The sequence below is a fragment of the Sapajus apella genome, unplaced genomic scaffold, assembly GCF_009761245.1.
Source record: "Sapajus apella isolate SASKATOON/1434 unplaced genomic scaffold, GSC_monkey_1.0 scaffold13, whole genome shotgun sequence".
NCBI lineage: Eukaryota > Metazoa > Chordata > Mammalia > Primates > Cebidae > Sapajus > Sapajus apella.
In genome coordinates this window covers 21,564,494-21,852,851 of record NW_022436953.1, presented here as the reverse complement: position 1 = coordinate 21,852,851, position 288,358 = coordinate 21,564,494, and the positions used below count along the sequence as shown (strand labels likewise).

Here is a 288,358-nt window from a genome sequence, read left to right as displayed (position 1 = left end):
GGTGGTGAGCTAGGCAAGTTAACCACAACCACTTGCTAGCAGCCTGCAGTTTCTATAACATTTTGACTTAACACCCTCCTGTTAATCTCTACTTGGCAACCTTCATTTAACCCAAAACTCAGGGCCTCAAGTCCTCTTTACAGGCTGTATTTAATGAGACTGGCCAGGGGCTCAGATGCTTCTCATAGATAAGGAATGAAATCCCTGGGTTGGCCATGCCTGGACTCCCTAACTCACACTCAGAACACACACTCAGGTGTGTCTGCCATAGGGCAATTCTAAGGGCACGCTTACACTACTGCTATCAGGCATGTTTACCATTCAGCTTAAATCAATAAAAAAACTTATTACTCACAGTGCTGTAGGTCAACTGGGCAGGACTTCTGATCCTCTGGCTGACTTAGCTGATTTCCGTCTGCTGGTGAGCTTGCTGGGGCTGGTCGACCTCACAAGTCAATGCACGATGTCTTCACAAGTCTAGCAGTTGGCAGGCTACGGTCTTAGGGACCCTCAGCTGGAACCACTCATCTCTTCCCTGCATAGCCTCTCATTCTTGTAGGCCAACCTCAGCTGTTCACATGGTGGCAGAATTCCAACAGAGGGAGTGGAAGCTTCTAAATCTCTCACAGCCTAGGCTTGGGATTCATACAACAGTATCCCTGCTGTATTCTATTGGGCAAAATCAGCCACGAAGCAGCCCAGATTCAAAGGGTGGGAAAATAGGCTCCACCTCTCAAAGGAAAGAGCTACAAAATATTTGTGGTCATTGGCAATCTACTTATACTGTACTTTGTAGGTTAGGAAACTACGTAACAGAGAGATTCAGTAGCTTGCTCAAAAGCATACAGCTTGTAGGTCAGCAGCAAAGTTGAGAATTAAGATCAGGCAGGCTTCTCCAAAGTCCACATTCCTTCCCCACTACCCTGTGCTGCCTCCGGAGAAGCGTATACTGTTTCCTAACGTGGTGATGGGTTGTCCTGAACCACAAACTTGCTCTCAGTCCCCATTGCTTCATGTTTGCCAGTATCCTTCGATGTCCAGACTGCTGGTCTCCTGCACATGTTGTGCAAAGGCTGGCCTTGAGACAAAGCTAAACCCCCAGTGGGTCTCCAAGCAAACCCATGCCTTCTGTGGATGCTGACCAAGCGAGGTCTGAAATTCTATCATTAAATGGACTTCCCTCACCTCCCTCCCACTCTCTGCCTCCTCCTTTCCTCATTCTCCTCCCTCTCTCCTAACATGTATTACCCATATCTTTCTTCTGCCGTTGCTACTGGTTATTTTCCACTCCAATGGAAGGATGAAGAATGCTCTGGCTGCTTGAATAAATGCCCTACTAAATACACCAGTGCATAAGCAATTTATCAAGCCATTCCTGCTCAGGTGCCCATTATGATAATCAGCTGGTGATAATACTCTGGGGCTGCAGCTAAAGCCTGAGTAGAAATCAGCCTGCTTGGACTAAGAAAAGAAAAATCATGGTACGACTGTATTTATGCGGCATTTCTCATGCTTATTGTCAAGGTAGTTAGGGTGTGTGTCTTAATAAATCTGTTCATCAAGGGTGATTTGGTTTGGGGTTTATTTAACACTCAGTGAAGAATACTAAGCATCCCTTCCCTGTGGTCAGTGCACCTGCTCAGAGAGCAGTAGTTCATTGTGGTTTTTTTTGACTGCAAACCAGATTCACAGTGAACAAGCCAACTCCTGGATGCTTGCAGCTGATGGAAGAGAACCTAAGAGGAGCAGACCCAGCCTCACACTTCATAGCAATAAGGCTGATTTCTGCATTTGATTGTTGACTGTTACTCTGGGACATGCCAGGCACTGCCCACTTTACAGAATTCTGTTTGCTGCTGTGCCTGCTTGGACTTGGAGAAGATTGAGAGTTTCCCGATGGCTGGTAATGCTGCAAAATGAAACATCATATTGTGGGTGGGGAGAGACTCTGACATACACGTAGAGGCCAAGATCTTCAGAAGGACAGTGAGGGAACTCTGATTCAATCCCCTCATTCAACAGATGAGATGGCTGAGGCCCAGAGAGGGTATGGGGCTTAACCCAGTGCACACAGCCTGTGACACAGCAGGAACAAAATCACAGCAGTGATTTTGTTTCAATTCTTAGTTTTCATTATTTTTCTGATTTTATAAATCATCTTATTGTTAAACTAAACAATATATAAAAGTATAAGGAAAAATGCAAATGGTTTGCAAGTGGTTTAAGCTCTACAAGAATATCACTATGAGTTTATGCAGGATCAGTCTTATTTCAGACACCGTTAAGAATGAAGTAGCTGGGTTAGGTGTGGTGGCCCATATCTGTGATGGCAGCACTTTGGGAGTTCAGGTGCGAGGATTGCTTGAGCCCAGAAGTTCGAGACCAGCCTAGGTAACACAGTGAGACCCCACCTCTAATAATAAAAAAAAAAGAATAAAGTATCCAAGGAGAATAGAACAACTGGCAGAAAATTGAACAGCAAATAGCCATTGAATGATGGATTTTTAAAAAAATAATGTATTGAACGCACACTCTCAGCTTTTACAATGACAGCAGGTCAGTGGATTCAGTTCCCAGTGAAGCTTATTTAAAGCAAAGATGTCGATTTATACCTCACTTTTCCCTCAGGAAGCATGGTGCTGGACTGTTGGATTCTGGGACAAGCGGAGAAAGGAGAGGGAATAGCGGGACTCACTTAGGTCAAGTTCCCACCATGCAAGAATTCTTGTTGGGTGTTTATTTTTTTTAAACATGTATCTTTACAGTAACTTTTAAGAGATAGGTATTAGTGTATGCATTTAATATCAAAGAAATTTAGGTGCCAAGTGATGCGTTTACCTTGCCCGAGAATGACAGCAATAAACTTCATAAGCTTATTCAATAAGAAGCTGAGCTGGTCCAGTGAGGAGCATGGAGGGGATGAGTGAATGTCACCTTCTTCCACTCTCTGTATCCCTCAGATCAAGCTTAAAATTACAGGGAGGGGATACATGATGGACTTGACTTTGTTCCCCTGGCCCACTTTATTTAAATCTCCAGTGACACTGACTTCTGTTAGTAACTGCATGACAGCTGTTCCTGTCTCTGGCCTGTACTCCATGCTCTGTGGTTTAATCATGGTTTTCATTCCTGTTTTCTGACCCCAGAACAATGGTAAGTACCCAGAGACAGAGACCATGTTTCATCTCTTGTACCTCCCAGATAAGATAGCTTAATGTGAAAAAATATGAATGAGAGGTGAGTGTGTGAATTGATGTGAAGCATCTGAAAGAGACAAGACACTCTTCTCCCTGTAGTCAGATGATTCTAGGGACATTTGTGCTTGCGGCTGTTGAGCCTCCATTGCTCCTTCCTGATGGAACTTCCGCTTTCTTCGGTGGAATTAGCTCTTTCTCCTTAGTTCCAGATAGATGGGACTGCAGTCAGGTTCCCTGCTCTGTGTGGCCAAGGGAACAAAACCAGGTTAATCTCTTTGGACTATTATGCTAGAGAGCAGAAGAGTTAACACAGGCCAGGAGCAAAGCTACAAATGTATCTTGAATGCAAACTGGTTTTGATACTTTTATTCTGATAGGCATGGGAAAGAATGCATTTGCCTGATCAAAGGCTATATATCACATATCAGAGGCCAGGTTAGTATTTTATAGCAAAGATACCATGTACAGCACAGCAGCGGCAATTGCAGCCACTGCTTGGTTGAGTTTATAGCATTCCAATGTCATCTTCTAGCATCTGTCTAGTTTTTGCAAGGTCCAGCCTTGTGAATGAAACAGAGTTAATGAGTAATCACAGCCTCTGCATCCTTTAGGTCTGTAAGGGTGGCACTAATTTGTGCCATTTCCTCTGGGACACAGTATTGCTTTTGATTTCCTGTTTTGGCTGGGAGAGGCTGTTTTAGAGTTTTTCTGAAGGCCTTCCTCATTTTTAGAGCTCTTATCCCAGAGACCATGAAACCAATGTAGACGTCATACTATCAAGTGAGTTTATTCTAACTGTTTGGGAACAATAAAAATGAACACCAGGCGAATCCACAGACCCGGTAGGCCTACTGTGAGTCAAATCTGGCTGAGAGTTCATTCATTGCCTGGCCCCTATATGCCCCCAACTATAATGAAGGGGGGCATGATGGAGCTGTGCAATAGTGAAAGTCTTGACCCTCTACCAGGCCCTCTCTGATACCACCCCAGTGGGGAGGAGGAGGGATCCCTTATTACTGCCGGGTGGGGTGGATGTCCCAGCTCCATGGATACTGGCAGGTTGGGGACGTGGAGAATGAGATGGGGCTTATTAAGGACTGGCTGGAATAAAGTCCTGGCTCCCTCCTTGGCCTCTTCGGATCCCACGCCAGTGGGAGTGTTGGGGTGCCTTGTGAGGGTGGAAGTCTGGGTCTCCCACCTGGCTTGGCTTATGTGGGTGTTGGCCACAGTGCTTCTGTGGTCTTTGGCCAGAGTGGAGCAGCTATTGTCTGAAAGTTATCTGTCTTTCTAAGCTTCTTTCCTGGGCTTGGCTAGAGACAGTGGGCTTTTTTGGGGGGGGTTTTGGGCTCATGTCTAATGGTATTTTTGTCCTGCCAGCCTTTTCAGCTCCAAGTCTGGGATACAGGAGGCAAAAAAGACAACCCAGGGAGCTCCCCACCGTGTAGTACCCCAGATTCTGCGGTCACTGTTTGGTCTGTCTTCTTTCAACCTTTCAGAGTCTTATGTTTTCCTTTGTGTAATATCCAGGATTTTTAGTTGTGCTTGGCAGGAGCAATAGGGAAAAGTTAACCTATTTTCTTCCTGGAAGCAGGAGTTTCAAGATAATGTTTTAAAATGCATAAAATACTATGCACGGGTTTACAAAGGAAATAAATTATACTAAAACAGTTAGAATATTAAAAAGTCCACACTTGGGATATATTAACACATGTGTTTCTTTATGACTATAGTAAATACAGTATCTAGTGGCAGGTTTAATGGTCACTGTGATATTGAAATAATGATGTGCCTAAATGGTATTCTGAGAATTTGCCACAGTTGCAGTGTAATGTCAAATGATCTGTGATTCCTGCTGGTGACAGAGTCACTGGTTTTGCTCATACAACTCTGCCTTTCTGTCTACATTTATAATAGAAGGAAATGACAGATTTGAGTTGTAGATGAGTAAAAAATACAACTCAGTTGTTTTCTAATCCCAGTTCACAGATCCACTGAATTCTTAACCCAGCCTCACAGCCCCTGCTTTTAAGAATAAAATTGGACATATTCTTAACCTCAGGCCCAGAGCAACAGCAGAAATCCGTATAGCAGAGATTTCTGGCAGTCTTAAAAAAAAATCAGTTGAGACAAAAGCCCACAGTGATCAATAAATAAGATGATCAGGCAACGGCAGCCAAGAGCACAGCTGGATCTGCTTAGGGGACGACAGGAAGCCAAGTTTCTGAGCCAAACACGGGATTCCTGCTACCCAGAACCACGGACACTGAGTCTGTCAAGCGGGCGAACCCCGTGAAGCCCTGGCCTCTGCTGATCACCCAGGAAAGATGCATCTGAGAAGGGGGTGGGTCTTTGGCGATTCAACTGGGCAGAGCTTAGAAACGAGAAGGCTCTCCCACCCCTTCCAAAACCAGCCAATTGCTCACTCTGCGCCTGTTCCTGCTGAACAAAAGTGATTTTCTTCCAAGGACACTGTGTTCTGAATTCCAACGTTCAGGGCCTGACTCCCAAACAACAGCTATCCGGGAAGCCTCAGATTGGTTTGGCAAATGCACCGCATCTTCCTAAAAGGCAGGACTGCACGGTGAAGCCTTTGGAGGGCCCGCAAAGCTACATCTGCAGGAAAATGAAATCAGCACCCCAGTTTACAATTTACCAATTTGATCCTATTTGTCTAGGGCAGGTCTGATACAATTTGAGGGGTGGTTAGAAGTTTCTTTTGCCTCATTCCTTGCTCTTCTATCCTTTTCATTAAAGTAATAAACCTCACATTTTATGAAAAGGAGTGGCAGGAACGACCAGAGGTTTCTGAAGAAACCCTGAAATAACTGAAGTTGCTAAGGATCAGGGCTGGACAAGTTAATTTTGTTGGCATAACATCCCCTCGTTATTTAATCTTGTAGTGGATTCATTTCATCCATCTGCCACCATGCCACTGAAGCCAGGAAGAGCTGCTATTTGAATGCCAAGGCCGAGGACAGACCTATCCAAACCCTGTATAAATTTCAGCTGTCAGAGTGAGGTCCCGAGCATTGATTTCACTGCTGGAGGGACCATACCCTTCTATTTCGGGAAGAAAACTGCCAAGGGACCCACCGCTCTGTTCTGCCAGAGCAACCTCTTATGTGCCGCAAAAGTGGCTCGGAATCCCTGATGAATGTCAGTCAGCTGGTGCGCTTTTTAAAAAGACCATTGTCAGTTGCTACCAAGCTAGCTTTGAAATTTACTGCTTTTGATCAAAATACACTCTTCAGCTAATGCCTTCTTCCAGCTGGTTGTCTTCTTGCCTGCCCTGTGCCGTAAAATGGGAGTTCCTCACTGCATTATTGAGGGGAAGGCAAAACTGGGCCGTCTAGTCCACAGGAAGACCTGCACCACTGTCGCCTTCACACAGGTAACTTGGAAGACAAAGGCACTTTGGCTAAGCTGATGGAAGCTATCAGGACCAATTACAATGACAGATATGATGAGATCTGCTGCCACTCGGGAGGCAGTGTCCTGGGTCCCAAGTCTATGGCTTGCATTGCCAAGCTCGAAAAGGCAAAGGCTAAAGAACTTGCCACTAAACTGGCTTAAATGTGTGCTGTTGAGTTTTCTGCACACAAAAATAATTGAAACAATACAAATTTTCCTTCCAAACAAAAAATAGACCAATGTCTGGGCCCCAACCCCAAGGATTCTGATTTAATTGCTCTGGAAATGGGGTCCAGGCATGATTTTTTAAAGCCTTCCCAAGTGATTCTAATGGGCTGTTCAGGCTGAGAACCATTGATTTCCAGAATTACTCCCTTTACACTGCTGCATCTCATTTTCAAATGAGCCAGAGCCTCTCAGAATTATTAGGTTTTTGGTCATTTTCTTATCATTTTCTCCCCATTGCATAGAAAAATTTAAGTATGATAATAAGTTTTTAATCAGAGCCTAGAGTCAGGGTGTGATCGTTTGGAATCCAACAATCTTGTGAAGCAGGCATTTAAAAATTATCCCAATCTTACAGACAAAGAAACCAAGGTGTGGAGAGGCTAAGTGCCCCGCTGGCTGGTAAGCGGCATATCCAGGATCTGGACACACGTTCCAACTCCAAAGTTCAACTACTTATGCCGGTGACTTCTGTCCTTATGGAGAACCAGCTGGGCCGCAAGCTCAGCTTCCACCCGTGGTTAGGACCGGCTCTAGTCCTGTTGCAGTGGAGGGCCCAGGCTGGCGGATCAGATGACTCAGCCTGGTCAGTTATATTTCATCAGCTTGGACCCTGGGTGCCAGCTCTGAGAAGCCTCATGTGGACGCTTCCTCTCAGCCTCCTGGATTCAGATCCAGCCTCCTTCTTACCAGCAAGTGACCTTGGCCGAGTGTCTTAGCTTCTTTCAGATCCAGTTTCCCCACCTGTTGAGGGGGATGACAAATGCCCTCCTGTATAGGAATGTCATGAGGGTTACTGAAGTAACACACATAAAGCACTTAAAATAGGGCCTAGAACACACTACTCTCGGAAGCTTAGTTACACTTGTCAGCTTTATTACCGCAGAGCTAGAACCTAGAGGCTGCCCTACTCCCCTAGCCTCCTAAGGCCCAGAGACTCCCAGTGCCTTGCATGACATCTGGATTCCAGGTGCTGGACAGCTCCGAGGCGGTCTCTGGGCTTCCTCAAGCTGCTGCCTGGACCCCCTCATTCAGCAAACAGCTGTCTCCAAAGACCAAGCCCTTACTTCTACCTTTGGTTTATAAAAACTGCTTCATGTGAACAAGAACCTTTCTTCACATTTATTAGCAGGAGATTTTTTAGTATGGAGAGAGAAACCCAACTCAAACTGGCTTTAAGCTGAAAGAATTATTGGCTGATGCTGGCTGAGGCAGCTGAGAAGTTGGGCCAGCTTCAGGGACCAGGCTCACACGAGGTCCCAGGCTTTTATCTCCCCATCTTCAGCGCTGTTTTCCTTTCCTCTGTGCTATCCTCACCCACAGATAGCTCAGGCATACAGCTTTAAAACCAGCAAGCCCCGTTGAGAAGGATTTTTCTTGACCTCAATAATTCCAACAAAGTCAGGCGGTGGCCTCGGATCAGACCCATGTGTTGAAGGCCAGCGAGGCAGCAGTAACTAGCCTGGCCCACGTGTTGACTGAGAACAGAGAAGCAGCAAATCAAATCACTCCACTTTTCACAGCTGGGTGCCTGGACAACTCCAGAAGTCCTCTTACGGCTTTTACACAGACCAGAGTCTGGTTTGAAGAACAATTAGATTGTGGTGGGTAGAGGGAAGCTGCCTAGCCACACTTACTTCCTCTCCAGATGTTAAAACCAAAACAAACCCCCAAATCCTTCTGGGATGAGACGATCACTTTCAGCTCTCACGGTCTAGTTCCAAAACTATGTGAGCCTTGATCACCACCTTGTGGCAAAGAGTGGAATTTTTCTAGAGTAGCCTTTTTTTTTTTTTGAGACGGAGTTTCTTTTTGCTCTTTCACCCAGGATAGAGTGAAGTGGCGTGATCTAGGCTCACTGCAACCTCCACCTCCACCTCCTGGGTTGAAGCGATTCTTCTGCTTCAGCCTTCAGAGTAGCTGGGTGCCCGCTACCACGTCCAGTTAATTTTTGTATTTTAATTGGAGGTGGGATTTCACCATGTTGGTCAGGCTGGCTTCAAACTCCTGACTTCAGGTGATCCACCTGCCTCTGCCTCCCAAAGTGCTAGGTGTGAGCCATTGTGCCTGGCCTGGACTTTTTCCTGGGAAAATGCTTCAGCCGTGGGAAGGAAGGAGAGAAGGGAGGGAGGACTCATTAGATGCCACTGCACTGCCTGTCCTATGGAGAACCACACAGTCTCCTCAATTGTGGCAAGAATATAACCAGAATAACTCATGAATTAATTAATAGAATAGCACTGGGCCTTGCAGGACTCCATGCCAGGGATATAGAAGTCACACCTTCCCCACCATGGGGAGAACCCGCCGGGTTGCAGATGCAAGCTCTGCTTCCACAGAGGTTGGGACCAGCTCCAGTCCTGGTGGGGGTGGAGAGCCCAGATAATGCAATGTGACCTGGCAAGCACTGTTTTAGAACATAAGAAGTGTCCCATGGGGTCTCTGGAGAGGGAGACGCTGTCTCTTTCTGCAGACCCTGCAGGCCAGCTCAGAGCAGGCACGTCATAAATGCTGGAGGAAGGAACTATCATTGGTTTCTCCGAGATTCCCCATTCTCCGTTGGGCTTCCTCCTATAGACGGATTCACAGGGCTAAAATTATTCTCTGACACATTTCCAACTTTCCTGATAGACATTTCTTCTCTCACTGTGGGCCTACAGTTTGTCTTTCCATCCAGGATTTTAGGACCAATACTCCCCTAGCCAAGAACCAAGATTCTTTCCTTGGCCAAACTTCAGCCAGCCTCCTGTGTCTTCTCCTAGGCCCACCTCTGCACTTCCTTGTAAAATCCAGCTTTAGCAAGAGTTGTGCTAAATCAGTTTAGCCAGACCCCTCCACAACCAGCTGCCATTCTCCACTTCTGATCACTTTCAATATCTGGCTGGGTTCCTCATCTTTCACCATTGCCCTGGGGAGGTCTGATCTCCCTGGCCTGTCTTCAGCAAGAATCCCCTTGGCTCCTGTTTCCTCTTAGCTCTTTCCACCAGAGACACCCACGCTGCTCCTTGGCTCCAAGTCTCCACTTGCTGTGTTGGGAGTTGAGCCTGCTTCTCTATTCTCCCTATTGCAATAGTCCTGAGCAAATTCGGTTTTTACCCCTTAACTGATGTTCAGCTCAAGATTTTTGTTGACACCAGCGCTTGTCCCATCAGTGAAGAGCTCATTGTCTATACAGTGCATGATGAATGCACAGCTTAAACAAGGACCTCTCCACCCTCAGCCTGTGTTTGTGGAACTGAAATCATTTTCACCACATCATCTTACACACACAAGCCGGGAGAGCAAATTGGCCGGGCAAAGCCAGGTTCCCTGAAGCCCTGCAAAGCCCACAGACACCTGAGCTGTTGGTGGCTTTGTAGCTTCTCGACCAGCCACCCCACCACAGAGGCAGGATTCGAGCACGCTCAGGGCCTAGGCTTGGCTGTGACCTCATCATCTCTGCCAGCATCTCGCTCTCCCTCAGCCGGGGAAGACCTGACCAAATTAAGGGGACTCCAGGCCCTAGCCTTCTCCCAGAGTGTGTGGAAACATGCGTGCTGTCACCCACGATCGCCTTGGGCCACTCCCATTTGGGCATCAGAGTCTCTGTCACACTTTGTCAGGTGTTTCATTTGTACAAAATACAACAGGAACAGCCTGGTCATAGTAGAGGAATCGTTAATTATGTAAACAACTCCATATTTGGGAGCCAGTGCCAGACGCTGTTCTAGGCCCTGGGGATACAGCAGTGAACTGAACCTGGGAGTCGGAGGTTAAGTGAACTGAGATTGCACCATTGCGCTCCAGCCTGGGCGATAAGGTGAGACTGTCTAAAAAGAAAAAAAAAAAAGATCTCTTGGATCCAGGTGCAGTGGCTTACTCCTATAATCCCAGCACTTTGGGAGGCCAAGGCACGAGGATCACTTGAGCTCAAGAGTGCAAGACTTGCCTGGGCAACATGGCAAACTCCAATCTCTACCCCCTCCCCGCCCCCCCCCCCCAAATTCACCGGGTATGGTGGTGCATCTGTGGTCCCAGCTACTTGGGTGGCTGGGGTGGGAGGATTGCTTGAGCCTCGGAGGTTGAGGCTGTAGTGAGCAGTGGTGACACCACTGCACTCCAGCCTGAGCAACAGAGAGAGACCCTGTCTCAAAAATTAAATAATAATAATAAAAGGATCACTTGGACAATTGACATGGGGGGTAAGAGAGGAAGTAGGAGGGGAGGGGAAGAGTTAGGGGGCTTCTGCCAAGTCCCACAGGACAAAGGTGAACGCTGGGACTGGGGTAGGAGGAGCCACTTGAGGGGGCAAACCTGGGATGTGTTTTATGGGAGCGCTGCCAGGACTGGCTGGTGGATTGGATGTGGGGCATGGGGAGGGAAAGGGGACGCAAGCACGATGCCCCTGGTGGTTTTGGTCTGGGCAGCTGGGTGACGATGGTGTAGTGACTTAGACGGAAAAGCTGGGGGAATGGCAGGTTCAGTGTGAAAATCAGGGGTTCTGGTTTGGCCATGCTGGATTAGAGAAACCACCCACAGGTTTAAGGCACCGCATAGCACCTGCAGAGTGACCAGCAAGGGAGGAAGCCTCTAGCCCCCTGTCTCAGGCCCTGGCTTGGGGGGAGCACCCCACACCCTTCTTGGACTGTGCTCTTTGGTGTGAGGAGAGTAACCCCTGGAAAATAGGGATCAGTAACTTCCCCCCACCTCCCACCCCGTTCATGAGGCTAGGCCACTGCACCTGGGCAGGAAACAGCAGAGCCACATCTCCCATGTTCACCTGAAGGCAGTGACCACCTGGGATGGTTTAAAATGCAGAGGCTGCAATTGGGGCCCTATTGTGTGTCATCAGGCAGGTTGGGTCCCATGCTCAGCAGATGTCTGTGAGCCCAGGGTGTTGAACAGCCACGGCCCTGAGTGTCCCCATGAAGACTCCTTCCCCCACACTCCTCAGTTGACTCACTGAGGGCCAAGGTACAGATTCCGTAAGACCACAATTTTGAAGTTAGATAACCCAGGGTTGCCTCAGCTGCCTTCACTCCCAGATACCTGACCAGGAGGAGTTGGGGAAACTTTCTTGGATATCACTTTCCCCCCTTGAGGAAGGTCTTAGATACCAAATGACCACATTCTGAGGCTTTGGTGGGCTCCTGTAGGGGAAGGACATGGTAGCCCTTACTAGTTGAAGGGAAAGTCCCTGACTCCTGGAAGCTTCCAGGTGACTCTGGACACCTCACTCTCCATAGGAGGCAGACTCTGCCTGCCCAGGGCTGCAGCCGCCCTTCTTGTCATTTGACTAAATGCACCGCTTCCCGTCCCTCCACCAGATGTCAGGCCAAAGCTGTGGAATGGAGATGATGCCTGGACTCTGCCAGGCGGCAGCAGCCACAGCCTGGACCGCTAACCTCCCCATAGGTGCTCCGTTGGGAGAGTTGGCGAAGGGGCGGGGGGTAGGGAGGGGACGTTCAGGGGTTCTGGCATCCACACCAGGGCTGGATTCTTGCAGCTGTGGGCTGAGCCCACTCTTCTGAAGTCAGAGAGGGAGGTGCATGGTGAAGTGCTGGGGCCCCTCTTCTGGCTGGGAGAGCCCAGAACGCACGACCAGCAGGGACAAACACATTCTCAGGCCCTACCAGATCTTTAAAAAAAAATTTTTTTGTAGTGGGAGGCATTAGGATTTATTTGAAACCTGTTTTTTCCTACTGATTGAATTATAGGGGATAATGCCATGTTTAATATACTCCCATTTCCCTTTTGAGGGGGACTTCTGGAGAAATAGCTTCATGAGTTCATCTGTCCCGTACCCACTGGGGCAGAGACCAGCCCAGCCCAAGAAGTTGGTGGCATGTCTGGATTCTTAACTGGGAGAGCAAGAAGAGAGGCTGCCAGAACCCAGGAATTCTGCTCTAAAAGGGATTGCAGGGCCAGGTGGAGGCTCATGCCTGTAATCCCAGCACTTTGGGAGGCTGAGGCGGGAGGATCACTTGAGGTTAGTTCAAGACCAACCTGAGCAAAATGGTGAAACCTCGTCTCTACTAAAAATACAAAATACAAAAATTAGCCAGGTGTGGTGATGTTTACATCAATGCCTGGTATATAGTAAATCCATAAAATAAGTACTTCCTAGATCAAATAAAACCTAAATCATCATCTCTATAAATCCCAGTGATAAAGTTTACCTTCCTTCTCTGTTAGAAACTCTTGAAAACCAGGAATAGTTCAACACCATAAAAATTGTCTATCCCAGACTAACGACTAACATTACTCCTCTGAGACAACAAAGGGACGCCCACTAAAGCCAGGGGCAGAATCCCAACAGCCACTGTCACCCGCTTGGCCTCCACCAGACAAGTCCCCGAGGCGACCGAGCACAGGGAGAAAGAAACGGCTCTCCAGCGGTGCGATTTTATTTTATTTGCAATCAGATTTTCTTCCTCATTTTCTTGATCCTAGATTAGGACTAAAAATAATTTAAATTACTAAATCATTTCTTCTCACACCAAGCCTGGTACAAAATGCACAAAGTGAGAAGCAAAGTGGTAAAGTGTCCCAAGGATGCTGCCAACAGTAATGCATAGCTCCGTGGTGAGATGTTGAGAGCTTCATAGGGGATGCAGACGCCAATTAAATAATTTGACACTGGAAGAGAATTCATGACTTATTCTAAGTCACTTTTCCTCTCTGACCTGGGTTCCCTTTTGTTGAATAAGAACAGTGTGATCCAAGTAACTTTTGATGATAGTATTTAGACAATACGTCCTCACACTGAGATTTTTTTAAAAAAAGAAAACTCAATAAATACTGAACCCTAGTTAATAAGGTATTTTTTCCCCCACAGAGCCATGGGTTAGCAATTCTGAAACTAAGACTGAATAAAAAAATAATATACTGAGGAACATGGGAACCAGGCTTCCCACTGGTGGAGAAAGGAGTTACAAATACAGGAGAAGGAAGGCGAGAATATGCTCTGTAGGTCATGACTGAAATTGGGGGTATCAGTGGGAACTAATGAGTTTTAAAACATACACATTGTTCAATAGAAAAATACAATACATCCCATGTTACAGCAAGAGAATTGGGCACAGAGCTTAGATTGCTTGATAAAAGTCACAGTGGAAGTGGAAAAGCCAGTTTCTAACCCAGGGGCTTGGCTTTCACATCTGACTGTTGGCCTCTACCTATTGCCTTCTTACTGTGTCATGCCTTCTTTGATCTACTGATGTGATAAATCACATTAATAGCTTTTCTGGTATTGAACAATGCTTGCATTCCAAGCAATGGTTGGTTATGTTGTTACTATTATTTCAAAACACTACTTGATTTGATTTGTAACTTCACTTTGTATCTATAGTCATGCAATTTTTTTTATTCTCTTGGTACTGTATCTAGGGTATTCTAGGCTTAATGAATTGAATTACGAAACTTACTTTTTTTACAGACTTATGAAACTATATAAAATGGAAGTGATTGTTTCTTGAAAGTTCAAAGAAAAGATATAGCCTGTAAAACATGTAGGCCCAGGATCTTTCTAAACTATGTTTTCAATTATTAGCCTACTTTTTGAATTTCTTGCAGCACTAGTAGTTTGCTCAGATTTACCATTTATCTTTTGATAATTTTAAAAATCTATATTTTGTTAGAAAACCATTTATTTTATCAAGCTTTTCAAATTTATTAATACAGTATTATACATGTTATTTTCCCATGACTTAAAATGTCTTTTTACATTTGTTTATATCTCTTTACTTATTTTTAATTCTCAATATCTGTTTTTCTTTTTTTTTAAAGTAAAACTTTCTGGAAATTTGTTTATTTTACTGTGTTCTTTTTTGTTTTCTGATTAACATCTCGTTTTAATATTTATTCTCCTGCTTTTCCTAAATTTGGTATGTTGCAAGGAACATTTTTCCCTTTTGTTGAAATAAAAAAACTCATCTTTTTTTCTAGAAAAATTTCTTGATGTTTTATTAACAAGATTATTATCATATAGTGGCAAAGCCTTCCATGATCCTCTTTCAATTAATCCATTTACACATTCAGTAAAGGAAATTTCTTTTTTAAAAGGAGTGTGCTATAAATGGTTACATTAAATGTCTTTAGAGATATTTGGGCTATTACAGAAGATCAGTTTATAACTCATATTAAGCATTATAGGTCACAGTTTAAATTTTATATCACTATCTGAACTGTCAATTTTCATGTGTGTGCAGACATGGGAGCCCACCTTCATTTATCTTCCATTTGCAATTAAAAACTCTGTTTAGCCTAATTCTTCTCAATATGACCTTGTGTCCCACTGTACTATTTCAGCATGATAACAGCTCAGGATTTAGGGCTGTGGAGTCCTAGTTTTACATGAAAATCTTTTTAATAGAGAAAAGGCAAGTAAAACAACATTTATTCAGCAACCAAGTGTTCAATGCTGGGATAGTAGGTGAGTGTGTTAGAAAAATGGAGAAAACATCCCTTGCCTCTGAGAAGCACATAATTCTGTCCATTATACCCTTAAAGAATGTGCAAGCTGCTTTTCATGTACTTTGTAATAATTATTATAATAACTTCTCACAAAAAAAGCAAGACTGTCTCCATTTTGCAGACAAGGACCCTAGCTTGTGAGAAGTTAAATATATTCATACACCACCATATCATATAACCATAAAAAAAAACTGTTGCATGCAATAACATGGCTAAATCTTATAGACATTACATTGAGTGAAAGAAGCCAGCATATGAGAGTACATACTGGTTGATTCCATGCATTTAAAGTTCAAGAAAAGGCAAAATTTATTATGGTATTAGAAACTAGACTGTTAGTTTCCTATTCAATAGGTGTATTAACTGGGAAGGTGGCAGCAGGCCTTCTAGGGGCTGAAAGTGTCCTGTGTCTTGATCTGGGTGTGGCCACACATGTATATAAAAGTGTAACATTTCATCAGACTACACCTTTGAGAGGTATTTAAGATTTGGGCACATTATTCTGTGCATTTTGTATCTTCTCAAATTGCTCCAGCTAGGAATCTGTCACAGCAATCCAGGCCAGGTAGATTCTCTTGGATGAATTGTGACATCCAATTCATATAGACATTTGAAATCGTTTCCATCACAAACCTGGCCAGTGGCCCCCGACTCCTGCTCCCAATCCTCCCAACAGCACTTTCCTTCCTTCTCAAATTAAACCACAAAGCAGAGAAAAGAAGAGGAAGGAAAAAGAGGAAGAAACGCAAAGAGGAAATAGTAAGCAGGGGACGACAGAGTGGATTACATTTGTTCATCAATCGGGGAGCAAAATCAGAGCTCCCAAGGGGAGGATGAGTGCTGACCCTGTATCACACGGCCACATGATCACCTTGGAGTACAGTCAGCTGCGATGGAGTTTGTCTCTGGGCACGTATTCACAGGGCTGGGGAGTCCTACAGGAACAGGCTGGAGAGTGAGGAATTCTTCTTCCCTTTTCCACCTACCAGGGTCAGGGGCAGAGGGAAAGGGGCTGTATATGGCAGGATGTGCTACCCACCCGTAAGTCCAATCCTATGGACACCAGAGCCTTCAAGAGACTGTTTCTGGCTGTCCTGTAACAATGCTAGCTGTTTAAAATCCGGCTCCATTGGTCCCGAGATACCCTCTCAGGGACACTCAAAGTTATACAGAGTTTTTACACTTTTATACACTTATTCACTGTCATAAAAAATGAAGACTTTCATTAGATAAATTACTCTCTCTCTCTCTCTCTTAAAGAAGACCTGTAAAAAGTCCTGAGAAGCCTGTAACAAAAGATCCAGTTGTGAGTTTGTGGGAACTGAATGTTATACTTTTGGAGCTGCACTTGACAGGAAAACTTCACTTAACACAAAGATCTTTCCAAAGGATGTTGGGGTTGTATGAGTTTCCTGGATGAGGCATTACAGGCAGCAGTAGTTTTCTTGTGGCCAATGCTTGGTGTTTCAAACATTTCTAAAAGCTATCAAGGTGTTCTCTCCCCCATCTTTTTCTATCTTATTAGGTAAAATAGCCCTATCATAATTAAATTTCTCCTTCAAGATCCAGGATGTTGGGGTGTCAGCCATCATGCTTATCATGCCACAGTGATAATTTGTCTTCATCCAGAACCAGAGAGGAAAGGGCATGGAATAGTGTTCACTGCTCCCAGCCCATACCTTACAGTGCAGTTCTTGAAATATATCCTTTAAACAGACATCAACCCCTGTCTCTGACTCCCCAAATTTGCATCTTTCTTCTAAGATGTTTCTAAAAATCCAGTTAAGTGAAAATCTGGGTTAATTGTAGCTTCAATTTACTGTACCAGTTTGTTTCTGAGAGGAGTAAGGATAGAGAAAGAGGGAAGGACAAGGAGTACTCAGAGTCATGACTCCTTCCTGTCTGCCTCTGCCTAGTTGCCTAGCCCACTGTCCGGTGGTGATTTAACATATGTTCAACTCCATCTTCCAACCTGCTCATCAGAAATGGAGTACAATGTCCACAGGGAGCCCTGCCTCCCACCACTATGCATGAAAACACCAGAAGCTCTGCAGAGCCCAGCAGAGAAACAGAGACAGCTGGTATACTCGGGGGACCAGCAAAGAATGGGTGGGAGAAGCAAATTCTTGGTCTAAAAACTTCTCCTTACCAATTCCTGGCTCATTTCTCCCACTCCTCTTATCATAGCAACAGCACCCAAGCCCAGCTCCTATATGCATAGCTACTATGTAGAAACCAAACCAGTGGCTTTTCCAGGTATGGAGTGATAGTCACACCAAGGTCAAAGATCAAGCAGTGACCTTGAAGGTCATTTCAGGGGAGATGTCCATATCTGATGATGGACTGGTTGGCAATGCTTCCTTGAGGAATTTCCCTGCTTTTTTTTCATGGTCAAAAAATAATCTAAAAACTTGCATGACTGCATTTCAGTTTCCCATTTGAAAGGATAAAGTGAAGTGCCACATTTCCACCAAAGGACATCTGACCAACAAGCTGCCAGAGGGGCTTCTCAGGGCTGAATCTACAGCAGGAGGGGCCTGCTGCTACATTACAGCTGTGTCGTAGGCTGTCCAGGACCACTGGCTGCCTGTGTAGGCCCAGTCAGTGGATGGTGGAGAGAGACCTTCAATGTATGGCTCAATGGAAATTCCAAACAGACAGGAAACAGTCTTAAATCTGATAGATGAAATTTCTATCATTTCTTGCTAAAATAATATAACAGTTTGGATAGATCTTTAAAGGGAAATTTGACAATAAATATCGAACATGTTCCAGACAATTTTTTTTGAGATGGAATTTCACTCTTGTTGCCCAGGCTAGAGTGCAATGGTGGATCTCGGCTCACTGTAACCTCTGCCTTTCGGGTTCAAGTGATTCTTCTGCCTCAGCCTCCTGAGTATCTGGGATTACAGGTATGCACCACCATGTCCAGCTAATTTTTTGTATTTTTAGTAGAGATGGGCTTTCTCTATGTTGGTCAGGCTCATCTTGAGCTCCCAACCTCAGGTGATCCACCCACCTTGGCCTCCCAAAGTGTTGGGATTACAGGCGTGAGCCACTGTGCCTGGCCAAGACAATTTTTTTCAAACTTCTTTTTACTAGAAGAGACATGGGTAGATAAAGAAAGTAAAATAGCTTGTGCATCCCACTATTAGTAATAATAATAATAATTGCTACTATTTATTAATATTTCTCACATACCAGATGCTTGACACTTATACATTATCAAACAAACCCAATAAAGAAATTGAGACCCAGGATGTGAAGGGGGCTTGCTCAAGGTCTTTCAGGTTGGAGATAGTAGGAGGGGGATTTACATTCAGGTTTTTCTACGCTAGGGTTCAAGTATTCCCATAATGTCACAGTGCCCTCACCATAGGCATGTGGTTATCTCCAAGACTAAATGTCAGAAATCTCTTGTTTTTTATTTACTGGTTATCTCCTTTGAAAACATCAGCTGGTTCTGAGAGCAGGTATCTTAGTTTGGGCTACTATAACAAAATATACCATAGACCAGGTAGCTTATATACAACAGAAATTTATTTTCCACAGTTCTAGAGGCTGGGAAGTCCAAGATCAAGGCACTGGCAGATTTATTAATAGCATCTGGAAAGAGCCTGCTTCTGGGTCCATGGATGACTTTCTCGTTGTGTTTTCACATGGCAAAACGGGGAAGGGAGCTCTTTGTGGTCTCTTTTATTAGGGCAATAATCCTGTTTATGAGTGTTCTGCCCTCATGAGCTAATCACCTCCCAAAGGCCCTACCTCCAAATACCATCGCATGGGAGATTGGGTTTTAATACTGGGTTTTAATTTTGAGGGTACACAAACATTCGGGCTATAGCAGTTGGTACTTATGAAGATAGATGTCTTCAGGATCCAGCCTTATGCAAATTATTATTTTTAAATTGAGAAACTCTGCCTACTTCTCTTTACAGTTTTATTATTTTCAGTGTCTGTTCTATCCAAAGAACTGCACGTCGTGGGCATTTTTGCCAGGAGTTCAAATGCAGCTAATAAGGGGGGCATCCTTCTCTCACCTTTGGAATTTGCTGGTATCCATGGATTTGTCTAGGAACGTTTTTTTTTTTCTGGGGTAAGAAGAAGGATTTTTGGTAGGGGGAGCAGACCATGGGATACATGGGGGAGGAAGAGTGTTGATAGGATTTGCCTCTTAGCCGATTTCTTGGAGGTAGTAGGAGCTACTGTGGTTGAAGGAATGAGAGTTGGAATGGACAGATCTGGTTCTATAAGGGAACTTGTTAGACTCTGGGCAAAGTCATAGCTGATTGGGGGCTCAGATGACAAAGGAAGGAGAAAATAATATCTGGAAGGGGTCTGCCACCTTTAGACCAGAAGACTTGGAGAGCACTGAGGTCATGCAAGTGGCCCCTGGGGTTCTGATGATGGGAGTGGTCACGACAGGCTTGTCATGAGGCTATAAGGACCCAGAGTAAGCGGAGCTGTGGCAGGAGGGGAAGTGGGGACAAATGCCACACAGTGACTGCCACTGTGTGACTGTGAAGATCCTCTTAGGGACTCCCAGAAAGATATATGGGACAGTCAGTGGGGAGTGAATGTCCAGTTGTAAGCCAGATAGGGATATGCTACTACCATTTTGGAGTAAAATGGAGTGCCATTTATTCTGTAGTAACATACAGATGTTAGAGTGAAAAGGAGCTCAATTAAATATAATATTTCTACTTATCAGATGAGTCTCAAAACCCAGCTAAGCTAAATGATCCATTTTCCCATCCACTCACATTGCCATCCTCAAGACTGTGAAAATCGCCCAGGCTGGTTTTTTGTTGTTGTTCCTTGCTTGATTCTGGCATATCTGGGGCCCCTTGGACTCTGGGCATCACCCCACTAACTTTCTAACATCCTCCCAGACCCCCTTCCTGCTGAACCCAGCTGGAGTTGGGCATCAGCTTCTTGCAGCCCAAGAAGCTGTAGATGATGCATGGAGACCCTGAGTGAAAGCAAGACTGGGCGGAACAGCCAAGCAGTGCGTCCTGGCTCCATGATGCCAGGACAACCTTTCAGCTTTGCTTCACTCAAGTTGTTGGGAAACAGCAGGAAAACATGCTCAGACTTCCAGAGGCCTCTATTGGATACACGCCCTATCTACTTCTCCATTTATAATTACATGTATTAACAAGTTCATGGCGGTTATACATGAAGCAGCATATTATGTAATCAGACTGTGTTTGATGGTATAGTTAATGCTAATGTGATGATTATGTGCAAACATTTGAATATATGAGACTCATTATCAAAAATTGATTTAAGGACCAGACAACAGTTTTTTTTCCCTTCTAGTTTCTTTTATGTTCTTTGTCTTTAAGTTCTTACAAATTCAGTAGGCATGTGTCTAACTCACTCTTTAATGAATAGACCTGGCTGGCATTCTGTTTGCTGGGACTGCCAGTCATCCTCAGTTCTTCTCTGGAATCCCTGGGACAAAGAGTTTTTTTCCAGGATAGAAAATCCCTGCTCCTGCCCATGGGAACTGGAATAAGAAATTGAAATGCAAGGGACAGCACAGAGAGGAGAAAGACTGGCTGGGTGGGAGGAGGTTTGCACAAAGCAGTTAACCTCCCTGGATTCAATTTTCTCACTTATAAAGTTGAGATAAAGCTGGCCACAGTGGCTCATATCTGCAATCCCTGCACTTTGGGAGGCCGAGGTGGAAGGATCCCTTGAGCCTAGGGGTTTCAGACCAGCCTGGGCAACATAGTAAGACCTTATCTCTAGAAAAAATGAACAAAATTGGTTGGGCGTCATGATGCGTGCCTGTAGTCCCAGCTACTCGGGAGACTGAGGTGGGAGGATAGCTTGAGTCCAGGAGGTGGGGTCTTCAGTAAGCTGAGATCATACCCCTGCACTCCAGTCTGGGTGGTAGAGCAAGACCCTGTCTCAGAAAGAAAAAAAAGTAAGATAAATAAGACGATAAATCAAATGTCAGCTGATAGAGGACAGAATAAATAAATGACAAGGTATACAGTGAAATACTGCACGGCTCTTAGATCAAGACAGGCAGATCTCTTTGTTTTGACAGGTGTAAGATATATTGTTTGATAAAAAGATTTCACATATAGTATGATTCTATTTTTAAGAAATAATTAAAAGATGCACATGAACAAAAACTGCCTGGAGGAGTATGCACTGAACCACTATTGATATGTAACTCGGAGAGGTGAGGCTATAGAGGACTTCTGCTTCTTAAAGCAAATATTCTGTAATATTTTGAACATCTTACAATATGCAAATATTTCTTTTGCCAGCAGGGGGAAAATGTGAGTAAAAATTTACAAACTATAGAGCCAAACCTGGCTGTTTTCCACGTTCCCTTCATGCTTGAAATATTAGGTTGGTGCAAGAGTAATTGTTGCTTTTGCAATTTTATAGCAAATATTTCTGCACCAACCTGTAACACCTTTCTAAGGCCACTGTCCTTTCTGCGGCTCTGTGCCATCATGGGAATTTGGGACAAACCAGGTCTTTGAGGGTGCTAAGAAATGTTATTTCCAGCACAAAATCAGGGCTGGAGCAACGGGAATGAACTGCCCATGTATGGTTTGTATGAAATGTACCCGGAAAACATTCTGAAGTGCTTGTGGGGCAGGGGGATCTGTTGAGTAGCTCATTGATACACTGTCCCTAATGTTCTGAAGGAGGAGTGGTATCTTCCTTCCTCTGGCCCGAGCAGGTACCCAGCCTTTCCCAGGTGGACCACTCTGGCTTCATTTGCTGTGATGTTTCACAGTAAAAAAATGTCACCTGCCAGGCACATGGTAGGTAACTCCCTGACCCAACTTGGCTTTGTTTGGGGATCTAGGTCTTTGGAGAAGCCCTGTGAGGTTGCAGAGGTGGCTCATGCTGGAAAGTGAGCTTGAGCTCCCCCAGGACTGCGAAGGGATGGATTGGACATGGCAGCTGCAGTCCACAAGGGCTGTAGACATGTGGGCTGCTGTGAAGAGACTACTAAACCCCAGGTCTGGGGTGCAGAGGTGCAAGGCAGTCTCTAAGTCATCAGTGTGGGGAAAGGTGCTGGGGAGCACTTCTGGGCCCGCTCAGGCATTTGGTGATGACCAGCCCCATGGGAACATCACTTGGCAGAAGGGGCAATGATTTTCTGGGAAAACATGTCCTATTGGGCTTGGATTTAGAGGATTGGGGACACAAGGTGGGAGGTGAAGAGAAAGAAGTCAGGGAAGAGGCTGAGAGTGGGGTTGGGGTGAAGGGGCCCTGGGAAATGCGGTGGAGAGTAGAGATGCAGGGAAGACCCTGAAGCCAAAGGCTGAACTGGAATCAGAAGCCAATCAGGAACCACACAGGCCAAAGAGCTGTACTGGACAGGACCAGAGTATACTGACAGATGACACTGCCTGCCACTATGTTCCAGGCATTGTGCTAAGCATGAAGCTTTTCGTAGACTATCTCATTTCAGCCTCTGCAAGCCTGTGAAGTAGTTGTCACTAATGCCCCCAGCTATAGACAGTGTGCAGTGCTTGGGGACCCCAAAAAGGATTGCTGCAAGTGGAAAATGTCTTTGAAGCCCACTGTTTGGTCTTTAAAAATTGTAGTGATTTGGCCGAGTGCAGTGGCTCACGCCTGTAATCCCAGCACTTTGGGAGGCCAAGGTGGGCGGATCACAAGATCAGGAGATCGAGATCATCCTGGCCAACATGGTGAAATCCCATCTCTACTAAAATACAAAAAATTAGCTGGGTGTGGTGGTGCAAGCCTGTAGTTCCAGCTACTCAGGAGGCTGAGGCAGAGGAATTGCTTGAACCCGGGAGGCAGAGGTGGTAGAGGTTGCAGTGAGCCAAGATCACACCACCACACTCCAGCCTGGTGACAGAGCAAGACTCCATCTCAAATAATAATAAAAATAATAATAATTGTGGTGATTTTTGCATCCTACTGGATAATACATATGTGTTTGTTTTAATTTAAATGTCTTGAAAATTGCTGTCATTTTCCTTCTAAATCTTTGAATAAGAGTGCCATGTTCCTCCTTCTGTTCATACCCCTGGGTCACCGCTGGGCACTCTCTGGAGTACACTGGAAGGCTGATGCCCCACATGGCTGACTCATCATTCAAGGCTCTTCTCAAGTGGCTTCAATCCACATTTCCAAGGCTTTCGCCACTATTTCCCTACCATGCCCTACGATGCTGCGGTGGAGGTCTGTTTGTTGCTCTAGCACCAAGGAAGGCGCAGTCCAGCTTCCCTGCTTGGTTCTTGCTGTTTCCTAGTCCCTGGAATGCCATATCCCTCTAACCCTTGTGTGGCTGGCTTTCCAGGCTCCTCTGGGACATGCTACCTGCTTCCATCCTTGTGACCCAGAAAGCACGTGCCTGTGGCAGTCGCCAGTCATACGTCTTCTTTTGGTACGTGCCTGATGTTCCAGGTGGTCTGTGAGGCAGGGACCTTGTCTTGTCCTCGGCTGATCCCAAGTCCACACAGCTCCCTGCACAGAACAGGTGACCACCTGGCACATGTGTGCCTCCAGCCACCTCCTCTTCTAGAGCAGCTCGACCTCCCAGAGCGCCATCCTCACCATGGCCAGAAGATGGCACCAAGGCTTCTGTCAGCGCCACCTGGCATGTTTGCGTGTTTGGCTCTGGGTTGAAGGAGAGAAGCCTTTTGCCTGCTGTCTGTGACAGTCCCTTTTCTTGAGTCAGGCAGAGGTGTCCCTCTGTGATTTTTACCTGTTTGGTCGGGGGGCAAATCCTGGCTGATTTAAGTTTCTAGAAGAATCTCAGGATTCCCTGTCCATCTCAGAGAGGCGCCAGGGAAGAAGAGAAGGCAGTGGAGAAATCATGCCCATGTGAGGCCTGGCCTCCTTGCCTGAGCGAGCCTTATGCTGTTCCCTCCCGAGAAGGAGCTGCATAAGCTGTTTTAGCAACCAAGGTGACCCCAGTCCCCCACTTCAATCCAGACATGGCTCGGTTTGGGCAGCAGAATGCCTGGTGGGCACAGTTTGGCTTTTCCCCCAAAGGAGGCTGCCTGATGAGGTTGGAAGAGAGAGGGCTTTGGAGTCAGACCGGAGGCTGAATCCTGACTCCAAAAGCAAGTGGTAGCATGAGGGGGTCAGCCACTTTCTGGTGTTGAACTTTGGGCAATCTTAATGTTTCCGTCTGTAAAATGGGGTTGAGGGCATGAAATAAGAGATCACAGGAACACGCCTAGCACGTGCCCTGCATGATGCTCAGTGTCAGCCACTTCCCATTCCCATCCTGCACTCTGAACAGGGCAGCTGCTACTGGTAACATCTTATGTTTTTGGTATAGCTGAGAGACATCTACATGCAGCCCTCTATTTCCACTATAGACAAAGCATCAACAATAGCATCTGTGGTTAACGAATACCCACCCGTAGACTACATGAATGAATTACAAGCAGGGACATGCAACATTTCTAATTTAACTGCACACTTAAATTTAAAAATATTTTTAATGGTCAACCTGAAAGAGCTCATAGAGATTATGTATTATAAAGCATACAACAAATATTTTCTCTTAACTAAGACTTTGCATTTGTTCAGCACTTTATATGATATGAAGGGCTTTAATTTACCTTTACACCAATGGGACTTTATGTTGCTCTTGTGAACTAAGCAAGGCATGTGTTATTACCTCATCTTACAGATGAGGAAACTGAGGCACTGAGAACTTGGGTCAGATCCATGCCGATGCACCATTATGGAATCCACCAAGCATTTGCTGGTCCCCTCTTCTGTGGAGGGCACTGTACAGAGGAGGGGAAGGGGCTTGGAGAAAGTGAGAAGTGGCCCAGCCCTTGGGAGATTGAAGCAGAGCAGGCCCAAGAGGTCCCAAGCTCCTCCTACCACATCAGGCTCCTGATCACAGTGGTTGGTCAGGAAGCTTTTACTTCCACATGGTAGAAGTGCAGTTTCAATAAGCTAAGCAAAATAGAAACTTCATGGGCTTTTATGTCCTTTGAAATTGAGAAATGGAGTCGGCTTCAGGTGTAGCTGGACATAGGAACTCAAGGGTGATCAGTGGGATTCTTTTTTCTCATTTCCATCTCTTGACTCTGCCTTTCTCTACCTGTGTCAGGCTTGCTGATGGCCATCTTCTCTGGCCCCTGGCGAAGTGCCTTGCTGTCAGAGAAAAGGAAAACAATATAAAGAGAAAGGCAGAGTCAAGAGATGGAAATGAGAAAAAAGAATCCAAGAGATCACACTTGAACTCCTATGTCCTATATCCTGAGTCAGCATTAGGGCCATCCTCATGACCCTGCTTCCATCCTCATGACCCAGAAAGCACGTGCCTGTGGCAGTCACCAGTCATGCATCTTCTTTTGGTACGTGCCTGATGTTCCAGGTGGTCTGTGAGGCAGGGACCTTGTCTTGCCCTCTGCTGATTTTGAGTCCACACAGCTAGGGCCTGATTTAGTGGGGATGCCCTAGGAAATGACAAGTGGGTGGGAAGATGCTCCATGCATTGATCTGACCACACTGCTGGAAACTGCAGCTGTATTACCTTAGAAAAATAGCAGTCAGCTGTTTAGGAACATCACCTGATAAGGCCATTAGAGACGGTCTAAGCCAATGGTGTGAAATATATTATTTAGCAGCTGTATTAGTTAGCCATTAGTGTAAAACCAAAACAAAAAACAAAAGTGAAAAGACAAACTCCAAATCTCTGTGATTTAAACGGAAAGCATTTACTTAGTTCATGAATGTGCAGGTTGGCTGAGCTGTTCTTATCTGGGCTGGATTTACTAATGTGTAAATCTGTGGTCAGTTGCCTGTCTGTTTCTGTAGGAGGACTGTCGGCTGAGTCTTACATATACAGGAGCTCAGCTGGGATGGCTAGAGTGGGTCATCATTGTTGTGGTCTTTCATCTTCTTCCATCAGGTTAGCCCGGGCTTCTTCATGTAGCAGCTGGCTTTCATGAGCACTTAGAGAACAAGCCATCACAGCATCTCTAGGGTTCTGATGAATGGGGTTTGAAATCTACCAGTCATGTATAAACCCCTCATTGTACAGATGAGAAGTCTGAGGCTTAATGGTTGCCCAGCGTTGCACAGCTAATTAGAGGTGGAGCTGTTTCTCTTGATCACATTTCTACTCTCACAATACATGATGTGAATGGTTAGGGTATGGCACTCAGAGAAGACTGAGGTTGAAAGAAGACTATAGTGCTGAATAATTTTGGAGCTAGCGTTTCCTATAAGTTCTGTAAGTCTTGATTTGCGGAAGTGAGATTTAAACAGAAAGCCCAAGGAAGTTGAGAAGCCAGCCTTATGTAAAGTGCAGCAAAGATCATCTCATGCTATTCCAAGAAACATCCCATCAGGTTTTTGTTTTAGTGGAGCTACAAAGTTGGTTATGAAACTTATTTGAAAGAATAAATAAGGAAGAATAGAAAGAAACAAAAGTGAAAGCAAAACCAACACCTAAAACTTGTGAAAAAAGAACAGAGGAGAGGAATAACTCTACCAGATATTAAATTATAGTATGACTTCAATAATTAAAACAGTGTAGCATGGGAGATACTGACACATAGGGCAGAATAGAAAATCCAGTAATAAACCAAATTGTATATAGAAATTAAGTATAAAAAAATGGCCACATCTCAGCTCAGTGGGGGAAATGATGGATTTTTTTAAATAAGTTAGGATAATAAGTTATTCATATAAAAAAGAGAAAGCTTATTCCATTCCTTATACTGAACATAAATATAAACTCCAAATAAATCAGAGATTTAAATTTAAGAAAGTAAAACTATGTGAGGGTTGGAAGAAAACCTGGGTGGATTATTCTACAATCTAGGATTAGGAAAAACTTTCCTAACTATAATATAAAACCCTAATGTAATAAGAAAATATTGATAAATGTCAACATGGAACTTTTTCTTTTGCAGTTTATATCACAAAGAATTACTATTCCTTCCTACATAGACATGAAAAGGAACAAGACCATGACCTTTGCAGGGACATGGATGGAGCTGCAAGATGTTTTCCTTAGTAAACTAACGTAGGAACAGAAAGTCAAACACTGCATGTTCTCACTTATAAGTGGGAGCTGAATGATGAAAACACATGAACACATGGTGGAAACACACTGGGGCCCATCAGGGGTGGGGAAGGGTGCAAAGGGAGAGCATCACGAAGAATAGCTAATGGATACTAGGCTTCATACCTAGGTGATGGGTTGATCTGTGCAGCAAACCACCATGGCACATGTTTACCTATGTAATAAACCTGCACATCCTGTACATGTACCCCTGAACTTAAAATAAAAGTTGAAGATAAAAAAATAAAAACAATCCTACTAGCAGCAAATAAAAAAAAATAAGTAATAAAATACATTTAAAGTAAAAAAAGAAAAGAAAAAATATCCAATGCTAAACCAAACCCTAAGAAGAAATGTCCATAATTGCACACCCAGAGATGCTCAGAAAAAAATAATTAATATTACTAATATAGAAACACTACCTGAAAACAGAGAAGAGAAAGACCAACATCATAGAATAGAAAAATGGGCAAGAGATGTAAACAGAGAATTAACAGGGAAAAAATTCACACCACCATATAAAAAGAAGCTTAACTCTACTCATTAGAGAAATGCAAATTAAAACTTCGCTGAAATAGCCCTCTCCTAGTAATGGCTGATTTGTAAGCTACTGCTGGATTGAACCCTCTGTAGATAACAACAATAAAATTTGGACAGTATTACCCAAAGCAGCTACTGGATGGTTCTGGAGAGTAAGGAGAAGCAGGCAGAGTCTATTGTGGAGTTCATGCTTAGAGGAAGGGAATTATATTGGTGTTAAGTTTCCTGTTTTTTTGCTTGGTGCCTGGAGTGTTGTGTACACATGGAATAGTGGAAGTTTTGGTGGAAAAAGTGTAGTTTTTCTCGTCTGGAGAACAAGAGCACTGAGGTGTCTAGCCATTGGAGAGAGAGGAGGGGAATCTTGCAAGAAGGAGCTAAAGAGAGTATCCTCAAGGTCTGTCTTTCTGCAGCTCTGACCAACCTCTGAAACATGCAAGCACAGAGCAGACACAAAGCTTCCCAGCTGAAGACAAAAAAATCTGTGCTGAGATTGGAGCTGCAGCCCAGGAAATAAAGTTAAAGTTTGTAACCAATCAAGTCAATTAACTGCGAAAACAAAAGAAACATTACTCATTGATCAAGTGTAAAGGAATCCATACTCTCCACAATCACACTAATAGCTAAGATATAAACACTTAAAAGGTCTACAGTATGATCCAAATTACCTGACATACAATGAATGAAGAAAATGGGGGAAAATAGGGTTCATTCTCAAGAGAAAAGGTAATCAAGTGAGACCAACCTAAGACAACCCATGTGTTGGAATTAATAGACAAACATGTTCATGCAGCTATTATAAATATATCAATGACATAAAAGTATGTATGCTCTCATTGAATAAAATATTGGAAATCTCAGCAAAGAAATAGAAATTATCAAAAATTATAGAACTGGAAAGAATACAACATGTCAAATAAAGCTCACTCTACAGATTTAACAGCAAAAAGAACAGAGAAAAGAGTCAGTAAACTTGAAAATAGATCAGTAAAAATTGTATGGCCTAAAAAAATAAAGAAAAAGAGATTTTTTAAAAAAGAACAGAACTGCAGAGACTTGTTAGATAATAGCTAACAGAATGACATATGTGTATTAGGGGTTCAAGAAGAAAAGGGAATAGGGCAAAATATATATTTGAAAAAATTTCCTAAACTTGATGAAAGACATAGATTTGTAGATTCAACTTGCTTAATGAATCAGAAGCTGGATAAGTACAAATGAGGCCATGCCTATGTACACATTATAGTCAAACTGTTGAAAGCCAAACAGCTAACCTAGAAAGCAGAAAATGAGAAAAATGACACACTATTTATAAAGGTGATTTAATTACAGCAAGCTTCTCACCATACATGATGGAGGCAAGAATAAAATGGAGCATCTTCAAAGGAATGAATTTTTTAAAAGTCAAATTAAAAATTTTTTAATTTTTTATAAGTCATTTTGTTCTACATCCAATAAAAATGTATTTGTGTAGTAGAGGTGAAATAAAGACATTTTCATATATAAGAAAACTAACTTACTTCATCACTAGAAAACTTCAATTACAATAAATGCTACCTCAGTTCTTCAGAAAGGGGTAACAAGCATTGGAAATGATAAATATTTCAGTAAATATTAAAACCTACTATTTTCCTTCCCCAAGGCTTTAATTTCTCTATAATACGTATGATTGTTGAAAGTAAAAATGGTAACACTGTCTATAACATGTAGATAATATATATATGTATGTTCATATTTACACATATGTGAGTGTATTATATGGTAGCTTTAGCATAAAAGACAGGGTAAGTTAACTGGATAACAAGTTTTCTATAATTTAATGTGAAGTGGAGTAACATTAACTGTAAGTAGGCTATAAAATGTTAAGAATCTATGTTGTAATCTCGAGAGAAATCACAAATATAACAATATGAAATAATATGCCTAAAAAGCCAATAAAAATGTAAATGGAATTCTATAAAAATCCTCAAATAATCTTCGTTAACAAACACAGAAAGAAGAAACAGAGGATCTAGAAAAGGTGAACATTTACAAAATAAATAATACGATAATAGCACAAACCTAATCACATTACTCACATTACATATTAATGGAATAACAGTTAAAAGACAAAGTTTATCAGAATGAATAAAAAAGCAAGATTCAACTATATGTCTACAAAGATGCACTTTAAATGTGACACAGATAATTTGAATGTAAATAAATGGAAAAGATATAGCATGCAGACAGTAACTATAAGACCGAAGTGAATCTATTGATATCAGATGAAATAGATTTCCACACAAAAGGAGAATTATCAGTGATAAATTTCATAGTAAAAACGAGTCAACTCATCGGAAGACAAAACAATAGCAAACATTTAAGTATCTAATAACAGATGTTTAAAATGCATGAAGAGAAAAGGAGAACTAGAGAGACAAATAGACAATTCCACAATCATAGCTGAAGATTTTAACCCCCCTTTAACAGCAATTGATAGAAAAATAGTAACAAAATCAGCAATAGCAGAGAAAATATGAACAACACAGTCTTTCCGACATACTTGAAATTTATAGAACACTATATCCAACCAAATAACATACCATTTGATTCAGCAATTCCATTTCTAGGTATTTACTTAAGAGAAATAAAAACATAGGTTCTATCAAAGAATTGAATGTTTATAGTGGCATTATTTGGTGGTAAAAATATGAAAGTTGCATGTCTAAAGTCATTCACTGCAGTTATAATATTAAAAGACCAGGAAGTATCCATCAGTAGGACTGGTCAAATGAACCGTGAAACATTCAAATAGTGGAGTACTCATGCAAGCACATAAAGGAAATGAAAATATTTTTACATACACATATATTATACATATATTTAAAGAACAATGGAGAATAAATTGAAAGCTTAGAAAAAACCAACAATACCACAGGGTTCTTTGGAGAAATAATTGATTCCAAGTCTGTACCAGGAAACGAAGAGGAAAATCTGAAGCTTTTTGTTATGCTAGATAGCAAGGACGCACCAAAGCTTACCGAAGGTGTGCCCAAAAATTTTAGGAGCCTTTTTTCTGATCAAAGATGAGGCAATTCGAGTATTAATTTAAGAATAATAACTACATTTGTTCAAAATGTAACATATATGTTTAAATCTACAAGTAGCTTATAATTAAAAAAACCCAGCACTCATTACCTTTGGAGGGTGCTAGGTAATTTAATTACATTCTTTTATTTAATGACGCAACATTAAATCACCTAGCACCACCTTGAAAGGGTGCTTGGTAATTTAATGCTACATCGTTAAATAAAAGAAGATAACCAAACATTTTTCCTGCCTTTATCCTATAGTGTCCTATACTTAAGGTAACCAAATAGTTGACAAAGATAAGCCTTTTCTTAAAAGCTCCTCTTTATTCATTATTTTATTATAAATTGAAAAGAATAATAAAATTAAAATACCATCATTTTGTAAATTCTGATGACAAAATGGACGTAGACAAGCTCATTAGTTGCTATTAGCATAGCAGAAAGAGTAGACATTCTGTATCTCCTGAGAGAACACACTCGCATCTTCATTTGATTAAACTCCCTATCTAATGATTAATTTACAGAATACACAGGAGACAGAAGGACATGTTAAATGACACCAAGGGGATGTAATCTGAAAAATGCAGACTGGAAAACTCTATAGGATCAATGACTCGGTTTCTTCAACAAATAACTTGTAAGAATATAAAAATGGAAAGAGTGGGAACCTATAGATTAAAAAGAAACATAGAACAAATATCAATCAATTGCAATCTTATTTTGATTTAGGTTTAAGCGAATAAACTGTTAAAAATAGGATTTATGAGACAATTGGGGGAAATGAAAATATTGATTGGAAACTTAATAAATTAAGAAATTATCAATATTTTAGATGTATGATGGTATCATTTAAACTTTTTTATAATTTTAGAATTAGGGCACAATATAATTTTTAAAAAGATCTGTATCTTTTAGAAGTACATACAGAAACATTTACAGATTTACTGTTATGCTGAGATTTACTTCAAAATAAGTCTGGGTAGAGGGAGGAGAAGGGAGGGTAGAGATGGTCTTGGTTTATTGCTCATAAATTGAATCCAGATTATGGGTACATAGGGTGCATGCTATTCCTTTCTCCCTTTTTTGTATGTTTAAACTTTTCCATAATAAAAAGTTGTGTGTGCGCTTACACATGTGTGTGTTTAAATAGAGTGAGTGGGCCTGGTGTGGTGGCTCATGCCTGTAATCCCAGCATTTTGAGGGGCCAAGGTGGGTGGGTCATCTGAGCTCAATTCAGCCTGGGCAGCATGGTGAATCTCCATCTCTACTAACAATACAATTAGCTGGGCGCAGTGGCTCACACCTATAATTTCAAGCACTTTGGGAGGCCAAGGTGGTGGATCACTTGAGCTCAGGAGTTCGAGACCAGCCTGGGCAACATGGTGAAACTCCATCTCTACTAAAAATACAAAAAATTAGCCTGGAGTGGTGGTACATGCCTGTAATCACGGCTATTTGGGAGGCTGAGGCATGAGAATCACTTGAGCCCAAGAGGCGGAGGTTGCAGTGAGCCGACATTGCGCCACTGTACTTCAGCCTGGGCAATAGACTGAGACTGTCTCAAAACGAACAAACAAACAAACAAAAAACAAACAAATGAGAAAATATAGTAAGTGAAGTCAAGTTCCAGTCAGGAAAGACCAGGTACCAAGACTTTGAAACAAGAAAACTTTCATGCATTTGAAGCTGTGAAGGAAGTTGAGAGGAACGGCAGCTTGGTGAGGAGACATCACAAGATACCAAATGGGGTGAAGTTGGAGACAGAGGCCAGGTCATGTGGGCCTTGTGCCTGGAGAGTGGAGTCTGGGTTTTATTTTAAGAGCCATATGAATCCACTGGAGGGTTTTAAGGATGGTATCAACATGATCTGGCATAGATAGATAGACAGATAGACAGACAGACAGATAGATACACAGATAGATATAGTATATATATATATACACACAGACACGTGTACATATATATGTTTAATCTTTTAAAAGTTTTTAAAATTTTACTTTAAGTTCTAGCTCTAGGATACATGTGCAGAACACGCAGGTTTGTTACATAGGGGGTTTGCTGCACTTATCAATCGGTCATCTAGGTTTGAACCCCCGTATGCATTAGGTATATGTCCTAATGCTCTCCCTCCCCTTGTCCCCCACCTCCAACAGGCCCCAGTATGTGTTGTTCCCCTCCCTGTATCCATGCGTTCTCATTGTTCAACTCCCACTTGTGAGTGAGAACATGCTGTGTCTGGTTTTCTGTTCCTGTGTTAGTTTGCTGAGAATGATGGCTTCCAGCTTCATCCATGTTCCTGCAAAGGATATGAACTCATTCTTTTTTATGACTGCTTATATTTTATGTAATAATAAAATTGTCTGTGTTCCTTGAGGACCTACTGGGTGCCAGTTTGCCATGCCAGGTGCTCTGTATCCATTGTGCCTGATTTTCGTATCATCCTCAACCCCGAAGAGGGTATCAGTGCGCTCATTCTACAGAGGGGGATGCTGAGACCTAGAGAAATTCAGCCACTTGCCTGAGGTTACCCAGCCAGTGAGTGCGGGGTAGATGGGAATTGTACCAAGGACTGTCAGTTACAGAGGCCAGGTTTTTCTCAAAAAGAATGGCACCGGTGGGCCAGGTGCGGTGGCTCAAGCCTGTAATCCCAGCACTTTGGGAGGCCGAGGTGGGTGGATCATGAGGTCAAGAGATCGAGACCATCCTGGTCAACACGGTGAAACCCCGTCTCTACTAAAAATACAAAAACATTAGCTGGGCATGGTGGCGCGTGCCTGTAATCCCAGCTACTGAGGAGGTTGAGGCAGGAGAATTGCCTGAACCCAGGAGGCGGAGGTTGCGGTGAGCCGAGATCACGCCATTGCACTCCAGCCTGGGTAACAAGAGTGAAACTCCGTCAAAAAAAAAAAAAAAAAAAAAAAAAAAAAAAAAAGAATGGCACTGGTGAACCAAAAGAGTGTCTTGACTGTTCTGTATATAGGCAGCTCACTTTCCTAAAATTTTGAGCCAATTAAAAAAAGTTAGTCCAGGAGGAGAAGCAGTGATACTAAACACCAGTCTGACTGTGCTCTTTTAGAGCCATTCTGCTGCCTGACACTCCTCCTCGAGAGAGGTCATTGCCAATTTCCGGGCCAAGTACTTGTGCCGTTCAGCTTGCTTTGATTCATATTTTTCTGAAAGAAGGAATAGCCAAAATCTCTATTAAGCAACAGGATGCTGTATCAGAGGGATATGAGCCTGAAGTTAAGAAATAGTAATATATAAAAATACTGTCATTGCAGCCACCACTCTAACCACCATCCCAGCACCATCATCACCATAATCACCACCAGCACACCACCGCCCCTACTATGTGATAAGAACTCTGCAGACTGAAGAATGCCTTGCATTTGTTAGCTTACATGTGTTGTATACTTCCAATTGCTTGATCTTTACCGAAGACACTTCATACAATTTGACAACACCCAGGGAGCCAGGAGAGATGGCAGGTGGGAGAGCTGGGTGATGATGGTTTCTGTCTGCACTGCATGTTTGTCCCATTTCCCATCTTCTGGTTGCTTTGGGAGATACCAGCAGATCAGAAGAGGAATGACTGTGGGTCCCCCAATGTGAGCAGAAGAGGCCTGCTGTGTACCAGGGCAGGAAAGAGCAGCTAACCAGGGCAGAGAGACCATGGCTGCCTTCTCACCATATGTATCTCAGTAGGGGCCAGGAGCTTAAAGAATGGACACTTTTGTTCCTCCAAGGCACTGTGTACCTGGCTGACCATTAGCAAAACCTTTGACATTTTCTCTTTGGTCCCCCATTTGATTTAGGACATGACGATGTGGCTCCATAATGATGCCAACACAAACCCACTGAAATGCTCATGATGATGGCAAAGGACACTGAAGGAGTCTCTATAGTTTCTCAACATAGTTCAGGCCTGGATATAACAAGCCTGGTGGAGCCAGGCTTCCAGAAGGATCCCATGCAAGGAAGGTTTTATCTGAACATTAGTAGAAAATGAGTGCCAGGTGCCTTATTGCTGAAAGACCCAAGATGTACAATTTACAGGCCATTCCTGCCCTCATGCCTCTGAGCATTACAATGGGGAACATCTCAGACTCCACAGAGAGCCTCTGCACTCCTTGTTTGGAAGGCTATCTTTCTTTGAGGAATACTTGTAGAAAAGGGATTTTTTTTCTCACACCACGTGCTGGTGTGGATGGACAGAAGACTGTCTTTATTTGGTGTCATACATGTATGGATATGTAAGCACAGCTGACAGATGAATAAAGACTGTGTAAGACTCTGCTGTGAATGCCCAGGGGCCAGGTACATTTCCAGAAGGAAAAAAAAAATACATGTCTATTACTACAGTTATATGCATTTAATATCACGGGCAAATATAGACACCTGGAGACTATCAAACCAAAATTAAAAACTCATTGAAAGGGAAGAATAGTATTTGTCTATAAATCTGCAACAACGGACTCTCTTTGGGCATAACATCAAATGTTTGCTTTCTTTTTGGTGTCTCATTAGGAAGAAAATTTATTGCCCAACTCCTGAACTATGTCAATTGAAAAAAAAATTGTGTGAATATTTCCAGGAATCACACACTTGCTTTTATATTAGCTTTATGCCACTGAACAGGAAAAAGCTTGGTCTTCCCAATGATGAAATGACACTAATCATGAAATTAAAGGAGATAGCATGTACTCAGTTAGAAGAGACAGCGGTTTCCCATAAATGGATCATAGCCGTGGCTCCCTTTGATAAGTTAGGGTGATGTCACTCCCTCCATCCCATGCCAGCGCAGAGGCCACTTCCCCTGCCTCCCTACCCTGGCATCTTCTTCCTCTATCTAATAGGAGAGGCTTCAGAGAAACCAGATTCTCATAGTGGGGTGTGCTCCCCAGCTGTGCTTGATTGCCTGCCTCAGTGAGAATAGTTTGTGAACAACCAGGAAGGAAAAGAAAAACATTAAACAAAAATCAATGAATTGCACATGGTGCCTGTTAAAAATAATCACTAGGCAGGAGATGAAGGGCTGAGCTTACACATGTGAACTTGTCTCTGCAAGGGCCCTGGCATCCAGACGGGGTGGGAATGGCTTCTTCCCTGTTCCTATTGCCTCACTCAGACCACGCCCTGCAGCAAGGGCTTCACAGAGCCACTGAAAGGGGAAGAGGAGCGGAGCAAGGAGACTTGAGGGTTGACCTAGCCCCGATCCCCACCTTCTCTGTGGACTCTTCAAACAGGAGGCTGCCTGGGGCATGGGATGGAAATGCCCGTCAAAGCAAGAAGGAATATTTAAGTTGCTGCAAATGCATTGGAAAACCAGGGGAACATGGAAGGTGGGCTTCTGTAACACCGAAACCAAGTCTCTACTCACAGTTGGAAATAAGATTGGTTGAGTTTATTTTATGGCCCAATGTATGGCTCCTCTTCCCAGTTTTGTTGTGTTAAAGACACTGCTATGCAAGCTTCACTGAGCTTGGTAAGAACAGTCCTGAATTTTTTTTCTCAGGAGATTTTAAAGAACAGAACGGGAGTAGAAAAAGGGAATAATTAGTTCTAAAATGAAAAAATAAAGTGAGCTATAAAGCTGTAAATTCATTCACTTTTTGGTAAAAAAAATTAGAGGTGGAGAGAGAGAGAGAGCACCCAATACTTCTTGAGACTATAGAATGGAGAACAGTCTCCTCAAATGACCTAGAGAATGGAAGATAAATAACTAAACATAGAGCCTAGTTTTCCTTCCTGGCTCTCTGATTTATGACTTGAGTCTTTAATTAACGTATCCTTGAATAAATGCCCCCTTTCCCACAAAAATCATTTGCCTCCGTTAATATACTGTTAATACTGTCTTTCATTTGTTCAACTAATATTTGAGTATTTACTTGGCTAAAGACCCAGAGAGGCACAAAAAAAGGAGTCACTCACAAATAACTAGTATTTGAATAAAGAGCTGTATGATACCATTCTGCAACTATAGTGTGAAACTATACATGTGTGTTTGTGTGTGCATGTGTGTGTATATCTGTGTTCATGAATGGGCTTTTTAATTTTTTAACAACATGTACTAGTTTTTTTAATGCAGCAGAGCCCCAAAAGGCTCATAATATGACTACCCAGATAACCTTGAAGACGTTTCCAGGAAATAAAAGTTACATATGCACATGATGGGAGAGTGCTGAAAGGAGTGCTTTTAAACACCTTAAATACACATCCTGAAACCCAAATTTGGAGTTGTGGCAAAAACTCAAAAGTTGTTTCAATTTTTAAAACTTCAATGTATACTAATTTCCTAGGGCTTCCGTAACAAAGCACAAGCCAGGTGGCTCAAGACGGTAGAAATTTACTCTCTCGCCGTTCTGGAGGCTGGAAGTCAGAAATCAAGATGTTAGGAGAACCCTGCATCCCTCAGCCTCTGTGGTTGCTGGAAATCTTGCAGACGCATCACTCCAACCTTCGCCTCCGCCATTACATGGTGGTGTTATCCCCTGGTCTCTTCTTGTCAGGACACCATACAAGTCATATTGGAAGAACGGTCTCCTCTGCTCCAGTATGACCTCATCTTAAGTACAACTGCAAAGATTCCATTTCCAAATAAGGTTACATTTACAGCTACCAGGTGTTAGGGCATGAATATATTTTTTGGTAAGGGACACGGTTTGACTCACAACACCTAGTTGAGACTCAGTTTTTCTCCCAGGGTTCATTAGAATTGCTTAACTTTTTATTATTTGGGGACAGCCGGCTAAAGCAAGACAAACCAAGGTGTTTCCTGGTGGTTATTCCCCCTGCTTGTCCGGGTCGGTGCAATAATCAAATTTTGGGGCATCTTTAAAAGCACTCTCGCCAGCCATGCCCTTCCCATCTTCTGAATGAAACCCAAGAAGAAAGAGCTTGGGAATGAAGACTGCAAACAGCGCTCTTCACTACGTGGGGGCAGAGGACAGTGCCTGAACTGTGATCTTTCTTGCAAAATCCTATTTGGTTCAATGCACTTGCACTTGCTGCTGCTTCCTGGATGAGGAAGCTCCTATAGTTTTCATCAGGGAAGAAGTGTTCCACAGTATTGGTAGAGCATTTTCCCATATGAATCTGGCTTGGAGAAAGCAGAGAGACTATTGGTTTGAACTATGAAATGTATCTTGAAACCATCCACTTCTCTCCATTTCACTGGCCCAAACCACCATCAGCTAGCTTCTTTCTTCTTCATGCAGCAGCCAGATAGATCCCTTCACAGCCCCAATCAAACCATGTCTCTTTCTGGTTTCAGTGCTCTAGGATTTTCCCTTCTTCCCTTGGCCTTTGGAATGAAACTGATAAGGCATGGGCTACATGCCTCTCTTCTTTGTGGGCCAGACATCTTGGAATTGAGTCAGTATTCTTGGCCTGGCTTGAATTATATACTCGTTCCTAAGTCTGTCTCCATAGCCAGGGGAACGGCGCTCTCATCAGCCAGATTCCTAGAGTAGAGAAAGATCACAACTAGATCACGTGCACTGACATGAGGGAGTTCTGGAAATTCGAGGATAATCAGTGAATTATTACTAGAAGACAGGATGCCTAGCAGGCTATTAAGGTAGGTGTCTGGCCGGGGTGGTGGCCAGCACTTTGGAAGGCCAAGGTGAGAGAATAGCTTGAGGCCAGGAGTGTGAGAACACTCGGGCAACATAGGGAGACCCTGGCTCTACGAAATAAAAAGTACATGTGCATATTACATATTAACAAATTTTAAAAACTTAGCTGGGCATGTTGGCACATGTCTGTAGTCCCAGCTTCTTGGTTGGCTGAGGCAGGAGGGTTATTTGAGCTCAGGAGTTTTAGGGTCTAGTGAGCGACGATCACATCACTGTACTCCAGCCTGGAAAAGAGAGCAAGACCCTGTCTCTGAAAACCAACTAACCAAACAAAAAATAGGTGCTCACTCCCACTACAAAGGACCATGATGCGTTGCATCTGTGACTGTAACGTTCTCTGGCAGCAATCTGGTAGGACTGGGATGAATGTAGGAGCCACCTTTATGGGGTGGTGGCCGGACATAAAATTTGGAAATTTGAGGAAAATTTTTGTTTAGGAGTAAACCACAAGGAAGACTGGGAATGAGGAGGAGAAGAAAACACCATTCAAGACCCAGGGAAGTGATATAATCCCCATTCCCTGGAGATCCTACAGTCAGAGTTCTAGAAAGGTCAGTCATCTCTTGCTGTCTATCCTTAGTAGGCCCACTAAGAGGGGATGACAGGGCTGCAGTGAAGAATCCAGGCAGGTAGGAACTTCCTGGCTTTCTTTACACTTGGCTCATTGCATTCATTTTTTCATGGGGGGGTGAGAGAGGGTCAGATTGTTTTTTGGGTAGGAGAAAGGACTCGGGCACTCAGGAGGGTGACTGCCAACCTGATAGGACATGAGGTGCATCGATCTGTCTGTGCCTTAGAGGGTGCTGTAGTGGTGGGTGGGGCCTCATCGCATGGAGGGACAGAGCCGCCATCCTGGTTGACTAGGATACTTCACTGATGCAGCAGCTCACTCAGAGCCCTGCGTTTTCCTTCCGTGGCTCTGATTTTCAGTTCCAGAATTTTTCATCATTACCAAAGTTTACACTCACAGGGTCAAAGGCTGAGTAAATATTTTGCTAGGCAAATTTGTGTCTTATTGAAATTGAATACGCCTGTGATAATGCTTTTGAGTAAGCAATACGACAGTGTACACAGAGCATCTTGAAAAAATTTAGCTAGGAAGGGGGGCTCCTTGCTCCACTCCAAAGGGAGCCATTGTCCCTCACACTCAGAAGTTAGATTTCAGGCAGCTCTGGCACTGACCCCAGCCTGCTTCACTGGTCATCCTCTGTGTCTCCTCCTGAAATGAGATAATGCATGTAGCCCGTGGAAGGAACTGCCTGGTGGCCACGCTCAGCACCGGATCACATCCAGAAAACACACTGGCTTGGCACCCACAAAGCATTGAAAACTCATCCAAATCTTTACCAAGGTCATTCTCAGCAAAATAGAGATATCTTGCATAGTTAATAGCAAAATTCCCCAAATATCTTTCCATTCTTATGAGCTTCTCTAAGACTCAGTTTTCTAATCTGAAAAATCTGATCAATACTTTTGTCCACTTGGCCGGGTTTTAGGAAACACTGACTATAGTAATACCTGTAAAGTGTTTGGCACAGTCCTTAGCTTATATTAAGCCTCCATCTATCCAGTCCTGTGGCACCCTCATATCCCATAAGGCTCCCTTGGGCCTTAGAATGAATCTTGCTTAGTTAATGACATAACCTTTTTCATTGACAAGTATGACTTACATCAGAGTTCGAAGGAAAGCTGTTTTTAGACAACAAGGTAGGGAGGGGCAGGCTCAGGGGGACTCTCTGATTGCCACTTTCCATTTGGAATACTTAGAACAATGCCTAAGATCCAAAGCCTTCAATGAAAAGGGAAGCATGGTTGAGAAAAGTCAGAAATTCCCATGGAACATCCCAGGAAGTTTTCAGAACTATCGTAATCATCATATTAATGATTGTGGCTCACTCAACACACATTTCCACCCCTTTCTCCTTGCTTTCTTCTACTAGAAAGGCAAAGGAATGAGAAATTCACTACCCTGGCTCTCAGCTAGGAATGGCCATTTGACATGGTGTCTTAATCTGGTTTTTTTGTTGTTGCTGCGAGTACAACTGAATACCACAGACCAGCTAATTTATAAAGAATAGTTTATTTGCTAATGGTTCTATAGGCTGGAAAGCCCAGGAGCATGGCACCAGCGTCTGGCAAGAGCTATCCCATGGTGGAATGGTGGAAGACAGAAGCAAGTACAATAGGGAGAGGGAGAGGGAGGGGAAGGGGGAGGGGGAGGGGGGGGAGAGAGAGAGAGAGAGAAAGAGAGAGAGGAGGAGGAGAGAGAATGAGCACATACGAGGTGGCAGAATTTGATTTTATAACAACTCCCTCTCACTTTAACTTGCCTGCTCCATTACTAAAGATATTAATCCATTCATGAGGGCAGACCCCTCTTATTAAGCCCCACCCCCAACATTGTTGCATTAGGGATTGTATTTCCAATACATGAACTTTTGGGGGACATATTCAAACCACAGCACACGGTCTGGCCAATCAGATGGAAGTGGACTACACTGGGGACTTCTGGGAAGACTTTTATTTCCATCCTTCTTTCCCTTTCCTTCTTCTTCCTTTCCGAAATACAGGCATCGTATTAGTCAATTCTCACACTGCTATAAAGAAATACCTTAGACTGGGTAATTTATAAAGAAAAAGAGGTTTAACTGGCTCATGGTTCTGCGGCATGATAGGAAGCATGATGCCAGCATCAGCTTGGCTTCTAGGGAGGTCTCAGGAAACTTACAATCATGGTGGAAGACAAAGGCAAGGGCAGCACTTCACATGGCCGGAGCAGAAGGAAGAGAGAGAGGAAGGAGGTGCTATACACTTTTAAAAAGCCAGATCTCATAAGAACCCACTCACTATCATGAGAACAGCACCAAGGGGAAAATCCACCCACATGATCCAATCACCTCTCACTGGGGACCACCTTCAACTTTGGGGATTACAACTTCACATGAAATTTGGGTGTGGACACAGATCTACATCATATCAGGTATGATAACTGGAGCTACAATAGCCATTTTTGGGTCATGATGGAAAGTTTAGGAGAGTCAAAGAGACTTCAGTCCTGAAATTCTGGAACCTGTTGAACCAACACCAGCAGATGTCTACTAGACTTCTTGCTAAATGAGAAAAAAAAAGAAGGAAATACAGTTGACCCTTGAACAACATGAGTTTGAACTGCATGGGTCCACTTATACATGGATTTCTTTTTCAACCAAATGTGGCTAAAAAATACACAGTATTCTCAGGATGTAAAATTTGCATATAAGAAGTACTGACTTTTTGTATATGTTGATTCTGCAGGGCCAACTCTAGGAGCTACCTAGAATTAGAATTACCTTGTAAGAGCTTAATTCATGTATTAGTTAGGATATAAGCTAGCTTCTGTAACAAAGTCACCCTAAAATTCAGTAGCTCAAACCAAATCATTCTCTCTTTTATGTAACAGTTCAGAGGTTAGAGGTACAGAGAATACAGGCTGCTCTGCTCCATGATGTCACCCAGAGTCCCAGGGTTCTTTTGGTTGTAGATCTACCATTTCCAGGATAGTTGCTCTCCGTGACCTGTTCAGGGGGATGGGGGTGGCTCAAAAAGGACCATGTTTACATTCCAGCCCCTAGGAAGGGGGAAAGAAGAAATGGAGGCTGAGTAGTGTCCTTTGTAAGGGGCACGACCCATGTGTTGCTGAAGTCACTACTGTTCACAGGCCATTGGTCAGATCTTAGTCACAGCACCTTGGGTAGCTGCAAGGGAAGCTGGTAAATGTAGCTTCTAGCTGCATGACTGTGTGTGTGTGTGTGTGTGTGTGTGTGTGTGTGTGTGTGTGTGTGTGTATGTATTGATAGCAGTTTTATTATTAAAAGAAAGAGGAGATCGTGGGGCCATTAGCTATATTGATTGCATTTTCTGTTTCCACTAAATGCATTCTCTAATAAAAACATTAGTTATAGCAGTAACATTATTAAATTTATTGAATATAGTCAATGTCCTTTTTATTCATTATTTCTTTTCTTTTCTTTTTTTAAGATGGAATCTTGCTCTGTCGCCCAGGCTGGAGTGCAATGGCACGATCTTGGCTCACTGCAACTTCCACCTCCCAGGTTCAAGCAATTTGCCTGTCTCAGCCTCCGGAGTAGTTGTATTACAAGTGCATGCCACCACACCTGGCTAATTTTTTGTATTTTAGTAGAGACAGGGTTTCACAGTGTTGCCCAGGATGGTCTTGAACTCCTGAACTCAGGCAATCCACCTGCCTTGGCCTCCCAAAGTGCTGGGATTACAGGCACAAACCACCATGCCCAGCCTTATTCACTATTTCTAACAGTAAATAGTTGTAGAGAATAATCATCTCAGGATGTTTCTTGAGAGCCACATTTTTCTTGAAAAGTAGAGAAAGGACTTATAGATGTTTCAGTGATGACCTAAGCTCACTAGGAATTTTCTGAGGTATCATGAACGCAGAAATGGAGGGTTAAGTTATTTTAGAACTTGTTTACATATGAGGCCACGTGAGTCACAGCAAGCCTGCTCTGGGTGGTTCTTTCTCAAAGAAATCCTCTGCCAGAATCTAATAGGATCAGCTCCAGGGCAGGAAGGTTGGGGTCACTCAGAAGGTGCTCAAATTAAACGAGAGAGATTTGAGGGGCATGGATTGACCCCATGGTTATGCTGAGAAGGGTTCTAGGCATTCATGTGTCTCAGGTCCATGAGCAGTAGGCTCTTGTGTTAAAAAAAAAAAACCCTACTGTCTGCCCAGGACTCTGTTAACAACTGTGGCCAGGTCTTACATGCCAACTGGAGAGTCAGGAGCTATACATGAAAACTACACATGGAATCTAATGCAGTGTTCAGCTGAGCATTGGAATGTGAGGAACAAAACATAAGTAAGAGTGTGGTTCATTCTCCATTTGCCTCCACCCAGATTCATTCTCCACCCCTCACTGCTTGCTCCATGCCCTGAGGGGTTGATCTTTCCATTTGGCATCACCAAGGCATCCCTCTTGGCTGGCTTCTGTTAGGGTTTGGCCAATGGGATATTCTGGCCAGTAATCAGAGCGAAGAGAGAGGGGCCGGAGTGCTTCTCCTCTACCCCTTCTGCTTTGGTGTTATGTCTCTCAAAGTGGCAGCACTGCACCCAACTACAGCTCCTCTGGGGGGCCTCTTCTCTGGGCCCCAGCACACACCGGGCTTCACTAACACGACTTCCTCTTCTTGCCACTGGAACTGAGCAGTGGTAACAGTGTCTCACTTTTGCTGGTCTCTAGGTGTTTCAACATCCTTGCTGGTTCCCTTAACCTGCCTATACCTCTGTATAATAGTGTCTTCATTAATGTTTCTTTAGTTGAACCACCTGAGTGCAATTCTGTTTCCTGCCTGATTTATGACTCATACAGTGTGGAACTTAGATAAAGAAATGACCGTGTTGAGCTGGAGTCATCATGAAGAGCTTTCAAGCAGCAGTTGGTATAGAACAGGGTTTGGCAAACTACAGCCCATGGCCAGATCTGGTCCACCACCTATTTTGTAAGCAAAGTTTCGTTGGAACACAGCCTCACCTGCTTTTTCATGTATTGTCTACTGCTACTTTCATGGATGGTGGCAAAGTTGAGTGCTGCCAACAGAGACTGTAAAGCCCACAAAGCTTAAAAATATTTACTATCTGGCCCTTTACAAAAAGTTTGCCAGTCCCGGTATAGAAGTTGGATCAACAGAAAGGACGAAATAGGAAGCGTAATATAATGGAAAAAGAGGGAGAAATCTGAGTCTAAGACCAGCCATGGTGGCTCATGCCCATATTCCCAGCGCTTTGGGAAGCCAAGGCAGGCAGATCACTTGAGGTCAGGAGTTTCATACTACCCTGGCCAACATAGTGAAAGCCCGTCTCTACTAAAAAAAATACAAAAATTAGCCAGGCATGGTGGCACACACCTGTAGCTCCAGTTACTCGGGAGGCTACGGCAGGAGAATCTCTTGAACCTGGGAGAGGGAGGTTACAGTGACCCAAAATCAGGCTACTGCACTCCAGCCTTGGCAACAAAGTGAGACTCTGTCTTAACAACAACAACAACAACAACAACAAAAAAAAAAAAAAAAAAAAAGAAAAGAAAAAACAGGAAATCTGGGTCTAAATGTCAGTTCAGTCCTCACAAGCTGTGGGCAAATTAACTTCTCAGAGTCTGTTTCCTTATCTGTGAAATAGACTTTCTTGATGGTCAAATGCAAAAAATATGACACCCACAGATGAATAGTAGGTGATAGTCACTTACTCTCTACATTTTTCCCAGTAGAGTATCAATGATGATGTAAGGCAAGACACAAATGTGGGTCTCGGAGAGGCAGCTAATGTGCCAGAGGCATGGTGCATCAAGAAAGTGTGGGAGGTGAGTCTAGACCACACCTGCAAGGAAAACCAGCTATGTCATTTGCTGGCCCAGTGAAAAATGAAAATCCAGGGGCCCTTAATAAAAAATTTTTGGAAATTTTAAGACAGTGACAGCAGCATTAGCCAATGTCAGGGCCCTTCTAAGTGTGGAGTCCTATGTGACTGTTCAGGTCACAGGGCCATGAACTGCCTGACATCAAGTCACCAGATGGGTCCTTACCATCCTCAGGGCAGATGTTGGTAAAACAAAGGGAGTGTGAGCCCTGGAGTGATGAGGCTTGGGTTCTAGTCTTGACATTGCTGCTTTCGAGGTATCTGGGAGAATGAATTACATGCTTTAGGGTTTGGTGTCCTCTGTAAATTAAGAAGGACCGAGTGAAATCATGTTAAGGCCAGTGTGTGGCACTTTGTAGCCTGGTTCTCTTTCCTTTGATGGATTTATTCTTTCTTGGTTAATGTATGTGCTTTACATCTTGTGTCTATCTGGAACCCCACAAGGAATATAAGAGCCTATAGGATGTGGCCAGAATTATTGAGAATTTGAGTCTCAATGTGTGGTTACTTCCATGGGGCCACGTTGATGCCCATATCCTTTCTCCAGTGGAGAAAGATGCTAACAGAAGGAGAAAACAGTACCTTTCTCCTTGCCAAACTCCCTGCTTCCCTATGCCTTTTGAGTTTTTAAAAATGCCAAGTTGAAAATAAAAATTCATCCTCCCTTCTCCCCAAATGGCCCTAGTCTAGTTTTCATTTGGTGTTAGCATCATGGAATAATTGTTATCTGATCCGGGTCAGAGTGGGGTCCGTTTGTCCTGCTGCAGGTGGAAGCAAACAGCTCCACGCCCCCCTGAAGGTGGCAGGTGCTTCTAGAGCTTTCAATAGCACCTGGTGTGGGATTTGTATAATGTGCATCTGGCAGGTGGTAATTTGGAGTGTGCAGGTCAGCAAGTGACACTTACTTGGCTAGGAAGCCGCCCCTACTCTCTGGAAGGAAGCTGTGGAGGTGAGTCCTGGTCTGGGAGGGCACGGGAGGGCAGGGGTGATGGAGGCATTTGGCCTGTCTCTCAGTGAGCTCCAACCTGGAGCCAGGAATGGGGAGAGGGGACGCTTAGAGGGTTTTGCTTTGTTCGTTTTTAATGGCAATGGTGACTTTCCATCTTAGTGATGGGACATGTTCTTCCCATTGTTTTTAAACAGCATTGGGAGGCTGCCAGGCTTCCAAGCTCCAGGTAGAGAGCCAGCACACAGCATATTCCACACTCAGTGGTGTTGGCCGCTGGATATCAGCATGCAAACAATTTAATCATGTGCTGAATTTTGAACTTGGCAACATGAGCACAACTTCTGTCTATTGAAACAGAGAACGCTTAAAAAAAAGAAAGAAAAGCGTTGATTAGGTAGCATGGTAAAAAATAATTAGAGGGTGCTGGTTTTTTTGTATTGTTGTTGTTTTTTTAATGGCATAGTGTGAAGAAGCCTTAGAAATGAATCAATCTGGGCAGACAATACCTTCTGTGTCTCTGATTCCCTTTTCCGGCACTTCGGTTTATGCTGGTGTATTTGGCCTTGGTGCTTGCTGGTGATGTTTGGAGACGGGGGCCCTGAGTACACAAAGGGAGTGAGTTAGATGACCTTGAAGTGCTCCTTCTTCTACAAAAGGAGGTATGCAAGAAGGTCGTTTCTTTTGGCTCAAACACACAAACAAATCCAAAAGGCTGGGTAATCATTTCTCCCTCCTCTTCCCCCAGGCACCTCCACAGGGAATATACAGTAGTCAGCATTACACTTTGAACTTCTTTTTAGTCAACAGAAAGCCAATTGTTCTCTCCAGCAAGTCCTGGAGCCCTTCACTGGTCTGATTAAAGTCTCCCTCTGCTATTTAAATGCCAAAACAGAGACCTGGTATTTACCAAAAATAAATGATACGTAAAGACTTGACATTTATTTTCAAAGAGGGAGGCCATCTTCCCATCACAGCGTCTAGTTTGTCAGAAGTTATTTTTATTAGACCAAATGATTTGTGTTAGCAAATAAATACAAATCAGCTTATGAGGTCAGCAGGCTAGCATGGCCTCCGTTCACCAAGCTGTTATTAAAAAGGTGGATTCTCATTTTTCAGAGCAGAGGTGAGCTGGCTCAGGGATGGCCAATGAGAACATAGTAAGGCCATCACTTTGTAGATCTGATAGGCAAAGTTTGCCATCTCTCTCCTTCAGCTTTATTGTAGAGTCTGGGGTAGGATGATACCCAAGGAAGGTAATAGGAAAATGGAATAGAGCACTTTACAGTGATAGACTCAAATCCAGATCAAGACTGTAATGAGCCTCCCCAGACAGCTTGTTGACAGTTCAGTGGTAGACTTTTGGAGGCCATTTGGTTAGGTGAGCGTAAGAACAGGCCAGTGTTCGGTCTGAAGGGTTCAGATACCAAGTGGCATTCTGGTTCTGCTGTCAGTGGCCATGCTTCTGCTAGGCTGTCTCTTTGTTTTTTTTGAGACAGAGTCTCACTCTGTCACCAGGTGCCAGGCTGGAGTGCAGTGGCGTGATCTCGGCTCACTGCAACTTCCGCCTCCCGGGTTCAAGCAATTCTCCTGCCTCAGTTGGGACTACAGGCACGCACCACCATGCCCAGTTAATTTTTGTATGTTTTTAGTAGAGACGGGGTTTTAGCATGTTGTCCAGGATGGTCTCGATCTCTTGACCTTGTGATCTGCCCGCCTCACCCTCTCAAAGTGCTGGGATTATAGGCGGGCGTGAGCCACCGCACCTGGCTGTCTCTTTGTGTTTTATGCCAAAGCACCCAGCTTTTTGCCTTTTCTGGCAGCATTTGTTTTGCTGATCCTTTTTCTTCTCTCTTGTCCATTTAATGGACTTGGTAGGACATGACCATGATCGGAGGGCCTGAGGCTAGATGTGGCACTGTTTGGTGACTGTTATGCCTCAGACCTCAGGGAATAACTTCTGACCATGACCGGTTACATAATTTGTGGGGTCCAGTGAAAAATAAAAATGCAGGGTCCTAATTCAAAAATCAAGATGGCAGCAGGAGGAGCCCTTCTCAGTGATGGCACAAGGTGTGTACCCTCATAATTGGCCTTGCCTCAGAGGTAGTGAACATGGGATTAGGATGGGGGAGATCACCTTACTCTAAGTGGGAAGGGATCTGCGCTTGACTTAGTGGGCAGATGTTCCAGGAAGTTCATTTCTTTAGAGACACTCAAAGTAGGCTCCTAGAGAAAATTGATACAGAAGGCTGGCTCCTGTGAACAGTTACAAGGGACTGCTCAGAGTCAAAGAGAACAATTGCTAAAGGACAAAGTTCTCCATTGAGATGGCTCCAGTCCTTAGCCCCTGTCTGCTCCTTTATCCCCTCACCTCCCCCACAGGCTGATGAATGCTCAAATGGTACTAGCAACCGACATCATCCAGCTTTCTACCTTAAATACAAAGACGAGTCTAACAATGCTCAGGGAACAAGGGAAGGGATCCAAGGAATCTATTTTGTTCCCATCCCTACTTATTTGGATGAACTCCAGGGGAGATCTGTTCTCAAAACACTAAACAAACACAAGGGAATCATGAAAATCTTCCATGCCATACATGATGAACTATTCGGAAGCCAAATAATGGAGAACATATGTTTGAGGAAATAATGTACTCCAAATCTTCATAAAAATATGAAAAGTATTTACATGCAATAAGAGGTGATAATAATATTATTAGGCCCAAATAAAAGAGATGTTGGCATAGCTAAGAAAAAAATTTGTGGAAACAGATATAGAAATTAAAATATAGAAATTAAAATAATATAATCATTTAGGAGCAGAGCTGACACTGTTGAAACTTTTTATAAAATGTGGGAAACAGGCTTAAGAAAAATCTCCCAGATGCAGAGGAAAAGCTCAACGAGGGGAAATCAGAGCAATAGTAATTGATGCAGTGGTGAGGTTCCATAGCTATAGGTATCAAAGTGGATTTACTGAAGAAGAGAAAAATATTCAAAGATATGATAGAAGAAAACTTTCCTGAACCAAAGAAAGATCTGAATTCATGGATTGCAAGGTGCACCATGTATAGGTAAAATTAAGAAAAATTGCCAAGACCTGGAGACATATCTATATCTTATGTCTTAAAAGCATCCTGGATATCAAGAATAGAAAGTTATATAAAGCTGGCTCTAGACTTTTATGCAATGTTAGACTCCATAAGATGTGAAACATTCACAAAGGTTTGAAAATAAAAAGGGCTGCAGTGGAAGAATTCTATGGTCAGCTGCAGCAGATGCTTTTTGTGTACTGCACCACATCTCTTAGGCCACTTGTCATTTTAGCTGCCCATGGTGGCAGTTTCCAGATATGCTGTTAGCTTCTCACTTCAAGCCTCAAAGCTGAAGAAGCCAGAAATCAAAGGAGCTAATAATATTCTTAGTTCAATTCTTGACCAATAGGCAGGGAAAGTTGGCAGATGAATGCCGTGGCCTCCCATCTTTTGTGGAATAATTTTGAGGCACTTTCTATAGGGTCCTCAGAAGTCCCCAGTAGCAGTGAGCTCCAGTTGCCCACAGTGGTAATCAGTTCAATCATATACTTATTATTGATTTTTCCATCTTCCCTCTCTCTCTCTGTTCCCTCACTGCTGTTTCCCAGGAGCAGCTCCAACCTAAACTACCTGCACTCAAGTCCTTGTCTCAGGCTCCATTTTGGGCAGAACCTAAACTAAGATGCATACCAAAGTGTTATTTTTGTATGAAAGCAAAGAAATAAATTTTCACATATTTGAGGATCCAGAAAATATGCATATGGGTACTCTTTGTGAAAAAAAATCATCTGAGTATATACAGCAGCCAGATCAGAAGTAAATAAAGCAAAGATTTCATGAATTAGAAAATTAGGGGTGAAAATTTAAAAAGGACCAGCAGTGAGCATAGAAACCAATTAAAACACAGAGTTACCCAAATTATTATGGTAAATGTGATTTTAGAGCAATGTAAATATTGTAACTCTTGGAAATAAAAGACAATGAAAAACAATATCATAAACATCAAGAAATATTATTTCTACAATCATAAACATATCTACATATTATTTTTATTGTTCTACAAAATCTTCCAAAGTCTCCCCATCACACTCAGAATACAATGTTATTTCTTGATGTTGATTAGTCAAGGTATATAGCACAAAATATACATTTTAAAGTCCTAAAGATTGCACCACTAAGATAAAAAGCACTCTTATGCCTCCTGCCTCTGTTCCTGAGCCATTCAGTTGCCTTCCCTATAGGCAATCATCTTAGTTTGTATCTTGGGAAATATTCAACATTTATACCAGCAATTCCATATATAATTCTCTTTTTTTGCACAAATAACATACTAAAGAACTTTTTTTTTTTCATATAAGAGTGAATTTTGTGATGGTACTATTTTGAAAATTATTCTACCCTTTCCTTTTCTACAACTTCAGAGTATTCTTTTGTATGGGTGGGCCTTAAGTCAGAGGTTCCTAACCCCCAGGCCACGGATGGGTACCAGGGGTTGGGGACCCTTGACTTAAGGACCATCCATATGAAGATACCTGTTTGTGGCCTGTAAGGAACCAGGCCACACAGCAGGAGGTGAGCGGCAGGTGAGTTAGTGAAGCTTCATGTGTATTTATAGCTGCTTCTCATTGCTCATGTGACCACATGAGCTCCCCCTCCTGTCAGATCCATGATGCTAAGCTTTCCTGGTTATCTTGAGACCTTCTTTGGTTGTCCTTTCTTAGTCTCGTCTGCCAGCTTCTCTTCTTTCACCTTGTCCCCTGAATGTTGAAGTTACTGGGATTTCTCTTCTCTCTCCACACTTTCTCCCTAAGTAAGCTCATCCATTCCAGGGCCTTAGAACCATCTACCTGCTGATGATTGCTCAACTTAGATCCCAAACAAGCCTCACCTCTGAATTCCAGTGCCTTCACAGACCTACACACACATGTCCTTTGGATGTTGCAATCTTAATGAGCCCCAAATAGGACTCGTGAGGTTGCCTTCCAAACAGCTTCTTCCTCAAATCTTCCCCAAATCAGGCAACAATACGCTCTTGATTTCCTCAAGCCATATCCTGGCCACGATTTTATCTCCAAACGTATTTACAGTCTTACAATTTTCATCTCTCCAGCATTACCACCACCATGTAGAACATGATCATTGTTCACAGGGACCATAGCATACCCAGACTGGTCTCCCCATTCCCACTCTTGCCTCCTACAATCTACTCTGTGCTCATCAGTGAAAAGGACTTCGTAGGATGTAAGTCACCTTTTTTTCTATACCATAGCAGTTATCATGCTGTAATGTAATGATTTGGTTTTGTGTTTGACCCCCTACAAGACTGGGGTCTCCTTGAGTTGCAATTTATCACTGATTGTCTAGCACCTATAACAGTAAGGGCACCTATTACAGTGGGAAGTTCACATGGAACTGAATTTCTGAATTACAAAGAACACATTTAGTTTTAAAGTTAAGATGACTTTTTCTAAATCACCATTAAAATATTAAGGGTTCATTAGAGCAAATTTAGGATAGCCCAACCCATCTTCCCTCTCAATGCCCTCTATTCTTTTCACCTTTTAATTGATCTTTTGAGTACTTGGAAGAATATTTTAAGAGAAGCAAAAATCTCTTTGGCTATCATATTCCTGGGTCTTTGGGAAGGTTCTCTGTCAGTGTGCAAGGAACTCTAAAATGAAATCGTAGTCCTGATAGAATTTCAAGATTTCATCTTATTATTCTACTTGTGAACAATAATGATTATTATGATCTATTATTCTGTGTAGACACAGACATCTGTGTAGACTGGTTAAGCAACTGAGAATTAATTTATTGGTAATGAACATTTTCAACTTCATTAGATACTCAGAAGCCTACTACATTATCATTATCTGGATGCTAAATTTTAATTGCATGCAGCCTGGTCCCTCAATAATTAACACATTGTATATCCCACCTAATTCACAAACTAATTGTCATTTCTTAGATCTTAATATTACTTGCTAATTTTGCCAAGGATAAAAAAAATCTGACTGTCAAAACTCCGGAGTAAATGACATTACATAGGCACAATACTGACAAAACAAGTTAATTTATTGCAAAGTCACAGAGAGAAGGCGTTTTTAATTGCATATTTGTTACCTTCATAAAAGACATAAATGGCTTTTTAGTTACATATTTGCTTATTTCTTACATATTAAAAAAGTGTTAACAAGCCTGATTAAAATTAATTGCAAAGGTCCAGGATCTGAGCAGAGATCCTAGCATCAGCAAACTTCTAATTGAAGCTGAAAGAAGAATGAAAGATGCTGGTGGAATGGGAATCAGAGCAGATGTTCGACTGTGGAGATAGGAAATAATTAAATGACCCACCAAGAAAAACAGAATCCAAGGAGAAAAAGCAAACCTGATAATAACAGGATAATTTTTATCCTAATAATATTAACAGTTGGTACCGTGATTTCTTTTTAAGGCTCACGATGGAGCAATGACCAATATTGTTAAGCAACTTCCAAAGATGCACACTCTGTTGTTATGTAATAATGAAAACGTCTCTCATATCATAGAATCAGTTGGTAATTTTCCAAATCAATGTTGGTTCCATCTATCTGTGGCAAGTTCCATGTAAGCTTCTACTGGCAAAACGTGGCATCTTTAATGAGCTGGGGCTGCCATATCATTTAGAGAGACGGGCAGATGGGAAATAGTCTTACCTTTTATTTTCATGATGGATTGATTCTAACATGAGAAAGTATCCTACCCTCCTTTGTGTGACATTTCCTTAGTCCTGCTTACATTAAATATCTTTCAGTCCAGCCATTATCTGCGCAGAGGGATGATGTCCTGGGGCACTGACACACAAGATATGCCTCTAAAAAGGAGAAATAGCTCTCCTAACTATAGATAATGCAACCAACATGCCTTGTAAAACAGGGCTTTCTGAGGAAAGGGATTTTGAATATGGAGGAAAATGACAATTTATACCATGTATAGAAAGGTAAGTAGAAAACGATCATTCATACCATGTATAGAAAGGTAAGTAGAAAATGACCATATAGCCCATGAATGAATTACACTATTATCATTCAATTTGTTTTCATGGTACGTTTGAGCCAATATGGCTTTCCACTGTTTCAGCAACAAATTAACGACATGATCCATTCTGTTCATAAAAATGTTTTCCACAAGGTTTTCCATTGATTATAAATCTTCTTATTCAATACAGTGAAAAATAGTTATCAGTTCATTGAAAAAATTGGTTAAAGCAGGGAATTGTAAAATATGAAACATAAGAAATATACTCAAAAGATCTTATTTTAACTTAAAACATATATTTGTGCTTAATTTACCAATATTTTGATATGAGGCCAAGGCCTTTTCTGTGAGTGTGGGCTTGTTGATTAGATTCTATATTGTTTTTCTTGCATTTAACAAATCCTTAAGGCATTACCTATCATTTCCAGAGTTAATTTCTTTAAACTGGAGCATGAATTTGAAAGTGTGTGTGAAGTAATTTAAGTAAAACATTATTCTAGATTTAATTTTTCCACGTATTTTAGAGTTTTCTCTCCCACAATTGATTGAACATTTTTTTAAAGACTCTTATTTAGTCTTTTCAAAGGACTCTAGGTTTAGCTCATGAGCCACTGAACATGCCTAGGGCATTTACCCATATGTATGTTATACATATGGGTAAGAGTGTTTCTACCTTCATAAATTTAAAAATAAATATTAAGAGTTCATTTTCTTAAAATTTTACTTTAGGTATATATTATCTCCAGCATTTCTCCCCATGTTATCCCTCCCCACCCTCTCCACCACCCAATGACCACCCCCCACATTTTTTTTTAAAAAGTGACATCTGACAAAACAAGTTAATTTATTCCAAAGTCACAGAGAGACTTTATAATATGTGACAGAATATTATAAACAAATCAAAGACATTTTTGTCACATATTTAGTAATCTGGAAAATAGTTCACAATATATTAAGTGAAAAAGCAGGTTACAACACAGAAAGCATAATAGTATCTCATGTTTACAAAATAAGAATCTGCATATGCACAAAAGTTTGGATATTGATTACCAAAAACACACTGAAATATTAAGAGAGATTATCTCTATATGTTGGAATTAAAGGTGGTAACTATTTTTTTTGCGCTTGTCTATAATTTCTAAATTCTGTGTAAGTGCCTGTGTATACAAAGGCATATGTTTTAGTCCTAAGCTAAAAAGAAGATTAGAATTATTTCTGATAAGCGTCCAAGGGGACCACATCCAACGTCCTATGCTGGTTTGTTGCACCTTCCAAAAGGGGAGGTCGGAGATGGTGACACCAGTTCAGGGAAGTGAGGCCTCATATTGAACAGGATGACCCTGTAGAAGCTGAATCACTCAAGGTTGCATACGACCTTCAATCATAAACTTTCCCATAAAATCACAAACTCATCCCCCAAATCTGTGTCAAACACAGATTTGGGTGATGGATTGACAAGCTTTTCTGCCTTGGAATACTTCGTGGTTCACAGAATATTGTCAGCTTTCAAGGCACAGAACCAATTCTTGGCTTTTGAGAAGTCCTGGTCTTCTGACAGGGAAGTTTAGAAACCATTCCACTTCACTGGAATCCTCAAAGGGAGAAATGTATTCTGTAGAATTAGCTATGACAGCATCTCTACAACACCCAAATATTTGCAGAAATCCCTATTTTTATTTGAAAATTTCATGAGACCCAATTTGCACACATGCATTTCCTTAATGTCTCTCCCGGTGTGGGAAGGGTGCCCTGAAAAGGGTGCCCATATATTGCTGTAAGAGTGGAAACCGATAATCTCTTCCTAGAGGACATTTTGGCAATATGTACCCAAAGTTCTAGAGTGTTTATCTGTTGGATTTCATAATCCAACTTCTATAAAAATGTATCTTATGAAAATGCAGTTGGTCCTTGAACAACATGGGTTTGAACTGTGCAGGTCTAGTTATGTGTGGATTTTCTTTTGCCCCTACCACTCCTGAGACAGTAAGACCAACCCATCCCTTTCCTCCTCCTCAGCCAACTCAACATGAGGAAAATGAGAATGAAGACCTTGATAATGATCCACTTCCACTTAATACATAGTAAAAATACATTTCTCTTCCTTACAATTTTCTTAATAACATTTTCTTTTTCTCTAGCTTACTTTATTATAAGAATACTGTGTATAATATATGTAACATATTAAATATGTGTTCATTGACTGTTTATGTCACTGGTAAATCTTCTGGTCAACAGTAGGCTATTAGTAGTTAAGTTTTGGGGAAGTTGAAAGTTAGATTTTCAACTGTGCTCCTGCATTGTTCAAGGGTCAACTATACTTTGGAGCACATAGAAAGAGTGAAAAACAAGGATGTTCACTGAAGAGCTATTTACGTCACTGGAAAATGAAAGATAATCTAAATGCCCAACAGAGGATTTAATCAAATAATTGATTCATTCACAAGTGAATACTATTAGCCTAATAATAGTCAAGCTTAAGAAGAATGTTTAATAACAGCAAAAGCTCAGCATGTAATAGGCTATAAAATATGTAATGAGGCCAATTTTACAAGAGAGAAATAGAGTGTTAGTCCATTGAAAAGTGTTGGAAGAATACTCCTACGTTAACAGTCTAATCTTTGATTGGTAAGATTATGGGTAATTTCCTAAAGACTTAATTTAATTAAAAACAATCTAACATAATAAAAAGTATTTAGTGAAAGCTAATACCCCTTCCAATGGCTACCTTCCACACAACCAGATCCCCCCAATGCAATCATTACAAGCATCTTGTGTTTCCTTCTAGAGACATTCTGTACACATTAAGATGGATTTTTATTTTCTTCATTATAATTTTTCATATTTTCTAAAATAAAGAAATAAAACAAATATTTAAAAATGTATTGCTTTACTTGTTTCAAATCTCCATGAATAATTTCCACCAGATCTTGAATCACCATTATGCCATAAATGAAAAGATGGAACAAAAGTTAGTCATCATTTCATTTAGTTTCCATTTATACCTCAAAATGAAAAACAGCTTCCTGCAATTTTACTTAAATAACTAATTTTGATACTGTTCTATTAGCCTTGAAATAGCATAAAGGCTCAGAAATTAAATTGTTCCACTTCCTTATCCATAATTATGGGCAATTAAAATGGTTACTGCCCCTAAAGTTTTTTTCTAAGTTCCAGACCCTTCAACTGTCATTCTTTATTATCTTGAAGCCCAATACTTTTTAGCAACACATTGTATACAGCAAGCTAAGTGAAAGAGGAGGTATTACATTTAACTGATGTGGGTGTTCTTTAATTAATCTGAATTAGCTTTTTTGATATGGGTACTAAATGTTTTCTTTGAAAAAAAATCACCATAAATATGTGATTCTTCTATGCCTGTTGCTCTTCAATAAAATATGCAGAAAATAGGAACCCTACCTTTTTCAAATAAATAATCAGCTTCGAATCAGAAGAATCACTCACTTTCTGACTTGTGTTAACAGGAAATTAGTAGTGTTTGTGAGCATAGAGTCTCCTCTGACTTTCACTATTCTCTTTACACCTATTCATAAGGCAGGAGGAATAATTACAACATGAAGTTGGAGTAACAAGCATTTTATTTGTTTATCTTTAACAATGTCTGATAGCTACACATCAAAATATCTAAAACTCTATACAAGGGAGGAAGGTAAGAAATCATACCTGAAATTATAAAGACAACTAAGCAAAATCATTATTCTTTCAAGATCACTTAATTCCACTGATTACCAAAATGTAAATCGCTTACACTAAATAGATGGATTTGACTATAGTTACCATATTCCACCCTCATTAAGGCACCCTTTTCAAGATCTAAGTGTTTTGAGCATTTATAAAGAAGTGTTACCCTAACAAGAGTGATAATGAGTTAAGTGCACCTAAAAGTCAAGGTACAGCTGAATAACTAAGCTTTAAAGAGATCATCAAACAAATATTCTCTTTTTAAATAATTTTATCACAGTATTTTCAGATCACTTTTTAATGAATATAAAACCTTATGCAGAATTCCGCCCACCCTCAAGAAAGAAACTTAAAAAAGCAATGGTTAAAACTTGGTCATCTATTACACTCTCTCTGTTTACTTGATTTTTTTTCCATTATGAAACAGGATAACGTCTTTGAATCTAGTCAATTGTGGCATGTATCAGTGTATTATCTGTATTTTTCATCTAAGTAAGAAGAGCTCTGAGTAGGAAAAAACAGCCATGTGGAACACTGGTGAATTACACATGCTTCTGCCCCAAAATTCCTTAGAGCTCAAAATATCTTCTTGTGCTTGACTTCATCATTTTGGACTTTAGCTTGGAGCTAGCTCTCCCACAGACCAGAGAGTTATAGTTATTCCTTCACACATGGTGAGCAGAGGTAAAATACCATGTGGGGGAAAAATTCAACAAAGTTAAGTGATAATAGCATGCCATAAGCTATGTCCACTAGAAACACAAAAAATGATTTTTCTGAATGCTCAGTATCACATGAACTTAATTTTAACCCCAAATCTTTGCGCATCACTGGGTTATTTCATCACCCACTGAATCTTATCTTTTAGTCTACACATATATTTTTTAAGGGCTTGGCATATTTGCAGCACAGTGTTGGAAAAATAGCTGGTAGGCATTGGGCCGGAACAACTCATGCTCTATATGGGGATACAGGCAACAGGTGAGAGGAGTTCCAGAACTGTGCTGGCCAGGTACTTTCTGGGCATTTCAGAGAAGCCAGAGCATAGGAGAAGCACCAGTGACTGGACCTGAGCTGTGGAGAATGGAAAAGGCCTTTAAAGGTGGAATGCAGCAGAAAGGACCTCCGAGGCAGGGGCTGGGCCCAGAGAAGAGATCCGCAATGAGTGCCTGGGAGCAGCCTGCTGGCTTGACTAGAGAGGAGTCCCTGTTTCTTAGGTATGAGAATGATATTGCTGAAGACTCTTGAAGACATGTCGTTGGGGTGGGTTTCCAACAGTAGTGGTGGGTTTGGCCTATCTGCTATGACTAATGGTGTCCTTACAGAATGGCTAAGGATGTCTGGGGGCTCCCTGAGGCCCCTGCCCAGGCTCTCTCCTCATCACCCACTAAACTCTCCAGCCTCAGGCAAGAAGAAAGATTTCGTGGTGAAAAGGACAGAGTTGTGCCCTTTCTGTATCCCTGTGGCTTGTCACTCCTTGTCACCCCAAGAACCATGCTAGGTAGGTCACCTAAGAAGCAGTGGTGAGCTCTTCTATTTCTCTTCCTCAGCACCATCAACGGCAGGTCTACATTTTTTTTCAAGTTCGATTTTGTAAATTTGTATTTTCACGATGCTTTAGTTGAGTTATTTAATATTTTTCCCTACGGTTATAATTTTGATAATTTTTTCCCTCAAGCAAGGCAAGTATGTGAACTTCAAGGTAGGCTTTGCCTGGTAAAGCACTGATGATGAGGATAATGACAAGGTCTAGTAAGAATCATTACTCTTTATTGATGTCTTGCTTTAGGCCAGACACTGTTTTAAAACGTTTATATATGTTAACTTGTTTAATGCTGTTTACAACATGATGGGGCAGTTGCTATTCTATCCATGTTACAGATGATGAAAAATGAGGCCCAGAGCGGTTAAGCTACTTGTCTAGAGACACGCTGTTGGCATAGAGAGCCAGATGGGCACCAGGCAGCCTGCTGGCAAGGGTGTGCTTTATTACCACATGTATGACCTCTATGTGACCGTGAGATGCATTAGTTCACTTGTTTATTCATTCATGGATGTCCTATTAGATTCTGCATGTACATTGGAGCTTCAAGTCCAGTGGGAAAGCCAGGAAATGGTATCTTTGATTCTAACACGGGGTGATAGGAACATTGAGCAGCCTCTGCACTATAAGCCCAGAAACAGACTGTGGGTTGGGTAGAGAAATGGGATGTGATGAAAAACCCCCGGAGTAGCTATAGTTAAGCATTGGTTAGGTCAGAGGGAGAAGATGGGCATGAGATGCAAAACGAGGAGGTTATTTCAACTCCCTGAGATTTAGCGTCCCCTTTGTAAAGTGGAGAGGATAATTTCAGGGGTTGCCATGAGAATTAAATGACATAATATGTGTTAATTGCCTGATATGGCATCTGGCACGCAGTAGGCCCTCCACAAGTGGAAGCCCTGATTACCAGGGCAGAGAAGGATTATGCAAATAGGTGTGAAGCCTTTTTGACAGTCTTGGGGCTCAAACACTGCAGAGAGTAGCAGAAACATGGAGGAGTGGCACCTGGACTGTTGCCAGAGAGGCCAGGGCCGTGGGATGAGTGCGATGCTGGGGAAAGGTGCTGTCAGAGCTACTTGGGCTTTGAGGCACATGGTCCAGCAAACCGTGAGTGGTCTCATAAACATTTCTGTAGCTTTCCTCCAAGAGTGGACTAGAAAGCAGGGCTCAACTAGAGGGAAATAAAGCATGCCCTAGAGGTGAGCTGGTAAGCTTGGGAAAAGAGAATTTACTGACAAACACTGGTGATCTGGGTGAAATCTGTGTAATACAGAAAAGATCTTACTATAGTCAGGCACTGCTTAATCACAGCAACGCTTCACTTTGTTTTAGCCGTAGAGACTTCGATTAGGGTATTTTTTCCCTTCCCCTTAGCAATTGAGAATACAAAACAATATCAATAGTTGTAACCAGTATGAAGTTGGGGATTGAGATTGCCTGACTTGGATCCCAGTTCTGACACTTGAAGCCTGGCGGGTTGCTTGTCTCTGTACACCTCCAGTCTTCATGTGTAAAACGGAGAGAAGTGGTAATAAATAAATTATATGAACCATATAAGTATACATAATTATATCCATATTAATATCTTAATTGGATTAACATATATTAATATATAAATATATACAATCCATCTAATAAGTGCCTTCTTACTTATTAGATATTTATAATATATAAATAAATTAAATATATATTATTTATTTATTATTTACTTATATATTTACAATATATAAATTAAATATATATTATTTAATACATATTTAATATATAAATATATATCTTATTAGATGGATCACATATATTTATTATATATTAAATATATATGTTAAATATATATTTACATTATTTATATATTAAATGATATCTATTTAATTTATTTATATATTATATATTTAATATATACTCTCACTATATCTAATATGTCACTATATCTAATCTATAAATATTTAATCTACATATTATTTAAATAATATATAGATACACTATTATGCATATCTATATATATAAGTAATATATATTTATACATTTATTTAAATATTAAATAAGCCATCTCAGTAAGTGTCCATTAAATGTTAGCTCGTGGTCTGTTTACTGAGCACTATGCCAATGCCTAGCATTGTGTGGGTGTGAGACTTGGGCTGGCTCAAAGTTCTCCTTGCGGTCTTGAGAGATAAGGAGGTGGAGTCTCAGAGGGGTGAAGTAACTTCGCCAAGGTCACACAGTGAGAAAGTACCTGGTGTTGCAGGCGCTGAAAGAGAGGAAAAAAAAAAAAAGTCTTTTTTTTCCTCTCTTTCAGCGCCTACAACATCAGGCTAGGTTTCCGTACTGGGATTTGAAACAGACCCACGGGAAGAGTGTGTAAATGATTTGAACAGAGAACTCAATGGGAGCTTAAAAAACAAATCTTCTTTGCATTATTCACTTCTCATTTTAAGTGGCATGAACGTAGTTTATAGCCTAAAAGTTACTTGCACAGCATCGGCAAAAATGTGTTCATTTGTCATTTATAGATTGTTTTATTTTTAGATTAATGAAGATCCAAATTAAACCATCGGAGTGCAATCATCCCGATAGTCCTTAACACATTTTGCTCATTATCACTTCATTTATATTTATGATGAAGAACAGATGGTACCAATGTCATATTTCAATGTGTATCGTATCCAGCTACAAGGAAATATCTCATATTAGCTGCACTTATCAAAATATTTGTACTTAACAACAACAGAAATCTGAGCTTATGTACTACCTTGTCACCATGTCATAGCTACCATTTAGAAAAGACCATTTAAATTAGATATGCTAGGGAAATAATGCATGCTTCATTATTATTGAATAAATTTCACTGAACTCTGAACAGTAATTACGGGTTCGTTCTAAGGAGAGAATCATTAAGCTTCAGTGGAAAACAGCAATTAGAGTCTGTTGTTCTTGTGGCATGATCAGATTTTTTGATGTAAGCTGCTTTTGGGCTTTTGGAGAGCACCGAGAATGAAACAGAACAATGGGTGACGGTGAAACAAGAGGCTGTGAGGCAGACAATGGGTATGGCATGGTCACTGAACTGAGGAGTCTCCCTTTCTAAATGTAGCTCTAAAGAGAAGAGCTCAGGAAAGCCTGCTCTTAGAGGTGAGTTAAAGCCCTGAGGATCATTGTTCAAAGGCTTTGTTGCATGTGTCAATGTTGCAGACAGTCTCAAAGGGGAGAAGAAGTACAGGAGCCCCATGTTCTGCCAAATAACAGTCTGTATTTCCTTTCTTTTCCTTCCTTCCTTCCTTCCTTCCTTCCTTCCTTCCTTCCTTCCTTCCCTCCCTCCCTCCCTACCTCTCTTCCTTTCTTCTGGACTCGCTGGGCAGTCACAGCTCGTTACAGCCTCAACCTCCTGGGCTTAAGCAATCTTCCCACCTCAGCCTCATAAGTAGCTGGGACTACAGGTGCATGTGACCACACACCCAACTAATTTTTGTATTGTCTGTAGAGATGGGGTCTTGCCACGTTGCCCAGGCTGGTCTCAAATTCTTGGGCTCAAGTGATCCTCCACCCTTGGCTTCCTCAAAGGTCTGGAATAACAGGTGGAGCCACTGTGCCTGGCCTAAGTCTGTTTTCAAATAGGTGGTCAATCAGCATGTACTGAATATCTTATTATGTGCCAGACATCTGAAGGATACAAAGAGGTGTGGGACATGCTCCCTATCCTCGAGAAATTGATAGACCCATGTGAACTCCTGACATGATAAATAATTCTGATGACAAAGCAAAACAGGACAGGGTGTACATGGTGCCAAGGTGGCCCAGAGGGAGAGTTTACCTCTGTTATGGGAGTCAAGAAGGGCTTCATAAAGGAGCAGATATTGAGTCAGCATCTTGAAGGCTGAATAGATGTTCAATGTTTACATAAAAAGGTGGGCTTGAAGAACATTCTGTCGGGCATCTGTTTGCCAGAATGGTCAAGAGCTCAGTTTTGGTGCAAGACAGATGGACTTTGAGTTTTAATTTTAACTGCTTACTAGTTACATAAACTTGGGCCAGTCATTTATTACTTTGTGCCTCAGTTTCCCCAAACTACCAAATCAGGCCAATAACCATATCTATTTCATAAGGATGTTGGGACACATGTAGCACAGTGCTTGGCATATAGTGTGTATTCAGTAAATGCCAGCTCTTAATAGCATTCCAGGCAGAGGGCAAGACATGAGCAAAGGTCCAGAGCCTTGAAACAGCGTGGCATTTTTGCATTTTTTTTTCAAGGCATAAACCTTTAGCAATTGCATATCATTATGTAACCAGAAAGGCCCAGAAAAGATGAAAAGTCAATGACATGACAAAATCTTTAAAGTTTTAAGATGACATTAGAGCCACTTGCATTTGATGATGTAATTTAGCAACAATTCGTTTAGGAAACATAACCAATAGGAATTGTATTTAGTCTGAGTGAGGTTGCTGGATCCTTTCACAAGGGGAAGGGCCTCTTGGAAATGGGCAACTGTTGCAGCCATTTGAAGGACAGGGTTTGGAGGAGCACTGGGCTTGGGGTTGGCCTCAAGGAGCCACAGACCAACTGATCCTTCAAACACCAGGCATCTCCTAGCTCCTTGATGAATGACAAGTGCCCTTCATGTGGGGCTGACTGCTCTCCAAAAGGGACGATGATGGACAAGATCCACATATGAAAAGCAGCAAGGATTTTGCAAAAATCTGATTTGACATGTTTAACACAAAGATGTATGAGAAAGGGTGGTGGAGGTTCGATTTGCTCTTAGTCGGGGGACATTTGTGGATACAGGCATCTTCTGCTGGCACATTCTGCTTGGGACTGGATCAGAGACTCATGGTTCTGTGCTCACCAAGCGGGCTGTCCTGTCCTGTGACAGTGAGGTAGCAATGCCACCCAGGGCAAGGGGAGCGGAAGAGCAGGGCATCATCGTGGACCCTCAACCGCTCAAGGATATTTTAGTGAATGAGCTCGTTTTGCTTTCATTTGCTCTCTGACTGAAGTGCCCTCTCCTTTGAACTCAGCAGGAGTGTCTAGTGGCTGAAAGTGGGGAGAAAACACAAGACATTTGTCACACAGGGCTGCACTGAAGTTTTCTTCTTCCCTGCAACCCGAGCTCATATGCCTGGACTCTCTCTGCCTTAGGGTAAGGCTTTTCCCAACAGGCTCCCGGTCCCTTGTGCAAATAGATTCTTGGCACATTCTTTTCCTAATGCCTGGACAAGCCTGAATTCTACAGAGTCCAGCTTAGGCTGCAAAATGGGACTCCTGCTACACAGTGGCCCTAAACACTCCCAAAATAATAGCTTGTCATGACAAGGGAATCTGCAGAGCACAAAGGTGGTGAAATCTCAGTGACATGCTCTTAACACATCGCTGTATGCTCCCAACCAACAGACTCATTTCTGTGGGCTTTGAATTTAGGTTTGGGCCTTCCTCCCCTAAAGCAATGGGATCCCAGAAGGACCAACTACAGGGTCATCAGCACAGGGCAAATACCCTATGAAGTTGATTCCCAAAGGAACCTTAATTCCCAAACTCAGGTAAACTAAGACACCATGAAATGACAGTCTTTTAAGGTGGTCAACCCAAGCAGAGTTGCGTGGTGAGAGATTATGATCACAGGCTTTGGTGTCAGACCAAGCGAGGCTGAATTTGTTTGGCTGCTTACTAGCCGTGTGGCTTTGAGTAGTTTACTTAACTAATCTCTGCCTTAGTTTTCTCATCTGTAAAGGAGTAAAATCATGTTATTTGTGGGGTTTTACAAATAATCAAAGGATATGGTAAGTCAAAAGTGCCTTGCTCAGGGTCCAGCAGCCAGGAACTGGGATGCTTGCAGGCACAGACAGATGCTGTGACTGTGACTACACTTCCAGGAGGCCTGTGTCCCAAGGTCTGGACGTGCAGAGCAGAAGAGGCAGGAAAGCCAGGTGAAGGTGAGAGGAAAAGAGGAATAGGGCATTTCTGAGAGAGGGAACAGTGAAGCAAAGCATGGATAAATATGGGATGTTGGGTGCAAGGGACTGGAAGAACTCCTTGTAGAAGATCCTTTTCAAGGAATTTTCTAGATCTCAGGGTTTGGATTTAGAAGCCTCCCTGTATTCTCTAGCATCTGCACAAGTCCTGGTTAAATCCAGGCCCAGTTGGAATGTTGAGACAGCCTGGTCTAGACTGGATGATGGGTCATTCGGGCTTTGTGCATTTTGTGCAGGGCTGCCATCCGTTTTTATGTCACAATATGAGATGTGAACAGATACTGCACTTTTGGTGGCAAACTGCCAATGATGCTAAAAGGTAATCACAGGCTATAAATCCACTCAAGTCACACCAGCAAGGGTTAGTTAAGCATCTACAATGTGCTTGGCACTGTGCCTTAGACTACAATGTATAGACTTAATTTATCTGTGCTTCTTTTATTGTTATTTATTTTCTTGAGACAGGATCTCAATCCAAGTCCCAGACTGGAGTGCTGTGGCACGATCTCCGCTCACTGCAACCTCCACCCCCTGGGTTCAAGTGATTCTCGTGCCTCAGCCTCCTGAGTAGCTGGGATTACAGGCACCCGCCACCATGCATGGCTACTTTTTATACTTTAAGTAGAGATGGGGTTTCACCATGTTGGACAGGCTGGTCTTGAACTCCTGACCTCAAGTGATCCTCCTGCTTCAGCCTCCCAAAGTGCTGGGATTACAGGTATGAGCCACCGTGCCTGACCAACCCATGCTTCTTTTAGATCGAGCTTGGACTAAACAGCTTCTATGTTTTTTCGTATTTTTTTCTAGTTCTAAACTAAGAGAATGTCCTTAAGGAGCTTAGAAGTGTGCTGAGAGGATACTTACACTATGAGAAATAGCATATCTCAAAATATAATCATCGTATTATCTCAAAATATAATCAGCTTAATTCCGAGTTCATAATAACGATAACAGCCACGAAACAGAGGTCAGTAAGCCTTGTAGTACACCTCTGAGTATCTAGCATGGGGAAAGCATTTCATATTTGGGCCTGCAGAAAATGCAGCCCCAAATCAAACCGTAAATCATACACAACTTTGAAGTGTAAGAGTTAACTGTGGGGGAGAGAACGTTCGATGCCACATTCCCTCTGAGAGTCTGAGCACAGCATTTGTGCAACACAAAGTTATTAAAGGCGAGGTTTTCTTTTTCAGGTCTGGTGGGAAGATTCTATGTTTGGTGACTGTAATCACAGATGGATTGAGATGGTTTGTTCCCTTTCAGCTGCTTATGAACAAGCACAATTAGAAGTTGACAGCAAACACGTTTCACAAAAATTATCACATTTAGTGTGATTCCCATAATAAAAACAGGAGTGAACTCAGGAGTCTCTTCAATTTACACAAAGAGCCCTGGGGTCTCTTGACAGTCACTGCCGATCCAATGTTTCAGAGTAAACTTTATTAGGAAAACAGATGGAAAACTCCTGAGGTTTAGCTGAATCTTGGTTTAAAACACACACACACACACACACACACACACACACACACACAACCACAAGAATGAACTCATACCTTATTATTCTCTCTTTCTTTAGCCAAACCATTCGTGTAGCACTACACAGACATTAAAAGAAATAAGAGGCATGAACTGGTCCTACAGCCACCACATTCCATGTGATGTGCTAAGTATTGAAGGCACTTCCTCCACATAGAGGATATTTTGACTGTAAACCTCAGCTGCCTGCCAGTCTCATTATTATTTGCAACACCCATTTGTGTACTGTTTTAATAGGTCTTTTATATATGCTACCTAATTTAATCCTCATAAAAATCCTGAGAGGTTGATAGAGAAAGTATTTTCTATCTTGGTTTATAGGGAAGTATGGATGTGCAGAAAGGAGAATGTAATTCACCCCAAATCACCCTGCTTTTGGGGGCTGGAGCAAGCCTGGAATCCTGGGGTGGATCCTGCCTGGATTTTCATGCTGTTGTTTCTTTAGGCATCAGGGAGGCAAGAAATAAACACATAAATTACTTATTCATTTAAAAATATTAACTGAGCACTTATGCTGTGATTGCTCCGTGCTAGGCATCGTGCAAACAGTGGGGTGGTGTTTATTATTATTATTTTGTCTGCTCAGTATTTGAGAAACTATCACTCACTCATTATTCCATGATATTCCTGTTCCTTCTACTTGATTTGGTCAAGGCTGACTCCACCTTCCTGCAATAAAGGAGGACTGTGTCCTTGAATAGCCAATTAGAATTCTCCATATATGCATAGATTCTTGAGATGGTTTCAGGCATGAGCATGTGACTTCAAGTAGTCCAATTAGAGTCAATCCTTGAAATTTTCACCAGAGATTTGAGTGACATCCATGAGCATGTGACTTCAAATGGTCCAATCAGAGTCAATCTTTGAAATTTTCACCAGATTTGAGCGACATCATTTACTTCTTTCTCTGGAACTGTAGGGGATCACATTGTCTCCATAAGGGGAAACAGTATCTGACACTGGAGCAAAGAAAAAGCAGGCAGAGCTGAGAGGTAAAGAGTACAAGAGTCTTGGCAGTTTAATCTGAACTCTGAATCCAGCCATCATTTTGGACTTCCCAGTCACCTGAGGTATTACAGCCTCTTTTCTAAAATTTAATACGATTTGAATTACTCCAAAAAGGAACAAGATAGATAGGACTCTTCTACTGAATAGAGACAAGACAGATAATAAATCAGTAAATGAATATATGTATATGTATCAAATTTCCAAGTGTAATATGTGTTATAAAGGTAAACCCAGGGACAAAAGGTTTGATTAAGACAAAAATGCTATGGTCAAAAGAGGGAACTTTAAGTGTGGTCCAGGAGGGATGGGACTTATTTATTAGAGCATGTGTTAGTTCGTTTTCAAGCTGCTGATGAAGACCCAAAACTGGGAACAAAAAGAGGTTTAATTGGACTTACGGTTCTGCATGGCTAGGAAGGCCTCTGAATCATCGTGGGAGGTGAAAGGTACTTCTTACATCATGGTGGCAAGAGAAAAATGAGAAAGAAGCAAAAGTTGAAACCCCTGATAAACTCATCAGATCTCATGAGACTTATTTACTATCATAAGAATAGCATGGAAAAGACTGGGCCCCATGATTAAATTATCTCCTCCTGAGTCTCTCCCACAACATGCAAAAGTTCTGGGAGATACAATTCAAGTTGAGATTTGGGTGGGGACACGGCCAAACCATATCAAAGCTGATGTCACTTATGTTGGATTTTGAGTGATAGGAACAGTAATAGTGACAATGATCTTGACAATAACAATAACTGAAATAGTTAATATTTACTGATTCAGTGTATGTTATGTGCTATTTTAAATTATCTCATTTAATTTCCATAAAGCTGAAGAGGTCAAAATTATTACATCTGTGTTTTACTGATAAGAAAACAAGTTCAAGAACCATGAAGTCACTTGCCTAAGGGCTATAGCGGGTAAACTGCATAGTCAGGCTTGAACCAAAGACTGGCTCCAAAACCCATGCTCTTTAATTTTTAGGGTGTGTTGCCAGCAAAGAGGGGAGTCATGTTTCAGATGGGAGTTACAATCCAAAAATTTTCCATAGAAGAAACCAAAGGGGAAATCTGGGAGTGTCCCGGGGCTTACGTCAACGCTATTCTTTAATATCTTAGTATACATCTGTTGACACAAAGCATTTATCGACTCCTGGTGAAAGCCCAGCACTGAGATGGAAGTGCACAAGACTCAGCCCCTGCCCACAAATCCTCAGCCCTCACCATCTGGAGATAACACAAACAATTGAACACACGTGCAGCCCAGGGCTGAACAGAAGTTTAATTTCCCATTGCTCCATATGCAGTCTTCCCCTCCACTTTCTTCTCCTCTTCATCACCCCTTATTTCTCATTTCTTACATCTTATTTCTTTCCTGACTGGAGCTAAGTTGGAAATGGAACCTGTCGTGGTGCACAATTAGACAGTAAATCCCCTTGGCTTATGTGCCACCTGATCCTTCACCTGCGATTTTGCTTTCTGTGAGTTACTATGTGTGAATTACATACGCGCTGGATGTGAAAATCCAGCCCGATCAAATGCAGACCCTTTCCTGCTCACTGCTCCACCCCCATTGCTCCCTTGCTCTTATTCATTGCTATCCTCCCCTCTGCCCCCAGGTTTGACAAAAGCAGATTCTTCAAAATTATCCTTCTGGGACTGTCTATTTCATTTTGAACTTGATGCAGAATTACTATTTTTGACAGTTGAACTTTTCAGCATGCTTGATACAAATATTTTAATATCCTGTTACCTGAGCTGAGGGAGAGATAAAGTTTTATACCAGACACCTACAATGGCAAGGGAATAAGTTTTCTGGTGACTGATTTAAAGGTACAGTAATAGCAAAATGGTTAATGAGGTAACCATGCCTGGTGGGGCAAAGGTCAACAGGGAAAGCAAGCCCTGAACTCAGCAAGAGCTCTGGGTCTCATGTGAACAAGGAAATGTTGCCAGTAGGACAGTGCAATAGTTTCACGCCAAGTATATTCCCACAAGGCTAGAAAGAAAAAAAAATCAGTTGCCATTAAGGATGTCTCCTGACTTACCCCAAGGAATGGAAGGCAGGTGGGAAGATGTGAGTAGCCCGGGTGACAAGAAAGGAAGGCTCATGGATGCTGGTGTGTGGGACGAGACAGAATGACAATTGTCATTGTGGAAGTGTTGTGGGGGTCATCTGGGTAGAAGAATAGATATCAAAATATTGGAATAACCTTAAGTCCATATGCTCAGCAAACCAGAAAGAGACGGGGTGGCGGGCCTGGGAAGGGAGTAATGGTGGCAAAGCTGAGTCCCTCAGGAACCAGAACTGACTTAAGTGGCCTCAGAAGCATCTAGAGCAGCCCTGGCTGATAGAATTTTCTGGAATGATGGACATTTTGTCTTTTACACCAATTTGGTAGGCACTAGCTATAGTGGTTACCGAGCACTTGGAATGTAGATCGTAGGTCTGAGGAACTGAGTTTTTAGCTTTATTTAATTTTAATTAATTTACCTTTAAATGTAATAGCTGCACGTGTCCAGTACTTACGATGCTGGCAGCACAACTCTGCATCCTGGGAACCTGAGAAGAAGTCCTTGATGCTGGCTCAAGCCTCCACCACAGACCGAGCTTGGCTCCTTACAGGTGTCTTTCTTTCTGTCTGTCAACTGCTGTCTTCACCTTCTACTCTGTGGTTCTCTTTTTCCACCTTGAGTTCCTGCTCCTTCCTACTTTCTGTACCTTCCTGATTCTGACTTAGGTGGGCTACCAGCATTTATTTTCTATTGCTGCATGACAGTATTACCAGAAACTTAGTAGCTAAAAATAACACACATTTGTTATCTCACAGCTTCCATGAGTCAGGGGTTTTGTGGGCCAGGCTTAACCATGCCATGTGTGATAGGGTCTCACAAAGCTGCAGTCAAAGTGTCAGCTGTGGCTGGTCTCATCTGAGGTTTGGCTGGGGAAGGGTCTCCTTCTCAGCTTGTGTCCTTGTTAGAAGGATCTGGTTCCTTGCAGGCTGCTGGACAGAGAACCTCAGTTCCTGCTGGCTGTTGGCTGCCCTCAGCTACTTGTCCCATGGGCCTTCCCAACAGGGCTGCTTAATTCTTTAAAGTCAGCAAGAAATTCTTCTCCCAAGATGGGCAGTACGGTCTTACACAATATTAATCACAACTCTGTACCCACATACATGTAATCCCACAGATCCCATCACTTTTGATCAGAGCAAGTCACCCATCCTGCCCATGCTCAAGGGGAGGGGACTACACAGGGGCATGGATACCAGGAGGTGGAGTATGTGAGGGTTCCTGAAGTTGGTCCTCCACACCATCTTCTCCAGCCTATAGGCTCACGCCACCATCGACATTGAGAATAGCGACTTTCAGGTATATCTGTGTTCAAACTCCAGAAAGAAAAATAATTGACCCAGCTACTCCTTTGCCCCTGCCTACTTCATACATCCCGACCTTGGGTCATGTGGGCCACCTCTCTGGGTTGATCAGCCTCAGCCAGGGATGGGGTCACATGGTGCAGCATGGCTGGGTCAGGCATGAGTGGCTCCCTTGCACACAGAGGCAAATGGGGCCAGGTCCAGCAATTCTGGTCTGTGGTCAGGTCCTGCCTTGCACACACAAGGCATAGGAAATTCTACTCCCAACTCCTGGAAGAGGCAAAGAAATTTTCTTTATTCTCCTTCCTTTGCTCACAGTCTTTATCGGAGGCCCCCAGAGAAGAGGAGAGCTAGAAGGGAGGAGCCCTTTGAAACAGGATTCAGTTACATTTTAGACAAATTAAAGGAAATGTTACTTCACAGAGTAGAAAGTAACCTTACTGAATGCTTCATTCCAAAAGTAAAGAAAGGAATATAAATGGATAAAAAAATATAAATGACATAGTCATAAATTATGTCTATGGAAATAACCCAAATGATTAGCAATATGGGAACAGTTAAACAAATTATGGTAAATTAACATCATTGAATGTTCTACAACTCTTAAGAATGATTATTTGAAAACCAAAACAGTGAAAAAGTAATTTTGATCCAAAGCTGTAAGAAAAAAATTCTCAAAATACAAACACTTAAATATGAAAAGATTATAACTTTGTAAAATTATATAGGCATGGAACGGAACATGGAAAATATTTGATTAGGAGAGTGGGAGTAATATTTTCTTTGAAAGCTCTTTATTATCATTATAAAGCTTACTATGCAAAAAACATAAAAAGTAAAAACAAATGACTAAAAATAAAAGCTAAGATTATTTGAGTGGCTTGCTGCATAGCTGACCCCGTGATAAATGCTTTCTATGCTTTCACCAGGGTAGTCCTACCTATTATCTTTAATTTGCAGATGAGGAAACTGAGGCTCTAAGAGTTCAAATAACTTGTTCAACTAGATAGAGAGATGTCTAGCTCTTACTCTAGAGTTGTTTCAGTCAATTTTAGGCACTATAGGAAATGTACATGGGGCCTGAAGCTCCACAATGACTTGTGGAAAATTGGAAACCTAAAAAAACAAACAAAAACCCTCACAATGCATTCAGTTCAAAGTCAACCTTGATAAGTGTAGGATGAGATGAGATGCCCACAGAATGTGACGTTACATTAACTGCATTGTCAAGTTTAGGATTAGCAACAATTAAAATTTCCCATTTTGCAAGAATTCCTAATTGCCTGTTTTTGCCAAATCATGGCCAAATACAGGCCAAATGGGTTCGTTTTAGACAAATAATCTCACCAGTAATATAAGAAAAATCATTCCAAATACTTTTTGTTGCATAAATGTCTACAAAGTGGGTGCAATATTTGATGCAGTTTGGGGTCTAAAGACTATGTAAGTCTTCAAATAGCCCTATCCAGAACTCATCAATTTCAGCTGATATTTGTTCTATCTCTTTCCTGCGAAGAGAGGATGTTATACCTCAGTAGGGCACAGCCATTTGGGACAGTGGCAAGAAAGCAAGAAAGAAAGTGGGGGTGAGAGGAGAAGCAGGCAGGGGAGGAGGAGGGGTGTAGGGGAAGTGGGGGGCTCAGCCATAGGACAGTGGACTCCCTGGGTCATGAAGTTGACCCTGTGTTGTCTAATATCTGAGTTCCTAATCTAACGTTCTTGTGAGGGTGTATGCTCTGTGTGTGTGTATGTGTGTATACACACACGTACACCCACACATGCATGTATTGACATATAGGTGTGTTATGCAGTGGCTGTGCTTGTGGTAGAAACATACAGGTTGGTATGATGTCCTTACCTTTTTATAACATTACAATTTTATGGATCCATGTTTTTCAGCAGGTTGCAAACCCAAACTGTAGCCATCTCCAGAACCAATCCTATGCTTAGGGCCAACTGAATTGTGGAATGTTTTAAAATAATGAGGTAGCAATTGTTAAATAGTGAACTCAGGCAGTTTTCCTAAGGTGAATGTTTAGTAACTTACAGGAGTTGCTTTATTCTTTGCAGGTTTTCACACCCATTTAAAATCAAGTTTTAACTTAAGCTGTGTTCTGTATGAAAGTCCCTCTCTGGGAATTTTAGGGGTCCATCCCACTAGCATCCTCAGTTCTGGGGGCACCAATCAGGTCACTTATGATGTTTCCTGAAGCAATTGAATCAGAATGTTTTGAATGTTGAGTTGCTTGAAATTTCATTATTGGCTTTTCTGTTCTCCCTCCATCCTGCCCCCAGATCTCTTCTCTACCAAAAGGTCCTTCTCGATTTACAGGTAGATTTCAAATATAACTTTTCATTAAGTCACTCAAGACAAATTTATGAGAGGAGGCTTCTGTGTACCAACTGTGAGGCAATTATGAGATAGGAGGCTAAGATAACATCTTGGGACTGGAACCTCTTACGTTGTTAGCCTTGCAAACTCATTTTTGATGACATCCTTTAAATAACATTTACGGCCTTTTCCCCCCATCCTGACTAAGCACTGGGATCTCATTGTGATCACTACGGGCCGTATGTTACTTGATCGGTGTAATGTAGAATAATTACCGGCCCATTGCACTTCATTACGCCACTGTAATCAGTGGCGGGTCGGTGTTTCAGCTACAGCTGCTCTGAAAATTGAGCTAACATGGATACTGTGATAGGAATGATATTATGGGGGCCCCCATGCAAATGACCGAAATTAGCATCCAGTCAATGGGTTCTGAAATGCAATATTCAACTTGGCTCTGGACATCTGCTTTGGGTCTCTCATTTTCTCTCAGATACAATGTGATGATCATGACATAAATGAATCTTTCCATTTGTGTTATGCCTCATAAAAGGTCACTGAAATGCCAAAGAATGTTATGCCACAGATATGTTGAGAGAATAACAATCCTTAGCATATCATCTAATTGTTTCTAATAGTCAGTTTCACCTGTGCAGCTGACACCATGTCAGTCTAGATCAAGTCTGTAGATAGCTTTTGTAACATTTGCACATTATAAAGCAATGATAAATGGTCCAGAGTTGTAAAAGGGCTATGAGACAATCATATAATTTATCATTCAAAATAAGACACTTTTGAGAGTCAAAGGGAACAATATTAATAATTACACAGGTTCAAGGGACATAAACCCAGACTGTAGCTGGTTAAATGGAAGAGAGGGCACCCGAAGTGTAAGGTACAGCTATGATCTTTGTTCTCTATCCTTCTCCTTGCAGCCAAAGCTAGCATCATCTGGAGATGACAAAGGTCATGAGCTTGGATTGGCCCTTTCTCCCAACACCAGGTGAAATACATTCCACTGGCCCTCTTAGTCCAAAAGGAGTTGTTAACACAGGCCTGGAGCTTCTGAGAGGAATCTAGGACAAATATAGAGGTTAGGAGTTGTCCCTGCATATCCTATATATGTATATATTTATGAGAAAGCCTCACCTTGGAAAATACCATTATGGAAACCATGGGCAGAAGAGGGGGAGTTATGGAAGCAGAATAAGAAAGAGTCTACAGGGAGCAGGAGGAGAACTAGGAGAGTACAGTGTCCTCTGGAGTGAGAGAAGAACTGACAGACATCTGGCAATGGAAGGTATGGCAGCCAGTCTCCCAGACTTGTAGGTCCCCCCCACGTGTGGGAATTCAAGATGAGATTTGGGTGGGGACACAGCCAAATCATATCATTCCACCCTGGCCCCTCCCAAATCTCATGTCCTCACATTTCAAAACCAATTATGTCTTCCCAACAGTCCCCCAAAGTTTTAACCCATTTCAGCATTAACTTTAAAGTCCACAGTCCAAAGTCTCATTGAGACAGGGCCAGTCCCTTTCACCTATGAACATGTAAAATCAAAAGTAAGTTAGTTACTTCCTAGATATAATGGGGGTACAGGTATTGGGTAAACACAGCTATTCCAAATGGGAGAAATTTGTCAAAACAAAGGGGCTACAGGCCCCATGCAAGTCTGAAATCCAGCAGAGCAGTCAAATCTTAAAGCTCCAAAATGATCTTTGACTCCATGTCTCACATCTAGGTCACAGTGATGCAAGAGGTGGGTTCCTATGGTCTAACAGCTCTGTCCCTGTGGCTTTGCAGGGGACAGACTCCCTCCTGGCTGCTTTCATGGGCTGGCATTGAGTGTCTGTGGCTTTTCCAGGTGCACGGTGCAAGCTGTCAGTGTATCCACCATTCTTGGGTGGAGGATGGTGGCCCTCTTCTTACAGCTCCACTAGGTAGTCACCTAGTATGGACTCTGTGTGGGGGCTTCAACCCCCCATTTCCCTTCTGCGCTGCCCTAGCAGAGGTTTTTCCATGAAGGCCACACCCCTGCAGTGAACTTCTGCCTGGGCATCCAGGTGTTTTCATACATCCTTTGAAATCTAAGCCGAGGTTCCCAAACCTCAGTTCTTGATTTCTGTGCACTCACAAGCTCAACATCACATGGAAGTGCCAAGGTTTGGGGCTTGCACCTTCTGAAGACATGAGCCATGGCCTGAGGTCTATGTTGGCCCCTTTCAGTCATGGCTGGAGCAACTGGGATGCAGGGCACCAAATCCCTAGGCTGCACATAGCACAGGGACCCTGGGCCCAGTCCATGTGTGAAACTATGTTTTCCTCCTAAGTCTCCAGGCCTGTGATGGGAGGGGCTCCTGTGAAGACCTCTGACATATCCTGGAGACATTTTCCCCATTGTCTTGGAGATTAGCATTCAGCTCCTCATTGCTTATGCAAATTTCTGCAGCCAGCTTGAATTTCTCCTCAGAAAATGGGATTTTCTTTTCTATAGCATTGTCAGGCTGCAAAATTTCCAAACTTTTATAATCTGCATCCCTCATAAAACTGAATGCCTTTAACAGCACCCAAGTCATCTCTTGATGCTGCTTAGAAATTTCTTCTACCAGATACCCTAAATCATCACTCTCAAGTTCAACGTTTCACAAAGCTCCAGGACAGAGGCAAAACACTGCCAGTCTCTTTGCTAAAACATAACAAGAGTCACCTTTGCTTCAGTTCCCAGCTAGTTCTTCATTTCCATCTGAGACCACCTCAGCCTGGACTTTACTGTCCATAACATTATCAGCATTTTGGGCAAAGCCATTCAACAAGTCTCTAGTAACTTTCCCACATTTTCCTGTCTTCATCTGAGCCCTCCAAACTGTTCCAACCTCTGCCTGTTACCCAGTTCCAAAGTCATTTCCACATTTTCAGGTATCTTTTCAGTAGTACCCCATTTCTGGCACCAATTTACTGTACTTGTCATTTTCACACTGCTGATAAAGATACACCTGAGACTGGGAAATTTACAAAATAAAGAGATTTAATGGACTTACAGTTCCATGTGGCTGGGGAGGCCTCATAATCATGGCAGAAGGTGAAAGGCATGCCTCATATGGCAGTAAACAAGAGAAGAGAGCTTTTACAGGGAATCTTCCCCTTATGAAACTGTAAGAGCTTGTGAATCTTATTCACTATCATGAGAACAGCAAGGGAAAGACCTGCCCCCATGATTCAATTACCTTCCACTGCATCCCTCCCACAACATGTGGGAATTCAAGATGAGATTTGGGTTGGGACACAGCCAATCCATATCAACCGAGTAACATTGAGGAAATGATAGAGTATGCCTTTTGAAGCAAGGTCATGGAGGACATTGTGGCTTCCACTGTGCTCTCCCTTTGCTGACTCATGGCAGCCATGACAGGAAGACACTCAAGCAGCCTGATGGAGAGGGCCATGTGGTGAGGACCTGAGTCATCCTGCCAAGAACTATGGGAGTGAGCCATCTTGGAAATAGCATGGTGAACAAAGGATACGTTCCTTTTAGGCTTCCCACAAGAAACGTCCACTAGCTTTTCAAGGGAAGTGATACTATCAGATGTGACAAAAAATATGATTTAGGGCACTATTTGTAAAACCCTGCCTTATTATTTTATGGCTAGACTTTTTGTTTTCCAGGGAAATAGTCTGAGTCTCTTGTTATCGCATTTTTATTATAGGTAAAATTTTATGACATAGGGTAACCCACATAAAATGGATCCATAATAATTTTTCTAAGTGGACCAACTTTACAGTACAGGCTACTTGGAATTGCTAGATTATGTCCAAATGGCATAATCGTTTTTCTGAAAGATAACTACATTGTCACCTGAATGCCTCTGATTAAAAAAAAAAATGAAGATGTGGCCACTTGGCCCTGCTGGAGTTTACTGACATTCCCTTTCTTGAAAGAACTCAAACTGCATGTGGCATTTGCAGGGTGAGCTGCTGTTTTCTTTACTAGTTTCATCCAGACCCAGTCCCTCCCTTTGCCCTGTGCTTCTCCAGCTAAATCACTTCCCATGATCTACTCTAAGTCATGAATTAGTAAAGAACCAACCAACTGGCCTATCTGGAGAAGTATGTTTAATCTTTCATTGCCAGCTCCGGGAAGGATGCCCTTTGAGTGACTGTCTTTCTTTTTTTTCCCATTCCCTTAAAGAGCTGACCAAGACAAATACTGTCTTGATTTTGCCAGGTAATTTTTTAAAAAAATACTTGAGCTTACAAAATGAGGAAGGAAGAAAGTAAACACTTAAAGCCTGCCAGGAACACCTGTAGAGACTGTGCACTTTACAAGGCATGCAGCAAAGAAGGGGAGAGTGGCTGAAATCCAGATCACTTGCACAAATGTGGTCTGTGGCCTGGTGGAGGACAGGTGATATGGGAGGTGGTCAGGGAAGTGCTGGGTAGAGAAGAGCAGAGTCCTTGGCAAAGGCCCCACCCTCAAGCCTGAAGACCTGCTGCCCTAAATGAGGACAGGCATTTCTGCTTTCGTGCCCAGAAAGTTGCCTTTTGGCCTGCCACACCCCCATGTTGCCTCCATATCAACCCAAGACCTTAGTGGGCACCCACACAAGCAGCTGAATGTTGTGACCAACAGATCAGTGGACCAGAGACAGTGAAACAACGTGGCAGAGAAAGAGAGGAGAGATGTCTGATGCTGAGGAGAGTTAGGCTGGGGGTGGCTGGAGAAGAGCCTGGCCACTGGGTGGCAAGGGAAGACCACCTTCCAACTCCAACCCCTCTTCAGGCTTCCCATTCATCTTACTGAGAGCCACCTCCACCACTCAGTAAAAACTTGCACTTATCCTCTGAGCCCGCATTTCATCCAATTCTTTTGGGACACTGGGCAAGAGTTTGGCATACAGAAGGCTGCCACATTGGCCCTCTGCCCTTGTGGTAAGGCAGAGGGTCCACTGAGCTGATTAACACACAAGCCGTCTGCAAATCTGAAAAAGCTTGGTAACACATGCCCACTTGGGTTTTGGGAGTCGCAGACACCCACCCCTAGATGCTGCCATGGGGTGGGAGCCCAAAAGCCCTAGCGCCAGCCTCTGCACCTGCCCATCTGCATGCTCCCCCGAGGGGTTTGAGCTGTAGGCTGACCAAGCAGGTGAGCCACATCCTTGTTGCACATCTTGCCAGGGGAATCAAGGAACTCTCCCGTTCCACAGGGGCCATTTTCTGATTCACACAAAGGGTCCTGTGTCAGCCGACACTGGTCCTGCCAACATTGTTTCTTTCCTTTGCCTTGTCTTTGTCTTCCCTTTGCTTTTCACCTTAACAGAAAAACCTATATAAAATCTGTAATTTGTTTTTCTCCTGGAGGAAAGTTTAATTCTTGTATCATCAATTCATTTACAGGAAATTAGACACAGGAGCAGTTGGACACTCAAGATAATTTGAAAAGCCCCTTTGAATCTATTTTCCTTCAGTTTCAGTTAAATAGGCTCTTTCCCCATCCTGAATTCTGGATGGGGCTCAGGCATCACCCACGTGTGTTCCCCTTGGTAAGATCAGTGCACTGAGCAGGGGTTGAATGGGGGTGTTTGTGGGAAACAAGACTGGGCTGGGGTATGGAACTGACTGGACTGTCCCCCTAAATTCCCTGGTCTTCCCCTCCTCAAATACTTCCTTCCAAGGTTTTCATCAAGCTTTTCAAAGTTTGTATCAGCCCAAGATGATGGGCCTTTCTTTGTATCCACACAGAATCCCTGCTCTTGGCTTATTTGTCACGATGGAGTCAGAGGACTGAAATCCACAGATAATTCAGAAACACCTGATGAAGGAAAGTTTTAATCTTCTCTTCCTTTTAAATCTTTTAGCCAGGGCCAGCACGAGTGATTGAAATGGCAGATTTGAGTTTTGTCCTGGCCTGTTCCCATCTCCTGGCATGGTGAACTCCAAGGACTTAGAAAGGTTGCTGGATCGTATTGTCTTCCTGGCACTATCTTTCCTTCTGCTAAGGATAGTGTTATATAGAATGATCTGGAGTCAATTCCTGGCTCTGCCTTTCTAGGCTGGGTGACCTTCGGTCAATTATTTCATCTCAATAAGGCACAGCTTCTCTTTTGCAGGATGGGTTTACAGCATAGAGAGATCATGGAGCCAAATAATAGGTAAATAATATGTGTGTGTGGGGGGGGTGGGTGGGTGACAGTGTGTGAGAATGAGTGTGTGCGAATGTGTGAATGTGCATGTGAGAGTGTGTGGTGTGTGTGTGTGACTGCATGTGTATATGTGATTTTGTGTGTGAGGTGTATGAGAACGACTATGTGAGCATGTGTGAGTGTGTGGTGTGTGTGTGTCTGTGGTGTGTGGTATGTGAGTATAAGTGTGTGTGTGTGTGTGAGAGTGTGTGGTGTGAGTGTGTGCATGTGTGTGGTGTGTGAGTGTGTTTCTGTGGTGTGTGTGGTATGTATGTGTGTGTGAAAGTACAAGTGTATGTGAGTGTGTGTGGTGTGTAAGAGTATGAGTTGTGTGTGTCTGTGTAAGAGACTATGTGTGTGTCCCTTATTTGTTCTGTTTCCTTAAGGAACCCCGACGCCTGCAGTGATTAAATAAATACCCACTGAACCCAGATTCTTCACCCTCAGAATAGGATTTCTCAAGAAGAGAGGATTTTTAACACAGGACTTAACAAAGCCAGCCAAGGGGCTTGCTGAGAAGAACCAACACACGATGCTGTGGGCTTTGCAGAAGGCCCTCCTCTGACCCTGTGATTACACACTGTGTGGCCTAGGAAATGTTACCTAACCACTTTGTGCCCTGGTCCTCTCATCCGTGAAGCATACAGGGTGACGAGACGATCTCTAGGTACCCCTTAGGTCACCCATGCAATGAGCCTAAGCCAACTTTTTACTTGCTACAATTATCATCATTATTAAAAATCACAAAATTATCACTGATTATATTGCTATAAAAATGATACTGTTTAATTGCTTACAACGTGCTAAGCACTGTGGGAGGTTTTTAGCAACCATTGTCTGATTTGGTCTTCACAACATCCAAATGAGGTAGGACCACTGCTGTCGTTTTGCTACGGGGCTTGGAAACATGAAGCAGCTACACTGTGATCAGCCACTGAGATGGGTAGCATGGGGGTGGCCACCGGTTTGGCCACCGGTTCTGCCTCACTCATAAGTCTGACTCCTAACCTCTGCAGTACTTCACAGGGCAAAATAGTCAACTCCAAGCCCCATGTGACGTTTCCTCATTGCATTTATTTAGTCAGCTCCTCCACCATTTTCCTGTTGTGACCGGTGCTATACGGAGCATGGGAATTGCCTTCATGAAGTTCTTACTGTCTTGTACAACAGGATGCAGTGGCAATGATGGATTACTTTAGTCTTTAGGTTAGTATCTCATGTTGTGGTGCCCTCAAAACATACTTTTCAGATTAACCTTACTAGCCTTTTCATCTCTTTTCTAAACTGAATAGTTGGGAAATTGCTCTTAAAAGTGTCCAAGGGACTAGAGGTGGATGACATATGCCCTATGACTCAGCAATGGACACTTGTGTGTATGAAACTAGAAATAAGTGCTTATGTCCACGAAAAGACAAACACAAGGATGTTCACAAGGGCTTTCTTAAGAGCGCAAGTCTTGAAACGACTCAAATGTCATTGGCATAAGAACTTGTGTAGGGTTATACAACAGAATATGAGACAGCAGTGAAAATGAACACATTAAAGCAACACGCGGAAACATAGAGGTGTCTCATAGGTTTAGTATCAAGCAGAAGACAGACACTAACGGTACCATACTGCATGACTCTACTTACGTGTAGGTCAAAAACAGGTCAAGCTAATGGACAAGACAAAATGGTGGTTATTGACTGGGAAGGGCTATCAGGGAGATTTCCGGGTGCTGTAAATGTTCTGTATCTCTGTCTGGGTGGTGGTTACATAAGTATATGTATATTGTAAAAATCTATCACTTAAGATTTGTGTACTTTACTATATGTAGGGTACAATTCAGTAAAAGAAAAAAATAGCATTTGAGGACATGTAGTTGTTGGGAACTGATGTTGGCCCCTGCCAGTTGACTTGGGATCTCTGTGGTTGCCCCTTCCAGAAACTCCTCTAAGATTGTTCTGAAGTTGGCTCTGACCCAGTGGGTGACCTTGATGCATCGGAAATGCATGGAATTCGTTGCACTGCTAGAGATTCAGCGTCTGGGGTGAGCCTCATGTCCTATTTCGTTGTGAGCAGATTTCCAGTGGGTTTGTAGATTTGCCTCAATCCTGGCCCACTGCTGGGGATGCTGCTGCCATGCCTTTCTTCTGCCAGCATCTTTCTCCCCAGGTGGTTGAATCCCATTGTCACACCTCCAGTCAATGGAGACTAGGATGTCCTGATCTTCTAGAACTGTGTTGGCATGACTTGCCTATGAGAATCCCCATTATGGGAGCCACTCGCTTGGGTGGGCCACACCCCTTTCCCTACTGACTATGGACAGGTCCCTCTGGGACCATGTACTGGACTTCTGGATCCCAGAGAAGTGGCCCTACAGGAGGGTCAGTTCACCTACCGACTGGCTCCAGCTTCCTCTTCCTCCCCACTGGGTCATGTTGGCCAGCCCCAGTCATGAAGCACATTATCCCTCCTACCAACCCAGATGGGGACAATGAACCCCCATCTGCTGCTGCATTTCTGATATGCCGCTATCAGACAGAATATTAAAAAAAGAAAACCACAGATCTGTCTGGAAACACCATCAAACCTCAGTGTACAATGAAACACATATTAACATGTTCTTTTGAGCTCTTTAGTGTGGCATTTCTTTGGAGAGGAAATGCTGTTTTGCAAATGTCCATTAACCATTAATGTTTTGAGGTACAGTGGGAAAAGGAAAAAGGAGAAAAGATAAAGGGATAATGGCTGTGAGACAGGCAACCCAAAAACCCTCACCACGATGTGAATTATTTCAAACATGTTCGATCTGTTTCTATAATTTTGTTATTCATGAGACATACAGGGAATGAGAGAGCAAAGTAAACACGGCCACTTAGGCGATGGATGGAGCACACAAAGAGAAACTCAGCCACAAAATGCAGCAAAAGAGCAGAGCATCATAGGCAGAAAAATGACATCGGGATTATTCTACTTAAATAGAAGAAACATAAATCACACCAAGGGGCTCAGAGCAATGTGCATTGGAGTGATAATGAACAGACAGCCCAGACTGCCCTCTCTTCCTCTAGAGCCAAATCCTTTGCCTCCTGTGTGATTCAGCAGAAGTCCCAGGAGCCAGTCATGGTCCCACTTCTCCTGCCCAGTCCTGCTCAGTCCTGTCCAGTTCAGCCCAGTCCACTGTGATCTTCTCCCTCTCTGCGCTCTCTAAGCCACCACTGACGATATTCTCTCCTTGCTATTATGCCTTCCTGTTTACTTCATTGGTTATGTTTGAATATGCCTTTGTTTTATCTTCTCTGTCAGACGAAAGCTTCTAGAAGGCCCTTGTGTCCTACTGGTCTTTGTACCTTTCTTCTGTGTCTTCGGCAAAATTCCTTATATACAGCAGGTCCAGTATATGTCTATACACTCAGATATACCCATGTATTCGTTGGTTGATTAATTTCAAGTGCACATTAAAATTTCTCAGCAACTTTGACTGTGATCAGAAATTTTGCATGTATAGCACTTTTGGGGGGGGGGCAGATGGTAAATTACCATGATTCAATCACCAGATATAGGATCCTGCTTGGACAAACACATCCATTTATAGCAGCTGTTTCTCTTAAAATACCTCCAAATTATTGATAAAAACAATGTGACAAGTTCAAGCATTTAAATAGTAAATTTTTTGGTCTAGATTTCTCCAATTGAGCATTTTCAGAGAATCACTGAGATTTGAGAACTGACGCCTATCTTATTATACCCAGTAAGGACATCACAAAATCAGTGATCTGTGTATTCTTTCAATTATTCTTTTCAAATGTCTCAATTTCCTTCAAATAAGAAATAGCAGAAAGGATGAAGTATATATACATTGTATTCTACCTGAGTTCTAAAATCATGGTAAATCAAAAACATCTCATTTTTTCTAGGCTTATGAATGTTGAAATTGCATTCACCCACTTTTCAACTTGGACAGTCAGTGTGACCTGGGAGGTAATGGTCCCTCATGTTTATTAGGTTCCAAATATGAGTCACACACAGTGTACCTCTCCTGTGTATGAGGCAGTGACTACAGAACCTTTCTGTGTCTGCATTTCCACATCCATGAGGTTACTGAACCAACATCAAAATGTGGTCATGAGAATTAATTTGGTTAGTATATGTAATATGTAGCCTTAGATGAATGACTGGCACATAGTAAGCACTACATAAGTACTTGTTGAAGAAACAAAGGTAAAATAAATCTAATTCTCACAACAATGCTTTGTGGTAGGGACTTTCAAAAAGCCTACCAAAAATAGCTAAAAACCAGCTGATTCATTTGTTTTTTATCCTTTGGTTTACCAACAATGGATATTAACAAGCAATCTTCTCTTACCCTTGGTGAAAATTATTTTATACAGCCTAGCAGTCTCAACATTATTTGCTTTGAGTAAATAAATATAATTATACACCCATGTTTGAGGCCCCAAGATGCATTTCCTCAATACCAAGATTAAAAAAATACATGGCCATATTTTTTTGTAACATGACTAAGTCAGTTTCACATTTGGCAAAGGAGAAGCTTAACAGAATGGGAAAATGTCTTATTAATTGTATAAGACTGAGTTTCATACATTCTAAAATTTTCTGAAAGGTGCTAGTAACAAGAACCTGTAATGACTCAAGGGAAACAATGACATATTTGCATTTTTTATTCTATTTTTTTTTTTTTTTTTACTTTAAGTTCTGGGATACATATGCAGAATGTGCAGGTTTGTTACATAGGTATACATGTGCCATGGTGGTTTGCTGCACCTATCAACTTGTCATCTAGGTTTTAAGCCCCACATGCATTAAGCACTTGTCCTAATGCTTTCCCTCCCCTTGCCCTCCACCCTCAACAGGCCCTAGTGTGTGTTGTTTCCAACCCTGTGACCATGTGTTCTCACTATTCAACTCTCACTCATAAGTGAAAACATGCAGTGTTTTGTTTTCTATTCCTGTGTTAGTTTGTTGAGAATGATGGCTTCCAGCTTCATCCATGTCCCTGCAAAGGACATTATTTTATTCTTTTTTATGACTGCATCCATGGTGTATATATGCCACATTTTCTTTATCCAGTCTATCACTGATGGGCATTTGGGATTGATTTCAAGTCTTTGCTATTGTAAATAGTGCTGCAATAAACATACATGTGCATGTATCTTTATAGTAGGATGATCTGTAATCCTTTGGGCATATACCTAGTAATGGGATTGCTGGGTCAAATGGTATTTCTGGTTCTAGATCCTTGAGGAGTCACCACACTGTCTTCCACAATGGTGGAACTAATTTACACTCCTACCAACAGCGCACAGTAACACTTCAGAATCTGTCACTAGAAATGACCATTTGTTGTATGTGGCTTTTTCAAACAACTAAATCTTGGTCCTTTAATCACAAAATCTTTGAACATTTTAAGCTTTTTTAAAAAAATGATGGGGATCTAAAACTATATTATTAAATACAGCTTGCTTAACACCACACATGAGAATACAAAAAATGCTGAACATGTTAGCTTTTTTGTATGTAAAGCAAAGGCCAACATTTGCCTCACTACAGAGTATTATAGTAGTGTGTTCAGATATTTTAAGGCGTTAAAGGACTCTGTGCCTTTCATCCTGAATGGCCCCACTGTTGATGACATTAAATATTATGTCAGAGCTTTATATTTTTATTAGTTCATAGAGCATTGTGAGACTACTGGGCTTCACTTCACCAGCTACTGAAAACAGTTAGAACTAGTTTCTGAGGCTAAGGAAAAAAAAGTAGATCAAGCAGGTGCTCTATCCGTATATACCTATAATCATCTACTCAACAACACAAGTAATTGTTATTGGTGCTTAAAGGATGGGAAAGAAGGAAGAAGAAAGAAGGAAGGAAAAGGAGAGGCCCAGGGCATCCAGGAGCTTTTTTCTTTTGCATTTGACATTGGAATACAATGGAGGTGGAGCTTGTGCAAGAGCTGTGAGGGCATATTAGTCCATTTTCATGCTGCTGATAAAGACATACTCAAGACTGGGTAATTTATAAAGGAGTTCCATGTGGCTGGTGAGACCTCACAATCATGGCAGAAGGCAAAAGACACATCTCACATGGTGGCAGGCAAGAGAGACTGAGAAGCAACAGGTGTTTCCCCTTATAAAACCACCAGCTCTCGTGTTACTTCTACGCCACCAGGAGAACAGTATGGGGGAAACTGCCCTCATGATTCAATTATCTCCCCCTAGGTCCCTCCCACAACACATAGGAATTATGGAAGCTACAATTCAAAATGAGATTTGGGTGGGGACACAGCCAAACTGTATCAGTGGGTCTAATGGATCCAGTGTGAGGTTTCTGGAGAGAGTGGAGCCAGAGGGGACACCACAGCATAGTCTCAGTTCTTGGGACTGTTCTGGCTGCTGGGGGTTGCTCACTTGGAGAACCCTCTTGGATGACACCACACATATTAGGAACATGAAGTTAACTTGCATCTCCATCATGAGGGGAGTCCAAGCTATTTGAAACATTCAGATGTTTTCACCAAAAAGAATAGCTTTTTTCCAGAAAAGTCAAATTCTGCCAATATTTATACTATAATTGCTCACAAAAACTATTTATTAGTCAGGTTGAATTTTGAAAGATGAGAACAGCAATGCCATTGGATTAGAAAAGAGACAAAAAGAATGGATAAAGGGCAAAGGGCCCTAAACATTATAAGAAAAATTCTGAGCAACTAACCTTGCTGTGCCCAGTTGACAGCATTTAGTCAGCAGCACCAACCTGATCATTAAGGCCTGATTGTTGTGCTTGGATGCTTGGCCACATGTTTCTTTTTGTCTCATATGATTGTCCCTGGCTTTTCCCAGGCCTTGGAACTGAACTTGCCAATTCAGGAGCTCACGGTCATCGCTGGTGCCTGGGAAAGTATCTTGCATTGAGTAACATCTGCAGACCCAATTCTTGGAAAGAAGTGTATGTATATGGAGTTGATTCTAACATATATTTTGTTGGCATTGTGACTGCCATTATTGTGGTTTATTCTTGTGTCTGATCTAATAACCTCCCAACGCCCTCTCTGAGAGCTCATCTCAGCAGGAGGCAACTGTGGGTGAGAATCAGTCTGAAGTCTTCTCATTCCTTCAAGAAGGAGGCAGGATATTTTCGTAAGAGAAGATGTCACCACATCTACTTCAGGCAGATTATAGCTCCTGTAGCCATATTAGGGCTTTGTGATAAAGAAACTTTGCCAGGTATTGACATTCAATGAACTCTGCTAATAATGCCAACAGCTGATGTGTGCTGAGGGTTTGTTGGTAGCAAGCGCTACTCTGAGCAGGATGTGTATTCTTTCATTGAGTGTTCCAACAACTCTGTGGTAGTTGTGTTGCCTGAAACAAGGATCTATACTAAGCAAGCAGCTGGCTTGGGGTTCTAGAGTGAGTTAGTGGTAAGGCCCTCGGTTGCCCTCTTACCAGAGTTATAGTGCATCATTACCATGTCAATCAGGAAGTGAATTGTGTCTCAAAATTTAACTAGTCCAAGGCAGCACTGAGAACCCAACTGAAGGCTAAAACTACCTAGGATGAGGGGAGGTACGCAGAGCAGACTGAACCTCTTAAGGACAGGCATGTTGTATAAAAACTATGTGCTAAGTTAAAGGAGGCAATCACAAAAGACCACATATTGTCCAATTCCATGTATATGAAATGTTCAGACTCCGCAAAGCCAGAGAAACAGGAAGTTGATTAATAGTTGTCAGGGGCTGGGGGAGGGCGTTGGGGGAAAATGGGAGTGACTGCTGGGGCGTAAAGTTTCTTTTTGAGGTTATAAAAATGTTCTAGAATTCATTTTTGTGATGGTTGTTCAACTCTGAATATTCTAAAAGCCACTGAAGTATATACTTTAAATGGGCAAATTGTATGATATGTGAGTTATATCTTAATACTGTTATGATATATTAATAATAAACCCCTGAAGTTTCAAGTCTGGGCCCAGATAATTAAGGGCAAGAGAGAGGCAGCTTGAGAGATCTCAGGCACACGTGGGATTCATAAAATTCCCTTATTAGAGGAAGAAATGGCCGATTAATTAAATTTATGTAAATAATTCATGTTGAGCATAAAAAATTTAAAGCACCCTTAAAAAAATTTAAAGATCTTGATGCTTCGAAATAACCATTGTTAATACTTTAGGACTTATCCTGGAGAATTTTAGTCTATGCATATGTAAGTTACACATATAGAGAAACTGGATCCTACTGTGTCTACTGTAATTTGCTTTTCTCACTAAGCAGTGCTCTATCACAGGGGTTCTCAAGGTGTGATGCATGAACCATCAGCATCACCATCACCTGGACATCTCTTAGAAAGGCACATTCTGGAGGCCCATCTCAGGCTTGCTAAATCAGAAACTCTTGGGGTGGGGCCAGTGATCTTTTTTTAAGATGCTCTCCATGTTATCACTGATGTACACTAAAGTTTGAGAACCAAGGCTCTCCTGTATCTATGTTTGCATTTAAATACATGTAGGCTTTTGCCACAATTTTTAACTAATATTCCAGCTTTTTGCTACTATAAATAATGCTGCAAGGATCATCCTTATACTATCCTTGTGCATTTGCTTATCTCCTCAGATATATCCAGAAGTGTATTTACTGGGTCCAAGTCTCAGGCTTTAGATACTTCCAAACTCCCCTCCAAAAGACCGTCTTAACTTACATTCCAACCTGCCATATATGAGAATGCCTGTATGTTGCTCCACATTTTTGACAATTCTGGCCATGATTTTTAAAAACATCTAATAAAAAAAGAAGTTAGTAGGAGAGACAATTCTGTTTAGCTTTTATTTCTTTGATTACTTGTGATCTTGAACATTTGTATGTGATTATTGACTATGTTTCTTCATTTATGAGTATTTTGTTCACGTCCTTTATTCAAATTTTTACTGGATTTTCCATATATATATTTCCTGTAGAATTTAACGTATCTTTAAGATGTAAGGACACCAACCCCTTGAATATCATGTATACTAAAAATATGTTTTCTGGACTATTTGCCTTTTAACCTTGTGGTTTCTTTTTTTTACTTAGACGTTTACATTTTTAATTTTGTAAATTTTGCTTTGGTGCATTCTTAAAAAGCAATTCCCATAAAATATTACATACTTATCTATCTTTTGTTAGCACTTTTATATTAAAATTTTTAATGCACAAATTATGTTGGCATAATTTGTCTGAGCTTTCCCCCCTTTTTTTGAGACTCTGTCACCAGGCTGGAGTGCAGTGGCAAGATCTCAGCTCACTGCAAACTCCAACTTCCTGGTTCAAGCAATTCTCCTGCTTTAGCTTCCTGAGTAGCTGGGATTCCAGGCGCACACTACCACACCCAGCTAATTTTTGTATTTTTAGTAGATACAGCATTTCACCATGTTGGCCAGGATGGTCTCGATCTCTTGACCTTGTGATCTGCCTGCCTCGGCCTCCCAAAGTGCTGGGATTACAGGTGTGAGCCACCACGCCTGGCCCTAGATTCTTTATTGAATAGTTTTAACTTTCCTGCTTGATTTGAAATCTCAAATCAAGGGATGGGATGGTAGCTATATCAAAATTTCTTATATGCTTGGGTCTGCTTCTGAATTTCCAAGTTATTTAATTAATCTGTCTTTTTTGGATTCAGTTTTAATTATCAGAGTTGTTTTAATATATTTTAAGAGTTGAAAAGGCAAATGCCTTCTTGTTAGTCTTCCTTTTTCTCTTTTTTCCTCTGGTTATTCTCACACATATCGTCTCCAAATAAAATCTAGTCAAGTTTGAAAAAAATATATCGGAAGCTTAATTGAGATTACATTCAATTCACAGCATGATTTGTCAGTATTAACATCTTTAAATACCAGATCGTTTCATCATAGAACATGATACTTTTTTTACAATCATTCAAATATCCCTTTGTATTCCTGAGTAGTGCTGTAGCTCTCATGTAGGTTTTAGTCATTTATTGAGAAGTTCATATCTAGGCATTAAATTTTTATGACTATTGTGAAGCATGTATTTTCTAAATGGTTATAGGTGCGTTATTATTTTTTGTGTGCTGATTTTATAACCATCTACCTCATTGAAGCTTCTTGTTAATTTCTAATATTTCCTCATGCATTTTGCAAGCAGAGAGCTAAATCATCTAAAAATGATGATGAGGCTGGGTGCAGTGGCTACGCCTGTAATCCCAGCACCATGGGAGGCCAGGCTGGATTAGGAGGATCGCTTGAGACCAGGAGTTCGAGGCTACAATGAGCCATGATTATGCCACTGTACTCCAGCTTGGGTGACAGAGAAAGACTCGGTCTCAAAAAAAAAAAAAAGATTATGATTTTCTCTGGATTTTCCAACATTAATTCCTGTTATTTCATTTTCTTTACTATTGTATAAATTGGTACTTCTAGAACAATGTTAAACAGTCATAATAAGTAGACATCCTTATTTCATCCTTGGATTTTAATGAAAGTGTTTTCCATGTTTATGGTTAAGCATGATGCTGGCTATTGATTTAAAAAAATATGTGTGTATGTATGTGTGTGTATGTATACACAGAAATATACACATATCCACACATCTATCATGTCTGTTAGTAGCTTACATTCTTCATTTATCAAGAGTACTTTATTAACATGAATGTTTATCAAATGTCCTTTCTGAACCTATCGAGATGATAATGTGTTTTTCTATTGCCCTATTTAACAATTATTTTCAATTCAACATTGTTGACCATCTATTATGTTACTACTAATTTTACTGAAAAAAATGGAGACACAAAGATCATCTAGGAAAGCTAAGTTATTTGGTTTCCCAGTTCTTAGAAAATTAGAAACCACCAAAGAGAAAGAAGGATGCTGGTCAGAGGCAGGTGCTGTCATTCAGCTGTGTCCAGCAAGCACAAAGAAACTGCACAGAACATGGGTCTCCAAAGTTCACACCTTCGCTGCTCACTGGGGTCGTTTGGAGGAGCTCCTAAAAAACAAAAAAACAAGGTCCTATGCCCAAGTGAATTAGAACAGTGTGAGTGTGTGTTGGGGATATGGGGACAAATCAGGTATCCAAGTCGACAAACAGGGTAGTTAAAATAATGCTGCAGTTTAAACGATGTCCTCAACTTTGCTTTAGTAGATGCTGCCAGCTAGTTATTTGGCAAAACTGGGGTGGCTGAAGTCTGCTCAGTGATATTGCTATTATTGTTATGATTATTATATGGCCAATCTGTATAAAACTGTCATTTTTGATAGGTAAAATATTTCATATGATAGAAAGTAATATTATTAATGATTATAATTTTTTATCTATCATACACCAGCAACTGTATTGGTATTTCCTACAAGCCATCTAATTTAATTTCCAGTAGCAACTCCATGAAGTACAGAAAACCTTCAGATGAGAAAACAAGCCCAGAGAAGTTAGGAAAGTTGTTTAAAATCACCAAGTTAGTCAGTGGTAGAGCCAGGAGTCAGATTCAGGTTAGTCTGATTCCAAATCTTATGATTTTTCTTTGACAACAGAACAGGCTTCAGTCTGTTTCATTCAATATTTTTTTGGCCATTGACCCAAGCAGGGAAGTAAAGTCTGTTTACTTCTCAGTTCCATAGAGCAGGAACTCTCAAAATATGGCTGCAGACCATCAGCATCACCTGGGAACTTGGCAGAAACGTAAAATCTCAGGCCCCACCCAAGACCTACTAGGATCAGAAACTCCAGGGGTGGGGATGGCAGTTGGGATGATTCTGGTGCATGTTAACATTTGAGAAGCACTGCTGGGGGTGCCAACTCGTACTGAGCACTCACTGTGCACCAGATCAGAGCCATCCAAATGCCCTATGAGTTGGGGGCTTGTAATTATCTTAACTCCTATTTCCACAGAAGCAATATTGCAGCCTGACAGGGAGCAAATGGTTGCCTGAGGCTCTGCCGAGAGCAGGTGTCCAAGTCTGGGTCAGAATCCAGCTCTGACGACTGAGTCAATGGCTTTAACCACCACACTCAGTGGCATTCATCTCATCATTGTTGAGAAATACCAACATCTCCTTCTCTGCGAATAGTGAATGGATGGAGAAGAGATGGTGCTGAGGTAGAACAGGGCATCCTTAAGACGAGGAAAAAAGGGAGCCATTGTTTTGGCATAAAAGTTCCCTTTTAGGGGACTGGGGCATTCCAGATAAGGTGCCCTTGTTTTCTTTCCCACAGGCCAGATGCCTTTATCCAGGCACTTTGCAGTGACTGCACTTCATCTGCGAATGCCCAGTGTGAGTCGGGGGCTTTGTATGTTGAGGGTCTTACTGGGGATTATCGTAAGGCAAGAATAATGGTGATATTGTTTGCAGAGCCAAGGTGGAAAATCAGACCCGGGTGGAGGATTTGTTTTTCTATCATAAAGCTGATGGGCAGGGGTGGCTCTTCAAAAGTGCACTGACTATGGTGCTAAGTCTTTCTGTGTGGAAACACTCCTGGATGACATGGGCAGATTCCCGGCTAATACTGTGCACACCCCTCTATCACCAGGCATCCAATTCCCAGTGAATTTTGCAATATAGTGACAGTAATGGAAAGCAAAATGATCTCTAAATAATGGTTTAAGATGGCTACTTGATAAAGGGCCCTGCAATAATTATGATCAATGGAGCATGGATTCAATATATATTGCCCATTTAGATGCACCAGATTAGCTTAACAGCTTTCTTTAATGTTCTGAGTATTTCGCGCTCGCGTGCGCGAGTGTGTATGTGTGTGTGTGTGTGGGGGGGGTGTGTGTGTGTAAGAGAGGGATGAAGGAGAGAGAGCAGAGGGGAGGAGGGAGGGAGAGAGGAGGCAGGCTGCAAGCTGCTATGAGCATTCCTCTCCTTCATACTGATCAATGTGGTTGAGGTGACACCGTGTTGAGGAGGAAAGGAAATTGAGCTTCAGAAGTTGTATGATCCATTACCAAGAGAAAGCACTCAAGTGTCATGTGTCACAGACAGAGCCTTTGTGGAGGGAGGTGGAGGCAAGGGAAAGGGCTGGGGAGAGACACCTGATATGAGTTTAGTCATTTTGCAGAGGGCACTTTCTGGATGATGATTTGGGATAAGCACGGAAATTAGGCATGCAGGCAGCCAGCCAAAAGAATCCCTCCCTATCCCGGGACGCAAGTGCCATAACCTAAGTGAGCTAGACAGCTGGGCCGACCATGGAAATGTGTTTTACCATGAGGGGTAATGGTTTACTTGACACTGGTCCTAATCCTCCCCTCTCCAGCCCCCCAAGGAGGGATATTTTCTGTGACAGTCTGTCTAGAAAGCTGGGTCTGTTCCCTACCTTTTATGTTTCTGGGCTGGTCCCAGGTAATGTACAGGGTCTGTGATCAGCGTGTAATGATGAGGGCAGCATGCCATATGGGCTGAAATTCCTTGGTATAATAAGGATAAAATGATTGCAGTCTTAGTCCTGACTTGCTTTGATTTGTCAGTTAAAATAACAACCCCTTCTCTGCCCTTTCATGAAGGACATCAGTAGGAAGTGTCACTGTTTCACATGATGAGAAGCCAGACCCTAAACCTGCTAATCTACCCCAATGCGCCTGCTGATTGTGAGTTGCTAATTGACTCGGTGATTTTCAGGTCTGGAAAGGCAGCTGGAGTTTAGATGATAATAACACAGCTAATGCTCACTGAGCATGTACTGTGTGCTGGAGGCTTCCTTGTGGTATTCTCAAACTGTGATGTCCACATCAATCTCTGGGGAGCTGATTAAAATGCAGATTCTGATTCAGTAGGTCTGGGGTGGGGCCTGAGGGTCCATGGTTCTTGTAGAGTTCCAGGTGGTGCCAATGCTGTGGGTCAGCAGACCACACTTGGAGTAACAGGGGTCCAATGATAAATCTCATTAGATTCTCACATGTACCCCATGAGGGGGTACCATTATGAATCTCATTTTTATAGGGGAAGAAATGAATGGAATCTTAAAGAGGTTAAGTGTCTACAGAATGCTTCACAGCTCTTTAATGACAGATTTGTGATGGAAAACTGGGCATTTCATCCTTCCCTCCCTCTTTTTCCCCTCAGCAGTAACCATGGAGATATGCATAGTACGATGCATTACAGAATCCTGAGCTGGAAGCAGCCTGGGTTCCTGAGTGACTGTGTGGAGGAGAGATGTCCTGCAGAGTCATCCAACCCAGACAGCATGAATAAGAAATGGACTTAGCTGTATAAAGCCACTGAGATGTCAGGAGTCGTGTGTGGCCACAGCTGGCTGCATTATCCTGACAAGCATGGACTCTTGGCCGCTGTGCTCAGGCTGATGTGTGTACCTCGCAATGCCCACTTGCCTTTAGTCATCAGGCATCCAGCTTCGTCTGGAGCATCAGATTGTGAATGAGCTGTCCCAATGGGGCCCTCCAGGAGTCCTGAAAGAAGGGAAGGTGATTTGTGTGACTTTTGAGCTTTTAAAGTAGAAAAGCTCTGTCTGAGGACCTTATCAAGAGCTCATCAACACCTCAGACCCATTTTCAAGTGCTTCAGACCTGATTAAACCCAAAGGGTAGTTTTCCAAGTGTTTCCTCTCCCACCTTAATTATTTAGATTGTATAACATTTGGGTAAAATCTAATCCAGATGTTTCTGATTCATTTAAGTTTAAATCACCAGAAAATGCTCTTAAGTTGCTATTTGATGTTGAAGAGGTTTTTCAAGCATTTTCCCCCCTTCTTAATATGAGAGGTCACATTTGGGTAGGGGTAAACGAGTCCCATGCACCTAGAGGCTTCATCTGATTTGATTTGAAAACCCGTTTTGGTGAAATGTGAGTCAGAACTCAATTTTACTTTGACCTCCTTTTCAAATCCCTACCTCGGCCGTCTCAAAGGGAGAGCTGGAGTAATTTGCATGCAGTTGATAACAGGGATTCTTGTTTGAAAAAATAATACCCCCAGGCCTGGCCTTTTCTGGCCCTGTGGTCTGATTGGAGCTGGCAAGTGGCCACTCCCTTTTTGAACTACAGGAGAAACAATTCAGTCCAGGTGAGCATGCTGATTTCACTTCATTTTGCTACCTCGGTATTTGCTCAGCTGAAGCAAATCAATCTGACACCAAGTGTCTGAGAACTGATAAATGAGGCTGGGCTCAGTGGCTACGCCTGTAATCCCAGCACTTTGGAGGCCAAGGTGGGAGGATCACTGGAAGTCAGGAGTTTGAGACTAGCCTGGGCAACGAAGTGAGACCTCTTCCCACCCTGCCCACCCCCACCCTATCTCTATTGAAAAAAAAAACTGAATAAAAGAGTTTTTAATGCAAGGTTATCATCAATGGTCCAAGGCAGTGATTTTCAAAGAGTAGTCCCCAGACCAGCAGTGTCAACATTGCATAGGAACTTGTGTATTCACTAAAAAAAAAAAAATCACAGAAGAAATGCATTTTCAAGAACCCCATCCTAGACCTACTGAATTAGAAACTCCTGGGGTGGGGCCCAGCAGCCAGTGTTGTAATAAACCTTCCAGGTGATTCTGATGTGCCCTGAAATTTGAGAATCACTGGCCTAGGCCCCTGGGTAATGCTTGTTATCTTACTCAGTCATACTTGTTACTTGCTTTGAAGGAATTAATGAGATAACGTTGTCACATGATTCAGGACACTCAGACCCAGGCTATATTGACACGGGCTGTAAGAGTGACCTTTTTGATTGAGTTGGAAGACCAAAGAAATCAAACAACTTCTTGAGTTGATTTTTCCCCTCTCGGAATTGACTTTTTTTTTCTTTTTCAGTGTCTGCATTGAATGATTGTTTAGAGGTCGTATAGATACAGCCAAGAGGTCTGTTTTAAGCAGCAGCAGCAGCAGCCTCGAGGTAAACTCCGATAGCCACTGTCTTTTTCTGGAGCTTAGAAAATATAATTTCCTCAGCAGTCTTTTCTGATGTGCACTTAGAAGGACCACTGGGTTTGGCAGGTTCTATGAGAGAACCTCTTCTCCTGAGTTCATTCATCCAGCCTTACATTCCTCCAATGGTGATGGAGCTGCTGCATTCTGGCACTATCCTAGAAGGGCTTGTGAATTGAAACCAGAGGCCAAGGTCGAAACCTCTATGTTTAGCCAAAAAGTTTCTAGATCAGAGATTGTCAAGGACAGGTGAACAAATGGTCAATAATACAAAGCTCTGTATGAGCAATTCCTGGGGTGGGTGGTGGAGTAGCTGTGCAGGTCTTCCCAGAGAAGGTGTCGCTTGGGTCTCAGAGGATGAGAAAGGGTTTTCTGGGGAGACAGGGGTGGTGAGTAAAGAGGCACAGGTGGTGCATAAAGAGGCATGGAGCCAAGAGCGAGGACTGCAAGTGTTTCAGGATGTCTTGCATTCGGGGAGCATGAGGGAGAGAAGCAGCTGGAGACGTTGTTAGGACCAGGTCACGAAAGGTCTTATACAACATGCTAAGTTCCTCCTGGTCTTTGGCATCCCGGTTAAGCGTATCCTCCTCAAGGAGCATCCACGGAGCATCCATGTTGTCTGTGTCACCTGTCACTCATGCCTCTCTTTTGGCGGTCTTGGTACTTGGAAAGGCAGTAAGATGCAGTAGAAAGAAACACAGTACAGACTCAGAAGACCTAGGATTGAGTTCCAGCTCAAAGCAGTGAAGATAAGTACCCCATACACACCATACCCTGCGGCATTGATGGTGGCAGTGACATTGTCATCGCCCTACTGAGTCACCCACGAGGTGGAAATCGAAATGTTCTGCCTTGCATCCCATGTGCCTGCACCCTCCTTTCAACTTTCTCCTCTTGCTGTTATCACCTGCGGGATGAGACAGCTCGACTGTTTCTCTGTGTGGTCATGATCATTCCCTCTGCTCAGGTCCTTTCTCCTGCCCATCTCAGAACATGCCACCTCCGTGAACCTTCTCTGGACACCCCAATCCACAGAAAGCCATCCCACGAATGTTCAGAACATCTTGTCTGTCCTTTCATTGTGTGGGACCTCAGGGCTGTAGTTTTTATCTGGGTGCTATTGGGGTTTACGTTTTCTCTCCCCAGCTTGAGGGAAGAATCCTTTGCATAGACTCCAGTGAAGTCTAGGCACCAAATGAGTACATGGTCACCTGGGAGGCTGGCGCCCCACTGCATCCTTGAAAAGAATGATGCGAATACCTCAGTGTTATTTTTCACAGGGAAAATAAACCATATGGCACATACTAACCATAAACCGTTAGGACTTTTTGGGGAGGCAGGGTATATGAAAGATGAATTCTTTGAAAATATAGGTGTATATTTCGAGAATGCAAATCTGATCACGTGACTCCCCTGCTGAAAACCTTTAGTAGCCCCATGTTCCTCTTGGGATGAAGTTCAAATTCCTCGTTATTCCTGCACCCCAACCCTGTGCAGCATGGGCTCATCCACCCTGTGATTCCCTCTTCTAGCCCTCTGCCTCGTAGTCCAGGCTCCTGCCATGATAAAGGGTTCCTGGGGTCTTGAATGGGCATTTCCTCCCACTACTGCACTTTTGAGCAACCACCAGACTCTGTGTCCTCCTCAGTTACTTGGCTAACTCCACCCACAAATGCCCGGAGCTTATGTGTCACCTCCTGCAGAAAATGGCCTCCCTGATCCTCTTGATCTAAGAGCTCTCCTTTGTGTCTTATAGGATCATGGACTGCACCTTTTATCACATTCATTGCATCTATATTGTGGCTGTGCTTATTCTCCCTAGACTATGTCCTCTGTGAGGGTAGGAACCCCTTCTAGTTCGTGATGGGTCGGTGGGAGGTTCTTGATTTTTGGTTCCATGAACAAGTGAATGAGTGCTTTGCTGAAAAGATGAAACCAACAGCTTGCAGGTTAGAATAACATTCACTATGCAACACCAGTAAGTAAAGACCCAGCTTGAGATTATCTGTCGCTTTTGGGGACTAGAGCAGGGAATGCATTTGTACCTGTAATAAAAGCATCTTTGACCAAGAGTTCCAGCAAATCCTCTTAAATGACTCCATTTCTGTGCTTTTATTGACATGCATTCTTGCTACTGAAAACCTGTCATGACAATTTCACATTTCAAAGTGCTGAAAGAATGTGCCTAGGTTGAAACTTTCTTTCGTTTGCCAGGATGTCAAGTTTTATTCCTGGGTGCATTTTTTTTCCCCAGCCGGCTTTTCTCTCCTTGATAATGGAGGGTTGTAATGGAAATGCTGCTGGATTCATCGGCTGCGATGTGGTGAACATCACTGTTATAATACAGCCAGTGATAGGCACCTGCAGTCAGTCCACAGAATGACTCTTGACTGAAAAGAAGAAGCAATTTTGAGGGGTGATAAGGCATGCCATGCTTAGGGACTGCATAGTCCCCCTGGCAGAATAGTTAAGGAATTACAATAAAGAGACAGGTCCACAGTCATTCTTTCAAGTGGCTCTAAACAGTCATGATAATGTGGTATCTGAACTTTTAATGACACCAAAAGAGAAAGCTCTCTGTTGTCATTGCAAATGTTTGCAAAAGCACCTCGAGACAAAAATCCCCAAGAATTTGCTTCAAAATAACCTGCCAGCCACCCATTTGCCAAATATCCTAATTAGACGCATTTACAACAACACTGTCAGGGTAAGAAATGGGATGAGGACTTTTGAGATGATAGAATGGGTGATATACAAATATTTTGGGTGAGACATAATCAGTTAATTGGTTTATTAAATTATAAAACCATTGTTTGCCTGAAAGAGCAATAAAACTAACGAAATGAATAGTTACCCCTTTGAAGACTTCTTACATTAATTATGTTTTTGCATCACTTGCAGCAGCAGTGTTAGACAAAGGGCTTTTTATCTTTACATGCCATAGCTACAATGTATTGTGGCACAAATGATGGCACCGACTTTATGTCTACATAATTACAGAAATCTTATCCCTTTTGTGTTTGCACATCATTTTCAGTTTTTTGGAATAGTTAAACTCCATTTTACTTTTTAATAACATTTTAGAAATCATTGTGATTCAGGTAAACAGAATTTGATTGCTTTGATGGATTGAAAATGGTTAGCTCAGCCCGAGTTTATTTGATTTGTTTCTTCAGGGATTACAAAGAATAGGATTTTATCTCCAGACTGACAAAAGAGACAAACTCTGCATTTTTGCCTATGCGGTGGCAGAGCTGTTAAGCCACAGCTCCCCTACAGGGAAATATATTAGGCAGGGGCTGGATTTTTATTCACGACCTGCATTTTCACTCCATCATACATTGGGTGGGTGGGGAGAAGGCGTACTTCACCCTTATTTTGCTTAGGAGATTTTTTTTTTTCTTTTGTAGTAAAAGACAATCTGGGTGATTGCATGGCACTAAATACAACAGATCCCACAGAGACAATTTGATGCAACAACGCCTGTCCTTCTTACTAATAGTCACTTTAGGCAAAGGCCCATCTGCTAATTGAACGAGTTTCAAGAGGCAACGTGCTGATTACTTGCCAGGGCTCACCTAGAGGTCTCTGTGGGTTTCCTGAAAGCTCCGATCCAAGACCCAATCAGATTGCTTGGTGTTCCTGATACTGCTCTTTATTTTATCCAGTGTGACCTGTGACCTGACAAGTGTGTGGCAGGAGGAGACCAGAAACATGTGATGTATAATGCAGAGAAAAGCTACAATGCATAGCAGGTACCCTTGCTCAACACAGCCTTCTCGGATCAGGGAGGATGGCATCCCCTTAATTTTTGGTTCTTTAGGAAAACGTGTTTACATCCTGATTTCCTGGGGGATGGGAGTCATGGTTAGCCATAGCTAACCATATGTTGGATTTCAGAGACCTGTACTGATCCTGTCGTTGGCTAGTGACAAAATACTTGGAGGAAAAGGATTAGGATTTGGAAAGAAAATCTGGATCCAGATTCCTAACCAATCCCATCACCTGTTTGACCTTGGACAAAGTTTTGAAACCCTCTTAGCTCAGTTTTCTCCTGGGTCCACTAGAGGGATTAAATTAGTCCACATAAGCCCCTGATCCAGTGCCTGGCATGAAGTGGAGGTCCAATGTGTGTTTGCCGATGCTGCTGTTTATTGAGGGCTTGGTCATCAGCCTGAGTATCTACCATGTGGTTGAGAAGACTGTACTCAGATGAGGAACAAGTGTTTGAAACACACTGGCACCTTTTTATACTAGAGGTCCCTAGTGAGGGACAGCATCTTAATACAACCTACATAGGGTTACAGGAAATCTTGTTATATCACGATGGGGTCTTTTGATTGTGACTGAAATAGACCAGTTTCATATAGATTCCCTGCTAGAAACAATTCCAAATGTTCAGCAACTACCCAAATGCAAATAACCACCAGGCCAAATTTCATTACAATCAATCCAGTTTATAAAATGCAAAAAGCAGCAACCTAAACTATCCCTAATGGCACTAAAAAGTCATCCAGTCTTATTTGCTGCCTAATTTATTTAAAAAAGAAAGTGATGCAATAAAAATAATAGTTTAGGGAATCCTTTGAAATCTTATACAATGCCATTTGGTTTTAATAGACCTAATCCTGGAAACATACAGAGGCAACTTATAATCAGGGTTAGGAGATCCTAATCAAAGAAGGCTCTCGGTGGAGGTGATTTTCTTCCTCCCTCCCTCCCTCCCTTCTTTACTTCCTTCCTTCCTTCCTACCCTTCTCTTCCCTTACCTTCCTACCTTTCCCTTCCCTTCCCTTCCTCTCTATTCCCTTCCCTTCCTCTCCCTTCCCTTCCCTTCCCTTCCCTTCCCTTCCCTTCCCTTCCCTTCCTTTCCCTGCCCTGCTCTGCCCTGCCCTGCCCTCCTCTCCCCTCCCTTTCCCTTTTCTTCCCTCCCCTTCCCTCTTTGGAGGCAGGAAGGAAAATTGAGGCTGGGAAAATATTTTATGCACAAAGTCAGAAATAATGCAAGTCATGGTGGAACCAGAGGGGAGCAATCTGATAGGGGAAAGAAAAAAGCTGGCAGAGTTAAAGGACCTCAGCCCCAGGAGTTCTTAGCTGAGAAATAGCAAATGATATTTGAGAAACAGCAGTTCTTACTCCAGTAAGGATTTACTGAACACTCAAGAAACTGCCCTCAAATGATTTTCCATGGCCTCTAGAGCTTCAGATAGACCCCAGGCCCCCTGAATTTCCTAGCTAAAATGGTTTCTTTTGGCATCACTCACAAGGAGTTAAAACCATCTTGCAGATATTGGCAGATAAACCCAAGTCTCTTTCTCTCACTGTTTACTCCTGATATGGTTTGGCTCTGTGTCCTAGCCCAAATATCATTTTGATTTGTAATTCCCATGCATCAAGGGAGGGACCTGTAATCCCCAGTGTCAATGGAAGGAGTTGATTGGATCATGGGGGTGGTTCCCTCCATACTGTTCTCGTGATAGTGAGTGCTCACAAGATCTGATTTTTTTTTTTTTTTTTGAGACAGAGTCTCACTTTGTTGCCCAGGCTGGAGTACAGTGTGCCATCTCAGTTCACTGTAACCTCTGCCTCCCAGGTTCAAGTGATTTTCCTGCTGCAGCCTCCCTAGTAGCTGGGATTACAGGCACCTGCCATCATGCCTGGCTAATTTTTGTATTTTTAGTAGACAGGATTTTGCCATGTTGGTCAGACTGGTCTCAAGCTCCTGACCTCAGGCGATCTGCCTGTCTCGGCCTCCCAAAGTGCTGGGATTACAGGCATTAGCCACTGAGCCCAGCTGATCTGATAGTTTTATAGGGGCTCTTCCCCTTTGCTTTCTCTTCCCCTCCTGCCACCTTGTAAAGAAGGTGCCTATTTCCCCTTCTGCTACCACTGTAAGTTTCCTGAGGCTTCCCAAGCCATGCAGAACTGTGAGTCAATTAGGTCTCTTTCCTTTATAAATTGCCCAGTCTCAGGGGGGTTCTGTATAGCAGTATGAGAATGGACCAATACAACCCCCCCCACAATAGGTCTGCCCTGTGGTTGTAACCATGCATTTAGATGAGTCCAACTTGGCTTCCTGCCTTGAAAGCAATTTCTCTCTTTCCATTTCCCATTCTTCTACTGGGAGTTCTTCAGGAAGATCAGTGAGAAACAGACCCATAGCGCAGGCAGGACTATTCAGAGGATGCGATAGTCAGGGGTTAAGGGAGTGTGTGAGGGGAGCGGGTGTAACTGGACCAGATCTGGGGCAGTGGAGTTGACAGCAGAGCTTTCCAGTATTTGTGTCTCCCAGGAGTTAACGTGACAATCATAAGTTCTAGGAAGCTGAGTTGTCTTCTATGCCCGAAGTCAAGAGAGAGTCTATGAACAATGACAGAAGCAGATTGGAACCCTAGGCAGGAGATTTGTGAGGTCAAAGCCAGCAGGGGTCTGTACTGAAGAAAATAGGTGTGAGATTGGAAGACACCCACCTCTAGAACCCCAGATGGGGAGTGTGATCAGCAGGCAACCTCCTCAGCTATAGACAGCTGCCTTGCCCAGGGTCACACCCTCCCTTAGAGGAACCCACATCCCATGATTGAGTGAGGCTGAAGGATGAAATCTTGGCCATTTTGCCTCAGCAGGGGACAACTCCAACAGACCACATTCATCCAGCGATCTGTGTCATATTGGCAGACTTCTCCCTCTGCCCAATCCCAAATTCCTCCTTCCTTCCGCAGGTGTGGATCTTTGATAAACATCTTGCAGCCCAAATTCCATCAAGGCAGAAGCTTCCAGAAAACTCCACCTATACTGTCAGGAAAGGACTCTGAAAATGACATCCAGAGTGGTATTGAGAAGGGTTTCCAGACAAGAAGTTGCAGTTTGGCAGCAGAATTAAGAAATCTACCGGCATCTGCTGGGCAGTAATGCAGGCAGGACTCTGGATGGAGCCTGGAGGTCAGGGAAAGGTGTGGGTCACTGGGAGAGGAGTAATGAGACTTCGTGGAAGTGCCAGGGTTATCCCAGTGTGTTCCCTGTTAGGGCAACATGTTCGCGCTGCTACAACGAAGTGCTATAGTCTGGGTGGCTTATAAACAGTCGTTTATTTCTCACAGCTCTGGACATGGGAAATTCAAGATCAAGGTACCAGCAGATTTTGTGTCTGGTGTCCTGTGAGGGTCGGCTTCCTGGTTCATAGCCTGCACCTTTTTGGTGCATGCTCACCCGGTAGAAGGAGTGAAGGGTCTCTCAGACCTCTTTCATAAGGACACGAATCCCGTTCATTAGAGCTCCACACTCATTTCCTAATCCTCTCCCAAATACCTCACCTCCTAATGCCATCACCTTGCGGGTGAGGATTTCAGCATGTGAATTGTGGGGGCATGAACACTAAGATTATAATATGCAGGATGTCATGTTAGTGTCTGGGCAACTTGGTACCAGCATGTGGGAGAGCAGATAGATAAATTCGCCTGGCTAGAAAGAGGGACAATCAAAGAACTCAAAGTACACCCTGAAGCCGTCCTGAAAATTCCTTTCCTTCTTAAGCCAAAGTGTCTTACAGCAGGTACCCCACCTATTGTTTGCATGTAGAAGATGCTTTATTAGAAACTGCAGCATAAATGCGTGAACAAATAAGTGTTGAAGAGTGTCCGCTGCCCGACCCAGAGAGCAGTGGAGGTTGGCACAGCCCCGGCCCTGGGGGAATGTGATACTGGTTGCTGTGAGCATTGTCCAGGGCTGTTAAAGAATTAAGTTTGTTCTGGTTCACCCAGTTTTGTCTATGGTTCTGAATACCTTTCAGCATTCAGGCCGCAAAGTGATGGCTGACAGGCACAATTCCAGCCCATTTGCATATATGTAAAGTTATTTGACTTGGTACTGATTTCTTTGCTTGTCAGGCATTTTCCTCTTACATTTGGCATGCCATGTCAAATTCTACATTCTTTTCATCAATCTGCTCTTACAACCTACTCCACCAACTGTCCCGCAAATGAATTTCGGGAACAGTGATAGCTGTCTCAAGCACCTTTCATCCACAGGGACATCTTGTGTCTCTATCTTGCTGGAAGGGAAGATGTATAGTTAGGTTTTGAGGAAGAAACGTAACTATATCAAGGACAAAGTTACGACATTTATAGGTCTTAGTGCCCATTAATCATTACCCAAGCTAATGATTAATTCCTAATGAAAGCTAAACTCAGCAATTTTATTTGACGTTTCCATTTTGAATTTGCCTTAACCATAATTTAAAGGAGATGGTGAACATTTTGGGGACCTGGAGAAAGTGTCTCACGTAAAATCTGATTAGGTTCAGTTTATGCCCTGTGAAACTTTCTGGTGAACACAGGTGAAAGGGCTCTTTAATTTGCCATTTCTTATGTGAATACATTTGTGAGTTCTGGAGGGAAAATTCTTTAGAGCGTAAATTAACAGTTTGTTACGCTGTTTCTGTGTGGCTTTCACATCCTATGAGGCCTTTGAGTTAGTATTATTTTTTTAAATCTGGCTTTTATTCTTCAGCTGTCAGTCATGTAGGCACAAGGCAGCCTACTTCATTAGATAAGTCTGACTTTTTGGTCTTCCCTGTGGCTGGGTTAGGGGTTGATCAAGACAAGGTAGGGTCTTTAGAGAAAAAGGGGGCACCTCACAAACTTAGTGCAGGTACGTTACTGACGACCAGAACCAAGGGTGTCAAGTTGAGTGAGAGAGTCTGATGAGTTACCATGTCTCACCAGTCTCTACTGCCAGTGAGAGGGGGCCAGCCAACCATAATTGCTCTGGGAGAATGACGACTTGGGGTTGGTGAGACTTTCGTTTGTAATCCAGCGAATGGTGCAACTGTTTCCACACCTCTGGTTATTCCACCATTGGAACACTCTGACTGCCAGTCTTGCTATCCTAAGAATATACCATTGGACATTCTTTCTTGATAACTGTCTTCCTACTCAGAAAAGATTATTTCTCCTGAGTCATAAATTATTATGAATGCCCAGTGAGGGTAATTATAATAACAATAATGCAAACAATAGCAACCATTTATCTGTGCTGGGCACCGTGCAAACATATTTTGTGGCCATACAAATAGCTCCACCATTTAAATTTCCCAATAATTTTGGGACACAGACTCACTATCCTCACTGACAAATGAGCAAACTAGGACCCAGAGAAATGGTACAATTGCTGGAGGTTACATAGCTACAAAGTGTAAAAGCTCCCAGGTCTGTGTGACCCCCAAACCCATGCTCGTAACCACCATGCTGAGCTCTGCCAGAAGCATGACAGGTGCTCTGGGGTGCCTGAGACTGATTGTTCCACAATGGCCCACCAATCCCATTACTGCCAGTATGTCTTCTGGTGCATACACGCAAAAAATACTCTAGACCTGGAATAGCTTGGCTGTACAGAATGTGTGTTATCAGCTTCATAGACATCACCTAGATGTTCATTATGTATTATATATTCATTTAATATACACTACTTATTATTATTAAATTTTAATTAATTAGGTATTCATTATTAATTAGTTTATTAAATATTAAATAGTGATTGTGCCAGTTAAAAAATTTTCCAGTTTCTCTATATCTTGTCTTCATCTGGATCTGTTATTGCCACATTTTTTTTTTTAATGAGTGATATGTTAGGAGCTGAATAGTCTCATTGAGGTTTTGATCTGCATTGCCTTCATTCCTGATAAATTATGCAATATATTGGCCATTTGTGCTCCCTCTTCTATGAATTGCCTGCTTGTGCTTTTTACTCTTGTTTTCTATTGGGTTATTTGCCTTTAAAAAATAGATTTCTAGGAAATCTTTATATAGCCTGGATACTAAGATTTCATTGGTCATTTGTGCTGCAAATATCTTCTTTTCTGTTGACACGATTTAAGGTGACCTTTACAAAAGCTCTCTACAGGAGAATTTTATACATCCATTGTTGCTTTTTTTCTAGATATTTTTTGCATCCTATTTATAGATAGTCTCCTTTTCTGTTGTAAACTTCTAAGTTTGGGTTTTCAAACTGAGGCCTATATTACATTTGAGATATATTATTTTTCTATATTTGATATGTGATCTAAATTTATTTTTGCACAGAAGAATAATCAATTCCCCCAGTACCACTTATCATGAGTGTGCCTTTTGCTCTGATTTAAAATATCCATTTCTCCTATATCAAGTTTCTATGCATGTGTGAGTTTGTAACCGAACTTTGTCTATTCTTGTCTCAATACTGATTTAATTAATGTATCTTTATAATAAGTAAGTTATCCTTCTTAATTCTCCTTCAAATGAAATTTGCTACTCTTAGTCATATAGATTTTAGCCTCAGCATGTTGTCTGATAAGTTCTACTAAAAAATTAATTTGTTGTCTGGTTAATTAAATTCACTGATCTTTCATTGTTTAAGGTTTGAGCACAAAAATATAGTGGGTTTCACTCACCAGGTGAATTCATTCATTGATACAATTCATCTGCAGTTCATCCCAGCTGACTTAAAGCAGACCATTGACCACATTTTTAACCCTCATTGAGTGTTTAATTAAATACATGTCAGGATTTTAGTCAATTTGATTAGTAAACTGAATGTGAGGTCTATGGGTCAGAAGATAGTGGAGCATGTAATTGTAGATAAGAATCACATGGAATCATAAGAATCCTATGAAGAAGAAAGTTATCTCTGCTTAGAATGTAGCCTTCCCGATGCATTTTACAAAAGAAGGCACCAGAGGGCAGAATGAGCCCATGAGTCTCACTGGCTTCCCTGGGCAGAGGAAGATCCAGCCCTCAGGAGTTCCAACTACTGGGCGTTCAATGTGTTGAACTGGGACAAATGTTTTTTGGGAGAGAAGTTTTTCAGCTGCTTCTCAGGATGATGTTTGCTGCTGGTCTTATCTCAGCTGAAATATTTTCCCCCAGTACACCGAAAGAGGAGCTCACTTCCTAACTGTTGCAATCAAACCTTTGACTTTTGTCACAAGTAAATGCTATTTAATGAAATCAAAATAGGAAAAATAACAAAGCAAACAACACTCCAACCACATATCAGGATCTCAAACACTTCAGTGCAAAGCCAGGTGACTCACCAAATGATACAGGGTAATATTTCCAACTGGGCCATTTTCTAGCTGACAGCACTACTTTGTTTCTACGGATAAAAGATCCTATTTATTGAAGTGCCAGTTGATGGATGGGTGTTTCATGGCCAGGGAAGTTATTTGGTGGCAACTCGTCCACCTTTGCTTGTATTGCCAACTCAAATAGCATGATCTTCTGGAGCACTGATTTTTCACAAATAGAAAGGAAAACATATTTTGTAATTATTTTTGCCAAGGGAAACAAGCCAAGGTATAATGTAGTTCCTTTCAGGCTGGGTAGAAGAAAGGAGGAGCTGAACCTTCTGTGGGCGCACACCTCCTGTTCAGCATGTTTTGCGGAATGCCTATTAGGCAATCTCCATAATTTGAGATGCCTTGGAGGCCACTGTCCTCTCTTGATTTAACTGAACCTCATTGAAAGAGGTTTCTTCACATTGGGAGAGTTGTTTGGAACAGCTAAAAGATAAGATCCTTCACATAAAAAAAAGAGTTTAATATGGATTTTGAGTTTGACTACATCCACAGTATCTGTGATTATCGCTACTGTTTTTAGTTAATCACTACTGTTAGTTCATAACTACTTATTAGAGGCTTTCTTTGATTCCCCATGAAATTCTTCCATCTTTGTCTTCATGGTAAACAGTAGCTCAGATGTCCCCTCCTCTGGGATGCCTCCCTAGATGTCACCAAGCAACAGCAGCTACTCTTTCCATCAGTGGCTCTTGCCGTTGTCACTGGCATAGCCAATGAGCATCTGAATGTTCATGCCAAGGCTGCTGACAACAGACACCAGAGGTCCAAGACACCAGCACAGAGTTGGGCACATGGCATAACTCACCAATGTTTGCAGAATTAAAGTCAGGGTCAATCCTCTCTCCCTAGCCCCTGAACAGAATCCTTGGAAGACACTACCAAACTTTCACTTAACCATCTCAGTGGAACCCAATGGGCTGCTTTGACACAAGCAGCTTCAGCTACATGGCTCTGCTCTGCTGATATTCGGGTGTGTGTGTTCTCCAGAGCTCTGTAATATCTGAAAACTGATTTACACTAGCTTAAATCTAAGGCTTTTGACACTTCAGAAAGTTGAATTTTTCTTATTCAACCTAATAAATGGCTTTCCTCTGCCTAGGAGTTTGTGGTTTATGTCCTGGGAGGGAAAGAAACGGTAATAATAAGAACATAGTCTTCTGGGCCAGTCAAAAGGGACTCAAATATTTGCTGTATGATGAATGAATGATTCACAGAGTTGAAGATATTAAATAAACTACACATAATGCATGCATTGAGCACTTTGCTAAGTGATTGACAGCTATGCTAAGTGCTTGCTTTAAAGTTTTATATTGTTTAATCTTTAGAATTCTTTGAGGTGGATAATCTAGTTAGTCCCATTTTACAGATAGGAAAACTGAAGTTCAGGGAGATTAAGTAAGTCTCCTGATGCCACACAGCTAGTAAGTGTCTGAGCCATGATTTGAACCCTGACATTTTCACTCCAGTAGAGTCCCTGCACATGGAATGCATTAAATAAATAATAGATGTGCTCCCCTTCCTGATCCTGTTGCATGGCCTCCTGAAGCCTATGTAAAAAATAATACTTTTATGGAATACTGCCATTCTGAAAAATGTGATATGCCTTTCTATTTAACTCATGCCCCTTCTGATCTTTCTCTAGTAAGGAAATGTCTGGAAACTACTGTATTCGATGAAAACAGAACTCCACGTCTCCAAGGATATAGGCCTCCTGAAACTGAAAGGAGACCTCAAGCAAAGTGGTCTTTCCAGGAGACATCGAGTTCAGTCATCACAATGACTTTTCTCTCATCTGCTCCTCACAGCATTGGACTTGGCTTTAAGATCTCCAGTTGAGAACAACTTCAGCTGGAGGATGGCTATGGGGGATGGGATGGAAGCCAGAATTTGCCCTCCTAAATCTGGCGCGAGTGATAGAAGGCATCTTTGGCCTAAAGAAGTGTAATACAAAGAAAATTCTAATTGCTACAGCTAAGTAATTAGAAGTTCCAGCCTATAAATCATAGTGCGGCCACCCCTTTAATTATGTGCACAGTTCGGTAGGTGACTAACGCATCTTCTTTCCTAGATGAGCGTATTTAATATCCTGTGATGGCAACAAGTTTCAAGCTGATTTATCGTTATTTTGTTTGGTCAGATGATTTTTCTGCATTTTAATGTGTTTTGTGGTTACATATTTGCTATGAACAAACAATGCTTTTCCCAGGTAGTACGCTCTAAAATGCTGGCTGCACGATTTGTTTACTATTCTTTTAGGCTTCTCAGAAATCAAACAACATTATGTACTTATTTTTAAGTAGCTGCACTAAAATCTTAAACAGTCTCCTTAGAGCCCTTCTTTCTCTGGCAGTATGTACACACGCAATAAAATATTTGAAAAATTATCAATTTCCTTGAGTCTCATTATGACACCTGGATAGGAAGTTTGGATATGAAACTTGAATAACCATATGGCTAGCAGCATCCACTAACTGTGAGTTGGTATCTGACTTCGAAGGTGCTAAGGACAACACATTCTAGCATGCACATGGTATTACGTTATGCATTCCACTGAAATTTTAAAATGTAGTAATAAACAGAACATTCTAAACATGTACTCCAAAGGCTTATGCTCAGATCCAGTAAAGTGGTGGAAAGACTCCAGGCATTGGAATCAGATAGACTTGAGTTCACGTCCCAGCTCTGTCTCTTACTCACTGTGTGGTACAAGGCAAATTGTCTAACTTCACTGGAACTAAATTCCAGTAAAAAAGGAATATACTGGATGGGCGCGGTGACTCACACCTGTAATCCCAGCACTTTGGGAGGCCGAGGCGGGTGGATCACAAGGTCTATAGATTGAGACCATCCTGGCCAACATGGTGAAACCCCAACTATACTAAAAATAGAAAAATTAGCTAGGTGTGATGCATGCCTGTAGTCCCAGTTACTCAGGAGGCTGAGGCAGGAGAATCACTTGAACCTGGGGGGCGGAGGTTGCAGTGAGCTGATATTGGGCCACTACACTCCAGCCTGGTGACAGAGCAAGACTCCATCTGAAAAAAAAAAAAAAAAAAAAAAAAGGAATAAGCTCAGTTTCTTTGCAAAGTTTCTCTGAGGATGAGAGACTTTGCCTAATGAGGCCCTCAGCCTGGTGCCCGGAATACAGTAGGTGCTCAGTGAGTGCTAGCTCCTCTTGTAATTATAACCTGAATACATTTGGGCCTTCCTGCTCACAGAATCCAAAAGAAACACAAATCAGATTTCGAAATCCCTGGTGGTAATTTGTACATCCCTGAAGCATTCTTTCTTGAAAGGCGGCAGAGGGGAAATTGCACACACACTCGCAACCAAACTTCTGAAATATCCTCTATTCCTCTTTCTCTCCAAAGTGCCCCAAATTATTTTTCTCCACCTTTATTTTCAAAACTCCAGCCCCACACCAGTTCCTCAAGGCCCTCTGATCCCTTCAGCTCCCTTCTTCCTGCCCCCCGGGTGCTGCTTTCTGTTCTCCAGCCAAAGCTCTGCCCTCTCTGGCACAGGGAGAGTCTATTGCTCTCAGCCCTGCAACTCCATCTCTGGCCTCATCTCAGCAAAAGCAAGGCCGGGGCTGAGCAAGAGGAAAACTTCCTCTTTAGGAGGAGAGAGGGGAAAGGCCCAAAGTCTCCTGCCCTGATATGTGGTGGTGTCCAGGAAACACTCTCAGGCTATGTTCAACAGACGTTATTTTAAAAAGTAAGTTACGTGCTTACAGTGTATGCGCTCTTTTCTAGGTTGTTGAAGAGAAGTGAATGATTGGAAAGTATAAGAAAATAGTAGACCAGAGAAGAAGGTGGGGATACAAAGGGGGAGGAGAGAGGAGAGGGCTATGTTATGGGGAGGCCTGGAAGCCAATGGCTGTGTCTTCTGCATCCACAACAAATTGCTGACTTGTCCAGGACATTTATCACTTTCTTGGCACTTTTATGTGGACTGATTTATTTTCACAACGAATTTATTTATGCATATTAATTTATTCTTACACCAACCCCAGGAGGTAGGAATTTTAGTATCCCCACCCTACAGATGAGTCCACTGAGGCAGAGCAGATCTAAGTGACTTGTCTGAGGTCTCAGAGCCAGAACCCAGAAGCAGGCAGCCTGGCCCCTGGGCCCCTGTTCTCACCCGCAGTGTTATCCAGCCCCCTGGTCGCCAAGAAAGAAACACAGGGACGACTTCAACACCATAGATTAGCCTGCACCGCACAAAGTCCTTTAGAAGAAAAGAAAGGAGGCCTGTGGTTATGCAACCACTCCCCCGAGGCTGAAACTGTGCTGAAACGCGGTCAGTCCTTGGTAAACATCTGGGGACAGACAAGGGTGTCTAGTGGGAAAGGAATGAATTTTAGCATGAGGGGAGAAAGGTAGGGATCTTTCTGCCACCATGCAATGGAGAATTTTCAACATGAAACCCTACCATTGGCCTATTTAAAAATGGTAGAATTTTCAATATGAAACCCGACTATACTAGACAGGCCAAGAGTAGGGTTTTGTGTTGAAAAGTAATCAACCAGCCAGAAAGACACAAAGCTATCAAACGATTCATGGTGGTTTGGGGTAACTGGAAGTTGCTTTTTTGTTTTTCCTTTAAAATATGACCTAAGGCCGGGCATGTTGGCTCACACCTGTAATCCCAGCACTTTGGGAGGCCGAGGCGGGTATATCATGAGGTTAGGAGAGGGAGACCATTCTGGCCAACATGGTGAAGCTCTGTCTCTACTAAAATATGTATCTTTAAAAAGAAATAGCCAGACATAGTGGCACACACCTGTAGTCCCAGCTGCTTGGGAGGCCAAGGCAGGGGAATCGCTCGAACCCAGCAGGCGGAGGTTGCAGTGAGCTAAGATTGTACCATTGCATTCCAGTCTGGCGACAGAGCAAGACTCCATCTCAAAAAAAAAAAAAAAAAAAAAAAAAAAAAAGTGCTGAAAGCATAAAGCATATTTCTTTAGAATAAGCCCCCTATGAATTACACGAATATCCCAACATCAAAGGATGTGGGTAAAGCATCAGGGATGGTATCTGGCATAGGAACAACATATCCCAGCAGGACATTGCAGAGAAAACAACAGAGAGTGTCCAGATACTTTAGTTTTGATTTTGTTTTAAAACAGCTTATAAAGGATAAGGAGGACTTTTCCAAGGTTCTGGTGTAGGGGCCCAGTTTAAACAAATGCCGTTGAAACCCAGTAATAAAAACCCTATATCAGCTGTAGCCTCAGGGGACCTCTTTGCCCTGTGGACTTCAGAACTGTCTCTGTGCTTCTTGATGGAACTCGAAATAAAAGCAGAGGAGTCATTGCAGAAGGTCTGCTTTAAAAAAGATTTTCGCGGGTGGTTTTTCCAACCCGGTGCTAGGTTTGGGATTAGCATCCAAAAATGAAGGTTATTTCTTTCTATCCAGCTTTAATTCTGAATCTGTCAAGGGCTACTCGTCCCATTTAGTGCTGAGAATTTCACAGGCGGTAAACAGCATCTGGGCATCACTTACCTCCTTTGATGTTGAACACAATTTACAATGAAAGCTTTGGGAGACATTTAAAACCATGCAAGGTCCTAAATCATTAAAGGAATGTGGTGCTAGACTTTAAAAATGATAATTGAATGCATTCAACAATAAAGCTGCCAAATCTTAGTGGCCTGTTTGCTAGAGGCTTTTTTGGAGAAACTGAGCTAGATTAAAAAAAAAAAAAAAAAAAAGCACACAGCAGAACTTCTCAATTAAGAAATTGTTATTATATGAATTAAACACAGATTGAGGCAGGTAAAAAGAAAAATAGATGAGCTAATAACATCAAAAATACCAAACAATCAGAATGTAATCATATTGGACACCTTTTGGAATGTGACCCAATTATCCTCTTCATTGAGTCTCTATAACTATCTGCCCATAAATCTATAACCTCCTTTCCATAAGGCCAAATGCAGCCTGATTAGCTTGGGAACATTCCTAATTTATGTCTTTTATCCTGATGTAAATTTAAAAAAAATTTATTATGGAAAACTTCCAAAATGTATAAAAATATACACAATAGAATAAGAAGACTCCATGCATCCTCATTTCTTCTCCTGTACTATTTTTCTCAGTTTTTTTTTTTTTTTTTTTTTGAGACAGTGTCTCACTCTGTCACCCAGTCTGGAGTGCAGTGGCACAATCACAGCTCACTACAGCCTCGGTCTCCTGGGCTCAAGTGATCCTCCTGCCTCAGCTTCTCAAAATACTGGGATGTGCTACCACGCCTGGGCTTCCTGTATTATTTTTAAACAAATCCCAGGCATCATATATAAAGATAAGAACATAAGAGAAAGCATAAACATAATACTATCATCAGACCTGAGAGTATGAACTATAATTTTATAATATAATGGAATATAGGTGTTAAAATATCACTTTTCTCCTAAATGCTATAAATGTGATCTTTTAAAAGTTTTATTGGGGGGGTTGAATTAGGATTCAAACCAGGGCATGCATTGATATGTCTATTAAGTATTTTTCATATTCAGGTTTCTTCACTGAACTTTTTAATCTCAATTTATTATTTTTGCATCATAATTGGTTCATGAATTTAAGTATATTTTATGTGTTTTAGTTTATTACAGCTATTATCGTTATTGGTACTCAAATTGTTCCATGTTTGGCCAGTGGGCTTATCTTCATGTTGGCTTTTGAGTTCTTTAAAAAGATCCCAGTAATCTTTGAAAGCTTCCTTGCTTCTAGTAGAACAAGATGGCCCAGGCTTCTCTTGGGCATTTCTTGCTACAGTCCTGGAATCAACTATTCCTCCAACAAGTCCCGTTTTCTTTTAGCAAGGCAGTGTTTAGAGACCACAGTCTGGGCACTTGGGATGTTCATTCATTGGTCATGGTTTCTATGCCTTTTCAATGGCTACAGCTAAGAATATTTTAAAGATAAAACATATCATGAATTTTTGCTGATACTTCCACCTCAAGTTCAGGATTACAGGATTTTTTACTTTAAAAATTTGATCTTACATTTGTATCTCCATTTTCTCATGCCAAGAATCTTGAATCACCAGTCCTTATGTCGCTGGCTCTCCTGACATTTCAATCACATGAAGCTGATTATTGAATATATTCCCCAGGAAGAGCACATGAGAAAAAAATATTTGGAGTTTTGAATGTTCTTAATCTTTTACACTCACTATTTATACTTTAATATAAATTTGGCTGGATACAAAATATAAAACCACATTTTCTTCCCTTGGTTATATTAAAGATATCATGTCATTTTCTTTTGACGTAAAGCATTGTTATTCAAAAGTCTGATGATAATCATATTTTCTAAGTGACTTGTCTTTTTTTGTCTGAATGCCTGAAATATTTTCTTCTTAAAGTCTAGCAGATTTTCAAAACTACATTTCAGTGTTGGTTTTTCTGAGCTTTCCTCCCTCCCTCCTTTCCTTCCTTCTTTCCTTCCTTCCTTCCTGCCTCTCTCCCTCTCCCTCCCTCCCTCCCTCCCTTCCTTCCTGCCTTCCTGACTTCCTGCCTTCTTTCCTTCTTAAGTCCATGTTATGTCCTTTCGAAGTGCAATTTCAAGTGACTTTTTATTTTAGGAAAGTTTTCTTCCATTCTCAATTTCAGTATTTGATTTACTCTGCTGCTTTGGTTTTCTTCTTTGAGGTGGGGGACTCCTATTATACCTATGTTGCTTTTTCTTTGTCCTGTCTCCTACATCCATTCTTCTTTTGAGTTCTTTTTATTTCTTTATTTCTTTTTAATTAAAAAAACTTTTGCCTTTACATTTCATAAGGCATTACACATTGCATTTATTCACTTATGTATTTTGTACCATTTATTCTTCATTTATGAATTAATTCATCACTTTATTTCTAATGTTTCCTGAGTTCTGTAACTTCATTTCTAGATTTAAAAAATCTGATCCTGTGATTTTTAAAATATTTTCTATATTTTTATATAATTTCTTTTCTTTTAGCTCATTTTGAAATAGTAGCTGCATTTCTTATCAATTTTGTGGTTATATTTTCTGGCATGCTACCTATTCTCTTCTTTATTCTCTTTGTATGGGATTCAGCCACAATTGTATTTTGTTGGTCATTATTGTGTAAAATTAATTTTCTTTGACTTTTAGGAGGGGGTGGGGAAGTTAGAGCATATCCTCAATATCCTCATTTCAAAGCTCTAGAGCTCTCTCTTCTGCTTTTTTCTCATGGAGTGATTTAAAAGCTATGGCTTCATACTTCAGAGAACTACCCCTGATGTTGCCTACCCACAGTTTTTATCTGGATCTTTTGTTTTTCTTTGCTGTCCCTGTCCTATTCTGGATCAACTCCCAATGTTTCTCCTAGGTGAGGAGCTTTGTCCTGGAAGGAGATGTTGCTTTGTTTGTTTGAGAGTTCATAGGACTCAGACTACAGCAGCCCTCTGGACGTCTTCCACAAATCTTCACACTCGATTGAGAACTGGAGTGTGCAAAAATCCCTCTCAATTTCAGTTGCGATTTTCAAGTGGACCTGCCACATTTTCAGTATATATCTATGGGGGATCTGTGGATTCTCCTGTTCTCAGGTCCTTTGCTGCCCCATAGCTTCCTTTTGCTTCCACCTACACGATGCCATGCAGATCTTGTAGCTCTCTTAAAGACTGAATTGCTTTTTAAGTTTATGGGGATTCCTGTCACTTAGATTTTCTTTTCTTTTTATTTTTTTGGTAGATATTGCTCATAGGTTTTGATTTTGCTATCCTTGTTTCTGTAGGCATGATTATGGGAAGGTTGGGGAAATCAAAAAATGACACTGCCACTACTGCATAGTCTCAGCATTTCCTCCCTATGTAATTCTTAATAGCACCCCTTTACTTTCAGAAGTGAAGTTTGGATGATAAATTTCATGGTTACCCTCCACCTCCTCAATCAGGAATCCAAACAACTCTTGAAAACTAAAAGATTTTCTAACTCATTTGGGGCAAATTCGAACCTGATCTGAATTTATTTGACAGCAAAACCTGTGCTAGCCTGAACTGAAGATGTTTATAATTTTTATTTGTCTCATTTATTATGAATATTCATACATTTTCCTGCAGAAATACTCATGTCTTTAATTTTAAAATGTGACCTCAGACCCAGTGATGATGTTATAGAATATACAGTGTATGAACCACATTGACGTTGTAAAGTATGAAAAACTGTAAAAAACAAAACACATTTGTACCCAAACATTTCAGATAAGGAATTGCAGACCTGTAAAAGACTTCACCCCTATTGCCACTGAAAATTATATCAGGATGGACATCAATCCCAAGCCGGTAGGACAGGAGCTCTGAACTACTGCTGGTGCTGGTATATACACAAATGCCTGAACTGAAGGGACCCCAGAATCACCTGAGGAGACAGTGTCTAACTCATGTGTGCAGAGAGACAGAAAATGCTAACTGAAGACACAGAGAAGTGCACAAAACAGATCTAAAAAGGTCAACTGTGAAAAGAAGCCATAGGACTGGAGGCAGAGAGTAAATATTGCTGATGCCAGCTTTCTCATTCATGATTTCAATTACTCACGAGTGAATTTCTCATTGCTTCCTCCACCTCCACTAGATGCTTGCCTCTAGGGCAGATGTGAACATCGAAAAATAGTCTAAAAGGGCAGCTGCAGAAATGATAAGAGGGGCTGACCAGGAGAGTCTCATAGAAATTTCAAGGAGCCCTTAGTTTGAAAGAACCTGTAATTCATTCATTCTGCCAATAAATATTTATGGAACCCCTTCATGTGCCAAGCACTGTTCTAGACTCCCAGATGGTGGCAGGGAGAAGAACAGATCAAAATCCTGGCCATCATAGAGCTGACATTGCCCATGGCAGAAGACAGAAGCTAAATAAACAAATCAGTCAGATGGACATGAATGATGAAGAACAATAAATCAGGAAAGGGGAGAGGGGATAGATCATGTGTGGGGTGAGGGTTGAGCTTTTAAACAAGATGGGCAGAAAAGGGGAAAGTATTCGAGGACCAGGTGAGACAGGTAGTAGGGCCAATCAGGTGATGGTCAATAAGACTCAGGGAACAGTTCTCCTAGGCCACTGCAGGGACTTGGGATTTTACTGTGAGTATGGTGGGATGTGAAGGGAAGAGTACTGAGCCCAGGAGAGCCAGATCACTTCAGCTGCTGGGTAGAGAACAGGCTGAAGGAGGTGGGACAGGAGTCAGGAGACCCGCTGGGAGGCTGCTGCAGGAATTCCAAAAAAAGGTGGTGGTGGCTGGGTCCTGGGAGGTGGGGTGGAGGTTGGGTGGAGGTGGGGTTCTGTGCTCAGGACCACGTGCGCTCCTCTTCCTCTCCTGTAGTCAATTGCCAGGGTCTTCCTGGGAGTTTTAACAGTGTGTGATTTTTATGATAATTACCTGCTGCAGGTTTATAGGCGTCCTGTCCCATGTTTGATGTAGCAATTTATGAAGCGACACCATTTCACCCTTTTCATCTTAAGGTTTTGAAGAGGATGACGCATTTTCTGCTCTATAGAGGCCAATTAATTAACTTGATTCCAGTCTCTCCACAGAGGAGGGTGCTACCACTCCCATTTCATAGCTGGTAAACTGAGGCCCAGTGCTGCTCTGTGAAATCCTTATTGCCCCCAGTTCTTTCCCCTGCACTTCATGAGCGGAATTTTGATTTCAGAATATCCTCATCCAAACGTTTTTGAACTTTTGCAACTTACATGTAGGTAGCGATGGGAATGATTTAATCTGCAATCTTCACGGTGGGTAATGGAGTAGGAATTCTAAATAGAAAGTTGAGCTCCCTTCCCAGCCATATTCAGAAATGAAGATTCTAGAAACCCCATCCAGTGGGCTACTTCTCATGCACATTTAACATGGGCAAGTTTCAGCTCTATGTTGGGAGAGAAAAGGCAGAAGAGAGGTGGCTGGTGGGGGGGCATTCCCATGGGAGGTAAGTCATGCACGTGTTTGCCTGGCTTGGCGGTTCTGTGTTCCAGCCACTGTGGACATCGGCAGTGACACTGTGTCCTTAGTGAGTTCCAGTCCCAATTTTGAGCTTCTTGCTTCTCCTAGTATGAGACTTGAATTAAAAGATATGCATTTCGGTCCCCAAGTCTAAGCCAACTGTTTCATCTGGTGTCCAGTCAAAGAAACAGTGATTTGCTCCTGTGCTGGAGGAAAAACTGCCTATGCTAAATGGTCTGGGAAGTCTGTGTTTCCCAGTAGAGTCTTGGTATAATTTTGCACTCTATGGGCAATGTGAGGCATTCTCAAGAATAATATGGGTTTGTACTGTGTGACCCTCTCATTCCTACTTCTCTGCTGTAGGGTCTTCAGCCGACCGTCAGGACCCTTCCAAAGTGGATCTAAGAAGCAGTGGGTGGCCCTTTGTGTGTCATTGGAACCGATGCCCACTTGTTTGTCATGAAGCAGTCAGGTTTACCTTGGCATTTTTCTTCCAAAGTTACGGTCATGGGTAACTATGTGGGTTGATGCACGTCTAGGGACTTAGGACAGCAGGGTAGGCAAGGATTTTCCTTTGGATTCAGGGCAGATTTAATCATCTTTCCTTCCAGAGAGTGAGAAGCTGCCTCCTCCAGCCTGTATCTGTCTCCCTGCTTCTTCACGGAGGAGAAAAAAAGCAGTACGCGTCGCATATAAGTGTGTGTCTTTTCTGATTGGTCTTGGTTTCAGCACCAGGCCAGCTGGCTGTTTAGGAAAAAAAATAAAGAGCTCAATGCACATTGCCTGTGTGGGTCTGAATTCTACCACTCTGCCAAGGACTTTGAAGGCGCAGCATCTGCATCCACGGCTGTCATGGGCATTCAGGCTCTTGGATAACAAGATAAAGGGCAAAAGCTGAATTTTCTTGTGCCAAGAGGAGGAAGAATATCAGAGCCAAGAAGATCAAACCACTGCTGCCGAGAGTGGCTAAATGGTACCCATTAACCTCTGTCAGTGCTAGAGTCCTGGAACGGGAATTTTGCCAGCAATCAGCCCTGAATGTAAAACAAGGTCTGGCTGGCTCCGGATAACCAGAGGACAGGGCATGGGAATTTACAGTGAAAGAAGCTAAGCTGTTCCATCCCCATCTGCAAGGATGAACCCCAGGGTTGGAATCAAGCATATGGTGAACGGATGGGATGCAGGTCCATCCCTTGTCCCGTGGAGGAAAGTGGACAAAGGGAGTTCCTGCTTGTTGTGGTCACACTTCTGGCAGGCAGCCACTTCGGATGGGGGTGTGCCTGTCCTGGCGGACCAGGAGTTGGCCACATCGGGTGTCTGTCTTCTGTGAACTGTTTCCATGCTTCCTGCTCCTGGCATCTGGGGGACTTGCAGTTTTCTACCCCCGCTCAGATTTGTTGGCTCTGTTCTTCACTCTGGTGAGAAAAGGATACTCACCACATGTTAAACGATGGATATATTCAAACTGGGATATCCAGTCCTTTGCTAGAGAGATGATTGGAGGAATGGATCACCTGAGGATACCATTTGAAAACCCTCAAGCAAAGACCCCAAACCACTCTGCAAGAGATTCCTTCTCCTTATTCTTTGATGGGCTGTCAAGCCTGACTTAGCTTCTTAGCAAAAACCACCTTTCTCCCCTGCTAGTGAAACTGGACTAATAAATTTGGGTGTTCACCAAAGCCAGCCAAATAAGCCAAAACACTGCACTGAGCTCCATGCAGCAATTATTAACAAAAGCCACTTATTCCAGAGCAAAGAGCCCTAAAACTAGGCCAAGAGTGGTACACTCCTACTGTATGAACAACTCCCCTGTTCGTAGAGTTGTTACTTCTGATAAGATCTTGTATTTTTTGGGTTTTCTTTTTCTAGTCATTTAGTTTTTTAAAATGCTGGGCATAGTGGCTCATGCCTGTAATCCCAGCACTTTGAGAGGCCAAGGTGGGCAGATCATGAGGTCAGGAGTACGAGATCCGCTTGACCAACAAGGTGAAACCCTGTCTGTAATAAAAATATGAAAATTAGCTGGGCGCAGTGGCGCATGCTTGTAATCCTAGCTACTCAGGAAGCTGAGGCAGGAGAATTGCTTGAACCTGGGAGGCGGAGGTTACAGTGAGCCGAGATCGCGCCACTGCACTCCAGCCTGGGCGACAGAGCAAGACTCTGTCTCAAAAATAAATAAATAAATAAATAAATAAATAAATAAAAGACTGATAGCTTCTTGCAGGAATCAATTATGTTTTTATTGAATGTAGCAGATCTGCAGAATCCTAGGCTTGAATGAATTCTTCTTGTTTGATGCCACCCTGCCTCTCTGACAGGGAAGGAAAGTGGGAGCTTATTATTAGAAGGCATTTTATTTTATTTTTTAGAGATGGGATCTGGCTTTGTTGCCCACACTGGAGTGTCAGTGGCATGATCATAGCTCACTGCCACCTTAAATTCCTGGGCTCAAGCAATTCCCAGTTTCCTCCCATCTCGGCCTCCCATGAGCTAGGACTATAGGTGCATGCCACCATGCCTAGCTGATTTTGTCACTTGTTGTAGAGACAGGGTCTTGCCTTCTTGCTCAGATGGGGAATTCCTGGGCTTAAGCAATCTTCCAGTCTATGCCTCTCAAAGTGCTGGGACTACAGGTATGAGCCACTGTGCTTGGCCTTAGAAGGTTTTTATTAAACGAAATTCAATCAGCAATTTTTGAGCAAATGGATTGCAAAATAGTGTTTTAAAATTGCAGGTGATAACCATGAGCAGTTCAGGACGAGCATAAAAAAAAATCAGTGAACTAGAATCAAGGAGAGCACACAGATCAGCTCACATCACATACAAAGAAGGTCAGATTTGTTTCTTGAAATTTTGTTCCAGTTGCTTGTATATAAGTGCGACTGGATCGTAGCGGAAAGTACGCTGCTTACAGCAGTTCATAATCAAGACCACTCAAAAGTAATTGTGCATAGCGACTTGGGTTCTAGCCCCAATTCTGCCACTGCTTTTGTGACCTTGGGCAAGACTCTTATGGGTCTCAGTCTCTCATCTGTAAAATGAAGCAACTGTCTATGACATTTCCTCAGTTCTAAAACCCAATGAGTAAATAAAATTCCCCAAGAAATCAATTTCAACATTCAATAATTATCGGTCACGAAAAAGAAATTGCTTGGCATTGTCAACCTCTGTCTTTCAGGCTTTGGAAAGACTTGTTTCCCAGGGAGCTCTGAAGTGTGCAGACCATCCACACGAATGAAGTCCAAGGCAGGGAAGCCACTCCATTAAACCACCTTGGCTCAGGGACAATCTCTTTGGGCTTCCAACAGAAGTTTTGTACCAGATTTCTCTGGTTACACTACAATTATATTCTGGTTATATTTGAAAATACACACAAATCCTCTTTGGGATGATGTGGGGGAGGGTGGATGGAGAAGGGCAAATAATTGCTCAGGAAATGCTGAACTTGGTTAATTTGGAAACCACTCCCAGCTAATGTTGAGCCTTGGGCCACTCACAGTTCCTGCTTTGTATTATGACTAATAGAATGTCAAAAAAAAAAAAAAAAGGCATTGATCTAATAAGAGCAACTAAGGAGACCAAGAGTAAGCCAAGCCTCTGGGTGGAGAGTGATTGAAAGCTTCTTATTTCTAGGCCAAGGTTCTTTCAAAACAATCATTAAAACTACTGATTTCTTCATTTATAAATTCATAAAAGCCTAAGAGCATAATTTGGAAGGCACCTCGCACTATTACTTACATCTCATGATGCTTGTTGGGTATCGTCCTCCAAATTAATATATCACTGAATTCACATAGAGAAAAGCCAAGGTATTTCAGGCACAACTGGAAGTCAGCTGTGTTCAGGGGTTTAACATGTAGATCTTTAGGAATGGGTTCTGTTATATAGCTGGTGTGTGGGTTCCAGGAATGAGAGTGGGTTCAGATTCTTAAACCTTAGGTCTAAATCTAAACTTGAGGTTTGCAACAATAAAGCAGGAATCGTTCATTAGTATCATCTGCATTCAAGGTCCTTTCACTTAATCTTACCAGTGAATTTTGTAGCCACCAAAATGTCACTTAATTTTACCAATGAATTTTGTAGCCACTAAAATGTCACTTAATTTTACCAATGAATTTTGTAGCCACTAAAATGTCAGAATGGGAAGGAAGCCTGCCAACAACTTCATTCAACACCCTTATTTTCAGCAGCAGAAAATGAGGCACCCATTTCTAGTCACCTTTTCTATGTGTGCATGCACCAAATGCTTTTAAGGAAACATCATTTTGCTCTTGAAGATTGAAATATCGGTAATTAGTTGGCTAATTGTAAGTGGAGCTTTGCTTTGTGTTGACTTTTGTAATATTGAATTTTACTATTGAAATTCACAGTGCTCACCTATGCCATAGAAAAATCAGACATCTATCCATGACCCAGTCCCCTCAAAACTTAAAACCAGAGATGCCTTAACATATACAAGAAACATTTGGGGCGGGGGATGGGGCGGGTAGGAGTTTTATTAGCTTTGATTTTGACCCTATTCTCATAAGTTATGCAAAATGTGTCATTTATATGAATAGCCCAGAAGAGCAGTTGCCAGTTGTAATATAAAAAAATGATACCACAGAAACTGAGACCTGGTTGTGGCAGATACTCTGTCAAAGGAATGATTTATAATCTGGAAATACAAGCAGCAAGAGAGGCCCACCAGCTAGGGCTGTATCATCTAAAGCAATCAAATCCTGCAAATATAAAGCAATTTTGTATTACCATTTCCAAGTACTCCCCACAATAAGGACTCTTGTATGCCCAAGTTTAATATTCAGAGCAGAAACCACAAACTCTAACAGCCGCTCCTGGTCAAGATAGTTAATAACAGTTCCCAGGCAAAGGCAGGCTGTAATAGCATCACTCCAAGCAGCTGGGGATTTGCTTGTAGGTCAGCCTCTCTCTGAGAACTAGAAAACGATGGCGGGTCAGACATCCATTCGCTTTATATATTGATATAATTTCATCAGGATTTATGATGTGGGAATTATTGCACAGGCAAGAAATGTAATCTATCCTTCATCTCACACAATGCAGAAAAGATATTATGCTTTTGAGAAAAATATACTGACTTGTTGAATCAGATTATGCACGTGCAACCCTAATAGATTTCAATATTTCCTTGGACAAGTCATTGCTATTTGCATTGTACATATTGAATTGGCTTGTATATAAGAAGTTTTTACAAATAATAAAGAATTCTAATGCCATTTCTTCTTTCATTTTCTCAAGTTCTGGCATTTGCGTTTATTCTGGTAAATGTTAAACATCTGTGCATGTGTAATAGCTTATTCTAATTTCTCTAGCCCATATTTAGATTCTTAATAGCTAAATATTGCAATAACATATATAATTCTCTTTCATCTCAGTGAATAGTTTGTGAAGCTTCAATTGTCAAGTTGAACAAATGCTGAGAGCCTTCAAAGACCATTTCATAGCTGATGATCACGGTGAATCCATAAGCCCTTCTGTTGTTTGGCCCTTGAAGCCATGTTGGTTACCTTGAATTCTATAGTCTCCTTCCAATAGGAATCTGAATATAAAATGTGTTTTTAAATTAAGTCCTTTCAAGGTGGCACTTGTTTCTTCTAGAACTAAACATTACTCAAACCCAAAATTCTTTTTATGTTTTTCAAGGAAGAAATGACATCTTACAAATTCAGAGCAGTGCCCCAAACATGTGTCTCCAGAAGCATCTTTTCTTATTGTGTGTGTGTGTGTGTGTGTGTGTGTGACAGGGTCTTGCTCTGTCACCCAGGCTAACGTTCAGTGGGGTGATCTTGGCTCACTGTAACCTCCACCTCTCTGGCTCAAGTGATTCTCCAACCTCAGCCTCCTGAGTAGCTGAGACCACAGGCACACACCGTCACGCCTGGCTATACTTTTGAATTTTCAGTAGAGACAGGGTCTTGCCATGTTGCCCAGGCTGGTCTTGAACTCCTGAATTCAAGCCATCTACCCACCAAAGTGTCTGTAATGCTTTTTGATTTATGACTATGGTTAATCCGGGCAATCAAAAGTCACTGTTATAATCATTCTATAATGGTTCTGTTGAATTGCAAATACATTGTAGAGTTAACATCTACATAATTTGGAACTTAATTTTTTGATACTGTGTACCTAAAAGAAGGTGTCTTTAACCCGAATAGGGAAAACTCATGTTTAATTGGCTGGCGTCTCCAAATAATAGCAGCTACACTTCATTTTGTATCTGCTGCCACACACCACTCCAGGGGCCCAATGTACGTTATCTCTGGTCCTCATCTCCCTCCACTTTGAGGTCACCATTTTGACCCTCATTTGGCAAATGGAGAGATGAGCATTGAGAAAGATGAAGCACCTTGCTCAGGGACATATGAGTAGTGTGGGGTAGAGCCTACATTTGATCCAAGATAGCTCCCAGAGGCTGGGTTCTCTTCCGTGTTTCTTGCAGCTGCCCCTTTCTGAAGGCTGGCCGGTCCTTTCAACTGTTTTTTGAATACCCAAAAGCCACACCCAACTCTTTCTTCCTAAATATCTCCCACTGTAGAAGCTTGAAAGTCTTTTATGTGACATAATCAAATGTCTGTGGAGGTGGGTAGGGTTCAAGAAGTCATTTGTTTCCTTAAGGAAGGAAGACTAGGGTCAGGAGCAGCTGAACGACTCTACTTCTTTGCCTTCTTTTTGCCTTGAACAAGATTGCAGTAGCTGATGCTGCGGCAGCCAGCTTCCAACCATGAGTTAGAAACTGAGAGCATTTCAGGCATGTGGACTTGGCATTGCTGAGCAAAGAAACCAGTGCCTGCAGCCTCCCACCTCATCTTATTATGCGGGAAAAACAAACTCCTGTTTAAGATGTTTTAAGTAGGAATCTTGTAGCCAAATGTCCCGAAAATATACCCACCACCCACGATGTGGAAAATTCATTCAGTTCCTTGCTTTTCACAGGGGAGACTGAGGAAGGGTTTTCTTCCTCCTGAACCTCTAGAGAGTAGGATCTAGTGAGGAAAGCTCTGTGACTGGCAACTAGGCAGAAGTCACATGGGGGAGGTTTAAAAGTTGAGGTGACCCTAGGCACAGTTGTGAAAACCTCAGGAGGATAGAAAACCCAACAACTTTTACTAACACTTGAGAATCACCCCACCATCTCACTCCGTAAATCTGTTCTTGTCTTTTGAGAGGGTCCTTGATCACTAAATAATAATGCGTTTGAATAAAGTTGCCGAGCTGTGAAGCCTCATGGAATTTAACTTTTTCTAATCTCATTCCATCAGTCTCGTACATCCTGATTTCCATCCCGATTGCACCATGAAGACAGGGTTACCAGGTTTGGCAAATAAAACTTCAAGACACATTTGAATTTCAGATAAGTAATGATTACTTTTTTTAGTACAAGTATATCCCATGGAGTATATAGTGTAAGTATATCCCATGGCATATTTGAGACATATTTTATCTGGCAACTCTCCTGGAGGACTCTGTCCTCAGCATAAAGAATTTGTACCAGGTCATACCTCCAAGTTTTGTCATTTCATGTACTCAACCACTCCATGTCATTTCTTTGCTTTATTTTACTTTCCCATCTTTACCAACTGTTACTAAATTCTATCTTTTTTTCTATTAAAGCGATTTTTATAAGAAGTTTTACTTATAAAACTTCTTATAAAAGGAGTTTTATAAGGAAACCAATAATTATTTTATTTATTAAACAGAATGAGTTGGTAGAAAATGCTTTGCATATTGAAACTTCTACATCCTAGAAGATGGCCTTAATGACTCTATTTTACCAACAAGTGTTTGTGTGTACAAATCAAAAACATAAGTATCTAACTGCTGAAAATGTAACACAGTGTCAAAATTATTGGTACACAATGAATTTCCATGAATATAAAAGCAAAAAAATTAAGAGAAAGTTGGAAAATTGGCAAGGAGCATGAATGGCAATTTACTAAGCAATAAGAAAGGAGGTGTACAAGTGATCAACAAACATAAGGAGAAAAAAAGTGCAAATAATAATACCAAGAAAGAATTAAAGAAACAAAAATGTAAATAGCAATACACCATCTCTATTTGTCCTTTTTTTTTTCTTTCAATGTTTAGTTTAAGTTCAGGGGTACATGTGTAGGATGTGCAGATTTGTTACACAGGTAAGCGTGTGCCATAGTGTTTCGCTGCACAGATCATCCCATCACCTAGTTATTAAGCCCAGCATCCATTAGCTATTCTTCCTGATGTTCTCCCTCCCTCAACCCCTCTCTTACTGATTTAAAAAAAAAATTCTATTTCTGCTCAGCCCCTCCAATTCTGATGCCTGGTGGGTGATTTCTATCTCTCAACCTTTAGCCCTTTGCTGTAGGAGGACCTACCAGGAACTCCTTCTTCATGTGCATATGAATCTTAGGAAGCCCTTCTCCAGCAGGCATCGCTCTTAACGACAACTCCTGCCCACACGGAGATGGGAAGCCAATCTCTCCTATATTAATGGACATGGCAGCTTTATTCTCACTTGGATGATGCAACGTTAGTGTTCATCCATTTATTTGCTGAACACACAGTGATTGAGCACATGCTAAAGACCAGGCACTATGGGGGAAAAAAAGAATAAGTCAGCCTGATTTTGAAGATCCCATGATGACTTGCAGAGATGAACTAAAAACAAATGATGATGCTGCAATGCCGCCAATGCTAACAGACAAGGCTTCAGAGGACCAGAGAAGAAAGGGCCTTCTGCATTCACTAGGGATGTACAAGCTGCTCCTTTAGCATGGCTGCTCTTCTCTGGTACCCTATCCAGACCCAGTCTTTTCCATCAGCTGGATTTTCATACAATTTCCGGCTGACCCATCACCTGCCTTATTGATTCATGGTGCCACTCTGGCACCTACTCTGGAAATTCCTAGAGGGCAGCACAGAGCCCTTCATGCCTGCCTGCCTGCCTCCGCACAATGAAGATCCTCAAAAATATTCCAAGAATGAGACATTGATGTGCTTTTTAAAGCCGGGGTTTTTTAAACATGGAAGAAGTGAGAGGATTACGTGGCTTTTTAAGGGCTGTGGCACAAGTAAGTTGCTGAGCAACAATTAGAGATTACAGCTTTGAAATTTATGGTCACCTGGTAGAATAAGGCAAGAATTGAATACACATAATTTCCAACTCCATCTAAAGCAGAACATCTATGGGCTATTTCCTGCTAGTTACCTCGCAACAGACCTAATGTGTTGCTTTTAAGCATTCCTAAGCTACACAATATTTATTTAAGTGCTTGCTAAATGGAAAGCCCTCTTCTCTTCTGCAATGTGTCATCACATCTCTTTAGGGGTACCTGCTGGAATCCTTTCCACTGGCCAGGGTCTCTGCACACTCTATGTATTTAGAGAAGTACTTCTGCTTGTTTGACTATTCTATAGGTCTGTTTTTAATTAACAGCACACAGGAATGGAAATGCAGCTGTTAAATTCATCTGGCCTTTGTGAAATATCCACTTTACTAGTAAGATGACTGAAATTTACATTTTTGTTACTCTTCAATGCAGGCAGGCATTTAACTCCTATTTGCAAGATCTTTCCAGAACACATCTCAAGAGACCCAACTACTCCAATAATGATGCTGGTAATATTGGGGCAAGTGAAAGGGAGAATTAACTCTATTACTGTAGTTTACTTTTAACAGTCATGTAGGGATAAGGGGCTAATGGTGGGCTCACAGTAGACCAGGCAGGGCTGCAAAGTATGGCTGTCTCCCCTCCTACAGTTCAAGGCCCTAATCAGGTTGTCCTGGTGAATTGTGGGGCTTAGATGACAGGGATGCTCGCACACAGAAAGCTGATGAAAAGGCAGCTCTTACAGATTTTCTTTGGATAATTGTGCTTTACTTACTTCAAGAATGCTCAAAAACAATACTGATTGTCATTACTGCTCAAGAAAATTGACAGCTATTGGCATATTAAATTTGTCCCATGTCAAATGGGTTAAATGACAGAATGATTCATTGATCTAATTCATGCTGCAGAACACTGGATTTGGATAAAGTCAGTTAGAATATATCCCATGAGATATATTCTAACTTTTTATATAATATAATATATTCAGCCTTTTTATATTTGTTTGTTTCTCATTGTTACCCTAATCTAAGCTTGTATTGCTACAGACACTGTTTATTGCAAGCCTCCTGACTGTTCTGTTGCCTCCTTATCCATCCTGTATAACAACTCCAAACAAGTCCTTTAAAAGTATCTCCTTTAGAGGGAGACATTTAAAATGACAATCACATAGGAATGGTGGTAAACCTCTCCTTTAAAATTCTATAAATTCTATAAAAAAATCATCAAGGCCACTTCAGAAATTTCAGCAACAATTGGAAGGTGACATTTAAGAATACATGAATAACCAGAAATAAAAGAAGCTTTGAAAAAGAGGTTTGAGGCTGGGCATGTTGTGTAATACCACAGCACTTTGGGAGGTTGAGGTTGGAGGATTGCTTGATCAGCCTGGAAGACATAGTGACACTTCACCTTTACAAAATTACAAAAAATTTAGCAGGGCACAGTGGCTTGCAACTGGCATCTACAGTCCCAGCTACTCAGGAGGCCGAGATGGGAGGGTTGCTTGAGCCTGGAGTTTGAGGCTGCAGTGCCGTTGCACTCCAGCCAAGGTGACAGAGCAAGAACCTGTTTCAAAAAAAAAAAAAAAAAAAAAGACAACATCTGAAATGCATGTTTATAAAAAAAATCAAAATATTTCTGAGAATGGTTGGAATTTACATTCAGAGATATAATCAAAGATGTATGGTTATTAGACATCTTCATCCTGTTCATCCTGATATGGGAATAAAGAGAGGAAGGGAGGGAGAAAGAGAGAGACAGTGAGAGAAGGCAGAAAATTTAATTAAAAAAAGAAAACAGCATGAGCTCATCATTGGAAGTAATAAAAAATTATAATTAAAATAAGAATATTAGTTCAGTAAAGTAGAAGATAAACTGAAGTCATAGAATCTGAATACATAGCAAAAAATATATAGAACTGGAGGATAGAGAATGGATCCAAGGTGGGTGGTAGGAGTTCCTGAAGAGAGGAAAATGTGTGCACATGAGACTGTAAATTGAGAAGGCTACAGAGTTGATGTGCTATAGACAGAGACTAACACTGAATTATAGCTTCATGAAAAGGAAAGGGATATTCCTTGTTTACAAGTGAAAAATTGAGGTTACTTACAAGGGAGAATAAACTGGAGAGGGTTTTTATCCTTTCCATTTAAATGATCAGTTAGGCACGGTGGAATCACATTTCAAGGAGAAAGAATGTGGCTAAAGAATGTGTTTCATTTACAAAGACAACTGAGTCAGTAGTTCATTATTCATTTAACGTCAAGCCCTCAGGAAACATGGAGGGTTTTGGATGGGATGTTACCCTCCAAGGGTGGAGGTGGGGGTGGGTAGCAACATGGAGGCTGGAAGGATGGGGAGGGTTCATCCAGGGAAAGGGGTAGAGTAGGAGAGTGCAGAGGGATGGTGAGAGGCAAGGCTGGATGGGCACCTGGTGGACAAACCATGTTAAAGACTCTTGACTCTGTCCTGAGGACACTAGAGAGCTATCAGTGTGTTTTCCACCAAAAGGATGAGAAACAATTTTACATTTAAGAAATCCTCTGGATCTACAGAGGAGAATAAATATGAATAAAGCTTGGTGGGAGAGGGATGAGTAAGGACCTTGTTGCCGTTGTTCAGACAAGAAACGATGGTAACTTGGACCAGGGTGGTGGCAATAGAGTTAGAAAGATGCAGATGTACTTGAGAGATGTTTAAGCTACAGGGAGAAGGCAAGGAATGGAAGATTGTGAAGTTGCAGTTGATACTGATGTTTCTGCTGGAACAACTGGACTAGGGAATTCAGAAGAAGGAGCAGTTCTGGGGAAATTTGGGGCACATGCCAGGGAAATATACTGTAGGCAGATGGTAAAATCAATGAGTTTGGACTGGAGATATAGATTCGAGTGACTTCAGTATGAAGAGGATGATGATGTCATAGAAGTAGATGCAGTTGACTAGGGTAAGTATAGAGAGCAAACTGACACTAAAAGGCATTTTCAGAATAGCTGCCTTAGAACATTTACAATTCACAAACCCTTTTCCTTAAAGAATGCTGGTGGATGCAATAACCATGGGCTAATAGATGGCGAAAAGTAAATAAGCAAAACATATTAAGGAAAGGGTTGCTATGGATAAATTTAACTAGTTGAAGCTACCATTGAGCTAAAAAAAATTCTTTTAAGAAAACTGAAGCAAAATAGAGATATTTCAGGATTTTAGGTTAAATGAACGAAAAAGTGAATGAATGAAGAAAAAGGAGGGAATTTCAAAATGACAACAGTCTTTGTCTACCATAAAAATCAGTCCAAATATATTAACAATAAATACAGTCAAATATAGCATTAAGAATGATTAGCAAGTGTTTTCGGTAATAACTGTACCCATCCACAGAGATGTGACTTAACTTATAGGCCAAAAAGGGAAAATGAAATCTCCAAGCAGAGTAACCCCAATGTATAATGGATATACACAAACCAGAGGTGGGGACATGTTTTGTTGTGATAGTTCCATTTTACAAATAAGAAACTAGAGCTCAGTGAGACTGAGATTGAATTACATTCTTGATTTTAAATCCGATGACTTTTTTACTGTGTATTTCATGAAAACCATATAATATGATAACTGTATTAGTCTGTTTTTGAGCTGAAGATAAAGACATACCCCAGACTGGACAATTTACAAAAGAAAGAGATTTAATTGGACTCAGTTTCTTGTGTGGTTGGGGAGGCCTCACAATCATGGCAGAAGGCAAGGAGGAGAAAGTCACATCTTATGTGAACAGTGGCAGGCAATGAGAGAGCTTGTGCAGGCAAATTCCCATTTTTAAAGCCATCAGATCTCTTATTCACTATCATGAGAAGAGCATGGGAAAAACAACCCCATGATTCAATTATCTCCCACTGGGTCCCTCCCACAGCACGTGGGAATTATGGGAGCTACCAGATGAGATTTGGGTGGGGACACAGAGCCAACCATATCAATAACAAAAGACAAATCATGTAGTAGTAATTATTCCACTGCAATAATGACCATTCTAAAGCACTTAGAGTACTGTCTGGCACATAGGGGATCTTCAAACAAGTAGGTTTCAAATGACTGGATTAATTAACTAATTATTAAAACAATAAATGTAAATGCTCAGTCACTTGCATTAAGAGGCAAACTATCAAAATCAATTATGTAATTCAAGAGAAGAGACACCTTAAAAGGAGCATATATATACACAAATATAGTAAAACAGAAGCACAGGAAAATAGATATTTTAATGGAAGACAAAGAAAGCAAGATCCAGATGATTAATAGCAGTAACATGGACTTTCATATAACAAAGTATGAGGTAAGACAAGAATAAGCCAAAGACAAAAGAAAACTAACAAAGGCGCAAAATACTTAAAAAAAAAAAACTTCTAAAATGACAAGTGGAAAGAATAGAGTACCACTACAATAGGAGGTTTAACTTCATACTGTTTCCCTACATATTAAATAAGTAGACAAAACGACATCGAGGAGGTTGAAAACATAAACAATGGTGGAATTAATAAATATGTGCTAGATTTTTGTTTTATAACCATGGAACAGTCCTTGTTTGTGTACCCTCAGAATATTTAAAAACTGAACGCAAAATAATTCCACAAAGAAAAATCTCAATAAGCTTTAAATCACCAAACTACAATTTGTTAAAACTTCACTAAATATCTCAGAATTTACATATACATTAAATATACTACAACTGGTCTAAGAGCAGACAAGAAAATAATGATAATTTAAAAACCTAGGCCGGGCGCGGTGGCTCAAGCCTGTAATTCCAGCACTGTGGGAGGCCGAGGCGGGTGGATCACGAGGTCAAGAGATCGAGACCATCCTGGTCAACATGGTGAAACCCCGTCTCTACTAAAAATACAAAAAATTAGCTGGGCATGGTGGCGTGTGCCTGTAATCCCAGCGACTCAGGAGGCTGGGGCAGGAGAATTGCCTGAACCCGGGAGGCGGAGGTTGCGGTGAGCCGAGATCGCGCCATTGCACTCCAGCCTGGGTAACAAGAGCGAAACTCCGTCTCAAAAAAAAAAAAAAAAAAAAAAAAAAACAACCTATACAGATATAAACATGTATAAATTCTAATAACCAAATTTAGACTTTTAAAATAGATGCCCTAATTTTAAAAAAGACAAAGAGGCATAATAATCTAATTTTAAGATTGTAGACAAGAGAGAAAATAATAAACTGAAGCAAATAAGTAGAAGAAAATAATAAGGGTACAAGCAAGAACAAGTAAATTATGAATATAAACTGGAAGAGTTGATAAATTTGAGCACTAAATCTTTTAAAAGATTAATATATTAGAAAAACTCCAGAAAATGTAATTGGGAAGAAAAATTGAGAAACAAAAATTTAAATAAGAAAAATATCATAAAAAAATAAATGTAATATTAAAATAGTGATATTATGACTCAGTATGGTCAATTTTGAATCCCAATAAAATAAATGAAGTTCTGATCATTCAAAATGAAAATGAGCACAAGTCTTGCATAGATCAATACATAAAGAATTGAAAAACTATTAATAATATTACTGCTTTCCTATGACTACCAAAAGACAAAGAGAACCAACATATTAATATAAGGAATAGAAAACTACTAATACATAAAAAACTATTTTGAACCTAGAAAAATAGAGTAAATTACCTAACTTAGTCTCCATGAAAATATAGCTTAATCTAATCACGATATAGTTCTCATCCAAAACAAAATGAAGATAACAGAAAATAGGGGTGGAAAGACATGAATATATATGTAAAATTTTCAAATAAAATATAGTAAGAATAATTCAGTAATACTTTAAACAAATAATAGTTCAATAAATTTATTCCTGGAATGCAAGGAAAGTTCTAAGAACTGAGTATAATTGCTAAAAAAAGCTTGCTGAAATAATTCACAGTTGTAGGTGAAATTTTTAAAAATGTATAATTTCATCTTAAGTATAGCAAAAGAAAAATTTGACAAACTTTTTTTATTTCTAACTTAAAAATTTAATTGGAATAGGATATTTTTTAATTTGTTAAAGAGAACCAATTTAAAATACAAATAACAACACTGACAGACATTGTGCAGGAGTGAGTTTAAAATTATAAGCTCTGAAAAGTACCCAGGGTCAGGTAGTGAATAGTGTTGGTTAAATACTCTTAACAATCAGCTCTGCTGCGGGAATGCTATAGTTTGAATATTTGTCCCCTTAAAATGTCATGTTGAAATCTGATTCCCAGCATTACAGCTGGGGCTGGGTGGGAGGTGTTTGGGTCATGGGGGCAGATCACTTATGAATGGCTTGGTGCCATTCTCTTGCTGATAAATGAGTTTTCACTCTCTTGGTTCACACCAGAGTTAGTTGTTTAAAAGTAGCTGGCACTCCCCCACTGACTCTCTTTCTGGCTCCCTCTCTCCCCATGTGACACCACCTGCTCTCCCTTTGCCTTCCACCATGATTGTGAGATTCCTGAGGCCCTCAACAGAAGCAGATGCCAGCATCATGCCCCTTGTACGGCTTGGAGAACCGTGAGCTCAAAATAAACCTCCTTTCTTTATAAATTACCCAGCCTCAGGTATTCCTTTGCAGCAATGCAACAAGAACTAAGACAGGGAAGGACTGACATAAAGATTGATAAGATTTGAAAGTATATGTGTGTGAATAGAAGGCCATCCACTTGCCTCAGGTTAAAGAATTATATTTGGTCAGTGTCAAGATTCTATGGCCCAGACAGTTACCTAACAAAGAGTTATTTTCATCCTTGTCTCTCAAATTGAAAAAAACAATTTTAAGCTGGGCATGTTACTGCTGGGTAAAACAAACAAACAAACAACAACAACAACAACAAAACATCCTCCGGGCTCCATGACAGCAGCTAGATTTGATCATGTATCAAAGTTACAGGCAATGGGCTGTAAAGCTTCTGGGAAGTCTTATTAAAATGGGAGAGGTATACCTTTCTTTCTTCCTTCTTCCTTCATCCTGCTGCTTGGAATGAGAATATGATGGCTGCTACTCCAACATCCATTTTGGAGCATGCAGATGAAGGCTCCAGTAGGTTGAAGCAGGAAGCTGATCCATCAGAGACTCAGCTTAAACAAGCCTGGGCCTTGATGACTGTGAATCTGTGAGACTCACTTGTTTTAGCCATGGCTTCATGAGTTTCTATTAGATGCACCTGAATCTTAACCTAAGTGATAAAATTCCTAAGAAATAATTTTGAATTGGCTCTAATATAGAGATAAATAAGTGATGTAGGTCCCAAAGGCCATGACCACAATAATCTTAGCTAAGTTAATTTTTAAAAGATTAGTAATTTAACATTCACACTAACTATTAAAAACTAATCTTCTATATATGTTTCAAAAAAAACTATTGGCACAATCAGATAACTAAGGTAATTTGCCATGGGAGACTTTTGGCTATAAATGAGTTAAAGGTGAGGAATGGCTAAAATGATGGCTGAGGTTTAGGTTTTATAATAGTTAATCTACAGCCTTTCTTTCTAGAAGTAACTAAATATATATTATAAATATATATTTCTCTATATAATGTTTAGCTAAATAGATGTATATTTATTGCTACAAATATATAAATATGTTTTAATGTATAAATATAAATTTATATAATATATAAATATGTTATAATGTACAAATATAAATATAAATTATACATTATAAATATGAATTTTATATTAACACTAGAACATATACATTATAATTTCTATAATTTTCTAGCAAAATATATAGTCTTAGCTAAATACAAATGAAACATACAAAATAAATTATATTCTTTTTAATCAATGAAAAGTAATTAGAAGTTATGTAAGAGTCTTGTTGACAATAACATTCAGAAGTATTAATACAAAAACTTAAGAAATAGCACGATAAAAGATGTCAGTGACTTACATAAAGACATCTTTATTGGAAAATAGAAAAGGTGAGAATAAGTGGTCTAGAAAGGTTAGAATAAAGAAAGCAAATGCTACTAATTTTTCCTAAGATTACCTGTAGGGTAAAGTAATCTCACTTGAAATTTTGGAAGTTTATTTTGGATAAAACAAAAGTCATTTATGACTTTATTTGGAAAAGTAAATGGTGTGGCTCTCAGCAATGCTGTTGAAAAGAAAAAAGCCAGTCCTATTAAAAATAAACCATACTATAAAAAAACAGCAGTAAAAAGTACAAGGCTAGAATACTAACAAATAAAATAGGTCAGTAGAACAGGATAGAAGCTCATAAACAGAAAAATTTAATATGCAATAAAGTATTATAACCAATAAAGAAATGAAGAATTATTTCATAAATGTCGGGAGTGAGGAAAATTGCTTTGTTCTTATTTTCTATGTACCAAAACCAATCTCCATATGGAAAAAAATTTAAGCTGAAAAAGATCAAATCAATGAAAATCAGCCTAAAATAAAATAGAATATCAAGTAGATGGAAGGATGAGAACTTTCTAAAGATTGAAGCAACTAAAGGAATTGCAAAGTAATAAGTTGCAAACAAATTTTAAAATGCTCTTGCAGTAAAAATATAGAAAATAAAAATAAAGTTAGAAAATATATTTACATCAAAAATGACAAACTGTAGTACTTTTTGTAGTGCTATTTATATAGTGCTGTCTATTTATAGGGTATAAAGATCTTAATCAACTTTGTAAGAATAATATTAAGACTCCAATGAATAAATGGACCAAAGATTTGCCCTGATAATTTAAGTTTGAAGAGATACATTTGTTTTAAAAACGTTTAAATTAGTCAGTAACAAAAATGCAAAGAAAAGTACCGTTTATTTTATTTATTTATTCTTTTATTTTAGGTTTGGGGGTACATGTGAAGGTTTGTTACATAGGTAAACATGTGCCATGGGGTTTTGTGGTACAGAGTATTTCACCACCCAGGTATGAGGCCCAGTGCCCAGTAGTCATCTTTTCTTCTCCTCTCCCTCCTCCCAACCTCTACTCTCAAGTAGACCCTAGTGTCTGTTGTTTTCCTCTTTGTATTCATAAGTTCGTATCATTTAGCTCCCACTTGTAAGAGAGAACATGCAGTGCCTGGTTTTCTCTTCCTGTGTTAATTTGCTAAGGATAAGACTCCAGCTTCATCTATGTTCCTGCTAAAGACTTGATCTTGTTTGTTTTTATGGCTGCATAGTATTCCATGGTGCATATGTACCATATTTTCTTCATCCAGTCTGTCATTGATGAGTGTTTAGGTTGATTCCATGCCTTTGCCCTTGCGAATAGTGCTGTAATGAATATTCACATGCATGTGTCAAGAGTAGCATTTATTTTTATTATGTAAAAATTAAGCCACCTAATAGTTGATGATCATGAGATTTTTAGTAAAATTGGCAAATAATAATTATTGGAAGTAGTAGAAGTTAGTATAACACTCTTGGAAAACAATTTGGTAATACAATTCAGGACCTATGAAATGTTCCTACTCTCTGACACAGTCCAGTCACTATTGGGAATTAATTAGAAAGAAATCATTATAAAGTAAATATGATATGTAGAAGAACATGCTTACTGAAGCATCATTTGTAATAGCAAAAAAAATTTTTTTTAACTAGAAAAAGAACTAAGCAATAACCATTACAAAATATAATTGTAAATGTTATGCAACAAGAGAAGTTTTACATGATAACATTAACTAAAAACGAGCATATCACAAAATTGTATAATCGTTGTAGTACAAATATATAAAATATGAGTAATAGCCTGAAAGAAAGTATGGAGAAATTATGAGTGGTATCATGTTGAAATTATGGGTAATTTCAAAGTGTCATGTAATTTTGCTAGGAAAAGCATTTCAACCAGTGTGTGTGTGTGTGTGTGTGTGTGCGTGTGTGTGCGCGCGCGCGCGCGCGCGCGCGCATGTGTGTGCGCGCGTGTGCGGGCGCGCACATGCACACACGCATATAGTGTGGTGGTTAGTAATCAGGTGACCTTGAGCAGGTTCCAGGAGATCTTTAAGCTTCGGTTTGTCCATTTGTAAAAAGAAGATAATAATAGGGTCGACTTCATAGAGTTGTTACGAGGACATAATGAGATGATGCACAAAAAACACAAAGTACTAATGCCACAAACCTGGCACTGAGTAACAGTTCATCAGGGTTAGGAACACAGCAATGACTTCAGGTATGATGCTGACGACCTGATTGCTCTTCCTTTATTTTTGTATATTTTCATTGATTCTCCACTATTCACAGAAAATTGTTCAAATTTCTAATCTTGACATTTTAAGATCGCCATAGTTTTGCCCATTCTATCTATTTACTTCCATTTTCAACCCCCTAAGATGAGTTTTCTGCTCTCGTCAGACCAATCTGAGATTTTTGTGTACAGTTTTGTAAATGTTCAGTCGCTGAACAAATATGAAGACGGTCATACTTGGGCAATTCTTCATGTGCTGCAGGTACATTAATATTCTCAGGGAGGGAGGCAGACAATAGACATGCGAACAAGCAGAATAAGAAAATGTTGAACGGTCCCGAGCAAGGCTGCTATTTTCAGTGTTCTGCACTGTTACCGTGTATTGATGGTTTTTAACAGCAGGTTGCAGTCACTTTGATTGGTTAGCATCTGTGCCATATCTGTTGTCAGATATTTTAAATATTACACAGGAAAATCAGTGTCATGCCCACTCTTTTGCTGGTTATTATTATCTTAAAAAATCACCGAAGTTCTCTTCATCAACCCAAACTCTTACCAGTCACCAAAGCTCAGCCCACACTCATCCCTCCTCTGCAAGATGCTTTCTCCCAGGGTTCTATTCCACTCACCACTTCTTTCTCTAAACATTATTATCTGTTCTACTCATTTTTCTTTAGCTGGATAGGAAGATCCCTAGGGTAGAAAACATGCTATTGTTGATTGGTTAGGTTTTTTCTCTTAATAATTTATCAAAATTTCTGTTACAGCACTGAACATAGGTACCCTATAAATGTGCATTTGAATTAATGAAACATGTTAACTAAGAAAAGATCATTAGAAAAGATTCTTCATAAATCTGATTTACTTCAAGAGCAGGTATCAACATTGACCCAGCAATAACCCCTAAAGGAGACTTTCTGGGATTATTTTCCCTAGGCCTTAGTAAGAGACCAGTTCTGAGAGCAAACCAGGGCCTTGATGGAAGGCTTGGCCAGGTGCAATGTCACATGCACAGTTATGCCACACTAGGGGATTTTCTTACAAGGCCATTTAAAACTAACTACTACATGAAAAAATAGCTAAAATCTTGGAGCTATCTTGCCTAATTGAAGTGCCTTTTTTCTAAGATGGTACTGTGTTGCCAATACCCAGACATCCAACTCAGAGGAGGAAACAGAAGACGTAAAGATGATAGCTTAGTGTTCAGCTTGGATCGAGAGTATAACTTAGAGAAAAGGCTGTATCCTCACCTTGAAAGTGCTCTGTTATAAAGAAATCAGTCAGCTTTATGCTGGCAATGCCCCAGCTCTGTATTAACTTCCAGATTAATGTCAGATCATACCCCAGGAATTATTCATGAAGCCCCTCCGTACAATGTAATTGCAGATTTTGGCATGCAGAGTGAAGTCTCATTGTTTTATAGATTAGCTTCTCTTCCTGTACTGCGGAAGAGACAATGATCTGACACAACTCTGTCTAGGGGGAAAAGGAGTTCATGTATTTCACATGAAAAAGCATTTGTCAAGTGAGAGATGCTCGGTCTCACTTTCACTCTGCCTTGAGAATGGGAACCTGTGGCCACACTGAGAGGAGATGGCTCCAGACCCATGAATGGTGACTTTCATTGCAGATCTTTCCCAAGTGAATGGAATGGCTCTTTATCTATACTTAAGAATTAGTTTTACCAAACCAAATCTCTAGTAATCTCTGCTACAACATCACCAAATGTAATTTATGCATGTGGATGAAGAAACCTACTGGTTTTCAGGGAAGGGTACCAACCAGCAAACTATCTAACTACAAGGAATCATCAGAGACTATTCAATGTAATCAAAATATTAATACGTTGCAAGAAGGTTCAATATTTTTCTGCAAATGTCAAGTTACCTTGGGGATTAGCACCCCTTAATTGTGAGATCTTTAGATTCTAAGATCCTTCAGACTGTGACTTGTAAATGTGAAGAATGGAAGCTTGTTTCTTAAGTGGAGTTCTGTTATTTTACCATGTTTACAAAAAAGATAATAATCTTGAGCCAATCTTCATGGGTCCACTTGGTACATGGGTAGTTTGCGTTCTATGGGATAAGTATGTGCGTGTGTGCTCATTAATGTGCATCTAGGGATATGTTGTATGTGTGTTTACATATATATATATATATAAAATATGTGAATATACATGTATATGTCACTTTTGTATAAAAATAAATATATTCTTCTGATTCTAATTAAAACTTAGTCTGGGGAAAACTAACAGAACATTTACCAAAATGGGTGATGTATTAACCTAATGAGAACTTACATTTTCTCCTTATTAAATTAAAGCCCTCAATCCATATTTCCTAGGTTCTTGGTCAGTATTAACTGGGTAACAGTTTTCATAACTGCAAGGTTTTCAGTTTGTGAAATTTTTCTGGAAGACTATGTCTGTGAAATAAATTTTATTTGAGTTTGAATCAACTTTCTCTCTGCTGTCCCCGCACCCCCCATAATCAGGTCAACCATTTTTTCATGTAGCTGCTTGTCTGAGGCTACATATATATGTGTGTGTATATATATATACATATATACATATATACATATATATATATATATAGAGAGAGAGAGAGAGAGAGAATTAGAAAAGTATTTGGAAATTATCTGGATCATTTAATCCAATGATTTAAATATTTGAGCAATAATATTCTCACCTGTCTCATCTCTACTTGACTGTATATTTATAACTTTGACCTGAGCATGATTAATTACTGAGAAAAAAAGATTAAGGGAGTGAAAAAAAGCAACAAGAGTTTTAGTAGAGTAATTTTGAAAAACTGTATAAAGTTTCCTAAAAAAAAAAAACTAAAAATAGAATTACTATGTGATCCAGTAATCCCAGTTCTGGACATTTACCCAAAAGATCTGAAGTCAGCTTGTCAAAGAAGTGTCTGCACTCCCATGGTCATTGCAGCATTAATCACAATAGTCAAGTTATGGAATCAACCTAAGTGTCCACAGCAGATGAATAAATAAAGAGCATGTGGTATGTATACACAATGGAATACTGTTCAACCCTTAAAAAGAAGGGAATTCTGGACCTCTTCAAGGAGAACTACAAACCACTGCTCAATGAAATAAGAGAGGACACAAATAGATGGAGAAACATTCCATGCTCATGGTTAGGAAGAATCAATATTGTGAAAATGGCCATACTGCTCAAAGTAATTTACAGATTCAATGCTATCCCCATCAAGCTACCAATGACCTTCTTCACAGAACTGGAAAAAACCACCTTAAACTTCATATGGAACCAAAAGAGAGCCCGCATAGCCAATTCAATTTAAGCAAAAAGAACAAAGCTGGAGGCATCACACTACCTGACTTCGAACTATACTACAAGGCTACAGTATTCAAAACAGCATGGTAATGGTACCAAAACAGAGATATAGGCCAATGGAACAGAACAGAGGCCTCGGAGGCAATGCCACACATCTACAACCATCTGATCTTTGACAAACCTGACAAAAACAAGCAATGGGAAAAGGATTCCCGGTTAGTAAATGGTGTTGGGAAAACTGGCTAGCCATGTGCAGAAAGCAGAAACTGGACCCCTTCCTGACACCTTACACTAAAATTAACTCCAGATGGATTAAATATTTAAACATAAGACCAAACATCATAAAAACCCTAGAAGAAAGTCTAGGCAAAACCATTCAGGACATAGGCATAGGTAAGGACTTCATGACTAAAACACCAAAAGCATTGGTAACAAAAGCCATAATAGACAAATGGAACCTAATCAAACTCCAGAGCTTCTGCACAGCAAAAGAAACAGTCATTGGAGTGAATTGGCAACCAAAAGAATGGGAAAAAATTTTTGCAATCTACCCATCTGACAAAGGGCTAATATCCAGAATCTACAAAGAACTAAAACAGATTTACAAGAAAAAAGCAAACAAGCCCATTCAAAAGTGGGCAAAGGATATGAACAGACACTTTACAAAAGAAGACATATATGAGGCCAACAAACATACGAAAAAATGCTCATCATCACTGGTCATTAGAGAAATGCAAATCAAAACTACATTGAGACGCCATCTCACATCAGTTAGAATGGTGATCATTAAAAAATCTGGAGACAACAGATGCTGGAGAGGATGCGGAGAAATAGGAACACTTTTACACTGTTGGTGGGAGTGTAAATTAGTTCAACCATTGTGGAAGACAGTGTGGTGATTCCTCAAGGACCTAGACATAGAAATTCCATTTCACCCAGCAGTCCCATTACTGGGCATATATCCAAAGGATTATAAATCGTTCTATTATAAGGACACATGCACACGAATGTTCATTGCAGCACTGTTTACAATAGCAAAGACTTGGAACCAGCCCAAACACCCATCGACGATAGACTGGACAGGGAAACTGTGGCACATGTACACCAGGGATACTATGCAGCCATAAAAAATGATGAGTTCATGTCCTATGTAGGGACATGGATGAATCTGGAAACCATCATTCTCAGGAAACTGACACAAGAACAGAAAATCAAACACTGCATGTTCTCACTCATAGGCGGGTGTTGAACAATGAGAACACATGGACACAGGTAGGGGAGCATTACACACTGGGGTCTGTTGAGGGGAACTAGGGGAGGGACAGTGGGGGGTGGGGAGTTGGGGAAGGATAACATGGGGAGAAATGCCAGATATAGGTGATGGGGAGGAAGGCAGCAAACCACACTGCCATGTATGTACCTATGCGACAATCTTGCATGTTCTTCACATGTACCCCAAAACCTAAAATGCAATAAAATATATTTTTTTAAAAAGAAGGGGATTCTGTCATTTGCAACAGCAATTGGAGAGCCTTATATTAACTGAAATAAGCCAGGCACTGAAAGACAAATGCTTCATGTTCTCACTTATAGGTAAAATGGAAAACAATTGAATTCATAGAAGAAGAGAGTAGAATGGTGGTTACAGAGGCTGGGGAGGGAGAAGAATGGGAAGATAATTGTTGAAGGCTACAAAATCTCAGACAGGAGGAATATAGTTGTTTTTTTTTTAAGTTCTATTGAACAGTTTGGTGAATATAGTTAATAATAGAGTATTGTCCATTTAAAAATTTTTAAAAGAGTATATTTCAAATGTTCTCACCACAAAAAGTGTTAGGTATTTGAGGCGATGGGTATGTGAAGTAGCTTGATTTAATTCTACATTGTATTCACAAACCATAGCACCATTTTGTAACCCATAAATTTATACAATTTTAAGCTGTCAATTTACAATAAAAAGGAGTAGAAAGCAGGTTACTAAAAATAGCTTCACACACAGTGATGATGAACAGGCCATCATCATGAGCTTGTTCTGTGATCCGTGAATGTTAACCTCAGGTTGTTTTCTCCCATGGAAATTCATTAAAGAAAGATGCAATCCAGTATACAGTAGATTCTAATAATAATTTAACTTGAAGTTTCATAAAGATATGATTGACCTTGGCCTGATGAACTGATGCAATTATTTCCCTCTTATATCACTTCACCTATTTGGGAAATTGGATAAGCAAGGAAATTCATTATATACAGTATACATAGTGTATATCTGTATCTTATACCTACAGATGCTCCACTTCTTAGCAGAGAAAAAATATCTTCTGGCAGATCTGCAATATCCCCAGCTGCTCTTCAGCAACACTTAAAAGTGTTAGAGTTAGTACCTGCACATGCAAGCCTACCAATCCACTTTAATTCTGAGAATCCTTCAAGAATATTCTGCACCGTCGTTGTGTGGAGTTTTATCGAGCACCGCTGTATGAAATAGAAAACGCATTTCTATTTCATACAGATGAAACTTTGAGCATAAGGATGTAATGTTTTGCTCTGTGTATTAATGAATTGGTGCTGCAACTCCTATGTTATTTTTTTGTGGGCAAATATGTCCTTTCTATTTGTGGATTTTCCTAAATACAAAGTCTCCCCGACCCTGGATAATGAGAACTTTATAGCTCTTCTATCATTCTCTTAGATTATGACATTTTCCACCACAGAGATCTCTCCATACAAAGGAATCTTTCGTAAAATTAGAAAGTGGGAACTCCAGATGAGTCATTTTAGATGGTCATAAGATGGTCATTTTAGATCATTCTTCCCCTTTAATTGCTTGTTTACTGTCTGTTTTCCCCATCAGCCTGCAAGCTCCACATTGTAGAAACCATGTCTGTCTTACTTATATCTGCATCTTCTCTACTCAGCCTCTGATCTGTAGGCACAGGGTGGAGGCACATTAAATATTTGCTGAGCAAGTGAATGAATAGTCTCCATCTTAATGTGTGTCTAATACATAAAAACGGTTTCAACTATTAGCCTTCTTTTATGAGGTCCTACAAAGAAGATATCAATAATTCCTGCAAAGCAAGCCCCTTTTTTCAAGAATCATAATATAAAGGGTATAATACTATTTGTCTTATATGGGTTAACTATAACAACCTCAGGAGACAAACAATATTATACATAGCATATGTATAACATATGTATAGGGTTAACCATAACAACCCCTATAATATGTATTAACTATATATGTGTTATACATATTTATAACACAATATGTATGTATAAATATTTATAACACACATATATAGTTAACATACAGTTATAGTTAATCTATACATACACAGTTTTATATATATATGTTAATTATATATACAGTTCTATATATATATATATATAACTTGTGTGTGTATGTATGTATGTGTATATATAAACTATAACAACCACAGGAGACAAATAGTATTATAACCTCGTATTACAGAAGAGGAGACTCAGGCTTGGAGAGGTTATTTAACTTGTATAAGGTCACATAGTTAATAACAGTCAGAGAAGTATTTATACCTAGGCAGTCTGTTTTCACGGTCTTAACCCTCATCGTATTCTGCTTCTTCATGTTGTGAGAATATTAGGAGAATTATTCTGACTTAGCGTTATTTCCTTGTTGCCAGGCCATTAGTGCCAGGGCAGGGGCATATATAGCATTTGATTGTCAGAGAGAGATGTTAGAATCATTCATGGTTTTCACTCTGACAAATTTTTTTTTTTTCCCAAACACGTAGGCAGAATAAACTGGTATGCCTGTATATATGCAGAGAAGAAAGTGTATTTCTAAAAATCTCTGAAAGAAAAGAAAAATTTATTTTGTAAAACCCCAAAATTCTTTCTCGTGTCTTAGTGAAAAATCCACCCGTACCTTAAGGGGAAGCCTTCCGGCTGTTTGTGCACCACCTCCTACACAGCCGTCGGTCCACCCAGCAGAGGGCGGTCGAGGTAGCAGAAACCTCCAGGTTTCCAGCTGTGCAGCCTGCGCTCTTCGGCAACTCGCAAGACTTCAAAGCCAGGGGCTGAGAATGTTGTGTAAGACGGTTGCCGCCAGGCTGTTTGCACAGGAAGAAAGAGTCCTGTTTCTGCTGGAAGAAAAATAGACAATGAAAAGCCCATGATAGAAAGACTTTGGCGTGTCTCTACTTGGGACAGTGTTTGCGTGAGAAAATGTGGTGCTTGTGGGTTACGTTTAGAATCAAAACAGAGTTGACTCCAAGGACACTTTGGCGGGGACCTCAATTCCAATTTCACTAAGGAAAATGAGGGTGGGAGTGCGGCAGGGTGAAAGTACGCTCACGTGAAATTACAAAGTTTAGATGTGAAGCGACCTGGTGGACGTCTAATCTGTTCAGCAATAAAATGGACGAAAAAGAATTTTTTTGTTGTTTTATTTTATCGCTATTTTCACAATACATGGTGGTGAGATCGGGGGATTCAGACCAATTGTCCCAAGGAGACCAAACACGGCGCCCCCCACTGCCATTCTTACATCTGTGACCTCTGCCCGGGCATTTTTGCCTCATGACACTGTTGTGAGCACCCAGGAGGGCCAGGATGACTGAAGTCAGCCTCTGCTACCTTCACAGAAAACAGTCTTCAAAACCATTAATTCTGCGCTGGGGTTATACAGTGTTATCATTAGGGAACTCTTTTGAACTCAAAGTTATTTTGAAAACATGTGGTGTGTGTCCTATACTGTGAGACAAAACTAGAAATTCAAAATATTCTAGTGAGCTCTCAAGGATGACCTGTGAAAGCCATGATAACTGCATGCAGATAGGGACTGGCCGGCTCCTCAGCGCTGCGTCACTTGCCCTTTCTTCTAGAGCATTCCTTTGAATATATTGTGCGTAACACTGATTACCAGGCCTTCAGAACAGGGAGATGATGCAATAGCACATTTTGCAAGCTTTCGCCTCACAATATTTAATTTTTGCAGTTGTACAACATGGAATGAGTGAAAGGCTGCTTTCTCATTTTGACAATAAAGTAGCAATAATAATAATAAATAAATAAAATATGTTCTCGGCTAGAAATCAGTGGGCTTAATTTCAGGGCAATACCAGTTTCTGTGGCTGGGTTATCAGCACTGCATGTTTATAATGGAATTACCAGTAGCTTCTCCAGCAACTTCCTCAGCAGCAGTGGGCAAAGGGCTTGCACTTAGAAAACACACAGAATTGGAATCTGACAGTCAGGTGTCTCTGTAGCTCCTGATATCATGATTTGTGCTTTCTTCACCCAGGCAGCTGAACTCTTCATCTGAAAGTTATCACGCTTAGCCCTCACCAGAATGGACGCAGCCAGGAGCTGATCTGTCCTTCAAAGGGCACAATTCCTTTCTGTGCAGAAAAATAGAGGCAGCAGCCGGAAACTTCAATCAGCGCTTTCAGATTCCAAAACTATGACACTGTCACACTGGTGTCATTAAAGCTAACTAACCATATTAAACGAATATTAAAATATGGGCTCCTTTGCATAACATAATGAGCAAAACCACTTTTAAGTTTCTCCCTGTGCTTTGAGGTGAGGTGGCATTTACATTCCCAAACTTTGAAGTCAGAACAAAATGTACAGGTAGAGGGTACTAGATCAAATAATAATCAACTTCAAAAAGCATTTTGGCTGTTGGATGTCCCAGGGCTAATTTCCTCCAGACATTTTAAATGTAAATGTCTAAACTCATTTAAAAATTGTAAATTGGTCTAGGTTCAATCAAAAAGCATCCTGACGCAGAACAGGGAGACTAGGCTAATTGTCATTTGTTTGTCAAATGAATTCCATTTGGAAAGCAATGAAACCTCCAAGCTAATTCTTTTAAGGTGAGCTGGTAGTTGTATTATCAGTTAAATGCAGTAAAATGCATAATCATATGATGATAATGAAAACTGAACCTGTGTTAGCGTCGGGGCTCTGCCTGCCACGGGGCATAGAGTGATGAAACTTAAGTACTGTAATGTTGCCTGGGCCACAATGGTACCAAGTCTGGTCTTTAGCCTTACAGACACTTCCTTTGCATTTTAAAAAACTTTATCAAAGCACCGTGGCAATATAGAAAATGTCAAAGTGAAATGCACTGTAGGCAAATTGAGATTTCATTAAGTTTAAATTTATTGCTTTTGACTGATGTATTACCATGCTTGTTAAGAACCAGTAATTTGGAATATCTGTCTGCCTAGTAAAATAGCTTTGTCTCCTTGCATATTACTTTGTATAGACTTTGAAAGACCACAATAATTCAGAGTGAGCGTGGGCTGTTTTTTTAGTAATGTTTGGAAAATTGTGAGGCATCTGACCTTGTGCTCTGACAAACTTTCACATACTTCGTCAAGGTATTGGAGGTTAATTGCAGAACTCTCATTTATGGGGCTTCTGTGAATCTTGGCAACCCATATGATGCGTGCAAAAGTGGAGAATTGGAAACGTCTCTTCTGCTGATCTGTTTCTTCTTTATACACATGAAGTGGGCATAGATGAGTGATGAAAGATGAATCATGATGAAGGATGCGCCATGTTCAGTCAACAGAAAAATGGAACTATAATGGTTCAGGGAAGGCAGATGAAATAGTTCAACCAAGATATTTTACAAATAAGGAAAGAGAGACCCAAAGGTTACACAGCCCTGGCAGCAGTAGGCAAGAACCCAGGATGCCCTGTAGCCATTCACGTCTCAACCTTGATGTCACCTGTTCAGAAAGGTCTTCCTTCATAGCTCTAGCCCTAGGTCCTTTTCTGTCAGCGTTGTGGGTCTCTAACGCAGCAGTTGGCAACATTTTTATGTAAAGGAACACACAGTAGACCAAGAGGCAAAATTGATGATATCATGTAAGTACTTAAATGACAACAGAGAAAACAAATAGTACAATTTTAAAAACTCGAATTAGGACGATTAAGCATAATTTTTCATAATGAGGTCTATGAATGAGAAGACACATTCCACTTGTTGGGGTTCAAATGTAAAAGCCATTCTTAGCTATAGGCCATATAAAAACAGGCAGTGGGTAGCTTTGTCTGCAGGCTGGAGTTTGCAGACCCGTGTTCTGTCGCATTACACTGCTTAGTTTTCTCCAGTGGACACAATCACTTTCTGATTGTTTACCGGTTAATTGTCAGTCTTCCCCGAGTAGAACAGGAAGGTCTCTGAGAACAGAGGCCTTGTCTGTTCAGTTTGTCTGTGTGTCTCTGGCTCCTGAAATAATGATAGGTGCCACAGTCCCATGCCTGGTGCATTAGATGGTAGTTACTTGGTTGATGTTCTATTAATACAGAGTGAAACTAGTTCCTATCACCAAACCTAATAAATAAGACATGTGACCTACCAAAGGAATAGAAGATGCTCCTTGTTCATTTAGCACTTCTTTCTTACCTTACAGCAATGGTAACATCGAAATAAATAACTCAAACTTAGGTTATTTCTGACTTATGTCAATATTTTAGTCCCTGGATTCCTTTCTTATCTACTCTGTCATTTTGGCTATTTATAAATACCCTCTTGGTCACAATCATAAATGAGTTGAATTCTGTCTAGCTGCTCTGCCACTTCTCAACCTCCAAGTCTGGGTTTTCTGCAGGGGAAAGCAGCACCATGTGGTCATGTATGTTGGTTCAGGTTGACATCCTTTGTGAAACCTTTCCTGAGGACCCAACCTTCCCAGTGTCCCGTTCTCTGAATATCTTGTGGTCTGTGTCATACAGAACGTGCACTGTTTTGTTGCAGAGCAGCACACTACTCTCCTTCTTTCATGGGTATCAGTGTTATTTGCCCACATGGATGGGGAATAAGCCTGAGTAACAAACTCTCTCCTACTTTGATAGGCTACACGTATCTGAAACATAAAATATGCCATATTACACTTAGAGGAATAAGATGAAAATCACGTTTAAAAGCCCATATTGAGAATTTCATTTTAAAACACGCATACCCACACATAGGAAGGCAGACATTTCAAGGTAGTCATAGCCAGCTTAACTTCTTATGCCACTTAATTACAATGAAAATTCATAATCAGAATAGGGACCTTGAGTCACTTTCAATGTGCCACCTATAAAGAATTTTTTTCATTATTATCAGCACAAGAAGTATTTTATGAAGATGTTTCACACCTCGGTTTTTGGTAAGGCATTATTGATGACTTCAGTTAATCAAGGGACTCAAGGAACGAGTACAGTTGGGCTTGCCTAGATTGTATGTGGTAGAAATGCAAACCCTTCAGAAATCTGTTGTCAAAAATATACATATATCCTGAGTGACAAGCTCTGAAATCTATACCATGAGAGTGCTTTTATCTGACATAAACTGTCTGTTCCATAAGACTCTGTTGGAATGAAGAAATTGCTCTGCTGGTCTAATCAAAAGAATTAGGAGGAGAGAAATGGGCAGTTTCCCAGAGTAGTCATTGGTCATTTCCACACTGATTAACATCAGAGCGACCAGTAGGGAGAAAATGTCCCCTAGTCTTCTAATTGAGGACTGGCCTTTAGTCTTTAAGATGGTGGTTCATAACTGGGGGGAGTGTGGTCACTTTTGACCCCCATGGGACATTTGGCAACGTCTGGAGACATTTTTTATTATCTTTACTTGGGAAGTGGAGTATTACTGGTATCTTGTGGGTAAAAGCCAGGGTTGCAGCTAAACTTCCTTTGATGCACAGGACAGTCCATGCAACAAAGAATGGTCTGGCCGAAAATGCCAGTAGAGCCCTTGTGGAGAAATTCTTTTTAAAGGCAAACCTCCTTTATTGGGGAGCCTCTGGAGTGCAGATAGGAGTGAGCTGGAGCTTCCTATGTTGACATTTGGATCGTACATAATGGGACCAAATAATGCCAACTCTGGAGGGATCCATGGAATTTGAAGTATAGCATGGGGAAGTGCATTGGAAAGTGTCTGCCAATGAAGCATACTGAGTTGATGAATTTGAGGAAGAGGTCACCAAAACACCATTACCAGAACAATCCGCAAAGTCACATGTTGTTTGAACACTTACATGTCCCAGTTGAAGTGTATCTTTTGTAGTCCTCCAGTGACCTATGAAATCCCGCTGCATTATCAATTTGCTGAGCCCTAACTAACCAAATCACTTGTTTACTAGAAATTTTTCTGTGCTCCAGATTGTCTGTGATGAGAAAAGCACGACAAAATAAATCTAATTTATAATGGGAATTATACATATATGTAAAAAATCAAATTACATTTTAGAATCACAACTTATTCAATATACTTTCCATTACTTTCTATGACTACAATGACAATTTGGCCTACAATGATGACTCTGAAGTCAATACAATGAATGACCCTAATTCAATAATGAAAGACTACCTGGATATACATATTATATCACAAGGCAGGGGAGTTAAAAGGAATTCCAGCCAAGGTTGAAACAAGAAGAAATTTCTTAAAACTTCTGCTAATCAGAAAATTAACTCAATTCCCATATTCTAGCTGATATTTTATGGAATGTTGTAATATTATATATTGAGGCATTGCATGTTTATAGAACACTCCATGGCTTTCTCTGAGTTATCTGTGATTCTCTGAGTTATTCATCTCTGAGTTACCCATAGTTATCTGAGTTATTATAGTTCTCTACAGTTATTAGAATGTAACTGGATTGAATCTTTTGAAATGAGTAGATAATATTAAGCTCCAACTATGTTTGGTGCATCACATAGGAACTTTATATTTATACTCCTGACAACAATCCATTGGGGTTTAAATTATTAGTCCTATTTCATAAAGACTGAGGTTTAGAGCTGCTAAATGGCTTGCCCAAGGTCATATAGCAGGAAAGGACATAGCTATCTATGAATCCAAGTCTTTGTAGCTTAACTATTGCATGGATATACTGAAATGCTTAAATGCTCTTTGTGGTTATAGGCTGACATTTTTATGACTCCTTATCTAGCTGATACAAAAGAAAAATAAAAATCTGTTAGGCTTTTTTACTGGTCTGGACAACCTGTATTTCTGAGGGCAGAAAAGGGAATTTTTATGGACAGACTTATTTGAGTTTGCATTGACGTAATCAAGTTAACTGGGAAATAAACAATCAAATGAATAAACAAACTTTCATTTGACCCTAGAGCAGCAGTTCTCAGAATATGGTCCCCAAACCAACAACATCAGTGTCACCTGGGAAACTTGCTAGAAATGTAAATTTTCAGAAATCATCCCAAATCTACTAAATCAGAATCCCTGAGGGTGAAGCCAACACCCTGTTTCAACAAAGCCTCCATTATTCTGTTATACATGCATATTTGAGGATCTCTGCTCTAGATATAACTTATGTTACTTATGGTGCCCATTTGAGCTCATAACCTTCACACTACTACATCTCCAGTACCTTAATTGAATTTTTTTCACATTCTGTGCTCTACTTTTATTAGCAAGAAGCAGTTAACAATAATAAGCTGAAGTCTCAGGCTTGTTTAAAAGGCCAGCTCCCCCAGGTGTATCCTAATGAATTCAACATGTGCTCAGCTCAATCTCCTGCATTTTCTACAGCTATAGGATTATGGGATGTTAACTGATGGCCTCAGCGTTGACTTGGCAGTGGTGCAAATTCCTGACTTTAGGTGAAGTTTATTCAATGTAGTTTTAGAATTTGATGTAGTTTAGCTTGATAAGGTTATTTAAAATTGGTAATCTGTATTTGATATGGATGATAACTCTTAATAATATGAAATAGTTGAATTTTCTTAAGCCATTCTGAGTAAATGGGAGATTGCTGTCTACTTCTTTTCACTCTGGAGCTTGCCAAACTTTTAATAGAAAACAATGTGCCTTCTTTAGATGGTCATTATAAAATAGAAAAACTTACTGATTCTTAGAGAATTCCTGCTTCATACACACACAACTTCTGAAAAGAGATTGTAGGATCATAAGTGACTCATAATAAAATTATCAGAGTGCCTATTTTTGAGGGAGAGTCCTTGTTTTGATCCTTCACTTCCATCTTAAGATGTCTCCTGTGAACTAGTCCAGGGTGGGAGGGGTTAGTGAAAGAACACTAATGTTCTACTCCGCAGGCTCCTCTCACTCCCGCTGCCCTTGCATGCATTTCCGAAAGATTGTACTTATTAACTTAATTCTGTTGGACTTGTAAGATGCAACATACAAATTCACATATGTCAATACACTCATTTATGGAAAAGTGTGTTTCCAGGCAGGAATCAGTCAAGACAGTGGGGAAAAGAAGTGGAAGCCCCATTCTAAGTTATCCACCTGCCATCCTCCCCTCTGGATATTATTGGGATGATCTTCATTTAGGCTTAGATTCCAGTTTAAAAATATCTTTAAAAAGTGAATTTATTTAGTTCCATATTAGAACATGTAAAACTGTGCAACATACAAATGTAATAACAGAGTCACTGTTCATGTTGCCATAGGAGGGAGGCAGGACAAATGCGTCACCTTGAATAAGTTTTACCTTTCTTCACATTATCTCTTAATGTGTTACTGAATAATGAAAAGTTTGAGGACCATGTTTATTTCAGCTCTGGAAATAGAGTCTGCCACTCAGGAGAAATAAGATAGATGTCTCAAACCAATAGCAGTGATAAGTGGCCCTGTGCAAATAAATTTGCATGATGGACATGCTACAAACCCTCTCCATAGGCATCATGACATCTTGCAAGAGGAAACTTGTGCTGGAGAAAAGTTGGAAGCACTATGACACACAGAAGAGAGAAAAAAAAAAAAAAAAAACCCTAACCAACTGCCCCCACCCCTTAGAAGCAGCAGAAGCAGAGGCCCCATTTGGCTCAGGGTCTCCAAGACCTGTTCAACGTAAAAGTCAGACAGCTGTGATAGTCCAGCCAGTAAGATAGTGTCCTAGGGATCCATAAGAAATAGCACCCATCGGACAAATATACAGGAGTCATCTGCATTGCTGCCTCACCGGTGCAAAAGCACTCCTTGTGGAAGCAGACATTTGGAAACAGATAAAGCCCATGAAGAATGCCTCTTTTCGACTTCTGAGATGAATGTAGATGTGAGCACATTACTGCTGTTTTAGGGAGACTCTTCTCCATTACAGATAACCAGGATTGGGAATATTGGATTACCTAATAATGGCTCGCTTTAGTTCTGCCATCGGCACTTATCAGGTACATTAGTTTAAAACCTGCAATTTTGAACTCAGCATGATTGAGCTTTCCAAAGATTAAGTTACTGAACTTTTGTTGGTGAGTGTCTCTGCGAAATTTCCTGAAAAGGATAGTCCTCCTTCTTTGTGTGAAAGTGAAGCCAAATCACATACTTTATTGATATTTATAGACATACAAATGATAGAGCTAATGTACTTTAATGCCTGCTACTTGATGGAAAGGCTGTGGGCTGTGCTTTCGGGCTTTTGTTTTTCTTAAGATAATGTGGAGTACTGTAGCCTCTTTGTGAGCCTAATCGGAGTAGGTAGCTTTTTTTCTTTCTTTTTGTTTTCCCCAAAGCCTTATTTCAGAAAAAGGCTTACATCAAAAGTCTATTTCAAAAAAGGCTCTGTGTGTGCCCCTGATACAGGCACAGTCTTCACAGTGTCCTAGCACCAAAAATACATCCCTATGTCTCCTTAGTGGCTGAGGTGGAAACCGTAGGAACATGGAAGCTTTAACAAAGGCAAGTCGATTTTAACACTCTGTACTAAAAAAATACCTACGCTGAGGAAGAGAGTCTTAATCTCCCAGCCATGAAGATTTAATGTTTTCAGAGTAATTTTATAGACATTCTGCCTGTCAAGGCCCAGTAGGGTTTAGAGTTCTCGAGTCCCCACAGGCTTAAGCATCCAGGCATGAACCAACTTTCTAATTTTTGAGCAAGAGGAATAAATGTTGATCCATGGTGGCTGAGCAGAATTAAGAGATAATATACCTGCCCTTTCTTTAGGAAGTTTGCATGCAACTTCTGCTCATTAGAGGTGAATTATAAGACAATTTAAGGAAAAGATAGACCAACTGCCCCCCACCCCTGACACACACACACACACACATACACAGACACACACACACACACACACAGAGACAGACACACACAGACACAGACACACAGGCGCGCGCGCGCACACACACACACACACACACACACACACACTCCAGTTCAGCCTTCAGGTCCTTCGCTGCCTGGAAGCAACAAAAACAGGGGCCCCATTTGGCGCAGGGTCTCTTGAGTCCTGTTCAACATAAAAGTCAGACAGAATATCAACCAAAATTGGTAATAAAGTCTTCAATTTCTCCAAGAAAAGGAATGATTATATAGGAAAAATCATAAATGGCCTGTATGTATTGATAAGATACTGGAGAAAGAGGTGGGGTTTATTAAAACAAAAACATCTGGTGTCCACCAAAGTCCATTTGTATTCTGGTGGTTTTGAACATTCTGAAAGCTTAGATTTCCGGGAGCCATTGGTAAAATAGGTTTTTGGTCACTAGCGTTTCTATGACAGTCATGGTTAAAATATACTTTTAACCTGAGCAACCTCTAGGGCTTGGGTCATATTTTGATTTAAAAAATTAGACTGAAAAGTTTTTGAGAAATATAAACAGCAAGCCAAGATGAGTAAGATGCTTTATACCTAAATTTGTATATTTCAAAAATAGCAAAGCTCAAGCTATTTCATGTCATCATCCTAATCCACAAGCATTTAGCAACCTATGTCAATGGTATTTGCCTCTCAAGTCACACACAAAAAATCTTTCTTAATAAGTCAGAAAGCTATGACCTGTTTTTGTAACATTTCTAACAACCTGGTAGGGGGGTCAGTTTCCATTTAATCAGAAGGTGTTTTTAATGGTAACTTGCTTTAAATGGTGAATCTGAAAGAAATACTCTCAGTATCCCACTGGCATTAGACAGAAAATTTTGAATTCTCTTTCTCTACTGCGTTGGTTCTGAATCTTAAATTTGGATATAAGAGGAATCTTTCTAGGAAACTCTCTTTTTCTGACCTGAATTAGAATTTAGAGTGGAATGAGATCTCCTCCCCTGTAGACACTCCCAGCTTGTACTTCTCACTGGTATATATCTAAGTGTCTATCACATAGATTCACTCCCAGGTGTGGGAATGTATGCAAATACAATCTCCAGTCTTACAAATGGTCTGGCCAAACTCCCTAAAGGGCCTCTGGCTTCAAATGGGGTGTTAAATAAATGATTCATTTTATTTTTTATTCAAGCATCAGGAGACTTAGGCTTTTTCTCTAGCCATTTAAACCACCTATGAATTAAGATAATGAGAAGAATTGAGTATTTCTCTTTAAACAAGATATACTGTTGTCAACTGCAGGAGAAAGTCAGGAGTTAGATTTTGCCTGGATGCTGAATTCTCCCAGAGCACAAAGGGCGTGCAGAGGACAAATGGGTGCGGGAACACTAATGGAACATAGGGTTCCACAGTTCCTTCTCAGAGACGCAAAGAAAGGAAAAGCAAAGAGCTAGAGGTCACGCTGATAAGTACAAAGAAGTAGCTTCCAGTGCTTTCTCCCATTGTGCCTGTTACACTTATTGGTGTGAATAATGTTGTTTTGTTTTCAGAAAGACAGTCATGAGCAAAAAAAAGAATGGTGAGTGATAAGCCGAGCTCAGGAAATTTGAGAATGACACATTTGTGATAATATATGTTAATTTAGTTGGAAAGATGTGAATATTTTCTTAAAGAACAAAGAGAAAGACAGACTCTAGCTTAGAGTCACTCATTTAGACTTTTATACAGGCATTACCCATGTTCAAAATGCACAAATCTCCTGGAAACAGTTTTTTTTTCTTTTCCAAATACATTTTGTTGTGGTGGCTTATTTATTTGAAATTACCATATTTGTCTTGCTTTGGAGATAAAAACTCTAGTGGAGCCAGACTTCAAATAGATGATGTTCTGAGCACATCAAAACAAAGAAAGTGTTTCTGAAACCAAATGAAAGCGTTTTTTGAATGACTCCCTCATCCATTCACGTCTCCTTTCAGCTTAGCGGCTCTGGCTCAGATAAAGTCCCGAACACCTCACAGCCTATTCAAAAGTATCAGATTCAACTGAAGGTGAAGAAAATGGGCTATCTGCAGTATTCATGAGTTGGAAACTTCCCAAGTTTGACCATTGTCTGAATGACTTTACAACTGCTTGGGGTATGCATTACATAACAGATATTCACAGGCACCCAGTGCTCCTATCAAGCCAAGCCTTGTAAACCAGTCCAAAGGACACCCACTCCCACCTACCCCACTCCACCCCAGTCCCATTCTTTCCTAACTCAGTCCCAAGAAAAATACTGCCTAGTCTTTGAAGTGTGCTATCCTACTCCTTGGTTTACCAGACTGAACTAAAGGCCTTGATAATACTTCTTCAAGTTCATGAACTAAAATGTTTTGTTTTCATAGCATTTGGGGTAGTTTTTTCTCTAATTGGAACAAAGCACGGTCTAGTACACCAAAACTTTCAGAACTAAAGAGGCAGATTCCTTTACAGAGACAAGGTGAGAAATAAGCAAGAAAGTATTCCGCAGTCTGAGTGATCCTAGTCCTGTTCTGCCCAACGAGAGTGAATTTTTTAAGGCCCTACTCTAGGATAAGAAGCTGCAAGACCAAAGTGCTATTTATTTTTAATAGTTTGTTCTCAAAGTCACTGTCATCTACCTAATACCCAACCTGAAACTGAGGTCAAACATAAGTACGTAGAATCTTATACCTCCAGAGCATGGGGTGGTAGAAAGATCCCCTGAATCTGAGTCTTCACTCTGTGTCTAAACTGTAACCTTGAGCAAGCAAGTAGAATTTTCTGGCCAATTTTTACATCTAATTAATGAGGGTACTGAATCTCATCTCAAAAGCCACACCATTTTATCTGCTGTTTTCCTATGCAAAATAGCATCCTAGCTAGATGTTAAGCCAAGTGGGTCTAAAACTGACTCTGAACCTGGTGAAGAAGATTGAGAGCAAAGGCCTCAAGAATAACAACATGATTACTAGGCATCTATGGAGGGTTGAAATATGCCCCTCCAAACGGTGGGTCCACATCCTGACCCCTGGAACCTATGAATGTGGCCTTATTTGGAAAAAGGGCCTTTGCAGGTATAGCTAAGGTAAAAACATTAAGATGAGATCATCTTGGATTACATGGGTGGACCCTAAATCTCGTGACAAGTGTCCTTGCAGGAGGCGGAGAGAGAGCATACAGACACAGAAGGAAGGCAAAGTGAAGACAGAGGCAGAGATTGGAGTGATGCAGCCACAAGCCAAGGAAGGCCTGGAGCCAACCAGACGCCGGAAGACCAAGCAAGAATTCTCCTCTAGAGCCTTCAGAGGAAGCAGGGCCCTGCTGGCCCCTTGATTTCAGACTTCTGGACTCCAGAACTGCGAGAGAATAACTTTCTGTCATTTTAAGCCATCTGGTTTGTGGCATTTTGTTGGTGCAGCTCTAGGAAGCTGATCCAGTGCTGATGTGGCGGCTGTCCTTCATTTTCCTCAGGGACTGCAGGCACACACTCACTGGAGGTTGCACTGGGCTATGTCAGGCACAGAGAGCCATTCCTGTTCTTCTCTGATGCCAGGTTGGACTCAGGAAAGACCAACCATGAGACCTTCTGGAAACCTACAGTGTGGGGTATACATGAGCTGCTATTTCATGAAAAAGCAGCTCTCTTCTCCTGCCTTTACTGTGTAGCTCCCTAGACCCTCTTGGTAGCATGGAAAGTCCATGCACTTGATCTCAAGCACACTTCCTTAAAGGAGTGACTGGTCCACTTACAAGTTTTCTGAAAGGTTTCAGGAGGTAAAATTTTGGGGGGAGCAGGAGTTTATTAGCCGTTGGCTGATCTTAGTAGAAGGCAGAGAAAAGGGATGAAGATAGAGGTGCCTGCTCTGTCATCCTTACCTGAACCTTCTTGACCACCAGCAGAGAGCACCTTGTGCCAGTGGGAAGGAAAGAATGAAGATGTCATGGGGGTGGCCCACAGGCCCAATGGGGAGGGAAGAATTCCAGCTAATGAGTCAACCTCCAGAGAGGCTGTCCCAGTCACTTCCATGCAATTCTGTGTGTCTCCGAGCTGCCAGTGTTTTGTTGGAGAAGGGAGACAGTGAGATGAGCTCACTGGAGATGAAGGCGCTGCTTTCCTGGAATAGCTCTTACCTTCATGTCTGGGGCTCCAACACACCACGTCCCCCAGTGAGAGGCCGAGGAGGGAGATGAGATGGCTCAAGACAGCTTACAAGGACCTTCACCACCCATCAGGTCCCTCCTGATCCCTGTCCAGGCTCATCTTTGACGTGCACTTAGAACTGAGCACCTCAGTTTGGCTAACTGGCCCCTGCTTCTTGTCCCCACTTCCCTGTGGGAACTTCAGAGTTCAGCTCAGCCATCCCTGCCCCAGGGGAGCCCCTTGTGATCCAGATTGGGTCATGCACCTTTTTGAGGAGCTAAGCCACCTTGACATTACTCGATGAGTGCACCTGTTTCACTAAATTGCCAATAATCTTTCCCTACATGACTTTATCTCTTATGTAAGCTCCTTGGAAAGGGGCAGTATGTCTGTTTTTTTTTTTCTGCACTTTATATATCTGTAATCACATATATGACATTAATATGGCCTCATACAAGTTTCAAGCATGGTAATAAAAAGTGAATGTCCCCCTCACCCTACTACACCCTCATTCAATGTCTAAAAGGTAAAATCTTTGATAATTATTTGGCAAGTCTCCTTCCAGATCTGTAGTTTTACATTCACAAACATGTGCACATACACTCTAACCATCCTTCCTTCCATCCATCCATCCATCATTTATATTAATCAATCTATCTATCTATCATCTATTATCTCTCTCTCTTTCTTTCACTTTACTGTGTGTTTTCTGCAAATTGCTTTTTTCCTTTAACATCAGGACTTGGAGATTTTTTCATTTTGATACATGGTGATCTAGACAATTTCATAGTAACTCACTCACTGAGAGATGGACAATCAGGCTGTTTGCACTATTACGAGCCATGGTGCAAGGCTCAGCCACTTTCATACATAGACTGCATAAATGTAAGTGTTTCTTTTGGATAGCTATAATTGCTGAGTTAAGTTTTTAACCACTGTGACAGTTTCCACAGGGATCATGCCTGCCACCCTCCATCCTTTGCCTCTGCACTTGGAGCTGTCCCCAGATGGCTTCTCTCTCAGAGGCATTTCCACCCTCTTTTTGGAGCTGCCGTTTCTGCCGGACTCTTGGTGTACTTTTCCACAGATTCGATCCCTTCTATTGTTCAGAAATTTCCCAAAGACCTGGTCAGTCTCTTGTAGTTTCCAGCACTGTTATGGGGACACGCACACACACACACACACACACACTCACATCTCTGTTCTGATAATTTGTGAAATGTGGAATGTAGGAGCCAGCAGACCTGTGGATTTTGCCTGCTCTCTTGAGCTAGGTTGTCACAGCCTCTCAATGTCTAGTACCCAGCAACATTATGTGACAACTGTTAGGCAAGGAGAAACTATCTGTTGAGAGAACAAATGAATTTTTGTTTTAGGCAGGTACCAACAGTTGCTGAAGGACCAATGATCCCTTAAAGGGACTGATTTAGTAGTGATTCCTGTGTTACTGGATTATTCCTCAATTAACCACTCACAACTACAAGATATTGTGTCGTTGACTACCTATGCGGGGGGTAAAAATGGAGTGGGTTTAAAGGAAAACATCTGCATTCTTAATTTCCATATAAATTCAGGCTAAAGGATGATTCATGAGGGCCTTGAAACCTCCTACCAGACAGCAACAAGCACATTTAATGGAACTTAATCTGATGACTTGCGTCCCAAAAAAGGACGTGTTGGTATAAAAGTCAGGCACTCAGCTTTTAAAATTTTCCTTTAGAGAGGTACTACCACTTAGATTTAAAGGGATATGACACTGTTAATGGTACAGCATCAAAGGATGCTTAAAAGCAAAGTACATGCCCAGAATGCTTGGCTGAAATTTGCCAAGTTTCACTTGAGATTCACAGAATCTTTCCAGCAACCTGGATTCTAGTTATTGAGCCCAAATGGGCCCTCATCTCTAGCCCTGTGCTTGCTCCCATGCCCCCATTGCCAGGTGCTGCAGATGTGAGGCCTGCTGGGCCTTCCCTGGCAGCCATCTGTCAGCGAGGACTTCGCTCCTCCAGGCAACAGGCGTGTTGATAAGAATATACACTTTCTGCAGTTGACAGACTTTGCTATTCAAAACACTGTTAAAAAAAATGGCTATAGGAATTTAATTAGCAACTTCCATTAAGAGATTAGATGAGAAGAACAAAGAGAAACCAAGGAAAAGGCTTCTTAATAAAATCGGAGAAGCTGCAGAATTATTCATAGCATAACAAAGGAAATGGAGAATCTGCTCCATGAATTGTTAGAGGTGACAGATGTATTCCGATGTTTTCTCATGGCCTCATTGGTCTATGACTAATGAGGCACTGCGTGAAGGGCAGAGCTTCAAAGAGCACCTCTCACCGGCTGCAGCTGGTCGCAGGTGTGGCAATGCGCAGTGCTGCAATGCAGATGAACCTATGTGCTTTCAGATGTAGCCGTGTGGCCCCTGGAGTTTGTGGCTAGTTGGCTTAGCTCCAATATGCAGGGATTGACCCTAAATGGGCCAATAGGCTTATCACTGTGCCAAGATCTCTGGTGTCTCCATCAGTCAGTCGGCTGACTCAGAGGTGTGTGTTCGATCCAGAGGGGCAAGAGGATATAAATGGACCAGAACAAATCCATCCATTCTATGAAGGAAACTGATGTTGATGAGGTATTCAGCAGTATCTCTGTTACGTGTCTATGGGGAAGGGCAGATATTCAGTCTTATGTAAGGTCGGGGGAACTGCAGAACCCATTTTGTTTACACCCACTATTTTGGCTAACAAAAGGTTGGTTCAAGATCCTATGGTTGAAAAGTCAAGCATGAATTTCTGTGATGTCTTAATGCTAATGTTCTTCCTAAAGAACGCACAGTAGGGGAAGCAGGTGAAGAAATAGTTCAGTTAGAATTGCATTTTGGAAATCAGGCTTCCACCCAAAATGCTACCAACCATTCCTCACCAATAGCCACTTCTATCAGAATGAACTGTTTCCCCATGCCCCTGAGACAAAAGAATGGTTTCTGCATTACAAAGTATCTCTTGCTTTTGATTGGATTGAAAGCGTTGATAAACAGATTTAGATAAGAATCCCCAATGCCACATCAGATACTATCAATGAAAATAACTAGCTTGTTATCTTCATTTGTTAAGTGACATAAACTCAGATGTTGTAAGATTATCTTTACATTTTCCAGAGGAAGTCCTGATATCCACAGAAAATCTGAAAATACAAAGATTTATATAAACTTGAGTTTGCAGCAAAACTGACCCATACTATAAATCTGTCAAATACATGAATGTATATGCATTTTACTAGACAGATATGTCTAGTAAAGTTAAAATACAATTTTTATGAGATTATGCTTAGATCCAAAGTCAAAATTAGGTAAAAGATGCATTAATTAATAATTAATAGCCTACATACTTTGAATACAAGATATCTATGTAATGGGTTCTAGTTACTAAAAGTTTAATTAATTTTTTTTTATTTCCAAGAAAAAATAAGGCAAATTCAAGATAACGAGATAGATGGGTGGATTTAAGTGAGGGAAAGAAAGCTGGAAAATTGCTGATGGCTTGGCAAAAGAGCCAGAGGAAATTATCATCTTCTGTTGTCTTCTGTTCTTGTGAACTCAAAGCTGTTTCTTGTAGTTGCTAGTGTAAAATGAACTAAATTAGAGAATGTGTGATTTCGGTGGTGGATGAACGCAGCCTGGCCTACTTCATGTGGGTCATAGTGCTGCTCGTAAGCCTCTGTAGGCTGATGCAATGATGGCCTTGACCCCTTCTGGGTCTGGGATGTGCTGGTGGGCTCTCTAATGCCACCGCTCCCTCCTGCTTGCTCCCTGGGGCCCCTTTTGTCATCTACTCCAGAAAAAGGCCACTTTATGATGCAAGACTTATCATTACACAGTCTTTATCATTAAGGAGGGGGAATCCTTGATCTGTATTTCCACAGAAAGAAAGGGCTAGAGGGGGCCACTGGCAATAAACATTGTTTTTTGACACTGTTGGCAAAATGGAGTCCCGCTATTTCCCCCACTCCAGTTTCTTTTTCTGTACCATATCACTGCAGTAGACAGTGAAACACACCTTCCTTGGAATCTGCTTCCTTTAGATTCAGCTTCAGAACTGAGGCAACTGCCCTACTTCCTTCATAGACCTGGGAAGCCAAAAGGGCTTTCCTGCTTCTCACTTCTGGCGTCATGGAATGTCCCTGCTGCCCTGGAGATATCTCTGGCTATCAGCCAGGTTTTGCCCCTGGAACCTCTTGCTACAATACTATGAAGTTTTCCCAGGCTTCAGGTCCAGACAAGAACACATTTTTTCCTCAATATCTCTTGAACATTTGCTGTACATCAGGCTCTCTGTTCTAGGCACTGGAAATACTGCAGAAAAAAGAAAGAGAAAGAAGGCTTCCCTCATTGAGCTTACTTTACACTGGAGAGACCTAGGCAGCAAGCAAGTAAAGGATGACGGTCAGCAGCGTGGCGTTTCCTCGGCTGAGAGAGGAAAGATTGGGAACTCCTTTCGGGCATGGAGTGAAGACTTAAATCCATCGTCAGTTTACGATGGAGTGTGTGCACAAAAATTAAACACCTCCTTAGATTTTTTTTTTTTAAACAAACATGGAACAGAACATCTTGGAATGAGGAAGCATTCTTGGCTCTTGATCTTGAGAAGTCAGAGGTGGCCAAAGCTATTTGGGGATGGAGAGGGCTATCTGATCTTTAGGGAACAGCCAGCCAGCTTGTCCCCAAGATTATCCTTCGAGGAACAACGCTGTCCCTCCATCCTGCAGTATCTCTTTTAAACTTATGTTTAAATAGCTATACTTAAATGATAAGGCGCTAGCCTTTCACCTCCAGGATCCTAACTGGATTCAAACTCTAGTCTTCTGGGAAATGAGTTTGGTCGTCTAAGCTGAGCCTCGTAGACAAAAGTCCTTATCTCCAAACTCCAAGCATAATTCAGCCCATCGTGGCAGCACTGGAAGTTTGCTCTCAGAGAAAGGAAGGGAATGAGCTGGGGATGAAAGTAAATTATTGAAGTAGGTAAATCAATCCTGAATTCAAATCCCAACTATTTAAATGATAGTACCTTTCTGTTCAGACTACAAAAACTGCTTTTCAGCACTATGCTTTTTAGCTGCATTCTAAAAAGGGGGGAAAGTCGTTTAGAGCAGTTAAGCCTCCAAAAATGAGGTCAAAGCTGCAAAAAAGCACAAGCATGAGCACCTTAATAAATTTAAATTTTCTTTGAATAGTTTCCTTATCTATCTCCGAAGAATAAGGGATGCCTTTGCCTCATATGTGCTGCAAGCAATGACTATGACTTTTATCTCTAATATACTTGAAGATGTCTAAACATGTCAGGGAAATATCATGTGCAAAGATTGTGTGTTCTAAAGCAAATCGGTTGGTTTAGAATAACATAACCAATGTTGTCCCCAAACACCCTAAAAATAAACATAGAATAGAACCAAGAAGGGACTACAGAGGAGCCAGGCTCAGGCTGACTCTGCTTGACTCAGAAAGGAATAATTACAGGCGAGGAGTTTTGACGACTTAGTCTATTGATGAGAAATATGCCATTGAGGGATACTTGGACTGTTTTGAATAGTCTGCTTTTCAGGTATTCAGACTCAGGCATTTATTTCTCCTGCTTTGGGCTGGCTCCCACCCCTCCGCCTTCCATTTATCAAGTTAGCATTTTGCTCACAATAAAATGGATGACAGTTTCATTACAGAATGGCATCACTTGTCAAACTTTGAATTACTGATCATAAAAATATCTGTTCTGCTTTGAAGGATTGTTGGAGGACTTCCATTTATATATATATATATATATATATATATATATATATATATATTATCAGTAGGACTGTTTAGTGCAACATGCACAAGGGAAGAACAGAGACAGGGAGGGGTGGGGGCGAAATCAAACCCGGCTGAGGAGCCCAGGGTTTGCTGTCTCCTACCCATACAAACAAGCCTCTATCACAGCTCTAGACAGCAGAAATAAAAGGGAGCTTTTTGGCTCACAGCTATAAAAAAAATTATCATAGTGATGAAGTTCCTCAGCCATCAACAGAGCTGTGATAACGCTGTTTGATGATGATTTTCCCATGAATGTTAAACAGCCGCCACTGCGGAGGCAAAGGAGCTTATCTGCACCTAATACTGATCTCTAATTCCTGCCCTTCTTGAACCATCCATTTTCTAACAGCATTAACTGGCAAATTTACATCCCATCTTAATGCTGCTAAAGAGGACAGGAGATGAAGAGTAAATGACAGCAGTGTAATGAGGGTGGCTTTTTTCTCCTTTCTCTTTAATGGCTGAAGATTTACACAATTGTCTGTAAGCTTATATAGAGAGCTTACCTGAACCTTTTCCCAGCATGGATTCAACTTACAGGAGCTTTTGTTAACTAAACACACATAAATATTTTTAAGGAGGTTTAATAGTATGACTTCAAAAGGAAGCCAAAGGATGGAAAAAGAAAAAAATAATAAATTTAAATGTCATCAATAATATAAATGTCTTAAAGGGCTAATGATTTCTGAACAAACAAGGTTGTATTAGGCTACTACATCACTAAAAAGCTTTCAAAATATTAAAAAATGATTAATTAAGACAAGGATTTAAAGAAAGCTACCTTCCTAATGCCGCCAAGACCCGGGATTTCTCTGATCATATAACATCCATCAAAATACTACCTGTTCACTAACAGGGTGTGAAGAGATAGAAGGCAATTTCAGTGTTAAATCTGAATATAGGGAACTACAATAGCTAGATGTGGGAAAATCCTATTTGTGCCTCCAGATGATAAAAGGAAACCAAATAAAAATCACCATGGACGAACCATTTAACATCACAGGTTAGAAACCTTGAAGTTGTCTCTGACTCTTCCCTCTCTTTCGTACCCTTTATCCAATCCATTACCAATCTTGCTTTTCCTCCCTTTGAAATGTTTTTAACATTTACTCCATTTTTTCTCTGACTACCGTAACCCATGTCTCTAGCACCTCTCAATTGAAATGCTGTAGATTTCCCATTTGCCCTGCTTCTAGCGTCTGTGGGTCTTTCCACAGTATTATTAAAACAATACTTTGGTATTTCTCCTATGCAATTTGACTTTTAAAAATCTATTAATGTTCCCTGCCCCCACTGCTTTCTGCAATGGTTCCTGAAGTATGGCCCACAATAGTGCTTAGGCATACCTTTAATGAAAAACATTTAAGACCTGTACATAGAAAACTACAAAACATTGCAAAGAGCTACATAATGGAGAGATGTACCATTGTCAAACACTGGCAGAGAGATTGGCAAATTTTTTCTATAAAGGGCCACATAGTAAATGTTGTTGGCTTTTTGGGCCACATAGTCTCTGTGGAATATGCTTCTTTGCTTTGTTTTTACCACTCTTTCAAAATGTAAAAGTTATTCTTAGCTCACAGATGTATGGAAATGGGCTAGATTTGGCCTGGAGACTGTAGTTGATTGATCCCTGGATCAGAAGATTCAATATTGTTAAGATGGCAGTAAGATGGTGATCCCCCCAAATTGATCCATGGATTCAGTGCAATACCAACCAAAATCCTAACAAGCATTTTTGAAGAAATCTAAAAGTTAATTTGAAAATGTATACGTCAAAACAAAGGACTTAGAATAGCTAAAACAATTTAGAAAAAGAGCAGACTTAGAGGACTTATAGTACCCTATCTGTTGACTCATGATGAAGTTATATATATCAAGACAATGATGCACTAGTGTAAAAATAGATCAAGGAACAGAACAGAGAGTCTAGAAACAGATGCACAATTATATGGTTATTTGATTTTGATCAAAGATTCCAAGGTAATTTAATGGGAGAAATATAGCTTTTGCAATAAATGGTGCGGGAACAGTGGGATATCTGTATTTACATAAAAAGAACCTTAACCGTTACCTCACATCAAACACAAAAATTAACTCAAATAAAAACGTTTTCAAAAAGAAAAAAATGATAAAATGAGTTTCATTAAGATTAAAAACTTCTGTTCTTTAAATGATGTAATTAAGGTAACAAAAATGAGAGTCACAGACAGGGGAAAATTTTGCAAAACATAAATCCAAAATAAGGCCTGTACCCAGAATGCCTAAAAAACTCTTACAAGTTAATAATGAGACAAACAACTCAATTTAAAAATAGGCAATTGCATGGAAATTTCACAAAAGAAGATAGCCAATAAGCATATGAAAACATGTTCAACACTATTAGTCATAAAAGAAATGCAGATTAAAACTACAATGAGAAACCACTACACACCTACTAGAAAAGGCAAAGTATAAAGACTGGCACTACTAAGTCTTGGGAAGGTGTGGACTCATTTTTTTGTACTTTTTGTAGATAAGGGGTTTTGCCATGTTGTCTAGGCTGGTCTCGAGATCCTAGGCTCAAGGGATCCATCTGCCTCGGCCTCCCAAAGTGCTGGGATTACAGGCGTGATCAGCTCAGCTTTTTGTTGTTGTTGTTGTTATTCTGCTGTTTCCTCATCTGTGGGGGATGAGAAAAGAATCAACTTCAATGAGTTCTTGTGGACACATTGAAGCATTGAAGTTGATTCTTTTCTGATCCCCACAGATGCGTGGATTTATGCAAAGCACTTAGGATAGTACGCGGCAGATGGTGAGCACTCGATCCACAGGAGGCGCTATTGTAGTTGCCACTGCAATGGCTCCCTTCCCTGCTTCCCTCTCATCTCCGGAAATGCCACATCTCCATGTTGTCCAGACCTAATTCTCCTGTCCTGAAACTTGTGTAATAAATGAGTGCCATTCAATTTTGCTCTTTTTTCCAGTTGCTTTATATCTAATACTGCTTTAAGCCAAACTTTTTCTTAGGCACATTTTACTTAACACAGAACTGGACAAGCAATGAATGCTTAATAAAGACTTGTTGGTTTCCAACCCTGCAGTATGGGAACAACGATAGCATATTTATTATCTTCTTCATGGAAATGTTGTGATAATACATGCGATGGAATTTAATTTCCTTTAATGATGGAAAGATCCGTAAGTCAATCAGGCCATCTTCTTTGCATCCCAGTGTGTCCTAGGGACATGATAAGACATCTTTTCAGACATCAATTATTGGCAAACGAATGCCCCTATTTAGATTTTCCCTAGTGTTCTGAATTCCTTTAGTGTATTAAAATTTTCATACCTAACAATGCTGTTCTGTCAAATAAGCTTTTAGGGAAATAGCAAAAATTTGGCTTCATAGAACACAGGAAGATTACATTTTCTGTTGACCTTGTTAAGTATGTTTTCTTTTTTTTTTCCCATTTATTTTATTGCATTTTAGGTTTTGGGGTACATGTGAAGAACATACAAAATTGTTGCATAGGAACACACGTGGCAGTGTGATTTGCTGCCTTCCTCCCCATCACCTACATCTGGCATTTCTCCCCTTGCTATCTCTCCCCAGCTTCCCACCCCCCACCGTCCCTCCCCTATTTCCCCCCAACTGACCCCAGTGTGTAGTGCTCCCCTCCCTGTGTCCATGTGTTCTCATTGTTCAACTTAAAATTTGTATTGTCAAGTTTCTGCCCATGACAGTCCCAGGAGGAAAGAATTAATCCATAAAATTCTAAAATGAACAAGACCTCACTGGCATTTTGAAAGCATTTTTGCAACATTATTATGACTACCTTAGTGTGTATAGAATTTTTTCAGATGTGGTGGACTCTAAATTTTAGCCCAAATTCTAACTTTTCTCAATGATGAGCCTAAGAAATCTTGAGGAAAATAATTTCAGATGTGCCTACACCAGAGGCACAATGTGATGTTATCACACTGCATTGATCACAATGACCTGATGCACAACAGAGAGAGCATATTAATTCATTTAATTACAAGAAGTAATTCATTTAAGAAACATTTATTAGCCAGGCACGGTGGCTCACGCCTGTAATCCCACCACTTTGGGAGGCTGAGGCAGGCAGGTCACGAGGTCAGGAGATCGAAATTATCCTGGCTAGCACAGTGAAACCCCACCTCTACTAAAAATACAAAAAATTACCCAGGCGTAATGGCACGCGCCTGTAGTCCCAGCTACTCAGCAGGCTGAGGTAGCAGAATTGCTTGAATCCAGGAGGCGGAGGCTGCAGTGAGCCAAAATCACGCTACTACACTCCAGCCTGGGCGACAGAGCGAGACTGTGTCTCAAAAAAAAAAAAAAAAAGAAAAGAAAAGAAAAGAAAAAAAAGAGAAACATTTATTGAGCATTGACTATGTACTTGGTCCTGGGGACATGAGCATTGACTATGTACCCGGTCCTGGGGACATAAAGTGGGGTTTGGTTCTAGTAGCAGGAGACAGCACAATTGAAAACTATTTAGTTTTCACTCTATGAAATGAGGTAATTCCAGATAGTGATAATTGTAATGACTGCAATAAAATAAGATGACAGGCTACAGAATGACTGGGGCTGGGATGTTATTTGGACAGATGAGCAGACATTGCAGCTAGTTATTTCACAGCTATTCAAAATGCATCCTTAATGAAAAATTCTAATATGGATTATCTCTGTGAAGAGTGATTTTATTATCTCCTTTGTACTTTTCTGTATTTTCCTTTTTTTTTCTTTCTTTCTTTTCTTTCTTTCCTTCCTTCTTCCCTCCTTCCCTCCCTCCTTTCCTTCCTTCCTTCCTTTTCTTTCTCTCTCTCTCTCTTTCTTTCTTTCTTATTTGAGATACAGTTTTGCTCTGTTGCCAGGCTGGAGTGCAGTGGCATGATTTTGGCTCACTGCAACCTCTGCCTCCTGGGCTCAAGTGACTCTTCTGCTTCAGCCTCCTGGGTAGCTGGGATTACAGGCATGTGCTGCCACGCATGGCTATTTTTTTTTGTATTTTTAGTAGAGACAAGGTTTCACCGTGTTAGCCAGGATGGTCTTGATCTCCTGACTTTATGATCTGCACACCCTCGCCTCTCAAAGTGCTGGGATTACAGGCTTGAGCCACCATGCCCAGCCACATGTACTACTTTCAAAATCAAAGAAAAATTATATATATAAAACTTTACTCTGATAGCAAGAAAATTCAAATTGTGCTCATCCTATGAAGAAAGATAGCACAGAGATCTAAAATTCAAAGTAGAGAGAAACTATTATCTGTGATTTTCTATATTCATGATTCAGTTGCCTATTAAATAAGTTGTAATAAATTTGTAAAGGACCTGGTTAGTGCTATGTAAATGCTACATTAATAAATAGGCAAATATGTTGAAATAATGTCCAATTTAGTTTAACAAATAACTTTGGGAAAACTACCACATACAAATCTGTTTTTTAAGCATTGTGGAGTAAAAAATAATGAGCATGGCATGGTCTGAGATTCAAATTTAATTGGGTGTGGGTGTCCTGTACTTATTTATACTCTTTCTCTCTCCACCTTCTATGCCTTGCCCCCATTTTGTGAAATCCAGCACCCCAGACTTTGAGAAACTTAGAAATAGCTCTTAACCAGAGCTAATTTTAAAAAACTCAAAAAAGGACCATGCACAATTATCCTAGATAGTTGTGTGTGTGTATTTCTACTAGAATTTTAAAATTTCCCAACTTTCAATGAATTATTTGCATAATTCAAAGGAATGGTCCTTAAAAGAAATAAACAATCTCGGTATTGTGGAGTAGGCACCTTCTGGACCTGGTAGGCTGTTCCTGGGTCACTGCCTTCTCTAACCTGGCTGTTTTCTTCCACATCTGATAGGCAGTGCCTGTAAAAACCTTTGGGTTTCTATCCAAGGTCTCTCATGGAAGTGGCTGGAGGAACCACAGTAGAGAGGTTCAGGCAGGTTGTTTGCAATGTTGCACCTTTGGGGTGGCTGGAACAATCCCATCTGGGTGTTGGTCAGGCTGATGGGGGCTGCGTGTGACTACAGAGTCAGAGCTTAAGCAAAGCACTACCATGAGAGATGTCCAGGAATGGATAGAGCCAGAGGCCAAGAAGCCCATAGTTCTTGGAGGGCACCTGTCAGAATCTTGGTAGACCTGGAATGGGTTAGAATGATGAGAAGGAGGTTTTGGGTAACAGCCATGAACCCTGGTCTCCCTTTATGGCTGACAACTAGATGGCCAATGAACAAGGTGGAATAACTTCCAGTTACAGGGCTCAGTAAACAATGTGTACAAACAAGCATTGCTCTTTGGTCTGCCCCATCAGTGATGGTGCTGACTTCCTGATGTATTTCCTTCAGAATAAACACTTGAAAAATGGTGAGTATGCATTCAGGATTTTGCTTTATAATACTATATTTTAAGATGTCACGAAGTAGCATCTGCAATTTGTCCACAACTGTTGTTTCCCATCACCCCACAGCAATGACAACATCCTTTTAAGTTTTTTTTTTAAATTGCTTTCTTGCTGTCAGCACCAGTTTTAAGCATGAGGGAACCCAGACCTTTCCACCTGAACCTCTCTGGGCTTAGCCCTGCCTAGGTCTGCTGGTGCATTAGGAAACCTTCCCCAGGATGCAATGAGGTTGGAAACCCAACCTCTGATGCCTAGGCACTGGAGTGGACAAAGCCCTGACATCCCATGAGTCCTGAGCTCCTTCCTCTACTCCAGTGCAAGACAAGCCTGCCGCTCTGGCCCTTCTTTCTTAGCCTTTGCTACCCCAGGCACCCAAGAGAACCCAAATTCCATCCCTTTCTCCTAGAATCTGCCATCTCCCTTCCCTTAAGAGTTAGCCCTGGTTTCCAGATGCCTTTACCTAGTACTGAGAATAGATCTGTCTACCAATGACCTAAACATCTCTGAATATTGACAACTATATCCACCCAGAATTCTCAACACTGCATTTTAGTGTACTGCCAGGACTACTTATTATCATTGTATCATCTACATTTTATATTTGGGATAATTAACTTGAACCTCTGCCTAGTCCTACACCCTTTGTGACTGCTCCCCTCAGCACCCCCCCACCCCATCTTGCACCTCATCATGGGATATGTTCATTCCCTGTCTTCTCCTGCAGCAGTCTGCGTCATGGCTCCTAGCATGTCCCTTGGTCAAGGCTTTCATCACATTGGAGAGTTCCTGCACAAGCTTAACTGCAGCCAACACCTCTGTTAATAAAATGGTGACTACATCTCAGAGCCCATTTGCCAATAGTAACAATATTCTTAGAGGGCTGTAGAGTTTGTCATGTGCTATCTAATTTGATATGCATCCAATCCTATGAAATTGGTAGGTCCAACATTATTTCAGCTTACAAATGAGAAAGCTAAGGCTGTGAGTCATTTGCCCTTTGAAATACACTCCCAAATTACTTTTCTGAGGTCACGTAAGAGAGTGGCTGAGTGATGAATTGGATCTGGGTACTCCTCTCACTCACTCATGCTGCCCACGCCGGTCATGCAGGGTTACACAAGAAAGTCAAGTCTGACACCCAACGGCTTGTGATCTTGATTGAGAAGCTGGGCGTTATATTCATCCATCCAAAAAATATGTATTGAGTGTCCACGATGTGCCAAGCACTCTTCCTAAGCACTTCTTAGGACACATTGGTCAACCAAAGGGGCAAAAACCCTAGTTCTCACAGCCCTTGCACTTAGTGGTGGTCTACTCTTCAGTAATGCGAGGCTGCTAGTCCTGAGTTCAGACATGGCTCTGCCCCTCGTTTAGCCTCTGCAAATGGAGATTACTGTACTGGTGACTTCAGGCCCTCTCCAGCTTTTGATGTGTGATCCTGTGGTCTGCTCCTTGAGGACTCCTTTCAGCCAGGAGCTGCCAGTCTCCCTGTGGGTCCTTGATTTGTTTACAACTTCTTGGTAGCAAAACGACTACAGCAAATCTGGACAATACTGTTGAAAATTATCTCAGGGAAGAAGTAAGAAATAAGATAACACTATTCCTTCTTAGCACAGCTGTTGAAAAGTGTTGGTGATACAATAGACAGGACACCTTTTAATGTCAATATTTCCAGTGAGGCTGAATGAAAGCAACTCTACTATGTGGCCTGATTTTCAGCTGGTTTTACAAAACAACAGCAACAACAAAGCCATTTCACTGGTAAAAATCATTTTAGAAGAAAAACATAATACCTAAATCTGGGCTAAAAATATAGCAATTTTCTGGTGTACAGAAAATAATATATAGCTGATCTGTTTCACAAAATAAGCCTAAGAGATCCGTTATAGGTTATAATTATCTTAGAATCTTTTGTACAATGGGAGCATGAAAACCCGACTCTCTGCGCTGTCATTCCTTTTTTTTTCCTCTTTTTCTAATCTTCCTTAAAATATTGGTGTGAATTAAACTCACCGAGGAGGAAACCAGTGAACATCTTCTGCAATGCAGTTATGAAAATAAGAGCGGAGTTATTATTGCTCCCATCTGGGATGCCAGATGTTTGCAGACTGGTGTGGGAGTTGCAGCACATTTCTGACCCCAAACTCAAGACCTGGTTAAATGCGTTTAAAATATTCTTTTTCTTGCTCCAAACATGTCCATGCAATCGAGTAAGAACAAAAACAAAAATATTAATACCTGGAGTTTGCTAAGAAGTCATAGGAAATAATCACTGGCAAAGACAAGTGGCTGAGTTGGAATCTGGTTTTATCTATTGTTGATAATACAAAAGGAGGGCAGAAAGTTGTGCCATACAGGCTTTTCTTATTTTAGTAAAACCACACCCTGTTTTACTACTGCTGAAAGCAGGAAGTCCAAAAGAGGAAGCTTCCTCAGAGCTTTTGTCTTGAAATGTCAGAGATAATATAAATTTTCTTTTATTCATGTATCTAGAGGGTCAAGAGTGAACACATATAACAAAACTGAAAACACCCCATAATCAGTTGTAATATATCTCTGTCATTTGTTTAAGGCCAAGTGGTCCACCCATTTATCATCTTAACACGAGAGCCTGAAGGAAATTCTCTCATCTGGGATCAGTCTGTTACCCATCACTTTGTTTACTCATAATCTTAGGAGAGTAGGGCTCCCTTTTCAGGTTCTAACGGGGGAAGATAGGGAAATGAGGGGTCTAGCGGAGGACTGAAATTCTGCAAACAACTTCTGGACTTCTAGAAGTTTCCTTTAAGTACGAAGCATTTGAGAAATGCTCCTCATAATATATGTGCAATTTGATAGGTCTATAATATGATTAGTTCTTCCAAGTTCAGAAAAAACATATAATAATTATCTTGACCCACAGTGGCATGAAATAGTTTTCATGACAGTTTGATGACAAGTATATAAGGAAAGAGTTTCTGTGCTGTAAAGATCATGCATCTCCTTAACTCTGTTGACAATAAAATATGGATTTCAGCTTAGGAATACTCTTTGTTGAAAGAGTAGTTTTATGTCTTTCTTTTACAAGACCAAACAGGATTACAGGTATGATTTACTGAACAAAAACTTCAAGGATTTAAAAAGTAATAATTGGACTTTAAGAAAACAAATAAATTACAAGATAAGACTCTGTATCATATTAGGATTAATGAATTTCTTAATGTTTACATTTATAACCAGGCATTAGTACACCTCCCTTCTAAATTTAGTCATATAGCCTACATAGATTTTTTGATGTTAATAATTTTTACATATGCTAGATAAAATGATTAATTTTATAAGGCAGATAATTTACTTGTTTTGTACAGAATAATTCCTTTATGTATCTGCTTTGAAAGTTTGGACTTCTATGTGTAATCTTTTCTTAGAATGACCTGAGTGTGTTACAAAGCTTCCATTTTTCCATCGCTTGTGATTTAAAATCAATAATTAAACATAGATACAGGCAAAGGATAAAAATATCCTTGTTTCCTTGCCTAACAGCCTAGAAATGTCTGCGGATTGCTCTAGATCCCATTTAATCCAAAGGTTTTGTTTTATCAAACCTTTGGAGTTTAATTAAAAGTTAACTAAAAATAACTAAAGTTTTATTAAAAGCTAGTCGTTTTTTAAAAGACTAAGTAATTCTTCTAAGCCACAATAAAGTTTTCTATCTTACATAAATAGAATGTTTATTAAATCTTTACATAATATATACACAATATAGCAAGGCAGTTGTCTACCTTAGTTTCCTCATGTGTGAAATGAAGAATTTTAAAATTCATACCTAACTACTCTCAAATTTCACAGTTGTAAATAGTTCCCAGCAAGTAGAGAGAAAAATGGTTGGAATAGAATTTGTATGTGTGCATTTTACGATGGGCTGTGGGCCTCAGAATTGAAATCTTCTTTCCTTCATACATATTTTCTGCATATGGACGTGCTGTCAATGTACAAAATGCCAGTGGACATTTACTTGTTTATAATTGAGGGGAGACGGGTATTTCTACAGCCTCTCACAAGGTCTGCTCAACAGAATATTACTTTCCTCTCACATTTTAAAACGGAGAGGGCTGCTGCTCACTTCCCTTGTGGATTGAGTCAGGAATGAGAGCAGGACATCCAAGTGCTTAACACCAAATCTGAAACTCATTCAGGCGGCTGTCCTCAACAGAAGTATTAGGGAGAGCTCCTAAGTGGAGCCAGGGAAGGGTGGAAAGTTAGGTCACACTGCAAGGAGAGAAGTAACTTGCCAAAGAGCGCCAAAAGCAAGAAAAGGCCCCTTGGATTTATGGCTTGGGTATGGGGTCTGGTTCTTTCTCTGGGGTCTGCAGAACAAGCATTCCCTCTAGCTTTTTCCTAGAGGAAACCACTGACTCTCGATATACAGGGATGTAGAGGAGTCATTTGACCTTTTGGATGTGTTTGCATTTGGACGTTGCAAAGGCTAATGGGCCTTGAAGGGATAAGCAGCAGCAGAGGGTGGGTACCAGCTGAATCCTAACTCTGATGCTTACCAGCAGCAAGGGCTTACAAAAGTTTAACTCACTGTTGAGCTTCAATGTTCTCATCTGTAAAATGGGGACACAATTCACTTCCTCATGAGCTTTAGGGAGGAAAGTGGCTATTACAAATGAGCCAATTGCCCCCTTCAGGGCTATTTTCCCTAATGGGGTGAGCCCTTACCCTTCCTAAATCAACCCAACTACTGGCTGATCTTTTTTTTATTCTCCTGTTCAGCTTGTTCTTTTTCTTCTACTCACAAATTAAACTGGTTTTACTGATCTTAAAAACCGTTTTCTTGGCTCTACTGCCTCTTCACACTATTATTCCCACTTGCAACCTCTCCTTCAGCACTAAACTTCTCAGGAGAGAAATAATCTATCTCTTTTGCATCTGCCGAGTCCCACTTCAGCACTCTACAACATAGCTTCCACCTCCATCATGCTACCAAAACCAGCAGTCAGGCTAACTTGATATCTGCAGGCCATTGTGAGATAAATAACAGCATAGAAATATTTATACACACAGAACACATACACATGTGTGTTAGTATACACACATATTTCATTTTTTCAGCAAGTGAGAAGTTCTAGAAGCAATGACACCCCAGTGGCAATGAGTTCCCTAAGTGCCTAGATCTCTGTTTCCAAAACCATTCTCTAATAAAAGGAACCAGGTCTCCTTAGAGAAATGGCAAATTTTAGAACTAGGGCAAGTGATAGACAAGGTGACTCTGGAACATCTTCTAGTGCCTAAAAGTAAGTGTCTTAGTGAGTTCAGGCTGCTTTAACAAAAACATCATAAGCTTTGTGGCTTAAACAACAGAGAATTTTTTTTTTCACAGTTCTAGAATATGGGAAGTCCAAGATCGAATATTGACATGGTAGGGTTCTGGTGAAGGCCTCCTTCCTGGCTTGTAGAGATGTCTTCTCATTATGTCTTCACATGGCAGAGAGAGGCGGGAAGCAAGCTCTCTCTTGTCTCTTCTTATTAGGGTGCAAATTTCATCATGAGGGCTCCATCTTTGTGACCTAATTACTTCCTAAAGGTCTTATCTCCAAATACTATCACATTGGAGATTAGAGTCTCAACGTGTGAGTTTGTGGGGGACACAGACATTCAGTCCATACCAGTAAGGAAGTAATAATTATAAAAAAAAACTCACAATAAGAGTTATATGTGAAAGAGAAACAGGAATAAACTGAAAAAAACTTCACAAAGCTGAAATAATTTAAGCAATAAAACAAATAAATTAGTATTGAATTATAACCCACAGAATAAATAAATATCTATGCTGATATAAATAACTACATAAATAAATAAGTGGGGGAGAAATCTCACCTGCAATAGAATTCCAAATAGTTTCTGTAGATACTCTCCCCCAAGACGGTGGAGGATAATTCCTCATTCCTTAAGTATGAGTTGTGCATAGTGACTTCCTGTCAACAAGTACAATATGAAAATGGGAAAAAAGATGAACTTTACAGGGGTGAAACCTGAAAACCACGACCTCAGCCAGGTGACCCAAGTTAACATGTACAGTAATAAGTTCCATTGATAGCGTGTGCCCTTAATATGATGAGAATACTACTTTACCTCTGTGGGTTTTTCTTTCAAAACTCTATATTCCCAGTCTAATTATGTGGTAAAATACCAGATAAATCCTAATTGAGGAACATGCCACAAAATACCTGACCAGTGTTTCTCAAAACTATCAAGGTCACTGAAAACAAGAAGAATCTGAGAAACAGCCAAGAGGACCCTGAGGAGATAACACCACTAATTGTAATAAGGTATCCTGGATGAGATCCTGGAAGAGAGAAAGGACATTAAAATAAAGTATGGACTTCAATTAATAATAACATATCCTATAAATAAAAAGAATGAAAGTGGGCCCCAACTTCACACCATACACAAAAGTTAATTCAAAATGGATCAGTGACCTAAATATTAAAAGCAAAGCCATAAAAGTCTTATAAGAAAACGTAGGGGTAATTTTTCCTAACCTTAAATTTCAGAATGTATTCTTAGATATGACCTAAAAACACAAACAAAAAAAGAAAAATTACATGTTATACTTAAATTTAAAACTTTTGTTCATCAAAGGGCACCATCAAGAAAGTAAAACAACAACATACAGAATGGGAAGTATTTGCAAAACATATAGGTGACAAAGATTTAATATCCAGAATACAGGAATAACTCCTAGCATGCAACAGCATCACAAACAACCCAATGAAAAAATGGGCATTTCTCCAAAAAAGTTACACAAATGACAAATAAACACATGAAAAGATGTTTAACATCATTAGTCATTAGGGAAATGCAAATCAAAACCATGAGATATCAATACACCTCAACTAGAATCACTAATCAAAACAAAACAAAAAATGATAAGGGTTCCAGATGTAGAGAAATTGGAACCCTTCCTTGTGCATCGCTTGAGGAAATGTAAAATACTGAAGTATAGCTGCTGTGGAAAATAACCTGGTGGCTCCTCAGAAGCTAAACAAAGAGTTACCATATGTATTAGTTTTCTTGGTCTGCCATGCAAAATACCACGGACTGGGTAGCTTAAACAGGGTAAATTTATTTCTCACAGTTCTGGAGGCTGAGAAGTCTAAGATCAAGGTGCCGGCTGATTCAATTCCCAGTAAGAGTTCTCTGCTTGACTTGCAGATGGCCACGTTCCCCCTATGTCCTCACACGGTGGAGAGAGAGCTCTGGTGTGTCTTCCTCTTCTTATAAGGGCACTAATCCCATTATTAGGTGCCCACCCTTACAAACTCATTAAACCTAATTACCTTCCAAAGGCCTCATCTCCAAAAACCATCATATTGGGTGTTAGGGCTTCAACAAATGGATTTTGGGGTGGCACAATTTGGTTCCTAGCACTATATGACCAATAGTTCTACTTGTAGGTATATACACAGAGAATTGAAAACAATGATTCTGGGTGGACCCAGTGGCTCATGCCTGTAATCCCAGCACTTTAGGAAGCTGAAGCAGACAGATCACTTGAGTTCAGGAGTTGGAAAACAGTCTGGGCAACATGTTGAAACCCTGTCTCTAAAAAAATATTTAAAAATTAGCTGGGCATAGTGGGACACACCTACAGTCCCGGCTATCTGAAAGGCTGAGGTGAGAGGATTCTTTGAGCCTGGGAGGTCACAGCTGAGTGGAGATCATGCCACTGCACTCCAGCCTGGGCAACAAAGTGAGACTCTGCCAAACAAAAAAAAAAAAAAAAGAAAAACCAGATTCAGCAGATGCTTGGATACCAATATTCATTACAGCATTATTCATAATAGTCAAAAGATGGAAACAACTCAAGTGTCCATCAAGAAATGAGTAAGCAAAAGATGGTATACACATACAACAGAATACTATTCAGCCATCAAAATGAATAAAATTCTGACACAAGGTCACAAGGTTCAACGTAGATGAATCTTGAAACCATTATGCCAAGTGAAATAAGCTAGACACAAAAGGACAAATGTATGATTCTACTTATGTGAAATATCTAGAATGAGGTAAATTCATAGAGAAAGAACATGGATTAGAGATTATCAGGGTCTGAGGGCGGGGGCAGGAAATGGGAATTTATTGCTTAAGGAATATAGTTTTCTGTTTGGAGTGATAAAAAGTTCTGGAAAAAGATAATGGTGATGTTTGCACAATATTGTGTATGTAATTAATACTACTGAATTTACATAAAAAATTGTTCAAATGGCAAATTTTATCTTATATATATTTTAACAAAATAAAAAAATTAATAAAAAGTTTGTACATAAGAATTTCCTAAAGAGAACGAAAAACAGTAAATTATCTACTATGAACTTTTATTCAACTGATTTTGGGGCCAACCCATTGCCAAATTGCATGATAAATCATATTCTTTCTCTCTCTGTTACACACACACACACACACACACACACACACACGATGGTGATGGTTGCACAACATTGTGAATGTAAATAAAGCCCCTGAATTATACACTTTAAATGATTAAAACAGCAAAATTTTTTACGTCATCTATATTTTGCAGCAACAAAACAGAAAAAATAAAAAACGTAAAGATTAGGGAGATGAAAGAACTTGAAAATAAGTAACTGGTAGAAAGGAGATTCAAACCCAGGTCCTTCTGATTCTGTGGTCTATGTATCTTAGACACATAAGACCTAAGTTAAACAGTATAGGACTATCTTTCATTTAGAATGTTAAAGCCAAGAAGCAATAGAACAAAAGTAACCTTTACCTAAGATCATCCCAGTGGGATAGATAGGTGTGGAGACAGAGTGGACCCCAAGGATCAGCTAGCACAGTAATGCAAGGAAGAGAAAACTAGAGTCTAGACTAGGGAAGTAGTTGTGTGCACAGAGAAGAAGAGGGTGAATACAAATATAGTTCAAGGGAAGTAATGACAGTGCTTAGTGATAGCTGGAAAAAGACAGTGAAGGACAGAAAAAGTCTACCCTGGAAAAACAAGAGTGCTGTGGTGCTGCTGGCAGTAATGAGGTATTTGAAGAAGGCTTCTCATTATACTAACGTACCCAGGAATGTGTTCTCATCTCCCAACCAGATGAATATTAGTGTCATCAACAAAACTGAGCTCATTATAATTGGCTCTTGGGCACTAGATGCCTGAGAATACAAACCCCTCTACAGACTGTCTTTCTTCTATGGAGACAACGATTAAGTTAATGCATAATCAGTGGGGACACAGGAAGGGAAAAAGACAAAGGTAAGTTACAAAGGATATATTTTCTATATTTTACCCAAATTAAATCAATGATAACTGATATTTTCACCTAATTTTATTGTCTTATCTCTAAGTGCAAAGTTCAAAGTGCTACCTGCCTTTTGCCAAGAGACCCAGTTTTGTTGGTCTCTTTACATATAGACTACAACACAGATATAGCTAAAGACACAGGCACCTATCAGGACATGTGATTACTAATAATGAAGGAAAGAATGTAAGGTCAGGATAGGGTAGGGATATAGGCAGGAGGATTAAATTCCCACCTGCCTACATTCTCTGGCTTCAGGTGCTATTTCTGCACATCTATTGCTGGAAGAGGAGCCATAGTCTTCTTCCATAATGGCTGCAGCTGAAGTTAAGCTGACAAATTATCTTCCACACCCCATGGAAAACCAGCAGAACTATCTAGAGACACAAAGACTACTGACACTTATACTATACCCCTTGGTTCTCACATTTTCTCCCAAGAGACCTAAATGAGAGCGTTTTAGAGAAGTTGCCAGATTTATATATTCTAACAAGCCAAAAAGAACAAAAAGAAAAAAGAAGCACACACACACACACACCCCACACACCCACACACCCACACACCCAAAGCAAGTCTATTAATTCAATGAGAATTTTACATCCTTATGTGTTTAATTTCCATCCCTTAGGAAGCTCAGGCCTTTTTCACTACAGGAAAGGAGTATATTGAAGCTGAAAGAAGGTATTTCTGAAAATATAGCACAGAAGAGGTTTCTGATGCATATGTCATGTAGGTACATAGTAAAACAACAGACATGCAAATATATAAAGGTTTCTTGGGATACTACATAGCATTAGAATAATGAAATCGGGTTAAATGTTAATAACACTTAGGAAAGTAGCTAGAACTGTAATGATTATATTTAATCTCATAGACTCGAAGCATGTTGAGAACAGTGACCACATTAAGTGAAGAGTCATATTCACTGCTGCATCTTCAGCTCTCCAGTGTCTAGCACAGACAGACATGTGGTAGGTGCTCAGTTGAATTTGCTGAATGAATGAATAGTAATACCACTAAAGTTGATGTTAGCAATGTTATAGAATCATTCTAAGTGCATTTGGGCAAAAGATACTTCACATTGGGGTAATATAGGAGGATTTTAGTGTATTATTTAAAAAATGTAGCTTCAGTGCAAAGTTGCTATAGCTGTGAATTTAAATCTGAAATAATTACACCTGTAAGCATTTTAGAGTGGCATGGTAAGTTTGAGGCTGATGTGAATTGGCTACTCATTTAATCTGAAGGAAGTGGAAAGAAATTAGAAATTACAATCTTACCTAATTCTCAATTGCAGCTCTCTTTTTATCTCATTCCACCTCACTTTTTTTGAATTGGTTTTGTCCTGTCATTGTGCTGACCCAGTCTGACTTGTAGAACTGGGTTCCAATATTTCTATTTATCTTTGCCTACATGTGGTCAAATCTCTTTCATTTTTGGTTTGCCTGACATGAGTCAGAAGTATTTCAAAACTATCTTCACATACTCCAATAAGGAGTATCTTTTATCCTGGGTCACACAACCCATGCCCGCATCACAGATGGTGGAGGTGACATGATCTTTCATAGCCACACATGGTAAATTGTCATGCATGTAGGAATCCCCAGGGACCATGTTAAAATACAGATTCTTGCTCAGGAGACCCAAGGGGTGGGGCCAAATTTCTGCATTCCCAACCTGCCCCGTGGTGAAGCTGGTATTGCTGGTCTGCATGCCACACACATTGAGTAGCAGACTGGGTTTTACATGTCTCGTTTATTTCAGCTGTACAGGGTGTATGAAATGCTAGAATACTCAATCTCCTAGACTGAAACAGTTTTGAGTCAGTGACACTGCTCTTTCCCCACCTCCAGAATTTTCTTTCAAGTCTCTGCTCCTGCTGTGAGCCCAAAGACCATCCCCCACCTTGCTCAGGGCTTTTCTGCAGCTCTGTGGCAGGTGGTTATCTTCCATTATCCTCTGGATTGTGAAGGTTCCCTCCTGTCGAACCTTAGTGAATTGTGATTGTTCTTCTGTGCTGAACTGTCTTGCACTGACTATGCCAAAATCTCCCACAACTTGGGTCCTATGGGCCTCTACATTTCCGGTCTCTGGAATCCGGATCCTTGACATTGATCCATTTCATGTTTCTGTATCATTTTCATAAGCTCCTTGTTAGGCTCCATTATTCACTTGTGGTGACAATTTTGGACCTGGAATCAGCCATGCTACCAGTTCTAAGAACTGGCTGCAGTGCCCCATCCTAGTCAGAGCCATGAGAAAGTCTCCCCTGAGTGTTGCAAAACATACCAGTTTTGCCCTCTTCCAACCTGCAGCTAGCATGGTATTTCTGAAATACGAATCTAATAGGCTCTCTCTTTCTCTCCACCCAAGAAGGCAGACTATTTCCTCATTCTGTCCCTGTGTTGCTGAGTGAGTTTTCCTAATCCACCCTTTGAATGTCTTAGCTTCAGAAAGGGGGTTCAGCTGTGACTTCTTACCAGCTATACCCCGGAGCCTCACCATCTCCTAGATAAGCCTTGGGGTTACTGAGATCAGGAACTCCTACAAGGCAGCCAGGGCATAGCTTACTTCTTTACTAGTTCTTTCATCAGTTCTAGCAACTAAGTTTCCCATTTTTAGGATTCTACTACATAGCAAAGAGGATATTTGTCATTCTGTATTCAACATTTCCAGGTGTTTGGGCAGGGCTGTTTGCTGGCTGCCTACTCCTCTGCCTCTCTGGAACTCCCTTGCTCTCTGTTCTCATCCCATAGGCTATCTTGCATCTCCAGGGTTCAAGTCCTCATTCAATTTTTTAATGCTGGTCTTTCCCCTGGGAATTCTCTACTCAAGCTTCAGATCACAAGCAAAGGTCAATTACATAGAAATATTCCTTAATTGCTTCCTAAATCTAGCTCCTCTCTTACATGTTTCCATAGTTCCCTGTTCTTCTGGCATAGCACCTGTCACAACTGTACCTAGTAATGCCTGCCTCCCCCTCTAAAACCTAAGGCAGGGGCCACAGCAGTCTTGTTCCACACTGGACATAGTCCCCAAAGCACAACTTGGGAAATAATGAAAGCAAGCATCCAATGAGCTCTTTACCATGTCTCCGTCAGTATCCCCATTTTTCAAATAAGGAAATGGAGGGATAAAGAGATTAAGTAAATTGCCCAAGGCCTCAAAGCCAGCATTCAGCAGATCTGAAATATAGTCTGTCTCCAGAACCTACTGCCTTAACCTCTATTTTGGTAATACATGGTTGCTGCTCAGTAAATTTGTGTGGAATGACTTTTCCTGAGAGCCCATGAGCTCCTGCACTCTCTGCCAGAGCCAGCCCAAAGATGTCTTATTTCATCCTTTTTCACCACAGGTCCTTCCCCAGGGATCCTCTGTGTATGCATTTGCTGGGTGAGGAGCCCCAGGGGCTGAAGTTCATTTGCATGGCAGAGGTGGCTGGCAAGCCTTGAGCGTGGTTACTGGCAGCTGATCACTGGTCTAGTCTGCTCATTGGTCACTGGTCTGCCTTCTACCCCAGGTTTTCTATGAGAACTTACTCAAGTGACACACAGAAGGGACTTTTCAGAATGCCACAGATACTGATTAAGGCAGATCCTGGTCAGTCAGTCTGGGTAGGGTCTGAAATTCTGCATTTTAACCCCATCCCAAGGGATGCTGATGTTGCTGGTCTGCAAATTTTGAGTGGTCAGGAGCCAGAGCAACATACTCCTGTAAGCCTGAATTTCCTAGTTTATATTTGGAGCTAATCCTACCTACCTCACAATATTAAAATAAGAATAAAAGAATGTGTATAAAGTACCTAGTCCTGTAATTGGAACATATTCGGTGCTCAGTTAATCGTCAGGATGCTTTTTCCATTTCATTTTTTTAAACATTAGTCAATATCAAATCTAGAAAGATTTTATCATCTGATACTATAATTTTCCACTGGGAAATTAAAATACACGCATACGCTCAAAGAGCTCTTAAATAATTTTTATAAAAAAGGAATCCAATCAATGTATTTAAAATATTCATCTAACATTACGTAGTATGTTTAAAAGTAGTCATCTCACCCCTTTGAAACTTAAATTCACTCTCTAGCCACCTAACCTCCGGATGTTCTCAGCCTGACTGTTAAAAGCTGATGATGAATCACACTAAGAAGAAAGTCTCATTGCTTCTGGGTTCTCACCATTACTGCAAATCCGTAAATTGCCCAGAACTACAGCTTTGAAGGCTGTTAGCTCCTAAGATTTCTATTATGAATTTACACTTAATCTTTGATCCTGACATATCTTTTAGGCTTCCTATTTAATTATTTACCAGACCCACTGCTAAAAGCCCTGTGAACCAGCCCTCTCCATGGCTGCTGTCCACTGCTCTTTCCTCTCTATGTGTATTTGTGGCTCCTGTCTTCCTGGGACCTGTGCTGCCCCTGCTTGTCGCTGTTCTGGGGGACTCTGTAACGGACGGATTGAGGAACTTCTCTTGGTCTGGAACTCAGTTACTGACATTTTGACTGACACCAAGCATGAAAATCACATTACCCTGGTTGTATAAAACCTTCACTGGCTACCTGTAAAGTACAGGATTATGTGTAAAGTCCTAGTTATTAACTTACAAGTCCTTAAATTGACTTGGGTTTGAATACCTCAGAGACATTCTGGAACCATACATCCCCAGTCGTTTTCTTTGGTCTCACTCAATTGGATTAGTTCTTTTTGGCTGAAGACATTGAGCTACAGGGCATTTTCAATGTTTGCTCTCTACTTATGGTATTTATTAACCATGGAGGTCAGGCTGTTTTACTCTCTGTCAAGCTTTCAGTCCAAATTTAAGAGGTACCTTTTCCAGATTGCTGATTTGGTTAAATAAGCCATAAATCGATCCACTGTTGTTTAGATTTTGAAGCATTGTTCTTCTTTGGTATTTTCATGAATCTGCTCTAAGAGTTTGTTTGACATGTCACAATTAACTTTTATATTATTCCACTTAATAACTTTTTTTCCCCATATGCCAGCTTGAAACACTGAAACACTGTCAAAGTTACTAATTAAATGCTTTGCATGACATATTACCTTTTCCCATCTGCTTCAGAAGAATGTCACAAGGACAATGAGATGTTATATGTGAAAGTACTTGGATTGCGAAATATCAGGTTTTAAATTCAATTATGTACATATATTCAATTTATTTTGGTTATTCATCAATCACTCCACTGGTAGGGTGCTCAAGTATTAATTGTTGAATGGTGAATGAACGCGAGACCCAAAGGGGAACACAGGTATAGGTCATGGATTTCTTAAGGAAATTTTAATGTAGCCTCTTTTAATAAGGCATAAATAATTCTAAAGTCAGCTAACAATAAAATCTTTAAAAAGCAGGCTGAGACAACACAGAAAAATATGGTACTGGATACTGCACAATTAATGGCTGAATATACTCTAAATTACAGCTCTGTATTTTCCAAGGAGAGTGGAGTTCCCTCAGGCTAGGCAGCACGGGGGAAAAACTGGTTGTGAGAGGTTGGATTTGCATTGGAGCCACTTGCATGTGTAGCAATGGGATAGGCAAAGAAGAGGTGGGGTATTACAAGACAATGAAATAATGTCAGGAAACAACAGATCACCACAATTTTATTTAAGTTGGAGGAGGGGCATATACATTAAACCTACTTGGCTGGAAGATGATTCAGAGAAAAAGATAGTAAGTAGGGCTTCATTATACATTTAATGTATAATGTTACCAAATTAAGAAGTTCCTCTTTTTTTTTTTTTTTTTTTTTTAAATAAGGAGGAGATACTTTCATTTTTCCGAAAGTCACAAGACACTTGGTTGGGGTCAGAGTGTTGGGGTAGGAAGGATGAGGGCATGAGGAAAGTTCTTTAGGGAAGTAGAAATAGACTTAGTTGCTGGTTGTGTTTCCTGTTATGTTTGGGCTTGTGTGTTTGAGGACAGGTTGGTGGGACCAGGGAGACAAGGCATGAGATCCAATGCTGGAACTCAGTTGCTTATTTGAGCATCACTCCTGCAAACATCTAAACACATCAAATCTGCCTTAAAGCTCTCCCATATGAGTCCTTGAATCCAGTTTGAGAAGAAACATATTCTTAACATAGTGTAAGAAAGCCTGGTCAGTTCAATCCAATCCAACTCAATTCAATTCCACAATAATTACCATGGCCTTCTGTGCTGTATCATCATTGTTACTGCTGTCTGGAGGTGTAGGGAGGTGGCAGAGCTTACAACGTACTTGCAAAGATAAGCCTCATACCCAGGAAACATTTTATCCATCAGGTGAGACAGAGGCTGAGAAGTACCAAGATCAGTACCAAGTATTGTCCATCGGTGCTCCTGGAGTTCAGAGCAGAGACTGAGGAGGAAAAGAAAGGATATGGAGAGAGAAAGTCCTGAACTGGCTCCATGGAGTGGGAGTATCACCACTCAAAGTGTGGTCCTTGGACCAGCAATGCCAGCATCCCTTGAAATCTTGATTAAAAAATGCAGAACCCCAGGCCCCATCTCAGACCAACTCAATTAGAATCCGCATTTTGGCCAGGCACGATGGCTCACATCTGTAATCCCAGAAACTTGGAAGGCTGGGGCAGGAGGATCACTTGAGCCCAGGAGTTCAAGACCAGCCTGGGCAATACAGTGACACTCTGTCTTTACAAAATTAAAAAAAAAAATTAGCCAGGCACAGTAGCATGTGTCTATAGTCTCGCTACTGGGAGACTGAGGTGGAAGGACTGCTTGAGCCCAGGAGTTTGAGACTGCAGTGAGCCATGATCGAGCCATTTCACTCCATCCTAGGTGACAGAAAAAGACCCTGTCTCGAAAAAAAAGGGGGGGGGGAAGAGAGAGAGAGAGAGAGAGAGAGAGAGAGAGAGAGAGAAACAGAAAGAGAGAAAGAGAGAGACAGAGAAAGAAAGAAAGAAAAGAGAAAAAAAGAAAGAAAGGAAGGAAGAAAGGGACAGAGAGAGGAAGGAAGGAAGGAAGGAAGGAAGGAAATAAAGTATCTGCATTTTAACAAGACTCTAAGTGGCTCATGTACATATCAGTCTAGGAAGCACTATGGCAGAAGATCCCAGCTCACCTGTGCAAGATAGAAAGTATCAAACGGAAACTCTGAGGAAAAGAAACTCAGGCCCATAGGGTGCCTCAATTGTAGCTGTGTACTTCTCAAGTCTCTCCCTCTGGCAGACTTCCTGTACTTTAATGGACATTGCATAGAGCGTCCAAGGACAGGGGTGGCTGTGAAAGCAATGAAAGTGCCACTTAATGGCCCACCATGCTGAAATATATTCCTTAGTTTTGACAGAAATGTAGAAATATTTAGAAGGTGGGCATAGGCTTGGGAGTAGGCAATGACTGAAAATTCCCTCTCTAGCAGGCCTGGGTCTACACACACGTAAATATCTACAGGTACGGATTTGAGTCAGTACTTTCAAAAGTTAAAAAAAAATAAAACACTATGCACATGCCCAAAAAAGAAAAAAAAGCCACTCACCTTCCTGTTTCTGTCATATGAGTTCATGCTTGCCTTATTGGAATTAAAGTAGTTCATTATGTAGTAGGGAGGGAATAGTCATTTTAATGGAATTGGCAAAACCCAAACCTCAATGTCCAGCAGAATAGACTAGAAGTAAACAACTATGCCATGGCTTTCTTCATATGAAAAGCGTTCCTCATGCCTAGAATTAACAGTGCAATTAAACAGCTATATATAACATCTTATAACAACTCTCTCCTTCCTTCCTTCCCTTCCTTCCTTTATTCCTTCCTTCCCTCCATCCATCTTTCTATATGCTTTAAAAAATATAATGTGATTTCCATGCAAATCAAAACCAGCTAAAAGATTGCCAAGGCCAAGATGTAATTGAAGATGGCATTTAAGCCTTCGTGTCTCCTTTGTCTCCTGAGATATCATCATAAAATAAAAGACTTCATCAGGTAATGTTTTCTTCATTATTCAACATCACAATTCCGAAGTAAAAAAAAAAAGATAATTAGACATACAGTGCTGTCGAAACATAGTTTATGAGGAGCTTCTAGTTAATTAGTTATGGTAAAAGGTTTTTATATAATCATAATTACTTTAGATTTCAGAGGAAAAGAAGCAAACATACATGTATTTTATTTTACCTGGTGACAAGTTTATCAAAGTGATGCTGATGTTTTGATGACCCTTCCGCACCTTCTTCAGGCTTCCCAGGATAGAATGCAAAGTGTCAGGAGGGGATTTTAACAGCACAACTCATGTTAACTTTGATAGGAGTTACACATCTAAAATCTTTACACATCATCTTGCTTGATTCTCTAAGAAAATATCATCTCGGTATCTTCAATATCCTTTGTCATCAATGGAAGACTTACCTCTGAACTAAAGAATGGTTATAGCAATTTTGTTTAACATCTGAGATGAGCCAGCTTAATGGGAATACTTTTTCTAATTTCTGGGGTCAGCCACTGAAGCAAAAATGATGGCAAAAATAATACTGAGAAATATAGCATTCTATAATTTATTTGTTTAAAACAAGTTTATCAGCACCATGAGATGACGAGAAAAAAATAGAAATTTAAAAAAAAAGTTTAATGCATAAGAACTCTCAGTTTCACCAGGTGTTTCTATCAAATCTCAATCTAATGAAGAAATGAAGAGAAGTTAAGAGTAAGATCAAGATCCTTGGTTTTCCCCTTTGTGTCTGTAGCAGTTTCAATAATGTCTTAGCTGAGGGAATGGCCAGATGACCTCTGTCATGTCTTACACCCATCTGAGTGCCCCAGAGCACAGGTTCTCCAGCTTCTAGTGATGCCAACCCCTGAGAGAGAGAGAATGAATCAGGTAGCAACATGCCCTTGATTGCTGATCTCCTAAGATGTCACATGGCTGATGTATGCCTGGAATACAATCAAAGTGCATGCAACTTTGGAGCTAGAATACAATTTTCCTCAATCCCAGCTGAATGCTTATTACAACAGAAGACGGAAACCTGAGACAGAGGCTAAGAAGGCAAATGGGCTGATTTTCTACGGTACTATGCAAAACGCTAATGTCAACTTATACACTGAAAGTTGCCAGCTGGGCAACTCTAAGAGTTGATGGAAGGCTGGTGCTTCTCTCCACTCCTGCCATATTATCTGATGGCACAACACATCTAGACAGATATATGGGAAATTATAATAGCTGTCATTTCTTTGGTGTTTAGTGATGCTTGCACCATATTGTATACAATATGGATTTCTTTCACTTAGTTAAGGCCTTGCCACCTCTTAGATGAGTGACTTGGGGCAAAGCACTTAATCTTTCCAAACCTTGGTTTACTCATCTGTACAATGAGACTAAAAATAGTATCAAGACATAACAAATGCATGATCAGTACAATGCCAGACACACAATACATGCTCTGTAAATATCAGCTATTGTTATTTTTACTCTGAGAATAACTCCAAGAGTTAAATACTTGCTGGGCATGGTGGCTCACCCCTGTAATCTCAGCACTTTGGGAGGCTGAGGCAGGTGGATCACTTGAGGCTAGGAGTTCGAGACCAGCCTCGCCAACATTGTGAAGCCCCATCTCTACTAAAAATACAAAAATTAGCCAGGCGTGGTAGCACTTGCCTGTAATCCCAGCTACTACTCAGGAGGCTGAAATGGGAGGATCACTTTAACCCAAGAGGTGGAGGTTGCAGGTTGCAGTGAGCCAAGATCATGCCTCTGCACTTCAGCCTGGGCAACAGAGTGAGACCATCTCCAAAAAAAAAAAAAAAAAAAAAGAAAGAAAAAAAGAGTTAAATATGGTTATTATCCTCATTTCCAGATGATAAAACTCAAATTTAAGGATATTAAATCACATGGTGAATGTGTGGTAGAACTGGAATCTAAACCCATGTCCCAAACCCACATGATTAGCCTCATTATAAAGAACTGTAACCATATCTTTCCCTTAATGCTTCCTCTTGCCACTCCATCCTGTAGACATACTGGAAAATTGGATCAAAAGCTCTGGTTTCCTTTGGCTCTTTGGACTGGCTTTGTGTGGATCCAAAAGAACTAGGAGTCTGGTCTGGGTATCCCGGCATTGCCTGCTTCAACTTGCCTGGCTTTAAATGCAGCCTAATGTATATTCTTCTACTTAAAGGTAGGTGAGGGAGGCCAGGCGCGGTGGCTGAAGCCTGTAATCCCAGCACTTTGGGAGGCCGAGGCGGGTGGATCAAGAGGTCAAGAGATCGAGACCATCCTGGTCAACATGGTGAAACCCCGTCTCTACTAAAAATACAAAAAAACATTAGCTGGGCATGGTGGCGCATGCCTGTAATCCCAGCTACTCAGGAGGTTGAGGCAGGAGAATTGCCTGAACCCAGGAGGCGGAGGTTGTGGTGAGCCGAGATCGCGCCATTGCACTCCAGCCTGAGTAGCAAGAGTGAAACTCGGTCTCAAAAAAAAAAAAAAAAAGGTAGGTGAGGGGAGGAGGAGCACCTAACTGGGACTTCCCAGACATGTTTGCTCTCCTCACACACATGACTGGTCTTTTGTGATGAATGGCAAGGCTTTCACTGCTATGTCTTTTTTTTTTTGTTTCTCTATAGTCCTCCCTGTATGGTTTCTGTTTCCAACATTATTCTCCAGGATGATAACATATTTTTCTTGGATAAGTCAATAACAGATCTCCTCATTTTCCCAACCAGAGAAAGTCAGTCTGAGTATTCAGCACTTCCAATATCCCTTCTACTTTTTAAAGTAAACCAATAAGGAGAATCAATTTTTAGTCTAGGATTCGAGTCCGCTAAATGCAATCCTACAGTATGCCAATATATTACATAGGAATTATGTTAATAAACTATGGTTTCCATAGCCAAAGTGAAGAAAGCGACTAAGTAAATTATATTTGACTGGGGGCATGGAGAGCCTGAATAAGTAAGATCAAGTAGTTACTGGGTTGTCATTAATGTGAGTCTTATTCTGCATGCTTATTTCCACTCTAAATCTAAACATATGAGTTATGCCCAGACATGAAATTGCAACACAGAGTTTTGTCCAAGAAAAGAGAAGCCATCTTTAATCTTATTTCTTTGAGATAATTAAGACAGTATTTCCTACTTCTATGTTTTTTTGTTTGTGTAAGTCTGGGTCTCATTCTGTCACCCAGGCTTGAGTGCAGTGGTATGATCGCAGCTCATCGTGGTCTTGACCTCCTGGGCTCAGGGGATTCTCCAGCCGTAGCCTCTAGAGTAGCTGGGACTGCTGGTGCATGCTGGGTTAATTTTTAAAGTATTTGTAGATACGGGATCTCCCTAGGTTGCTCAGGTTAGTCTCAAACTCCTGGGCTCAAGTGATCCTTCCACCTCGGCCTTTCAAAGTGTTAAAATTATAGATGTGGACCACCTCACCCTGCCTATTTCTAGGTATATTTAATGTGAATAATTTTAGCTGTGATTGTAATCACTACTAGTCATCTTGTAATCTAGGAAATTAACATAGGTTTAGAATGACAAAATAATGCTTGGAAATAATCTCTCTTTGACTCTTCTAAAAGAAATAACAAAGCTTTCATATCTTTAAGGTGACTGGTTTCTAAAATTTGTAATACTGCAGGTCCAGTTAGCATCTTAAGTTGATTTACATAGGATACCATAATATTCAAAGTTCCTGGATAAATAGTTCTCAATTAGGTGTGTTAATTCATTCTCAATTAATTATGTTAATTTATACTAATTTCTAATGTAATTACAAAATTGAAGATTAACTTGGAAATTTGGAGGAGCAACATTTGTGTTAACTAAACAGGAATATATTATACAGGCAAGAGTGAGGCAGGTTCTTTTTATTTTGTTTGGCTAGTTTGATACCTATGAAGTATAATACTATCTGAAAACATCTAACTTCAGTATCTAATCCACTTGCAAAATTATGGAACCCACTCCACCCTTCCCTTCACCCCCACCTGTATTATTCGTCTTCAACATTCCTGAAATTTTCAAAACCTGTTATTAACAACAAAAAGATCATCTCTAGCCACAAAAGGAAAAATAAGACTAGGTCCTCCTAAAGCATTTTGTCAGTGTCTGCCTAGGCTGTTGAAAAGCCACAAAATTGCCAGACCTGTTGACTACTGAAGGAGACTAAGAAAGTATGAATAATCTTTGTTTGCTGAACCCAAACTAAAGATTCTAAAGGACATGCTCATTGTGACTGTGGCTTAAATTACAAGAACCACTGACCTGCAAAGGTTCAAAGAGAGGTATGAGAAAACTGGGGTGGCTGTTGGAGGTGATAAGGAATGACACTCTTAACCATTGTACTAAGCAGGAGTGTCTAGCCCTGATTTTATGATGCATTGTTGCATTTTACACACTAACTGGTATTTATAGAGCTTGAGGAGCTAAATTTCTCTGTGACTTACTGATGATATTACCATTTAGTCAATCAGTTAATAACGTGTGTGTGTGTGTGTGTGTGTGTGAGAGAGAGAGAGAGAGAGAGAGCGCTGCCCATCCCAGGCTCTGTGCTAAATCTTGATTATTTAAACATGAAAAAGTAAAATCCCAGCACTCAAGAAGCTCTTACCCAAGCAGAAGTGATGGATGTCTCATAGTTTTCTCAACAGAAAATTACTGCTTAGAGAACACAAGTATTCAGCAGGTGGGGAAAAAACTACAAGGAAGAATTGGAGGAATCGAAAGAATGGAGCACTCTGAGAATATGACTCATGGAGCAACAATTTCCAACTCAGTACACATTGCTGACCTATCCTAGACTTGTGGACGGAAGTATTTTGTGGGTTCACCTAGGGTGAAATAATTAATCTCATTCTGAAGCTGTAAGGAAGGGGTCATCTTTGCTTCCTTCATCTCGAGGCTGCAGGAAAAATATTTCCCCATGAGTTAGTAGAGAAGAAGCCACTGGGAATTTGATATAATCCTCATTTCCCCTCTAAAAGGCTTGTTGGCTTATATTTGGTTCTAACCCTAATGAAAACTTTTTACTTTTAACTCCTAATGAAAACAAATGTTCTTCTTCTGAGGTACGGCACCCAAGGACCTGGGATGCTGGGAAGAATAACAAACAAATGTTTCTGAAGTGCTTTAAACATCCAAAATGAAATTTGCCACATTAAAGCCCAGTGTTATTAGTGACAGGAATTGCCAGTGTGCTAAGAACAAAGCAAAGCACCAAGCACTTCTCATTCATCTTATGCTTTTCAATTTATTGTGCTTTTCTTTAACAGTAAAACTGATCTTGTTATAAATTATTTGTCATAAAACTACTTGGTTAAAATCTTTTGACTGTTCATTTGAGTAAACCATGAGGTAGATTTTTGCTGTAATTTAAAAAGCTACCAAGTGAGCTCTAATTCATTTTACTATTAACATCCAAATAAGAGCTATAAACCAAAAGAAGAAAATGAGTCATGATTGCATTCCAGGATGTATTAAAGAATGAAATATTATTTTCAGCATATTGGGATTAACTATTATTTGCAAATTCCACCACTTGTAGCCTTCTGTTTCAAGACAGAAAATGCAAAAACACATGATGAATACCAACATGTTACTTATTAACATTAATCTAGATTAGTGTCTCCCAACCCCAGTTTTTTTCAACTGCAGGGCATTTCCAACTACCTCAAGAGATTTTATGGAATTCTTCCAAATTCCTAAAACAAAATTAATTTTAATTTACATTAATGTTAAGAATAAATATACGCCATATGGCAGATTAAGGGAGAAAAAATACTGGAAAATCAAACTAACAACTTAGAAAAAGATTCCAAATCATTAGGCAACTTGAGGATTTAGATAACACTTTTTAAGCCACAAACTCTCAGAAAACAGGAATGTAGTTCTGGAAATCAGGAAAAATATTACTGAGTTTTAAGTTGTCATATTATATAGTGAGGTCTCTTGACAGAACAACTTTTTTTTATATCACACAGATTTCCAGTTTCAAAAACATCTACAAATTTCCTTGTTCTTTTACACCAGGTAAAGATAACGTTTTTCTCTCTACTACTGTTTCATGGTTTATCATGCACTTCTGCACATGGTGTCTTCCCTGATAAGTGATGTTGGGGAGATGTCTGGCCGTGGAGAATGAGAACTGAAGAGCTGTCTCAGTGAATGATCTTCCCTAAACTAAATCTGAAGTGTTTACAATACCACTGAGAGTTTACTATTAGCACCTGGGAAGAATGGGTCATGGAAATGGCTGCTACTTTGCTCTTGCCTCCCCAGCCCCAGAGCCACCCATAGAAACTAAATGATGCATGGCCTTGGAGTCACTCTGTCCTGCTCCCAAGCAGAGGAAGGGATGGTCAGGAGCCAGTGGTAGAGGCATTCAAGAAATTCAGTGGTTCACTATAAACTGAATTGAAGGTAAGCCGTGTGGGTAGTGAGTGCCTGGGAAAAATGGATGAGTGGGCAGGAAGACCACTTGGATAGAAACTGGAAAACTCGCAAGGAAGAAGTTTGAGATGACACCTACGGAGGAAGGCATCTGAGATCCAAAAGGAGATCCAGAGAGAGGCTCATTCACTCTTTTAAAAGACCAACTTTTATACACAAATTAAACACAAAGACATTGTGCTCGTTATGTCATTTAGGGTACTGAAGAGTTTTTTTTTTTCCCATTCATTTATTTTATTGCATTTTAGGTTTTGGGGTACAGGTGAAGAACATGCAAAATTGTTGCATAGGAACACACGTGGCAGTGTGATTTGCTGCCTTCCTCCCCATCACCTACATCTGGCATTTCTCCCCTTGCTATCTCTCCCCAGCTTTCCACCCCCCACAAATTTCTTCCCCATTTGTGATCATATGAACCTAACTCATATTCTGGTTTTAATACTTGTTCAGAAGAATGCAAGTGGAAATAATCATTAAATGTTTTCAGCATATATCTAATTTTTAGTATTCTTAAAATGAAGTGAATTTACTGAAAGCTTGTATCATCTTATCATTATAAAAATAGCTGAGGAAGCTATGAATAATTTGAGAATTCTGAAATTTTAGATCTACCTACTGCAGAATTACACCAGACGTGTATTTAACTCACTGATCTTAATCGGAGTAAAATGCACATCAGGATGGATACGATGTTTCATGCTCTTGGGCTGTTCTCTGAATCTCTTCCTGCAGGTGGCAGACATAGAAAACTATAAACAGACTTTGAAGGGGTTTCTGTTCCTTGTATGATGGCCAAGAATTATAAAACTAATAATTGGCCAGGAGTGGTGGCTCATGGGAGCCAACACTTTGGGAGGCCATGGTGGGTGGATCACGAGGTTAAGAGTTCGAGACCAGCCTAACCAACGTGGTGAAACCCTGTCTCTACTAAAAGTACAAAAATTAGCTGGGCATGGTGGTATGTGCGCCTGTAATCCCAGCTACCCAGGAGGCTGAGGGAGAGGAATTGCTTGAAGCCGGGAGGCAGATGTTGCAGTGAGCCAAGATCGTGCCACTGCACTCTAGCCTGGGCAACAGAGTGAGACTCCATCTAAAATAAATAAATAAATAAAACTAATTATTGTTAGTTGGCTTAGGGATAGTTGTTCATCCAACAATTTTTTGTAAAACTCTTTAGCAAACTAGGATCTTGGCCTCCAAGAAGTCACAGTTCAGTGTAATAAAGACATGCCAGCAAATAAGCTTAACACAATATGGTAAAGGGTTGCAAACAAGGTATGTATACAAAACCCTAGATACTCAAGGGAGTGATAGGCTCTTTCTGGGGAGACGGGGAAACATTCTCACAAAAGACAGTCTTTAGATTCCTAAATGAAGAATAGGAGTTACCAAGTATAAGCGAGGGTCATCGAAGGCCAAGGGAAGAGAAAATGAAAAGTCACAAAGGTATGAAAGACATTCTCCAGGGAAGAGGGAAGGGAGTCACATGCCTGGGACACCGAGTGTAAGGTAGAAACAAAGGCAGAGGTAGATGTAAGGCGTAAAATTTCTGAAAAAAAAAAAAAAGCTCTTAAAATGCAAAAGTGTCCAGGAAAACAATATTGAACTTGGCAATCATTCTAGCCTTATACTTATTCCCAATTCTGAAGCTTCTAGTAAGTAGTGTATTCAAGGGATACTAACCTAATAATAGAAATCAGCAAGAAAATATATCTTTCTTTCTAAAAATATGCTTTACAGTTTATTTGCTGTAGCACATTCATTTTATACTGAACTCATGGCTTAGTTTTGATATTGGAAAATTCTTACTAAAAAAAAATCTAGAAAGGATTTGTGCCCTGATTGTTAGGAAGTGCCAGATTCCTACAACTCTATTGGAAAATTAAAAGACTTCAAATGTACAAATTTAATAAAACCACCATCCACATTCACAACTGAACACTTTCCAATGAGACCAAATTTTCACACCCTGTGTTTCACCTAGCTATAATCCTCCCAACTCTACTAAGAAGCTTCTGCGAAGTATGCGTATCATGAAAATTGCTCAATTTTCAAAATGATCTATGAATCATAACGGAAATCTTGGTAGTTAAGTGCCTCCAATAACATAAAAATGCCTCACAGCCCTTAACAGGTGGTAGAAAGAAGTCAAAAATGACTCTTACGATGGTCTTTTTTTATCCATTTAAATTGCAGTATATCAGACAGCATTAAAAGAAATATTTTTAAATACGGGGGATGATTTTAATAAGATCAGATTTTAATAAGATTTTAATAAAATAGGTTTTCTGTATGATAATATCATAAAAGAGATAGCTAAATGCCTGAGTTAAAATCCTGGATCCATCACTTATGAGCTGTGTGATCTTGGTCAAGTTCTTGGGCAACTGACGCCTCTCTGTGTGTCAGTTTCTATAAAACACATGCAACAATAGTACCTACTAAATAGGGTTATTGTAAGTATGTGGAGTATCTTCTCTTTGCCGCTTTAGTTCTACCTCCAACCTTTCTCCAACCCACTTCTGTACACTGGGAGGCTGACCTGTACAAGAGGCATCAATGAGCTCTCTGCTCTCAGCTTTCTGTTGGATTTGGCTAATGAGAGTATGGGCAGGAGAGCCAGGGGCAGGAGGACAGTGAGGTCAGGGTGATTATTCCCCTTGTTCCCTGCCTGTCAGGTTGCCATGGGTTGTCTGCCACCCAGTGCTCCTGCCAAGCAGCCTCTAGGAAGAAGCTCTCTCTGGGTACCTCTAACCACTCCCTCTCTGAGACCCTTCAGGCAGGCCCAGGGGTGGTATAGGCTCCCTGCTGCTGTGAGCCAGGGTGTTGCACAATCCCCTATTGCATTTTCTAAATCCCACTCACACCTTTGTAAATATTCCTTGTATTCAATTCGCTTCAATTTATCCAATTTGAGCATGCCATCTGTTTCCTGCCAGGATCCAGACTAACAGAATGAATTTCTCTTTGTAAAGCACTTAGAATAATAGCTGGCACATGGTAAGCACTATATAAGTATTTGCTAAACAAACAAAATAAATGAGATTTAGAAACTTTTTTGTAGTCAACGTTAAACATATCTTTCTGTATCCTGTCATACAAAGCAAAAATCTTCAGAAGCTTTTTCCCAAATAGAACTCTCTTCTCTTCAATAGGCTTTTTGTATATGGAATAACCATCATTCTATTTTTAATCATGTTTGTAGTGCTTTTGTTGAAAAAATTCTGTTAAGCAAAATATTATTAAAGTTGTTTTTGATTCAATAGGAAAATAGGAGCCTATGGGGGAATTTATGTAACTATATTCATTATAATCGTTATATATAGTTATTTTTCCTATTTTAATACTTTGTTGTCCTTCATATACCTTTTAGCACACGTACAGTATTGTCTCCTTTGGTGTTTTAAAACAATTTGGATTGTAGACATCTGTGTTTTTCATTCAAACCATCAAATAGAACAGCATTTCACATTTTAAATGTATCTGGTAAAAACTATAGGCTTGTTGCTTTTCTGGGTGAAAGACAAGAGATTTTTCATGCTGATTCCACTTTTTCCATCCTTCATTTCTTGAATCTAAAGTTCTGAAAGTCCTCCTCGACCCCATTTGATCCCAGGATATTTTTCTGTTTTATGTACTACTATTATCTAAGTCACTTAAACCAGACAGCAGCAGCGGCCTTCTAGTCTGAGCTCTCGTTTACTTACTTCTGTTTTGACAAGGGGTTGCCTCAGATTGATCTTAGCAGTAACATCTCCATTATTTTAAAATTCTAATTCATTTCCTAATATTTTAGTATATGGCCTCGAGTAAGCTATAAAAAAGACAGTCTGAGACTTTATGGATCTGTGAGTATCATTTGTTTTGCATTTATGTGTGAATGGCAACTTGCTTAAATGGGGTATTCCAAGGTCTCCCACTCTTTCCTAAGCGTTCCAGAGATGTTGGTCCAGCATCTTGTAATGATTGCTATAGCAGAATATGATAAAGGTGGTCTGGTTTTTTACCATTTTGAAGTTAAGTAAGGTTGCTGGCTAGAAGAACATCATACAAAAACCGTTTTTTGTTTTGTTTTGTTTTTAACTCCAGAAACAAACACTTGGAAAATATAAGCTTATTTTTAAAGGTACTATTTATAAAGCAATTAAAAATATAAGATAACTAGGAATAAATTTACCAAAGATTATTAAACCTTACTGAAATACATTTAAAATGACCTAAATAAATGGACAAATTGCACAATCATGATAGGAACAGGGAGACTCAGTAATATAAAGATGTCAACTCTCCATCCTAAAATCTACATATTCACTGCAACTGGGACAGTCACTTATCCATATGGAAAAAACAGATTCATATCTCACACTGTACATAATAAAGTCAATGTGGATTCAAGAGCTAAATATGAGAGGAAACTGTTAAGACTTTAGAAGAAAATAAAGTAGAGCATCTTTATTACCTCATGGTAGGAAAGGATTTCTTAAGTAAGATGAAAAATCACAAACCACACAAAAAAGTGATCAACATGACACATTAAAATTAAAGACTTTTGTTGGTCAAAAAACACCATTTAAAAGTAAAAAAAAAAAAAGCCACAGACTAGGAGAAGGTATACCCAAAACATCTAACTAACAAGGATGAGTAATGAACTTGATCAAAAAAAAGACAATCCAATAAAAAATGGACAAAAGACAGGAACAGACATGTCACGGGAAAAATATGGATGACTAACAAACAGAAAGATAATCAATATCATTAGAATCAAGGAAGACTAAAATAAGATCACTTAAATACCATTCTGTACCAACTGGATTGGCCAAAAAATAAAAGTTCTGAGAATATGAATTGGTGGCAAGAATGTAAAACAGTAGACACTCATATAATGATGGGTGGGGGTATAAGTTGATACAATCACTTTGGACAGCCATTAATATTACAGAATCAAGATGCATGCACCCTCCTGTGACTCTGTAATTCCATTTCTAGAGTAGCGAGCTCTCAAACTTGGCAGTGCATCAGAATCTCCTGGAGGGCTTATAAAAACACAGATTGCAGCCCCAACTCTCAGAGTTTCTGATTCAGCAGGTATGTGGTACAGTCCAGTTAAAGTATTTGTATTGCCAGGAAGATCACAAGTGATAATCAGGCTGCTGGTACAGGACCACGCTTTGACACTATTTTAGAGTAACTCTTAAACATGCATTTCTGAATTCATGTACAAGAAAGTTTGTAGCAGCATTTTTGGTAATACCAAAAAAAATGTAACAACCCAAATATTTGTAGAAGGGAGAATTAAAAAAATAAACTGCAATATGTTCATAAAATATTATAGAGCAGTGAAAATAAATGAACAGCAGCTTTGTGCATCAGCTTAGATGAATATCAGAAAATAAAATGTTGAACTCAAAAAGTTTTGGAAGAAAACATAGAGTATAATACTATTTATTTGGAGTTCAAAACGATCAAAACTTAAACTACATATTGTTTAACAATAAATGCACTTATATTAAAAAGTTAAGATAATGATAAAACTCAATATAGTGTTTACAATATGAGGATGTGTAAAGAAAGGTAAAATCAGAGGAGAGTAAATGGTGGTGGAGTGTCCAACAGTATTTGGTAATGTTTCCTCTCTCCCTCCCTCCCTCCTTTCTCTCCCTCCCTCCCTCCCTCCTTTCTCTTCCTCCCTCCCTCCCTCCCTCTCTTCCTTCCTTTCTCCTCGTATTCCTCCTCCTCTTCCTCTTCCTCCTCCTCCTCTCTACCACTTACCTCCCCCCTTCCCTCTTTTCTTTCTTTTTTGACATGGTCTCACAGTGATGCCCAGGCTGGAGGTTAGTGGCTATTCTTAGCCTCAATCATAGCTCACTGCAGCCTCAAACTCCTGAGCTCAAGCAATCTTCCCACCTCAGCCTCCCAAGTAGCTGGGATTACAGGTGTGTGCCACCATATCCAGCTTATTTTATTTCTTAAACTAGGTGAAGCATACACAAATGTTAGACATATTATTTTTAGATTGTTCATGATATATGAAATATTTAGAAATAAACTTAAAATGATTCAAATATAAAATTTAAAAAGGAATTTAAAGATTTTTCTCTTTGACAGTTGAAAAATCTCCTGTCCTAGTTATAAATGACTGGATATTTCCTGGTTTATGATATTACTTTTTTCAGTGTTACCCTGGTGTGACTTGATCTTTTTGTACTTTTGCTATTTGTTCCATATCCAGAACATTTTTCACACAATTTGGATATCCTTATTATCTTCTATATCAGTTGTCTTTTTTTTGAATTTTTTATTTCTACCACATATACAAGTAATATATGAAATCTAAATCTACCACATATATATGAAATATAAAATTACATTTTAAAATGGACACACTTCTGCTAACATACATTTATCATATATATTATGTCTTCCTCAATCTTTTTTTCTATTCTATTCTCTGTCTCTTTTCTTTCTGAAACTTAATTATATGTATACTAGATCTTTCAGTATTGTCCCATAAGTCCCTGAGGCACTGCTAATTTTTCCCAGTATTTTTTCCTTTATGTTCTTTAGATAGAATTATTTATATTGATTTGTCTTCAAATTCTCTGAATTTTTCTTCAGTCGTTTTCATTTACTGTGAGGCACCTATAGCAACATTTATTTAAAATATTGTATTATATTTTTTGGTTTTAGAATTTTTATTTGATCATTTTAATAGTTTCTAGTTCTCTGAGATTTTGTATTTGTTATTCTTTTTTTTCTGTCATTTCTACCTTCTTTTTTTTCCCCCATTTATTTATTTTATTGCATTTTAGGTTTTGGGGTACATGTGAAGAACATGAAAAATTGCTGCATAGGTACACGTGTCAGTGTGATTTGCTGCCTTCCTCCCCATCACCTACATCTGGCATTTCTCCCCTTGCTATCTCTCCCCAGCTCCCCACCCCCCACCGTCCCTCCCCTATTTCCCCCCAACTGACCCCAGTGTGCAGTGCTCCCCTCCCTGTGTCCATGTGTTCTCATTGTTCAACACCCGCCTATGAGTGAGAACATGCGGTGTTTGATCTTCTGCTCTTCTGTCAGTTTGCTGAGAATGATGGTTTCCAGGTTCATCCATTCCCTACAAAGGACCCAAACTCATCGTTTTTGATGGCTGCATAATATTCCTTGGTGTATATGTGCCACATTTTCCCTATCCAGTCCATCGTCGATGGGCATTTGGGTTGGTTCCAGGTCTTTGCTATTGTAAACAGTGCTGCAATGAACATTCGTGTGCACGTGTCCTTATAGTAGAACGATTTGTAATCCTTTGGATATATACCCAGCAATGGGATTGCTGGGTCAAATGGAATTTCTATGCCTAGGTCCTTGAGGAATCGCCACACTGTCTTCCACAATGGTTGAACTAATTTACACTCCCACCAACAGTGCAAAAGTGTTCCTATTTCTCCACATCCTCTCCAGCATCTGTTGTCTCCAGATTTTTTAATGATCACCATTCTAACTGGCGTGAGATGGTATCTCAATGTTGTTTTGATTTGCATTTCTCTGATGACCGGCGATGATGAGCATTTTTTCATATGTCTGTTGGCCTCATGTATGTCTTCTTTTGTAAAGTGCCTGTTCATATCCTTTGCCCACTTTTGAATGGGCTTGTTAGTTTTTTTCTTGTCAATCTGTTTTAGTTCTTTGTAAATTCTGGATATCAGCCCTTTGTCAGATGGGTAAACTGCAAAAATTTTTTCCCAATCTGTTGGTTGCCGATTCACTCTAATGACTGTTTCTTTTGCCATGCAGAAGCTGTGGAGTTTGATTAGGTCCCGTTCGTCTATTTTGGCTTTTGTTGTCAATGCTTTTGGTGTTTTGGTCATAAAGTCCTTGCCTACACCTATGTCCTGAATGGTTTTGCCTAGATTCTCTTCTAGGGTTTTTATGGTGTTAGGTCTTATGTTTAAGTCTTTAATCCATCTGGAGTTAATTTTACTGTAAGGTGTCAGGAAGGGGTCCAGTTTCTGCTTTCTGCACATGGCTAGCCAGCTTTCCCAACACCATTTATTGAACAGGGAATCCTTTCCCCATTGCTTGTTTTTGTCTGGTTTGTCAAAGATCAGATGGTTGTAGATATGTTGTGTTGCCTCCGAGACCTCTGTTCTGTTCCATTGGCCTATATCTCTGTTTTGGTACCAGTACCATGCTGTTTTGATTACTGTAGCCTTGTAGCATAGTTTGAAGTCCGGTAGTGTGATGCCTCCCGCTTTGTTTTTTTTGCTTAGAATTGACTTGGCTATGTGGGCTCTCTTTTGGTTCCATATGAAGTTTAAGGTGGTTTTTTCCAGTTCTGTGAAGAAGGTCATTGGTAGCTTGATGGGGATAGCATTGAATCTGTAAATTACTTTGGACAGTATGGCCATTTTCATGATATTGATTCTTCCTAACCATGAACATGGAATGTTTCTCCATCTGTTTGTGTCCTCTCTTATTTCGTTAAGCAGTGGCTTGTAGTTCTCCTTGAAGAGGTCCTTTACGTTCCTTGTTAGTTGTATTCCTAGGTATTTTATTCTCTTTGTGGCAATTGTGAATGGAAGTTTGTTCTTGATTTGGCTCTCTTTAAGTCTGTTATTGGTGTATAGGAATGCATATGATTTTTGCACATTGATTTTGTATCCTGAGACTGCTGAACTTGCTTATCAGTTTCAGGAGATTTGGGGCTGAGACGATGCGGTCTTCTAGATATACAATCATGTCGTCTGCAAATAGAGACAATTTGACTTCCTCCTTTCCTATTTGAATGCCCTTTATTTCTTTTTCTTGCCTGATTGCACTGGCTAGAACTTCTAATACTATATTGAATAGCAGTGGTGAGAGAGGGCATCCTTGTCTGGTGCCACATTTCAAGGGGAATGCTTCCAGTTTTTGCCCATTCAGTATGATATTGACTGTTGGTTTGTCATAAATAGCTTTTATTATTTTGAGATACGTTCCATTGATACCTAGCTTATTGAGGGTTTTTAGCATAAAGGGCTGTTGAATTTTGTCAAAGGCCTTCTCTGCATCAATTGAGATAATCATGTGGTTTTTGTCTTTGGTTCTGTGTATGTGGTGAATTACGTTTATAGACTTGCGTATGTTGAACTAGCCTTGCATCCCTGGGATGAAGCCTACTTGATCATGGTGGATAAGCTTTTTGATGTGCTGTTGCAATCGGCTTGTATTTTATTGAAGATTTTTGCATCTATATTCATCATGGATATTGGCCTGAAGTTTTCTTTTCTTGTTGTGTCTCTGCCGGGTTTTGGAATCAGAATGATGTTGGTCTCATAAAATGATTTGGGAAGAATTCCCTCTTTTTGTATTGTTTGGAATAGTTTCAGAAGGAATGGTACCAGCTCCTCTTGGTATGTCTGGTAGAATTCGGCTGTGAACCCGTCTGCACCTGGGCTTTTTTTGGGTGGTAAGCTCTTAATTGCTGCCTTAACTTCAGACCTTGTTATGGGTCTGTTCAGGCTTTTGGCTTCTTCCTGGTTTAGGCTTGGGAGGAGGCAAGTGTCCAGGAATTTATCCATTTCTTCCAGGTTTACTAGTTTATGTGCATAGAGTTGTTTGTAATAATCTCTGATGATGGTTTGAATTTCTGTGGAATCTGTGGTGATATCCCCTTTATCGTTTTTTATTGCATCAATTTGGTTATTCTCTCTTTTCTTTTTTATTAATCCGGCTAGTCGTCTGTCTATTTTGTTGATCTTTTCAAAAAACCAGCTCCTGGATTTATTGATTTTTTGAAGGGTTTTTTGTGTCTCTATCTCCTTCAGTTCTGCTCTGATCTTAGCTATTTCTTGTCTTCTGCTAGACTTTGAGGTTTTTTGATTTGCTCCTCTAGCTCTTTCAGTTTTGATGATAGAGTGTCAATTTTTGATCTCTCCTTGCTCCTCATGTGGGCACTTATTGCTATATATTTTCCTCTAGAGACTGCTTTAAATGTGTCCCAGATATTCTGGTATGTTGTGTCTTCATTCTCGTTGGTTTCGAAGAACATCTTTATTTCTGTCTTCATTTCATTGTTTATCCAGTCAACATTCAAGAGCAAGTTGTTCAGTTTCCATGAAGCTGTGCAGTTCTGGGTTAGTTTTTGAATTCTGAGTTCTAACTTGATTGCACTGTGGTCTGAGAGACTGTTTGTTACGATTTCCGTTCTTTTGCATTTGCTGAGGAGTGATTTACTCCCAATTATGTGGTCAATTTTAGAGTAGGTGTGATGTGGTGCTGAGAAGAATGTATATTCTGTGGATTTGGGGTGGAGAGTTCTGTAAATGTCTATTAGGTTTGCTTGGTCCAGGTCTGAGTTCAAGTCCTGGATATCCCTGTTAATTTTCTGTCTGGTTGATCTGTCTATTATTGACAATGGGGTGTTAAAGTCTCCCACTATTATTGTGTGGGAGTCTAAGTCTCTTTGTAAGTCATTAAGAACTTGCCTTATGTACCTGGGTGCTCCTGTATTGGGTGCATATATATTTAGGATTGTTAGCTCTTCTTGTTGCATTGATCCTTTTACCATTATGTAATGTCACCCTTTGTCTCTTATGATCTTTGTTGCTTTAAAGTCTAATTTATCAGAGATGAGAATTGCAACTCCCGCTTTTTTTTGCTCTCCATTTGCTTGGTAAATCTTCCTCTATCCCTTTATTTTGAGCCTTTGTGTATCCTTGCATGTGAAACGGGTTTCCTGAATACAGCACACCGATGGGTTTTGTCTTTTTATCCAATTTGCCAGTCTGTGTCTTTTGATTGGGGCACTTAGTCCATTTACATTTAGGGTTAATATTGTTATGTGCGAATTTGATACTGCCATTTTGGTGCTAGCTGGGTGTTTTGCCCTTTAGTTGAGCTGGTACTTGTTGTTCCTTTATATGTGTAAGAGGCTCTTTCAGGCGCTCTTATAGAGCTGGCCTGGTGGTAACAAAATCTCTGAGTACTTGCATGTTCCCAAAGGATTTTATTTTTCCTTCACTTATGAAGCTTAGTTTGGCTGGATAGGAGATTCTGGGTTGAAAGTTCTTTTCTTTAAGGATGTTGAATATTGGCCCCCACTCTCTTCTGGCTTGTAGGGTTTCTGCTGAGAGATCCTCTGTGAGTCTGATGGGCTTCCCTTTGTGGGTAACCCGACCTTTCTCTCTGGCTGCTCTTAGCATTTTCTCCTTCATTTCAACCCTGGTGAATCTGACGATTATGTGCCTTGGGGTTGCTCTTCTTGACGAATATCTTTGTGGTGTTCTCTGTATTTCCTGGACTTGAATGTTTGCCTGCCTTGCTAGGTTGGGGAAGTTTTCCTGGATAATATCCTGAAGAGTATTTTCCAGCTTGGATTCATTCTCTTCGTCGCATTCAGGTACGCCTATCAAACGTAGATTAGGTCTTTTCACATAGTCCCACATTTCTTGGAGATTCTGTTCATTCCTTTTTACCCTTTTTTCTCCATTCTTGCCTTCCCGTTTTATTTCATTGAATTGATCTTCGACCTCTGATATCCTTTCTTCTGCTTTGTCAATTTGGTTGTTGATACTTGTGCATGCTTTGCGAAGTTCTCGTGTTGTGTTTTTCAGCTCCATCAATTCACTTATATTCCTTTCTATTTTGTCCATTCTCATTAGCATTTCGTCAAATCTTTTTTCAACGTTCTTAGTTTCTTTGCATTTGGTTAGAACATGTTCTTTAAGTTCACAGAAGTTTCTTACTACCCACCTTCTGAAGTCTGATTCTGTCATTTCATCACACTCGTTCTCCCTCCAACCTTGTTCCCTTGCTGGTGAGGAGTTGTGATCCCTTGTAGGAGGAGAGGTGTTCTGGTTTCGGGTGTTTTCATCCTTTTTGTGCTGGTTTCTTCCCATCTTTAAGGATTTATCCACCTGTTGACTTTGTAGTTGCTGGCTTTCAGATTGGGTCTCAAATCTTTCAGATTGACGTTCTGTTTGTTGATGATGAGGTTATTTCTGTTTCTTGGTTTTCCTTCTGACAGTCTGGCCCCTCTGCTGTAGGTCTGCTGAGGTTCACTCCAGGCCCTGCTTGCCTGGGGTTCACCTGCAGCAGCTGCTGAACAGTAAGGGTTGTTACCAGTTTTCTTCTTCTGCTATCTTTGTCCCAGAAGGATACCCGCCTAGTGTCAATCTGATCTCTCCTTTATGAGGTGTCTCTTTGGATATATAGGGGTCAGGGAGCTGCTTGAGGAGACGGTCTCTTCTTTATAGGAGTTCAAGTGGTGAGCTGTGAGCTCTGTTGTTCATTCAGAGCTGCTGGGCAGGTACGTTTAGGTCTGCTGCAGCAGAACTCATAAACTGCTTTTTGTTCCCATGTGCTCTGTCCCAGGGATTTAGGGCTTTATTTATGAGTTTCCGTTGTGCTGCTGCCTTCTTTTTTTTTTCCTTCAGACCTGCCCTGCCCAGCAAGGAGGCAGCCTAGTCACTGTCTGCCTGTAGAGGCTTTGCTGAGCTGCTGTGGGCTCCGCCCAGCTGCTTAGTGAGCTTCCCTGCAGTCCTGTTTATATGGGTGTAGTTAGAACTGCTTTGGCAATGGTGGCCCACCTCTGTTGAGGCAGAGTCTCTCTGCTGTGGCGGGTTGCCTCAGCAATGGTGGGTTGCCTTGGCAACGGTGGGCTGCTTCAGCATTGGCCGACTACCTCCGTCGTGGCGGGCTGCCTCGGTAATGGCGGATGCCCCTCCCCCACAGAGCTGGACCGTCCCAGGTTCAGCTGCACTTGCTGTGAAACTCTCTATCCAGAGTTTCTGGTTGCTGTTCTTTTGTGGGGTTGGGACCAGCCGAGCCTGATCGCCTGGCTCACTGTCTCAGAGCCTTTTTTAAGTTGGTGTTCCAGTCGCCTGTTGAAGAGGCGCCGGGGTCTGTTTGTTTTCCCCTGCGGCCACTCACTGCACTGTCTTAAACAGCGGCACTGAGGTTTGTGGCACTTTTTTTTTTTTTTTTTGCCCTGGAATCTACTGTCCTCGTTCCCTGCTCAGTCCCCTTTTTAAACAGATGAATGGGCAACTTCCCGTGGCTCCAATTGCCAGCCAAAAGGGCACCCGGACTGGTGTATTTTGTATGGAGAACCGCTGCTCCAGGGCGCTGACAAAGCAGCCGTGCGGGGCAAAGCAGCGGCGCCGGCCGGGACAGCTGCGCTGGCCGAAACAGCCGCACTGGTGACCTGTGGAGCTCCTCTGCCTGGGAATTTCCTAGTCTGTGGGCAATAAAAATGCGGCATCCACTCACCCTCTGCGCTTTCACTGGGAGCTACAATCCTGAGCTGTTCCTAAACGGCCATCTTGGATCCTCCCCTGTATTTGCTATTCTTTACAAAACTATTTACCTTTACATTCACGAGCATAGTTATAATAGCTGATTAAAAATTTTTGTCTGCCAATTATTTATCTGAGTATCAGTTTGCATTGATTGTTTCTGGCTTACATTTTCTTTCTTTATATGCCTACATTTTAGATAGTATCCAGAAAACTGGATGATATGTTGCAGAGCCTCTAGGTTCTGTTATATTCCTCTGAAGAGTGCTGATTTGTTTTAAGCATGTAGCTAACTTAACTACTTCAAACTGTAAACTGTCTCCAGTGCACAGCAACAGAAATCTCTGTTCAGTTCTAGCCTTAGCTGGGCTATTTGCATACACCGTTCATGAGTCATCCAATGACTTATGCAGAGTTTATACACAGAACAAGTTACTTCACCTCTTTGGCTCTCATTTTTTCAAGATTCACCCTCCCCACCTCACTTTCTGGTTACTCCTCACTTTCTAGTTACTATAATCACCATGAACCCTATCTCCTGGTTCTTCATGCTGGTAAGACTACAGATTTTCTATTCATGTTTTAGTAACCTTTATTTAGCATCGATTGGGACTGGCTTTCCAGCACAGAGCTGTAATAATGGGCATTTTCCCATTGTCATGTCCTTCTTCCAATGGAGATTCTCCTCCATTGTCTGTCTGCTTGGCTGCTCTTCAGTGCCTCTGGATAGCTGCTTTTCATATTTTGTCCAAAACCCATAGTTGTTATGTGCAGGAGGATTACAGAAGCCATGGCTTATTTTATTTCTAGTTTGAGTTTGTTGGTTTCCCATGGCTTTTTTTCTTTCTTCTTCATTATTTATTACTTTTTCCTCTCTGCATCCCAGGGCAGCTCTTCTGGTGCCCAGAGTCTTACGGCCTCTCCTGAAAACAGTCCCAACAGACTTCATCATTCTAATCACAGAGGCTCAAATCAAGTCCAAGAGGCCATCCAGGGGATGAGGATATGTTATCAATGTCCTTGTCTTCATTTTATTTGAAAGCAGCATAGTTTATAGATCAGCAGCCATTTGTTCAATTCAGCAAATATTTGCAGAGTGTGTATAAGGTACAAGGCTCTGTTTCAGGCCTTTTGGATACACTGATAAACAAAACAGTCAGGTATCTTTGCCCTTGGGAGTTAAAATTCTAAAGAAGAATACACATAATAAACAATAGACAGAATAAATATTACAGTATGTGGTATACAAGGTGGTAATTGACCACCTTCATCCTCATCCCCAAAGCAGTTTTGATTGTTTGAAATCAGTCATTCCCAACATCCTTATCTCTCTTCACTTTGTTGACTTGTTAGAGTTGTTTTCCCAGAACTAAGAAATAGGACATGGATCCTGAAGGAAAAGCACTCAGCCTCAGTTGCAGCAGTGACTCAATTTCATCACTGGATAGGAAAAAAAGTGGAAGGAGCTAAAGAGAAATCCTAAAGGGATAGAGGGCAGACAAAAAACTACAGTTTATGTCCTAAATTCGACATACTCTCCACTCGCCATGTGACCTCTATTCTACTTTTACTGCATGGATAATACAATCAGGTAGAGTAGTTTTATCACTCTGGTGGTATTGTTTCCAGAAACTGAGAAACTTATTTTTTTTTTTGGCACAGATTATTTGTGTGTGTGTGTGTGTGTGTGTGTGTGTGTGTGTGTGTGTGTGTTCTATTTGTCTTAATACTTGTTTTTCATATATGTGTAATATATATGTGTATGTGTATGTATTTTACTTACATCAATACATGTATCTTTTTCGTGTATTACATATGTATATGTAGGTATGGGTGTATCTATTATATTACAGGCCTTCGACAAGTCACTCTGTGTTAATTATTTTCTTATTTTCTGATGCTTTGACATTTTGGGATCTTACTGATCATGGAGAGACTGCCACTTCCAGGGTTAGCCAATACCTAGAGACAGTAAACACCTCCCCAGGAGTGAACCTTTTGTATACAAACCAACCAATCCAGAGACCATGCCATCAACCACCTCCTCACCTTCTTTATCCTCTCAGGGACACTATTTCCCTGTCCTACTTACCTTAGGGCCAGGTATCAGGAGATATTGGATGGTTCCTGTGCCCCAGAGCCTGTGGAAATTATCCAAACTAGCCCATCCTAACTGCCTACCCTGCTTGTCTTTCCCACAGAAACTTCAATAAAGGCTCCTGCCCACATTTACCCCTCACTCCCTCTGCCTTCTGCCTAGTCTTGGTGCTTCTTCCATGTGGCCCTGTATGGTGTACCCTGCCTCATGTTTCTAGGGATCCATGAATATAAATTCCTCCTTCAAGACAGTTATTCTTGTGTCCACGTATCTCAGCATAGTTGATGAAAGCAAATCCCACGTGCATCTAAAAACACATTGTTAAATCTTTTTTGAGGTATAGTGTTCTCAGAATGACAATTTTACATATATGTGCATCATCATCATTGTCATTGCTCACATTCAATAAATTTACTATGGTCCAAGCATCATGCTAGGTACTTTGGGGTATTTAATCCTCATGAAAACCCCTCAAAGTAGGTGCTCTTATTACTCTCACTTTACAGATGAAGAAACTGAGGTGTAAAAAGGTTAACTCACCCAAGCTGGAACTAGGATGTAAACTCAGTTCTGCTTAACAAAGCCATTATTCTTAATGGAAGGTCAGCATTTTTTTTGTAAAAGGCCAGAAAGTAAATATTTTAGGCCTTGTAGGACTTATGATCTCTGTTGCCCCCACACATCTCTGCTGCTGCTGTAGTGTGAAAGCAGCCATAGATGATGCATAAATGCATGGGCAGGACCCTGTTCTGATAAAACTTTATTTGTAAAAATAGGTGGGGGGGGGGGGCTGGGATTTTGTGCGTGTGTCAGTTTGAGTGCCCCTGCTCTTAACCACTAGGCTTCACTGTCTCCATAATGGCAAAGATTCTGATTAAAACTGAATACTCTTCTCTCTCACTTCATAACAGTGCTCAGCAGAGGCAAGACCACTCGGGGCCTCAGTCCTTCCTTTAGTCCTTCACTGTGAACTTCAATCCCTTAGGTCTTGGTGGGAACAGGAACTTGACCTATACTGCAGCTCTGAACTTTATAATTCTGGATTTTCAAGAATTGAGCTCAGCTACAAGGAGTTGTGTGCCATCGTAGAAAAGGAAAGAGTATGTCAACGTCCATAAGGGTGGCTCAATCTGCCTAAAGGAGGCATTCAGATGAAAATTGTCAAAGAGCCTTCTCTTACTTCTTTGTCTCCAAAACAGTACACTAACTGGTCTAGCATGTCATAGCCAATGGGTGAACAAGCCAGAAATTCTGTTTAGGGAAAAGGGCATGCTTAGTGATTTTTAGTACACATATTTACCTTGCTAGGCATGTGAAAACCCTTATTTTACCCACAATATCACTATGGGGTAGGTGTCGTAGTTTAGGGATAAAGGAGGAGAACTGAGAGGTAGGGATAAAGGAGGAGAGTTGAGAGGATGTCAATATCCAGAGGATTGCAAGCAAGGGTCTCTCAGGACAATGCCTCATTTTGGAACATGGCATATCCAGAAACTAGCTATCATTAGTAGTTATGATGACAAATTCAATTACCAAGTGAACAGGCAATCTGTTCTGACACATAGGCCAGAGTACCAATTTATTTATTTGTCTGGGGATATTCATATCAAATGGGGAGTTGGTTCAACAAGCATTTCTTGAACACCTAATATGTGCTAAGGCCTTGGGAACAAAGATACAGAAGAGGACATGGTATTTGCATTGAAGGATCTTTGAGTGTCACTGCATGCCACTGAGTGATGTGATGAGTGCTAGGTGGAGACGATGAGTCAGGGACAATCTAAAAGTGAGTCACACCCCAGTACAGATCTACCTGTTGGGGCAAACTCATCTGGAGCCTACCCATGGGATAGATGGAACGGCACTGAACTGGCTGCCCAGGGGATCTATAGCCTTTGCTCTCCTCCATCCTCTTCGGAGACACTGAACACTAATGATAATGGCTCGTGTACTCTGATGCATGCAGCACTGTTTGCTAAGTACCTTACATACATGACCTGGCAAACCAAATCTGAATTCCTGAGAGTGATAGCGTAGGCCTCCTATGATTGAGCCCCAACATTACATGCTAGCTTTTTCTGCTCTATATGCACCCTAACCTGCAGCCGTATCACATTTCTTTCCATTAATTTCATGTTCTAGCTTTAGTTGACACGATATCTTCCACCTGGATTGCCTCAGTCTGTCATTAAGCCAGCCATCTTTCTATGCCCAGCTCACATGCTCATTCTTCCTTGAAAATTTTCCTTGACAGGGATCTGTCTTCTGAACACCTATAAAACTTGGCGTTTCACTCAATGGCACTTAAATCCCTTTTAAAAAATCATCTTAACACTCTTCATTCTGATTATAAAAGTAAAACGCTGATCAATGTAAATGACTCAAACAATAATGGTGAAATTTTGGTAAAAACATCACACTCCTCTCATTTTAAGTTCCTCAAAGACAAGACTGTGTTTAATTCATCCTGATATCCCCTGGAATCTGCTCACTTTAGCACCAGAATTTCTACTCCAGCCTTCGTTCATAGTAAGAATTACAAAAGTATTTATTTATTTGAATAAATGGATTATACTTAGGGCTTTTATTGCTAAACCTAGAGCTGATTTTAAAAATTTATGTGAGGTTTATGATTAATGATGCTATTAACATATCTTTACTTCTAATATTATAATACCTCTTCTCTAAAACATTACTGATATAATTATTTTGTTGCCAGATTAATGCAACGCCTGTGCTTTCTTGGAGTGTCAGGCCAAATCCATCTCTGATTATTTGCTATTACTGGAAAGTTTATTGCCTCTATCTTCAGACCACTTTAGAGATGAATTACTTTATTCATGCTGAGAATGTTTCAGTACTCCGGGTTGTTCACCTTTCAAAGTTCCTCAGGTATCTGTAAGAATTTGTAGTTAAAATATTCCAGGGTTGTAGGTCTTAACGTCATTGAAAATTGACTGCACATTTTTATCATTAAATCATAAGCATCAGGTGACTTTCACATTTCTGCTGAAGGCATGTTTCTTATTAGGGTAAAGCTGTTCAGTCTGTACAATTAATGGTTCATAGCACACTAGGGAACATTTATTAATTTTCATTTTACTTGTTTTTTGAAGGTTATGGGGTTTAAGGGTTCTAAGTTGGACTTATTGAAATTTTAAAAGGTGTAAATAGGTAAATATTATGGTTCCTGAAAAAGTGCGACATTTTTCCCTTTGAGCATGTGATTAATATTACTAATAAAAATGTCATCAGCCTTCCCTACCAGGGTGATGCTGTTAGAAAGACATTTTGTGTGTACATGTGTAGTTTGTTTTCCATATCTAATATGACATTTTGAGAGACAACTTAATGTAAGAAAATTACTTTTAAAAATAGATTCTTGATGCTTTGTTGTTCTTATGCAGTAATTCTAAAGGAAAAATTGTATCTTCCTGTACATTTACTTAAGATTTTGCTTGACTGCATTTGGTGCTTATATCAGTGTTTGAGAAATAAGAATTTTGTCTCTCATCAGATCATGCAACATGAATACCATTCTTGTTGAAGATTGAATTTCTGGAAAGCAGGCCTCCTTTCTATGCTTTTGTGGATAGATCATTTATCTTATAGTTAAACTTGGTTTTATTCATAAGCTAGTTTCTTAAATTATTTCTTATGTTACTATTCATAGTACATGGCATTGGTTATATATAGTAAACTTATTTTGGCTTAGATCAAGCAATACTTTTTAAACAGCCATATTGAGATATAATTGGTAAACCATTATAGTTCACACATTTAATGTGCACAATTCAGTGGTTTTTAATCTAGTCACAGAGTTGTATAATCATCACAAACATCTAATTTTAAAACATTTTTGTCATCCCCCAAAAGAACTCCCATGGCCTATTGTCAGTCACTTCCCATCAGCCCTAGGCAACCACTAATCTACTTTTTTTATTTTTTGAGACAAGGTCTTGCTGTGTTGCCCAGGCTGGAGTGCAGTGGAGTGGTCTCAGCTTACTGCAACCTCTGCCTCCAGGGTTCAAGCTATCCTCCTGCCTCAGCCTCCCTAGTAGCTGGGACTACAGGTGCTCACCACCATGCCCAGCTAATTCTACTTTCTATCTTCATAGATAAAGCAGCATTTTAACAACACATCTTAATCATCTCAAAGTTTTGGTGATTTCATGACCTTATTAAAACTAATATATTCAATATAATATTCAGGTATATAATGGCATTTTTCATCTTTTACAATTTTTATCTTTAAAATGAAGCATCTGGTTTGTCACAATTTCAAATCCACAGTTAAACGGCCGGAGTGTTAAGTTTGCCTGTGCTGCCCTTCTTCTTGGTTAAGAGTTTTACATTTGCACCTACACCAATGCAGAAATGTTTAAGTTAGAAATATGGTGAATATTTGAATGGTTAGCATGAAACATACTCACAGCACAAAGTCTGAGGCAAGTGTATCGTCTTTCCTTTTTATTCTTCAGTTTCTTCTCCCTCCCTCTCAACACATAAACACACACACAGACACACACTCACATTCATACACAGGTGCATGCACATACACACACACACAGTAGTCGAGGTCACACTTACTGAGCAGAATTTATCCAGTGACAATAAGAAGTAGCAATATATGTCTAGTATTGATATATTATTATGCAGACTGTAAAAATAACATGTGTTGTGTATTTTGATTGCATACATATATGGCTTATTTTTAAATCAGTGGGAGTTACAGAACACTCTCTAGAGGTTAGAAGTGTTAAAGCAGAAAGCAAAACTACATAAAATAGTATTCTAGGTAGATGTTTGATTCTACCTATTTTATTCATGGTATTATCAAAAAACCTGGAGATCATTCAACTAGTTAATCATTTGTTCCACACATATTTATTGATTAATGACAACATAAAGGGCATAGTGCAAGACCCAATAACAATAAACAACAAACAGCTAGAATTCAGCTTCCTCAGGAACTGTTGTCCAACTTCAGAACATAAAAGACAGGCCTTTCTTTCACAAGGAAAGAGCCAATGAATCATGAATCTTTTCCTTTTTCTTGAAAAACCACAGCCTGTATTTTACTCGAAAATTCAACATAATTGGTATATACCCATCTTTTTAGGTGAATTAGGCCTTAACTGACAGATAACCCACTTTGTTCTAAAATTCAACAAACTCTCAGAAAATCTTATTCCACACAATCTTTTGAATATGTCATTTGCCATTTATATTTGATGGCCTTAAGAAAAAAACTTATAAAAAGGTATTAATGCAAGTAGATAATAAAGCTGAATTCTATAAATCTATAGCAGCTTACAGTAATCATTAAAGCATGCAAAAGCCTTTCATCTATTCAAAATTATGCAGTGCACAGAATGTCTGCTAAGGTGCATGACAAGTCAGAGTTAAATATATATTAATAAATGAATTAGCTTCATAAATAATAGCCATAATGACATTTTAGGAGACAATAAGTCTGAGGATTGTCAGAAAACGGTTGATGTATGAGCTTCACGTCTCAGTGATTCTTCAAAATGAATAGGCTTTGCGAGATAGTTCAGACCCGCGACCAGCCTATTTCCTTGAATAATTTACTTGTTGTCAATTTGTACAGCCACATTACACATGCAAATTGTGCTGCCTGTGCAAACACCACTTGGAGATGATAAAAACAAATTTACGAAGGCTATAGAAGAAGGATTTATTTCACTTTCTCACCCAGGTCAAGCAATACATGTATCTGACGATTGTGTGTACCCAATTTTGTTGTAATTATATCAGCAAATTATTCCTTATAATCTTATTATTTTTAGCAGTCTCCTTGTGCTTGGGATAATTAGCTTTCTTCACTCAGTGTAAAAACAATTCAACTTGCCAGCCAGGTAGGGCATAGCTCCATTATCTGTTTTGGGTTTAAATTTATTCCCTATATTCTTGGACACTTTGTGTAAATTAAAAATTTCATAGTCCCTAATACTGTACACGCTGTTCATTCAGTGATGAATTAAGGCCCCTAAACCTCTCCGTTTGCTATTAGATATCTCACCCACTTTATATGTTAATCTGTGCTAATGAATTCCACAACCCCTAGCCACAGTGAGATGACTAAAATTATTACCACTTACAGAGATATGCCTTTTTCATTTAAAGTTCAATTCAAATTGCTCGCATAAACAGTCTGCCACACAAAGATACCTCCTATAAAGGAGAGTTACTTACCTATAAGTAGAGTTCTCTGAAGGTAGTATTATCTTTGGATGCACATTCCTGGGTCACGTGCCCTCAGGTCTGTGGCATGGGGGGAGAGAATTCATTGCTGATGGGCAGGTCTTTCTTTGCTTGGGGCCCTTCATTAGCTCTGTGGCCTGTATTCCTGAGGGTTTTGTGCCACGCCCCTTTACCCAACCAATCCTGTCCTTAGCACAACAGACCCCAAGGGAAATAGTGGGGTAACAGAACCACCTAATGAGAATTGTAGGACTGGTTACCATCAACGATGCTGAGGAGCCAGAAGCAGCCTCCATTGTTGAAGTTACCTGTAAAATAAACTGCCCAGTAACTGAAAAAAAAAAAAAAAAAAAAAAAAAAACTAGTTTCTTTTTACATATACTATATAATCTAAAATCTATACTTTTTTTTTACTTTTTGCAGAAGTAGCATTTTCATTATGGAAATAATACATTTTCATCATGGAAAACTTGGAAAATATAGATAAACAAAAAGAATAAAAATCACACATATTCCCACCCATGGTCCCACCGTGCAGTGATAGGCACAACTGGTTTCTGGCATCTATTTTTACAGACCAGTTTTCTACTTAGATACTCTCATAAGATGACAACAAAATCACTAGTTATCAGGTCCCTTTTCAACCCTCTCCAACCAGAGGTTCTAGGACAGGGTGCCTACCTCATTTGCCCCTACATCTTCCACTTAACCCATTTTAAGAACGCTGTCTGCATTCTTCCTCTAAAGTTGAGTGATTCTCAGAGTTTTGGGTGCTGAGCCCTTTGCTCCTTCCATCTCTCTTTCTTCAACAGAACATTCAAACAAGTTCTCATCCTGCTTTAGCCCTAATTTACTTTCTGTAATTACCACCTTCTAAAATAACCTTTCAGAAGTGATGCAGTAAGACACAGAGTGTAAGGCACAGTCTGAGGTTAGCCCTTGGGCCAGTCCTCATTGTACCTTGCACACCTGGATTGTCTCAGTGGTACCGACGGTACTGCCCTTTCATTGCCCCCTCTGCATTTGATCCTCACAACTGCTGTGCAGACTGGCAGAGCATGTGCTGTTATTCCTGTTTTGCAGATGAACATATAAAGTCTGGGAGGTTAAGCAGCTTGCCTGGGAGAAAAGAATGAGTATCCAGGTCTTTGCAACTCCTGAACACAGGACTCTCCATTTTAATTCTTGCCCTTAATTGTTGCTTATGATTTTGGAACTTAGGGCAGTTAGTATGTTTTCAGTATTTCTCCTTAAAGATGGATTATTTTCTAAGGTAAATCTTTGGAAATCTTTTTGGTTAGGGATTCAGAGCTTCATACATTATTTTATTTTGAGGTTCCTTAATTATTTATTACCTTGAGAAGGCTATTTACATAAAGCAAATATTTTGCTTTAGGAGAGTTTATAATAGTCTACCTTTTATAGGATTCCCTGCTTAAAAGTCAAAACAACTTCTTGGGAATAAGAGTTTTCCAGTCTATGGTTAAGAAAATACTCACAGATTAACTTAATTCATTATCACAGCTGGATGCAGTATCATCAGGATCCAACCTGAGCCCTTCCCACTCTGTGCTTCTCTTTTTGCCGCAGGGTCACTTACAGCATTACACACTCACACAGTTAAGATGGTAAATCCCATGTGATATATAGCATGGGAATAACATTAACTTAGAGGAACCATTTAGTACATTGTTTGAAAATGTGAAGCCATCACATGGATGATAGATTGAGCAACCTACAATTAACCTGAGTTAATATTTGGCAGAGCCAGATGGACAGCTCTTAACTTTTAATCTCACCAAAGTGCTTCATGTTCTTCATAAATAAAGAATAACAAAAACAAATACACTTTAATTCATCATCTTCTCTGGAACATGGTGTGTTCACCTAATTGTCTTATCTCCATTTGTGAACTGCAAATGTGAGTTTGGCTGCAGCAAGACCAAGCCCAGAAAATCATGAAGTAGGCAAGGGTAGCTTTCTGCATCTCAACAATCCTCAGGAGCAACTCCTTTCTTCCTCCTCCCAGTGTGCCGTGGCTTCTTCTTCTTGGATGCCTTTGGCTTACTAGTTCTCTTCTCATTAAAACCACCTCGCCTGAACCCAGATGGTCATTTGGTTTCACTATAGTGCAGTTGGATAATGAAGTTTATTGTGTTCTCACCCCCGGAATTATTTTTGTTTTGACAGGGGAAATCCTTGGCAAAGATATTTAGGGACCAGGAAGATGTTCCCAGTCACCATCAAATGATGTGATTTGGCTCAAAGTTCTCAATTGTTATGCATGCCATTTTGGTTGTAGAATTGTAGAATGCCATGTGGAAGATGTGGGTACCTTTTCTGGTTTACTCGTATACTAGATGGGGATAACAAGAAACCTCCCTCCTATAACTGTTGGGAGAATTCAATTAGTGTGTGTAAAAGCACTTGGAATAGTTTGGCAGTTAGGAAGGACTCAGTTCATTTTTAGACATTCCTTCCTCCTCGCCCTTCTTTTTCCTAGGAGAGGCAATGTGGTATAGCAGAAAGCACATGGGCTTGGGAGTCAGGTGATCCTAGGCTCAGATATAGACCCTGCCATTCACTAGTTATGCAATCACAAGCACATAACATTTTCTGAACTTTAATTCCTTTAATCAAGGGATAGAGTATCGCATATGGTCGCATGAAAATTAAGTGAGATAACGTATATGTTATGCTTAGCAAGGTTTTTTGTACCTAGCAGACATACATTAGTGAATTATTATTATTAATGCTAATAAACGCAAAAGACATACATATATTGAAGTTCAACAGCACAATTTTTAAGTTATTGGCTCTTGTAGTCATAGTTACATAGTTAAGTGTAACTATGAATGTCACCTTTTTTGCATTTAGTAAGAGTTTCTAGGCTTATGAACCCTAGGTATCGTTCTTTCTGTATTTCCCTGCTATCCAAAACAAACAAATTAAAAAACCTAATAGTATTATTTGGATAAAACATTTTAATGAAGTATTAGGGAGGTGTTAACGAGTGGATTGTTGAGATAAAAAAGATGTAATATATGGGAAAACATGAAGTATATGTTAACAAGACCTCAATAAACAATAAAAGGAAAATATAAAAATTCTTTTAAGCAAAATTACGGAGAAAGGCCTTTGAGCTTTAATTGAAGAAATTAGCAAACTTTGAAAATTCTTTTTGCAGCATCTTTCAAGTTCTATTACCAGTTAAATTAGTTTATGATTGTTTTAAAATATATTTTAAATAATTCTCTTTATATCAGAAAAATAAACAGTGTGTATATACCATATACAATAATAATATACAATCTACTTTACAATAGTTTTAGAGTTGTTTCATTAAATTGGTTCTAGCTGTTTCTATTAAACTTCCTGAATTTCATTTTTTCCCTTCCTCCATAGAATCAACGGCCAAATCCTTATATTTGTTTCCTCTTTTTCATCTTTTTCCAGTCTATGCCTGGAACGGAAAACACAGTCTTTTGCTTTTGGGTTCGGTCCTATTGCCAATACCTTTTACTTTATTATTACTACAGCCAACTACAGTCTATAGGCCTCTATTTTCCTGTCTCATAAGAGTCTCCACGATTTGAACTATATTCAACTTTCCCATTTTTCTGATTATGAAACTAAGGCTGAGGGAGGTTTAGCATGTTGAACATAGTCATACATATCTTTGTGCTTTCAAAGTTCTAGGTCTTATCATTTAACCATGCTACTCTTTCCTAAACACGGCCTAAAATTTTCCAAATTTTTCTATGAATTTTCCTATCATATATACCTATTAAGTTCTTTACTTCCTTCTAAGGCCAGTATATATCCTACCTTTGCCACAAAATTCTCTTGAAATCCTGAGCTAATTGCATTGCTTTCTATTTACTGTGATCGTGACAGTTTTATTTTAATATTAATTTTAAGTTCAGGGTACATGAGCAGGTTTGTTACACAAATAAACTTGAGTCAAGAGTGTTTGTTATACACAGTATTTCATCACTCATGTATGAAGCCTAGTATTCATTAGTTATTTTTCCTGAACCTCTCCCTCCTTCCACCTTCCACTCTCCGATAGGCCCCAGTGTGTGTTGTTCCCCTCTCTGTGTCCATGTGTTCTCACAGAATAGTTTGTTCTAATTTCAGTATAGCACTTAATATTGTTTGCTTTATATTAAAGTTATTTACATCTGTCTATATACTCAACTAGATTTTAGATTCTTGGATAGCAGGGAGAATGAGTTATCTGTCTTTTTTAAAAAATCTGTTTTCAGACAAGTGTTCTTAGAATTGTCTGTCTTATTTAATTATCCTCCCCTTTCATACAAAAATAGTGTCCTCCAAAGTACTTTAACACTAATAGATTTTAAGTCAATGTTAAAAAAATTGAATTAAAATTTTATTTTAAAAGAGAAGTGTTGTGCTGTTTTTGAGAAATCTGTGTTTTTTCTTTTCTAATGGCAAATTTTAATGGAAAAATAGCAATTATTCATTAAGCGTTCTTACATAGGATAACTTTTCTCAACAAGGATATATTCTGTATAGCTAAGAAAAATGTATGCCAAGTTTACTTGTTGTCATTTAAATATTTACCAAGTTCCCAACATCTAGCACTACAGATAAATAATACAATTGTCAAAGTAGTACTGAACATAAAAAGTAACAGTCTTTGATCTTAAATAATATAAACTAAAATGAATAAACTCTAACAATAACAATAATGACGATGAAAAGACTTCATGAAAAACACAAGGGATGTTTAAAAAGTTATGTGCCTGTCTGAATTACAAACAGTTACATTTCCCAAGTAAGCTTCTATCTTACCAACCTTTCCACACATAATATCTGTGGACTCAGGAAAGAAGCAAAATAATTGTTTGAAGGCATTGGAGAAGAAAAAGAGCAGGCAGATACCAGAGAGGTTACTCAGAAGAAGAGGAAGACAAGGGATTAGTTTACCTTTTTTATTATTTCAAGCTTTTATCCTGAGACCAGGTCTCAGGATAGGGTAGGAAGGCTAGAAATTGAATAGGAATCTTACTTTGGGAAAGACTTTGGGTCAATAACAGCTGCTAGAAAGTGAAGCGGAATCTTTAAAAGTGAGGCAGAGGGGGTGAGCCTAAATTCTACATATAAGCTATGCATATAATCTATGCATATAATCTCTGGATGACTGTTGAATTATGCAAGTGAGGGCAAACTTTAAGGAGTCCAGCTAAAGCTAAAATAAGTGAACTTAGACTTGAGCTGCCACTTATTACAAGGGAGACAGAGCTTGCACTATGGGCTTAACCTAGTTAGCTGTCTGCTTAAAGATAAATATATACACATATATATATGTGTGTGTGTGTGTGTGTGTGTGTGTGTGTGTATGTGTATATATATATATATATGTATATATATATAGTATATTTATATATAATGTATATTCCTTTGGAGAAGCATTATAGAATCCAGAGTTTCTACAACATATCCATCACAATTTCTGGCATAAAGTCCAGAATTACTTGTCATGTAAAGATACAAAAAAAAAAAAAAAAAAAAAAAAAGAAACAGTTTTAAGAGAAAAGAAAATCAATAGAGACTAATTCTGAGATGACACCAAGGTTGAAATCAAAAGATAAGAATTTAAAAAATAATTATGCTTCAGGACTGAAATGAAAATATATTATAATAATGAAAAGATAGAAAGTCTTAGTTGGGAGATATAAAGTATAAAAAGGAAATTAATAGAAATTCTAAAATAAAAAAATTTAAAATAAAAAATTTACTGGATGGCTCAGATGAAGAATGAATATACTAGAAGAAAGACTGAGAGAACTTGAAGATAGACCACTAAAAACAATATGCTTTGAAGAACAGAGGAAAACATTTTGTTCTTTTGAGACGGAGTTTCGCTCTGTCACCCAGGCTGGAGTACAGTGGCAGAATCTTGGTGGCTCTCTGCCTCCCAAGTTCAAGCAATTCTCTGCCTCAGCCTCCCAAGTAACTAGGTTTACAGGTACCCACCACCATGCCCAGCTAATTTTTTTATTTTTAGTAGAGGCAGGGTTTCACCATCTTGGCCAGGTTGGTCTTGAACTCCTGACCTCATGATCCACCTGCATCGGCCTCCCAAAGTGCTAGGATTACAGGTGTGAACCACCATGCCTGGTCTATTTTTTTTTTTTTTTTTTTTTGAGACAGAGTCTCGCTCCATTGCCAGGTGCCAGGCTGGAGTGCAGTGGTGCAATCTTGGCTCACTGCAACCTCCACCTCCTGGGTTCAAGCAATTCTCCTGCCTCAGCCTCCCAAGGAGCTGGGACTACAGGCATGCACCACCATACCCAGCTAATTTTTGTGTTTTTAGTAGAGATGGGGTTTCACCATGTTGGCCAGGATGGTCTCGATCTCTTGACTTCGTGATCCGCCTGCCTCAGCCTCCCAAAGTGCTGGGATTACAGGTGTGAGCCACCATGCCTGGTGCCTGGCCTATTTTACATATTTTTAATATATAGTTTTTTCTGAGAGATGGAGTCTTACTATGTTGCCCCGGCTGGTTGTGAACTCCTGGGCTCAAGTGATCCTCCTGCCCTGGCCTCTCAAAGTACTGAGATTACAGGTATGAGCCACCATGCCAGGCCTATTTTAAAAAATGATCCTGGCCTCAGGGTCATGTAAACAAATATTAAAATATCTAATATTGGAGTAATGAGAGAATGGTCTAGAGAGGTTATTTGAAGAAATAATGGCTGAAAATTCCTCAATTTTAGCTAAAGATATAAATTTTTAGTTCAAGAAGTTCGGTGAACTTCAAGCAAAATAAACAGCATATTTAGAAACACTACAGTCAAACTGTTAAAAACCAAAGACAAAGAGACAGTCTTCCAAGCAGCCAGAGAAAAATGACACTTTCATATGGGGGAGTAATAATTTGAAGGATCTCAAAGATTCCATCAGAAATAAGAGAGGCTAAAAGACAATGGAACAACAGTTTTAAAATAATAAAAGAAAAAGTTGGCCAGGCGCTGTGGCTCACGCCTGTAATCCTAGCACTTTGGGAGGCCGAGGTGGGTGGATCACCTGAGGTCAGGAGTTCAAGATCGGCCTGGCCATGACGGTGAAACCCCATCTTTAAAACAAAAAAAAAAAAAAAAAAAAAAAAAAAAGCTATCAACTGAGAATTCCGTATCCAGAAAAACAGCCCACAAGAATGAAGATGAGTTCCACTTCTACCTAGGACATAGAAAGCTACAAAGATCATTAATCCTATTCTAAAAATAAGAAAGTGTCATATAAATGACAAAAGTATAACTTTCCTTCAACCCAGAACACTAAGTTCACAGGGCAAACAAATAGCCATAAATCCAAGAAATGAGAAGCTCCTTCAGGGAGCATTGATCTGGGAGCACTGACTCATTTGGGAAAAGCACAGGAAGAAGGAACAAAGAAGAAATGGAATAAACAGAAAATATCTAGAAAGGTGGTAGATTTAAATGAATACACAAATAATTACATCAACTATAAATGTTCCAGCTACAACAATTAAAAGACGTTGACAGGATAAAAAAGCAAGCCCCAAGTATGTATCATCCAAGAAATACACATTTAAAAAAAAAATAGGGTCTTGATCTGTTGCCCAGACTTGAGTGTGAGTCTTGGCTCACTGCAGCCTCAACCTCCAAGGGTCAAGTGATTCTTCCACCTCAGCCTCCCAAGTAGCTGGGCCTACAGGTGTGCATCACACCTGGCTAATTTTTGCACTTTTTTTTTTTTTTTTTTTTTAAGGAACAGGTCTTACCACGTTGCCCAGGCTGGTCTTGAACTGCTAAGCTCAAGCATTACACCTGCCTCAGCCTCTCAAAGTGCTGGGATTACAGGCATGAGCCACCATGCCTGGCCAAGAAGTATACTTTAAATGTAAATTATATATATGTTAAGAATAAAATAATGGATAAAGATATGCCATGCAAATACAAAGTTTTTAAAACCTAGAGTGGCTGTCTAGATACCAAACAAAATAGACTTCAGAATAAGAAATATTACCAAGGATAAAGATGACTATTAAATAATAACTAAAAGGTCAATTCACAAAGACGTCATAAAACCCCTATATATATGTGCACTTAAAAACATAGCTTCAAATACCAGAAACAAACCTGATACAAATGAGAGAAGAAATAGACATATCCATAATAACAGTTTGAGAATTCAATATTTCTGTCTCAGTAATCAATTGAACAAGTTGGCAGAAAAGCAATAAGGAAATACAAAACCTGAACAGCACCAGCAACTTGAGCTAACTGATGTGTGCAGAACAATTCACACAACAACAAAATTCGTGATAAAAATTTTAAAATTATTTGTATATAATAGCCATGAAAAGTTGGAAACTGAAATTAAAAACAGTTCCACTACAGTTTACAATAACAATTTATAGTATAAAAGTCAAGAAATAGTTTTAAATATAAAATATGTACATGATCTATGTGCTTGAAACCCCAAAACATTCATGAGAGAAATTAAAGAAGACCTAAATAAATCTAGAGGTAAACTTTTCATTGATTAGAAGACTCAATAATGTTAAGGTATCAGTTTTCTCCACATTGATCTATAGGTTTGATGCAGTCCCAATCAAAATATTAGCAGCATATTTTTATAGAAACTGACAAGCTAATTCTCAAATTTATATGAATATGCAGACAAGCTAGTATCACACACACACAAAAAAACAATTTAAAAAAAGAATGTGGTTGTAAGGCAGACATTACTTGATTTCAAAACTCATCATAAAGCCACAATAATTAGGGGAGTATAGTATTGGAGAGAGAATACATACATAGACCAATGGAACAGAATTTCAGCATAGGTGCAAAGGCAATTCACTGGAAGAAGGAGTTTCAATAAATCATGCTGGAACAACTGGACATCCAGGTACTAAAAAATAAGCCTTGGCACATACTTTGTATCTTACATACAGTTGATGCAAAATGGATCATAAACCTAAAAGCTAAAACTATAAAAATGTGTAGAATAAAACATAAATAATAAAACTGAAAATAATCTTTGTGACCATTAGCCAGTCAAGGTTAATGAAGGCTCGGGAGGCTCAGGCAGGAGAACAGTGTGAGCCCACGAGTTTGAGGTTTGCAGTGAGCGGTGGTTGCCTTGAGCTGTGGTTATGTCACTGCACTCCAGCCTGGGTGACAAAGTAAGATCCTGTCTAAAAAAAAAAAAAAAAAAAAAGAAAAAAAAAAGTGCTAATAAAAAGAAAAAAAGTTTGTTTTTGTGACTTTGGACAAGGTAAGGATTTCTTAGGATTTCCTAGACATAACACATGAAGCATAAACTATGACAGAAAAAAATTGATGTTAAACTTTATCAAAATGGAAAACTTTTGCTCTTTGAAACACACTGTTAAAAAAGGCAAAAGACAATACAGAGACATCATAAGTTATTAGATAAGTTATAATTGATACACATTGAGATACCACTACATACTTATTTAAACCCACTTACCTTTTATGTCCATACTGAAGAATGGGGAGCAACAGGAATTTTCATACATTACTGATGAAAATGCATAATGGTACAGCCACTTTTGAAAACACTTTGGTAGTTTCTTACGTAGTTTAATATACACTTATCATACAATCCAGCAATCCCACGCCTAGGTATTTACCTAAGAGAAATGAAAACTTTTTTACACAAAAACCTTTATGTGAGCATTTTAGCATCTTTATTTATAATTAATAATTGCTAACAACTGAAAACAATTCAAATATCCTTCAACTGGTAAACAAACTATGTTTTTTGTTTTTTCGTTTTTGAGATGGAGTCTTGCTGCTGTCGGCATGGGCTGGAATGCAATGGCATGATCTAGGCCCACCGTAACCACTGCCTCCTGGGTTCCAGCAAATTCTCCTGCCTCAGCCTCCCAAGTAGCTAAGATTACAGGTGTCCACCACCATGCCCAGTTAATTTTTGTATTTTTTTAATTGTACTATAGGTTCTGGGGTACATGTGCAGATCATGCAGGACCATTGCATAGCTACATACGCGGCAAGGTGGTTTGTTGCCTCCATCCCCCCGTTACCTATATCTGGCATTTCTCCCCAACCTCCCCACCTGCTGCTGTCTCTCCCCTAGTGCCCCCAATGAACTTCAGTGTGTGATGCTCCCCTCCCTGTGTCCATGTGTTCTCATTGTTCAACACCCACCTATGAGTGAGAACATGTGGTGTTTGATTTTCTGTCCTTGTGTCAGTTTGCTGAGAATGATGGTTTCCAGATTCATCCATGTCCCTACAAAGGACACAAACTCATCGTTTTTTATGGCTGCATAGTATTCCATGGTGTATATATGCCACATTTTCCTTGTCCAGTCTATCAATGATGGGCATTTGGGTTGGTTCCAGGTCTTTGCTAATTTTTGTATTTTTAGTAGAGATAGGGTTTCACCTTGTTGGCCAGGCTGGTCTCGAACTCTTGACCTCAAGTGATCCAACCATCTTGGCCTCTCAAAGTGCTGGAGTTATATGCATGATCCACCACATCCAATCTATACTTTGATTATATTTAAAAGTTGTGTGTGACCTTGCCCGTTTATCTGTTAGAAAATAACAGTGTTGTTTATGTTAATATATATTAACCCACTTCAGCCTCCCAAAATGATGGGATTACAGGCGTGAGCCACCACACCCAGTCAGCAAACTATGCTATAGCTACACAATGGAATACTACTTAGCAATAAAAAGGAACAACCTGCAGATACACACAACATGTATGATCCTCATATGTATTAAGCTCTTTGAACTAGGCCAGACTCAAAAGACTACAGACTATTTGATTTCATTTATATGACTCCATTCTGGAAATGGCAAAATTATGAAGACAGAGAACATCTCAGCAGCTTACAGGAGCTGGGGAGGGAGAAGTAGTTGACTTCATATGGTCATGATGGCAACTTGGGTATATTCTATATACTGATTACAGTAGTGTTTACATGACTATATGCATTTCATAAATCTCATAGGGTACACATAAGGTGTGAATTTATATTGCATGTAAATTGTATTGTACATAAATTATACCTCAGTAAACCTCGGTTTTAAAAAGATTGAGGGTAAAATAAAGATATCTTCAGATAAAAGAAAACCACGAAAATCCATTGCTGCAAATCTATACTATAAGCCATGTAAAAAGAAATTCTTTAGAATGAAGGTAAATGAAAGCAGATGTAAATTCAGATTTACAGGATGGAAGGAAGAGCATCGGAAATAGTAAATATGTGAGTAAGTGTAAAAGACTATTTTTTCCTCTGTATTCCTTTAAAATACAAACATAGTTTCAAGGAAATAAAAATGCCTTAATGTGAGATTTACAATGTGTGTAGATGCAGTACATATAAGAACATCAAGAGTGGGCCAAGAGCTTTAAAGGGACCTGTGCAGTTCCGATGTTTCTACATTTCACACAAACTGTTAAAATGTTAACTTTAAGCAGCCTGTAAGAGTTAAGGATGAGTACTGTAATCCCTATAGAGTGACCATTAAAAAATAAGACAATAAGATATAGATAAAAAGCCAATGTATACATTTGATCTGGTTTCGAAGGATGAAAAGATATGTAACAGGCACAAAAGAGAAAGTTATTTCAGGCAAAGGAAATAGTATATACTAAATTCCATTTAGCTCACTTTTCTATTAGGAATTTCATAGTTCATATTTACATCATGAACCTCACAATTTTTGTACTTATGGTTTAAATATTATATCTCAGACTACAAAAAAGCCAATATATGAATTCGAATGGAATTCTAAAAAGGACCTAGAAGTGAATTTGGGAAGGAAGACCTTGCCCTAGGGATGGTCAAAGGCTCAGAGATGGGAAGAGATGATGGCAAGGCCCCATGGCTCAGTATCTGATTTGGTTAGGTCGGCTGAAAACACGTCTGTAATTTAAGACCATAGAGTGGAGCATGCTTTTCTTAACTGAAATTAAATGATGTAAATGTATTCAAAGTTTAAAGATAGATAGAAAGCAATTTGCTGGGCATGGTGGCTCACATCTGTAATTCCAGCATTTTGGGAGGCTGAGGTGGGTGGATCACTTGAGGTCAGGAGATCAAGACCAGCCACAGCCAACATGGTGGAACCCATCTCTACTAAAAATACAAACAACAACAACAACAACAAAATTAGCTGGGCATTGTAGCATGTGCCTGTAATCCCAGGTATTCAGGAGGCTGACACAGGAGAATTGCTTGAACCCAGGAGGTGGAGGTTGCAGTGAGCCAAGATTATGCCACTGCACTCCAGCCTGGGCAGCACAGCAAGACTCCATCTAAAAAAAAAATGTAGAAAGCAATTTGACAACATTTCAAAGACAGAACATAGTACAGGAAAGTAAGGCAGATCATTCAGGATGTCCTCAAATTGTAAATGCATGGTTTCAGGTGTTTGTTTTAAATAGTTATCTGAAATTCAGAACAGTTATTTCATTAGAGACAGTGTTCTGAGTGGTGATTAGATTCCCTGGCCACAGAGGATAATGCCACGTTGCAACACATAACACATAAAATACTTAAATAATAACACTGAATAAGAATTGATTGCCTTGTACTTCAGATGGTGGAAACCGTGGAAGATTCTGAAGGGCTCTTCTGGCCACATTCAAAGTGAGATGTGAAGTCTTTAATTCGTTTTCTTTTTCACTTTAAACTTACAGCTTTTCCTTCACAAGCATGTCAGGATCTAGTGCTTAGCAGTTATGATATGATTAGTGTGATAGGTAGTGGTGTTTTGTGGGCCAAAAAAAAAAAATGATGGAGAATAAGATTCTAAAGTTACTGAACTAAAATTGGAAAAGAGGTTTCCAGATGGTGTACCTCTACCTGTATTTGTGTGGAGGACATTAGCTGGCCTGGAATTTTCATTCCGTGATATGTAGGAATCAAAGGAGAGGCAGAAAGCACTTTTTAGATTCACTCTGTCCTGAGAGGGAAATGTATTGGGTTAGCCCCCAAGAGAACTCCCAGGAGGCCACCTGCATGACCACTACTCACCTGAAACAGATTTGTTGTTTAGAATAAGTTGAGAATGTGGTGGTAAAGGTAGAGAGAGAGTGAGAAGCGATGTACAATAGTTTGTTGTGGGGGATGTTTGAAAGATTAATCAGGCCAGGCACAGTGGCTCATGCCTGTAATCCTAGCACTTTGAGAGGCTTAGACAGGCAGATCACCTGAGGTCAGGAGTTTGAGACCAGCCTGGCCAACATGGCTAAACCCCATCTCTACTAAAAATACAAAAATTAGTCAGGCGTGGTGGCACATGCCTGTAATCCCAGCTACTTGGGAGGCTGAGGCAGGAGAATTGCTCGAACCCAGGAGGTGTAGGTTGCAGTGAGCTGATAACCCGCCACTGTACTCCAGCCTGGGCAATAGAGTGAGACTCTGTCTCAAAAATGCTAGTAAGCAAGCAAGCAAGCAAGCAAGCAAGGTTAATGTATTATGAAAATTCTAGTAAAGAAGGTATCCACAAGGGATGGATTGAATTCATAAAACTGAAGACCGAATATGAATGGATGGAAAGCATGAACAAAAATCATAAGAGGAAAGATATAAAAGCAAGAATGAGAGGGAATGAATGAATGAATGAATGAATGGTGAAAACATTAGATTTGATGAGGAGAATTGTCCCTTATCCTCTATTCCCATTGTCTTTGTCCACAGGCTAATCATTATTTCCATAATGACCTTCTAGCCAGGGGCCCTTCATGTTGGCTCAACTCCCTCCAAATCCATCTTTCATATTCATAAGATTGTAACATTAATCTCCCTGGAGCAACTGCTTCACTATATCACTCTCTTGATAGAATCCTGCCATCCCTTCTACTGTTATCAAGTTAGAACTTGTCTGTTTCCCTTAGCGGAGGCTCCACAGTCTGATGCAAGCTGGTTTCTTATATCTTCTTAAACCACAACATTCCTGTCCCTCTTCATTTGTTCACATGATGCTCCTAAACCACCTTCCTTATATTCCTCTTTATCACATGCATTGACATCTTCACTTCTGCCATCCATCCATCCTCTGCACAAACATTTACTGAGCACCTACTACATGACAATGGGAACTCACATCATGCAGGGGCTCACAACCTCAGAGGATATGAACCCATGACAACCAATCTGAGAAAGCCCTCATGTGCTACGTACTGACTATCATGAAAGCATGGAGAAGAAAGGTGTGAACTGCAAGACCCAGGAAAGATTTAACTTGGGAGGTAATATTTGCTCTGGATTTCGAAGGATGAAAAGATACTTAACAGGTATAAAAGAGAAAGGTATTTAAGGCAAAGGAAATAGTATATACTAAACTCCACCTAGCTTACTTTTCCATTCTTAGGACTTCCGTAGTTCATACTTACATTATGAACCTCACAATTTTAGTACTTACGGTTTAAACATTATTATGTCTCAGACTATAAACTTCTTGAGGCCAGTCTCTATACAGTTCTTCTTTTGAATCTTCAACCCCTAGCATAGTGCTGAGCATTGGGCACACAGTAAGGATCATGAAGATATTGACAGATGAATCTAATACTCTATGAACATTTATGGGTTTCTTAGTTTTTACAAGTAAAGGAAAGAAGCTAATACCTGTTGGCCACTGACTACATACCAGGCTTTACATTAAAGCTTTACATGCATTTCTTCATTCAGAGAAATTTATCAGACAGTGGGATGTTTTTGGAAGATGAAGGTATTAGGAAAAGCAGATTAACATAGACTTCAATATAATGAATCAGGAAAGATTGAAGAGGATTCCTCAGATGGAATCTGATCACTCACTAGGTTGTGAGGGGGAAGGAGAGAGAGAAGACATTTTGCTCTTGAAACCTCTCTTTTTATGAGTACCCAGTGGGTATATCATGCCACTGGCTAGTAATGATATCCATGCTTTATTGATTGCATTATGCTGGCATTTATCAGGAAACTCTTCTTAAAAGAGGCAATGTGACAGTTGAGACAGCAGGATCTTTTGAGTCCAGTGAAACTTCTCCACCCTGATTCTGCATGTTACTAAGCATGTGATATTAGGCAAGTTTCTTTTCCCTTTTTTTTTTTTTGAGACAGAGTCCCACTCTGTTGCCAGGCTGGAGTGTAATGGTATGATCTTGGCTCACCACAACCTCCGACTCCCTGATTCAAGCTATTCTCCTGACTCAGCCTCCCGAGTAGCTAGGATTACAGGCACCTGCCACTGCGCCCAGCTAATTTTTGTATTTTTAGTAGAGACAGGGTTTCACCATGTTGGTCAGGATCTCCTGACCTTGTGATCCACCCGCCTTGGCCTCCCAAAATGCTGGGATTATAGGCGTGAGCCATCGCGCCCGGCCTAGGCAAGTTTCTTAAGCTCTTGAAATTTTAAATTTCCTTAGCTATAAAATGGATACAATACCAGCTACCTCATAAGATATTAGATATAAATTGCCTAGCATACAAAAACGCTCAATAAGCCTCCCTTCCTTATTCTGCTTTCTCCCTATGTACAACCTATTAGACCTGAAAAATCTGGAAGTACTAGCCATGACCAATAAATAAGAAGTGCTTTTCTTTGGCAATATCCTATATCGCAAAAATTTTGTTTTCTCAAATGTCAAGTCCTGTTGATATTGTAGTGTCAGTTATTCGACATATTCTTGGAAGACTAACATTGTTTATAGATGCTTCAGTTTGCACACCTAAAAAAAAAAAAAATCCAGATAGAGAAATTGTCATTCCTTAATCATGAAGAACATCAACACAAGTCCCGAAATTCAGAGCTCCCTGGTTTCAATTCTTTTGCTTAAGTCACTAAATCACCTTTCTTCCCTCAATGCCAAAAAAGAAGTGTTTGTATAGAAGGAAATTAATATTCTCTTTCTCAGTTTCACCAAGAAGTACATTTATTATATGTTCAACAAAGTTGTATTCACTTTTCCAACTGAAAAACATTTAAGGGATTTCATCATATTTTGAGAAATTATTCATCAATCAGAGATTTAGCAGCCACCAAAAAGGACTCCACAATTAATCTTTTATAATATGGGTGTGACTTATAATCTCTACACTAAAAAAATTATTAAATGTAAGGGAAAACTGTTCATAGACCATAATATTTCTTGGCAAAGAAAAACTGCTTTGTGTTTTTAAAGATATGGTTGAGAATTTAAATGAAAGCTACATGCTTGAAATTAGTGCCAGATGCAACACAATTCAAGCACAATTCGCTAGCTGCATCAGATATTTCACTATGATTTAGTAAAAGGTATCCAACAATTCTACGTTTCATAGAAATTTCACAAATACAAGTATTTCATTCACAAAATGCATGGCTTGGCAGGCTTCCAGGGCAGGAATTTGCTGGAAGGAAGGTAAATTTATTGATTAACATAAATCAAAGGACTGACATTTTCCCTAGAAAACTGACAAAACAATAATCAGAAACTGAAGGTCTTACAACCAGAGAAGAGAAGTCTGAGCTATTATTTACATTTATTATAGGCATCCAGTAATATGATAAACAATTAGGTAGTTAAGAATTCTCAAATCAGCATTGAGAAACTTAATTTTAAAATGTTAGATATTTTTGAAGTAGGATTTTCCAAAAACCTTTGCTATGAAATCTGGTGTTTGTAAATCTTTGTAGTAGTTATCATTATATGCCACCTCTATACTTTACATTTATTAATATATGCACTAAATAGTGAGCATCCTTTAATGAGCTATATATAGAAACAAAAAACAACTCTTTTTTTTTTTTTTTTTTTTGAGATGGAGTTTTGCTCCTATCGTCTAGGTTGGAATGCAGTGGCGCAATCTCAGCTCACTGCAACCTCTGCCTCTCAGGTTCAAGCTTTCTCGTGCCTCAGCCAACTGAGTAGCTGGGATTACTGGCGTGTGCCATCACGCCCCAAAACTTATAGTTATACAAAATATAAGTTTTGCATTTTTACTAGAGATGGTGTTTCACCATGTTGGCCAGGCTGGTCCTGAACTGTTGACCTCAAGTGATCTGCCCTCCTCGGCCTCCCAAACTGCTGAGATTAAATGTGTGAGCCACTGTGCCTGGCCCCTGATCATCTTAAACATGCAAAAATTAATTCCTTCCTACCCCATGCCTCAGTTCTTCCCCCTCTGCTATCTCTTTCCCCATTCTGGTCACATTTCCATCATCAGCAATTGTTATGAACTGAATGTTTGTGCACCCCTAAAATTCCTATCTTGACGCCATAACCCACGGTGTGGCTGTATTTGGAGATGTGGCCTCTAAGGCAGTAATTAAGGTTAAATAAGGTCAGAATGGTAGAACCCTGATCCAACAGGATTAGTGTCCTTTTAAATACAGAGAGGAGACAAGGGAGAGCTTCCCCAACTGTGCACACAAAGAAGAGGTGATGGGAGCACAATAAGGCACGGGTGGCTGCCTACCAGGCAAGAGAAGAGGCCTCAAAATGAAACCGACTTTGCTGGCATCTTGATCTTAGACTTTCCAGCATCTAGAATTGTGAGAAATAAACTCCTGTTGCCTAAGCTACCCTGTCTGTAGTATTTTGCTATAACAGCCTGAGTAGGTGAAGAACAATTAAGAGGCCTAATGCAGTTACAACAGCACTCCCAGGCACACCTTTCTGTTAACCGTTTAACTTTTTAAAGATTTGGATTCAAGGAAAATCCTATTGAGAAGCTGAAGAGATTTGGCCAAAAGAGATTTATACAGATCCTTAACTCATTCAGCCTTGCTTCTACTTTAGACTCACAGACTGTGAACAGGAAAAGGGACCTCATCGATCCAAACTTGATTCAGGTTTTACTATGATTCTGGGGTTATAGAAAACTGCTCTCTAAACTTGGTGCATCTTCTGGAAGATGTTGGAGGTGAGATGGTGTAGTGGATAGTTAAGTAATAGGATTAGCCATCTGTTGATGCGAAACTGAGATATATTACTGAGTGCAACGCAAAATTTTATACATGTTTAGCCTGCTTTGAAGAAAGACATTATTGGTAATGTTAACAGCAAAAAAAAGCTAAGATTGAAAATTAGTGTGGGCCAGGTAACATGTTAAAGGCTTTATGTGTACGGTAGCCTTCCTTATCCACAGGAAATACCTTCCAATAGCTGCCTGAATCCTGGAATAATGGTGAACCCCATATATAATTTTTCAATCTGATAACCAAGTTGGCTACTAAGAGACTAAGAACCTGGTGGCATAACAACATACATATGCAGGACAAAGCGATGATTCACACTGCAGGAGGCTCCATCAGGACAGCCAGAATGGGCTTGCAATTAAACATTTGAATTGTTCATTTCTGGAATTTTCCACTTAATGTGTTTGGACCTGGGTTGACCCCAGGTAATTGAAATTATGCTAAGAGAAGCCACAGATGAGGGAAGCCTAGTGTATTTTCTTTCTTTTTTTTTTTTTTGCTTTTGAAACAGGGCCTGGCTCTGTTGCCCAGGCTTTTATTATACAATCATCACAAAATTAGCAAAAAGGCACACTTAATCTTATTCTTATTATAAAACACTATTTCAGAAAATGAAAATATTTCTAAAATAGCCCTATTCCCATCCCTATCACACGGGATATTTTATTTTCTTCACAGTACTTTTCTCGTTCATTTTTTTTTTTCCTTATTTTCTATGCTCCCCAAGCACCCACTTCAGGGCATAACACACTGTCTGCCACAAAAAAGAAAAAAGTTGGATCAAGCACCTGGACTCCATCACCAGATGGTAAGCGCCACGAGAGCAGGAGTCTGCCCGTTTTCCGCTAACCAGGGATTGGCAGGGTGTCTGGCACAAAGTGGGCGCCCAATAAGTAGGCGAAGAAAGAAAGAAAAAAAAATACATATATATATATAAAACGGAAGAGAGGGAGGGGAAAGGATGAATGAATGAAAACATTTACAGAAGGGCCTAAAAAGAAAGCACTCTCCAAGAGTCTCCCTCCCGGTGGCATCAACTCTCAGTTCAGTATTTGTGTCAGCCCTTTCCTCGCCTAGACGCAGTCGCCTACAGCAAGGAATGAAGAAAGAACAAAGTCTTTAAAATAACGCTCGAAGAAAGAGAAAAGAGAAAAAATAAGAAAGAAAGGAATTACCTCCTTCGGGCGTACTAAAAAGGGAAACCCCGCGAGGCCGGTTGCCCTAGCGACCTTAAGGCCAGAACGGCCCCAGCCCATTGGCTGAGACACAGGAGCCAATGAGAAGGCGCGATGTTGACTGGGGTCTTAAGATGGCTGCTGGGCTGCCGCTTCCTGACAGGTGAGTACGGCTTACGGAGGGCTGGTTACCCGGCTGCTTGGGCTCGGGCGTGATGAGTTCGGGAGGGCCTCTTGCGGGCAGCCGAGGGAGCAGGCATGGGCGGCCTCATAGTTCCTTGGCCAAGCCTTCTGGAGTAGGCTAGAAAAGCCCCCGGTCCGGGCCTGCGGAATTGACGGCGGGGCCGCCCTCCGCTTTCCTCGGAAGGGGAGTCGCAGCGTCCTCCCCAGCCTGTTAGTGGGAGGGAGTTTCTCAATCCCACCCTGGTTAAAGTGAGAGGACAGTGAGGAGGCTTTCGATTGGGGAAACAGGCTCGTGTTTACAGTTGCTGTATCCCGGAAAACAGCTCCAGTTAATGAGAATGCCAGCAGGCTAGACATCATTCGGAATCTGCAGCGCTTAGTTCTGTGCCCGGGAGGGGATTCTGCCTGTTCTGGGATTGGAGTGTGGCATTGCCGCCAGAAAGCCCGCAGAGTTCCGGGTTGTGCAGCCCTGCAGGAACAGGTGTACCTTCTAGACCCGTCCTCTTGCAGTCTTGGGCCTTGTAAGTATTTTAACGGTGGAATCGACTTAAAATGAGCTTTGAACTGTTAACTTGGTTTATTGTCTTTCCATGCAGGATCTTGGGTCTGGGGAAATTTTCTCCAGGCCTCAGGTAAGCGACCACTCTCTTTAATTAAAACAGTTGCATACATGCAGAATCTTGCTAAATAAGTAGTTTTTCTGGATAGGCCGATTGTCAACTTAAATTCGCTCTCAGGCCTGTGATTCAGTTGTCCTTTCTGTACCCTTTTTGAGAAAAGGAGAATATTGATTTCATAAAAGTAAATAGGATATTTACATTAATGTTGATGTTAGCATACTTGAAAATAGTAACTATTTTTAAGTCACAGAAACTTGATTATGATGTAAATTATTTAACAATCTAAATAATTGTGATGGCTTATGATTAGTATACAAGTGAAATTAATTTTAGATCAGACCAAGTTCAGGTTTCTGGGATTATTTCTAATCAAATACAAAATATGGTAAATAAGACAGCCTTATACAATGAAAATGGAATTTAAATTCTGGAAAGGAGCCAGAAAACATTTACTCATTGAGCTGCTCAAATATATCTTGTGGGTTTTGGTTAAAAGCAACTGCCTGGTTGTCCAGAAAATAGACATTATTGCTCAGACCTCTGACTGTGACTTTGATGTATGCAATGCAATTTAGTATAACATCTTACATAGCTTTCTGTACTCAAAAAGTATAGAAAAAAATTCTTCTTAACCAAATTTAACAAGTCTTTAAATGTAGGCTAAATCATTCTCAGACCCAGTCTCAAATTCTTGCCCCCACTTACAACTCTGCCCTTTAAAAGTTCATAATCTAAAGCCATGGGGCTCAATTTTTGTAAAACAAGTGGATCAGAATGTATTAGGCAGGTGAATTATTCCATCTGTAAGTTGGGGGCGGGGTGAGTAGGGGAGGGGTGGATATAGATAGGAATTCCCAGTGGAAGGGTTGTTGTGAAGACTAGTGGTAAACCAAGGCCTGCCACAGTGTTTGTATGTCATGTGTAACAGTGACCTGCTTTGTTTCCCCGTTCTGGTTCTTGTGTTTCCATTTGTAACTAGGGTTTCTTCCCCTTCTCAGTGTCCTGAAGTGTAGTGTCTCTCTGAAAACATCCTCTTGCCTGAGTTCCTAGGTAAAGGAGAGAAATCTTACCTACTGGGATACTGGGCTCCAATCAGGATTGCAGTCCTGGAGAGAATGGAATGTGACATCCAGGAATGAGGTGACACTGGGCATTTAGGGCACTTATAACATCAAAATCATAAAGAGACATTTTTACAGTTGTAAGACATCTCAGAGATCATTTGAGCAAACCTTCATTTTGTAGCTTAAGAATGGAGGCCCAGACAAATGCAGTGGCTTTCTCCTAATTATGTTGTTCAGGACTAGAAACCATCTTCCGACATTGAAGACCGTTTTCCCCTATAACCAGTGCACAATCTAGAACAGTTTTTATTATAATTTGATTTCTCCCTGGATGCTGTATTTTGAAAGATTGTGTCTACTAAACCATATTTATGAATGGTTTTTCTGATAAAAACCAGGCCTATAACTACCAGTGAACCTCTGATTAACATGTGGTGAAGAATAATGCTTCACTGAATTTGTCTTTTCCCATAAAGGCAAATGGTACTGTCTCACTGAGGGAAAAAATAAAAGTTTGAGCTTTTTGAAATTAGCTTAGAGACCCCTGTTACTGTATTCTTACTTAGATTAGGACCTACTGAACTGTATCCTGTTTTCGATTCATTGTTACCTGACCAACTATGCTAAATAATGACAATGGGTGATTTTCAAGGGCAAAAAAAAAAAGAAAAAAACCTAGTTATTCAGACTAGGACAGTATATAAATATTTTCAGTTCATGTCAAATTGTGTCAGCCCAGGACTAAAGGTATGTTCTGCATGGTACACATAGAATGTCTTTGAAAATAATTGTGGGATCGAATAAATCTTAACTCTAGAGGTGGAGGGTGTATAAAATGAAGAAGGTGGTATACAAAACCATAGAAAGACAAAGGATCCTGAGTCACTTACATTTTCCTTAGGGCTAAAATAATTATATTGAAAATTATTTGGTTGCAAGGTAAAAAAAGAAAAGAAAACTTATGATTTAATACATTGGCTGTTATATGGACTTGGCTATAATCTATACTAAAAAAATTAAGTTTCTGTTTCTCTGGTATTCCACGTCTCCTGAGACTGGCTGAGTGAATTTTCACAGTTAAAGGGTAATTTGGGATTATCTGCTTTAAAATAAAGAACTGTAATCTGAAAGGCATGAGTAAGAGACACTTCAAAGAAATAGAGAATCATCTTCCACAGCAGCCAAAACAGGAATTACAGGACACCTAACATGGTGCCAGTTGGAAACTTTGTGAGTGACAAGTATATGCTATGAATAGAAAGACTGTTTTCAAACATGAGTCCAAAGCAAAAGTCACTAAGCAGCCACTCCATATTGGCTGATCTGTAATTGGGCTGCTGCTTACACAGGCAACTCCGTTTTGCAGGCTCCGCAGTGAGTGGCAGCAGTTACCCGTGTTTATCAGTGACTGCTGAGTCTTCCTTGTTTTTTTTTTTTTTTTTTTTTTTTGAGGGTTGTGGGAAAAAAGTGGCACATGACTTTAAAGATTTTCAAGAGTGGAGTTCAGAAACATACCTGATTTGAATTTTGCCTGGATTTACTGGTGGATTCCATTTTTTTTTTTTTTTGAGTTATTTTAATCTTTTTCCTTTGGGTATACTCGAGAAATTATGATACCAGGCAGATGCCATATTGAGGACAGATTTTAATGCCACATCAGCAGGAGCTAAAAATATGTAATTTTGAGAAAATTTTAAAAGCTATAAAAATTCATAACTACTTGAAGGCTGATGAGCAACAACAACAGCAAAAAGCATGCCTTCTTCAGGGCAACTGAGACTGCTCCCCAGAGGGAAGCATGTTTGGGTGTCCAGAGCATAGACTGTCACCCTGCAGAGATGCTAAAACAGTGGTTTAGTGGAAGACCTGTGCACTGCCCATTGGAGAGGCATATGCTTTTCATGAGCAGTCACATCTGAAGTCCAGGCCAAGGAATACTTGACTCAAAAATTCAACAGAATCTTGCCATGTGTGCAGATGTCATTTCATGAGGCTAGAGATTTTTGCCTGTTTTATATACTTCTTTCCCCATGGTCTTGAAGAGTGTCTGGGACACAGGTGGGCATGTAAAAGATTTTATGGACAGGAAGGGAAACAGTTATTTCTAATATAGATCCCAGTGATGCTAAGAAATTTCTTACTAAGTCCTTAAATGATAATGAGCGTAAAGGTATACTGTATGCCCATGACCAAGTCATACTGTAACTTATTACTGCTTTCTTCCCCTTGCTCTCAGAACAGGAGAAATCTTTTTTTATTAATAGCATGACATCTGTTTTTCAATATTGGCATATTTTACATGATGTCTTTTGTGGTATCAGAATATCTCAAGAGTACTTCTGCTCCAACTTTAAAAATCCACAGACAGGTTTAGGGCTATATCTGGGTTTTATGGGGCCTGGAGCTTATGTAACTTCGGGTCTCTTCTTTTAAAAAAGAAATGCAATTTCTGAATAGAAACTAGGTACAGTGCTTTGGAAGGACCTGTGCAAATAAAGAACCTTGGAGCTTAAGGTTACCATTATCTTCCTGGTAATTTGCCTCTCATTTTATTGCTCCATTCAGAAAATGAAACACTAACATTTGTTATAGATACTTCACATCATACTGTGAATATCAAGGAAGCAAATGATTGCATCAGTTGCTAAGTGAGTGCACCACAAGTTTTAGAAACTTCAAAACTATCTTATGAACCCTGTCACCCATGATAGAAGTGATAAAAATGTAATACATGGGCACAGAAATAATAATACCAAAGAGAACTTAACATTTATTGAGCCCCTAGGACCTCCTAAACACTGTGTTGAGGGGCTTATCTCATTTAATCCTCAGAGTAACCCTATAAGCAGTATAATTATCCTTGTGTTACAGATAAAGAAATTGAGGTTCAGAGATGTTAAATGATTTCCTCATACCACTAGTAGTGGCAGAGTCAAGATTCTAGTTGGAGCAGTTAGATGCCAGAGTCCTTCCTCATAAAAAGCCAACAGAACATTTGGTGAGGATATTTCAGAGAGCCCCCAACTGATGAGCTGGACCAAAACCACAAAAAGTAAGATCTGATTCTTTGGACTTGGGAGGAGGTCTTTAAAAGGTAACAGAAATCTGTTATTGCAAAATCCCCAATGCGTTTGTCTCAGAGAGAATGGTAATTTTTTTTTAACCAGGTTGATCACAATATGGGACAGAAAACTGCAAAACAAATTTCCATCCTTCCATTTCATTACTTCAGATTGATAATAAATCGTGAGCAGTACAACTGACTTCTCTATTTAGGCATCTTTTGAAGGAACTGGTTTAGGCTCAGTATATGTGCTAATAGACTGTGCCATGGAGATCAATAGTGAATATGTACTCAAGTATTATAATTTTAGGAAATGATTACAATTCTGCTATTTTAAGTCATTTTTTTAAAACTTAATGGTTCTCTCTACCAATGGACTGTATAGCTATTGCTAAATTTTACCTTGAACTTTACCGTTAGCTTCCCAAATATAGTATTGTTATTTTAAAAAGCTGTACATTTTTGTTAAATTGTTAGGATTATATTTCATTTAATATTATTTTAGCAAACAGTACTAAACTGAAAATTAGGATATCCTTTTTATTACCATACCTGCCTCAAACTACTTACATAGCTTAACATTTTTCCTTTAGTTATTTTCCTGCTTCTTAGACAATACACCCTCTGAAAGCTTTGTGCATTAAATATAGGTGAAACATGCAACTTTATTCTCTAATTGGAATAGCTTGAAATATGGTATTTTAATCTTAAATTGCTTGCAAAGTATGTTGTTAGGCTTTTAACATTCTTGAGCAATGCTTTACTGAATTTTATGGTTTTTTGTAGACAGAACTACTCATATTAGAGAATTAGGGTCCTATTTTCTTTACCTGTAGGTGTATGTTGTAACAAACTTGTTTAAACAGCTTTTAAACTTCTAAACTTTTTTTTTACTTACACAAGTGAAGATTTTAATCATTTTAATATAACAGGTCCATCCTATGACATTTTAGATTAAAAAAGAAAAGTTTAGATGGACTGTTCCCAAGCCATTGTTGTAATTATTAGGCTCCTGGAATGTCTTGTAATGGTCTTAAAATTATTAATCTTTTAAGACCATTACAAGACATTCCAGGAGCCTAATAATTAATAATAAATTAATCTTTTTCCTCATAGAAGAAAAGATGTGGAGTGGGCTGCTACCTCCTGGCCTAAATGAAAGTGATGTTGAGTCCAACTCTGAAGATGAAGCTACATTGGAGAACTCTGGACTTAACTTACAGGAAGATAAAGAGGATGGGAGCATCAGTAAAACAGAAATCACAGATTTTTCAACAGATGAACCAAAAACTGAAATGGAGTCAAATGTAAATGCCTATGAAGAGTGTCCTTCTGGAATTCCCATAGATATGTGGAATGTAGGTTTTCTCTGAAATGCTCTTGCTAAAGCCTGTATGTGTGTGTACACAGCCCTTTGTGGATCTCTGCCCTGGTCAGAATGTGTGTGTTTTCTTGGGACTTAACAGGGTGGGAGATGGACTCAGGATGCTTTTGCTATTCTCTGAGGCATTGGCCACTTAGATACTTTATTTTGTTTTTCATAGAAAGACAAAAGGGAAAAAAAAAAAACTCAAACCACTATATGGGATTAGCTGTTTGCCTAGTGCGGAGCATGAGGAGTTTCTGTCTTTATTTTATGTTTTATTTATCTTTTTTGTTATGTGCGTGAGTTTCACTCTCAAATTATCAAATGACTTATTTCAAAACAAGTGAGTATCAAAACTCAGGTTGTGAATCTCAGAGAATAGAGCATCTCAAGAACTGACTACCGTCATTAAATTGGTGTCTTTATACATGCCAGAATATAATTGTTTTATTACTTAATGTGTTACTTTTTAAATGCATGTTTTCCTGGAATGTTTATTTGCTTCTCAATATTTTTTTTCTTTTACATAGAAATTTCAAGAATTGCATAAAAAACATTCTGAACAGAAAAACACAACCTCAAGATTCAGAGGGAAAAAAAGAAAACGCTCCAGAAAAGGTGTTTTGTTTTAATTCAGGTTGTTAGTCATGCTAATGCTAACTTGTGACTGAGTTCCACAATTTTTTAAAAATATGATTTTGAAATTGCTGGAGTTAGGTATTGACACTGTGAATTCTTTTCAGATAAATTGAAGAATGAGAAAGAATCTCATAGGTAGGTAGAATTTAAAGTAGTTATTATTTTAGGCCATTGTAGAAATTGTTGAACTAATTGTCTCTGATAGTAATTGAATATATGAACTAGTAATTGTAGTAACCAATTAAAAACAGTAAAAATAAAAGATAGTCTATATTGTGTAAAACAAAACTTACTATCTTCTTTTAGTGAACAATCCTCAAATGAAACCCAGTGGAAGGAGCTTACACAGTATTTTGGAGTCAATGATAGATTTGACCCTCCTGTTAAAAGGAAAAAAGTTGAGAAGGTAAGATTTTTGTTATTGCATCTTATACCAGCTAGAAGGATACGTCTGTGATTAGCCTTGCCTAGAGCACTTGTCCTCATTAATTCATTCAGCTAAAAAGTTAGGATGCCTACTATGTACCCAAAACACTGCTAAATAAGTAAATATATAGTTATTAAAAAACTGTTAACAGAACAGGTCATTGTGAAAACATTAAAATGGGGTTGCACTTTAGCATGGATGGTCAAGGAAAGCCTTTCACAGAAGGTGCCATGTCACCGAGACCTGAAGGATGGAAAAATCTGTCTATATAAAGAATGCTAGCACAGAGGCATCAGTAAAGATCCTAGGGAAGAGTCGTCCTAGGACATTCCACTAAGTGTAGGAAGGCCAGCTTGGCTGGAATGGGGTCAGCAAGGAGGAGGGTAGCCCATGATACGATTAGAGAGGCAGGCAGGCAGTGATCAAATTGTGTAGGACCTCAAAGGGCATGGTAAGGAAATGGGTTTTATTCACAACGCAATTGGGAGTCAAAAAGGCTTTTAAGTCAAGAGAATGACATGATCTATGTTAAAAAGATTCGTGTGGCTGTTACTTAGTGAATTGATTGTGAGACAGCAAAAATAGATTGGAGCAGAACAGATAAGAGACTTCTAGGCATAAGATGATGATGGACTGAACCAGAATGATTCTGCTGAAGAAGGAAAATGGACGGATTTGAGGCATATTGTAGAAGTAAAATTGATGATATTTGCCCCTGGATTGCTTGAGAGGTGCTAGGGAGGGTTTGGGTCATATGGAAGGAGAGAGACCCGTTCAAAGCTTTGGCTTAAGCAATGATGTGAATAGTGATGTTACAAAGAGAAATTTGGGGAGGGGAAAGGATTGAGAGTGGGTCCTAGCCAAAGTTCAGTTTGGGACTTGAGTGTTACTGGGAAGCAGGAGCAGAGTAGATGGTTAGTATAAGGAGGTAGGAATTCAGGGGAGAGTCTGACCTTGAGATGCACATTTGGAGTTGTCAGTTTCTAGACATACTAATACGTTGTAAAGGCTGGTATGAATGAGTAACTCACATATTCACTCAGGGAAATGTTGACATTCACACAGGGAAATGTTGGAGCATAAAAATCAAGTGCTCAGTGGTAGAGCTGGAGGCACAGGGGCTGGTTGAAACCCAAGTATATTGTATCCTGTGTGTAGTAGACAGATGCCTCTTTCATGGATCATTTCTGTAGACTGTTGTGTGTACCTAGAGACCTTTGTCATTTTCTGATCCATCAGTGTTTCTTCCAAAGTACCTCTGATTTTAAATCCATCATTGCACGGTACTGTGTCATTGAGGGTGCACACGTTTAGGAACGGGCAAAACAGAATATTGCATGTGAATTTTTTGATTCCAACTTTGCCAAAGTTTCTTATCATCCAAAAACAGTCCCTGGAACGCTGGGGAATTGGAACCAGAAACTCTTTCTGCCTCAACTAATTATTGCTGCTGAGCAATCTCCTTTTTACAAGTGTTCAAGCAGGTGCGGAAACGCTAAATTTCTTGCAAAGAAAAATCACTGGTACAGTTGAAACTAGAAAGCAAGTTTCATGACACCAGTCTCAGTTTCCTAGGCTCAATGCAGAAGGGGTGTTAACCGTTTGCAAGTGTAATTGCCATTCTCTTGTGATGCCGATGAGCTGAGAGCAGTGGCTATGTGGTGGGGGATGCTCTTGACTGTACCAAATGTGTTCTAAGGCATTATGGAAGAGGAGGACCATGCTGGCAGCTCGGGTTTGTGTATTATCTCTGGCAGACCTGTCATAGAGTTCCAGTTGCTGGATGGATTGTTCTTTTGAGGGAAAGAATGGTCAAAGATTGATGCTATTAGGAAATTTTTTTTTTAATTTTACTTGTGAATTAGATGGTCTTTGATTTTCACCTGTTTACAGTATTTGTTATGTTTTCTCATAACTATATTGGCATTACAATGTTTAAATTATTTCTTAGTGAAATTAAAGCCACGAAATGAACTTCCTAGCTACTCTAAAAAGTTCAGACTTAGAGATTTGTTTTTACAGTCTATCTTTATTAAAATTTTATTATCCTACATATAAATTGTACCTTCTTGATACCTGCTAGACACCAGGCTTACTCTTATTCATTGTTTAGGATTTGGAATTTGTATGAAGTTACTTTCATACAGGTTACCAGGATTCTTTGCACAAAATTAAACAACTCAATTTTAGGAACCAGTGTTCTATTTCACATTATGCATTAAATGTGTTCTAGAAGAATATCACAACCCAAACACTTTTGAAAATGAGGTCTCTGTTTAAGGGAGTCTGCTATAAGTCCTTTTGTAATTGCCCATTGATCTGTTTTATAAGTTTGGTTTTTCCTAATGGTGGTTATTCATCCATATAAATGACATCTGGCTAAGGAAGTTATGGCAGTTTTCTAAACAAAGAGACTTAGCTGGCTAGGCTTCTATCTGTCCAGGATTTTTCTCGCATTTAATATTTCACAGATAAACACAAACACAAGAGGAAATGAAGGACTTAGTGCAGCCAGATTCTTTCATGTTCTCTTGGTAGTTTGGTATCATTGCAGGCCCCCAGGTTCCCTCTCATTCTTTGGTTTGGGATCATTGGTTTACATGGCACTCCTTTGGCTGTCTGCTGAAGTTTCTACTGTGAATCCAACAGAGTAAATAAACTTGAAAAAATATCCACATTGGAGATGCTGAGATAAAAACTAGGACTAAATTTAAGTCCAGCACATAGTGGCAACTGCTCATGAAATTTAGAGATGGTCATGAAAATCTGTGATGCAGTTAGAACAAAACTAGCGTGAATTTCCATCCACTGTTTTGTTTCTCTGCAGCGGAAGCTGATCTGTTAAAATAGCTGAGAGAACTTTCTTATTTTGTATTCACTCAGCCCTCTAAAATGGTAAAACAAACTTCTTAATCTTGTGTCTATCGTGCAGTCTTTTTTTCCCCTTTTCTTTTTTGTTTTTTGGAACACTGCCAAGCTGAAACTGTTGCTCAACCAAGAATGTCTGTTTACGGCACCGCTGTCACCTGCCTCTCAGACAATGCAGAGGCTTGTATTTTTTAAACATAATCTTCCTAATATCCAAAGCTGTTTTAAAGTGTTCTTTGTATTAAATACAGCTATAATTGTGTTTCTGGCAGCAGTCCTGGGACTTACTCGTAATTCTGTAATCATAACATAATTATTCTGAATCTGTGGGAATTTCTTTAGAATAAATTTCACTTGTTAATTTCACTATAAATGTCTCAAGTATTCTTTAGTTGAGTCAGTTTGATTAGTCAGCAGTCATTATTGAAGTAATTTTATGTATACCTAATGGATACTTTTTGGCATGAAAAACCAGTGGTTATTAAATGTTAGAGTAATTGTACAGTGTCTTTGATGAATTTTTCAAGTTGTTTATGAGAGGAAACTGGTATTTGTGTAGTGTGGCTTTTTTGAAAAAAATTTTTTTTTTTTTTAGCAGAGTGCTTTCTCCAAACAGACTGTTCCATGGTTCTCCACTACATAGACCAGTTAAAAGGCTGGCTTCCTTGATTGGGTGGAGGGAGGGTATATGGATGTGGAGGGAGGAGGTATAGGAAAGGGAGGTTTAGGGGTGTGGCGGGAGAGGTATGGGGAGTGTTGTCACCTGGTATCAGTTACAAAGCATTCCCTCTTCTTTCCTGTGTGATTCCTGTGGGGTGGATTGATAGGTCCAGTGTTATTCTCATAATACAGATAAAGAAACTGATGCTCAGCATAATTTGCCTAAGAAAATAAACCAGGTGAGAAGTGAAGTGAGACTTTAAACCCAAGTCATTTGGTCCCAAATCTAGATTTTTCTGAACCTGGTTTTATTTTTTTTACCTGACTCATTTGATTTCGGGTTTTTTTTTTTTTTTTTTTTTTTTTTTTTTTGAGACAGTCTTGCTCTGTCACCCAGGCTGGAGTGCACTGGTACAGTCTTGGCTCTGCTACCTCTGGCTCCCGGCTTCAAACGATTCTCCTGCCTCAGCCTCCCAAGTAGCTGGGACTACAGGTGCATGCTACCAGGCCCGGAAAATTTTTGTATTGTTAGTAGAGATGGGGTTTTACGGTATTGGCCAGGCTGGTCTCAAGCTCCTGACCTCATGATCCACCCACCTCGGCCTACCAAAGTGCTCGGATTACAGGCATGAGCCACAATGCCCAGCTGACTCAAGTGATTTTAAGTGGGTATGATTTTTATATATAAAGTTAACAAAATCATAAATAAATAAGTACATGATTTACATTTATATATGAAGGTACCTCTTCTCCCCCGCACATACTGCCCTTCTTTATGAAGAGATTGCCTCATTTTTTTCTAGATATGTAAGTTCAGTAAAACAAACTTTAGTGGATAATTCATTTGTATTAAGCTTTAAAAAATGAGTATATTATTCAAATAAATATTTAGTAGCAGAATTTTCATAGAAATATATTGTGGTATAGTTTGACTTTAAAAGCTTTAATCACATATAAAAGTTATTCTACATATGCACATATAGACATTAGCCCATAACGTTAAACCAAGTACCCATACATTTCTTAGATATTTGTAGTCCTATCTTCTTGGCATCTATAGTAAAACTTTAATAATTGGCAATTGCTGCCTTATGGGTTCGATACTTCCTTTAGATGAATTTTTTACCTGTGGCCAAATTGTCATTCCTAGGTTCGTCTGTGTTGAGATATATCTTAAATTATGTTTTGATTCTAGCCAAAAGGCAATTTAGAAGCACACCAAGGCACTGCAGGCTGTCAATAGCTCCTTTGTGCCTCCTGCCACTCCTATGGTATGGAAGACATCCTAGATAAAGTCAAATAAAGGCTACTCTTGAGTCCAGCTTAAAACTTTTCAAAAAGCCTTAATACTCAGACTCTATTTCATGAGACTGCTTACTGACAAAGTTGAATGCTTGGCTCTTGTGCTTGGATCTGAGCTCTTGAAGAACTATGATAAAGTCTGTAGCCTTCTAGAGATAAGCCTTCTCTTTTGCACTAATGGTATCCTGATATTTAGGTTTAATAATAGGAGCAGCTTATTATTTATTGAGTGACTACCATATTCTAAAAATGTGTCTAGGTATTTTATGTACATTTTCTTTGACTCATCATAATCTTGCAGAGAATGTGGTTTTATTCTCATTTTATTACATGTGAGATAACAGCAACCCACAGAAGTTTAGAAACTCACTCAGGGTTGCTTAGTTCATAAGTAGAGGAGCTAGTCTTTGATCCTAGGTCTGACCCTGCCAGCTGTGCTCTTTGTTAGCTACTGGGAACTTATAGTCTTTAAGGAGATGGGAATGTTTTACTGAGTGTTTTGAGTATATTTGGAATATTAATATGTTTTTATGGACACAAAGCTTGAGTGTACATGGAACCAGGAGTGTTTTAGAGCTAAAAGAAGCTGTTGCATTCTATTTCAATAAATTGCCAGGAAGAGAGAGAGAAAAGGGCTAAAGACAAAGTTGAAAATGTGATAGAAACCTAGGATTTTTGTTTCTAGAAGGGTTACTCATTCAAGCCAGTCTTCTATTAGCTTTGAGGAAAATGAGGCTATGAGTCAAGTATGTCATTTACCCAGAGCTTTGATCACATTTCCTGTCTTCTAGTCCTGTGCTCTTTCTACTGTAATATGCTATCACCTTTAGATGCTGTTCTGAATGGCTGGGGGAATGGACAGGCTTAAGAGTGGATGCTGTTACTGACCAGGTTGCTGAGATGAAAGGTTGGAGCAGGTCTAGGTTGACTGCTTCCTTGCATGAGATTGGCTAAGGTCTGAGTTGAGGTATCAGGCTGTGCAAGAATTTGTAGTGCAAGGAAAATTGTAGTTTGATATTAATGTTTTATTCAAATACATTTTGGCACATACAAATATGTGTCAGTGGCATTTGAGGCAATGCCTAATATTCTGCACAGGAAAGTCAGGCTATTGTATTTACATTTTTTAAAGAAAATAACTATTTTCAATATAAATTAAATAATAAAGCTGTAGTCGCAGGTACTAGTTTAAGCTCTGGGAGCCCAAGATGGAGAAGATACTCTCCATGCCCTTGAGGAATATATACTCTAGTACCAGGATAGATTTTTATATAAATGAATACAATACATGTAACTCTGTTTTAACCATAGGGACATTATTACTTCAATATTGCTGTTGTGAATACTCTTGGATGCTTCTCAGAGTAGTTGGTATATAGTAAATGTTCCCAGTTTGAGGGGTCCTTTCAGTGTGAATGCAAACATGGATGACTGCAATGTGAATATCAACTCAGTAGCAAAGAATGAAAGAGTGTCTTCTATGTAGAAGGAACTGGGCTGGATCCTGGGACACACCAAGCCAGTGACGCACAGTCTGCTCCCACTGAGTATAGGACCCAAGAGAGGAGAATACACAACTCACTGTAGTGTGTCATACAAGTAAGTGATGAAGGGACAGATACAGCAACAGCACAGAGTGGAGAGCCTGGTGTGGGGTTTGGGGAGGGTGATAGGGTCATAGGTATGTAGGGCTGAGGGACTCTGCATAGATACAGAAGGTAACATTTGATGTGAGCCTAAAGGGATGATTAATAATTTTCAAAGAGAAGCATGTCAGTTGCACAGGGAAAATAAAGAAAATGGTAAATGTGATCACAGATGAAAAAGCATAGTGTTGCTGAAGATGGGGCTGAGAAAGCATTTAGGGACCCCACTATGAAGGGAGTGGGATGTTATTCAAAGGGAGATATGAAGTAAGTGCTTTAAGCTGGGTGATGACATGATACCTGTTTCAGAAAGAGAAGGCATGTTTGGAGATGGTTATAATATTCCAAATAAGGGATCACATGCCCCTGAGGAAACACAGAAGGAAGAAATGAGAGACTTTTTGCCAAAATAGAGTTCAGATAGGAGCAAGGGGTTAGAAGCATTGAAGATAACTGAGGATTCTGTCAAGGGTGACTAAGGAGGAGGAGAAGCAGGGCAGCAAGGGCTTGTTACAGACATCATGAAATTGAACACCTTGCCTTTGGAGGCCTTCACTATGAAGATGATTAGCAAGTAGCCGGAGATGTGGGTACTGGTATGGGGAGAAGTCAGATGTTTTGAATTATTTAGAGAGCTAAATCAGCTCATAAAAAGTTATTGAAGTTCCAGGACAGAGTAGATTACTGGGGAGGGTGAAAAGTAAGAAGAAAAATATGCTAATCAGAAACTTCAGGAACACTGTGATTAAGGGCCAACTGGAGGAGATAGTGGGTAGTTTTAAGAATGAGGACACAGTTGACATATATTTTAGCAAACATTAGAATCATATGGATTGCTGGGTCCCCAGCCCTGCATTTTTCACAGAATTTGCATTTCTAACAAGTTTTCAGGTAATGTTGATACTGCTAGTCTAGTACTTAAACTTTGAGAACCACTGGCTTAGAGTTTAGGGTAATCGTGGGTTGCAAGTTAGGGAGGGAGAAGAGGATCCGGGAAGGGACTGAAGCACTGTGCCAGGGAATGAGGTTCCAGTGAAGACAAAGCAGATTGATTGGGTAGAAAGACAGGATGAGTGGAAGGATTGTATTCAGGGAGTAGAATGCTAGATTACAAAGTTTTGGTTGAACTTGCAGGTCATGTCTGTAACATGACATACAGCAATCTTACCAAAGTATACTGATGTACAGAGAGATAAGGAGTGTGTGCCTGAATGTAACTCAGTGTACTACTTTCCTCATGGAGAAATTCTTGTCCCCCATTACCCCCAGCAAAACTCATCTAGACAAAACTGTTTTGTTGTTGTTTTTAATAGATGGGGTCTTGCTCTGTCACCCAGGTTAAACTGCATTTATTGATTAGAGCCTACTGCAGCCTCAGACTCTTAGGCTCAAATGATCCTCTTGTCTCAGCCTCCCTAGTAGCTCTGGGACTATAGGTGTGTGTCAGCATGCTTAGCAACTACAAAACTGTGTTTAGTCGTGAAGCTGATTTATATTCTGACACAAGCTGCTTATATTTACATGGACCAACATAAACAATTCATAGATTGGCACTGTGCACAGACCAGACCTGGTACACAGGCCATGGCTGAAGTAGCACTGGCCTAGAGTATAGATTTGTGAAGTATGTGAAGTTAGAAGTCTCAGGGTGTTATTTGGACCATCAGGAGAATAGTTCTGCAGAAATGGAAGAAAGGGATGTTTCTGGAGACTGGTAGATGATCACAAGACAAGAATGGGAGGTGGGCATTAAATCCATATGGTCTCAGGTCAAAGACCATGAAGTGCTGTTGAATGGGCTCCAGCTACACAGGAAAGCAAGCAGAAAAGCCTCTTGGCCTTGCAGGTATGGACTGCTTAGGTGGGAACTGTGAGAAGGAATAGTCTTCTCTTAGCAACAGACATCAGTGACAACCTCACTGGTCTTTGTTTCTGTAATCTTTTTAGGTAAATTATGTTGTGGTTATTTTTTATATCTCAGCAAAGTCTATACAGGAACAAAATTTCTCTCAGTTGACTGGCATGATCAAGCAATATGCTGATGGAGGAGACATTCCGTTATTAAATAAGGAAGAAGTCTGTAAGAGGTAGAGTATTAACTGTGAATGTGGAGGTTAAAGTATCTACTAGATAAGCCATTGTTGGGATAAAATTTGCTTCTAAGAAGCATATATTAGACCATATTTTAAGTTTTTTATTATCTAAAGTAACTATTTTCACAAGCCAGAGCTCCGGTTATTTAAGTCCAAGCATCTTTTTATAAATGTGTGATGCATTCTATCCTAGTCTGTTTAGTAATCTTAGGAAAATTAAGATTTCCTGAAGTATCTTTAGTAAATAAAAACATATCCGTAAGAAAATCATTCTTATGTGTAATTTTCCTCTGCTGTTTAATATTCAGCCTAGTGGTCATAGTCAAACACTATGGAGGGCTATTGATTGAAAATCTTGACCTATAGGAATGGGCAATAAGGAAAGAGACAGAAGAAACTTTTGGTTGAGAATGTAGGCTCTGAGCAAACCTGAATTCATGTGATGGCTTTACCACTTACGGACTCTGGCTTTGGCCAAGTTCAGGAGTCTCAGGCTCTATTTCCTCATCTTTAAAACAGGATAGCATTATTATTCATGGAATTGTTATAAGAATTAAATAAGCTTTTTTTCTTTTCTCTTCTTTTCTTTTTTGCTTTTTGAGATGGAGTTTTGTTCTATTGCCAGGCTGGAGTGCAGTGGCGTGATCTTGGCTCACTGATGTCTGCCTTCTGGGTTCAAACAATTCTTCTGCCTCAGCCTCCCAAGTAGCTGGGATTACAGCTGCATACCACCACACCCAGCTAATTTTTGTATTTTTAGTAGATATGGGGTTTCACCATGTTGGCCAGGATGGTCTCGATCTCCTGACCTCATGATCCGCCTGCCTTGGCCTCCCAAAGGGCTGGGATTACAAGCATGAGCCACCGCACCCGGCCTAAATGAGCTTCCTTACAGTACCAAGCCCAGAATCTGCCACGTAATAAACACTCTGTAATTTTTACCTATTGTTATTGTTAACATTATTGTTGTTATTAAGGGAAAATGTAGGCTTTAGATTCACAAAAATCTGGATTTGTCACTTATTTTTATTAGTCCAAGAAGTTATATGACCTCAGGTAAGCCATTTATTGTCTCAGCCTTCTGGTACCGATGGGAATGGTAACAGCTACTTTCTGGTGTTATTGTGAGAATTAAATGGTCTACATATGTAACACATTCAGTGTAGTCCTGTGGTATAGTATTGGCTAGCAAATGTTTGCCTTTCCTTCCTGCCCTTAATTTTTAGGTTTCTTTTCTTTCTAGTCAGGCCTTGAAAAGAGGATAGACCAGGCTGTGGATGAGTGGAATATTGAGAAGGCTGAGGAACTTAGCAACCACCTAGCTACTCGAGAGGTGAGTCAAATTGGGTACACATTTTCTGTATTTTCAAATTGTCTAAAATGAATGTATATTCTTTTTATGATCATTAATGAGGATTAAAATATTTCATCTATGATTTTCCTTTTTGTCCATTTTTTTCTCTCTCATTCTGTCATTTTGAAATGCTAGGTTTTATTTTGTCTTTAATGTTTTAAAATTATTCTAGTCTAAAACTCTTGCTAGAAATAATCCATGATTGATATTGAACCTTAGATTTTACCTAGATCAGAGAGGTTTGTTTCAGGTATGATTAAAAGGCTAGCTTGCTTTTCCATTTGCATCTTTAACTCATTTGAACTCTGAGGGCAACTGTATATTCTAAGGTCACACCCCTCAACATTTTCTTAACCCTTGGTAAAACACTTTCTTACTGTTCGCTCAGCACATTCCCCTCAGCCCTAAAGAATTTTGGTCATTTTGTTTTCTATAGTATAAAACCAATAGATACATTGGATATTCTTTTTCCAAGTACAGAAGGCCACAAGAAGATTCTGACTTACACTCCTGGAGGTGGGTGTGGGCAAATTCCCCTAGTTGAGAATTAATGTCAGTATAGATTAAAGAGTTTAAATTGCATGTGTTTTGTTGGTGGTGGTGTTTTATAATTCCTTTTTTTCCTTCCTAGGAAAAAATCTCTACCATAGCCTTTTTTAGTGCCTTGGTCCTTCCCTCCTTCACCTCAGACTTTAACTACTACATAGTGTTTAGTTACATAGAGAGCATCATGGGTTATCTAGGTAAATTACTGGCCACACTCACTATTCTGACTTGTATGTGGACTTTTTATCCTAAACTGAGACCAGAGATAAATTTGTGATTTCAGCAAATTATTCTATGGAAATACTGTTGTACTCTTTTAATATTAGATCTTATGTAAAAATATCTACTGTGGATGGATGTTTGTTGTGATTTTTGCATTTTTCGTTTTGTCTTTTTCTTTTTGGCTGCAGGCCTTAGGTATGTTGCGAATTTTTTATTTTGGCCTAGGGAAAAAACAAGTTCAGAAAGGGGATTCAGAAATTGTCTCTTTTTCTTTAAACCTTTTAAAACATTTGTTACATTAAATACTTCTGTGTAGTGTGTGTGTGTGTGTGTGTGTGTGTGTGTGTGTGTGTGAGAGAGAGAGAGAGAGAGAGAGAAAGAATATATATTAATGACTAATATAAAGGAAATTATAAAGCCATGGACTTCAGTTAGGGAAATAGGCAAGAATTAACATAAATGGGAGTTATATGGCCTTTCAGAAAATAAGCTGACATTTTATATAAGGTATTTTTTAATTGTAAAATTTACATAACATAAAATTTACCATCTTAATTGTTTTTAACTGTGCAGTTCAGTTGCATTTAAGTACATTCACATTGTGCGACCATCACCACCCTCCTTCTCCAAAACTTTTTGTCTTGCAGACCTGAAACTCTGTACCCATTAAACTCTGTACCCATTCTCACCTCCACCCAGCCTTTGACAGCTACTGTTCTGTCTCCATGAATTTGAATGCTAAGGGTATCTCCTATAAGTGGAATTATTTAATATTTGTGCATTTTTGTTTGGCATATTTCACTTACATTGTCCTCAAATTTACTCCACATTGCAGCATGTCAGAATTGCTTTCCTTTGCAAGGCTGAATAATACTCTTTTGTATGTCCTTGTTACATTCTGGGTTTGTATTGTATTTTGTTTATGTATTCATCTTTTAGTGGACACTTGGGTTACTTCTACCTTTGACCATTATGAGTAATGCTGTTACGAATATTGGTGTACAAATATCTGTTTGAATGCCTGCTTTCGGTTCTTTTGGGTATGCACCCAGAAGTGAAATTGCTAGATAATAAAGTATTTTTAATGTTGATTTTTTTCTTATAAGATAGAATTCTCCCCTTCCCATCTTGTAAGTTCTTGTGCTTGGAGTTTGACCATTGCTCTGTTTCATCTCTAAGGCAGCCATATTTTGACTCATTGAGTATAGCTTTCATTGTGTATCACAGCATTTTATTAATCTATTTTAGAATAGAAATGTTCAGATATCTCATTTTAATAAAGTGTGTTGAATAATGCCACAATCTCAGTAGGGTTTCAGTATTGTTATTACAGTGGCTTCTTCAATATGAATAAAGTAGGAGTCCTCCCTCTGATGAGCTCTGTGCTGAAAATCATCTTTAAAATTCTATTCAACAAACATAATGTCTTTTGTTTGTTAGTAAGTAGACTCTTGTGGCACTTGGAATTTTTATTTCCATAGGAAGGCTTTTAGAAATAGTGGCTTCATTTCTTGGCCAGCTTGGAAGTATAGTTATTTTCAAGTATAGTATATACTTTCAAGTAATTATACTTGAAAGCATAGCAAAATTCTACCAGTAGTATATCTAATCTCCAAATTTTGGAGAGTTGACCATGAAAACGTCAGGGAATGGTGGGGAGGGACAGACAGTGCCTGTGGGGTCGGAAGAGACTCCAGTGCTTAGATACCTTTCAAGACTCTAAGGCTGGAGTATAGTGAGGAGTGGCTCAAGATTTAAGGGAGCTTTCAGGAACTGAAAGGCACACAAGGCAGCAGTAACCAGTCCCTTGGGATGCAGAAGCTGGTGGCAGTCTAGTCCGAATATCTACTTCATTTGGATCAGGAACAATACCTTCTAGAGAACTGATAGTTAGGCATTGCTGGTGGTGATAAAGTAGTCCATGTCCTGTCATATGTTGAACAAGTGTCTCTAGAATCCCTTTAACAATTCTGGAAATATGTTACCAGTTGCTGTCAGATGCTGGCTACTCTGGTGGCTGAGATAGTTCTGAATAAAGCTTAAGACAGGCACACAAGAAAAACCAGCAGGGTCGTAGAGTGTGGCTGCACTATTCTTACAAACGGTATGGATTTTTGTCTCTTCGGGATCATAGGACTCAACAAGCTGGTGTCCTATTGCCATTGCTTGTCCAGTCTTCCTTTTGGAAGATCCCAGAGTTGTGTATTATATGACCTCTTCCAAGTAGCAAGTGACTGACTGACCAGCAGAATCCCCCAGGTCAGTCAGTTTCCTCAGATTTTGCCTTAGTAAAGGAATAAAAGGGAAGGCAAAGCCTAGTCTTCAGGGTTAAAATGTGAACTCCATGTGATCCATGCACAACTGCCCATCTTTTTCTTTTTCTGCTTATTAGTACCCCCATCTGAAACAAGAGGAATTCACAGAGAAGCATTTGTTTTACTACAGATTCTATGTTACTTTTAGTAGAGTTAATAAAAGTTTTTACTAACTGAAGTTTTGAGTTGAACACATTTTACTTAGAAAAACAATACCCTTTGTATTTTGAAATTATTTCAGACTTTCAAAAAGTTGGGAAATTGTTAAAAGAGTTCCTATTTACGTTTTACTCAGATACCGGAAATGCTAATATTTTATAACATTTGCCTTCATGTTTTCTAATTTGACATACTTTATTCAAATTTGCCAGTTGTCTCACTAATTCCCTTTATAGCAAAAGAAACTTTTTCCTGGTCAATGACTTTGCATTTTGTCATCATGTTTCTTTAGTTTTCTTTAATTTGAGATGGTTCTTCAGTCTTTCTTTGTTTCTCAGTACCTTAATATTTCGGAAGAGGCTGGTTGCCTTGTAGCATGTCCCTTAGAATTTTGATTTGTCTGCTGTTTCCTAATGATTAATTTTAGGTTATGCATTTTTGACAGGAAAATCACAGGAGTAATGTGTGTTTCTCAATGTAAGTTATTCAGAGACTCATGCTGTCTATTTGTACCTTTACTGATGGTGTTACTTTGATTAACTACTTCAGGTAGTGTCTCCAGATTTCTCCACTGTGATATGATTGTTTCTTCCTTTGGAATAAATAAGTGCCTTTTGGGGAGTTAGGAGATAATCTGAGACTGTGTAAATGTTCTCTTTCTCATAATGTTTTCTCCCACTTGTTTTAGCATCCACTGCTGATTGTTTTGCCTGTGACAATTTTTATTATGGTGACTGTGAAATGACTTTTGATCTTTAAAATGTGATCTCATTGTGGCAAACTAAATCTAAAACTTGGCTTATGTCAGCTATTGGATTTTAGAATCTTTTATGTGTTTTTGTTAAATCTCTCAGTCAATCTGACTTGGATAAAGTTTTCCTAAATGATGCACTAGGCTGGTGTGGGGTCACTATGTGACATTCTGCCCACCAGTGGTTGCATATGAACTCTGTCCTTGTCTATTTTGCTAATATTCACTACAAGCTTTCCTTTCTGTGTGTAGTTTGAAGCTGTTTGTCAAAACATGTAGAACTAGTGCATTAGAGGTTTCAGAAATGTGAGTTTCCTTTGAGGATATTAAGATTCTGGGTTTTTTTCTTTTGCTTTGTCATACTGCAGTTTCAGAAATGGGAATTGTATGATACTGACTAGATGTTTTCCATTTCTTAAGGGCTATTTCCTGTCACACTTTATGACAAATGATATTGGTTCAGAAATACATGAGATTTTCAGCACTTGTGAGGATAGTAAATGTTTTTCTCAGTGTTCTTTTTATGTTCATACAAACACAATGCTTTGTTCTGGTAAAATAAATTTATTTGATGTGGGATTATAGCATTCTGATTAAAAGAAAAATAATTTGGGCCCTGTTCCTTGCCCTGTATAAGTGGAAAAACATCTGGAAAATGTTTGCTGTTCAGACACAGGCATTGGAAAGATACTGATGTTACTTTCATTAAGCACCCGTGAAGAATAATCAAGATGGAATTTTTGAATGAATAGTTTAGTTTAAGATTTAATTTTACATATTTATCTCCTTGGTACCAATCACCGTGGATATGAGAGAGGGGATTTTGAGAACTAAGTGTGAGTTTAGGGGCAGAAGCCCTTTATGAATTAAATGTATATGTGCGTGGTAGGTGTCCTTTTGGAAATCAGGTATATTGGTTTTTCATCAGTACCGTTTTCTTTTTTCAAGCGGCAGTGACTGGGACCTGCTGATAAAGCCTTTGCTCAGAGGCACAGATCCCAGAGTTCTTAAAGCCTTTTTCAACCATAATAAGTGAAACTAATTTTTGATGTTTAACATTTATAAGCCTATGAAACCAATGGGGCAGCATCAGTATTGAGAAAAATGCAGCCAAAAGTAGAACCATGTCTGAGAATAGGCCTTGAAAACAGTTCTTTAAAAAAAAAAAAAAAAAAAAAAAGATGTGCCAAAATAAGACTGTTAGTGTGTTCCCGTTGTGATACAGCAAGAACATAATTTTCCAGAATCATGTCCCCTTAAATTAATGATGACATTAAGATGTATAGATTCTAGTTTAGGGGGAATGACTCAGTCACGTTCACGTGTTTGAAGCCTAGATTTTGCCGTCATCTTTGGTTTTGCCATGTAATGTGGTTTTTTGGAGACTGTCCCTCCTGATGGTTAAATACTTTGTTAATAGTCTTGGAGGAGAGATGAAGTAGAAACATATACTTGGGTTTGTGTCATACTGATGAAATTGTTCTAATTCGAAGTGTGTGTATGTGTATGTGTGTGAATAAAATACATATTCAAGTATTTGAGTATATTTGTGGCTTGTTAAACTCAGACTTGGTTGGATGTACATTCCATTCATTGATAGTGATCCTTGAAAATGCTACGCTTTTGTACTTTCTTTTTTTATACATTGTTTGTTAAAATCTAAATCATACCAATTTATAGAAAACAGTAGAAACAAATATTTTAATATTAAATGCTAAATCCTAGATTTAACCAAGGAAGCAGATTTAATCAAAAATTTTACTAATAAAATTCACTAAATTTTATTTTAATAAAAGTTATTATAAGTGAAATAGAGTGCTTAAATGAAGCAGACTGCTTACATTTTTGGATTTCAAAATACAGGTAAAGCTAATAATGTTGAAGTAGTAATAGTTTGTCAGTACTTCAAGAAGTAGGAATGGCTATTAAAAAAAGTTTGAATTGAATTGTATTTTATAACTAAGTGAATTAAATGCTTTCTAAATTTGGGTAGGCTGTTAATTTATAGCCTAAGCTCTGTCGAGCAGTTGCCTAGAACATCTGAGGGCATCTCCTTGAAGAGGATTCTGTATGTACATTTGAGGAGACAGATTTTTCATTTTATGTTAACATCTGAGAAGTAGTCCTTTCTGAAAAATGCTGTGGATGCTGTAGCACTTGCTCAAGTATTCAGGACTTTTCCAGTCAGTTTATTGTTAGCTTTTGGTTTCCTTAAGAGGGTTCCACATCAATTCTTTTTTTTCATTTCAGTTATTAGTTTTATGTAGATGTAAGTGCTATTGTCTTGATGGAGATGGAAATGGAACTTGAAGTCCCCTCCCCCTGGGGAAAAAAAAAAAAAAACACCTTTCCCAAATAATGCAGTTTTGATCAGAGTACCTGGAGTGTTATCATAGCTGAAGTTCAAAACATTTGTTTAAATTTTGCGCTAGAGATGCTCTCAAACTGAAGTTTAAATTTACTTCTAGTCAGTGCCATTATGTTTGCATCAAAAAAATATCTGAATTGAAAGACAGTATTATATAGTGAAGCAGATCTGTATTCTGCAATCCAGAAAACAAAATTGTTTTCTATTTTTGTGAATATTTTTCTTTGCGTAGAAATGTCTTGACAACCGTCTTTCTAAGGTAAAACCGTTTGTTCAGATAGACAGCTGAGCAGTATATTCCAATTAGCTGTTATAAAAATGTATCACTGGAACCTGTGACCCTGCTGAAAGGTTGCAGGTCTTTTCTGTTGTCTTAATTGTGATTTCTCGCCACTGAAGTCTGAGTAAACATAGTAAAAAATGCATTAAGTATTATTTATATGTATTTTAAGGGTTTAAATTTAGTATCTCCATTATTTTTATGGAAAGGAGGTTATTTCATTGCTATTAGGGATGTGTGTGACGAATATAATCTAGGTTTTGCCGTAAAAGCAAATGGTTGTTTTTTGTTTAAATGATTGTTTCATAGAGTCATCTAATGTCTGCACTCTCTGGCAAAATATATTTTTTGTCTCTCTCTCAGATTTTATTACTGTGCCTTCTGCCCCTTACTTTTTCTTTTGTTTGCTTGTTTGTTTATTATTACTCTTTCCAGTAAAGTGGTAGAGTTTAAGAGACTGTTTCCTTTTTGGTATATTTCACTAATTAGCGATGAGAAAGAATACAGGAGACTGGGGAGGGAAAAAGCCTCTCACCAAAAAGGCTTATGTTGGTCAGCAGCTAATTCACCACCTAGGGAAGGTGGGAACTCTGCCTTTGGAAAAGGTATGTGTGTCTGTTGAGGATCATCTTGAACTGACTGTTTCATTAACTTTGGTCATCTTTCAGTGCTTTTTAATTTAAAAGTTCCTCCATGTATTATTTTGTATTATGCACATTATCTGGGGGGCTTTTAAAGAGCTATTTTAATTCTTCGAAGCCTGGTTCTCCTTAGTTCTTACAAGCAATTCAGTTATTACATGTGGATCAACAATTAGCACAATGTATGGAAAAGAAGCTATGTCTTCCCAAGTTAGGGAGGGCCTGAATGAATTTCTTCACACCTAGTTTAAAGATATGTTTGTTCCCATACAAAATTGTGCACAGCTGTGACGTTGCAGCATTTTAACATCAGAAAAATAAGACTGGTGTTCAGTGATTGTTTTTTTCTCTCAGGTTTTTAGGTGTGCTTATTCAGATCTCATTACATTGAAGATGTTTTCTTTTAACCTTTGGGGTGTGATTGGGTGATCACCTCGAATGCCGTTCCTTATGCTCTCTTTTAATTATGTTTATCTGTGCTTTTAACTAACCTTAAAAAAGATTTCAGATGTTACAAGTCTAATTAAAGAGACAGACAAAGCACAGTTTACACTGTAGATTTTTTCTGCAGTTCAATTAATCAGCATGTTTTCTCTTTTAATTAAAACCATTTTAGTAAATTAAAGCCCACAGCAAAACACATATATAATTTGTTTGTAATTAGCTCTTAATTGGTGGTAGTTGAAGCTTAGCACCCTTGGTTTCTTTCTTCATGATTGCCATTTTATTAGCAGCCAGTCATTAATTAATCTTTTTCTAATTAGCTTATAAAACTGTTGATGGCACATTATTGTAAATGTGATTTTAAGTTCAAAGCTTGTTAATAGGCTTTCTTACTTAGAAGAACAGAGATAAAGAAATTGCTGAAAACAGTACTACAGTTCTTAAAAAAAAAAAAACTGTCTTATGGGGGCTGTGTAAAGCATCTAACAGCTTATGGTTAATTTTTTTTAATGCTTTTTTCCTTTATGAATGGCATAAGTTGCTTGAATATACATGTCTGTATCCAGGAGTAATTTCAACAGTAGAAGATCTTTTTCTCCCTCCTTTGGAATAATGTAATCTACATATAATTTGAAGCCTTAATAGTTATCATTAAAACAGGTGTTATGTAAATAATTTCACTGTGAAATCAAAGTTGAGTATATGAATCATATATGCATATATACACAGGCACATGAATGAGATATGTGCATACATACATATATGATAAAAGATATATATTTGTGTTTTAAAAACAATTTATTGAGTTATGCTTTGAAATAAAGTGACAGGAAGTTGTAGGTATAAAAATAAATGATGGATGTGTATACAGTTGTACATATGTATAGCTATATGTAGTACACAAACATGCAAACATATACAAACTGTGCATGCATGTTTTAAGATGACAGTGAAATTAGGTTATTTCTTAGAACAGAGAAAATGATTTGATTTCAAGTAGGAGTTCAGTGACTGGATGTGGCCTAGCTTATTTGCTGTCACCAGAGCTTTGGCATCTCAGGTGTGATCTTGGAGGGAAAGGTACCAGTTCAGATGTGGATATCTTGAATTTACTATAGCATATACCATATTAAATTGTGGTTTGAGTGAAACACATTAGTCACATTATATTCTTTGTTGAAATATACCACCAATTTCTTAAAACTCCTTCACTGCATGGCATTCTGAACTGTTTCTTTAAAATCAATATTAGTACAGAGTTTCAAAAGTTATTTTTTAAAAACACAGTATTATCAGTCATTGGAAGTGCTTTTTCTTATTTGCTTCTTGAACTTTGTATGTTATTTCAAGTTTGGCTATTTCCTTGCTTGTTTTTTGGAAGGCATTTTATGATGCCTTGCAAGAGACACTAGAAAGGGATAGCTGACAAGGAAAAAATTAAAAATTGGATAAAAAGTAAATGAATAATGTCATATTACTAAAAAGATGAGAGGCTAATTTGTGCCGACTTTTTGCTAATTTTGTTCAAGCCTCAAAATGAGGAGCTGTCACCCGTTCTGTGTAGCACTGATGACAGTGCCAATGATCCATGAAATAAGCTGCCGCTGGCTTTGTTCTGATAAGAATGAACAAATCTGCACAATGTTCGGCTCCCAGAATCTCATTTTCATACTTGCATGCAGGCTAAAAGAAATAAGCTGTTTGCAGGCTTGATTAATCAGACATTGGAGGGGTTTTTGTCTCTTTGATCTCTTTCGTCTCCTAGGTAACTTGCTTGACATTAATGTTGAGCTTGAGTAAAGACAATCAAGAATTGTCGACCAAACTGATATAAAAATTAAAGACCTTAACACTTTAAGTACTCCAGTAATGGTTCCGCTTTACTTCAGAAAACATCTGTTTTCATTTAATTAAAGAACAAAAGAGAATGGCATAAATATTTTTCATAGAGACCTATTATTCCATAAAAAGTTAAAGTATGATAATTGGTATTTTTAAATAAGTGCCTTGAAAGTGTCCAAAAGGGAGGAAAACTTTATAAATCTGTAACAAGCTAGTAATTTTGAGAGAGTAAAATATATTCTGAGATGGATAAGAAATTTACAGTTATGCTAGAGTAAGCTGTTTGAATCAGATGCTTCAAATGATTATCAGCAAACTTTATAATGACAAGCTTTTGCAAGAAAAACTAACTTTATTTTGAAGTTTTTGTTTTTTAAAAATCTGTACTGTTACAAGGATGTGCCATTATATCTATTTTACAACCCAATATGATTTACGCACGCTAAACCTGTAAAATTGAAAGGAGTTAAAAAAATGTCGCCGTGCATTTGCTTGAGGTTATGCAGACGCTTTTACAAATCTTCCAAGTGGCTGTAAAGATGAATGCCTCAAGGGTCCAGCCAGGGCCCTGCTTTTCCAACCAGCTAAAGCCCTTATCTTAAATCCAAGCAAAGTACCATTAATCTTTTTGAAAGACCTTTTATGGCTTTTAATATATCCCAAATTAGAACATTTTACACCCTTGGTTCCTGAAATATGGTGATAAAAAGCCTTTAGAGCTTAATTTTCCTTACTGCATGCTCTGACCAATTTGCAGTTCTTTGTGATAATGTTTAGACACCTTAATTAAAATGCAGCAAAATATTGGATGTTCTATATGGAAAATGCTGATACTTTGGCTATACATACAAGAAATTTTGTATATATTTTTATTCATTTAATAAAATTTATTTCCATATTGTGTTGCTATAGTTATCTGATGACCCAAAACAATTTTTTAAATATAAAACCATTGACCAAGCTTTTGTGATGTTTACGTTGGGCATGAAGATGCATTTTTCTTTTTATAGAAGGGAAAGGGAGATTCTTGTCGGCCTTTTTATTTGTTTGTAATACTGCAACTCAGCATGATATTCTTTTTTATTCTGGAACCAGTCAAGGTTAGTCGTCTTGACTGGGAAACTGTGTTTCCTCTCAATTGCCGCTTTCTTAGAAGGTCTTATTATCCTTTGATATTTTCAGGTATTTTTTTTCTCCACAGAAATAAGTGAGACACATTCATTTTAATTATACAAAGGACACAAAAAGACTATGAGTCTTCATCGTCATTACAAGCTAAAAGATTTCTTTCTGTAGAAAATACACAGACCAGGTTTGTTTAGTGTTTTATCAGCTGAAGAACATTTTATTTAACCTAAGCCAAGGTAAAATACAGTTAGAAAATATACCTTTTATAGGATCAGGTCTGTTTGAAAGTGTTGGCCTATGTACCTAGTCGTTTATTATAGTTATTAAGTTCACAAAATGATGGAGCCCTCTCATGTAAATAGCTGTTTAATATGTTCTAATGAATTCTTTTTAACAAGCATATGCTGTATTAAGGAACATGTACTCTAAATCTTTACTGTGATGCTGGTTGTGCTGGATTTGGCCTTAGCATTGCTAGAGCGCTAAAAACTTTTACATTCTTAAGAGTACATGACCATGTCAAGGTGAAGAGTCTATTGAAGTCAAATGACGGCATGCCCAGTCATAGGGAGCTGCTCTTTGGCTTCTTTAGGACAGCCATGTTGGGAAATTCCAGTGAGAAAAATGTAAGCTATGTCTTAATTGACAACAGTTTTAGAAAATAATTTTCTCACATTGTTACTAGTACATGGTAAATATGGTTCAGATCATTTTTGTTTCTTACTCACAGTATAGTCTCAGTTTAAATTAAGGTAACCTAGCTGAGTGGGCCATTTTTGGTGGGTGGTTTTGGCAAAACTGAATTTGCATTTGATGGAACACATAGGAATGGAGTTAATGGAGAAATGTGGATTTTTCTGTTTTACCTTTTGGCAGTGGGGAACAGGAAAGAGACTAAATTGTGCACTTGAATGTGGAGAGACCTATATGTATCTTAAACACAAGTAGCCAGCTATGACTTAACAGCAGATGATAGTTTATTAGGTATATTTACTGCTCCCTTCATAGCCTGCTGTACCTCCACATTTCCCAGCCCCCTTGTATTTAGTTGGAGCCATGTGAGTAGTTCTGACCAGTGGGCTGTGAGCAGAAATGATTTGTGTCACTACTGAACTAAAGCATCAGAGAGCCATTGTGAGGCCCTCCAGCTCTTGTTCCACCATAATAATCCTGAAAGCCACATGTTGAGATACTGGCATCATAAGTTAGAGGAAAGCCCTGCCCATCCACAGGGACTTAAGGTGAAACAAGAAATAAAAGTTAGTTAGTGAGATTTGGGGATCTGTTGGATACTGTAAGATTGACTAGCCTTACTAGTTGACAGGTGTTAACTTGATTTTTTTTTACATGTATAACAAGTGGATAGTTTTTCAGTGGATAGAAATTTCATCTTAATGATAAATTATGCCACAGCTTCCTTCCAGAGTTTCATTTTCCCCTGGGATGATGACGATACAGCCTTTTGATTCTTAACCTTTTTTATTTGGTTGACTTATGTGAACTTTTCTACAATAAAGAACTGAAAAGAACCAAAAGAACAAAGCCAGCACTGAACAGTCAGATGTAACTGCCAACTCCTTTTCCCCAGCCTCACGGTTTGAAAACAGCCTTTTTTGTTCAATGCTGTATCTCCAGCACCTAGAACAGTGCCTGGAAAATTATGCATGTATGCCTTCATAAAATTTGTTGAATGCATGTTTCCCTTTTAAAAGAGGAGCACAACAGTATTGCTGCTAAATATGGGTTTGAGTTTTGAGAAGACACTGAGGCTGGTCTGCTTTAAAATGAATCATCCTTTCTTCATCACCTTTCCTGTTGATGTTGACCAATTTGGCACTGTAGTTCAATTATTAGCTTTCATCCATTTATGTTCTTTATATATATTCTTTACTGAAAAATCAAATCTATTTTTGCTCTCATTTATAAACTCCACACAGTCCTTGATTACTACTTGTCGATTTCATCCTAAAGGAAGCTGAAAGACATGTCAAGCATGCCACACTTTGCTCTTCTAAGTTTGTTTCTTTCCTGACACATGTGCTCTTAACCTCCTGCCATGCCTTACTATTGGCAAGCAGGTCCCTAGGACTTAGGCTTTAATCTGTTGACTTTAGAGTGGCTTCTAGGTCATTTCTTCTTTTTCACATGTCCACTAATATGCATCAGATTGAGTACAAGGGATAGAAAAGGCAAGAAACACCAAAAGAGGTACTTAGTTTTTGTTGTTTAACCTGGGTTCTTAATGGATACTCTTGAGGCATCCTCATTGGTGGACATTTTAAAAATAAGAGCACACTAAAAGTAGAAGATGTCATCATGCTTATCTTAGAGATACTTGCTGGGGAACAGCTCTGCAGCCAGAGAGCTTTGTAGAGCAGAGTGTATAACTGTATACTGAATGGCTGGAGAAATACAGAAACAAGGCCTGTTTTAGGTTGAGTTGAAGAAGACTTCTGGGATGAGGGGATTTCACTGTGAATGGACCTTACAGGACTGGCAGATGTGTGTAAGGGGGCACACATAGAGGGCCCTGCACAGTGGACACTTAAGTACTGTGGTCCTGGTGCCCAGCCTTTTCACCTTAGCACCCCCGATATTCTTTCTTCTATCAGTGAATTGAAAGCTGTTGCCCATCATACCAATGCATTTATGAAGTAGTAATTAGCTTTCCCATGTTTTATTAATCACATCTGTGACTGCCAATCAGAGCTTCTGATCAGGATGAGATAACTGGTGTGACCATACTGAGTTGCTGTAATTCTAGCCCAGAGCAAAGAAACTTGATGTCTCTGTCAGTGTCTGCAGCCTTATCAGGGGTAAATTCCTGTTCAGCCTGCTGCAATGCTGAAATAGCTTGAAGATCCTCATTACTACCTTTGTGGACCCTCGAGGGGCCTCAGTTTGAGAAGGATTTCCATCCAGGAGACTAGTATAACTAGGGTAAAGGGTCTATTGGTAGTCAAGGGAGATACGGGTCATATCTATGTATTCATTATACTTTGTTTGAGGGGGATGAATGTAGAATTTCTGATTTCTAGACATGGCTTTCTTATCCACAAGTTCTCAATTGTTTATATAAATATAATTATTGTATTAGCTGGAATATTTATTTTCACTTTTTTTTTTTTTTCTTTTTTTCTCCTTTGTAATTCTTAGCTTGGTGTCAAAATTGCCAAAGCAGTTGCCTGCCACAACTTTGTAAAAGCCAAAAAGGAGGTTGAAAATTCACAGGCTGCCCGAAAAAAGAAGAAACTCGCATGGGGGTGAGTTTACTTAATATTTTTAGTAGTAGTTCTTCTGACTTCATAGAAATTGTGGAAATCCTGCTAATATATTTTGTGATCTAGTTGGTGTATAACTGTTACTCATTTTACTTTTTTTTTGTCTTTGTTGAATATTTATCAGATTATAAATATGGAGGCATTTCTTCATCCTGTTTAATGTTTATTTTGTAATCATTGGAGTATGTGAAAAATTTTTGTTTTGCTTTGGTCTCTAAGTAAACATGTTCAGCAAAGTTTTTTTTTTTTTTTTTTTAAAAAATAAATTGAGATTTTTATGTTCTTCATTTTAGATTTGAAGCAAAGAAGAGATGGGAAACCAAAAGCAACATGGGATATATGTAACTTGCCAGAGTGCTTCAAGACATTTGTACTCAAATGCTCAATTTACTGAGAACATTTTCCTGCTTATGTTAAATATGTCAGAAAATTGATAGAACTAGAACACAAATAAGCATAAAATTTGGGATTTTGATTATCAGCTCTTTTCAATCTTTCTCTAAGGACTTTGTCTTATTGCAGTGAATAAAATGAAGCATTCTGTTATTTATATAAGAAATGTAAGAAAAAATATAGAAAGGAAAGGATAGGATTTTGTTTGTTTATTTGTATGGACCCACAGTATAAAATCAGTTTTGCTGCTTTTCATTCATTTGGTTTAGTATAGCCAGTGAGCTTCTCATACTTTCTTCTTATTTTGAGACAGTCTCACTCGCTCTGTCACCTAGGCTAGAGTACGGTAGCTTGATCTTGGCTCACTGCAACCACTGCCTACGGGTTCAAGTGAGTCTCATGCCTTAGCCTCCTGAGTATCTGGGATTACGAGTGAACACCACTACGCCCAACTGATTTCTTTTTGTATTTTTAGTAGAGATGGGGTTTTGCCATGTTGGTTAGGCTGGTCTTCGTCTCCTGGCTGACCTCATATGATCCACCTGCCTCGGCCTCCCAAAGTGTTGGGATTACAGGCATGAGCGACCATGCCGGCCTTGTATTTTCTTATCTGTACCCAGTGTAACTACATGTTTACTGGAACTGTGTTTTTAAGATTGACAATTGTTTATAATGGATTAGTCTAAATGCCAAAAAGTCTCAGTTGATACTATCTTTACAAATGACTTGACCTTAATGTTATAAAAGTAGTTACTGATTTTTTATTGGAGGCAGACTTGATATTTCAGAATTGTATAGTAAAAGCAAGTTATTAATTTTGGTGTACTTTCAGATAAACTTACAATAAAGAAAGGGCCAAATGTAGTATTTGGAAGATGACTTAAATTCAACAATGCCTAAAAATTTCTTCCTAAGTATCTTTCTTAGCCATGTCATTCTTTAAATTATGAAATGGTTCTTAGATAATGGTGTAAGTGTATTAGACAATTATAACTCCAGATAATATAACTCTGAACGTTCTAAGAACTGGTTTGTTTTGGTTTTCCTCCCATTACCCATTCCTCCTTAAAAGATTGAATGAATTAATGAGCAGAAAGAAAGGATTGGTAACATGGGAAGTTGTTTTCATTAGATGTGCATTTCCTGATTCTAACAGGAAAGGGGCTCAGGGAAATCATAAAACAAGTGGGCGAACAAGACCAGAATTGGGTGCGTTGGCACCTCCCTGCTCAGTGCCCGGCAGAGGTAGAGAACCACTCAACATGGTTTTTTTCTCTTTGGTCTTTGTCAGAGGTTTCCTGGCTGTCTGCTATAAATTTTCTCTCGGTTGATAATATAAATTCAGAAACATATAAAATGAATCATGATTATAATTATATAACTGTTATTTTTAGACTTAAAATAGTAACACATTTTTTTTTTTAATTTATGGTGGCACATTTGAAGTTTTTTTTCCTATGTTCTGGAATAAAAGAATGCCTAGCTCATATTTAAGCGTCAAGAAATCATATCTTACTTTCATTTAGTTGAGAAAAGCCAGCATAGAGAAAGCAACATTTTAGAAGACTATGTGTCATATTAATTCGGTATCCAGACCAAATGTTGGAAAATCTTGTTTTATGATTTAATATCCCTTGTTCCATTTTACAGATACGATCAGATAAAACTCACCTACAATATTCATTTCAAACTGCTAATAGGTAAATATAGACTTTTAGTGTAGAAACCTTTCCTCTAAAAATCTATTAAGGGGGAAATATTCACTATACAATCCAGTGGTTTTGTCTGAAATCCTAAAAATATTATTTTTGAGCAGGTGAGTAGTATAGATATTCTCACACATGGGGCCCCAATACGGGGATTTCCCTTTGACTTGTGTCTCTTTTTCCTCTCTCTCTTTCTATGCCATAGAGCATTTAGTGACCCCTGCAGGCATATTGCACTTCCCATACTGAGGCCTTGCCAGAGTGGCCTCCTGTAGGGTCTGACTCTCCAGCCATGGAAGCCCTTCTTCAGCTTCCTGCAGTGCCCACAGTTGGCCCCTCAGCGCCCCCTCGGGGTTCTCATGTAGATGGGAACATTTTAACTCAGTGGAAGGCAGGTATTGCTGCAAAATTAAGTGTAGTGGGGGCTCATTTAATAAGGGAAGCCACATCTCCCAAGTCATCACTCTTTTCGGGGCATGGGTTGTGGAAAGCTCTAAAACATGATGTATAGCTGGAGAAGGGGTTGGAGGGAAGGATGTGTGAGGACAGGTTGTTGTGGGTTGGCCCTGCCGACATGTCATTTGAGAGCAGTTTTATTTGATCCTTTCTAATAGGAATTAGGCATTTTACTCATAGGAACATTATTCCTAGAGTACACGTGCTGCTCAAAGGATGTAGTTACTTGTCCACTCCATTCTAGTCACAGAAAAATAAGAATTCTTTTTGGATCCCCAGTAATAACTTTGGTTCCTAAAGCTTCAGCATGTGCATTTTCTACCACCAGAATACCTGAGTTAGATCAGTAATGTAAATGTCAGTTATTGTTAACTGAAATTAACATGTTTCAGGCCATTGGTATGGCATTAATGTAACTATGATTTACTGTTTAAGTACTTTAGGCTAAAACAACTTACTAAAGAATGGTAATTTTGAGCTTACAGTACCAGTTCTGAGAAGTGAAGTTGGCAGTGCATTCTTGTTTGGGTGCCCTGAGGATGTTTCTGATTTTCAGCAGAGCGATCTCTGTCTTTCACCAAAAGGAGAGTTTGAATATGTAATCTTAGGTTTGCTATAATTAGTTCTGATGACAGAATTAAATACCTCAGCCAAGACTGTAAATCAGTACGTAAACAGGTTTCTGCAACTGATCATAAATCTCAAACTCCATATTTTAAACACACTTATTTTTTTAGGCTGACAGATAAGGGAGCAGCAGGCTAACAATAGGAATAAAATGTTATCTGAATAAGTCACAATGTAGAACTCACATTAAAATCTTCTGATTTTCTTTATACCTTTTGTCTAAAGTATTATCTTTTAACTATTAGCTTATTAATAACTTAAATAAGGCAAGTTTGAATTCTCAGAAAATGAAGATACAATTTATAAAATGTCCACATTTTTGGTAAGACATTACTTTTTAAGAAATGTATGTCTTGGTAAATATAAAACATATTGTATGAGGTTGTTGTTTATACAAAGTGAGAGTTGTACATTGTTTTTTAAGAGATGACAAAGTGAGGAGGCAAGGCGATGTTATGTCAGATCTCATTTTGAAGTTAGTGAAACCTAGTCTAATCCAGAACCAACTGAATCCAAGTTTTCCATTTTGGCAGAAGTTGCTTTTATTTTTAGTATCTGGCAGAGCAACAAATGCTTTGCATGTCAATTTAATATTTTTCCTGCCAACTGTTTATTCATTGGCTTAAAATTTACACTCTACTAAAGTCTTAGCTCTGACTTTCATGAAACAAATAGTAATATTTGGACAAAATATGTACATGAAAATCTTTTTCCAGAACCAAATGTAGATTGGTATTTGTGACATCAATGGCTTCTAGCATGGTGACAGATCTGAAAATACTCTGAAAAGTGAAAGGCCAAACCCACTGCAGTACATCTCAAGTGATTTTTATTATGAGGTAATCAGAGATCTGGGTTTTCAAATTTAAGTTAGTGGGTGACTTTATGCTTGAAAGTAGAATATGTGTTAGAATAAGTTTACCAATATATATTTGTTCTTGGCCTTTGTAGGAGGATACTGAGACAATAAGATCCATTTTTCATTTTTGAGGTTGGGGCACTGTAGATTTTGATAACATGTGCGGAACTGCATTCTTTATTATTTTATCCTCCCTCCACACTGCTTGCCTTAAAAGAAAAAAAAACCTACACACATTTCCTAGTGTTACTGCTATAATCAGCGTAGACTTCCTGGGAAGCGATTCTTGCCTTCAGTAAAGGACACGGCAGCATGTGGCCGATGGAGATTGCCATGAGGAAACTTGGAAAGGCATCGAACCATTTTGTGCTAGTGTTAAAGTGAAGTGTGTTGTCTCTTCAGTATCTCCACCTCCTCCATTGTGAGTATTCTGGAGGTGTCTGTTCACTTTCCCAGAATTTCTTCAAATACAGCGATGCTTCAGAGTAGCTTCTTGCCACATTAGCTTTCTTAATCTGAATCCCTGGAACACAGCTATAGGCTTCTGGGGGATAGGTTATTAAATGCCATGCAGTGTATTATGTTTTTAGATGTGCATGTAAAATTAAGAATTAGCTGAGGAATAATTATCTTTTTATTATTATTATTATTAGTAGTAACATTTTTAGATTCAAGTAAAGTTTGTTTTCCAAGCAAGATGACATTTTTAAGAAATTGAATTTAAGTATGTGCTTTTATATCTAGACCAGGTTTCTCAAGGAAACAGAATACAAGGGAATGAAAGGGAAAGGGAGGGTAGTGCCCAAGAGCTGCCTCGGCTCCTAAGTGCTCCCCTGCCAGGTTTCCCCCATGCCTACCCACTGGCACCGTCCTGGCAGCTCCAGCCCACACCTCCTCCTGGGCCCTGGGCTGCCTCTTGCTGAACAGCTGCAGGGGGCCTGCTATGTGACGGGAATGGAATGAGGTCATCTTTTTCCACCTCTAATTTCTGAAGGGTGTGTCTGTCCAGTTTTTACTTGTTCATTGAACTTAAAGCCTTAGAAACCAACAGCTACAGTACAAGCTGTAATTATTGATATCTGTTTCATATTCATCTGTAAGTTCTGGCATTTGATCAAGAAGTTAATATATCACTTCATCTTCAGGCTGAATGTGTCTCAGCTATAAAGGTTTTATTGTTCGATGGATAGCATACAATTATGACTGCCGACAATAAAAAGTGTTTTCATTTGTAAGACGGGTCATACTAGAAGCAATTATGAATGTCACAAGGAATAGTGAAACAATGAAGCTTTGCGTTTCTTTGAATTTCTCTTTACATAATGCCTGAGGAACATTTGCTGAATGCCTACTATATGTCAAATAAACTAACTCTTACAGATGCAAAGATGAATAAGCTCAATCTAATAGAAAATATATGTAAACCATGTTTTAAACAACTCGATTTTCAGGTGGGCTATTAGAAAATCAGTGAGCTTTTCTTTGCCAAATACAAAGAAATATCTACATATAAGAAGTAACCTAGACTTAAAAATTTTAGTTACCTGAGTATATACTTATTGTACAGGTTGCTGAATTTCCTAGCTAGGCAGTCAGCTACAGTTGCTCACCAGCTTAGCAACTGATCCGTACGTGCCCACATCAGATTGAGTGGGATTGTCCCCCTGCCTGTCTCTCCTGGAGGTGATGAGCATTGGTGGGGTTTGACTCACGAATGAATGCACTTACTTGTTCTGCACACTGTACTCAGTGATTTTAAGCTTAGTGTTTTCTTAGACTGCATCAACATGTCCTTGATTTTAGCTTGGCGGGGTCACAGTGCCTGCCCATGTTAATGTAATGCTTGCTACTACTATAGATGTGCCCCTCCAAATAAAATGACTCAAGCACAGTACATTTCTTGTTCGTGGGACAAAGAGGGTGCTGCTTGCTATCAACAGGGGCTCTGCCCTGGGCTGTCCTTAAGAGACTCAGTCTGACAGTGACTCACCACCTTCTTTCCCTAGTAATCCTGGGTGTCCCCATGCCAGTCAGCTGGAAGGGAAAAGCACTGGTGGGAAGTTATGGGCCTGGCCTGAAAGTGGAATACATTAGTTCTTACTTTGCACTGCCTCAGACTTCCTTCCTTCATCACACCTAACCACAAGGGAGGCTGGAGAATGTACACTGAGAGAAAAGAAAATAAATTTTAGTAAATAGCTCACAGTAACTGTCACATATGATAAAGTAGTAACTTTACATTTTGCCAACATTGAGTAACACAAACTCCTATTTGTGATTTGATGGAGTCATTTTTACTTGGGTGTGTTGACAGAGCTGAGTCAAAGTAGCCGCTCATACTACCCTGTAGTGGGTGCGGTGTCACTGTGTGATACCTGCTGGAAGAGCATTGCATGTTCAGTCAGTGAGGCAAAGGCAGTGCTAAGGATGTCATAAAGCACTGCTGGGCCTTTACCAGGTAGGCGAATAGAAGCAAGTGCATCCTAGGTAGAAGGAACAACGTGACGTATTTGAGGCACAGCAGGGACTTAGCAGGGGCTGGGGGAGAGAAGGACAGCAGGGAAGTGGAGCAGCAGAAAGAGGTGGCGCTGAAAAGAGCTGTCCAGAACAACTCATAACTTGGAGTGATGCCAGGGAGATTGGACTTGTGTGGGGAGAGTTGGGTGTTTATGGATGGTGATGTGGGATGAGGAAGGTAGTTGGCAGGCTTTTAAGAGTAATATTATCTTAGTAATTTGGTAATATTGAGTTATACATTTAGTATTTAGTAAAGTAAGTCATATTTATACTTGTGTGTCACCATACCTGTGGAATGTCATGGAAATGTCAAATGGGCAATTGTATGTAGCAATCTGAAGATCAGAAGAGAGGGAGGTTGCAGAGACAGGTTGAGGAAAGAGGTCTTAAAAGGTGGCATGTCAATAGAGCAAATGCCACTGAGCTATCAGGCAAGATAATGGTGGAAAGGTGGCTGTTGGAATTAGCGTCAGATGGCACCGGTGATCTTGGCCAAATCAGACATCCAGACCAGAATTGCAGTAGATGGTACAATTGCAATCTTAGGTCAAATTTCCTAGAAATGGTGCCTCAGATCTCTTGTGGAGGTGATTTATAAAAGTATGCACTTCAGGAAACATTTGTAAGGGAGGGAGCAAAGACAATGAGGAAGGGGAATAGCTGAATGGGGTAAAGCCTTGGCCTTGTGCTGGGGGGAGGGCTCTGTGAACTCTGGCAAAGGAGCTGGATGTCTTTTTTTTTTCTTTTTTTGGAGACGGAGTCTTGCTCTGTCACCAGGCTGGAGTGCAGTGGTGCGATCTCAGCTCACTGCAACCTCCACTTACCGGGTTCAAGCGATTCATCTGCCTCAGCCTCTCGAGTAGCTGGGACTACAGGTGCATGCCACCACACACAGCTAATTTGTGTATGTTTACTAGAGACAGGGCTTCACCATGTTGGCCAGGATGGTCTCCATCTCTTGACCTTGTGATCCTCCTGCCTCAGCCTCCCAAAGTGCTGGAATTACAGGTGTAAGCCACCGTGCCCAGCCAGAGCTGGCTTTTAAACCCTGTATTAGTCAGTCAGTCAGTGCCTGCACTGCAGTGTAGACCAGCATTTTACATGGGATGAAAGGAAGGAAGGAAGGATGGATGGATGGATAGATGGATGGGATGGAGGATACATACCTGGTCCTTCCAGTTAAACTATTTAATAAATAGTCATGACTGAGAACATAAGCCTTGGAACTACTGTTACTGTTGTGTAAATTGTTTATAACACTTTGAGGATTCACTGTTATATATGCTTCTTGCCTTGAAGGGACATCTTGGCTCTACATACATATAAATGTCTAGCAGATTGAAAATCTAAAATTCTTTCATTACTGTTTCCACACAGTGCTCTTGCACTTTCCTCTAAGAAAGCCAAATACACATTATACTTGTTTTATAGATGAGGAAATCAAGGTTCTGGGAAGTTTAAGAGAACTCTCCAGCCATTCATCTAGCATAAAAGGGCTAACATTAGAACCCAGGCTAGTCCTTTGCCTCTTCCCCCAATTCCAGTAGTTCTTGAAGTGTAATCCATGCCCACCTGCAAGCAGAATCACTTGTTGAAAATGTAAACTACAGGGTTCCTCTCTGGGGCCAGAGCCTGGGATTCCACACTTTAAAATGCTCCTCTGTAAGTAGTGCGTACAAAGAAGGCTCATTGTCTTGGAGCAACACCGGCTTCTTACACGGGGAGTCTGGGATGGGGAAGAGGAAATACGCAAGCCAGTGCAACTTGCACGTCTTATCACAGACCATAGGGTGTGCCAATGGGTATAAATACTGAGTCTGATGCCATTAACATAAATGCTCATATTCCCAAACAGGCTGCCTGTACTAGTACAGCACCTCCATTTTCCAAAAAAAGGCAAAGATTCCGTGTCAAAGAACTCAGTTGGAATCCTTGCTTGGTACTTGCTTCCTTGCCAACAGTGCTCAAAAAGAAAAAAAGAAAATCCAAAGTGCATGTACATAAAAGTTCCATTCCCAACGGTGGAGGGCTTAATTAAAGTCCTCAGATGTTTCTATGCACCTTGGAAAGCATTTTTATGAAATTCATGTATTACTAGAATTGGCTCCAACAATTCCTGCAGTTAAAAACCTTGTAACTCATGCAGCTTTGTTAGGAGCAAGCTGCCTTTTTCAAGATTCGGTGTCCTGCTTCCTTTACCTCTGTAGCCTGTGGCAATGAGGGCGGCTCAAAGGCCTTCAACTGCCAAGATGGCACTAGAGGATTTTCCAAGGTTAAGGTCAGATAACAGAATCTGGAAGAAATGGATCCCTCTTCCTACATTTCCTTTTCTCATTATTTCAATCATAGGCATCGAAGGCTTGGGATGTGCCTGGCACTCTAGCAGGCACTGAGCATGACAAGCTGAACAAAGCACCTGGATCTTCATGAAGCTCACATGCTAGAGGGAAAGACGTAATAAGCAGACTCTGCAATACCACATGACCTTTCAAGGGAGGTCCTGGCCAGCAACATCACCTGGGAAATGTAGAAATGCAAGTGCTGGGGCACCAGGCCAGACGTGAACTGAACTGTGGTAGCAAGACCGTGTGTCTTCTGATGGACATTCAAGTGTGAGAACCACTGGGCTACATGGTGATAAACTATGGAGAAAAAGAGAGGGCCCAGGCAGGTGTGTTGCTGATGCCAGCAAATGTTAAAATAGTGAAGCTTTTACACCCTGGACTATGAAGCAAGCCAGATTTTAATCCCAGCTCTGCCACTTACAGGATGTGTAACCGCAGGCAGGCTACTTAATCTTTCTGTACCTTGGGTTCTCCTTCTGAGAAATGGAGATAATAATAGTAGCTATCTGATCAGGATGTGAGGATTAAAGGAACTAATGAATATGAAAGTGCTTAGAATAGATTCTCACACATAGCAAACAATATACTTGTTGGAAGACAATTCTCTGGACAATTCTTGCCTTTCTGCACATCTTACAAGCAAGGCACCAAGTACCCTTTTGTTCCAAACTATCTTTGCAAGGATGTTTGTATATAACATCCTTGAAAGATTGAGATAATGTCTCACTCTAGAGCAAAGAACAGACATGCTTATTCCCATTACAAAATATTTGGTTTCTTAAGCTCAGAGTCCCTGTTCTTGAATGGAAGCCATGTAGTGTACAGGGGTCTTTTGGCCCTCTTACTGTCATAGGAATCAATGCAAAAATGCTGATGGCTATTCCTATTGTTGTGAGTAAATGTCTGAACCAGGAGTCTAGTGTCTTCTACTAACATTCGTAAAACTGGCAGACTGACTTGTTAACTTGCAAGTAGGGTGAAATCTCAGACCCTTCATAGTTGTTGACAATTCTGTGAAAGTGTGTAAGTGTTTGTTAGTATTACTGTCATTATTCCTCCACACTACATGCCAATCTTCCAGAATAAACAAAAACGTAACTGATGGTCCCAGGCTTCAAAGAATTCCCAAGTGAGCCAAGGAGGTTAAATATCTATGCAAAGATGACACAAAAGACATACAGTAGCAGGGAAGCACAGGCTTTGGAATAAAACTTGGTTTGAATGTAGGTTGTGGATGTTTGCCAGCTATGGCAACTCTCTAAGCCTCAATTTCTATTTGTAAAGTGCTATTGCTAATAATGCTTACTTTGTGAGGTTGTGAACATGAAGCTAGTGCACAGAGTTTAGCACAGGCCTGGCATGCAGTAAGCACTCAGTTGCATTACTGGTGTTCCTGTATTCCTTTTGTGCTTAGGAAACAAGCAGAGCACTTTCTCTCCCCTCCCTGGGTCTTTAGGGAAGTGAGGCCCCCGTACTGTACTTTCTTCCAGGTGGAAGCTGCTTTCCTTGGAACCACCAAACCCCAACTCAGTATGTTCCTGGATTCTGCCCAAAGAATTCCCCAAGGATAAGCTCCTATAGGTGGGTGGCTAAAGGACTGGCTTTGGAGTCAGACAACTTTCAGTGCCTATATATGTCGAGATTTAATACGATAATTAATGCTTTGAAGTTTATGTGGTTGTTTTTGATGATTTTATTAATGCGCATAATAGTCCTAGCACACAATATGTGTTCAGCCAATGTTAATCACTGCCATAGGCTACAACACCATGATTTAATAGGCCGTTCCATTTTCATGACTGTATTCATAGGATATTTCTCAATGACTCATACATGGTAGGTGTTCAGTAAATATTTGTTGATTTAATTGGTTTGAATGAACAAAAGAATAAGTCCTTTCATCTTTTCTTTCAAGATATTTATACACTAAATCATCCTCAGTATACTTTTTTGAAAGCCCAATTTTTCCCAGAGCTCCCCATTTCCTCAGCTCCCTCTCTGCCACCGTTTTTTCAGCTGCTGGGGGCTACAAGACCCTCTCTCTAGAAAGATGGACATGTGAACATAAGCACTGCATTTTGCACACAATTTCCATGGTTCAGAGGCCACCTGAACTTTTCCCTCTAGAGGACCCTGCTTAAATACTTCCATTCTAGGGTGTCCAGCCCATTAAGATGGCCAAGCAATCACATCCCACTTAGCTCCCCAAATCAGCAGGCCGCTATGGACAATCCTCAACACAGTAGCTACTTTGTTCCTCTCGTCAAGTCCACACAAGACCAGCTTTCAATCTACTTGTGATTTAGGGATAGCAAAGGATTACAGCAAATCTAGTATTTTAAATTCCTATTCATAGCAAACTTGTGGTTTTCAAGACAAGCTAATGGAAAAATTGATAGTAAAAGTAGGTTCATTCAATCTTATTGATCATGCTTGTAATTCTGAAGATTCCACATGTACTTTATGTAACCGTATTTCTCTTCTCTTCCATTCTCTAGTTGTGAGAAAACCCAGTCGTCCAAGAAAACCCAATTTCCTTGGCCTTAGGGAATGAGTACTCAAGACCATTCTGGGCCAAGTGTGGTCGCTGACTCCTGTAATCCTAGCACTTTGGGAGGCCGAGGAGGGAGGTTCTGTTGAGCTAGGAGTTTAAGACCAGCCTGTGCAACATAGCAGGACTCCATCTCTACAAAAAATAAAAAATTAGCCAGATGTGGTGGTACACTCCTGTATTCCCCAGCTACTCAGGAGACTAAGGTGGGAGGCTTACTTAAGCCCGAGATTTTGAGGCTGCAGTGAGCTATCATTGCAGCACTTCAGTGCAGCCTGACCCTGTCTCAAAGACCCTTCTGAAAACAGAAAGGAGGAGGTTTTCCAAAACCAAATCATATCAAGTACCTAGCTTGATCTAAAAAAATACAGAAGCAGGATTGGTAATTGATTGACAGGAAGGACAACTCAAAGTGGGAAATGGAGAATGGTATGAAAATACTTAAGCAGTACTGCCCAAAGGAAGAACCTGAAAATTTCAGACATAGATTTCCTGAGAAGATGAAAGTGTAGGCATTAGCATACTCAAGAATCAGGCAGAGAGTTTTCCCCATTTGGAAGCTGAAAAAGGAATGATCAGTTGCCCAAGACAAGAAAATGATGTGGACCCAGAGGAAACTGCCACTCACACGTACACTGTCCAGGGGGCTGGAGAAGGATTACAGCCGCCATTTTGGCTTCTCTAGAGTGAAGCAGCAAAACAATGTCTAGTGGTTGCTAGGCAACCATTAGCCCATCGCTGCCCTTTTCCATTAAACATTATCTGCCTTCTTAGATTGTTTTAATTTATTTTTTAAACAAGAAAGGTAATGCAACAGAGAATTAATGGTGCAACCTAACCATGAAAATGCATTTGAGGTTCCCAAATCAGTGAAGGCTTTACAAAGGTTAGATCACTCTTGGGTAGATACTGAAGGTAGAGACAGTTGACTGAAACCTCTTCCCCAAATATTTCATCACTAGTCCTCATGTTTCCTAGTGCCAAAAATAATAACACCCTGTGGACATAAGAATAATCGCTGAACATTTTAAAACGTAGGGTCCAGGATCTTTACAGTGATCCAGTTTGGGTAATCTCCGTCCTCTGCTATGACCTGCCCCAAGCTAGATCTTGTCCTGAAGCAAGTTTCTCCATGGGCAACGAATGGTTGTCAGAGGTGGTAAAATGGAGTTCTAGCCCTGGTCAGCTTTGCAGATAGCTAAAATCATGGTATTCAAAGAACCTGGGTGTAAGTACACGGAAATAACACCTGTTTATGCAAAGAACACTTTCTGACACATAAAAATGAAAAATACCTGGTAGGAGTGAATACGCATCTTTATTCAGATATACATTGCATTCAAATTTTAAACATACCTAGTGACTCTGACAATAGGAGAACATTGAAGTACCCAATGAGAGGGTGGGAAATCAGGATGAAGAGAGTTACTGGTAACCTGTCATGCACCATGCACATAGCCTATCTTTTTAAATACCAGTGGATTTCCTGTCTGGCTCAGGGGGCCTGTCTAGGAAAAAATTCAAGGAAAGACAAGTTGGTTCCATGGACTGGGACTCAGAAACTTAAAGCCACACATAACGTTAGCCTTCTCACTCCCACACATATTTAAGATAAAGGAGACCGCAGTGGTGTGCAACCTAGAGGAGGGACTACACAGATAACTAGGTTTCTATACTGGTTCTAGTCACTAGTCTGATCTTGGGTAACTTTTTTGGGTTTTTCTACAAGTGAGGGCCATAATAACTACTTGGTCAGGGCTGTTGTGACAATTCAGCAATAAGACATGGTCAACTGCAGCTAAGTATAATTATTACTTTTATCATTATTTTATTGTTGCTGTTATCACCACCTCCACCTCTAATACAGTGCCTGTACAGCTAGAGAAACACTGCTTTCGGTTGCCCCTTTCATATTTGTGTTCTTTCAGGTTGCCTCTGGTGCTCTAAGTGCAATTTTATCTGGATAAGAAGAATATGATATATGTTGCTCAAGGCCCCTTAACAGGAAAGGACTCTGGGCACAGCTGTACCCACCAGATACCTGGCTCGTGGAGTAACTGACACCCTACAGACAAGGGTGGACCAACCTCATGATGCCTACCAGGGTGTGAGTCCTGGTGTGACAGGTGTCAGTTTCATAGTCTGTGCAGATCCTCACATATACTGAGATAGAACCGCCATTTTCTCCTATGTGCCCAGCACCATGTAAAGTACTTCTTATGCATTATCTTATTTGATTTTACAACTCTGTGAAGCATATACTATTATCCTTATCTTGCACATGAGGAAGCTTACACGCAAAGAAGTTATGCAACTTGCCCAAGACCAAACCCATGGTTAACAGCAAAGCCAAGGCCTGAAGATCTGCTAATCCATTACTAACACAATGGCCCCCAGCATGTTGAGTGGGTCATCTGATATTGAGAGAAAAGAAGGCCTGGGCAAGCCACACATCTGCAAGAGGGTTAAAGTCCCCACCTTCTGAGAGGTCAGTGAGGTGTAGGATTATGGAGGCCTCACCCAGCACAAAGAATGGTAGCTGACAGCGGCAGCATACTTAGGACATGAACTCACCCACAACCAACGGGCCCCTTCTGGTGCAGCCAACAGGGATGGGAGACATTTACATGAGACGTACATTTGGGTGCTGTGGTTGGCGGGGGTAGAGAATAGGTAGATGAATGAATTAGAAGGAGGAAAGTTTGAACCAGAGGAATTTGGTTGTCTAGACTCAGCAAAATGAGAAGAAATGTATTCAGTTACAGCTAGTGCTCGACTTACGACCATGGTCGGGACCGCGGACCGGTCGTAACACGATTTGGTTGTAAGTTGAGTAGGCTATATGTACAGTTGAAATGGTGCACGCGGAGATGGTAGTGCTGCTGGAAGCTGATCCACACTGTCGTACGCCCAGCTGGGCAACGTTTGTGCTAGCAGTCATGGCTAGCAATTGTGGTCGTAAAGTCAAACGGTCGTAAGTTGCATAGGTGGTAAGTCGATCAATACCTGTATTTATTCATTTAAGACACACTTAGTATTATATGTCAGTACAGCTAGTGCTCGACTTACGACCATGATTGGTTCTGACAGACCGGTCGTAACACGATTTGGTCGTAAGTTGAGTAGGCTATATGTACAGTACTGTGAAATGATGTTATAAAAATCTTTAAGTCATATTTTATCATAATTTTCTTTCATTATTGTTATATATCATAATTTTCTTTGTTCATTTTATGCCATTTGTATCATCTCTACACCATTTTGTTTCTTATTTTTACATTCGTCAGGTTTAAGTAAAACACTGCATTACCAGTACAGCTGGTTTAATATTTGCAAAACATACAAAATTACAAAATACAGTTGCATACAAAAATACAAAATACAGGTGTAAAAAATACCATAGGAAACATTTCCCGATTGCAAAACATGTCAAAATATATAAACATGTACGAAACATGCTTTATTGGCCACTGGTGCTTGGCTGCGGATCGTTGATGTCATCATCTGAGGCAGCAGTTGGGGTTACCGGAGTTGGTTTTTTCATAAACACGGTGAGCTTTGTCTGAATTGTATGTTTCTTTTTTTCTTCACAAATTTCACGATACGGACGAAACACATCGTACGCCATCCGTTCAATCCTTGCAAATCGTTCGATGTTTGCTATATATATAGCACAGACCAAAAGTAGGTGTCGGGGGGGATATGAGGAATAAATCCTGGCAAGTCATTAGGGAAATGTAAATTTATTTCACAATGAGATATCAGGTCACACTCACTTTGATGACTATGATTAATAATAATATTAATAATGAAGGAAAATAATAGGTGTTGGTAAAGATGTGAAGATATTAGAACCTTCATACATTGCTAGTGGGACCATAAAATGGTGCAGCCACTGTGGAAAACAGTTCGGTAGTTCCTCAAAAAGTTAGAGTTACCATATGACCCAGTAATCCCACTCCTGGGTAGATACCAAAAGAACTGAAAACAGATGTTCACACAAAAGCTTGTGCATTAACATGCATTGTAGCATTATTTACAATAGGCAAAAGATGGAAACAACTTAAATGTCTGTCAACTGATAAATGGATAAAGTGCAGTATATTCATACAATGGAATACTATTCAGATATAAAAATGAACTAAGTGCTTATGTATGTGACGACATTGATGAACCTTGAAAACATGAGGCTAAGTTAAAGTAGCTTGATACAAAAGGCCACATATTGCAATAATTCCATTTATACAAAACATCCAGAGTAAGCAATTGCATAGAGACAGAAAGCAAATTAGTAATGTCCAGAGGAAAAGGAGGCAGGTATGGGGAGTTAATTACTAATGAGTACAGGGCTTTTATTTTTTGGTGGGGGGGGGGATGGAAATCTTCTGGAATTAGACAATGGTGATGGTTGGACAACTCTGTGAATATACTAAGAACTGCTGAACTGCACACTCTTAAGATGATGAATTTTATGGTATGTGAATTGTATCTCAATTTAAAAATGTAAATATTGGCAGATCATAAAAATAGCTGAGCTTACATTTACTCAGCTATTGGTACTGCTGTTTAGACTAATGTTTTGCAGACATGGTCTGTGACACACCTGTAGTGGATCACCCAAATAACTGATCAAAATGCATTTCCCTGGGGCCCCACCCAGATCTCCTGAAACAGAATCTCTTGGAATGGGAAGAAATAGAATCTGTAATTTTAGTAAGCCTACGGGTAATTCTTTTGCACAAAATAATGTTTAAAAACTATCTTAATGGTTAAGGTTGATTTTATATTTTTTAAAAATGTCTTTTAATGAACAAGAGATGCTGTGTGGCCACAAGCTCCTAGGAGGAAAAACAACTCTTAATTGCAAACCAAAAGTACCATTCTGGGGTCTCCCTACATCATCTTCTAGGAATTTCCTTTCCCCACTTCTCATGTTGAGCTCTTATCACCTGTACCCCACACCTTCCACTTTCTTAATCTCTTGTTTTGATTAGACCCTTATTCCAGAGCTTCCCAAGAAAGAATACAGAGGGGAAATTTTTTTGAGCGCTTATATGATTGAAAATGCCCTATTAATCTATGGCCATATCACCCTGAACATGCCCAATCTCATCTGAAAATGCCTTAATCCACCATGTAATTGTTTGACAGTCTGAGTTTAGAGTTCTAGGTTGGAATTAATTTTCCTTCTAAATTTTGAAAGTCTTACTCTGCTACTTTCTAGCTTCCATATTGCTAATGAGAAATCTGAAGACATTGTGACTCCTGATTCTCTATGTGTGATGTGTTCTTGGTTTTTTTCCGTTTTTCCTCTGGAAGCTTGTAATTTTTCCTCTTTGTCTCCTGTATTCTGAAAGCTTGTGTTGATGCACTTTTACAAGATCTTTTTCATTTCTTGTCCTTGGTACTTAGTGGGCCCTTTCAATTTATCATCTAATGACTTTCAATTATGGGAAGCTTTCTTTAAATATTTTATTGCTATATCCCCTCTTTAAAAAAATTCTCCTCTCTTTCTAGAACTGCCTGGGCTTTTTTGCTCTATTTCTTTGGGAATATTCTCAATTCATGTTCCAAGTTTTCAATTGAGGGTTGCATTTCTGCTGTATTTTAAATTCTTTGTTCTCTTATATTAATCAAAATATTCCTTTTTTATAGTAATCTGTTCTTGTTTCATGATTGTAATATCTTCTCTCTTAGAGGTTTATTTCTAATTACAATAATATATGTTTCCACCAGGTTGCTTTTTAATGTTCATTTGTTTTGTTTTCTATGTTTTGCATTATAATGCTTGGTTGTCTCATATTTAAGAGTGGAGGGATGAAATGTTAACATAAAGCTCTGGGAACAGAAGTGGAGCCTGAAGCACTTGGCTTTCTTTCTCTCTCTCTCTTTTTTTTTTTTAATTGCACTTTAGGCTCTGGGGTAGATGTGCAGAACATGCAGGATTGTTGCATAGGTATACAGATGTCAATGTGGTTTGCTGCCTCCATCCCCCCATCACCTATATCTGGCATTTCTCCCTCTGTTATCCCTCCCCAACCTCCCTACCCCACGTTGTCCCTCCCCTAGTCCCCCACAACAGAACCCAGTGTGTGATGCTCCCCTCCCTGTGTCCATGTGTTCTCATTGTTCAACACTGCCTATAAGAAAATGTGGTGTTTGTTTTTCTGTTCTTGTGACAGTTTGCTGAGAATGATGGTTTCCAGATTCATCCATGTCGCTACAAAGGACACACACTCATCATTTTTTATGTATGCATAGTATTCCATGGTGTATATGTGCCACGTTTTCCTTGTCCAGTCTATCATTGATGGGCATTTGGCTTGGTTCCAGGTCTTTGCTATTGTAAACAATGCCACAATGAACATACGTATGCATGTGTCTTTATAATAGAATGATTTATAATCCTTTGGGTATATACCCTGTAATGGGATTGCTGGGTCAAATGGAATTTCTCTTTCTAGGTCCTTGAGGAATCGCCACACTGTCTTCCACAATGGTTGAACTAATTTACACTCCCACCAACAGTGTAAAAGTGTTCCTATTTCTCCACATCCTCTCCAGCATCTGTTGTCTCCAGATTTTTTAATGATCGCCATTCTAACTGGTGTGAGATGGTATCTCAATGTAGTTTTGATTTGTATTTCTTTAATGACCAGTGATGATGAGCATTTTTTCGTATGTTTGTTGGCCTCATATATGTCTTCTTTTGAAAAGTATCTGTTCATGTCCTTTGCCCACTTTTGAATGGGCTTGTTTGTTTTTTCTTGTAAATGTGTTTTAGTTCTTTAGTAGATTCTGGATATTAACCATTTGTCAGATGGGTAGATTGCAAAAATTTGGTTGCCAATTCACTCTAATGATTGTTTCTTTTGCTGTGCAAAAGCTCTGGAATTTAATTAGATCCCATTTGTCTATTTTGGCTTTTGTTGCCAATGCTTTTGGTGTTTTGGTCATGAAGTCCTTGCCTATGCCTATGTCCTTAATGGTTTTGCCTAGGTTTTCTTCTAGGGTTTTTATGGTGTTCGGTCTTATGTTTAAGTCTTTAATCCATCTGGAGTTAATTTTAGTGTAAGGTGTCAGAAATGGGTCCAGTTTCTGCTTTCTGCACATGGCTAGCCAGTTTTCCCAACACCATTTATTAAACAGGGAATCCTTTCCCCATTGCTTGCTTTTGTCAGATTTGTCAAAGATCAGATGGTCGTAGATGTGTGGCATAGTCTCTGAGACCTCTGTTCTGCTCCATTGGTCTATATCTCTGTTTTGGTACCAGTACCATGCTGTTTTGATTACTGTAGCCTTGTTGTATGGTTTGAAGCCAGGTAGCATGATGCCGCCAGTTTTGATCTTTTTTCTTAGAATTGTCTTGGCTATGTGGGCTCTCTTTTGGTACCATATGAAGTTTAAGGTGGTTTTTTCCAGTTCTGTGAAGAGGGTCATAGGTAGCTTGATGGGGATAGCATTGAATCTATAAATTACTTTGGGCAGTATGGCCATTTTCACAATATTGATTCTTCCTAACCATGAGCATGGAATGTTTTTCCATCTTTTTGTGTCCTCTCTTATTTCCTTGAGCAGTGGTTTGTAGTTCTTCTTGAGGAGATCCTTTACATCCTTTGTTAGTTGTATTCCTAGGTATTTTATTATCTTTGTAGCAATTGTGAATGGCAGTTCATTCTTGATTTGGCTCTCTTTAAGTCTTTTATTGGTGTATAGGTATACTTGTGATTTCTGCACATTGATTTTGTATCCCGAGACTTATCAGTTGCTTATCAGTTTCAGGAGATTTGGGGCTGAGACAAGGGGGTCTTCTAAATATAAAATCATGTCATCTGCAAATAGGGAGAATTTGACTTCCTCTCTTCCTAACTGATTACCTTTTATTTCTTTTTCTTGCCTGATTGCTCTGGCTAGAACTTCCAATACTGTATTGAATAGGAGTGGTGAGAGAGGGCATCCTTGTCTGGTGCCAGATTTCAAAGGGAATACTTCCAGTTTATGCCCATTCAGTATGATATTGGCTGTGGGCTTGTTGTAAATAGCTTTTATTATTTTGAGATATGTTCCATTGATACCTAGTTTACTAAGAGTGTTTAACATAAAGGCCTGTTGAATTTTGTTGAAGGCCATCTCTACATCTATTGAGATAATCATGTGGTTTTTGTCTTTCATTCTGTTTATGTGGTGGATTATGTATATAGACTTGCGTATGTTGAACCAGCCTTGCATCCTCGGGATGAAGCCCACTTGATCGTGATGGATAGCCTTTTTGATGTGCTGCTGCAATCGGTTTGCCAGTATTTTATTGAAGATTTTTGCATCTATGTTCATCATGGACATTGGCCTGAAGCTTTCTTTTCTTGTTGAGTCTCTGCCAGGTTTTGGAATCAGGATGATGTTGGTCTCATAAAATGATTTGGGAAGGTTTCCCTCTTTTTGTATTGTTTGGAATAGTTTCAGAAGGAGTGGTACCAGCTCCTCTTTGTATGTCTGGTAGAATTAGGCTGTGAACCCATCTAGACCTGGGCTTTTTCTGGTTGATAGGCTAGTAATTGCTGCCTCAACTTCAGCCCTTGTTGTTGGTCTATTAAGGGTTTCGACTTCTTCCTGGTTTAGGCTTGGGAGGGTGCAAGTGTCCAGGAATTTATCCATTTCTTCCAGGTTTCCTGGTTTGTGTGCATAGAGTTGTTTGTAGTAATCTCTGATGGTAGTTTGCATTTCTGTGGAATCAGGCTGATATCCCCTTAATCGTTTTTTATTGCATCTATTTGATGCTTCTCTCTTTTCTTTCTATTAACCTGGCTAGTAGTCTGTATATTTTGTTGAACTTTTCAAAAAACCAGCTCCTGGATTTATTGATTTCTTGAAGGGTTTTTTGTGTCTCTATCTCCTTCAGTTCTGCTCTAATCTTATTTCTTGTCTTCTGCTAGCTTTTGAGTTTTTTTTTTTTTGCCTTGCTCCTCTAGCTCTTTCAATTTTGATGATAGGGTGTCAATTTTAGATCTTTCTTTGCTTCTCATGTGGGCATTTATTGCTATAAATTTTCCTGTAGACACTGCTTTAAATGTGTCCCAGAGATTCTGGTATGTTGTGTCTTCATTCTCGTTGGTTTCAAAGAACATCTGTATTTCTGCCTTTGTTTCATTCTTTATCCAGTCAACACTCAAGAGCCAGTTGTTCAGTTTACATGAAGTTGTGAGATTCTGAGTTAGTTTCTTAATCCTGAGTTCTAATTTGATTGCACCGTCATCTGAGAGACTGTTATGATTTCCATTCTTTTGCATTTGCTGAGGAGTGATTTACTTCCAATTATGTGGTCAGTTTTAGAGTAGGTGTGATGTAGTGCTGAGAAGAATGAATATTCTGTGGATTTTGAGTGGAGAGTTCTGTAAATGTCTATTAGGTTTGCTTGGTCCAGATCCGAGTTCAGGTCCTGGATATCCTTGTTAATTTTCTGTCTCATTGATCTGTCTAATATTGACAGCGGGGTGTGAAAGTCTCCCGCTATTATTGTCTTGGATTCTAAGTTTCTTTGTAGGTCATTAAGAACTTGCCTTATGTATCTGCGTGCTCCTGTATTGGGTGCGTATATATTTAGGATCGTTAGCTCTTCTTGTTGTATTGATCCTTTTACCATTATGTAATGCCCTTCTTTGTCTCTTTTGCTCTTTGCTGGTAAAGTCTATTTTATAAGAGACTAGGATTGCAACTCCTGCTGTTTTTTTGCTCTCCATTTGCTTGATAAATCTTCCTCCATCCCTTTATTTTGAGCCTATGTGTGTTCTTGCATGTGAGATGGGTTTCCTGGATATAGCACACTAATGGTTTTTGACTTTTTATTAAATTTGCCAGGTTATGTCTTTTACTTGGGCATTTAGCCCATTTACATTTAAGGTTAATATGGTTATGTGTGAATTTGATCCTGCCATTTTGATGCTAGCTGGTTGTTTTGCCCATTAATTGATGCAGTTTCTTCATTGTGTCAGTGCTCTTTACCATTTGGTATGTTTTTGGAGTGGCTGGTACTATTTATTCCTTTTTATGTTTAGTGCTTCTTTCAGGGGCTCTTGTAAGACAGGCCTGGTGGTGATGAAATCTCTCAGCAATTGCTTTTTCATACAGGAATTTATTTATCCTTTGCTTTTGAAGCTTAGTTTGGCTGGATATGAAATTCTAGGTTGAAAGTTCTTTTCTTTGAGGATGTTGAATGTTGGCCCCCACTCTTTTCTGGCTTGTAGGGTTTCTGCTGAGAAATCCGTTGTGAGTCTGATGGGCTTCCCTTTGTGGTAACCCAACCTTTCTCGGCTGACCGTAGCATTTTTTCCTTCATTTCAACCCTGGTGAATCTGACGATTATGTGCCTTGGGGTTGCTCTTCTTGACAAATATCTTTGTGGTGTTCTCTGTATTTCCTGGACTTGAATGTTGGCCTGCCTTGCTAGGTTGGGGAAGTTTTCCTGGATAATATCCTGAAGAGTGTTTTCCAGATTGGATTCATTCTCCCTATCACATTCAGGTACACCTATCAAAATTAGATTAGGTCTTTTCACATAGTCCCATATTTCTTGGATGCTTTGTTCATTTCTTTTCATTCTTTTTATCATTTTATTTCATTGAGTTGATCTTCAGTCTCTGATATCCTTTCTTCTGCTTGGTTGATTGGGCTATTGAAACTTGTGTATGCTTCGTGAAGTTCTCATGTTGTGTTTTTCAGCTTCATCAATTCATTTATATTCTTCTCTAAGCTGTTTATTCTCATTTGCATTTCATCAAACCTTTTTCAAGGTTCTTACTTTCTTTGCATTGGGTTAGAATATGCTCTTTTAGCTCAGAGAAGTTTGTTATTACCCGCCTTCTGAAGCCTATTTCTGTCGGTTCATTAGACTCATTTTCCATCCAGCTTTGTTCCTTTGCTGGTGATGAGTTGTGATCCCTTGGAGGAGGAGAGGCGTTCTGGTTTTGGGTGTTTTCATCCTTTTTGCAGTGGTGTCTTCCCATCTTTGTGGATTTATCTACCTGTGGTCTTTGTAGTTTGTGATTTTCGGATGGGGTCTCTGTGTGGACGTCCTTTTTGTTGATGATGAAGTTATTTCTTTCTGTTTTTTAGTTTTCCTTCTAACAGTCATGCCTCTGCTGTAGGACTGCTGGAGGTCCACTCCAGACCCTGCTTGCCTGGGGATCACCTGCAGTGGCTGCAGAACAGTAAGGGTTGCTGCCAGTTTCTTCTTCTGTTATCTTTGTCCCAGAAGGATACTGCCAGATGTCAGCCTGAGCTCTCCTCTATGAGGTGTCTCCTTGGATATACAGGGGTCACGGAGCTGCTTAAGGAGACAGTCAGTCTCTTATAGGAGCTCAAGTGCTGAGCTGTGACCTTCATTGTTCTGTTCAGAGCTGCTGGGCAGGTATGTTTAAGTCTGCTTCGGCAGAACTCATAACCACATTTTTTCCCAGATGCTCTGTCCTGGGAAGGTGGGGCTTTATTTATAAGTTCCTGACATGCTGCTGCATTTTTTCAGAGCTGCCCTGCCCAGTAAGGAGGTAGCCTAGTCACAGTCTGCTGGCAGAGGTGTTGCTGAGCTGCCATGGGCTCTGCCCAGCTGCTGTGTGAACTTCCTTGCGGTTTTGTTTATAGAGGTATAGTTAGAACTGTCTTGGTAATGGCAGTCTGTCTCAGGAATGGTGGACTGCTTCTGTAATGGCGGACTGCCTCAGTAATTGCAGACTGCCTCAGTAATGGCAGAGTGCCTTGGTAATGGTGGAATGCCTCAATAATGGCAGACTGCCTCGGTAGTGGGTTACGGAGAACCAAGGTGTGAGTCTCTCTTGGAAAAGGGTTCTTTCCCAGAGAGGTTTTCCTAGTTTACCTATTCTATGCTTGGATGTCTGATATGGTTGGGCTTTGTGTCCTCACCCAAATCTCAGCTTGAATTGTTATATCCAGGTATTGAGAGAAAATGCTAGTGAGAGGTGATTGGATCATGGGGGTGGTTTCCCCCATGCTGTTCTCATGATAGTGAGTGAGTTCTTATGAGATCTGATGGTTTTACAGGTATTTGGCAAGTTCCTCCTTCACTCACTCTTCCCTCTCCTGCTGCCGTATGAAGAAGGTTCTTGCTTCCCCTTTGCCTTCTGCCATGATTGTAAGTTTCCTGAGGCCTTGCCAGCCATGTGGAACTGTGAGTCAATTAAGCCTCTTTCCTTTATAAATTACTCAGTCTTGGGAAATTCTTTATAGCAGTGTGAAAACAGACTAATACAATGCCCAACTCACTGCCTTCAGCCCAGATCTCACTCTTCTGAGCTCAGACCCTGTTATCCAATTACCTACTGAACATCTCTTTGCCCTCCTTCTTAACGAGAGATCCAGGAATCACAAGATTTAGCTAACTCTTACACAACCTCTAGACCTCACATTAGGTGTCCTGTCCCCCAGGAAGCCTTCCCTGACTCTCTCTATCCTGATGGGGTGCCCCTCTGCTGGGCACCATGTGGGCCTGTACCACCTCTGTGACAAACCTTAGCATATTCTGCTGTGAGTCCTTGCACTGTGTCTCTTCCACTGGGCTGCAAGCTCCATGAGGGCAGGACTGCACCTCTGTTTTGTTCATGGCTATGTCTCCAGCACCTGGTTGGAGGCAGGGTGCCAAGGCAG

The 288,358-nt window shown here is 40.0% G+C and overlaps 1 protein-coding gene and 2 long non-coding RNA genes across 8 annotated transcripts; 1 reads left to right on the top strand and 2 right to left on the bottom strand.

Moving 5' to 3' along the window:
* Positions 1 to 142,563: 142,563 nt before the first annotated feature.
* Positions 142,564 to 233,069, bottom strand: LOC116554007. Of its 3 annotated transcripts, none has more exons than XR_004270008.1 (4): positions 232,991 to 233,068; positions 214,129 to 214,176; positions 213,860 to 213,928; positions 142,564 to 143,278 (listed from the first exon to the last, which is right to left on the bottom strand). It is a non-coding gene; the product is annotated as an uncharacterized LOC116554007 (long non-coding RNA). The 3 variants fall into 3 exon arrangements; XR_004270006.1 differs by lacking the exon at positions 142,564 to 143,278 and adding an exon at positions 206,117 to 206,729 and having other exon boundaries at positions 232,991 to 233,069; XR_004270007.1 differs by lacking the exon at positions 142,564 to 143,278 and adding an exon at positions 206,117 to 207,021.
* On the bottom strand, positions 182,870 to 185,646 carry LOC116554008. The gene is made up of 2 exons (XR_004270009.1): positions 184,959 to 185,646; positions 182,870 to 184,235 (listed from the first exon to the last, which is right to left on the bottom strand). It is a non-coding gene; the product is annotated as an uncharacterized LOC116554008 (long non-coding RNA).
* FAM204A (family with sequence similarity 204 member A) lies at positions 233,068 to 269,529 on the top strand. Of its 4 annotated transcripts, XM_032281786.1 has the most exons (9): positions 233,074 to 233,153; positions 233,497 to 233,694; positions 239,038 to 239,279; positions 239,818 to 239,905; positions 240,031 to 240,061; positions 240,233 to 240,332; positions 250,166 to 250,255; positions 264,129 to 264,235; positions 264,547 to 268,505. In XM_032281786.1, the coding sequence occupies exons 3-9, from the start codon at positions 239,046 to 239,048 to the stop codon at positions 264,596 to 264,598; spliced, it is 702 nt and encodes a 233-aa protein (XP_032137677.1). In that variant the 5' UTR covers positions 233,074 to 233,153; positions 233,497 to 233,694; positions 239,038 to 239,045; the 3' UTR covers positions 264,599 to 268,505. The 4 variants fall into 4 exon arrangements, with proteins under 4 accessions (XP_032137676.1, XP_032137674.1, XP_032137677.1 ...); XM_032281785.1 differs by lacking the exon at positions 233,497 to 233,694 and having other exon boundaries at positions 233,068 to 233,153; positions 239,038 to 239,228; positions 264,547 to 269,529; XM_032281783.1 differs by lacking the exon at positions 233,497 to 233,694 and having other exon boundaries at positions 233,068 to 233,153; positions 264,547 to 269,529.
* The last annotated feature ends 18,829 nt before the right edge of the window (positions 269,530 to 288,358 follow it).

Coding starts and splice junctions, on each gene's coding strand:
- FAM204A (XM_032281783.1), top strand. CDS start 233,105: ATGTTGACTGGGGTCTTAAGATGGCTGCTGGGCTGCCGCTTCCTGACA. Junction 240,333..250,165: donor AAAGGAAAAAAGTTGAGAAG/GTAAGATTTTTG, acceptor TTTTCTTTCTAG/TCAGGCCTTGAAAAGAGGAT. Junction 250,256..264,128: donor ACCACCTAGCTACTCGAGAG/GTGAGTCAAATT, acceptor TGTAATTCTTAG/CTTGGTGTCAAAATTGCCAA.